Here is a 239,998-nt window from a genome sequence, read left to right on the forward strand (position 1 = left end):
TTTGGAGGATAGACATTAATTAGGCCTGCAACAACTATTCAAAGTTTAACATTGACATTCCTTGGGCTGTTCTTTATTTATGATTTAAATGCAAGGCAATGAATCAACCTTAATGGAAGGTAGAGGTAATGGGAATATGTGGAATCTTAACATCTATAATGGCTTCACAGCTCCAGGGATGGGTTTCAGAAATGGCACTGTGCCTGTGGCATTATGATATTATCTCAATGTCCACGGTGGTGGTCTCCCTTCATATCTCAAACATAGACCTTTTAATTTAAGTGGTGTAACTAATTTCTCATGGAATTAGCTTGCCCGGTGCCCTAAAACAGCTTAGCTTCCCACCCAGGGCTGCTGTGTCCCTTTGTAGCTGGGCTAGAATTGCATTGCCAATAAATAACTGCACAAAGAGTCATTTTGTCACATGTACAAGAGTACAGTGAAATTGCTACTTGCTTGTGTTAATCATCAAGAATAGTGATAACAAATAGTAAACAATAGCATTTTGATTTTTGTTTTACCTTGACACTTTGGTCTTATCTGTCTCAGATATATCATTCCCTTATGCTTTTATGAGAAAAATGAAAGCAATGCTTTTTTTAAGGCTGCAGCTGATAACCAGTTTTGAGAGTGGTATTTATACATAGCAACTTCTTGACTATCACTTCATACGCTAAAATCTGATATGTAACTATTTAGATGCAACAATATTCACCCATTCATCTTTGTAATACACCTTCTTCCATTATTGAGTCACAGAAAATTCTGAAAACTAAAGGTGCCAAAGTGGTTTTTCAGGGCAAAGGAATAGGGGAACCATCCATACAAAGATTCTAGAAAGAACCTTTATTAATTTAGATCCCTAACTGGTTTCAAAAATAACCATAAATAGATTCTAAAATATCATCCCATCATATTACACTACTTTCCTATTGAAGGTCGTTGTGGTAGCAGGCCAAGCAGGTCAGCCCAGACTTCCCTGTCTCTAGCCATAGCTTTTGGTTCTTCCTGGTGGAATTCCCAGGCTTTCCCAAACTATCCAGTACATCCACAGATGATAATAAATTTGTACAACACCAATTAGCTCACAGTTTAAAAGGACTCTTGCTTCATATAATAACACAAACTAAGTTTGGTTTTCTTGATTTATTAGTATTCTACTAGGCATTAGAGACTTCTGTTTTGTCCACATATACAGAACCTTTTCAAAACCCAAAGGACCAAACAACCCTCAACAAAATGGAACAAGTCTTTCTCGAGCAGTTGTTCTATGAGAAACTACAAACCCAGTAATACACCTTTAAAGTGTCTTTAAAGAACAATTAAGAATGTAGGATTGAGTGAAAACCAAGATCATTTTGCTGTTGGGTACACTAGCTCACATAGGCTAAGTTGCCATTCAGCCTGGGTATGGCATGGAACTGGACAGCATAACGCACATAAAGAGAACATGCAACTTCTGCATGGGCAGGATTCAAACCCAGGCCACTGAAGTCCAGCGGTAGCCTCACTGACCCCTTTGGCTCCAGAAATGGGACCAGACTACCTTATAAAATGGGTTTGATCACAGTCACATCCATATAAATGCATACCTTGTTTTTCTAAAGCCATTGCATTATGGCACTCACACAGCTGCACTGAAATCCTTTTTTCCTATTGTTATACATGACTATAATTATAGCAACATATCCTCAGTTTAACTGCAGGCTTGGTCATTGCATCTGCAAAAGAACCTATGCATTTTCCTGGCTTATTCTTCCTTTTTCTACTATCCTAAGACATGTACATGGTAAATATAAGTGTGCTGAGCCTGAGCCTGGATCCTGTCCTGATTCAGGTATTACAATGATAGCCTCCAACATATGTATCCTCCTCCATACACTAATTTGTAACATGCTTAAGGCAGTTTAGGATTCCCTAATGCATTGTCTGCAGACTTAAAGTCAGGAGTTGGAGATTATCATGGTGCAAAGCAGGAACACATCCTGGATAGGGTATCAGTCCATAAGGCATACACATGTGCACACCCGCAAAGGATCAGTTTAAGGATGCCTCTCAACATAACCTTGTAATCCGTTTGGGATGGGAAAGTAGAAGCATTATATACTGAAAAAATGCCCTAAACACAGTGTCAGGCTCTAAATTAAAACCAAGTCCTCACAAACTGTGAGGTCCAGACTGAATCATTGACAATAAACCCATTAACCCACTTACCTTTTTCTTAACTAAATATTCATTTGTTTTTGCCGGTTCAGGGTGAGCCATTTCCTATTCTGTTAGACTGGAAAGCATGCAAGCTCATATGGACCATCAGTCAATCACAGGTCAGGCATACATGTGAACATTGACAGTTGACCTAAACTGACCATTTTTTGGGCTATAAGAGGAAAAATGAAGTTTACATTATTCTTGGGTAGCATTATTTTCAATACCCATTTCATTTATATGTTTTGTTTCCACTCTCAATATAAAAAAAACACCATAAAGGTAATAAAAATCAGCATGTTCTCAGTTAGGGGTGGCACAGTGGCGCAGTGGTAGTGCTGCTGCCTTGCAGTTAGGAGAACCGGGTTCGCTTCCCAGGTCCTTCCTGGGTGGAGTTTGCAGGGTCTCTCCATGTCTACATAGGTTTCCTCTGGGTGCTCCGCTTTTCTCCCGCAGTTAGGTGCATTGGCGATCCTAAAATTGTGCTTGGTGTGTGGGCGATTGTGTGTGTGCGCCCTGCGGTGGGCTGGCGCCCTGCCTGGGGTTTGTTTCCTGCCTTGCGCCCGGTGTTGGCTAGGATTAGCTCCAGCAGACCCCTGTGACCCTGTAGATAGGATATAATTCGATAGGATATATTTGTGATATGTGGGAGGAAACCGGAGCACCCGGAGGAAACCCACGCAGACATGGGGAGAACATGCAAACACCACGCAGGGAGGACCTGGAAAGCGAACCCGGGTCTCATAACTGTGAAGCAGCAGCGCTACCCACTGTGCCGCCCTGTTCATAACCATTTATCTGAAAATAACTATCAAGCAAAACAATCCTCCTATTTAAATAAAGCAACACAATTAACAGATTAATAAAACAAGAAGCCATATTTGCTGAACATCTGGAACATTTGTGTGTTGCATATAATGAATTGGTACGATATATATGATAATATAATTAGAATAATTTAACATATCATTCTGAACCGCACAGTGGTGTAGTCTGCCATGCAGTAAGCAGACCTAGGCTCACTTCCCTGTGTGGAGATTGCATAGTCTCTGCATGTCTTCCTGGGTTTCCTCCAGCTGCTGAAGTGGTGTTCCAGTTTCCTTCCACTGTCCCAGGATATGCTGATTAGGTGAACTGGCAATGCTAAATTGGTCCTAGTCTGTGTGTGTGTGTGTGTGTGTGTGTGTGTGTGTGTGTGTGTGTGTGTGTGAGTTTGCCCTGCAATGGACTGGTGTCCTGTCCAAGATTTATTCTTGCATTGCACTCAGTGCTGATTATAATAGACTCCAGCCTCGAATCCCCAAGGGAAACCGTGAAAATGACATGAAAATCTGAAACTTGCTTAATATAACTCATGGTCATGGGTGCAAGGCAGGAAGCAGTCGTGGGCAAAATGCAAGTCCCTTGCAGGCTCTCCTTATAGTTTAAAGTCATCAATTACCTTCATGTACTCTATATTGGTATGGGGGAGGAAAATCCACACAGAAACAGAGAGAATAGGCAAAGGATACACAATCAACATGCACTGGATGTTGTGTACATAAATGGAAGTTTAACTAAGTGTAAGTGCATTGTGTTCAAAGGCATATGCAGAAGACACACAAGACACTTAATACTGAAAACAGCCCTGGACAGATAATAACTGATGGGCACACTCATACTGAGACAATATAAATTCTCTTCCATCCTTTGTAGTGCTTTTAATCATTATCTCTAGTGTCTTTCACAGTTTGAACATGTTATATTACACTTTTATAGTGCTTTATTGTGTCTATGACTACTCTTTTAGCTTTGGCCAAGTCAGACGTTTTCGTTTCTTTCCTAGTGAGAAGTCAAGCAAAATGACAACTTTTATTGGCTAACTAAAAAGATTACAATATGCAAGCTTTCGAGGCAACTCAGGCCCCTTCTTCAGGCATGAATAGACGGTAATAGATTTGATTTTCAAAAGGCTATTGCTGCATGCAATAACATAAGGAAGTTTTCTTAATCTGTTGGTGTCCTGCAAGGAAGTCTACCAAAAATGAAAGCTTTTAGTTGTTTTCTACATATTAGGAAGATTTGCAAACCCCATAAACCAACTTCATATGCAAAGTACACTTCTCAGAATGAAACGGTGCTTGGTGAAGCGATATTTCTACACAGAACCACACAACCCAGTATATAACCATAAAGTGCCATTAAAGAACCACTATTTTTAAGAGTGTAGTCATGATATTTGTGAAGTTTGATTTTAAAAATGCTTTTTTTTAACTTTACATGTGCACTTAAAGTTTATAAAAGTATACTTACCTATATCTACTGTTTTCATTACCTTATGTGTATTCAGAACTTAGTTTGAGTTACTGATTTCATTGTTTGCTTTTTTTAAAGCATAATACACAAAAAAGGTTTAGGCATACTTAAATATAAATCATGAGTTGGTATAACTTGAACTTTTTGTCATGATTGAACTAGAATCAAGATTTAAACATTTTTAAAATTTGGCATATACAGCTTGTTGAACCAATTAAAAGTTTTAACTCTGTAAAACAAAATGTTCAGAGATTGTGATAACATGAGTAGTGTGATGAAATCAGTAACTTAATGTTTTTTAAGATGGGCACCCATTTATGCTCCAATTGCAGCAGATCATTAGAAAAATCAATGATTCCTTTCACTTTTATGCTGATGATACATCACTTTATTTGTCTGTGAAATGCTCTTTGAAGACAATTTTTGTCTGCTTAGGGGAGAATAAAGGCTGGCCAGCAAATAATTTCCTCCAACTAAATATAAGTAAATCTGAGGCGATTGTTTGGTCCACCTATTAGTGTTGTGATGTTCTCGGAAAGTCTTAGGCACTTGTCAATGGAAGTCAAATCACAGGTCACAAATCTGGGGGTGATTTTTCATCTGGACCTCAAATTTGACAAGCAAGTCAATTAGGTCATCAATGGTAGCTTTTTCCATCTTAGAGTAACCTCTAAGGTGAAGACTATATAATCTTTAACTGATTTAAAGAAAGTAATCCATGAGTTTTTATCTTAAAAACCATATTATAGTTCTTTGTATATGGGCATCAGTCAATTATGTTTGGTACATCTACAAGTGGTACAGAATGCAGCAGTGCGGTTATAAACTGGCACCAAAGTCATATCACTTTTAGATTCCATTCAGTGCAGTTTAGGATTCATTTTAGAAAGATATATTTTATTTTTGAAGCTTTAAATGGCTTGGCTCCCTTGTTTTGCCTCCACTGTACCACCAGGTTATTAAAATCATTATGTCAGCTATTATTAGATACGTCTCAATTCTGATTACAGCTTAAAGGAGATATAGTGCCTTGTTGAGCTGCACCAAAACAGTGGAACAGCCTGCCCCTTAATGTTAGCACTGCTCCTTCCATTACTGTTTTTAAATATAGATAGGTAGCCTACCTTGAGCATGGGAAAGGCATTAGTCAGTCAGTCATTTTCCAACCCGCTGTATCCTAACATAGGGTCAAGGGGGTCTGCTGGAGCCAATCCCAGCCAGCACATGGTACAAGGCATGGGTGGCACAGTGATAGCGCTGCTGCCTTGCAGTAAGGAGACCTGGGTTATCCCTGCATGGAGTTTGCATGTTCTCCCCATGTCTGTGTGGGTTTCCTCCGGGTGCTCCAGTTTCCTCCCACAGTCCAAGGACATGAAGATTAGGTGTACTGGCTATCCTAAATTGTCCCTAGTGTGTGCTTGGTGTGTGTATCCTGCGGTGGACTGGTACCCTGCCCGGGATTTGTTCCTGCCTTGTGCCCTGTGTTGGCTGGGATTAGTTCCAGCAGACCCCCCATGACCCTGTAGTTAGGATATAGAGGGTTGGATAATGGACGGATAGATGGATGTTATTATTATACAGTAACCAGTTCTGTTTTGTCAACATATTAGGAACCTTTTCAAAGCCCAAAGAACCTTTCCCAGAATGAAATGGTTCTTTGTCAAGCAATGGTTCTATAAGGAACCACACAACAAAGTATTGAAAAATGATTCTTTAGCCCAACAAGCATCACTTATGACAATCAATATCTTTTACTCAATAAAAGAAGCTTTTCACATTTAATTAAGATAGTATATTGAACACATAACATGGATTAACCACTGAACTGAGAGGAATGCCTAAGGTGAAAGAATAATTTAACATCACGTTATTGCTCAGATAACCCAACCCAACTCTGTAAGTTGTGATGTATATGAAATCATGTGACAGAATTTCATCACCCAGGCCCACCAAAGCATTTTCACCCCTTCGGCAAGCAGACATCTTTTTCAGAAATGACTACTTCAGGAATAACACTTTTCACATGCTCTTCAGATTTTAGTTAAACACAAATCTACTTTCTATTGTGGAACCTATTTATTTGTTGTTTTTTCTATATGCCTTGAAAAACTGTCTTGCCACTGGCCCAAAGGTATCAGTGTTTTCTTGAAAATATGAAATTTTTATATGACTTGCATAGCCACACTAACTCAATCAAAAAATGAACTAAGGGGGATGTTTACTGTATATATCTCATTTAAGTAAATGTAACTTTTATAAAGAAGCTTTATGTACATTAATACTAATGATACTAATAATTTTTATTTATGTAGCGCCTTTCCCATGCTTAAGGCGCGTTACTATCCTATATTTGCATAAAGTACCTCCCCTTTTCTTGACCAGCTTGCGGCGTGTTCATAAGGATGCCCACCTTGAACAGTTGGAAAGAAAGTTAAAGGCTATTAGTAAATAGATTTTTTTTTCCAGATGCTGTGGAATTTGTGTGGCTGTGGAAGCTGATAATTTTTTGACAAACCCTACGTCACAAAAGCATCTTTTCGTTTTTTCAATATAACATAGCAATTTAATCCAAGATTATACAAAAATCAACGGAATAAAACGTGTCTCACTCATACAGTAGTGTAGAAATCATTACACATATTTGTAACTAATTTTGCAAACCGTACAGAACACGTGTTAAAAGTACTAAATTTAAAGAAAGTTTTTTTGTGCTCATTACTTTGTAACTCCAATTTGGTATTGCTTATTAAGTATACTGATTCTAATAAACATCATGCATATGTTGAGTGAATTCAACTCGCAATCATTAATTAAGGCTTAGCTTTTGATTTTTAATTGAGGTATTAGGAAACTTATTCGGTTTAACATTTTACTTTACCTTTAGAATGTATGCATTGCAGACATTTTTTTCCAGTGTACATTAAGCAGAAACTCTTTTGTTGAATTTACTTGTAAAGGGACAAGCAAAAAAATGTCTATTTTATGGATATGAACTGATCGAGAAAATATGAACTAACCCTGTGTTACACAAGCAAGAGTCCTTTTTAAACCAGAAACCCACTAGTACTGAACAAATCATTTATTCAATTACGAAACCTGTTACAGAGTTGATTAAATAAAAAAAAATTCTTTCTTAAATCAGGTGGTTTCTGAAGAATCACTTTGGCACCTTTATTTTTTAGAAGTGTGCCGATGTTGTATGTCTTACGTGCTAAGGATTCTATGCTTCGTAACTCTGTTGTCCTTTTTCTCCCCTTTTATCTCGCATGCAACGAACTTTTGTCAACCCAATGTTGCTTTTAAATGTGTTTTATAAATCAAATTGGTTGTGTGTTGCCTAATTAGCATTAATTCCAAAAACTGTTATCTTTTAAACCATAATCCATTTTAAGTTTCATACTTTAAAACTATAACGATGGTATTATCGGCAATTAGTCTTTACATTGCTCTTGTATTCTTTAACTGTGATAGCTAAGTGTCAAAAATAACTGAGAAAAGTCAAATATTGTCTGAAAGTTGGCCCGTGGTGTGCCGTTCAGGGAGTCCCATTCAGTTGTGGCAGAGCCATGGGGACAACACGCCCGTGCGAAACAAGCTGACTGCGCGTTTATAAAAGTGGATGTCATTAAAGAGTGACCTGAAAGAGGTTCTCACACTCCGCACGCTTTCACTGGTCAGTTTTCTCAGGGACCTGTACAAAGGAAGCGTGTCTTTTGTGATGAGATTGGAAAGTCGCCTTTGATAGAGAGGCCGTGCTCAATAGCAGCATCTGTGCCTAGTGCTAAGGGGCGGGCTGAGAGGGAGGGGGGCACTAGCGAGCGCGTCATGCCCTTTCCTGGGGTACTCGGATATTCTCACGCTCGGCGAGCCCACGTGTGTGTTTTATCTGAGACCCCCTGCAGCTCAAGGATCACTCCCAGGTACATTTAGCGCCACATTAATTTCGGCTCATATTTATTGACACCCACCTTATATTTACAGTGCACACAATCCCTAGGCGCTTTCAAGCCCACGAGTTGAACAAATGAAAGTGATGAGAATATAGAGGTACATACCTGCAAACACTGGGTCCACAGTCCAACCTTCACGGCACATTATGCAAGTAAAGTTTATACTCTATGAGAATTATTTATATTTTAGATTATGTGTATCTGTATTCGGGTTATATAAAATAAGAAGAAAAACCAAGGAGACACCCATCACATGCTGGCTCCCTTAAAAAAATAATGTTTCTTAAATGTTCCTTTATTGGGCTGTGTAGTTCCTCGCAGAACCTTTTCTTGACAAAGAACCAACATTTTCTGCTGATGTGCAGGCTTTGAAAAGTGACAAAACCAAAACCTTTAATATACGGTATAGCAGATATGACAGATGGAGTTCTTGATTTGTGTTAGTGTATTGAAAATCGGGAACTCAATCTGCTGTGGAGGATCAATTCAGTAAAGATTCGTTTTGGAAATTTCTTATGGTTGTTCAGGGGACCAAACATATTTCCCCTATAGCATCACTCTGAAAAACCCATTTTGCTTCCAACTTTTGCACCAGACACCTATAGTTTCATATAGGATATATCTTATACTATATGTAGAAAAAGAACATTATCTCGTAACGAATCTGACACTGTGATATTTTAAGATGACACCTTGCAGCACCGTACATATGTACTCAGACCATCTTAATAACGTGTTTATAAGGATGCGACCCCAGCGAATTTGTATTTGAAAATCGCGCTTCAAAAATCAAAGCTACATTAAACGTGGATGCATTTTTTAACGTAAAATCGTTTTCATCCATTTCATAAATTAACTAGGTTTCAGGTTAGGGCTTGAATGTGTGCCATTCGTTAAAATTAATTCGCACTACCCTCCGTTTCCTGGAAGCGCCTCCTCCGTTTACTCCACGGCGGAAAGCTGGAAGACATACCCACCCTGGACTGGAGGCCACAGTTGAGCAAAACGCAAGTGATAATACTAGGAATCAAATCATTTTTTTGTATTAGATCTTACCACGCTTATAAATAAAGTGTGTTTTTTAAACTATCATGGGTTTGGACAATATGTGATTGATTTAATAAGTCAGCATTTAACCTGTTTCACATTTAGGTATTTGATAGGCACTCTTTCAGCATCAATGCACTCGAATTGATTCATTTCGTTTAGTATACAGTCAATTATTCTTTTATATTCTTAGCCATTTTGTACTTTTAAAAGGTTCAAGTTGTCCCGAACGGGAATCATTCTATTAGGTTAATATCGATTCAGATACAAGTATGCGGAATGATTTAAAGCCGCGCTGTTTAATACGATTTCTTTCGGAACGCCCAAATGCTGTCCAAGTCCTGCGAATGTCTTTTCAGATCTTAGCGGGATACTTAGCTGCCACCTGTATACTCCATGAACCTAACTGATCCAAAAAGACAGCCTGCATCCGTGTGTATTTGTTAGGTCAATAAAACACACCTTCTTTTTTTGTTTGCTTTGTTATCGGAAGCTTCCAGGTAACCGTGTCAGATAGTCATTGTCTGTGCTTTTCGTTCTGTAACGACATGGCGCTATATTTAATTTCGCGGCAACAGCAACAGGTGTGGGTTGCGGTGGGAGGAACTTTCCCAGGTTAGCAAAAAACGCGCTGTTGATTGTCTATCTGATAACCCCGGGGGCCTCTTTTTATTGATGGCAGTTAAGCGTGCAGTAATTGATGTTTCTCCTATTGTCTGTCCGACGCCGCTGATTGGCTCCGGAGTGTGGGAACCCTGGCTGAGAGCAGCACTCAGGAATTGTAATGCAAATCAACAGCTACAAATACAGCAGCAGAGCACGCCGAAGAGTCAGACAAGTTTGAGTACCCACGATGGCTCCTTACGCTCTCAGCAACCAACCTTTCTCTTGCCAGCTCACCAGCGCTGACAAAAAAGTAAGTATTGAGTCAGGCACGGTTCAGCACTGTAGATCGCTCTTTACTTGCAAATATAAATAATGGAAGGATGTGCTCTAATTGCCGTTATGTTTTAATTCTTTACAGTTAAGGAAACCTTTGGTAGAGAAACTGCGAAGAGATCGCATCAATAGCAGCATCGAGCAGCTAAAAGCTCTGCTAGAGAAGGAGTTCCAGAAACACGAGCCCAACTCGAAGCTCGAGAAAGCTGATGTTCTGGAGATGACAGTGAATTTCTTAAAGCAGCAGATGAGGCCACAGGTGGACTATGATCGGGGCTACTCCAGATGTCTTCAGGAGACCCTGCAATTCTTGTCCTTATGTTCGCCTCACAAAGATGCACAAGTCCAGTTGATCAGTTACTTCAGTGGAATTCCAAAAGCAGCCGAAGTGCCCTGCTGCCCGACTGCGACATCCTCTCCAAAGCAGGAACGACCTGATGCGCAAGGTGCGCTCTGGAGACCTTGGCAGAGCAGCTAGGAAGGTCACCTCAAACTCGTATATGTACTCCGTCTTTGAGAATCTATAGGTGCCTTCATATTGAAGGGGTGGATTTTGTGCTGTACATGTATGTTACAAGTGAGAAGCCTTCAGGTTTAAAAATTGCTGGCCACGGTATTCCTTCAATGAAGGGAAGTTGCTTATTTTCAAGCACATTTTGAAGATGTGATTTGTTTGCAAATGAACTTTTGTATTTAATATTGCTTGTTATTACTCCATTCTGCTTCATAAAGAAATGAGTAATATATGTTCTAGCATACAACATTTGTATATAAGTGTGTGCATTTGGATGCAGCATTTTGTTTTCCCTTTGGGGTTGGGAAGGGGGTCTGCTTTATAAATACTTTACTACTTTTCTCCTTTCTTGTGTCTTCATATTGAAGATTTCTAGTCTGTATCTACAGTATCTGAAAGATGAGCAAATTAACAATCAAATTGTATATTTTAAATCACATGTACCTGATGAATGTTTAATTGAAATTGCATATGGGGGCAACTGTTGTTTTTGAACAGGTCTCTCAGCATGTGATTACATTGTGAATGGTTTTTGGTGATTTTTTTTTTTTCTTCAAGTGGGAAAAAATAAAACATTGAAATTTTAAATATTTTGATTTTTGTGCATTTTATTGGTACGTTTTCACAACCGTTTTTAATGTTTGCAGAGAAAGTAAGGATAATAAATACATTGAGGTTGCTGTGGGTGAAATTTCTTCAAAGACCATCACATACTGTTTAATGCAAATGATTCAAAAGCTGATGCATGAATTAATTAACAAACGTTTGTAATACACAAGGTGGCAACACTAAATTTGGCCACGCTAAGTAAGTGCTTGACATATGAGCACGTGCAAAGAACTGGTGTCCCTATCTGTTTCCCATACATTGCCCTCCGTGATGCCCGACTCTTGTGACTTTTAAATTGAGTTAGAGTCATAAAATGGGTGGATGGATGAATTTTCATCGATATGGATGGATAAATAATATTGGTATAAAGGCCAAAGAACCTGTGTTTGAATTCTGATCTGGTCATTGATTGGATTTTGCACATTCTCTCTGTGTATCGATTTTCTACAGTGGTTTTGATTTACACCCCGCTGTGCATGTTAGATTGGTATTATGTCCATTTGGAGCCGCCACTGAATAAAATTAACTTATTTGATACTTGGGCGTAAAATCTGAAGAAATCTCCCTTCCGGCAAGGAGAGGACGTGCAAGCTCGACACACAATGACAAGGGTCATATTTTAAACACAGACTGTTGGAGATGTGACGCACTATTTACTTTTACATGTACTTATGCAAACAAAAATTAACGTTCTTTTATTACTGCCAGGCAAACATATGGCAATTAACTTCCTTTAGATTATTAGAAGAACAGCACATTGGTGTTTAAATAAAACGAAAAGTCTAAAGAAATGTTTACTTTTAGAAGTAAGAGTGTAACGTATACAGCATTTAAAATCCATCCAACAGTTTTCAAATAAGAGTGACTGGAGTTTGGAGCACATCCCAGCAGCTCCGGGTTCAAGGCAGGAACAAACCCTGGACAGGGCGCACTCCATCGCATGGCTCAGTAAGACGCAGACCGCACCTTCTCACAGCCTGTCCCATTTGGAGTTTTCAATTGCAGGACATTGCAAAACTCTACACTATGGGAAATGAGCAGTTTCTGAAACTAAAGTGAAAAAGTGTACGAGCTCTGTCCTAAATGTAATATTATATATGTTAATATCCATTTATTTGAAATACATTCAGAGGGTTTAGCTATCTTCCATGAACGTGACGCGATTTTCAGTCGTTACGACAGTGTCGTCATTTCTATTAAAGTTAATTGATCAAAAATACATATTTCACTGAGAGATTCTTTGAATTGATACGTTGTTACAAAATATAGCGCAGTAAATAATACATACGCTATTACAGTATAGTGTATTAAAACAAGTATTTCACTGAGACATTCTTTTAATAAATACGCTATTAAATACAACGCGAACCACTTAACGCTTACACTACAAAGCCTTTGCACCTGTGATATAAAGGAACATGCGCCAGTAATTACTGAACGTCGCTCTACAACCAGTTAAAAGCTTCTAAAAAGTACTAGGAACTCTCACACGCGTGCTGCCAGGCAGGGTCCTGGGAACAAGCCGACACTCCTCCTCTTCTTCGCTGCACCCGCTCTACCTGCTGTTCAGGGCTTGTAAAAGCGGGAGAGCGGCGTGGGAAACCCCGGGGCTTTGATAGCCCCACCCCCTTCAGAGGCGACTGGCGATAAACCTGCCATCCTTCGCCCTGGGGGAATTGCTCCTGTCCAGCGGCTGATGTGAGCGCGCGGAGCTTCTGAACTTTGCATTTCTTGACAAGTTTCAAGTAGCAGTGTTGATATTTATTTATTCATTTGAAACCAAACGAGAATTTGAGTGATACATTTATTTTTTTTATGTTTGAGTCAGTGTTGAATAAGGATTTTAATTAATAGAAGAAACACTACTTTTGATAAAAAAAACTATCCTGATTTCGACACAAGTAGCAATATTACAGTGTTTGGGGCCACGATTTTAGATGATTCGTAAGCTAAACATGAAAGTATTCACGATTATCTCCTTGTAACCATTAGATTCAAATACATATTTAAAAAATATGGGGAAAATTGTGGCGCTCCCAGAATAATAAACATTGATGATTAAAAAAAAAAAGATAAAACATTCTTAAAAGGGGCGCTTGTACTTGTGCACACTTAACGCACAGGAGGACAGTTTACAGTTCCTGGTCGCCCTTTAGGGATTTGGGAAATGTAACATTTTCAATCCTTAATTTGGGGGGTTGGCTATATTGTGCTCTGTGCACAGTTAGATAAATATTTTTTTTCAAATTGTATTCCCACCCATCAAATCCCCTAAGCCTTCCCAACCCACTTTTTTTTCTTTTCTCGCAACGTTCACATTAGCACATAGGGGACAGGCTGGCTCAGACAATTAGTGTGCGTGACTGCGGCGACTGCGCCAGGGGGATCATCTAATGGCAGCAAATCTTCTCTACAATTAAGCTCTTGTGTGCCATTATTACAAAGCACATTGATACGTTAAATTAATTTATATAACCAAAATGCTGCACGACCCTAAATTGGATTAAGCTGGTTTGAGAATGATACACTATACATGTTACTTGTATCATTTTTTACGTCTATGTATTGCACAGGATGCCTTGTAAAATTTGAAAGCGTTAAATAACATTTAAAAAATATGCTTAAATGAAAAAAAGGACTGAAAATATATATTTAAGTCACATGGTCTCACAGAGATGCGTTTATTGAGGTCCTTTCCCAGTCTAAGTGAACAAAGTGTTTGTGTGTGTGCAGCTTTACGATGGACGCCGTCCCGTCCGGAGTCGGTGCTTGTCATTCGTCCAGTATTGTCGGCATGCCCATTCATCATATTGGAATGCATGGGGTCAAAAAACAGGGGAAGCAGTTCTCATAGTGCAGGTGTAAGTTAACATTTAGATCTACATTTTAAATAAGCTTCTGTTATAATATGTGGGCAGCACGGGGCGCCGTGCTTTCTTAAAATTAATGTGTGCGCGCGTTTTTTTTCCCAGAGCGATGCAATGGCAGAAACATTTTGGCTCCCAAAAAGGACTTTCCAATTTATGGTTCCGATAGATTCTTTAATAATGTAGAACCGTGACGTTCGATTAACAAGTATGAATAGTGGATTTGTGAATGGGTTCCCAATTTTAACAGAACTACCATACAACTCTGGTTAAAGTTTTTTCGATCTATTGAGTCCTGCTAGTTTACAATACATTAAAGATTTCTGTTTTGTTCGCATATTATGAACCTTTTTTAAAGCAAAAAGAAACGATTATATGCTAAGAATCTTAATCAGAAATAAATTGTTAACTGTCAAAAAAAATGTTATACGAGGAACCGCACAAGTGCCATTTTAGAACCGTTATTTTAAGAGTGTGGTTAGGAGTGCTGTCTAAAGGATCCAGAAATCCTGAACCTATGTTGTTGATGTTGTGTATCTCGAACTCCAACCCCGAGTCGGTGGCCCAGGCCATCTTGATGACACGTGCATTAGCTTATCAATTTTAAATTTGAAATGGTGGGTAATGCGATACGACTTTTGAAATTACAGCGCATTTGCAAAAGTTCATTTTTAACCCTTAAAAAAGCGAATTATTACAATTTTTTCAAATAGCTTAGTACCCTATGATTCCCATGTCGATTCCTGCTTTTCACCTATAGCTGTCAATATAGACTGCCGCGACTGCGTTAAGCGGGTTTAAAAGTGCATTTTGATAAAGCATTTAGAGTTGGGCTCGATGCGGTTTTCAATTGGAAAATTTCAGTATTGTTGCATTCATGTCATGGGGTTATGTTCACACACGGGGTACCCTTTTTGGCCCACTATAGTTGTGTTCGGGGGTCGCACACTTCCTCGGTAGGAAGCCAATTTGACAGTGTTTGCCCAGTCACTCAGACAGAGTGGGAGGTCAGTATTTGTACATCTGTTTGGAAAATGGATACAGTTTTAATGATTTCCATGTACCTTGTCGCGTGCAATATGTTATTGCCAATGACTGGCTCGGGAATTGAACCCATGGGTCAGAAATCTTTAGGCCGAAGGGTCAAGCACAGAACCACCACACAGAGCGCAACTTTAGGTAAATGAACACCACCCCGTTTCCAATGGCGGCGCGGTAGGAAGTGCAACTAACTCGTGGATCCAACATCCAGGGTTGAAATCCACCATCCTATCATTATTCTTATATGGAATTTGCATTCTCACCCGTGTCTGCTTCGAGTTCCCTTCTACTACTCCAAAGACGTGCCTGTTTGATCAACTGTTGTTTCAAATTTTCCGTGTGAGCTGATAACTCCAATAAACTCGCAAACAGTCAAGACTGATCATGCTTTAAACCCAATGATGCAGGGTTAGACAGGTTTTAACAAAGATGGATTTATTTTGAATGGGTTATATGTAGATACAAATTATTGAATTATTGGAGGCAAACTGTGTATAAATATGTGCATATCTTAACAATTCTGCCAATTCGAAAACTGTCCGGAAATGTCAATTTTTCTCATATTCATTCATTCAACTGCAGATGAAAATAAACATATTGTAAGCAGGAGTTCATATCAGGAAATTTCAATAAAGTTAACTGATAGATTGTTTAAGGGAGGAGAAATTTGGTGGGTGGAGTAGAGAGAGATAAAAATAGAAAAAAAAGAAGTGGTTTTTTTGTAGCTCAGTGCGGTATGTCCACAGTTGTGTTCTTAAAGAAATAAATATAACTGGCAAATAGTCCACAAAACTGGGGTGACCATCTCTTTGTGCCTTTCCACACATCGAAGACTCAGTCGGCTACGCTACCGAGGTCGTCCGCAAGACAAGAAGAACCGACGCCGAATTCTGGTAAGGAGAGTAGCGGATTCTTAACACCCGCTCTTACAATATGATTGCATGCATTATGGGTTCTAATTTAAGAATCAGCTCTTCAGCTTTTTCTCACACTTTACTTTGGAGTGCACCTAAAATCGAGTAAGCGAAGCGTGCCTTGTTAAATGCTAATTTGTATTGACAGCCCACGTGGGACACTAAAGCCTTTGAAGAGTGTGCCTTCGACGGAATCAAGAGGATGTGCGACTCTGAGGCGCTTTCTTTCTTGCTATGTGGTATTAAGCGCGGGCAACGAATAGACGTTTGAATAGCAGGGGTTAAATATTTTTGCTACGTTCCAAGCAGCTGTAGTCAAAGCAGTAGCAATATCCAAACGCTTTTAACGTTTTTTGATTGACATTGTAAAAGAGATGGGCTGAATGTTTAGAATGGTAGTCGCTTATTGGAAAAATATCTTATGTCCAATTAGATGAACCGACGTGATATTTATCATGCAGACTAAAGTGTTTCAGAAGGTAAAATACGTTCAGCAGTCAAACATCCGGGACTCGCGCACCAAAGTGAACGACATCTTTATCTGAGTAGGGGTTAGATGGAGGGAATAAGATGAGCGGTAACAGCACGAATATGCGGATAAGAAATATATGTAATATATCAGAAAGAAAACAATGGAAACGTTTAATAATGTTAGAAGCGATTTACATGTTAGGACTGATAACGATTAGGTTCGGTGTATTAATTGAATAGAAACAACGAGCCTTTCAAATCAACTGTTCATCATAATTATTTCTGAAATGTTAAACGATGTTGCGATATAAAACGAATAAGTGAGTTCAGAATATGGACGAATAATTAATCCTGCCGTATGACTGCACCTTGGTGCTGCGGATGTGCTGTACACTCTCAAAAATGAAGGTGCCAGAGTACAGTAGTTCTTCAGAGCGATGTCATAGGGGAACCATTTTTGTTTCCCAAAAGACCTATCCAAGTTAAGGTTCTAGATCCTTAATGTATTTAGACCCACGGGCTCTACATAGTAAATAACCAAGAGTAGTAAGTAACAGATTTGTGAATATACCAATGGCTCATGGTTTGAAAAACGCTCTTGCTGCACGTGTAAGGCTTAGGTAGGTTTTCTTAATCTGTCAGTGTCCTTTAAGGTAGCTATATACATTAAAAATGTATTTTTTCTACATATTAGGAAGTTTTTGCAACGCATAAAGAATAGGCATCATATGCAAAGAACCCTTTCACCAACTGAAATTGTGGTTTATCAAGCAATAGCTCTACAAGGAACCAGCAGACGACCCAGTAAAGAACCATAAAGTGCCATTAAAGAAACATTATATTTAAGAGCGGACGCTGCTAGCCACTCGATTTCATTTTCCTGCAGTGTTCTTTTTTATTTCCACTGAGGACTCAAGGCTTCGTGCCCCAGCCCAGTTTAAGGGTGTACATGGATGTTGGTCCAATGCAGATATTCGTTTCGATGTCCCGTTGGATCATATTTGTCCTGCCCTCACTGAAATTGGATGGATTCCTGTCATTTTACAATTGATCACAACAATTACAGTTACCTCTAAAAGATTTATGTACAGTACAACAACTCCTATCGTTTAAGAATGATAATTGTATAACTAATATTGCACCTGAACTCACATCTGAGACTATTCAATGGACAGCAAACAAACTCCAGCTGAAGTCCCCAGAGACCTCATCGGGTTTATTGTGAGCATGAAAGGGGTGGGGGTTTCTTTCAGTTCAAGTGTGTGAGGAGCTTTTCCGGAGTTTCTCACACTCTGCTTATTCAGTCGTCTCAACAGGGAGTACAAAGGGAGTGTGTCGTGTTACACATCGTGTTAGTGACGCTGTTTAATCTCCCAGTGTTGGAGAAAGAAGCTTAAATCCTGGGAGACCATCTGGACAAGACCGCGCGTCATACTATTAAAAAAAAAACTACCAGAGGTCTAAACACCTGGCTTTATGACTTGCAAAGTGCAAGCATTTCTTCTTAAGGTGTGCGTGATGTGTGACAATTACCTTCTGCCCTTTGACAGGCGGTTTAATATAACATTATTTAATTACGAAAACATCTATACTTTCTTCTGAAAAATATTAAATTATAGTTTTTAGAACAATATATTAGATGCATTTTCTGTACATAATAATTACTTATGAAAGCTTTGAAATCATTTCAAATTTTCGTCCGGCGCCTTCTGATTCAACATTACAAGAAACACCCACGCATGACCTACAGTTCGAGTCGTCTTGATGTTTAGTTGTGTAAGCTTTTTGGGGCTTCCCCGTATTTATGGCCCTATATATCCAAATAGCTAAAATGTTCCGTCCATTTGTGACCCATGTTTCGTGTAGGAAACACGATAAACAGTAAACCGACCGACGTCTTCAGCAAAAAATGGTTAGAAACTCTTGAGTTGTGTATGCCACATCAGTCGACCCCAGGGGTTCATCAATGGTATACACTGGGTCAAAGTTACTCCTTTTCACAAAACTTTTAAAAATTGGAATCTGTTATACAGTTATGTGCAGTGCCGTTTCATGCCATTTACAGGCATACTATTTTCGTATATCAATAGTAATATTTTTGATATTTGATTCTTTACTGGGGGCGGCACGGTGGCGCAGTGGGTAGCGCCTTGTGTTGGCTGGGATTGGCTCCAGCAGACCCCTGTGACCCTGTAGTTAGGATAGAGCGGGTTGGATAATTGATGGATGGTTGGATTCTTTACTGGTGGCCCTATCCCCATAAGAGCCACTCCCAGAAGGTTAAATGACAAATTTCAATCATAATCGTTTTATACTTCAAGGTCAGTGATTGTGGATGTGATATTGAGTTTTGATCCAGCTCTATGGACCCCTAGAGGGTGAAAAATGACCAATTACTTTATACGATCGAGAATATAGCACACATTTTAATATTTCCGATATTTTACATAATCCATCCATCCATTATCCAACCCGCTATATCCTAACTACAGGGTCACGGGGTCTGCTGGAGCCAATCCCAGCCAACATATAGGGCGCAAGGCAGGAAAGAAACCCCGGGCAGGGCGCCAGCCCACCGCAGATTTGACATAAATATTCTTGTTTATTAAGTATTTAATAATTTTTTGTGAACAACCTACATTTGCGGGGCTTACACTAATTCATATCTTTTGGTCGATTTAATAACTCCTTTCGCAATATCGAAATTAGCGTTAGGAATGATACTGAACCATGGCGCATCTGAAACAAGCGATCTTCCGAATGTCATTTCTAAGCATACATTCTACATTATTCTATTAGGACAGGTCAGTAGTACAAAGAGAAAATGTGAAAACTGAAAATCGAATAGATAAAGAAAGATGGGTGTATAATCTGTGAGCAATAATTTCATCCATCCACTTTCTAACACGCGTATCTTTTCGCAGGGAGCTGATGCCTGTCCTGGCAGCAAAGATCCGTATGGAGGTAACCGATAGACCCGGGACAAGCAACAGTCCATGGAAAGTCACGCACAGCTCACAAATTCTAATACAAACCCAAATTAAGTGAAAAGTAAACTTTAAGACACTTGATTTGTTTGTTAAACAATTTTAAAATCCGGGTTACTGGAAACAGATGGTACACTTGATCAATGTTTTAAAAGCTTTGGAATAAAATATATTGTCAGCTCTGTATCCTGGACTTGGAAAGCCTATTATAAAATGACTAAATGAATTTTGGGGAGGCGCAGTGGATCGTTTTCTAACATCCTGAAATTTGAATGACATATCCGTTTATTAAGTTTATTTTTTCTGCCAATGCGTGCAGAGAACTTTGCGATTGCGATAGACTTTCAAATAAAACTGACCCCTTTAAATAACTATCGCGTGGGTGATTATGAGAGTGGTTTTGACAACGGTCTGGCACCCCTTCCAGGGTGGATCCTGCTTTAATCCCGATGCTACCGAGATGCGCTCCCTCATCCTCGCGACCCTGAATTTAATTAAGCGAGTTTTATTATGTTAAATTAAGACTTACACCTATAAAGATTCAAGTACTGTGGATGAAACATTTCAGAGCTTTCGGCTTCTGCACTAGTGGATGGTCCTTTTTACTGTAACAGAAGATCACAATGAAAACAATAATTCTTTCCTAGTAAAGACATAGCTGAGGCTTGCTCTAACGAAGAAAGGCGACATTTTAGGATCCGCCCACACCAAGTTCATTCTGCATTTAAAAATTATCTTTTGTGACAGCCTTGCGAAACCAACGATTTTCTCAACAATTGAAAGAAGACATTATAGGCCAGAGTCCCTCGATCTCAAAAGCACCCAGCTGCTCAGCCTAACCCAACTGAAAAAAGGCGTAAATCAATATTCTATATATGGGCAGCTCATTCACTTATTTTAGAAAAGTAATTATACGAAAATGACACGGTGATTGGTGCATGCATCTCAGAGGCTGTGTTCAAAACACTCAAAAAATAATGGCTCCTTAATGGCATTTTACTGAGTTGAGTCATAGAACCATTGCTTAACAACCAACCATTTGGATTTAAATAGGGTTAATTGCACTTGAAACTGTATGGCTTTAAAAAGGTTCCTAATATGAAAAAAAAAAACAGAAATATTTAATGTATGTAATAGGCATGCTAAACCACATCTAGAAACCCTGAAATGATCCTGTATGATTTTATGCAGCAACCGTCCTTTTTCACAAATCTGGTAGCATATTCATTATGTCACCTATTGATAAAGGTTCTTTCTGGAACCTTCTTGTTAATTGTTCTTTTGGGAACTGAAAACGGTTCCCCTATTGGTCTAAAATCCACTTTGACACGCTTCTTTTCCAGACTGGAGGCCTAGTTACTTGTCTGTATTTGTGGAGTTTGCATGTTATTCCCAGGTGCATCTGGCTTTTCACCTTCCCACAGAGATTTGTATTAGGTGAGCTGGCGACAGTAAATTGGCCTTGGGTGTGTGTGGGGGTGTGATTTACGATGGACTGGCGCCTCTGTCCTGGTTTCTGTCATGGACCTAATGTGTCAAGCCTGCAAATCCAGTGGGATTAGCCTATAGTTTTAAAATGGATGGGGAAATTCGCATCTGGGATGTTTATACCCAAAACTCAACATTATACCCCTACCTTATCCCAAGGTGTGAAGTATAGCAGCTCCGAAGCAATTCCGACATTGTGAAACGAATCTGTCACGCGTGAGGGCACAAGATGAATGGTTACAAGCGGAATAGCCTGCCGTTGGAATGGCAGGTGCGGCAGACTGTATAGCACTTAAGGACGTGTGGATGGGCGGAGGCGGCGACCTGTGTGAGACCAAACGAGGCCGAAACGATCTGTTAAGTAGACCTGTATCAAAGGCGTGAGCTCCAGAACAGCTAAAGAACACGTGGCGAACAGTGAATACTAGAGAGAACTTTAAATGAGCCTGCCGAAGTAATCGAAACTGCACTGGTCCGCGCTGGCGACACGTGCTGAGGCGGATATGCCAGGTGTCTCGAGAGAGCAGGCAGCGGACTGCTTGCCGGGGTTTAGCCTTGTGGTTAATAGGCTAGCGATTGTGACCTTGTGGAGGCTTTACACACCTGAGTGTTCTATTTCAAGCAAGATAAAATGTAAAAAAAAAAAAAACCTTTATCTTTAACCTCTAAATAGCGATAACGCTGATTATTTCGATTACCAGATCAATAAACCACGCATTTTTTATATGGCATGCAGCATCACTAAGGGCTTCACGAAACAAAGACTCATTTCAAAATAGCGAAAACAAGAGGTTTCACTCATATGTTCCACAGTTAAGGACTACTGTGTACATATAAAAAGCAAAGGCTAACGAAAACCGTTAAGTCGCATCAACAATGTAAGATAAACAATTCAAGCTATAGTGTACTGGTGCGCGTAGTTCTCATTCAATAAGTCCAAGTCACTTTAGTTCAATAAATGGCGCTACTTTTAGGTGTCTCCCAGCTGTGACAGATGTACTGCTCGTTTTATTGACACCAAGGTATGTGAGTAAAGAACTGCTCCATGTTTCCCACAGTAAGTCGGTTTTGTTGCAGAACAAAAGCTCCCAGTCATTCAATTCTGAATTAATGTGTTGTGTTTGTAAAGGGAGGGACGGGTGGTCTTCATGTCTAAACCCAGAGGCCATCTGCGAGAAAGAGGGAGTGTGTGAGAGGGACAACCCTAAGGACCTTATCGCGTAACGCGATCTGTGACTGCCTGGGTCATTGTGTACATATTTATTATCATATAATGAATGAATCCCGCGTTTTCTTGTATGCCATTAAATATCCAATTGCATCTACTCGAATTAATTTGAGTCACTGACCGTATCATAATTATGGTGCTTATGCACATAGATACAGTTGCAGACCTTTTTCCCAATTACCACCCAGCTACATCAGGGCAGCTGCTACCCAGTCGACTTCGCCACCTAGCGTAAAAGCACAAACACGACCGATTCTGCTCCCGTTTCATCCTGGAGAAAATAGAAAGCACAGCATTAAAACAACGACATGGTAAAGTTTTTGAAGTGTAACTTTAGTATTGGTAAAGCTGAAAAGAAAATCGATCTAACCACAAAACACTAATAAAAAATTGGTGAATGCATTGGTTAGCATCACGTAACTATTAGTATTTCAAAATCCAGACATCATTGCAAAAAGTAAAAATGTCAAAGGAAAACATAAAACAGCTGGTTATACACCTTAAGCAAAATCTATTACAAATACATGCATTAATCGTATATTTTTTACACTGCAGTAACAAATTGTAAAGTGTTAAAATAGTAATATTAAAAAGATAGGAGCCCATAATCTCACATTTAAGCAGTTTTTTCCCTGTCAATATCAATTAACTATTTCAATATCCAAAGCTGTTTAATGAGTTTTTGTTGCATTACCGTAAATTCACAATGGTATAGAAAAGTAAATTTGCATTAACTTAGAATATTTGCATAAGGGTATGCCCCTTTTCAGAAAAATGGCACATTTTTCCATATAGCCTCCATATTTTAGTGCTGTGAGAAACAAAAATTTAAAGATCGTCAGCAAAACATTTTTTCAGTGTGTTCTGAATGTTTTTTTGTGGTTATGGAAGGCAAATTACTTGAAATATTGGTGAAACTGTAGCACACCCTATATTAGAAAAGCAACGTTTCCATCTTCAGCGGTCAACATTAATTGCACTCTTTAAATATTGGAATAAAAGCAATACATAGAATAATTTATGTGAAATGGACAGCTGTGCAAAATTGTCGACAGATGAAAGTTTACGTTCTGAAAAGAAAATATGGTAATATGAGTGTTTTTCTGCCAGGATATTTTTGTTATACTGTGTATTGGAACAAGGCATGCTAAAATAGTTATTGATGTGAGATTTTAATAAGAAAAAAGTGTTTTGTTCATTGCATTTTATATTGTGTAAATATAATTTACTTTAAGTAGATTTGTATATACAGTATTTCATTATAGTTAAGTGTTTTTTACTCATTTGTGTAAATGAACTGTTTGTGAGTATTGTATATTGTAAATTAAAAATTACTGAACTACTGTATTTAGCATGATTTATTTTAACTCATCAAAATTTTTAGATGTAATTTAAAAGCAAAGTGAAACAGTTTAGTTTAATATCAATGATGATAAAATTCTAATCGACTTTACTGCAGCAAAGAAATCACTGGTCTGTGCTACTGAAAGTTTTTGACAGTTAAATGGCAGCTCAGCTTCAAGTCACTTAACCATTAAATTGCAACTAAATTTTTTATACTGCGGCTAAAACATAAAAACAGTTGGATGTACATATCAAGAGGTAAATCAATTTAAATTGAGTCATGGTGAGTATTTTGGTAATATCTTTCATAAATATAACATTAGCTTCCACTGTTATGCTGATAACACCCAGCTCTGTCTCACTAGAAAACCTACTGCTTCCTTTCCACCCTCCTCACTTATTGATTGCATAGCAGAAATTAAATCCTGGTTTTCTTCACATTTTCTTAAATTAAATAGTGACAAAACTGAGGTTCTCCTCATTGGTACAAAATCAACATTATCCAAAACTGATCATTTTTCATTTGTTATTGATAATTCCTCTGTCTCCCTTCCTCACAGGTTAAGAGTCTGGGTGTCATCCTTGACAGTACTTTATCCTTTCAGTCCCATGTCAATAACATCTCCCGGTCTTCATATTTCCACTTGCGTAACATTAATCGTATTCACCCCTCCCTCACTCCCCACACCACTGCTATCCTTGTTCATAACCTTGTCACTTCTTGTCTGGATTATTGCAATTCCCTTTTCTTTGGTCTTTCTCGTAAATCTCTTTATAAGCTTCAACTGGTCCAGAATTCAGCTGCCCGTATCATTACTAGAATCCCCTCTATTCACCATATCACTCCCGTTTTGTAGCAGCTTCATTGGCTTCCAGTTCAGTTCCAAATTCAATTCAAATTCTCCTACTAACTTTTAAGGCTCTCCGCGACCTTACCCCTCCATATCTGTCTGATCTCCTCCATGTTGCCATTCCCTCCCGTACCTTTAGATCGCCTTCCACCATCCACTTGATTGTCCCCTTCGTCCGTCTTAGCAATATGGGGAGCAGAGCATTCAGTTGGAATTCAGTCTGGAACTCACTACCATCTGAGCTTAGAAATATTGAATTGTTTTCACTTTTCAAATCTAAACTTAAAACTCATTTGTTTAAGACCACTGTTTCTCTTTCATTACAATTGCTCTGTCTGATTGTAATTTTGTATTTTACTTTTGTTTATAATCTGTGTTTTATCTATTGTTCGGTGTCCTTGAGTGTTTAGAAAGGTACCTACAAATAAATAAAATGTATCATTATTATTATTATTATTATTATTATTATTAATGGAACTGTGGGGGGCTTGCAATGGAATTGTGTCCAGACCTGGTTCTTGGCTCACACTTAATGCTGCAGGGGTAGTTTCAAGTGCTCAGTGACTAATAAACGCTAGGATATAGAGAAAGAATTAAGTTAATGACTGAATTATTTTTGCCACACAGCAAAATCACAAGGGTTTAGTGAACTCTTCTAATGTTAAGCTAGTCATTTAAAGTGGACACTGAGAGAAAGAGTGTTTCTGTATGCACACTTCAAGTGCTCATTTAATACTGACAAGTTTGCTGGGTACATACACATCTGGTAGCCCTTCCTGTACTCACAATGGCTTGTTATCCTTGCATCCTCAATGGCATTATAGGATAAGGACTGAAAAGGGAGAAAATCCCTAAGGACACTTGAAAAATGTGCCAGCTCTAAACACAGGTTCCTGGAGCTATGAGCTGGGGTGCTAAACACTAAACCATTGTGACATACATGCTAAACCATTCATTACCAGAAACCCCCTCAACCAACCTATGCATCTTTAAAATGGGGTTGAAAACTGGAAGACCAACAAGAATAAATGTACGAGCAGTAATTACAAACATGACATCACATTCTTAAACCTGGGCCTGAGCCTAGCCTGGCAGCATTAAACCCTGGACTAGACTTCAATCCATTGTAGGTCCCACTCACTCACAAAACAACACTGGGATGATTTACAGTCACTAATATGGCATGTCTGGGATACTGTAAAAAGAGAAATGCAGTTCATGATACAAAAGCTATGCAGATACTTGGACAGGCACAATCCCAGAGAAACAACCATCCTATGTCACTGTGCAAGCCATTATGAAATTTGAGAATGTAAAATTCTGTAATAGCACAGCATTCAATTATTTTTTTTCAAATATGTTTTTTCTTTTGTAAGTAGCAAACATTGTTTCTGTATACCTCTAAACTTGCACTCCCATCTGTCCATGCGCATCTGACATTATTCTGCAGTCTCTTCTATCATATTTAGTGGATAATTCCTGCTTTAATATCCTTGAGCAGACTATAAATTAACTGTATCAGCCTAAATCTCCAGATGCATCAGGTTTTTACTGATGCCATACTTTCTCTTCAATTCAATTGAACTTGTTCTGTATGGAGAAGATTGCATATTGACCTAATCAAGCTGTTCAAAATTCCCAGAGGCATCAATAAAGTTGATCCAGCAGAATTCATGAACTCTAGGACACCAGTGTATTTAAGTGTGAAGCCAGAAAGTTTTTCTTAAGACAAACAATCATGGGAATCAGAAACAACCTACATATCGTTTAACTGAAGCAAAACCTAGACAACCCTTAAAAAGTGTCTGCATGAGATAGTAGGATAACTTTGCTATAGTTATTCAAATGAGCCGGTAGATTGAATGGTCTCCTGTTGTTTATCGGACTTTTTATGCTGTCTCATTCTTACAAACTGAAGGCATAATTAGGCCTTCTTCACAAGATAGGTGTTATGGACTCCTAAGAACTTATATCAAGTTGACTGTTTCCTGAATAGTCCCATTAATGCTAATGGGTGTATATGTACTCCATGTCTTTAGAATTCAACAGTCAGCTCTTGAATTCATTAAGACTTTGAACCATTCAATGAACAGTTTATATGTCTATGCACTATAGGCAGTCTTGTCATTGTTGGAAAGCTAGTGATGGTACCTGTTCATTGCTTGGTGACAAGAGAACAGCAATGAGGCATTACATTTACATTTATTTTCTTAGCAGATGCACTTATCCAAAATGACTTACAATTAAGGACAACATAATCGAGTAAACATCAGTCTGGCACACTGATCATGGACAAGTGCTATAGGTCAAGGTTACAGAAATTGATTGTCACATGTGAAGAGCTATAAGACAAATAGAATGCAAAACTAGGGAACATTTCCTTAGTTACATGAACCGATCAATGCTATTATCAATTAGACAGATATACCCGGAACAAAAGAGTCTTCTAATACTTCTAAAACACATTGAGGGAGTTTGAATTGAGATGGATAGCTCATTCTGGATTGAGATTTGATGCTAAACAGAGGTGGAATCACCAGGCATCATTCACTTGCAGACCTGAGGACTTCACAAGTGTCTCCATATACATAGATGATGACCCACTAAACACTCTGTAGTTGAGCATCAAGGATTGACTGTAATGTGTGCTGCAATAGGGAGCCAGTGTAGCGACCTGAAATTGGGATTGACATGTACCTATCTCAAATGGTTGAACACAATACATGCCATTGCATTTTGATTCAACTACAGCAGCTTGGTAGCACATACACATTCTCCTGCCTTTAGAGAGTTACAGTAGTACAGACATGATAAGTCTGGGCATTTTGCTGTATATACTCTTAGATACAGTCTAATTTTACAGATGTAATACAGAATAAATCTGAAAGAATGAGAGACAATTGCAACATGGTCAGTGAAGGATAGCCAGTCACTGATCATCACCCAAGATTGCATACTTATTTAGAGGATGTTAGCAATACTGAACAAAGATTGGGCATTAAGTAAATGGCCTGGCTGGGATAACAAAGAGGTCCATCTTTGTCTGGATGAGTTGGAGATTTTGCTTCTTCATCCAGATTGAGACATCAGTGACCCATGCAGAGATTCTAGCTGTTACTGTGTGTTCTACTGGAGGAAACGACAGGTCCAGCTGGAAATCATCTGCAAATCACTGATATGAAACACCATGGGACTGGATGATAGGACTGAATGAGGTGGTGTACAGAAAGAAAAAGAGAGGAAGAAGTACCAATCCTTAGGACACCCTGTCTTTGTATGGTGCACTTTTGAATTCTCTCATAACTAGGAGAAGCAGGAAAAGAGGTAGTCGAATGAGAATACTTGTATTAATCAATAAAGGGCATCAAGGGAAGGCCGAAAATTTCCATTAAAAAGGTTCTGTTAATCAGAGAATGTCCCTATCTTTAATTAAACTATGGTTCTGCAAATGATGAGGATTTGGCTTTAGAGTATAATGAGATATATCATAGCAGGTATAGCCAGTGCCGGTGCTAGGTTATTTTGCTCCCTTGGCCAATCTTAGTAGTGTACCAACTAACTATTCAGTAGATAACTTATGCGGCTGGGTTTTCTCCCCAATTATGATCTATGCCCTAAGTCAGTTTTTCCCAAACTCAGTCCGTGGGACCCCCTATGACTGCAGGTTTTTGTTCCTATCACATTACTAATCTGTAACAACACCTGATAGCACTGATCTCATTTAATTAGCTGTTTTTTCTTTTATTCTACATTCAGAAAAGCACAACAGCATGATTTTTATATTTATAAGACATTTAGAAATATTTCAGCTTTTGCTATAGATTTATGCTTAACTCTCTTTTGTTGATTTCATTATACTTTGCCCTTTCTCTGTGCAGTTTTTCCCCTTCGTTGTATCTTAATAATGACAATTTAAAACGAGCAGATCACACACCCAGGCAAACAACACTGAATAATCAAAGGCTGCAACTACTTTAGAGTCAGACCCACTAATTAGTAAATAATGGATTAATTAAACAATTAGAACAGCTAGAAAAGCAGAATGAAAATCAAGATGAAAATACTATTAAAAAGAAAAAAAAATATTCCTATATAACTGCTTGGTACATTTTAATATATTTTTCAGCAAACTTAGTTCTAATTTCTATATTGTTCCCTAAACACAGAACTTAGGAAATATCAGTTCACTTAATTAGCCCAGGAGTAAAAACAGAAGCTGGTTGGAACAAAAACCTGCAGCCACAGGGGGTCCCCAGGACTGAGTTTAGGAAACACTTCCCTAAGTGGATGACTAATTTGCCTTAATGGTGGCTCCTGCCCTGGGTAATAGCTAAAGAAACTTTTTTCAGCCTAACAGAATCATATCCATTCCTGTTCATCTGGTCTGGTCCAAAACAGCAGAAATGTCACATTTTGGACTGTATTCCTAGGAAAATCATTTCTCACATTTACTTATGAGTGAATTTTTCCTGCCATTTTATTACCTGCTCAATGTAATAAAGAGTCACAGGGAGGGTGCCAAGACCCTATCCCAGCAGCATGGGATGCCACGCAATCTCAAAACACACACCTGAATACACAAACTGGGCCATGTTTTACAGACTCTGATCAACCTAACCTCTACAACTGTGGAACTTGGACAAAAAACAAAACTGAAGTGTTCAAGGAAAATCTACATGAACACAAAGAAAACATGCAAACTCTACACAGTGAGTGGTGAATCTGACATTCAAACCCATTTAGCGTTGCTAAACATTAGGCCACCATGAGGCAAAGCATTCTTGAATATATTTGTGTGAAAAATACTCTTATGCATAATGTTCAGTATTCTTCTCTTTTATCAGATCTCCTTTAGATAAGACTCTGGCTCATCCCATCATTGTTTCTCCCTCTTACCATTCAATCTTGGAGTAAACCTGGTGGTTTATCTAACAAATTCTAATGTGAGGTTCTCTGTGTATGTATTGTGGTCTGGAGTATAGCTACCACAACTGTAAATGAGCAAGAGCAGACAGCTAACCCAATTAGGTTAGGAGCACACACTGATACAGTGCATTGCTGCACCCACTACACGACAAACCACCTCAGGATCCAGATTAGGACCCAAGTGCAGCCATGCAACGGGTGATACTTCAGCACCACACTAGTTCAGATGGAGTGGAACAGTGTGAGGTTTTTTATGGTGGCTAGAGTGCCAATTCTGCCAGCAACCCCCAAGTCTTTCCCTGCAGGTGGGAGGGCCTACATGCAGGGATGGATGCAGATTAACTTCATACCCAGGATGGAGCAATTGCAGGTGAAGGGCCTTCCTCAAGGGCCCAACAGAGAAGACCCTTTTGGCATTTTATGGGATTCGAACTGGCAACCTTCCGATTGCAGTGCAGATCCCTAGCCTCAGAGCCACCACTCTGCCCACAACCCAATTAGGATCACATTTATTGAAGATTCACACTGAAAAAGATCTGTAAATAGGCAAGAGGTTGCCACAAGTGGACAATAGTCAATTTATTTCCATCAGAAAACATTATATGAAGAAACTAGCAAAGGTAAAGTGAGCATGTGCTCTGGCAGGAAGCAAAATGCAATCTTTCATCCCTGTGACAGTTATCCTTCCTGTATGCAAAACTTTAGTTTTCTTTACACTACAGTTAATTTGCTTGATGTAATAATTTTGTATCCTCTGTAGACACAGCTACATCTGCATTTTTTTTTATCTGACCCAGTGTATACTAAGTAGAAATTCACATTGTTTGTTTGATTTATAAATCCCTTTTGCTAACTAAATCAAGAAGAGAAGTGACCTAGGACTGCTATGTGGCGCCTCATGTCTCAAAACTCAGAAAGGAGTTTTTCAGTCTTGTGTGCCAATGATTTCTACTACTGACACTGTAACTTTAGTTGTTCTAATACTGCCTCTCCAAGAGCTTTTAAAAGATGAATCGTTTATAAGTAAATATTTTAGGTGATCCATGTTTTTGAATATTACAATTAGCATTGTCAAGTTACATCAGTTCCATACAAATGACCAATTAGTTTTCTAGTGACTGATTTGATTCTCTTAAGATTTCAGGGCATTAGGGCAGAAGATGCTGTCCTGTTGTTTTATTGTGAAATAAGTGGGACTTACCAGGTATATTATGGACTGGCATCCTCTCACAAACCTTAGGTTTTTACACATGCACACGTCTAAACACATTATCCACTTAAGCACTGATTATGAGTGATGTCTGCGCAGCCTTTCACTCCTCGGTACTCCAAATAGGACTCTCTAGCTTTGGCGTGAGCAGACTAGATATTATGAAATTATTTGTTACTAACATCTTGTAAGGTTTTATGTTACATTTTTGTTCCTATACGGGGTATACAAATATAAGGCCTGAGATTATCTTTCTGAGTTTGTGGCTATCACAACCATTTTGATAATAAAATTCATGTTAAAAGTCAATTTAGTAATAATAATAATAATAATATATGTAATAATAATAATACATTTATGTTTAATTTATGTAAAACCTTCTCCTACACAAAGCGCTTAACAAATTCAGAAAGGACAACACAGTGTATGCAACACTTAATACAAATAATCTGCTATATAATAAAACAATAAAGTTTGTGTACCCAGTCTCTATGGTCAATCAATTTGGTTAATTTACATTTGGTGTGATTAGCCAAAATGGATTAGGTGACAAAATGAAAGCGTAAGTAAAAGTGTACAACACACAAGGAGGAGAAACATCATGGGAGGCAGGTGAGAGTCACCTACAAAGATGGAAAGTACAAAAGCAGACAGGATGAGAGAAAGCTCCCTTGAAAATAATGACAGAGTCTGAGAAGCAGGCTTTACATGAATGTGTTCAAGAGAGGGAGAGCCAGCAAAGAATGCAAATACTAAGGAAATTAGCTGAAAGTGCAGGTAGGGTAAGAGATAGCAAATATTTTTTAATTATTCTATTACCTTCCATCAACAGTTATCATGGCTAGTATCTGCATAAAATGCTATATAATGATAAATACAGGATGTAAAAAGCATTAAAATAGAATAAGAGACAATAAACCAGAATGAAATAAAAAATATAAAGACTACAAGAAAACTCAAAATGGATAACATAAAATCAGGACACAGGGAGTCAAATTTTAAGTTGTTTTTCTGAATAAATGAATTGAGTCCACTGTCTACTTAATGTAGTGAGGTCATTCCAAACTCTGGGCACTGTGGAGTTTAAGGCTCGGTCACATATGGAACGCAGATTATATATGGGGCACAATGAGATTGCCAGAATCAGTGGACCTTAGAGGATGGACAGGTAATGTAGGAGGTTACTGATATAGTCTGGTGCAAAGTCATTTAAAGCTTTAAAGGTTAGTAATTGAATATTATATTCAACTCTATAAGACACAGGGAGCCAGTGAAGGTGCAGCAGGATGGGTGTTATGTGCTGGCTGTTGCAGGAGTCTGTGTAATGGCTCTAGCAGCAGAGTTTTGAACCAACTGGGGCTGTGATAACAGATCAGAAGGGGCACCTGCCAGTGGGAAGTTTCAGTAGTCAATGTGGAGGTAATAAAAGCATGGACAAATTTCTCAGCATTGGAAACATACAGGAATGAGAAAACTAAGAAACTTTCTTAAATGTTGTGGAATAAGAAAGGGAGGAATCAAAAATGACACCAAGAAGACAATGATCTGGTGACATCATCACCAACAACAGAAAGTGCTCATGTTCATAAACTGAGTTTTACTGCCAATTAGCATGATGTTGGCTTTGTTACAGTCGGATTTTAAAGGGTTATATTCCATCCAGGTTTTAATTTCACTATGGCAATTTGTGAGCCGAAAAAGCTCTGAAGAACCTTTACTTTTAACATTGAAATAAAAATGATAACCCAGTCCAAAACTATGAATAATATGGCCAAGGGGAAGCATCAATATACAGAAGAGGACTGAGAACAGAGCCTTGAGGAACTCCTTGTGTGACTGGTGCTAAGCTGGATCTACAGTTGGTAAGATTTATATACTCTTGCCTATCAGTCAGATATAACTTAAACCACTAGAGGGCAGTGCCAGAGATATCCAGAGTGTTCCCCATTCTGGACAGCAGATTATCATGTTTGACAGTAAGGTCTAATCAATTGTCCGGGTCTGCTGCCATAATTCAGGTTATTCAAAGCAGAGCAGCTTCACAGCTGTGCAGTGCTCTGAAACCAGGCTGAAAAGGTTCAAACAGCTTATTACAACTTGAGTAACGGGTGAGTTGAGAGGCCACAACACACTCAAGGACTTTAGACAGAAAAGATAAGTCAGCATCAAGACCAACATTTAAATGCTGGGGTTAGAGAAGAGATTTTCAAACTAGCTGGCACAGAGCCGTGTCAAGAGACATATTTATTTTTGTTGTAACAGTCGAAATTACAGCAAGAAGGCAGGATCTGAGGTGTGTGGTGGGGAAGGGCTCCAGGACACAAGTGGCAGACCTCATCTTACAGACTAGGTTTATAATAAATGTAGATGACACTGCTGAAAATTTGGAAGAGGAGTTGGATGGAGAGGCGAGACATCTTTTTTGCTCTATTATTCTGACAACAATTCTCCTTTTATTGCTTAAGCTTTGACAAAAGTATAAATATTTTTTTCATTTTTGAACCTAGCTTATTATAATGTCCTTACTTCTGGTCCTTCTCCTCCAAAAGTTGATAGCCATCCATCTCTAACACAACACCAGGCTGATGTCCCCTAGACACTAGGGGCTGATATACCTTCAATATAGTCATTTACCAGGAACGTTTCTCCTTCCTGTGATGCTTACTACTGAATGGTGTCCCATCTCACCCTCTGGGAAAGAAGTAGTAATCTACCTACAATAGATGCCTTGTATTTAATTTATTACTGCAAGATGTGTAGACAAACTATAGTATTCTTAAAGTAAACCACAATTATGATATATACTGTGAAAAATGAAAATAAATTAATAATCTAGAAATGTAAATGCATGATAGTAAAGAAATAGCAAAATCTGGATATAAAGCCCCTATGAATATTCAAAGGCTTTACACAAGGCAAATAAAATGGAAGAGGTTTTCAATAAGGATATGAAAGCCCAAGTACTGCACCAATAATAATACCACTGCTGTGATATTCTTGAAATCAAGCTGAGGTATGGAAGGTGTCTCTTATGCCCAGTTAGACAGAGTCTGTTTGCTGGAATGGAGTCTCTCTTGCACACCCTCCCCTTCTGTGATGTTTTTCACTGACAATTAGCTAATCTTTCTAATGATTGATAGTCTTGCTAAAGAAAACTTTACTTAGCATTATGTGTCTAATAACAAAATCTGTTGATGTCCTACTAGTTTCCTTGAGGCATAGGTGCATGATTATAGACAAGACTGGTCACTGACACAGAATTCTTAAGACACAATACTTCCACAAACCTAGAAACACATTGACATTTGTTGAAATCAAGATGAGGCATGGATGGTGTTTCTTATGTCTAGTTAGACAGAGTCTCTCTGCTGGAATGGAGATACCATATGGGATGACCGAGAGTGAAGAAGTTTCCTTGCCTGGACAGGAAGCCCCAGTTATACCTATGGTACCTTTCCTGGCTGGGATAGAAGGGAAGGACAGGAAATAACTGTCTCTGGGGAGTGTTTCATCCACCAGAATGCTAGATGGCAGCAGTCCTGGATATCACTACCCATTGAGACACCAGCAGGGAATACCGATAATTGAAGTCTAGGTGAGCCCTGGTTACTCCCTGGTCCTCAATAAAAGGGACTGTGCTGTGTTGTCCAGGTGAGTCAGACCTGGGAGGAAGGAGGAAAACACCCGACTGGAGGAGAGCAGTGTGGTGGTGTTAGAGAAAGGAGAGGAGTAGAAAGAAAGAAGAAACTTGTATTTTTGCTTGTGTTTACAACATATTTGTAATAAACAACCCTTTTATTTGAACCCAGGACTGTCTTGTGTGTTTGTGTTTAGGGTTTGGAGATCTCTGGTGCCCCCTAGCCATCACAAATTTTAATGAGTAACAAATTTTGTGAATGTTAATAGAAAAGTAAAAGTTCAGGTTCTAATAAAGTTTCCTGCAGCATGTCTAAATATTCTGTAGATGAAGCAGCTTCCTTTAAAATATAGCACTTACAGCCCCATAATGATGGTTGTACACTGCATATCACCAGTCTTAGCATACATTTACTTTATCATATCATTACTGGATAAAAATAAATCTGACTTGCACATCAATGTAATTTTGGATGTTGGGTGAACATGCAAACTGTACACAAAGTGACTGAACTAGGAAACTTTGTCAAGTTTTATACAAATATACTCAGCAAAAAAAGAAACGCCCCTTTTTCAGGATTGTGTATTTCAACAATAATGTTTTAAAAATCCAAATAACTTTACAGATCTTCATTGTAAAGGGTTTAAACAATGTTTTCCATGCATGTTCAATTAACCATAATCAATTAATTAACATGCACCTGTGGAATGGTCGTTAAGACCTTAACAGCTTACAGAAAGTAGGCATTTAAGGTCACAGTTCTAAAAACGCAGGACACTAAAGAGACTTGTCTACCGACTGTGAAAAACACCCAAAGAAAGATGCCCAGGGTCCCTGCTCATCTGCGTGAACGTGCATTAGGCATGCTGCAGGGAGGCATGAGGACTGCTGATGTGGCATGGGCAATAAATTGCCATGTCTGCACTGTGAGACGCCTAAGACAGCGCTACAGGGAAACAGGAAGGACAGCTGATCATCTTTGCAGTGGAAAAGCCCGGATCTCAATCCCATTGAGCACGTCTGGGACCTGTTGGATCGCAGGGTGAGGGCTAGGGCCATTCCCCCCAGAAATGTCCAGGAACTTGCAGGTGCCTTGGTGGAAGAGTGGGGTAACATCTCACAGCAAGAACTGACAAATCTGGTCCAGTCCATGAGGAGGAGGTGCACTGCAGTACTTCAAGCAGCTGGTGGCCACACCAGATACTGACTGGTACTTTTGATTTTGAGCCTCCCTTCATTCAGGGACACATTGTGAAACATTTTTAGTTTGTCTTATGGTGTTGACTCTTATAGTGTTCATACAAATATTTACACATTAAGTTTACTGAAAGTAAAAACAGTTGAAAGTCAGAGGATGTTTCTTTTTTTGCTGAGTATATGTACATTATCTAGCAGGCAGCTTGGTGATACTGAGATCACCACTTCTGCCTGACAGCTTCAGAAGACCTGGTTTAAAATCCAGCCTGCTCACTTTTTCTGTAGACCTTGCATTTATGATTCTGATTTATTGATTACTCTAAATTGATCCCATCTGAACAAATACAGTATATGTGCCTGTTTGCCTTGCAATTAACTGGCACCCTATCCCACCTAGCAACCAGTTTTATCAAGATAGTTGCCAGCTCACCCCAAACCTGGATATGGACATTAGAAAATGATTGGATGGAAGTGGTGATTTAAAGGAATCTCTGCCATTCATGTCATGTCATGTAGTAAGATAAACATCAAACAGGATCCTCCTGGATTACCAGATTGGCCCTGCCACTCTGATCTGTGAATACATGCTGGAATCCACACTTTGTTTAGAATGATGACCACTGTAGCATTTGATTCCTGTAAAATAGCCTGCTCCTTTGTTTTCATAGAATGGTAGAGCTTAAGAAGTACTTTGCAGAGATTCTCTGTGTTAACATACAGGCAGGGCCAATGCTTTAAATATTGCCACCTGTGGCAAGAAACATTTGTGAACTAAATACTCCCCCATCCCCCGCTAGGCATTAAAAGATACATTTAATCTGCATACTATATATATATATATATACATATATATATATATATTGATGATGGCCCCACAATACAATTAACAAATATGGTTTAAAAGGTCCCAGTGTGCTTATTTCAGAAATGCAGTAATGAATTCTTATGAATTATTGATCTTTCCATTGAGTTATGAGAGGTGGGTAAGGGACTTGGTCCTTTATAGGAGAGCAGAGGTCCCAGTACTTCGTTTTATTCCTGGATTTTTAATAACTTTCCTGTTTTGCCATTTATTTTTAGTTTAGTTTACTAATCCAGTCATGTCATTTTCTAACCATCTTAATTCAGACTATGATCGTGGTGGTTTGTGTTTCAGAGCCCATCTCAGCCAGCATAAGGCGTAAAGCAGGAGCAAACCCTGGACAGGGCACCAGTCCATTGCAGGACAAACACACACCCACAGACCAAACACACATGTTGCCAATTGACATAATCTGCTTCTAACCAGGAGGAAACCTATGCAGACACAGGGAGAACATGCAAACTCCACACAGGTAGGACATGAGATGTGAACCCTGCAGTCTCCTTACTGCAAGGCAACAGTGCTATCACTGCACCACCGTGCCACATTACTTATTTTTATTTACTTTGAATTAGAGTACTCCTAGTTTACAGTAAAATCTTTGGGAGCATTAAGATGCAGATAAACTGCCATATTTTAATACAATTAAGTCTTCCCACACACACATATTATACATGTGCACAATGTATAATATCTGTACTTATGATTGTATACTTTTTTGTGCATCCTACATTTTAAATTGAATATATTTACAAATGGGTAAAGTGCTTGGAGCCTGTTAAATGAAGTGTGAAAGATAAATAAAAATTGAAGCTGAAAACTGAATTTAGTAGATTAAACCTTAAGGATAGTAAATATCTGGAATGTTTTAAAAGTCATGGATCAGTTCTGTCTGCAGCAGTTGCAGGTTATCAAAGCCATTTATTATGCTATTAATTCAAATTAATATAAATAAACTCCTGGTATCATAACAGATGTTTCTGCTTGCACACCAGGGCATTTCATACTGAAGCTTTATATATCCCAGACTGTCATCACTTTGTTTAGTTTGAGGATTACTCCTCCGAAATTAAAAAAAAAAAAAAAATCTGGTGTTTCTTTATATCACAATTATGAGTTAACTTAAGAAAATAAAGAACCAACCTTAAATGTAAGAAAGTTTGTGATTAATTCAACATGAATCAGGGCATTTCTATCAGAGAAGAACAGTAACTATTCATTACAGACTTGAGTTAGTAGTGAGACGTCAAGTAAAATGACACCTTTTATTGGCTAACTAAAAAAAGATTACAGTATGGCAGCTTTCGAGGCAACTCAGGCAAGATGTAAACTTGTAGACATGCAAAGATGTAGACTTGAGTTAGATACACATTGACACGTAAGTGACAAACAAAAAACCTTTGCTCAGGGTCTTAATTTTAGTTCCTGGAGGGCAACCATGACTTTTTTTTTTTAATAGAAGCCAATAATGATGTATGTTGCTGTAATTATAACTCTCTTATGTATTACTTTTTCCTGAGAACATTGAGTATTGGAGAGACTGAGAAACTCAGCAGCAGCTGAAAAAAAACCTGAAATATATAACAGCCGAACTAAATAAAATCAATGCAATGTAATGATCCATTAGCTGTGCAATTTATTTAAAACGACTTGACTGGACGCCTGCAGCCAGGTAGGAAAGGAGTTTGAGACCCCGCTTTAGCTTTTTATGTTGCTTTTGCACCATTTTTGAAATAAGGCATGAAACAATAAGATTAAGACTTTCAATTTTATTACTTTTCTGGCATAACTTCAGAAAACATACTGAATGATACATTCTTAAATCAGTCGTACAGTGTGATACACACTACAATTAACAGTGTTATAAAGGAGTATCAATAACTCCAAATTAGAAACCTTTCTTAAAACAAGAATTTAATAATAAATTCGTAAAATTTGCTCGTAATGAGCTACTGGGAGGCGCGTCTCTTCTAAGAGTCACATATTCACCTATAGAGGTTAATGAACATTTCTTAAAATAAAATAATACATATTTGGAACTGCAGTCTTCTACTAACAGCTTGTTGCAGTTTTATTATATTCAGAACTTTTCTTTAGAAAAAAGTAATCAATATTTGCAATAGCGTCCACCTCTTGCAGTTACACTCTTTCTTCACAGAAGATTCAACATTTAAACATATGACCAACACACCTACGTGTGTACTAAAAAAAGTATACTTTCATTGAAGTAACAGAAATGCTCTGATGGCAAAGCAAAGTCCACGGAACTTAAAAGAGAAATGTCCTCTACTGTGGAACAGTCTTTCTGCTCATTTCCACCTCTTTGCTCTACCAAGGTCTCCAGAGGTGTATGTTACTTTGCGCCACTCTCTCTTTCTCCGGGATCTCCTCTTCTGGCAGGTTTTTCTGCGAAGTCTCGGGATACCGCCGGGTATTTTCAAAATGATCCAGCAGTTTTCTGTGCGATTCGGTAGTCACTTCGTCTCTACAAAGGAATCGCACGATCTCTCGGGCACACTGTACGTAGCCTTCTTCTTCCATTCTTCGCCGGGAAGCAAGGATGGTGCGAGATTCGTTTAGGTAGCTCACGGCCAATTCTAGGATGTCCGCCTTCTCCATCCTCGAGTCGGACTTCTGTATCTGACCCTCACTCGTCAGGAGCCTGCCCAGCTGCTCGATGCTTTTGTTCATGCGATCTCTGCGCATTTTCTCCACCAATGGTTTTCTCAACTGCAAAAATAAAAAAAGCAGTGGACATTAAAAGACTGTAACACGAACAAGATTCACAACTATCTCCTTAATATGTACCCCAAAATACAATAAATTCACAGAAAGATACTCACTTTGGAACATATATTTTTGTCTTCCAGTGGTGCCCTCAGCGATGTGATTGCAGGTGCCATTCTTGCTTAAGTGCAAGGAGCGAATACTGACTTTCTCTCCGAAACTCTCCGCTATTTATACCCATCTGCTCCTTTGGAGTGGCGTGGGGCTGCAGCACCGCCGAGGTTCTCACACTCTGCCTCCAATCGGGTGAGGGCAGGAGGACAATGCTAGCGGTCAGGGGTCGCATTTAAGAGTCCCTAGGGGACAGGTGGAGGAACTCATTGCAGTTGCTAATGACTGGGAAAGCGGTGGCCTCTGAAATCATAAACGACCGATTGCCTACAGGTGACGATTAATTTCCTTTCAAGATTAAAGGGATTACCGCGGGCCTGCCGCCCGCACACCCCTTCACACCACGCACGCCACACAATGTCCTCGGAACTTGGTGAAGCGTCTGTGTTAAAAAGACTCGGATGTGAGCTCCTGTGTCGCCAAAGTTTGGAATTACAGCGAACCTTCTATGCAAACACACATTTGTGATAGTCAATGTCTTTTAAGAGATGTTTCAATTTCTCCAAAGCTCTCATAGAAGAAAACAATGCATATCTCAATGATGAACATTCATGAACATTACTCTGGCCGTGTAAAGCTTTATGTTAAAAATAAATTAGAAATAGAGAAATGCTAATTGTTTACAGTTTTCCGTCTAAACCGCTTAATTCAGTCTAGGGTTTCGTGGGGCCCGATACCGTTATAGGCACAAGACAGGAATTTGTTCATGTTTTATATATAATGTATTCATATATTTCATTACTAAAACTAATTATGAGCGGAGTCACCAGTTTAACTGACAGTTCTTTATTTTAAGATACAGTGCCTGACTGGAAAAAATTATCTTAATAAAATATGTCTTCAGGAATTAGTTTTGACTCATTTCTAAACAATGTGCAGTGTTATATGAACCCCATTAAATATGGGGATCCTGCTTAAGCCATTATTTTTATGTAGTTTTAATGCTTTCCCTTTCTCTGTGCTCCACTGGGTTTTCTCCAGGAATGTCAGTGTAATCAATTGTCATCTCTAACTGGTTGCTGTATAAGAGAGTGTATGTGTCTGTGTGTTCATAATCCAGTGTTGCCTTCACTGTAAAATTCTCTGGAATAGGATGTGATCCTACTCACCCCTTCAATGAAAAAAACGAATTTCAAAATGGCTGGCAAAATGTGTTCTTATAGCTATAAGACTGGCAAGTGACCAGATCTTGGGGGTGGATTTTTACTTTTAACTTAAGAACTGTAAGCCTGCTTCTAATGGAGACTAAGTAGAGTTTATTAAAGTCCATTCATAAATTTTAACCTTATTGGTGGATACATGAAAGAGAAATGACATAAAGAGACAGACTGCTTTATGAGAAAGCTGCATCTGTCCTAACCATTACCTCTAACAGGACCTTTATAACTTTAGCTGCCAAGTTGCAAAGTCCAGGTCAACATGTTAAATGTATAAATGTAATGTACATTATATACAGTATGTTCACTTATTGAATATATTTAGACAAAATTCAGCACACATCTGCAATGAACAATTCAAGAGATGCAATGATTTTACAAAGAATTAGAAATTCACTCCTGCTGTTGAACCTTTTTCATGCCTAATGAAGATTAAGAAGAAGGTTGTAGTGTTGCTTTCTTAACTTCCTGTTATTCAGCAAGGAGGTAACTTGAACATATTTTTTCCCTTGTACAGTAAGTATTTTAGTTAATTTAGTGACACTGTTAATGTTGTTCTTATACATCCTGACACCTGCCTCTGTGTTTTCCCATCATTTCCAAGTAACTATATTGAAATTCTCATTTTTCCCAGAGAGCGGTGTTGGATTCCAGCCCCTGGTATTCTGCAAGCTCTTGCAGGTTAGCAGATGTTTTCTGGTTATGTTAACTTCAGGCCACAGTTGTGGTCATGGGATGGGACCGTGGCCATCATTTCCACAACTCTTTCCCATGTCGGAACACCTCCTACTACTAATCACAGGCTGACAGGGCAGATCCCTCCATCTGTCCTCTTAGGGCTGGCCATTATCCCTCCTCTACAAGAGGTTAATTTAGCATGTGGTAATCCAAGCGTGTGCTGAGAGACGGCAGAGGGGCCCAACTGGTTTGAGAGTGTGAGAAACTCCAACTAGAGGGAGACCCACAGATTCATATGCAAATCAGGCAGTATAAATAGAGACTGTGCCGGCAGATAAGACTCCACCGAACGACTGAATTTGCTCAAAGACTGTTCAGCAATGACTACTAAAGCAAGTGGACTCTCTACTTACCATATCATGGGAAATGAAGAGAAAACGATCAAAGTAAGTAGGACATATCAACCTCCTATCCCAGAGTTTTGAAAAACATTTCAGTATGTGATATTTGTCTTTGTATGTTTTTTGGTTTATTAAAAAAATATTTATTTCTTTTTACAGCTAAGGAAAGCCATGGTGGAAAAGTTCCTCAGAAATCGTCTTAACAACAGCCTGGAGCAGATGAGAACATTCTTGGGAAAGTACCTGAGGGATGATGAGTCAGAGCTCATTCTGCCTAAAGATATCCTGCTATCAGAGACGGGCGAGATTCTTGAAGACCACATGGCACAGAGAGAGGGGCTTCAGGATGTCTTCAGGAGGCACGTGGAGTCTTTCCGTCTGCCAAGCACCAGATTCATTTGAAACTGAGGCTGAATTTATGTGTTTTATATGGACAAAGCACAAGCCCCAAGCCTGGCCTGTGAAGACTTCCGCCTCATCGAACTGAGGTCAGAGATGTGCCTGGTCAACGTGATTCAGACTGTAACCTCATAGGACTCATTTCAGAGCTGTTTCATCTGGCCTACATGAGGAGTTTGCCCAGTTTTGTTTTTTAAAGCCCAGACTTTACCAGCTTTGGTGTGAACTGATCACGAAAGATCAGACAGCATCTCACATGTCTGGAAATCCAGACTGATGGGGGAAAAATATCAAAATCATATTGATTTGTCTAGAAAGCTGATAGTGGGGGACACTTCTGCCTGTGTGTGGAGGGCAGCTTTCTAAGCATTTGTAATTGCAAATGCAATAATGTACATTACATTTTGTGAAAAGTATGGCTTCTTCCATTTTTAATAAAATTCCAAAAAGTATCTTGCAATTAAAATCGTTCTCTGTTTATTTCTTGTGCATGTTATTATATTAGTTCTGAGAACATGTACTTCTAATGATCAGCTGCACTTATAGAATTGTTCTCATTTTGCATTTTAGTGTTTTGTTTCTGCATTTGTCCATGTGTGGAGGTGTACTTGTGCAATTTATTGTTTAAGATTAAAATGAAACAGGTTTCTTAGATTCGTACAAAATGCAAGTGAAAGCTACTTGAGTTAAAACATGAATGACACTTTCAAGTGTGGGTTCCTTGCTGAATTGTTTTACTGCTCTTTGAATAAGCACCAAGATAACTCAACACATTGTTTAACTGAGTTCAGGCCATTTCACATAAAATAACAAAGGGCATAAAACTAAGCAATATGTCAGTTTTAGTGATAATAATTTGGGTTCCGTTTTTGTCTAAAATGCATTTGATTATAGCAACTGTTAATCTTCAACTTGCAAGTGGGGTGACTAGGTGGAGTTTTCTGTTCTCTTTGTGCTCAAGACTCTCCCCACATGAAAAAGCCATACATGTAGATTAACCGCTAATGCCTGAATGGACTTGATGCACATGTGTCCCTTCTAGTGTTGTCTCCTGTATTGCTCTGTGTGAATATGTATTGAATATAACATTTTTACGATATACACGGATGGCTAGATTTGGTTTATAAATCATTCTTTGAAATGATTATCTGATGTTATATACCTCCAAAGGACTTGAACCACCCAATTTCTGTTAGCAGCTTTTAGAACTAAATAGCGTTAATTTAAATTACACCTGGCAACAGTGATTTTCATTTTTGACAACCACCTTGTAAGTATGAAACATTAATTATGTCTTTCTTCCGGTCTGATTTGTAGTCATTGAACATTTTTTAAAATATACACTGAAAACAAAAAGGTAGAAGAAAATTAAATGCAAAGACTCAATGGCCTTTTTCACTCCAAAGCCACAGCAAGCTATCTTGTTGTTATTTAAAAATAATACTAAAGCACTTATCCAACCATATTTTAGGATGTTTAGTCCAATACAGGTTATAGGAAAGAGGGGACACACATCACACACTCACCCATTTGGGGCATATTCAGAGTCAAATATGAACCTTACACTAATGTCTCTGGGCTGTGTGTGGAAAACCAAAATAATCAGAGAAAAAACACATATAGGTGCACAGGGTTTGAACCCAGGCCACCAAGGCTAATTAGTGTACCCCTTGTTGCCCTATAGTCATAATGTATATTATTTTAAGGCATGGCATTTAGAATTCTGTATGTTTGTACTATACTATACTATTATTGTTCCACAAACATCATTGTTAGTCCTTTATGTCTATTTGGTTTCATTCATTCAAAAATAAGTACATTTTTTTATGAAAAAGTGCCCTAGACATCATATTTCATTTCAAACATGAAAACAGAATGAAGCACTGAGATTCATAAACAAGCATCAGAGTACAGTGCAGTAGCGGAGGAAGTGGCCCAGTCATTTCTGTTCACCTTGAATCTTGTAAATGAAAAAAAAACACCTTTGAAAATAAATTTAGAGATGCAAACCGCTGGGTGCTTTTAAACCGGTCTGACAGTATGACACAAGAAGTTAAGAAGTATTTCAAAATACAAATGCAGATTAAAATAAAGTGCAGTCTTTCACCATGACTGAAGTTCAGCTGTGTAATGCTTTCTTACCAAAGTAATGTAAACACATAATTTATGAAAACTAGTAACTACAAATCTGCAGCATCCAAGGCAGAAATTATTCCAACTACAATAACTGAAACAAAGTCACAGACAAATCTGTTGTATAGTTATTCCTTAGATTTAAAAACGGTAAGACCACTAGATTGTTTTTTCAGGAGTTCTTATAAAAAAGGATTACCTCAGACTGATAAGACTTCATTTTATTAAAATATCCATCTACATATCAAATATACCATCAAGGTTTATGTGTGAAAATACACAAAATATCATTTCATGAAACTAAGAACTGAAGTCGCTATCCATCAATTATCAAACCCACTTAATGAAGTTTAAGCTTATGGGAGGCTGAAGCCTAGCCTGGCAGTAGCAGGTACAAGATGGAACCAAAGCCTGGCCAGAGCACCAGGTGTAGAGCAGAACTGGGACGATGCAGGGTTACTAGCTGGCACACATGAGACTTCTTTATACCATCTGAGCGTCATTTTGAATAGCTCAGTCTACCTAAGCATTATCACTGACCATATGCATCTGTTTATGGCCACTGTATGCCCTTTTTCAAAAGTACTTCAACCAGAGTAAAAGGCCATGACATAAAGTACCAAACATGTTAAGCTTCTTCTGAAAACATGGCAGTGACTTTGGTATCCTTTAGCAATCTGCATCATCCCCAGATCTCAATTCAATAGGGCAGATTTGGGATGAGGTTAAATGGGAGGTGTGCATCAGAAATATGTGAACAAAATATATACAAGAACTATGTGATGCTATTGAGTTACCACTGTCTAAATTGTTACATAGTTACTTAAATATTATATATTATCAGTATTATTAGTTAAATGCCCACATTTGTTTTGTATATTGTGAAAATAAACAAAATAATGTTATCCATTTAATTCATCTCTTATGTGTCTTCACCACATATGAATTAATGAAGAAATAATGCTATTGTCAGCGAGTGTATTCAAATGTCCAGAAAATTAATTCATTGTGAAATATATTTCAGCTTTGAAGATCAAGTGATTCATATCCAGCTAACACTTTTGAGGTAGCTTAAGAAGGCATGGATGGGACATGATAAAAATATGTTCGCAAGATGAATAGTTTCATCATTGGGTTCTAATGCCATGAAACATGAACACTTTTTTTCATATCTATACTGTGTATCCACTTCTGGGTTCTGATGGTGTTAGTCTGGTCTAACTCTTTTTACAATCAGCTGTTTGTTCTACAATTAGCTAATGGACAGATATTGATGTTTTCCATTTTTGTTAAATAGTTTTGACTTTGGTTTATATGTATTTGAACAAATCTGTATCCTTATATGTGATAGTTTTGTATTGATTGAGTGGTGTAATCTATTCTTGTATTTTGCCTTGAGAGTTGTAGTGGCACTCGTACCTGTACTTGGTGAGGAAAGCTGTGAAAGAACACAGTTTCTGCTATTGTACTGTTTTTCTGAGGAGGCAGTGATAAATTGGTCATCTAGATATGAAGATTACTTGTGTTCTTTTTTGTGTGCTGCATTTAATCCCTTTTCCTGACACCTATTGCACACCCAATCTACCTGGAAGGGCAGTCGCTCTATGAATTGGCTTTCCTGAGATTTCTTTTATTTTTTTCCTTATCTTATTAGGGAATCAAAAAGTGGGCCTGTTAAAATCCATGGAGGCATTCCTTGCGTGACTTTGAGCTATACAATAAATAAAGTGTTGCTGTTGTTGATGATGGGGCCAGAGCCCATGGCAACAGCATTGGGACCAACTAATACCATGGTGCCAGTCGAACCACAGGGCCCACTCACCTAACAGCCTATTAGATACCACACAGACAATGATTCTGCACTCTTTTCAAACACATACTATGCCAGTGGGTTTCTAATTGGCAACTCAAACTTGTGTATATGGAAAAATCACCAAACGTTTCATTGATATACTCACACGATTTTCTTGGAGACATTTAGAAATAAAGCAGGAATTAACAATGCCAGCCACAGGTAAAAATGTAACAGTATGTGTTAAAGATCTATGTCATTTCAGAAGTACAATGCAGAAAGAAAGAAACAGGGAACACATGGAGGGAATCAGCCTGGAACAAGCGACATTGTTTCAAATAAAGGGTGTCTGTTATTTAGATGTTTAATATAGGTACTGCGATTAAACTTTATAGGATTGTGCTAAGTCGACTTAGTTATTCCAGGTTGTGCTTGATAATAAGGATAGGAACACTTGTATGAGCTACCTGTATGCTGATCTAAGAGCTCAATGAATTAACCTGTTATTGTGTCCATGGGTAGAACAGTAGGTGACATTGTGGTTAGCGCTGCTGTATACCATATTTTGAGATCTGTCTTTGAGCTTGGGTCTGTTCATTCTCCATCAGCATCAGGGACAGATCTACTAAGTTTCAGGGCTCTATTGACTTTAATCCACATTGCTTAAAAAGGTTTGGGTGTCCGCTCTATGGGAAGCAGTTTTTAAAACCCTTACATGTAGTGGTGAAATAATTAAACAAAACTGTGGTAACCTGCTGTGGAACAACCCAATTGAAGAAAAAACAAGTGTTTACCCACACCTCATTGCTGGTTGCAAAGGGGCCCACATAACAGTTCAAGCTTCAAGGCCTCAATAAGTCTGCCACTGTTTGCCATGTATGTCTGTCTGTGACATGTTAAATTTTCAATGGGTCTACTAACTGTAACCAGATTTTACATACATTTGGCTCAGCTGAAAAAAAATATATATATATATATATATATATATATATATATAAAATGGGCGACACAATGGCGCAGTGGTAGCGCTGCTGCCTCGCAGTTAGGAGACCTGGCTTCGCTCCCTATGTCTGCGTGGGTTTCCTCCGGGTGCTCCGGTTTCCTCCCACAGTCCAAAGACATGCAGGTTAGGTGGATTGGCGATTCTAAATTGGCCCTAGTGTGTGCTTGGTGTGTGGGTGTGTTTGTGTGTGTCCTGCAGTGGGTTGGCACCCTGCCCGGGATTGGTTCCTGCCTTGTGCCCTGTGCTGGCTGGGATTGGCTCCAGCAGACCCCTGTGACCCTGTGTTCGGATTCAGCGGGTTGGATAATGGATGGATGGATGATACATATATAATTTTTTTTTGGCCTAATACCACTTTTTGAATTAAAGTCATAAAGAATAAATAAAATACCACAAATTTCATTGAAAGTATTTGTTCTTAAATAGTGGAAATACCACCTGACAAATCCCACATAGCAAAAACAATATACATTAAGTTGACTGATTTCACTTTATCGTAATAAAAAGCAATTTAATTTTTTTCTTAACGCTTTGAACACCCATTAGTCTCCTCAAAGGGGCACGTGTTCCTTTTTCTTTATTGTTAGTGTTTGTCACCTGAAACCTAAAATGCTTCTTTCGAGTGCCCAGTTGTTCTCGCTAATTTTCCACTTCTGTCCCTTTTTTCTTGTCCGAGTAGAGCCCCCGCTGAGTGGGCACACCCCGCACGTTGGGATCTCGGCGTTCGCGCACTTCCCACGCTTGGTCCTTTCAGAGAGATTAGTGCCGAACAATGGAAGTGTGCCTTACTAAATGCTAATTTATACGGCGGGTTAGGGTCAGTTGGTGCTCTCAATGTTCTTTACAATTCAGTAGCATTCAAGGAAGCGTGTCGTCAGAATGAATGTCCATTTAATGTATTTGATGGGATAAAGCTGGGTATTGCAGGACCGGCCGCCCACCATTACCCTTGTTTATCATAATATTCACCTTTGCTGAGAACAGACGATCCTGTCCAACAAGCTCATCAATTTTTATCCTAGTAGAGTGTCCAAAATAATGTTATTTATACTTTGAACGGTTGCCTCTTTGTTTATCTCTGAACATAAAGCGTTCCTTGTATTTTTGGTCAGATTTGCTGTAATAATAAACGAGCGTCATGTACATTTATTTATAATTTACATTTACACATTTAGTAGTACTGTTCTCCAAGTAAAATCCAATAGATGCTTCCTATAGACGGGTTGCAGTTTCAAAATTAAAAGCTCACACCATTGATTGCATCATTTAAATACGCTACAAAATCTACGTGATTAAAAATAAATGTGCCACAGTGGTTCTTAAGTGTGAGGCCATAGTGGAAACATTTTTGCTTCTCTAAAGGACCATCCACATCAGGGTTCCAAAAAAAATCTTTATTTATTTAAATCCATAACAGGTTCCAAAATTAGCCACGAGTAGATGAATAAAGGATTTGTAAAACATCAAAGGGTTCCTGATTTTAAAAATACTTTTGCTAACTTCAGATTTTCTTGATCTACCCTGCTAAATAGCTTACTATACACTCCTAAAAATAATGTTTCTGTAGGGGTACTTTATGGTTATTTACTGGATAGTGTGGTTCCTCATAGAACTATTGTTTGACGAAGCATCATTTAATTCTGGGAAGCGTTCTTTGTGTATGAAGTTGATTCTTTGCGTTTTGAAAAACTTCCTCAATATGTAGAAGAATTCTAGGCTAACTAGCAGGACACTAACAGGTTAAGAAATCCTGAACTTAGCCTGTTGTGTTTATGCAGCGAGAGTCCTTTAAAAATCCTGACCCACTGGTATTTTGCAAATCTGTTACCATCTATTTATTATTAATTACTGTATGGAGTCTGTTAGAGATCTAAATAAATAAACATTCTTTCTGGAACCTTTATGTGGATGGGGCTTTCAGGAAACTCAAAATGGTATCCCTATGGCAGCGTTTCTCAGCCTTTAAGTATTTGCGCCCCCCCTAACTTTTTTTGAAAGGAGCCCACTAATACCAATTTGTTCTTTTTAAATTAATGATATATCATAGATGCATATTTTATTATACCTACTTAATTTTTATCAACATTTATCTAACTCTATATTTATTTTTCTAGTATCAGAATGTAGTTTAAGTTAATTTGTTTTGGTTTCAATAGATGTATTTTTCATATTTTTGATTCTTGTTTTCTTTTTTTCACATCTTCGTGCCCCCCTAGGCGGGCCCGCCCCACAGTTTGAGAACTACTGCCCTATGTCATTGCCTGAAGAACCACTCTGATACCTTAACTTTTAAGAGTATACATTCGATATTTCTGTTTTTGTCCATTAGTATATAGCAGGTTGGATAATGGATAGATGGATTATGAACCTTTTTCAAAGCCTAAAGAACCAATTTCACATGCAAGGAACCCTTTAAAGAATGAAATGGTGCTCTGTCAAGCAATGGTTCCAAAGGAACCACACAATCCAGTAAAGTGCCATTTTCCATTATCTTTAAGTGAAGGAGCAAGTTTTCAGTACAATTCAGTTTGGCTTTATAAATCTTTAGAAAAACATCTGTTGTTTTAATGAAAAAATGCTAGAACTACAGATTATCTCTCCATCCAGCCTTCCCCAACAGTACTGGATGCAAAGGATGCCAGTCATGTTCAGGTGCGCACAGACACACACACACACACATTGCCTCATAAAGGGCAGGTTCAGATATGCCCATTGACCCACCTTACACCAATAGGGGTTAAACAAATGGTCCACAGAAACCCACCCACGTCACGACACCTTGTTTTGGAATTGGCCTGTCCTTTAACTATGCACATGTCTAACTTTGGTTTTGCACAATAATCAATGCACTATTGTACCTTAACACTTAATTCTACTTTATTTCACTTAATTTTACTTATTTATTTATAAGTTCTATTATATTGTTTTCTTTCAATCTATGATTTTTTGTTAATCTAACTGGATATTCTTCTAACTTTGCACAGTTTTTGATAAGTGGATCAGGATGCATTTCACTGTGTGTTGTCCTGTATAACTATGCATGTGACGAATAAAGAATCTTGAATCTTGACACATATTAGTAAACTCTATGTAGACAGTCAAAGCTGGCGCCAGGGGAGAAATCTCTCTCTTGTGGTGTCAGGGTCTCAAATTCTGAGGGATACAGAGATATCAGTGTACCAAATATTTCGGTTTAGTTTAATTACCAATCCGAAGAAACAATCAATCAATCAACATTTATTTATATAGCACATATTCATACAAAAAAATGTAGCTCAAAGTGCTTTACAAAATGAATAGAGAAATAGAAGACACAATAAAAGATAAACATAAGTCAACATTAATTAACATAGAATAAGAGTAAGGTCCGATGGCCAGGGTGGACAGAAAAAACAAAAAAAAACTCCAAAGGCTGGAGAAAAAAATAAAATCTGTAGGGGTTCCAGACCAAGAGACCGCCCAGTCCCCTCTGGGCATTCTACCTAACATAAATCAAACAGTCCTCTTTGTATTTAGCGTTTTCATGGAAGGACCTGATGATGATGGTCACGTAGACTTCTGGCTTTCAGTCCATCAATGTTGGTGCATCATGATGCTTTGAGTAGGTGGTGGTGGCGCAGGCCGCCACCACAAGTTAACCGGAAAAAGAAACAGAAGAGAGAGTAGGGATCAGTACGGATTTTAGAGCCACCATGAATAGTTATTATGAAGAATTGAACATACAGAGTATCAGTATTAAGTTAAAGTGAAGTTATAAAAGGCCATGTTAAAGTAATGTGTTTTCAGCAGTGTTTTAAAGTGCTCTACTGTATTTGCCTGGCGAATTCCTATTGGCAGGCTATTCCAGATTTTGGGTGCATAGCAGCAGAAGGCCGCCTCACCACTTCTTTTAAGTTTAGCTTTTGGAATTATAAGGAGACACTCATTTGAAGATCTAAGGTTACGATTTGGAATATAACGTGTCAGGCATTCCGATATATAAGATGGAGCGAGATTATTTAAGGCTTTATAAACCATAAGCAGTATTTTAAAGTCAATCCTGAATGACACAAGCAACCAGTGTAGTGACATCAAAACTGGAGAAATGTGTTCGGATTTTCTTTTCCCAGTTAGGATTCTAGCAGCTGCATTCTGCACTCGTTGCAAATGATTTATGTCTTTTTTGGGTAGTCCTGAGAGGAGTGCGTTACAGTAATCTAGTCTACTGAAAACAAAAGCGTGAATTAATTTCTCAGCATCTTTCAATGATATAAGAGGTCTAACTTTAGCTATGTTTCTTAAATGAAAAAATGCTGTCCTAGTGGTCTGATGAATATGCGATTTAAAATTCAGATTACAGTCAACGGTTACCCCTAAATTTTTTACTTCCGTCTTAACTTTTAATCCTAGTGCATTAAGTTTATTTCTGATAACCTCGCTGAATCCATTATTGCCAATTACCAAAATTTCAGTTTTCTCTTTATTTAGTTTGAAACAAAGATACAGTACTAACATCTGGTATGTAATATTATTACTTGACTGTTACCTTTACCCATAAGGTGACTTACAATATTTAAGATCCCATTGGTTACATTTCTTTTCCTTTTTCAGTTGAAGCACAGGAAGATGAAGTGACTTGCTCATGGTCACACCACGTCAGTAGCAGGACTTGAACCTGCAATCTAAGGGCTTGGAGTCCTAGGCCCAAAGCCTTAACCTCTACATCATGAATAGTATTTGACAAGTTTTATTTAGTTAAGTGATACTTCATTATATCAGTTACCTCTGCTCAAGCCAACCATATGTGTTTTATCTTTGACTTTCTTCAACATTCCCCAAAATATCAAAAATGTACAAGGTGACATATTTCTAAACGTTAATGCGAGATAAACGTGATATACAGTACATGGTTTAACCATGTCAATTCTATTTAGACATTTCGATTCACTTAGAAAGCAAGCCACACAGGCTCAAAACGAAAATAAAATCACATCAGTAATACACCTTACTCTGTTATCTGATACGCGAACATAGAGAAACAACAGTAAAAGATTGTTCAAAAGTAACTGTGTTGATTCCTTCTTGTCACATTCAAACATGGAGCGGAGTTGTGAATCAGATGGATGAGTGTTCAAGGGCTGACTGGTTGATTTTGGTTTGAATTAGGAGTTAGTGGTTAGTGTGGTTATCTGATCACTGACAAAAAGCAGGTTATATAAGAGAATGTGTTCAAAAGGCATTTTTTCCAAAATGGAGGAGAGCGAGATATGTTGAGGGGGCAATGCTTTCCTCAGTGAGGATAGGTAAGATTTAAATTCAGGTATCAAAACTGTGAAGAAGCACACTTTTAAAAATTAAGACACCAGAATGTTTCTTCAGAGCGATGCCATAAAGGGATCTATTTTTGTTTCCCAAAAGAATCATCCACAGGAATGTTCAGAAAAGAATCTTTATTTATTTAGATGTGTAAGTGGCTGCTTAAATAGAAGTGAAGATGATAAAAAGGTAAAATGGTATTTCCATATTGAAAAGAGTGAAAGTTAAAGGCATAACACTTTGATTGTATAGCTTTCATTATGTAATTTTGTCTCTTTAACCTTCTTTCCTTTGCAGCGTCGAATTAACCTTTTCCTCTTTCCCCTTTGCAGATACACGCTGATGTGGCCATACACTGACTCCAGTGAGTAAATAACAGATCGGTGAAATACCAATAGCTTTCAGATTTTAAAAGGACTCTTGCTGCATACAGTAATACAGGCTAAGTTCAGGTTTTCCTGATCTGTACGAATCCTGCTAGGTCCACTACTATATACGTTTATGGTTTTTTAAAGGCACTTTGTGGTTCTTCACTGCCTGAGTTGTGTGCTTCCTCATAGAGCCATTGCTTGATGAAGCACCATTTCATTTGAAAAACTTTTTAATATGTAAAAAAAAAATGAAATCCTTAACTTATGGTAGGTTACCTACCAGAACACTAACAGATTAAGAAAAACTAGACTAAGCCTGTGTTATTGTATTCAGCAAGAATTCCTATAAAATTAGAAACCCACTGGTATTTCACAAATCTGTTTCCATCAATCCATAGTTATTTACCATATGGAGCCTCTTTTGGATCTAAATACTGTAAATAGAAATTCTTTTTGGAACCTTCATGTGGATGAGTGGAATGGGAACCAAAAATGGTTCCCTTATGGCATTGCTCTAAAGATGTAGAAATCCATTCATTGATCCTTTTTTTTTTCTAAATCAGGGTATTGGGTTCTGGAGAGTTGAGGCCAAATTTCCCATGTTTGCAGAAGATGGAAATGAACTCAGGACCATCACAATCTGTAGTCATGCCACATGAATTCACCTGTTAACATAAAATACTGTCTTTAGGACATGGAAGAAAAACTGCATGGTAAAAGACATTAAAGAGAAATTGTATAATAAAGTATTTGACCTGCATTTGAATAGTAATTTTTATGCTTTAAAGTCAGTCAGTCATTTTTTGAAGCATTTTGTCCTAAACAGGGTCATGGGGGTGCTGGAGCCTATCCCAGCTATCACAGGGCACAAGGCAGGATCAAACCTTGCACAGGGTGCCAGTCCATTGCATGGGGAACACACACACACACACACAAATACCAGGGCCAATTTAGTATCACTAATCCACCTAACTTGCAGGTCTTTGGACTGGGAGGAAACCCACACAGACACAGGGAGAAAATTCAAGCTCCACATGGAGAGGTCCCAGGACATGAATCCTGCTCTCATAACTGCAAGGCAGCAATGCTACCACTGCACCACCGTGCCACCTATGCTTAAAGTCATTAGTCAGATTATGATCTATACAGTAGGGGTGTTAGTAACCATGAAAGGAACAAGGTTGAAACTTTATATATTATATATATATATATATATATATATATATATATATATATATATATATATATATATATATTGTGATGGATGGCCGGCCATTTATCCCGGCCAATACCCCAAGCTGCCAGGTGGAGCCCTCCTTGCAGCGTGGAGGTCCCCAGAAGAGCAGCAGGGCATCATGGACATTGGGCCACAGGAGGGAGCTGCAGGGAGGACCGAGGGCTTCTTCGTGCCCTGTGACCCGGAGGTTCGTCACAGGAAGAGCGACGGACTTCCGGGTTGAAGAAAAGAGCTTTTACCTGACCCGGAAGTGATTGAGGATCACATGGACTGGGGATTGAGAACACTTCCGGGTCAGGGATTATAAAAGGACTATGGGAACTTCCAGACAACGAGCTGAGCTGGGTGGAAGGGTGGCAACGCGTCTGGGAGCTGGAGGATTGGTTTATTTGAGAATTGTTGTTATTGTTATTGGATTATTTGGGAGTGGAGGGTGCTTTGTGCACATTATTGATATAATAAATATCATTATTGGACTTTTACCTAGTGTCTGAGGGTGCAAGGGTGCGAGCAAGCATCTTAATCTATTACAATTGGCGTAGTCGGCAGGATTCTCTGGCCGTCAGTTTGGCGGAGGACCTGAATTTAAAAATTTTATTGTGGGCAGAATACCCCAAGAAGACAGCGTCAAGACACGCAGAAACCTCACCTTTATCAAGTCCGTCATGGGGAAGAAGAAGAGGTCTAGCGCTCGACACTGCCTGCGCTCAAGACGAGCCATGGAGCAGCTACGAGTTTCGGAAGAGATTTCCGGAGGAAGACGTCTCCGACGAGGTATGTGCTGGGAATGTACTTTACAATCTTTTTAATTTAAAACATGATGTCCCATGTACATACCTCCCAGATGTCCATCCAAAGGCTCTGCGGGAGGCAGAAGACAAACCCGAAGGCGATGGCGCGCTCTCGTTCAGGCAAACGAGCAACCCAAAGGACTTCCGCATTACGGGTTCCGACGAGGGACGAAGGATTCCAGAAAGGTGACGTTCCGTGTCCAGCTGTTTGTGGCTTCGCCCAAGAAAAGACGGACTTAATTTTTCCGAAGGGGAAAGGGGAGGCGAGCGGAGCACCGCTCACAAATCAAAAAGGTAAGGAGGGTCGGGAAATGGCTGTTCGGGATGTCGTAAAAGTAATTAAGACAGACCTCAGTCCGCTGAAAGAAGCGACCCGATACTCGACCGCTGCCTTAGAGAACTCCAAATCCCAGAAGCCTCCGCGAGACCCGTCAGAGCACGTGCCTGAAGCGGGCGTGCTCATTGGCTCCCGGCCGGCAGAGAAGACAGACAAGGAAGTAAGTCTTATGCCGGTCGAAATAAATAATATTGACTTGCAGGAACTCGAGCACTTGATCGAGCCCGTAAAGTTGTTTACAGGTCCTGACGACCATTGAGAAGATCGTCGGGGAATTGGGAGCGGTAGCCAAAGCGCCGTTGGAGAAGTTGAGGGACTACGTGCGGCGATTTGGTGGGGAGCCTCCCGTATTTCATAATGTGGCGGTACAGGTATGTGAAACCCGTACCGTATATAAAACAAGAAGGACGCAGTGTAATCCGGACCCGCTTTTAATAAATAGTGGGTGCCAGTACACAACGTTCCCTACAAGAGAGGCCGGTACGTTAACCGAGTGGTCGGCGGAGGGGCTAATCGATCCGGGGCAGCTAGACAGTGCTGAATCCCGGAGCGAGGCAGCCCTAAAGACGCCGCCACCGGTAATTTATAAAGTAAAAGGGGTGCAGACAGTAAAGGGTCTCTCTTCGTCTAGTAGAGAGACTCAGACTGTGGACAAGCCCCAGATCAAGCAGCAGATCCCGAATATAAAACAGGGGTCTCCTGACAAGAAAGAGAGAGTGAAAGCACCGTTAGAGGCAGCAGGGGTTTCTCTCCCAGCAAAAGGGGCGGACCTAACATTTCCTTATTGTTTTCAGTCCCGTATGGGAAGAATACCAGGAGGACAGAGGCAGTGTTACGGGTGCCGAAGGTTGGGCCATATTTGGCGGAACTGTCCTTGGAGAGAGGGGGACAAGATGTCAATTTGGAATAATATTCCCCCTAGGTTCTCCAGGGACCAAGATGTTCGTTTTAATCAAGGCTCAACCAGAACGTCCTCTTGGAGGAAGACTTCCCTCTCGGGGCAGGCCGCTCCGAATAATAATTCGTCGCTGGGGGAATACTGTGATGGATGGCCGGCCATTTATCCCGGCCAATACCCCAAGCCGCCAGGTGGAGCCCTCCTTGTAGCATGGAGGTCCCCAGAAGACCAGCAGGGCATCATGGACATTGGAGTTTTTATGCAAAGCCCTGCTGGATGCCGTGGGGGCCACAGGAGGGAGCTGCAGGGAGGACCGAGGGTTTCTTCGTGCCCTGTGACCCGGAGGTTTGTCACAGGAAGAGCGACGGACTTCCGGGTTGAAGAAAAGAGCTTTTACCTGACCCGGAAGTGATTGAGGATCACATGGACTGGGAATTGAGAACACTTCCGGGTCAGGGGTTATAAAAGGACTATGGGAACTCCCAGACAACGAGCTGAGCTGGGTGGAAGGGTGGCAACGCGTCTGGGAGCTGGAGGATTGGTTTATTTGAGAATTGTTGTTATTGTTATTGGAGTATTTGGGAGTGGAGGGTGCTTTGTGCACATTATTGATATAATAAATATCATTATTGGACTTTTACCTAGTGTCTGACGTGGTGTCTGAGGGTGCAAGGGTGCGAGCAAGCATCTTAATCTATTACAAAATATATATATATATATATATATATATATATATATACACACACATATATATATATATATATACTGCTCAAAAGAATTAAAGGAACACTTTTTAATCAGAGTATAGCATAAAGTCAATGAAACTTATGGGATATTAATCTGGTCAGTTAAGTAGCAGAGGGGGTTGTTAATCAGTTTCAGCTGCTGTGGTGTTAATGAAATTAGCAACAGATGCACTAGAGGGGCAACAATGAGATGACCCCCAAAACAGGAATGGTTTAACAGGTGGAGGCCACTGACTTTTCCCTCCTCATCTTTTCTGACTGTTTCTTCACTAGTTTTGCATTTGACTACAGTCAGTGTCACTACTGGTAGCATGAGGCGATACCTGGACCCTACAGAGGTTGCACAGGTAGTCCAACTTCTCCAGGATGGCACATCAATACGTGTCATTGCCAGAAGGTTTGCTGTGTCTCCCTGCACAGTCTCAAGGGCATGGAGGAGATTCTAGGAGACAAGCAGTTACTCTAGGAGAGCTGGAGAGGGCCATAGAAGGTCCATAACCCATCAGCAGGACCAGTATCTGCTCCTTTGGGCAAGGAGGAACAGGATGAGCACTGCCAGAGCCCTACAAAATGACCTCCAGCAGACAACTGGTGTGAATGTCTCTGACCAAACAACTAGAAAGACTTCATGAGGGTGACCCAAGGGCCCCATGCCTCTAATGGGCCCTGAGCTCACTGCCCAGCAGCATGCAGCTCGATTGGCATTCGCCATAGAATACCAGAATTGGCAGATGCACCACTGGTGCCCTGTGCTTTTACAGATGAGAGCAGGTTCACCCTGAGCACGTGACAGAAGTGAAAGGGTCTGGAGAAGCCATGGAGAACATTATGCTGCCTGTAACATCATTCAGCATGAGCAGTTTGGTGGTGGGTTAATGATTGTCTGGGGAGGCATATCCATGGAGGGTCACACAGACCTCTACAGGCTTGACAAAGGCACCTTGGCTGCCATTAGGTAGGAGGATGAAATCCTTGGACCCATTGTCAGACCCTATGCTGGTACAGTGGCTCCTGGTGCACGACAATTCCTGGCCTCATGTGGTGAGAGTATGCAGGCAGTTCCTGGAGGATGAAGGAATTGATACCATTGACTGGCCACCACACTTTCCTGACCTAAATCCAATAGAACACCTCTGGGACATTATGTTTTGGTCCATCCAATGCCACCAGGTTGCACCTCAGACTGTCCAGGAGCTCAGTGATGCCCTGGTCCAGATCTGGGAGGAGATCCCCCACAACACCATCTGTCATCTCATTAGAAGCATGCACCAATGTTGTCAGGCATGTATACTAAACACAGGGGCCATACAAAGTGCTGCGTACAATTTTGAGTTGCTGCAATTAAATTTTAGCAAAATTGACTAGCCTGCCACATAATTTTTTCACTCTGATTTTTGGGGCGTCTTTGAATTCAGGGCTCTGTAGGTTGATCATTTTCATTTCCATCAAATGATGTGGCATCCTTTCGTTCCTAACACATTACCCAGTCTATATCAGTATAAATATCCAGGAGGATTTCTTTTTCCCATTGAGATCTGATGTGTTTTCAAAGTGTTCCTTTAATTTTTTTGAGCAGTTTATTTATATATATATATATATATAAATAAACTGCTCAAAAAAATTAAAGGAACACTTTGAATATATATACACACACACAGTAAATCACAGGAATATATGCTTTGATACAAAGTACTGTGTCTTCAGACTCAATGAGAACATGAACTAATGAAAAGAATAATCCAAAATGTCAACATGGACACAAAGCAAATATATTTGATGCTTAATACTGTATATTTGTTACCACATGTACAGTATTACCAACCTACAGATCATAGGTGCACAGTACATGTGTTAAATGTTTCTACAACAGGAGCACAAGTTAAGTGACTCATTTGGGTTCTGAAAGTTACTCATTGGTGGAGACTGTTGTAGTGCCAACACCTTGGCCATTTAGTTATACTGCATACAGCTAAAAAATTACCTCTGTGTCTATGGTCCATGTCAGTACATTTACCATTCATTTCTTAAACCACTCATGCAGTTCAGGGTCACTGGTATCCGATGGCACCATCCCATGAAGCATTTAGCACAAGCTGAGAACCAACTCTGGAGGGTTATAATTTCATTGGCAGCTATACATACTGATATTTATTCACCACCAATTATTCACCAGGGTTAATTTAGATTTGCCAATGAGCCAAACATGCACATCTTTGAGGTGCAGGAGGAAAACCAACGTTCCTAGAAAAAAAAATAACACAGACATGGATGGAATGTGTAAAATGATGACTGTGCCATCTTGCCACTTCTCATTTTTTTTCCTGGAGACTCTGTGTTGAGATGGCATGTTCTTCTCACGTCTGTGTTTGTTTTTTCTCTGGTTACTGTATTCTTATTTTGTTCCCACATTTCAATAAACCATGTATTTAATTAACAGGTAGCCCTAAAATAGTCCTGTGACTTTCTGTGAACTGTAGTGGACTGGTGCTCCATCCAGAATGGGTTCCTGCGTTGTGCTCAATGCTGTTGGAATAGGTGCAGTCTCCCTGTGACAATAAATATCATAAATGGAGTAGAAAATTGGTGGAAAGATGATATCCCTCTATTTTCTAAAAAACAAGGAGACTGAATTAGCCCCTTGCTTTCTTTTTTATATATTCATTAAGACTTCATGATGAAAGCCCGCAATAAACAGTATTCTTCCATGTCTGTATTGGTTGGTGAAACATCTTTTGATGGTGTGGATTGTCGTAAATAATATATAAAATTGAGATCAATGGAATGAGTTTCTAAAATGTAAAGAAAAGAAAAACACGTGAGGTAAGCTCCAGCTTCATGCTATGCCAAAGGTGGGACTAGAAAATGTAGAGATGGAAAAACTTCAAATGATATGTCTGTATCATAACATTGCAAAATAGTCCATTAACACTATGTGAGGTACTGTTCTTGTTGAATGGATCCACACATTTTCTGAAATAATGTTTTCTTTTGATTGAAAAAAATGCATTCTTCTATTACTGTAGGCAGCAATAAAAATAGTTTATCGTGGGAATCATGTATGGTCAGTAAAATAATGTTTAAATATACTGTACATTGTTGTGTATGGCAAGAAAGAGAGTGTGAGAAAATGCATATCTACTTATTACTTATCTGTTATAGAGCCTGTATGTCTATCTCTCTAAATGATTAAAACAACAGTTTAAATAATTAAAAAAATAATGAAAACAAGTCTTGTTTATTTATTGACTTTGTATGGTTTATAGTGTATTACTAACAATCAAATAAAACATGAAAGTCGATAATTGGCCATATTTCCTCGTAAAGCAAAATACTGAGTAAAGGAATTTTTCCATCTACCTTCCTGTTTACATAACAAAAATGATGATAGGCAGCTTTACACTTTTACAGACTCGCCAGGCATGGACAGACCCGTTCCACATTTGACTATATTGTTAGCATAAGCAGGTAAAATAATCATACGGGAATATTGTTTTCAATTCACATTGTGTTAGAGTTAGTCTCACTTTGTATGATTGTAAGTCACTTAAGTCTGCTCAACATTCAATTGTAAAAACTACAGACGTTCTTTTTTTGTGTAAATGCAAAGTATTTCTGCATTTTATGTACTACTAGCAAAATACCCGCGCTTCACAGCGGCGAAGTACTGACTTAAAATTTTTATTAAGAAGAAAATTAAACCTTTTTAAACTGAGGGAAAATATACCAATAATTATTTGTTAAGGATCTCTTTGTATACCACATTTTGAGTTCGGCCCTCCGGTTGTAATATGACCAAACTGTGCGCTGAGCTTACTCTTGAGCATGCAACGTATAGTTGGCCATGTGAACAGTAATCTTGTTTCAAATCTCACAGCTTGGATTGCTGCTGTCATGATCAGTTTGAGTTTCATGGTTTGTTTCAATGACGACAGTATTTGCAGGACTTGTGTTGAAGTGACATTCGGCATCTGTCAAGCGTTGTAAGTATACAACCAGTTTCATCGATAACTTCACATCCAGCTTTTGAGAGTTTAAACATTCATAAACATCAAAGTGTCCACTACTGAAATTGTCACCTGTGAGTCTAAGATGTTTAAGAGGCACTGGCATTTGTCGAAAGGTGTAAAATATTTGGCCATTTCGGTACACTTGAAAGCAACAACCGAACAATTCAGCGGCAGCCATCAACTCGCATGCAGAACCATAGGTGAAGGGCTTAAGCATTTCACTCTTCTAGTGCTCCTGTGTAATATAATTATCTCCTGTACCATCATCAGTCCACACCTTGAACCTGTCCCAGTCATTCAATACATAAGACACAATGTTCCTCCGGATATCAAGAGTGAGCCTGATATGGCCGTGCAATATGTAACACAGAGAATGGAAAAGGTAGGTGCCATCTCTGGGCATGGAAACCACTCGGTAAGTGACAGTTCTTTGATCGATGGTGATCACCTTGATAGACAAGTTAATGCGGGTTACGGTTGGAATGATAAAGGAAATGGGTACCTGAACAATGTAAAGTAAGTCTAAAATACCTAAACAATAACTATAATCGTAATAAACGAACAAACAGCAGAGAAGCCGTGGATTAAATAAAAAGGCTGTAGTTATCAGCAGGGAGACATGAATCCCGTGGCGAAGCAAGGAAGGGAATGTAGAGACTGGAGCGACGGACGGTCTTATATAGGCAGGCAGCCAACAACGTGGGAGGCGTTGGGATGGGGGACCCAATGCCGCCTCACACATTGACCGAGCTGCAGGCTATGGACGTATATATGTACGTAAGTAGGATTCAGTTAGCATTGGGAACCCGCGTACCAAATTTCTTGAAGATGGGCCCGTAAGTAACAAAGACCGTAGAAAAGTTCAATATGGCAGGCTGACAGTGGCATCATACCACCGAAATAAGTACGTACATTGGTTTCGGTTAGCACAGGGAAGATGGGGCCATAAATAAGAAAGTTCAACATGGCGGACGTTGTCGACTGTTACGTGTAGAATTTCGAAATGAAACCTGCTTAACTTTTGTAAGTACGCTGTAAGAAATGAGCATGCCAAATTTCAGCCTTCTACCTACACGGGAAGTTGGAGAATTAGTGATGAGTGAGTGAGTCAGTGAGGGCTTTGCCTTTTATTAGCATAGATATATAGAAAGGCTTTGTATGAAATAAAGATTGGTTGTTCATCTATATTATTCTTTTATTCATATTTCCATTGAAACAAATGGAAAACACATTTTATAAATTCTCCTGGTACCTCCCTCTTTTTTATTATTTATCTGGGAAAATAACATTTACTTCCAAGGTAAGAGGTTAAAAAAAAAATAGGAATATGGCCCTTGTCTGTGAAATTTAAGTACAGCGTGCACATTTTCTTCCTATATTTTACTAGACATTCTACCTTTGCTATAAAATCCTATTCTGATACCTGAATATCTGCAGATTGTCCTTCCTCATTTCTTTCTTTTGTGTATTCCACTCTCATCTTATGCCTTAAATGCAATACATTAGCTATTGTACTGGAGGAAAAACAGATTTGTTTGCCTGACTTTTTTTCCTTCTGTTCAAAACGTCATCAAGAAAACTAAAAGAGCTCCATGATCAAGCAGATAAGAGGCTGTTAAATGGCATTTAGTCACTTGTGTATATTAGATGTTAATGCTGTCCTCCAGATGGTCTTATGGGAGTAAAGTTTCTTGTAAGAAACAGCATCCCTAACATGATGTGTAACAAGACACACTCCTTTTGTCCTCTTAATGAAAACACTGAATGAAATGAAGAGTGTGGGAAACTCTGGAATAACCTGTCACACACTTAAGCTGCCATTCCTGCCCCCAACCCCTATCCCACAGGCACGCAATGAACCGTATGCAAAGGGCAGGCAGGACTGCACTGTGTGCCTGGGCGTGTGTGTGTGTGCGCCAAGGGCCGGGAGCGATTGTGTACCAGGATTATGAATGTGATTTTCTTTCACAATGACTCACCTGGCTAACAGATAATCATTTCTGCTCCATAACAGATTTTTCAACTAGACTGACATTGTCTGAGAAGTGTGGGCACTACACTTTGGACTACTGTGATTTAGATTTAATGTTCTACTTTAATATACAGTGACCATTCTTGTTTGGTTAAACTCTTTCAAGAGATCACTGCACATATGAAAGTGTGCATATTACAGCTACAATCTGTTTTGTCATTCAAAAAACATTGCTGGTTTATTACACAATGGTCTTTGTAAAAACAGTTGAAACTGGTGTATGACACATTTTTTGAAATGTAACCATAACATGCTTTTTTCATTTTCAAAGGTATGCTCTAATGTTTACAGATTTAAATAACTTCTAAACTCGTGTATGCTCTTATTTGAACTCTTTTATTTACTACCATTTTGCTTGCATTTAATGTACTTATTTTCTTGTATATCTTTACATTATTGAGTAGACTTTTCAGTCTGAAATAACTATCGAATGTATCAAAGCAAGGCCAGTTTGAGGTTGCCTCACTGTTAAGGCATATCAAGTGTATATAGGTAGGCTATTTATATAAATCGGTGCAAAATAATGCATTAACATCTTGTGTCATGATTCTCAGTGTTAATATTTGTCACATTATACTTTTGAATATAGAGAAAAAATATGAAATTGATGTTAGGCAGCTTAAGTCAAATGCCTTTTGACTACAGTTCAGATTCTCATTTCTTGATCAAGATAAGGATAGGGTCCTGGGGACAAATCATTAATGTCCATTTCCACACAGAAATAAAAAATTAGGAATTGACAACAAGTGTATATTACACTTCTGACCATACATTGTATCAGGCTGTACATTTCTGTCACAAATCTTGCTATAGCCCCCTTGGCATGGCCAGAAGATGCTATAATAAGGTTTAAAAATGAAATTAAATAAGAATTAAATTAAATAAAGCATAAAATAGCCAAAAATGGAGAAATGCTGCCCTTTAGCATTAAGGTATGAAGACGCTAATTTTAGAGCACTGAATCTCTTCACTGTGTACTTTTGCCCCGATATTGATATTAATTTACAATGTATAGGTTATGTAGTGGTGGCATGCTGGCATGATGGCTCAGTGGGTAGGAGTTCGCAGTTAGGGGACCCAGGTTCGCTTCCCGGGTCCTCCCTGAGTGGAGTTTGTATGTTCTCCCCGTGTCTGCGTGGATTTCCTCCGGGTACTCCAGTTTCCTCCCACAGTCCAAGGGCATGCAGGTTAGGTGCATTGCCGATCCTAAATTGTCCCTAGTGTGTGCTTGGTGTGTGTGTGTGTGTGTGTGTGTGTGTGTGTGTTTGTGTGCGCCCTGCGGTGGGCTGGCACCCTGCCCGGGGTCTATTTCCTGTGTTGGTTGGGATTGGCTCCAGCGGACCCCCGTGACCCTGTAGTTAGGATATAGCGGGTTGGGTAATGGATGGATGGATGTTATGTAGTAACATGCGCCTCAAGCAGAGTTGGTTACAGCTGTCTTCACAGATCCTTTGCAGGCTTCAGACTATCAAAAAACTGGTGGATGGATGCACAGAGAGCCAACACTGTTAAAAAATGTTTTTTTGAAAATGGCACTTTACTGGGTTATGTATAGTTCCTCATAGAACCTTTACTTGACAAAGAACCATTAGATTCTGTGAAAGGTTTTTCAGAAATTATTTTTTTTGGGGGATATTTGAAATTATGCCTAATATTTGCAAAAATCAGATATCTTTAATGTACAGTAGGCTATCTAGCAGGATACAACAGATCAAGAAAACTTGAATTAAGAATGTGTTATTGTAGCAAGAGTCCTATTAAAGTTATAACTGAAAATAATATTTTACAAATATACATGGTTACTTATGGAAACAGTTATGGATCTAAATAAATAAAGGTTATTTCTTGAGCCTTTATGTGGATGGTTCATTTGGAAACCAATACTAGTTCCCTCATGGCCTCACTTTTATTTTTAAGGATTTCATTTAATCTTCATAACTCTGTCAAGATTCCAGTCTCAATAATGTTTTCCTAGTTTAATAGGAAGTTTACAGAGCTTAACAGTTAATACAAGTCAAGGAATATCATTTATGATTGTGTATTAAGTATTGTCATGTATACAACATTCAATGCATTCTGTAAACATGACACTGTTTATATGTAAAGACTATAGATATTTATAAACAAACATAATTCCACATATTGATTATATATGAGAGACAATGGCATGTTGCAGAATTCACAACTATAGTTCACTTCAAAAATTGATTGAAAGTGTTTGTATGACCTCTAATGGAACTGAAAACTCCTTCACTCCAGAGAACAAAAGATATACTGTCATATTGAACAAGGTACTAAAGTTTGATTGTTTTAATTAGTGTGACTCTACTTTTTTTAAACATAAAAAATAATCATGTGAACAGATATACTGTCATTGATAAGATATTAATGACAGATCGCCTTTACTCCCAGATGGCTAGCTAAGTGTCTTTCTTGTTATTGCTAAAAGGGACAATTAAGTAACATGACATACAGCACGGCTTTTGTCCCGAAGAAATAGGACCCAAGCGTGGGAAACCATAAGCAGCTTGAGACTCACAGCTTCTTCCAGTGCGAGTCACACATCCCTGACATCTGGACGGGCTACTGCCCGAGAAATCGGCACACAATGAAAGGACCCAGGGCACCTTGAAAGCCGTCCATTGAGAGATTGGGAGTGAATACCGTAGCTAAGATCTCAAAATCAATGCGAAAGCACACTTCTAAAGATAAGAAGATATATATATCTTCTTATCTTTATATATAAATAAATATTAACCTGAATGTATCTGGAGATGTTTTTGAATCATCAGGTGCAAGTATGCTAATGTGTGAATTTCGTATGTCACGCATAACCTTTTTTTAGCCCAATAATTTAGCCCAATTATTCGTGTTGCTCTGGGGGTCAATCCTACAAGCACCAAAGACAATACGAGTATGTTGCATGGGAAATGGCGTCCCGGCCGGGGTTGCGTTGCACCTAACGTTATTGGGACAGGCTGCAGACAATAGAATAAGCAGAACTGACTTATACAATATTGCAGTGAAACTTGGCTAGACAGGAATTAAATAATTAAGCGGTCGGGAAACGAATGGATGTTATCTCCCGTCCATATCTCTATGAAAAAAAACTATAGGGAAGAGTGTTGGTTTTGCATAAAACAACACACTTATTTAATTTTATATTCGCATTAAGCTTCACAGCACATCTCGCACCCTAAATAAATTCAAAATGTCGAGTGAACGTCAAAAAAATGTGTCTAGCTATCCATTTATCTATATATACTGTATATATATGTATATGTATGTTTATGTCTGCATGAACACATCTGTTCCAAACTCTGACAGGACTACGGACCCCATTCTTCATTAGTATGATGGCTTCCCTGTGTCAGCGTCACACCCCCACACCCCCAACATCTTACAGATCTCAACACCTGCCCGTCAGGACAGTGTTCAGTGCGTATGATTGGCTAGGTCTATCATGAAGCCACGCCTTGAAGTGGAGTTGAGTTCAGAGGGAACCGTTTAAATAAGACTTGACTCTAAGAAGAGCTCTGGGGTATTCGAAATTGGAAAGCTTTACTACGATGGAATTCCCAGACAAGCAGGAGCCATCCTCTAAAGTAAGTATTGCAATCTCTATAGTCAGGGCCGTATGTCCATGATTTATGTGTGAGAGTTATTAAACAGACTTTTATGCTAATGTCTCTCTTTGTCTCTCTCTCTTTTTCAAAACAGTCAGAGTTGATGAAGAATATGTACCAACGTCGGAGGCATCAAAAGGGACGAACTGCAGGGTGAATGAAGGTGATGTTCCGCTTGAGGCTACAGGTTCTACGAGAGTGACCCTGACAAAAAACGTTGCTTCAGCCGAATGGAGTTGTGCTCCAGGTCAAGGGGAGCGATGATATTTCTAAACCCCCAGATGTCCAAGCAATACGGCTTGCAGAAACCCGACTGGCTTCAAGCTCCATCCATATCTCCCCAAGTAACAACATAACGGATTGGACGAAAAACTTTTATTCTGTCTTGCAAGCATCGTCAAGATGAGGAAGCCATTTAGTGGTCAGAGAAATCGGGAAAAGTTTGGATATTGAACTTGTATTACCAAAATACGTGCCATAATCGTGTAGATTTACTTCTTGTTATGCAAGATCAATATTTGAATATATTTGTATAAATATTAAATAGAAGTAGTTTCAATTTTCGAAACATTTTAGTCATTCTGTTCAAAGAACCCCTCTGTATATCTACTTTGTTAAAGGCACTGCTAAGAAAGACTAAGTTTTATGACATTGAATGTTCATTCCACTTTTTCTGACTGAGGGAGAGTTTCTTTTTATTCTAAATAAGACGTGCTCTTAATACTTAATAGTTCTGGAGTGGAATTAACACAACAGAGACATATCTCACCCTTGCTAGGGTATTTTTTGTAGGAAGAATATTTCGTATTGTTCTTTATAAGAATTATTTCGGATTTTTTTTTTAAAAAATTGGTTAATGAAGTGGTATTGTTCTTCATGCTTTTCAAAAAAGCAACAGATATTCTAAATGTACTCAATAATGAGACATGTAACATAGAAATGCATTATTTGACTTAACGTTTATGAAAATGTTTTAAAATTAATATGAAAATAAGAAAAAAAATTGTCATTTGATGTTGAAATAGATTAATAAGACATTTAGTTCAATAAAAGCGCTGAAAAAGATTACATCCTGCTTTGATTGATCAATTTTTTAAATGTATTGCACACTACACTTTTAATTGCAACAAATCTTATAATCAGTGGCACTTTAGCTTAGCTTTATGTCATTTTCTGGTATAGCCCAAAGCTTAGCTTTAGCTTTGACCATTATTATCAAGATTTCTTCCAATTGTCTTCTAGGCACTTTTCATCAGAAGGGTGGGCCACTCATGTAAAATGCTAAAATGTGGAGGGAACCCCTTTATGAATCTATGTCTGCTCATAGGAGTTATATCCTGATTTAATGAAAACTGTCAGCACAGGAGACACCACAGTGACTGCTTCACAGTTTTACAGTCTGTAAATGGCACTGTCCTCGGTTGTGTGGCCCCTTGGTTCCAAATAGAACTATTTCTTGATAAAAAACCATCTCATTCTAAAAAGGGTTCTTTGCAAATTAGTTCTTTGTGGTCTGAAAAATGTTGGTAGTGTATGGACAGAAAAGAAATCATTAATGTAGGCAACCTAGAAGAATGAAAATAGATAAAGAAAATGTTAATTTAGCCTGTATTATTGTATACAGCAATTATAAAATCAGGATCACGCTGCTTTTTCACAAATCTGTTATCATCTATTCATAATCATTTATGGAACCTGATATGGATCTAAATAAAAAGTTCAATCTGTAACTTTCGTGTGGGTAGTTCTAATGGGAACCAAAAATGATGCATCTATGGCATTGCTCTGAAGAACCAACCTGGTGCCTTTATTTTTAAGAGGTCTCAAATACAGGCTCCATGTTGGTTGCCTTGTGAGTGTAGTTTCTCTTCCATAGTTAACAGTTCCTCCACCCGTGTCTATCCCTTCTCCTGCACCTCTCATACACACTTGCACATCTAGATGGGTGTTATGTTAACTGACATTACATTTTCCCAGTATGAATGAGTGTGACCAGCTGTGGACTGGTGCATGACTGGGGTTATGCAGAACATCTAGAACAGGTTTCATCCCTCTTAACCCTGAGCTGGATTAAGCCATAATGGACATATCGAAGTAGAAACCTCAACAGTTATCTGAAAAAGGCAAAACAGATTTGTAGAAATGTATTTTCAGTTAGACATAAGGAGTCAAACAGAAGAAAGAACTCTGACAAAAGTGAGGTGACAATGAATATCAGATGTTACAGCTCTGCTAGAATCATGCAGTGCCCCTGAAATAGTATTGGTATTGGGAACCTTGGACTAATTGTCTGAAATCTCAACTTATTTGACCATAAAAACAAAAAAAAAAAAAAAACAGTATATGGCTTTTACTGAGCATGTCATGGTGCAACTGTCATATACTTTTACTTTTCAACATAAGTAGCAAGGACATGTTTATGCAAGGAGCTTAGTTCTGCACCTGCTTAGTTAAGATTTTTTTCTGTTTTTAGTCTTACTTTTAACATTGCTTTCTTTACCTTGACCACCATATGCAACCAGCAAAGTGTTTAATATGGATCAACTGTCTAATAACATTTAAATCAACGTATCAAGAAAAATGAATAATATTACTTAAACTCAGATGAAAGCTAAGTTAGGGAATTTTGTTCAAGCAACTCCATGACTAGACTGGGAACATAAATTACAGTTCTTATTATCAGGACAAAAGCCAAAGAGACCTGGGTTCAAGTCTTGGGCCTGGATCCCTGTTTTTGTGGAATGTACATATTGTCACTTTTTCAATGTGGGGTTGTCCTCAGACACTTTGGTTTTCCTTCCACATTACTTATAGGTCAACTGGTGACTTGAAATCGGCCTGCATGAGTGAGTGTGGGTATGTGCCTGAATATGTGTTGCGACGGACTGGGGTTGATCACTTTCCTCTGCATTAGCAGTGGCTTTCTGCAATCACAGACTAGATTAGGGGTCAGAAAATAAAAGGCTGGCTTAAATCAGGAATTTTAGTAAAGTGGGAAATATAGCATGTTGTGACCACCAAGGGCATATGGCTCCCCAAACATCTGAACATACCAGCCACAGGCACCAAACAAGACTTTTATTTCTGTCCTTTCTAGGGCCATATTTCCAAATAAATGTTCCCCAAAGTGCCAAGCACAGTCCCAAGCACAATACAGCACACAACACTCTTGTGTTTCACTTCTCTCTTGTCCTTCCACCTCCACTGGCAAGCATCGTCCCTCTTCCTCCCAACTCTGGCTCCCCATGTAGTAGCAGTTGGCTCCTTTTAAAGGGCACCTGGAAGTGCTCTGGGTGTCTGGTGATCTTCTTCGGCAGCATTTCCAAGTGTGGCGGAAGTGCTGCACCAAAGGGCTCACCTATTCCCATATTGTCTCTTGGTGGTGCCCACGGAACCCAATAGGGCTGTGCCAAAGGAATCCAAGGCAGCGCTACAACCAAGGGGGGCTGCCTTCTAGTATTCTTGGGGAGGCATTGTGCTAAAAAGCTGCCTTTCCCCATCCTTCCATTCTTTGGGCGCCCCGGCTTAATAATGCTAGCAAACTGCCAGGAGCAAAACTTAATGCTAGTGTTGGGGATCCTCTTGTCTTAAATGTTATACAGACAAAAATGTCAGTCTTAAAGCATTTTGGACTGCCACATTTGGAAAAACAAATGAAATCTGTGAGAAAAGGCAGGGAAAGTGGTAATTTGATGTACTATAATGACTGGGGTGTTTTGATAGTGGTCTACATGTGGCTGATTGTATGTAACAACATTTCTGTATTACAGATTTCTGAGTAGGTAAAGACATGCCTTATAACAATACAGATGTGATTCTGATTAAACTAAGAAGCTCAAGGCAGGTAGGCCTGGAAATGAAAAAGTTAACTAAAGTATTCACCGTAGAAGTCTTGTATCTTAACAAAAATGGGGATGAACAGCTCACAGCAAGTATCTTCAATTTATTAATTCAAGTCTTATTAGACTGTTCTGGTAGTAGCGCTTTCTATCTAAGGCACATGAATCAAAACCTCATTGATCATTTTAGTGATTCTATGTCCATATGTGAAGAGCAAGGAGACAGGGGTATTGGTGTCATCAGATAATCTGTTCATTCTTTACTAAGAAATCATTAGGAGAGCCAGTGCAGAATTAATATTATTATTGATGATGAAAAGATGTTCATTATTGAAACAGCTACTTGTTTAATAAAAAAGTGACATAAGTAGTAAAAAAGTTGATAGTAAGTATTTTATCCTTCATCTCAAGATATAAGGATAAAATAAATCTCAGAATCTTCCACTTTAAAGTATTTTAAAACTACTTTGTTCATAATTAGCTGGAAGAGGAAATGATGCCAACATAAAAATTGCAAGCTGTGTTTAATGCATGCTGGCCAGCTTGGATTTCTAACCCTACTGAGGTTTGGTCAAAACCCCAATGATATGTTGTTAATAACAAAGTAAAATAATTTTTACAGTCATTTTTAGGTTTATTAACTTATATTATACTTATATTAACTTAAATTCTAAATAATTTATCATTTAAAAATCATGAAAATAGACCCCACAAAACAGCAGAAGATTCATCAGCTTAATAAAATATGCGTCACATTTAACACTTCCACACAATGTGTTATTGCTTAAAATGACCTTTTTTGGTGGAAATCTTAAAAATATCAGTTTTTGTCATAATTTCCCCATGGACAAATTTTGACAGATTTGTAAATGTGCATAAAACATATTTATAAGAGTCAGTGTTAGGATTTGCTTTTACTACAAATTTTAACCAACTATTTTTAAAATTCCTTTCTGATTATGTAGTTCATAAGAGCTGGCAAGAGCAAATAGCTCTTCAGTTTCTCTGTTGTTCAAGATAGTTTCCAGATTTTAGTGAATGCAAAAAATTTTCATGCTGTTAATTTATTTAAGGGTGAAAAATTATAATGTAATCATTGCATTAACTTTTAAAAATTTCAAATTCTACATGGAATTTTTTAAGTGCTAAATGTGAAAGGCACTACTGTATATTCAATAAACTGAGATCAAAGTGTTCTAATGTCATTATTTTATTTAAATGAAAATATAATTATTCTTGAAAGAAAATCATATTTTAAATATACAGGTACATTATGTAGACAGGAGACTTGGGAAGCACATTTTAAAAGTTCTGCTTCTAGAAAAAGCCAAATGAAACAATATGCGTTATATTAAGAGACATTTGTCCTCTGGTTTGACCTTCTTACGGAGAACATAAAAGCCTCTTGTTTACATCCTTTGAGACCATCTGCAATGTGCATACCAGAGGGTGGCAATTCGTAATGAAAACGCCATTCTTAGGTTCCACAGATTGCTAAGAAAAAGAAATCCAATAAAAGCATTGGGGCAATTCTATACCATTATTATAGGCTTCTAATGAGAGACAAGCCAAGGTCAGAAGTACAAGGGAAATAAGGAACAGAATTATACCAATTCAGAAAAGTTTCCTTTAGTATTTTAGGAGCATATAATTTGGAGTGCACTCTAAAACTATGAGGTATTAGTTTGCATTTTATGGGGATTCTCTTCCATTACATATAAACATTTTTGTTTTTGGCTGAAGGTAAAGGACGGTACATAATGGCACATCAGCAAAACGTTCACTTTAGCAAATACATTTTTAATCACATTCACCGTTTCTTTATTGATGTGCTGATAATTTGGTAGAAATGAAACATGAACAAATTCAGCAGGCCACATTGATTTTTTTCTGACAACAGACGAGATTATCTTAATACTTTCGTATGCTGTACTTAAGTGCTCTGCTTAACCTTTGCCATGCAACACCTTCAATATCTTATTGAGAAATAACCCATCCATGTCCATATCCATACATTTTCTAAGCAACTTTTTCTGCTTCTGAGTCATATGGATCAAAATCTATATTGGCAGCAGTGGGCTCAAAGCAGGAGCCAACACTTGACAGGGTGTCACTTCATCTCAGATGAGGCTAATTTAGAGTCACATGGAATATTTTAATTAAAATAAAAACCTGATGAGATTTTGGATCATAAGGCAATGTCTTCAAGATGTCACTTAATGGTGCCCAGTTGTGCCAGTCAGCTCTGAACTGGTCAAACAGGTTAGAGAATGCAGATCAGTAAAATATTATACATAGAGAAATATGTAAATTGCACAAAATAGAGCAGATGTTTGCTAATACCATCAATATTACATGTAGTGTACATTAATATTAGAAGAAACAAAGCTCAAAGCAAAGCAATAAATAAAAAAAACCTATCAAGAAAAAAACATGTAATAAATATAATCCCACCTGGCCTATTGTGCATCATGAAATAAACACTTAAGCCTTGAACTGTCTTGCCAAATGTCTAATTTTGTTTTATGGTCATGGCAAGGGGCACAGAACTTGCACTAAACACAGAGCAAGAATCAGACTTGGACCCTAAGCAGGTATCTAAAACTGCATATAAATAATGTAGTACTAGTAGTAACGATGGGAAAACTAGTATTAAAAGTAGTAGTAAAGCTAGTAAATGTATTATTGCATGTATTATTAAATGCCAATGCCATCATCTGGTACCATAACCAAGAATGCGTTAAAATACATAATTTCAATCAGTCATTGTCCAACCTGCTATATCGTAACACAGGGTCATGGGGGTCTGCTGGAGCCAATCCCAGCCAGCACAGGGCACAAGGCAGGAACAAATCCCGGGCAGGGCGCCAGCCCACAGCAGGGCACACACACACACACACACACCAAGCACACACTAGGGACAATTTAGGATCTCCAATGCACCTAACCTGCATGTCTTTGGACTGTGGGAGGAAACTGGAGTACCCGGAAGAAACCCACGCAGACACGGGGAGAACATGCAAACTCCACGCAGGGAGGACCTGGGAAGTGAACCCAGGTCTCCTTACTGCGAGGCAGCAGCGCTACCACTGCACCACCATGCCACACATAATTTCAGTTTAAGTAATAAAATACAGAAATCAGCATACTCAATATACCCCTCACTCCAGTTTCTATGTTGTCTAATAAACACTCCTTCCTGAGGAAATAAGGCAGTTCCTGTTACAGCAGGGCTAGCATTAGTGTTGCTATCTCAAGTACAATGGAGTGTCAAGTTTCTAATTAGAAAAAAAAAACAAGATGAATATCAAGTAATGCTCACTATTATAAATGATCTATTTAGATCTACTGTATATGCAGTATTATTTTACAAATGACTTAATGAATTAGTTAAAAAGAATACTTCATCTTATTCTTTGTATCCCCAATCTCCATTACTTTGGATACCCCATGTTCTAATGTATTTCTTTTTAATGTTTTTAATTGATATGTGAAAAGGTACCTGAAACTGTTCAAAGTGGTATTGGAGTTGGGTTAAATGAGGATAATTTTAAAAATATAGGGCTTAATTAAATTGCATAGCTGTTTACATCTTTTTATTCTTACATTTTTTTAATTATATACATTGTTAATTTATTGACTGTTAAGCTAGTCATACCATATATACATATACACACACACACACACACACACATACATACAATATCAAAATACATCACAGTATAAAAAAGACATTCTGTAACTAACTTAATAATATTTGCACGCAAACTAAAGGTCAGAATGTAAAGGTCACACAATGTAATAATTTAAAGAGAAGGTAACAGAATTAGACAAGTATATAAACTTAACACAAATGTAGTACTCTAATCTTTGTACGAAAAATGTAGAAATTTCTTTGATTTGTATGATTCTTATTTCAGGCTTCCACAATGCTGCCTCACAAGTTTCAGGGACTAGGGTTCAAACTTGGCCCATGGTCTGCTTGTAGTGCACATGTTATACCCATAAATTTGTGAATTTTCTTCAAGAACTAAATTTTCCTCCCACAACCTAATGGGGGAATCTAATTTTTACTGGTGAGAGTATGCCCACCAGTGCTCTGACTATCTAGGACTGGTTCTAGCCTTGCAACAGATGCTGGTGGAATAAGCTGTGGTCATCTTCAACCCTATATAAAATAAGAACTGCTGCTCCATGCTCCTGAGTCCTAGGGTTGAATCTTGAGCATCTTGCTGTCTATGTAGATTTTACATATTCTCTCTATGTGGTGATTTTTCCACCCATATACTTAGGGTTTCCTCCAACATTTTTACAAAATGTGTGTGTTAAGTTGATTACATCATGTAAGTGAACAAACCTTGTCATGATGTGGCATTCCAACTAAGAACAGACCCATAAATGGATTATGTGTGTTAAAACAATGAGTGGCTAGATAATAAATTTCAAATTTCTGTTATTATCCTGTGACTCTGGTATGATATGTTACGGTATAATATTTCTGTCATTAGTCTAGTAGAATATGAAGTCACCTTATTGTGAGACACATATAAATGTGGTAACATAATGAACAAACGTTCAGAACAGATAATTTGCATATAGTATCTTACTAATTACTTTGTTCTCATTTGAAAGATGTGTGTCAGTTATTTTTTTTTAATAGTCGATATAGGCAAAATGATTATGTACTCTCTCTCTCTCTCTCTCTCTCTCTCAAATATATACATATATTTATACTGTATATATAATTGTGTTTTATTTTTTGCAAAATGGTGATAGCTCTTTCATCTTTTAAGTGCCAGACTGATTTACATAGCCATTATGTACTGATTTCAATTATATTCTTTGCTTAATAGTGACACTTTTCCATTTTTGATGTACCAGACTGACATATTACAGTGGCCGAGAAGGGCAAAGCAAATTTACATTTCACAACAAAATTAAAAAAAAACAAAACAAAAAAAAAAAACAATTTTTGACTCACTTTCCAGCTGTTTGTATGGGAGCAACTAGAATGAAGTAGCTAGAACTGCTTAGAATCTAATGAGCTCAGTACATTAGCATAAGAAACAGATTTGAGATAGATTTTGTCCTATGAACTTGATTTGAAAAATACAGAAACTCCTAATTTAATTAAAATTGGTGTGACTTTCATTATACCAAACATGTTTGCAAAAATGATCAATGTATGGATTGATGCTGGGTATGGAGAAAGACCTGTGACATTTATACTGTTATTATACTAAATGCTCCGCCTGACAGTCGCCAAAGTGACCATCCAGCCCATCCAGTGCTATTAAACACACTGCTGCCTCAGTAGCTATTTGCAACCCAATCTGTGAGTACAGCCTTTTCCTGACGTTCCCACACTTCCTCTATTCAGTGCATTGAGGCAGGCTTACAAAAGAAGTGTGCCGGAGCACAGAGGGAATTAGACACACTGTTTGAATTGCCATTGTTATTCCTGGAAATCCCATCCGTGTGGTCAGCCATATGGACAGCAGCTCCTATACAAAATGTGTTGGCTATGAGCACTGGAGGAAGATGGACTAGGACCACCAAGACATGATTAAAAGCTACAGTAAAACTAGAAAGGGGTTCAAAAAGTTCTGTACTGTAGTGGTAATGCCATAAAATGTACAGAACTCATAAAAACCCATTTGTGTTTTTTAAAAATTATCTCAAAAGCATTAGGCTTTTAAAAAGTGTTGCATATGCTGTATGTAGAACTTGCATTAGTTAGTATGCATATGCAAATACTTAAATATGACAAAAGTAAACTTTTTTCTGTTGCGTTAGAAAGCATTTCAATAAATTAAGAGTGAGATTAAAGTAAGGAGAGTTTAAAGAAAGATATGCAATTAATATGCATCCTTTTGCACATTCAAGATACAAAATGTTTTTAATATATGGTGAAAGCTCAGCCCTGGAACACAGACAGAGACACACCGATGGTTCCTAAAAGCACACATTTATTTACAATTTGTCCACACAACACATGGTGTCCCTGCACCAAACACCCTCTTCACGGGCCCTCCAATGGTCCTGCACCGCCTCCACTCCTCTCCACCGAGCTCTGTCCTCTTCCTCCTGACTCCAGCTGTCGACTAGAGGGAGGCGGCCCCTTTTAATTCTCACCCGGACGTGCTACAGGTGCTCTCTGATTGACTTCCTGCAGCACTTTCGGGTGTCCCCGGTATTCCTTCCGCAAGCACCTCCGAGTGTGATAGAAGTGCTGACGTCCAAGGCAGCACAATCGTCCAGGCACCCCCTGGCGGTGGTCACGGGCCCTTATAGGGTTGAGCTTCTATGCCTGAACCCCATGGCCCCCATACCAGGCAGGGTGGCTGCCCTCTCATGGTCCTGGGAAGGCACAGTCCCTCTCCTGGTCCATCCTGGCATTGCAACTGGGCATAACTGCCAGCTGAAGACCACAAGAAGATATTTTGAAATAACTGACACATTGGTTCAGTGGTTAGCACAGCAATTTACAGCTCCACAGGCCGGTATTTAAGCATGTGAAAGATTTGTATGTTCTTCACATATCTGTGTGCTTTTCACCAGCTACTCAGTTTTCCTCTACTATCACAGAATTGGAGACTTTAAACTCCTCCTCATCTGATTCAGTCCTATGATGGCCTAGCACACTGTTCATAATGCTGTTGAGATAGGCTATGTTTGCCTCTGACCCTGAACTGTCTGAAAGGAGTTTGCTAGTGAATAATGCAAAGCATTACCCAAGTACATATCATTAGTGTATATAGTAGATATATTTGGTTTTACATTTAGAGCACAGTCAGCTTGAATGATTGACTACAATCACATAGTCATCTTGCAAGGTCAATTGAACCGACAATCTTGTGGTAAACAGTCCAAAACTTTAACCACTAGGCCACATTACCCTGCAGCCTAAGACAGACATTTACCCCAGACTGAATGCTACAGCTCACTGACTATTGTCAACCAGCTTGGGAACATTTCAACAATTGCTTGGGAGACATTTCTTACAGTCATTTTATATTATTTAGTTTTTGTATGGTACTGTCTGTCTATCTGAAATATGAGTATATCCTTGTATGAAAGCAATTAGAATTCAAACTGTGGAAACTTTGCGATGGAATAGCATTCTTTCATGGCATTCTAATTAAATTATACCACCAGCATTCGTTATTGTAGTGTCCTCACACTACTCTACTCTTCAGGAGTTTTCCATTAACAAGCAAAATCAGGTTATTTGGGTGAGGGGGCAGTACACTCCAGGCCAACCACCAGAGGGCAGCATATGGTCACTTAAGTGAAATTTGGTCTACTGCTATGAGATGTTTATAAAAAAATGAATGACACACTTGAACTCAACAGCATGGCGGTGCAGTGGTAGTGCTGCTGCCTAACAGTAAGGATGCTAGGATTCACATCCCTGGTCTTCCCTGTGTGGAGTTTGCATGTTCTCCCCGTGTCAGTGTGGGTTTCCTCCCTAAAACATGCAGGTTAGTTGGATTGGCAGTACTAAATCGGCTATATTATATGGATGGGTGGTGGGATTGTGGGATTGGGTGATTGGGGGTTGGGGCGAGGGGGGTTGTGGCGGTTGTTGGTGTTTATCCTGTGATGGATTGTGGTTTGGGTTTGTTCCTGCCTTGTGCTAGGTGGAATAGGCTCCAGTACCCTATTCAGGACTAAGCGGGTTAGAAAATGACTGACTGACTCTTGAAGTCTGTTCTCCATTAGATGATTTACACATTTTTATTACATTGATTTGTGTTTTAGGTTAGGCTTTATTATATTTTTGCATTTGATTTTCTTTTCTCAAAACAGTTAAATACACTTTTTCATTTTTATAAACCTATTAATAAATAACATACTAACAGTAAAATTTTATCTATATAACACATTTTCGTTGCTCAGAGTACATTCTCATGGCAGAAAACAATCCTATAGGTGAAGCCAGTCCAACACACATATGCTTAAATATACAATGGGTGACAAAAACCTTTGGGCATGTGCCTGTAAGGTGCATTCTATGGTGCCGATTTTGTAAATGGGCAAACAACATCTTCTGTGTACTCAGTATATGTGAATTACAGCTTTCTAGCATTTATTGCTTATAATAAATATTTCAGTACCAAGTCAAAAATGGACACCAAAAATGTAAAGAAGCATTGTATTATCACAGGATTTCTAAAGTCATAGAACAACATGATTTAGGAAATTCATTTTTTTCACCACCATAACACAATTCATGTTGGCCGCATAAGGGAGAATGTGAGAACCAATCCTGTGCAGGGTACCAGTCCTTCATTGGGAACAATCAAGCACACAACCAAACTCAGTCTTCGGACCAGTTCAGAGATACCATTTAACATTCATAATTTTGTGATGTGGAAAGAAAACTAGATAAAACCTATATGCATGAAGAATGGGCAAACTGAACACAGACATCACATTTCCAGCTTTACTGCAAACACAACATCTCATTCTTAAACCCGGTATATCTAGTTCAGGGATGCAGGGGCAAAACGCTATCCCAGCAGCACTGTCACAAGGCAGAAAACTGCCCTGGACAAAGTGCCAATTCATCATGGGACCCACACATCCTCAAACACACACACAGTGCCAATTTGAATTTACACGTCAACCTTACCAACATGTCTTGGGGACGTGTGGGAAAAAAAAAAAAAAAAACTAGAGAAGAAGGCACAAGCTGAAAGAATGTGATACTCTGTATGAGTAATATCTGGTCACAGGAGTCAAAGTTAATTTCACCTAACTATCTATTCTCCTGACAACCAGGACCTCACTGTGGAGCTGAAATCCATGCCCAAAACACCAGGCAAAAACTAAATCTGACTGAAGAGTCATAAATCACTTCTTTTAGAATATTTTTAGGCAGACAGACTGGTATAGTAGTTAAGGAATTGGTATACAAAGTGCAACTCAAAACATGGTATCATTTAACATGTTTGTTTCCCTTTCATGCACTTGTGCACAAAAGGTTAACACAGCACATAACAAAAGAAGGCTTGTTTGAAAAATAAAATGTTGACAATCATACCTTACGTATGAATAAGCACCACCATGATCAGTATCTATTGCAATTATGAAATACAAAGAGAATATGAGTTTTGTTTAAATTGGTCATTAAAGTACTTGACAGTTAAGCTTGCAATCAATCATTTCTAATGTCAGAAGGCATATGGCTGTTCTTTCAGAATCCCATTTTACCCAGTTGTATGCTATAGACAATGTTTAAAGAAACACAGTGAAAATGTCACCATCTAGAAGTTGTGATTGCAAGTTAAAAATCGCTGAAAGACTGAATCAGTATATTGTGTAAAAGAGTAGATGTGGGTAAGGTAAAGATTTGGAGCACTTTATAGCAAATCTCATTTTATGGAAGAGGAGAAAAAGAAAACAACAGAAAAAATTAAATCAAAATAAGAAAGTACTTCTGTAATATTATATGACCAAACCAGGTTAATTAAAGACAGACACTTTTGGCTTCTAATCTTCGATGTTTAATGTAATATACTCACTCATAAAATCGAAAACATCTTTGGAACAAGGAAAAGCATTTTACATGTTTGAATGAAACTACCTAATTACCTACATTGCACACATTTGGGTTTGGCCCAAATATATGTGTATGGATAAAACTATTTTCTACTATTCTGGGATTAAAATACTTGGAGAATTGTACATAGGTAATTGTTCATAAGATGCAAAGTCATTATGTTTTAAATTTAAACTTCCCATCAACAGAATATTCCCACTACTTTCAAATAAGAAACTGTGATGAAAAGAACCTACCCAATTATCCACAATTTCAACCCATTTCCATTCCAAGACAAATACTGATCAGTCTTGAAGACTCAGACAGCATCTTAATAATATACTGTATAAAAACATATCAATGTCACTTCCTTTCAAAAAGATCATGGGGTACAGTGGGGAAAGGATCTTTCACTTAATATCTCAGAAAAGGAGTGGAAAGCAGCCATATATAGAATACACTCAGGCTCAACCATTCAACTTGAAATCTTTTAATCAATCACATTTGTCTTGTCTAAAATTGTTCAAATATATCCAGGCCAAGATTCAACCTGCAAGCTTTGCAATCGAGCTCTAGCCTCACTGGGCCACGTTTCGGAAGTGCACCAAATTAACATTTTTTGGACAAAAATCTTTGAATGCCTATCAGACAGCCTCGGTGTCACAGTTACTTCTAAACCATTTACAGCTGTGTTCGGTGTACACCCAGGTGAGCTTAAAGTAGAGAAGGACAAATTTATTGCAACTGCTTATACCATGCTACTAGCACATAGACTTATCTTGCTTAAATGGAAGAATCCCAGCCCACCTGTTATAAGTCAGTGGATAACTGATGTTCTACACTATCTGAGATTGGAAAAAAAATAAAAATCTCAAATTTGAGGATCTGTTTGAAACTTTTTGAAAATACGGCAAGATCTACATAACATTTTAGAATAAGCATTTATATCAGGGAAAAGTACATTCTCCCTTTGAGGTTTTTAAAGATTTGCTCTTGCGGTTGGCTCTACTCTCTCTCTTCATTGGGTATTGAATTCTGTTTTGCTTTGTTCAACTTGATTGTATGTAATGCTATCTTCTTCGTTGTAGAAGTTAGACTTGAAAAAGAAACATTCCATACGATCAAGTAATATGAAAAAAAAAAGTAAAATCAAAACAACTTGTTGAAGTTTAAAGCTTCTGTAGACAGGCTCCACTGTTCACAGATGCAGGTCAAATACTAAATGCTCACATACTTGTATATCATTCATGGCAGATCAGGCAAGATTTCTGGAACAGAGGCAGAAGTGATGTGAATCATCTTCCTGACCATCCTTATTTCTATGGGCAGAAGAGGAGACATTATCATCAACAGTGCCACCTCACATACTGGAGTTGTATTGCATACCTACATTAGAGCCCAAAAGCACACCACCCCCTTTACACATACAGTATGTGACTGAAAGAAGAAATGGCTACACTGAAATTACACAGACCAATGTGCATGTTAAATGTGTGACAATGAATTTTATACAACACCTATACACACATTTTTAGAAAGAAATGAATGAAAGCTAGATTTACTAACAGGATTAAAAAGAAACAATTGTTCTTTATCAAGAGTGCTTTGAATGTAATAATAGTAATGTAAAGAGTACAGTGAAATTCTGACTTGGTCTATCCTACACACATTACCACTCTCTGGAGCCATAAAAAAACATGAATTTATTACAACAGTTATTTAAATTTTATTTAATATGAAGTAGAAATCATCTTACCTGATATACCTGGTCTCAACTCCTAGTTCCTGAAATCTCATGGAGAAACCCTTAAAAAAAATCCATAATCAAAAGAGAAGTCTGAGGTCAGATTTTATTTTAAATGGTAATTTCACAGAAAAGGAGAAAATAAAATTAAAAGTGAATTCAAAACATATGCAGTGTCAAACTTATTCTCAGCCCTTGCAACACTTCACATTGAATTGGATTTGACAGTGAAGCTTGTACCAGGGGATATCATTAAAGTGAATGTAAACAGAAGAGATGTCTAGTTGTGCATTGAAAAAGGTAAGCAGAGTTTGTTCGATAGATAGATACTTTATTAATCCCCAAGGGGAAATTCACATGCCCCAGCAGCAGCATAATGATAAAAACAATATTAAAGAGTGCTAAAAATGCAGTGCAAGTTAAAAAAATGCAAGGTGGAGAGTGTGAGGCAGGTGTAACAGTCTATAATCTTGTATAATGTTAATGTTTACCCCAGGTGGAATTGAAGAGTCACATAGTGTGGGGGAGGAACAATCTCCTCAGTCTGTCAGTGGAGCAGGACAGTGACAGCAGTCTTTGCCTGAAGCTGCTCCTCTGTCTGGAGAAGATACTGTTCAGTGGATGCAGTGGATTCTCCATGATTGACAGGAGCCTGCTCAGCGCCTGTCGCTCCGCCACAGATGTCAAACTGTCCAGCTCCGTGCCTACAATAGAGCCTGCCTTCCTCACCAGCTTGTCCAGGTGTGAGGTGTCCCTCTTCTTTATGCTGCCTCCCCAGCACACCACTGCATAGAAGAGGGCACTCGCCACAACCGTCTGATAGAACATCAACAGCATCTTATTGCAGATGTTGAAAGATGCCAGCTTTCTAAGGAAGTATAGTTGGCTCTGTCCTCTCTTGCACAGAGCATCAGTATTGGCTATCCAGTCCAATCTATCATCCAGCTGCACTCCCAGGTATGTATAGGTCTGTACCCTCTGCACACAATCACCTCCGATAATCACAGGGTCCGGGAGGGGCCTGGGCCTTAAAATCCACCACCAGCTCCTTGGTTTTGCTGGTGTTAAGGTGTAGGTGGTTTGAGTCGCACTATTTTACAAAGTCCTTGATTAGGTTCCTATACTCCTCCTCCTGCCCACTCCTGATGCAGCCCATGATAGCAGTGTTGTCAGCGAACTTTTGCACGTGGCAGGACTCTGAGTTGTATTGGAAGTCTGGTGTATATAGGCTGAACAGGGCCGGAGAAAGCACAGTCCCCTGCGGCGCTCCTGTGCTGCTGACCACAATGTCAGACCTGCAGTTCCCGAGACGCACATACCGAGGTCAGTTTATAAGATAGTCCACAATCCATGCCACCAGGTATGAATCTACTCCCATCTCCGTCAGCTTGTCCCTAAGGAGCAGAGGTTGGATGGTGTTGAAGGCGCTAGAGAAGTTAATACTGTACTGTAAACAGTTATTAGGCTATATACTGATAATACTGACAATATTAAAACCACTTGTGCAATGGCACCTGACAGGGGGTAAAATATATTAGGCAGTAAGTGAACAGTCCTTTCATGAAGATGGTATGTTGGAAAAATGAAAAATGGGCATGTTTAAGGATCCGAGTGACTTTGACAAGGGCCAAATTGTGACTGTGTCAGAGCATCTCCAAAACAGCAGATTGTATGGAACATTCTGGGTATACAGTTGTTAGTATTGACCAATAGTGGTCCAAGGAAGGACAACCGGTGAACCAGAGACAGGGTACAGTATTAGGTGCCCAAAGCTATTTGATGTACATGGGGAGGGAAGGCTAGTTGGTCTGATCCGACAGAAGCACAACTGTAGCACAAGCTGCCAAGACACATAATGCTGGCCATGAGAGAAAAGTGTCCGAACACGCAATGCATCGCCACCAGCTGCATGTGAGGCTACGTAGGCCCAAGAGAATGCCCATGCTGACCCATGTCTACCTCTGAAAGTACCTGCAATGGGCATGTTATCATCAGTACTGGTCCATGACACAATGGAAGAAGGTGGCTTGGTCGGATGAATCATATTTTCTATTATATCATGGGGGATGTGCATCATTTACCTGGGGAAGAGATGATAGCAGGAAGAACTATAGGAAGAAAGCAAGCTGCTGGAGGCAGTGTTAACCTCTGAGCAATGTTCTGCTGAGAAACCTTGGTCTTGGCTTTAAGATGGGTATTACTTTGACTTTAAACTACCTACCTAAAGATGGTTTCATGACAGCTGTGTTCCCTGAATGCAGTGGTTTCATTCAGCAGGATAATGGACCCTGTCACACTGCAAAAAAATTGTTCAGGAATGGTTTGAAGAACAGGACTATGACGGTGGGGTCCTGCATCCCGCTCCCTCTTCCAGGTTTGGGAGCCCTCGCACCCAACACGGTCGGTAATGGAACCGGATAAGCAGGTCTGATGAAGGGACTAATCAAACGGAGCAAGGGGGTGGTGCAAAAAAATGGCAAGTGCTTTTATTACAAAAATAGTGCAGTTTTAAAAGTGTTCTAATTAATAATCCATAAAAAGGTAAAAATTCCAAACAATTAAAACAAGGCTAAAAACGCGAGAGTAAATACCTGCAGCAGTCATTGGGGCCACATCAGCCAAAAACACCTTCTTCCCAGTCTCTCCAGCTCACCCAAGACTTGCTCAGCTGAAGAGACTCCAGCTGACGTGGTCCTCACACTACCGACCCGAGTCTTGGCTGCCTCCGCCAGCATTTGCCACACCGCTCGGGGTCGGTTGTTCTCCAGTCTTCCTTCTCACACATGCAGTCATCCTTCGGATCCCTAGGGCGGGCTCCTCCTCGATCGAACCCACTCTTCCACATTGTCAGTGAGCGCGATCTGTCGCTCCACACGGGACCCCTGACTGTGCTGACTTCTCTCTTTAAGCTGGCTCGTCTACTCTCTTTCACCCCGACGATACTCTAACTCTCAAAGCTTCTTTCATTTCTTCTTTTCCTTTTTTTCCTCCCGATCTCCTGTGCAGGCCAGGTTCAGTGGGCGCAGCACCTCAATCACGCACTGCAAGAAGCCGATTAAGCAATTAAGAACGTTTGCACCCTCACGTACAGGTGTGACTCGCCCCAATAACCCTATAAACTTTCCGCGACAGCACAATCGCGCCCACGGAGACTGACACGGCCAAATGGATTATTTAAAAACTAGCCTCTCGTTCAGAGCCGCGGACCTGCTACATTACAATGACAAAGAGTTCAAGGAGTTGATTTGGCCTCCAAATTCACCAGATCTCAGCCCAATCGAGCATCTGTGGCATGTGCTGGAAAAACAGACCTATCCATGGTGGTTCCACCTCTTAACTTACAGGACTTAAAGGATTTGTTGAGAACATCTTGGTGCCAGATTCAATGGGACACCTTCAATTGGTCAGAGCTATTTTAGCAACAGGAGTGGGACCTGCACAATTTTAGCGCAGGTGGTTTTAATGTTTTCGCTGAATGGTTTATGTGCTCTAAACTTGTTAACGGAGTTCTAGAAAATAGGCGGTTGGTTGCAGTCAGCTCAGTTTGCTTTAGAAAATAGGCGGTTGGTTGCAGTCAGCTCAGTTTGCTTGGATGCACCTGATGGCTCAAGAGATTTCATATTGATTTAATAATTTCCTTCTTTTTTTCATGTGGGCCGCCCCAAATTTTGATGCCTCGCTACGCATATGTCCATCTGCTTCTGTTAATTTCTTAAACAATAGAGACTGATTATAATGAACTCATTGTTAGCAGCTTGGGTAATATTCAAAGTGAATCGATTCTTCGTTCACATTTTCACTGAAAGATGCTATGGCACTCCGAAACTCTACAAAAAGCATACACATAAAATTGGTAAAGGCTCCCGAGATACTGGTGAGAAGTCGTCAGAGAACTAACATCATGTTTTAGTTGGATTTTCATGACCCCTAGTGGTTTACACTCAACACAAAAGGAAGTGCTCTATGAGTCACAGATCCTTGAGTTATGTAAATATGTTGTAACGCTGATATATTACTATTTATTAATATGTAATATGCAGTAAATGCTGATTTAAAAAAAAAAAGATGTATTATATACAGTTGCTTTGTATATTTATATGGTCTGAATATTGCTCTAAAGTAAATAATGTTCTTCCAGAAGCAAGTTAAATGATTTCTTTTTGCTCATAGTTTATTTTCTTATTCTGTGTTATTTTATGAATGGGCTCCACAATAACCCAACATCCCATCCTGGGTTGGTTCTTGCCTTGTGTACTAGAATACGGGAATTACATTAAACAACTTTGCAAACAGAATTAAGCATGGAAGATAGGAAGAAGATTTCTGGGCATTTTTTAATCATGTTAATAAAATGCAAGCATTATAAGTATAAATGGACACTATGAACAAAGTAATATGCAATATTGTAATAATAAGAAATGTAAACTTTTAAAATTACCATTTAAGATTATATGTGGGTGGTGCAGTGGTAGCACAGCTGTCTGACAGTAAGGAGACTGACATCCATGTCTTGGGTGCTCATTGCATGGAGTTTGCAAGTTCTTCCTGTTTACTCCCCCTGTCCAAAGACATCCAGGTTAGGCCAATACAGCAAAGTCAATTCACCTATGTGTGTTTACCCTAATGTGGTCCTGTCACCCTGTCCAGGTGTTATTCCTGCCTTTTTCTGATGACTACTGGGATCTGCCCAGATTAAGCGAGTTAGGAAAATGGACAGATAGTTGATTAAATGTCAGTGATTGTGTATTTTCCTTTTTAGTTTGATGTATTTCTTCTTTTTGTGTGTGTGTGTTCACATGAATTATTTATGGATGCTTTTAAATATCTTCAGTATGAGAAAACCTCCATATATGATACACTGTTTGATTCATTTTGAAGTCTAGCTAGGGTAGTCTAGTTATGTAAGACCTCAAGCTTTTGGTGGCTTCCCCTGCTAAACCTAAAACAAATCCTTATTTGCAGACCATTTGTGGACAATATTTTGAGCAGAAAATTACACCCTTATGATAAAGAATAAACCAATAGTTATCTTTACCAGAAATGATGAGAAAGACTTTGTGCATGCTACATCAGCTGACCCAGGGGTTCACCCCTAATGGGATGCAAGGGGTTAAAGTTGCTTTTAACAAGACTTTAAAAAGGGTATCTATAATATTAGCACGTGGAGTGCCATTGTATGCAATTTCAAAGTTGATGATCACGAATATGATCTTAGTTTTGATATCTGATTCTTTCCTGGAGGTCCTAGCCCTCTAAAAGTCACTCCCAGAAGGTTAAACATGACAGATTTCAAACATAAGTATGTGTTGTGTCGTTTTAGACTATTTAGAGGTCATTTATTACAAATATGATGTTATTTTTATTTATGATCCACCAGAGGGTGGAAAACAACAAATGTATATTACAATCGAGAATACTTAAACTTTAAACATTTAAATTGAAGCACACACTTAATTATTTCAAATTTTAATGCAGCTATTTTTGTTTATAATGTACTTCTACCTTGTGAAATAAATCATTACATTTGTTGTGATCACCCCAAATTAGGGCGTCTTACACTAACCATATTTGCTGTATCTGATTCTCAAAAAACAGTGAAAAAATCTAAATAAATAAATGTTGCATTACCATTATTATTTTTTCCCTAAAACCGTCTAAAAACAACAATATATAAAGAACATAGATCACGGACATAATTTAGACAGCAATTTCCTCTTTTGTGATGTAAACACTTCCCTGACTTCAGGAATCCAAGTGGTTTTTCCACTCCTTTTCCTTCGTGACGTCACTGAAGCTCGCTCTACGACACACACAAACACACACTTGACGCACACGAGGCAAATGGCGGCGTCTGGTCAGATGAAGAGGAGCAGTCACAGTATGGATAAAAGCATAATTCTGCCTCCGGATGAAATTTTTCGAAATCTTGAGAATGCCAAGAGGTTCGCTATAGACATAGGTATATATGAGCAAAATATATGGAAATGCAAATATTTACTTCTTATGTATTAGTTTTGTTTTAAATGTGTGTAACACGTCAAGGATAAAAGTTATTGCAATGGGCCATTGTGGGAGTTAAGGAGCGGAATGGGTGGAACGGAAACTGTAGTCATTTGTAGACTTGCGGTGTGAGTAAACAAATGCAGACTGTGTGACTGTTACAATACATAGCCCAGAGTTCTGTTGTCTTGTAGTGTACAGCGCGAATTTGTGGACTTTGTAGTCTGCAGCTGTGCCGGGGTTGCCTTAATGCTGGTTATTGTTGTTTCCCGCAGACTACATCTCCCAGAGAGCCCCTGAGAAACCGCACCGTGTCTGGATTTGAAAATAACATTGAAGTAACTAGACCCAATGCCTGACTTCAAGTGTGTCTTTATTAAGTACATATAATACGGAATATCCATATGTGTTGCATTTCTTTGTTAAAATGTGAAAAACGGTTATCCGTTAACCTAGCCGCACGTTCGCAGTGAAAAGCTTATGTTATGTGCCTGTTTCACGGAATGAGCAAACGTAAATGTAAAGGCCAATGTGACAATCACGCTTTTAGTTAATTTAACCTGTCTTGCCAAATAATGAAGGTTTACAACCTTTTATGAAGTGTACATTTAAATGTTATCGTTGTGTGCTGCTCAACGTGCTGATACGGAATTTCATAATGGAAGAAGGGAAGGTAGTCAGTCACACGCAATACAGTTTTCGTGTATCGCTGCGTACAACGTGGATCAATAACAAGTTCGGTAGAATGCATGCTGATTAGGCTAATTTAAACTGCTTAAAATATAGAAATACAAATTGGAACAAGAAGGGTTGCTTGTAAATTACAATGAAAACAATGTGTTCCTGTAGGCTATATCGAAATGAATGTTTAGATATTAATTTAAACTAACCAGACGATATCTGACTATAGCTGTATTTGAACTGTATAAAATACGCCACATGTGTAATTGGATTTAGCTTTGGTATACCATGCTGGTTTCCTCTGATCTGCAAATTCTTGACTGCTATGCTACTGTTATCCTTCTGTAAGGGAGGGGCGTCTTAATTCTAATCAGTTTCTTAGCATGAAGTCAGTCAACACATGATAACTGAGCTTCACATTAGTTAGGTGATTTAGATCAGCGTACTGTCAGCAGGAATTGCTAATTGTGTAAATTTTGATCTTCAATAAAATTAAAAATGATCATTGTTTTTTTTACAGCTGATCAGCTCTTTACGTTCCTTTTTATTTTTTCTTTCATTCATTTTATTTGTCATAATCCATCATTATTTTGTTAAAGAGTTGCTGTTTTCCAGTAAGTACACATTCAGAATCAGTCGATGATTAATCAGAAAAGTCTCAAGTCCTTAAAAATTGTATCAAAATACATAGAAACAAAGGAAAATTTTTCTTTTTTTTTTTTTGTTGAGTTGCAAACCAGTGCTTTTCAAAAAATATGTTGTTACTCTAGGGAAAAGAATACTTTCAATTCAGCAAAATGAAAAGAGGAAAACTGGTTTTAAGAAAGTGGTTGGCATTAAATCCTGTTGTAAATTGCCAAAGTCTCTGTTAACCTGTAACACTATTGCAAGTAAACATTAAAAGATGTGACATATAAAAGCTGTGATGTCCATTTAGATTGGCGGGTATGTTATAAAGTACACAATTTATATAGCTAGGTGTATTTATCTAAAGAGATTTACTAATTCCAGTAGTGCAGCTGGTGATATACTGTATTTTTTACAATTATAGCTCTGGTAGAGTACTTGATTTGCTCAGGATCATGGTAAGGAGAGGGAAGGAACTGAAGTAGCCAAACCACTGGGATAAAGTTCATTGTCTTATCCTTCAGGCCACACTGTCTACAGTGTTATGAATTCTTCAAAAGAATGTTTAAACACACTTGCTAGGTATTTATGATCTCATGGTTTTAAAAAGCAACACATATAAACCTTAGCTTTACTCCATGCTGGTGTACCTTCTCTGTTGGGTGTTCATATTTTTTTGTCTCCCTTGTGTGTGTGTGTTTTTTTTTTAACCTTCCAGCAGTATATAGAGCTTCGCTCAGATTTATTAATGACTGTATAGGCTCACAGTAAAACCAGATCTGTTTCCATGTCCTCCAATGCTTCCCTATAAAAAGCAGGTTTAAAAAATGTTATGTGGTGTTTTAATATTATGAATACAATTTTTAGTTATATTTTATTACTTTTTATTAGTTTTATGTTTGCTTTTTCCCAAATATTTACAGTTTTTTTTTTTTTTAATTCAAAACTGTTAGCAATATATTTTGGGTATCTATGTGAGAAATCATTCCAGGTGCCATTAGTGTAAGAAAATGTGCAATAACAACACAATTCTGGGTTTCAGTGTCATAGGAACATGCGTATGTAGATCGCTAGTGGAATCTGGAGTCTTACAGAGCCTTTTTCAACATCACCAATCTGCTCTACTTTAATTTCTGTTGGTTTTTTTCCTATCCTCAAGAAAATGTTGCATATTAAATTTTCCTTGTACTACGATTCATTTTCAGCTTTTTTTTGCTATAGGAAGTATTTTTTTTTTAGTTAGTAATCTTTACAGCTGTTTCCATTCTAGCACCTCATTGGTTTTGTTTTTACATTAATTTAACTGTTTCTGTTTGCAGATTTTTAAAAATATCATTGATAATGATAAAACATCATTAATGTTATCCAAATTTGAAAGGGTTGTATTTTATTGCTTTTATTTAATTTACCACTGGTCCCTCTTCTTAATTAAAATTTTCCCTAAAGATACCTGAAAAAATATTTATGTATTAAGTTGGGTGTCGTAATAATTAGTGTCATTATCAAAGTCAACATTCTTTTCTTTTTCCTCATTCACTGCAGGAGGCTCTTTGACAAAACTTGCATATTATTCTACAGTTCAACACAAAGTAGCCAAAGTACGGTCCTTTGACCACACTGGAAAGGTAAGATCACCCTGTTGATAATCAAATACACTGTCTAAATAAATAGGTCTTCAAAGTTTACTATTGACAAAGACTTTGATCTTTCTTGTACACCAACATCTACTGTATGTTAAAGACACAGAAATGGTCTGTGTTAACTAAGATGACTGGAATGCACTTCTGCTGTGAATGTTTAACCGACTTGGTCCATTTCAAGGTCATGGAGATCAGTGTGTGTCCTGGCAGTTTCAGGAAGAAGACAGAAAACAAGCACTGATGGGACATCATTTTCTAGTCAAATTCATTCACAACCAGACTTGTTTCTACTGGAACATTGTAGAGTCTACAGTTAACCTGTCTTGTGTTTGGCATATGACAGGAAAAAAAAGTAGCACTTGGGGAGAATATACTGACTCCATTCAGGCCTAAGACGATAATTATTTTTTAATATATAACAAAAGGGAACATATCAATAGATATTATCTGAAAGGGTGAATTGACATCCAGATTGTGTTAATTTGCTAAAAGCAATAAAATTGGATCAGATTTGTTTTGTTTGCACATCTGTTATGGTCATAATACACAAATTACCATGTGTTCTGCATTATTTTTGGTATTCTTACACTCCACACACATTTTACTGTTTTTTTTTTTTATCCACTAATTTGTTTTTAGGGTATTGAGAATTAGAGCAAACTGTTTCAGTGTATTGTAGATAAATGCAAAGTAACATTCTTTTCAAACATGTGAATAAAGAACATAAATCACTATCGAGGATTATGAATTTTGTACTTTCCATTAGATAAAATGAAAATGCACTGCACATTATCCAGAGACTGTATAATACACTAGTGACACTGCCTCTGGAGTACTATGTACAGTTCTGAGGCACCATGTAACAAAAAGGAAATAGCATCACTAGAAGTTGTGCAGAAGAGAACAACCAAGTACATCCTGGGACTAAAGGACATATCCTTTTTTGATGGGCTATGGGATTTAAACGTGTTTAGTGTTAATAAGTGGGGGTTGTTTGCAGACCTAGTCCTTAAAAGGGCATCAATAAAGTTACTCCTGAAAAATTATTCTTTTGATTAAATTGCAAGTCATGTACTTAAAGTCATCATTAGAAATGAAAGAGAAGTGCTTTTAAGGCTCAAGCCAGGAAGTACTTTTTAACACAATGAGTTATTGAAATCTGGAACTGACTACTAACACATGTAGTTGAAACTGAAACCTTCTCAGCTTTTTAAAAACTATTTGGATTAGGTTTTATGACAGCTTAGCCAAACTAAATTGATTAGCTGAATGTTTTCCTCTTGTTTGTTAAATCTTCGGTTCCTGCAACGCCAAAGTTTGTGTTAGCAAACAACAAGCAACCAGATTTTTATACATTTTTGTTCCCTGTTTGATTTCCAAGAATCGCTTGAAAGAATGGTTATGGTTCTAGAGAATCCAAATAGGCAATTCACATCAAAGTAATTCTGGTTATTCATCTTTTTTGGCTTGCTCTAAAATGGCCGGATAAATAAAATCTCATTGGTTTCACAAAATACATTCTAAATACATCCAGCTTCCACTAGTCATTGTGAACAGAGGCAAAACAAGTATTCTTTCTGCAGAAACTATTGTGCTGTATCACTGTTTGTATTAATTATTTAATCTCAATTTTGTTCTAATGAAAATATACCTGAAACATTGAAGAAGTGTTTTGTGAAACTGAGAATTTATCTGCTCATAAATGTATATGGCAGAATAGTGAGGGTTATGTTTTTTTATTTCTCCAGTGCTTTTAATGCTGTTTAGCCATCCCTGTTAAGGGGTAAGCCCAGGGATATTCAGGTGGATGAGCCTATAGTGTCCTGGATAAAGCACTATCTGTCCAGCAGACAGCAGTTTCTGAGCCTCAAGGACGGTGACTCTGATATGAATGTGAGCAGCAATGAGAGACCACAAGGAAAAAGTCCTGTCTCTTTTTCTGTTTATTCTGTACATTTCACACTGTACATATATCACCTGGTCATATGACTTCTAGAAATTCTCAGATGGTTCTTCTCTTATTGGAATTCTCAATAAGGGTGATGAAACAGAGCATAGGTGTCAGGTGGAGAACTTTGCTTTTTGGTGCAGAAGGAATAGTCTTCAGCTTAACATCAGCAACCCAAAGAACTGTTTTTTGACATTTGCCAAAGAGGCTTTACATCCAGTCATGTTAATGACAGGTTAGAATGGTTTTAGAACACAGAGGAACTACTATAGGGTGGTCGAGATCTAATTATGCAATTTTCATTACGTTATAATTTATTAAGTTAATTACATAGAAAATCATCCGAAAAATCCCGGAGCATCGAGAAGTGTGCGAACTGATGAAATGAATAATCGTCTTCGCACTGGACTGGAATTGTCCCTGCATAAATCAAAGTCATGCAGACGATCTGGAGTTGCATAATTAGATCTGGACCACCCTGTATATGTGTGTATATATATATATATATATATATATATATATATATATATATATATATATATATATATGTAAGTAATGAAAAGGCTCTTTTTAGGTACCTGGGTTCTTTTAATGTAGGTAATTACATCCTTCACATCTTCTACAACTCTGTAATAGGCAATGTGTTTTTTTTTTTATTTGATATGCTGTGCTTTGCTGGTCCAGGAACATCAATTCAGTAGAGGCACATTGAATCACCATGCTAATTAAAAGAGCAGATTCAGTTATGGGATGCACTCTGGACATGAAGGAGAAGCAAAACTGAATGCCATTATCAACAAGGCTACACATCCTGTCCTTGACTCACTGAATACTTTCATCCAACAAATTGTACAGCAGAAGTCTGTCAATAAATACTGCTGGGGCTCCTTTACACCAATGGCAATATGCCTACATAATATGACTGTGACTATTAAGTCAAAAATTTTTCTTTCTTTTTTAATTTTCTTTCTGTTTTGTCATTCTGCTGTGTATTCAGAACATAGTGTGTATGCACAACTATGGATGGAGATATTGTACGTGTGGCTGTATGTTCACGTTTACACTGTCAAAGCCAACCCTCAACCCCCACACACAACCACTGACTGAATAAAATCTTGTGGTTAATCCAACTATGCATTCGTTTATACCATCCAAGGTTTAAGACTTATCAAATGTATTATGGAAGAAGAAAGCTTCACTGTCTCCTTAGAATTTAAATTTAAAATGAATTGTATTGATACTAGAGGACATAGAAAGAATAGTCTTTCATCCCATCAGTAGAATAAGTATTACATTAGGTGTTTCTAAGTAATAGCTAAGGAACATGCTTTCTAGTGACATAACTACGACTTCTTGCATATTGCAACAATATACTACATATCATTAAAACATAGCCTTTGTCCCAGTTGCATAATTACTTAAACAGTCTAAACAAGACACATTATAGAAACTTTGTAAAAGTTTAGTTTACCAAGATATTTCTTGCAGACAGAACTATAACTATAATGCAAAACCATTGCTGCTATTTCTATAATCCCTTAAAATTATTTTCTGTATAATTTGACTTGGAATGTAAACAATAAATTTAGACTTTCTTTGTATAAATTAGGACTGGGTAAGGTATACATTTTCTGTTTTATTTGATATGTTATATAAATCAAAATGCAAGAGCCATTATTGCCATGTTCAGTACTTTTATTTAATTCTCCACAATTTCTTCAAAACATTAAATAAAATGCACAAAATCTCCAGCGCTCTTTATAAGGGTTGGTTTATACTTATTGCTCAAAACACTCGTGTGCATTTATCAGGGCTGCCACACGTTCCCAGTGTTCTTTTGACATGTCATCTGAGCATGTTGTGAAAAGTTAACATGACACATGAGTGTGTTGCAGTACAAGAAGCAATGTGGTTCGTGTCTGTGTTTAGGTTTTGGTACTTAACAACAGCATCTTTGTTTACTGTCAACGTGTTACGGCAGGCTTGCAGCTCTAACAGATCAATCTGCTTCAATGTTTGAATGGTTTGATGCTGTGAAGCAAATCATGAAACTTGAATGCTAACATGCATATGTCTTCATGTTGCTTTTCTTCATCCATTTCTCATGTGTGGAATGCAAGTGTCACATATTCCTCCATCGTAATGAAGAGATACATTTAAAGGTCCTATATACCATCTTCTGTGTTGCTGTTTTTTTTTCCTCCCCCTCAACTCACAACACAGCAAAAAAAAGAGAGTTTTCTCTCTGTGATGATTTCTTGCACTGCCACCTGGTGGAATCCTTCAGATTTACTTCAAATATGGGCAATACACAGCTTGCACAGCAGCAGCGTCCTCAAGCTCATGTGTCACAGGGTTAAGTATATCCCTGGCCTAAGTGTGTCAGCTTTGACTCTGCCCATGTAGGCAGAGGTTGTTGCACTTGAGGCTGAGTTTAGAACAGGTAGGCTTAGTGCTGCTGTGGATGGTAGTTCAAGCAGTACAGCATTTACAGATGAAACATGTTACTGTTGTTTTGTTCATACCATAGGAGCGGACAAGCAGTAGGGGTGTGGGTGTAAGAGCTGTAATGACTATGGTATTAAAATGTGCATCAGTGATCAAATAACTACACTAGCCAGTAACTCAAAAACCACCAGAAGCGTGACTTTAACACAGCATAAGTCCTCATCTATTCATTCCACGTGCTCTCCACTTCTTAAATGTTACGAGTAGAAATAAAAACAGCATCCCATGTAGTGGCTTTTTTTTTCCTCCTTCAATGTTTGTGTATCAGTTATGTGGTATACTGCATTACTGGCCATTTTATTCTCATATTGAGTTTGTATTTTTATTTAGTAGGCAAATTGAGCTTCCTAAAGACTATCATAAAACTCGGTTCTGAGTGAATAAGTTACAGTGTTGTTATCTCATCCCATTTAGTGTTCAGTTTTCTGTTTGTTTACTTAATATAATTTGTGCCTTGCCACTTTAAGAAACTGCAACTTGCAGTTTTTTAACTGGTAACTCTTCACAAGCTGTGTGTGTTAATGATCAAATATAAGTGTATAGGGAAAATTAAAAAAGTTCATAAAGATTTGCCAGTTTACATAATGTTTATCTTTAGTTATGTAATTTCTAGCAAATCTTTCAGAACTTTAAGCATGGTATGTATTAGTGTTTTGGATACAGCATTTCTTTGTAGATAAATGCAAATTATTTTACTAATAGTTCAGGTTCTGTTAATTGTTGGATTTGTTTTATAATTTTTTTTCAAGAACTGCTTGATGACTTTTTCAAAACTGTTTTAACTTGAGCTGTCAAAAGCACTGTAAAACATTGTGTAGCTTTTCTGTTTCATTTTTTAATTTTGACCAACCATACCAAAAAATGTTACCAGACTCAAGTACTGAATTTCTTCATCCATCCATCCTCTTCCGCTTATCCGAGGTTGGGTCGCAGGGGTAGCAGATTGAGCAGAGATGCCCAGACTTCCCTCTCCCCGGCCACTTCTTCTATCTCTTCCTGGGGAATCCCAAGGTGTTTCCACGCCAGCCGGGAGACGTAGTCCCTCCAGCGTGTCCTGGGTCTTACTCGGGGCCTCCTCCTGGTTGGACATGCCCGGAACACCTCGCCAGGGAGGCATCCAGGAGGCATCCTGATCAGATGCCCGAGCCACCTCATCTGACTCCTCTAGATGCGGAGGAGCAGCGACTGTACTCTGAGCCCCTCCTGGATGACTGAGTTTCTCACCCAATCTTTAAGGGAAAACCCAGACACCCTGCGGAGGAAACTCGTTTCAACCGCTTGTATTCGTGATCTCATTCTTTCAGTCACTACCCATAGCTCATGACCATAGGTGAGAGCAGGAACGTAGATCGACTGGTAAATTGAGAGCTTTTCCTTATGGCTTAGCTACTTTTTCACCACGACAGATTGATGCAGAGCCCGCATCACTGCGGACGCCGCACCAATCCGCCTGTCGATCTCGCGCTCCATTCTTCCCTCACTCGTGAAGACCCCGAGATACTTGAAGTCCTCCACTTGGGGCAGGATCTCGCTCCCAATCCTGAGAGGGCACTCCACCCTTTTCCAGCTGAGGACCATGGTCTCAGATTTGGAAGTGCTGATTCCCATCCCAGCCGCTTCACACTCAGCTGCGAACCGATTCAGAGAGAGCTGAAGATCACAGCCTGATGAAGCAAACAGGACAACATCATCTGCAAAAAGCAGTGACCTAATCCTGAGTCCACCAAACCGGACCCCCTCAATACCCTGGCTGTGCCTAGAAATTCTGTCCATAAAAGTTATGAACAGAATTGGTGACAAAGGGTAGCCCTGGCGGAGTCCAACTCTTACTGGAAACGGGTTCGGCTTACTGCCGGCAATGCGGACCAAGCTCTGACACCGGTTGTACAGGGACCGAACAGCCCTTATCAAGGGGTCCAGTACCCCATACTCCCGGAGCACCCTCCACAGGATTCCCTGAGGGACACGGTCAAATGCCTTTTCCAAGTCCACAAAACACATGTAGACTGGGCAAACTTCCATGCACCCTCCAGGACCCTCCTAAGGGTGTAGAGCTGGTCCACTGTTCCGCAACCAGGACGAAAACCACACTGTTCCTCCTGAATCCAAGGTTCGACTATCGGACCCTCCTCTCCAGAACCCCCGAATAGACTTTTCCAGAGAGATAGAGGAGTGTGATCCCTCTGTAGTTGGAACACACCCTCCGGTCCCCTTTCTTAGAGGGAGCCCACCACCCCGGTCTGCCAATCCAGAGGCACTATCCCCGATGTCCATGCAATGTTGCAGAGACGTGTCAACCAGGACAGTCCTACAACATCCAGAGGCTTGAGGAACTCCAGGCGTATCTCATCCACCCCCGGGGCCCTGCCACCGAGCAGTTTTTTTTTTTAAACCACCTTGATGACCTCAGTCCCAGAGATGGGGGAGCCCATCTCCAAGTCCACAGGCTCTGCTTCCTCATTGGAAGGCATGTTAGTGGGATTGAGGAGGTCTTTGAAGTACTCCCCCCACCGACCCACAACATTCTGAGTCGAGGTCAGCAGCGCACCATCCCCACCATATACAGTGTTGACACTGCACTGCTTCCCCCTCCCGAGACGCCGGACGGTGGACCAGAATCTCCTCGAAGCCATCCGAAAGTCGTTCTCCATGGCCTCTCCAAACTCCTCCCACGCCCAAGATTTTGCATCAGCAACCACCGAAGGCGCATTCCACTTGGCCTGCCGGTACCCATCAGCTGCCTCCAGAGTCCCACAGGACAAAAGGGTCCGGTAGGACTCCTTCAGCTTGACGGCATCCCTCACCACCAGTGTCCACCAATGGGTTTGGGGATTACCGCCACGACAGGCACCGACCACCTTATGGCCACAGCTCCAGTCAGCTTTTTATTTTTATTTATTATAATGGGCAATAAAAGGATTAACTATACTGTTTTCCTCTGTGTTCTATTCTGTGATGGTCTGACAAAAGTAAGAAAAGTAATGTACATATGCAAATTCATAATTTGGAACCATTCCAAATAATGTAAATCATGGGGGGGGGTGGGGGGAATTGGCTTGAGGTGGACGGTATACCAGTGTGACGTTGTACTATAGGCGCTTTTCCACTGCATAGTACGGCACAGCACGGTTCAGTACAGCTCACCGTGGTTCGGCTCAGTTCGGCTCGGTTTGCGTTTCGACTGCAGTTTAGTACCGCTTTAGAGTGGGCGGATTATTCACGTGTCGTTAGAGTTGCGCCTCTACTGCCGTGACACCGTGGAACTTTTACAACAACACGCAGACAACGACAACACTTTAGCTCGACGACGCGCAAGGGTAAGCATCTAAAAAAAGCACATCACTAGCTAACTTTTATCACTGTTGCAAAGCATAAAATGAACTTAACTGCCAGTGTAACATTAAAATGCTGAATCTGTATATTACAGATCTTCCACATTTTGCAAAAAAGTCGCCGCAACAGACCATCTGTTTGGACATTTAACCGTGCTTCAGAGTGGTGGGATGTGATTGTTTCCGGTTTTACAAACACTCAGTGGCTGGAGAACTTTCAAATGTCTGAAGAAACATTCATCCACTTATGCAACAAACTGCGTCCAGCGATGGAGAGACGGGACACAAACTTCCGCGTGTGTGTACCTTTAAAGAAAAGAATAGCCAGTGACGCAGTAATGACGATTTTCTCCGGCCAATCAGTGACCAGCAGTTTACACGTCACGTTTTGGTAACGGTTCGGCGAGCTTGGAACCTCGGCTGAGGTGGTACTAAAAAAAGGACCAGGTACCAGGTACTGTTCCCAGTGGAAAACCCCCCAAAAGTGAGCTGAACTGAACCGTGTCGTGCCGTACTATGCAGTGGAAAAGCGCCATTTGATCTGAATTTTGCAGTGATGTTAGTACCGGGATAAGTCTGGAAATGGTGAACCACTAATAGTTTTTTCAAGACCATCGAAAGTTGAACTTCCAGAAATCCTCGAAATGCAATGGAGGATAAAAAATATATATCACACATGACATTTGCAACATTCTTGATTTCCGATGCTCCACTTTTGCACAACCCTACATAAACAGAAATCCACCATGAATGGAAATCACATACTCCAAGACTGCAGAGTAAAATTATATTGACAGATGATGAATATAAGCAAAACACAAATCATTTTACAAACTTCTATCTCGCATTGGCCCTACGTCCCAAATCCAAACAAACAAATTTCAAAGAGGTAATTGCAAATATATAATGTCATCAGAAATAGACATTATATATTTGTAAAAAGAACTCCAGTTAATTTCATATTGATGGAATATATGAATAATGGAAGGCACCAGCAACAATAGGAAATGCAATCATTGCAGTAAACAACCATGTCCATGTCTTCATTTAATTGTTATGCTTCCACGAGAATTTACAGTAGCTCGTTCCATGTTCTTCGTTCATGCACAACCCTGAACCAGAATCTTCCAGCCATTGCTATTCTGCTTATGAATCTGGATGGATGCCTCTCTTGATCATCACTTTTTTTACTGCCTCCAGTTAATGCTGTTTCATATCCTGTTCCCCATTTTCAATTTAACACCTCACCCCTCCCTCTCTTTTACTATTGTACTTCACCTTAGAATAAGACTTAAAATATTATAAAAATATATCTTCACTAAAGTCAGTTATGCATGTTTGAATTGGTGGAATTGTGCAAGGTTTGCAAATTTCATTACAAATTGTATTACCAAAAATAGAATTATTATAAAGTTGACTGATTCACATGCTTGTGCATCTGCATTAAGTCAATTTGGTGTGCATGCTGTTTTTTTCTTTCTTTTCTGACCTTCTGATAGGGCACTTCAGCACTAGGAGGAATGTAGTCATATGCTACAGGGTAGCACTAAACCCAGAAACTGTTAAAAGGATGGTGTTTTTTCAGCAAAGAACTTGTGAAGAACATACTGATGAATTTTAAATGACAAAAAAACTATGAAAAGTTTTGGTTCTAGAACACAAAGTGAGAATTAAGTTTTGCATTTGGTATAATTACTGCAGTGGGATGGCGCCCTGCCCAGGGTTTGTTTCCTGCCTTGCTCCCTGTGTTGGCTGGGATTGGCTCTGACAGACCCCCGTGACCCTGTGGTTGGGATATAGCGTGTTGGTTAATGGATGGGTGGATTTGTTTTAATTAGCAACACTTTTTAAAAAAGAATCATTGGCACTTTTTGTTATCAATAAAAAAAGGGTAGCTGTAATTACTTAGGTTTTTATAACATCCTAAGGACTTGTATTTTAATTTTTTTGTTTTCAAATTTGGTTAATTTCTGATTCACGTTTATACTGTTCCACCTCCGTTTTTTTACATAAACATTTAATGCAATTAAGAAAATATTTTTGGTTGCAAATAGTGCCTCATTTCTGTTTAGTAATTTTTTTAAACTGTTTATTGATATTGAGCTACAGTATCTATTGTCAAGATTATGGAAAATATTGTGATCTTAGTTTGATGTCATATCATCCACCCCAGTATATCCACACAATATGGACATGTTTGTGTATTTTAATCTGTGATTTGTGAAGTAATGAATTAAGAGCTTTGTCTTTTCTTATATAAAGTTAAACAGAGGGAGATATAGCAATGTTTACTGACTGACAAGGCAGGCGTGGTTTTAAACGCAGTGCATACAGTGGAAATTCAAAAATAACTAGAGAATTAGAAATGGTTGGAAAGTACATGCTATTTTGACATGTTTTTGTGGCATGGCTGTTAATGAAATTGTTACATTTGTTTCCTTTGTTAATGTGTAAGAAAATATACCAGGTTTATGGTATAATGTGGCATGCAAAGGTTTGGGCACCCTTGCTTTAAATATCTGGTTACTGTGAATAGTTAAGTGAGCAGAATATGAACTGATTGATAAAAGGCATAAAGTTAAAAATGACACATTTCTTTAATATTTTATCCAGTACTACATATTTATTTCCATGATTCTTATATACAAAATGCCAAAAAATGAAAAGGCCTGAAGCAAAAATTTGGGCACCCATCATGATCAATATATAGTAAAATCCCTTTTTGGTAAATATCATAGCTTGTAGACGCTTTTTGTAGCCAGCCAAGAGTCTTACAGTTCTTTCTTGGGGTATTTTGCCCATTCGTCCTTGCAGAAGGCTTCTGATTCTTCAGATTCTTGGACCATTTTGCATGCAGTGCTCTTCTGAGAACTATCCACAGATTTTCAATGATCTCTACATCGGGGACTATGAGGTTCATGGTAAAACCGTCGGCTTGCACCTCTAGATATTCCATTTTAGATTCTGAGGTGTTATCTTGTTATAGGAACCATCCTCATTTTAATTTCAACTTTTTTACAGATGGTGTGATGTTTGGTATGATATATTTATTTATTTGAATCAATTCTTCTATTTACCAGTGACATCTTCACTGTGCCACTGACTGCAACACAAGCACAAAGCATAATCAATCCACCCCCATGTTTAATACTTGGAGAGGTGTTCTTTTCCTGGAATTCTGCACTCTGCTTTCTTCAAACATACCTTTCCTACTGTGGCCTAAATGACTTTTGCTGCACAGTAGAACAGTGTACCACCACTCCAGAGTCTGCTAAATCTTCCTGAAGGTCTTTTGCAGTCAAGTGGGACTTTTTTTATTTGAATTTCCAGCAATCTAATAAGCAGTTCTTTCATAAACTTTTCCTGGTCTTCCAGGCCTCAACTTGACCTCCACTGTTTCCGATAACATAATTTCTTAATGACATTACAAACTGAAGAAACAGCTACATGAAAGTGTTTTGCTGTCTTCTTGTAGCCTCCTCCTGCTTTGTGAACATAATTATTTTAGTGAACATAATTATTTTTATTTCTCAGAATGCTGGGCAGCTGCTTAGAGGAGCCCCTGGCTGGTGATTGTTCGGACAAGGTTTGAGGAGTCAGAGGATTTATATAGGTCTGCAATTTGCATCACCTGGGGTTTCCTAACGATGACTGTGATGAAGCCATAAAGCTAACAAGCTAATTAGGGTCTGAGACCTCCAATGTCTTTGGGGGTGCCCAAACCTTTGCATCATGCTCCTTTTCTTTTTCCATTGTAGAATTGTGCAAAAGAAAAACAATACACTAATCATGCATAAAATGCTGAAAAGAAATGTCATCTTTTAATTTTATGCCTTTTGGTAATCAGTTCATGTTCTGCTCACTCAACTAATCAGAGTAACAGACATTTTAAACAAGGGTGTACAAAGTTTTACATGCCATTGTATATAGTGCTGATCTTAAATCTTTTAAGGTGTAGCACATATCAATATATATTGAATTTTTCATTTTTGTTCAAACTAATTGCAATTCAGTTTAAGTCTATATCATCCAGACCTACTATAAATATGTAGAAAAAATTAAAAACCGGCAACCTCACTAAAAGTTGCCATTCTTTAAATCACAATATCTACAGATCACAACATATTATCAATGTGATTTTTACTACAAAAGAATTAGAAGCAATTGCATAACAAAGCATTGCCAGTTTCAGGAGTTAATGTTCACCACAATATTTATTGACGATTTTAAAATATTTAAGCATGTTGCAAAAAAGACTTCAATGTTTGCCACTCAATAGCTTAGAGGGAGAGGGCAGACACTCCATGGGGTTCTGCTAGGAGCACTGATCAGGGAGTAGGACATGTGTATCCCTTGACCCTTGTTTGCCTCTCAGCGATCAAGTTTGGTGCATTCTGCATGCTCTATATAACTTATTATTACTACTGACCTATTCAGATAATTGGTATTACTATTCTACAATTTATTTTTTACTGCAGGCTTACTGTAACACTTAATTTCACGATTACATTTTGCAAGGTCTTAATAAGCTCGGAATCACTAAATGCTAAATAATTTTAAAAAATACAAGTCTTTCTGTTGTAATGATCAGATCTGCCTTTTATTTTACGTAATATATTACTTTTCTGGACAAAGCTGGGTACATCAGGTTGTTAGTGTGTGTGTGTGTGTATATATGTATATATCTCTATCTATTATAAAAGAGTTTTTCCAAGAGATTTTTTCAAGTCTCATAAGATGAGACTTTTGTCAAGAGATTTTGTCAAGTCCCGCCCTCCTGTCAACCATTTACAACCACGCCCACGATCCATTCGCCGCTCATTCATGTGAATGCTTTTGTCAGACACAGTTCCTGCGCTCTCAGCTCTTATACATTTTTATGTTTTCCTCACCGTAAGTTTCCCAAAAAAAAAAGACTTATGTCCAAGTCTTATTGATGAATTTCATCCCGAAGGGTTATCAACAGAAGAAATGAGTACATGGGTAATCCTAACACCAAGAAACAATGAAGTCAAACAAATTAACGTGAAAATTGTTAATCGGTTACACAGCAATGACCTGTAAAATTTTAACAGGTGACAAGAAAGGTAATGTAGTACATCTTCCGCGGATAACATTAGACACCAAAGGAGATCGATATGTCATTCGTATTAAAATGTTTACAGTTTCCCGTTACAATAGCTTTTGCTATCACAATTAACAAATCAAAGGGACAAACATTCACTCATGGGCAGTTAGTTATACGTAGCGTTGTCACGATGTAAATCCAAACACGGAATCAAAATTCAATGCAATATTGACAAAGTTAATTCAGAAAATAGTTTTTACTGAAGTTTTACAGTAAAAGTGTAAGTTTAAAAAGTATTTGCATATTAATTTCAAAGCCAAAAAGAATGAAAACATATAATGCAATGAATACCTCTAACGCAACATGAAACATAATTTTCTTTCAATTTATTACATTTTACTATTTTTTTTACTGTGGTTAATTACTCACTGTAATGTAAAATGGTTAGTTCTATTATGCATATGTAACAATTCCCATGAAGATAACAATCTCTTTAAATTGTACATCCACTTCCCCATAAACAAGCGGCAGATCTGTGAAGTGGCTAGTTAATAGTGCTCGCCCGGGTGTTGGTGGGCGAAGTGAACACTGAGAAGCGAACACGCAGAGCCACCTAGTATGTATGTGTAGATATATAATAATACACTAGCCATCCCCTGTGGCTTGCCTTTGTAGAAGTGAAACAGGACAACGAGGAGGGACCTGCCTGACCCCCTACTCCTGACGTCGGCAATGAAGAGCGATGCTGTATAAAGTGGTCTGATTGGGAGTTCACGGGGATCCCCTTACCTCATTGCTTTGAAGCGGTGTATAGCATTATGTACCAATGAGTCAGGAACACTTTTCCCATGATTCTCTCACCTTATTGCTTTGATGGGGCTCACCATGGAGGCAGCTATGAAGACTGATGTGATGCAAAATGTAGCACTCCATTTTCACTGACAACTCTCCAAAGTAGAGACTACTAAAATATATGTAAGATGGAGATAGTACAACCCCAAATCAGAAAAAGTTGGGACAGTGTGGAAAATGTGAATAAAAAATGAAAAAAGCAAGTTATAAATTCTCCTCAAATTTTATTTCATTGCAGACAGTATGAACACAAAATAATTCATTTTTTGTCAACATCATTTGATTTGTAAATAAATATGCATTCTTGCTATTCAGGCTTGCAACACATTTCAAAAAAAGTTGGGACAGTACAGCATTTACCACTTTGTACAGTTCCCCTGTCTTTTAACAACACTTAAAAGACGTTTAGGCATTGAAGAAATCAAGTTAATAAGTGTTGCAGGTGTTAGTTTGTCCCATTCTTCCTGCAAACAACGTTTTAGGTGCGCAACAGTACGGGGTCTTCGTTGACGCATTTTTCGTTTCAAAATGCACCAAACATTCTCTATAGGAGACAAGTCAGGGCTGCAGGCAGGCCAGTCAAGCATCCGCATCCTCCTCTTACGCAGCCATGCCTTTGTTATGCGCACAGTATGTGGTTTGGCATTGCTGAAATAAGCATGGGCGTCCTTGGAAAAGACATCGTCTTGAAGGCAGCATTTGTTCCTCCAAAACTGAGAGATACTTCTCAGCATTGATGGTGCCATCACAGAAGTGCAGGTTACCTTTGCCGGAGGCACTGACACAACCCCATACCATGACAGACCCTGGCTTTTGGACTTGTATCTGGTAACAGTCTGGTTGGTCCTTTTCCTCTTTGGTCCGCAGCTCACGGCATCCATTTCTTCCAAAAAAGATATGAAAAACCGATTCGTCTGTCCACAATACATGTTTCCACTGCACAATGGACCATCCCAGATGCCCCCGAGCCCAGAGAAGTCAACGGTGCTTCTGGACACTATTTATGTAGGGCTTCCTTTTGGCACAGTACAGTTTTAGCTGGCATTTCCTAATGTAACTACGTACTGTAGTGCTTGAGAGAGACTTCCTGAAGTAGTCCTGAGACAACGCAGTTATATCATTTATTGATGAATGACGATTTTTAATGCAGTGCCGTCTGAGGGCTCGGAGATCACAGCCATTCAGTTTAGGCTTGCGCCCTTGGCCTTTGCGCACGGTAATTTCTCCAGATTCCCTGATCCTTTTCACTATGTTATGTACTGTAGAGAGAGAAATGCCCAAATCTCTTCCTATCTGTCTTTGAGAAATGTTTTTCTTCATCATTTCAAAGATTTTTGCCCGCACTTGGTGGTAAAATGGTGATCCTCTGCCCATCTTTGCTCCTAAAGGAGTAGGCCTTTCCTCAATGCTGCTTTTGTACTGAATCATGATTGCAATCACTTGTTAACATCACCAGTTTCAAATCACATCCTTATTTAGTTATTATACCTCATTACTACCCCTGAATTGCCCTCATCCCAACTTTTTTTGGAATGTGTTGCAAGCCTGAATGGCAAGAATGGATGTTTATTTACAAATCAAATGATGTTGACCAAAAAAAACATGAATTATCTTGTGTTCATACTGTCTGCAATGAAATAAAAGTTAAGGGAAATTTGTAAATTACTGCTTTATTTTTTTATTCACATTTTCCACACTGTCCCAACTTTTTCTGATTTGGGGTTGTACTTGTAGTCAATCAGTCAGCACAATTCACCACCTGAGCCCAACCCACGATAGTTCCTGGTTAAACGAAAAGTTCATAACCTGGAGTAGGAGAAAGAGAGAACTGGGAACAACCTACCAGGAACTACAAATTACCTGAGTTCCTGTGATGGGAATACTACAAAAGTTTCAGTTTTTTCTTAAAACAAAATCCCTGGTTCCTGTGAAATTTTCCAGTGGTGGTGCTTATTATAAAACAAAACAAATTAAATTTAAGAAGGGTTGGGTTAAAAGATGGGGAAAGTCTCGTTCATTCGAGGTGTTAAAATGTGAACATATTAGCACAATGCTGGCAGTGCCATTTGCGAGGTGAAAAACAGTAGGCAGTGTTTCCATTCAGTCAGAATTAAAATGGTTTTTGTTTTGTAGCTAGAACCAGGATCAGTGGACTTTTTTTGGTTTAACTACTTCCAGATTATAATGGGTAAAAACTAATGTACAGTTTGATCATTTCCAAATCACAAACAAACAGTGTCTCCCTTAAATTTGCTCTTAGAAGCTCAGTCACATAAGCATATTGTTTACAGCATCCTGATAAACTTGCATATACACCTTTAGTGCATTCACAGCTGAGAAGGGCTAGCTCTCTACAGGGTTTCAGGGCACTACAGTTCAGTAGCTGTGGCACATTTCCCATTTATCCCATTGTTCAGCCCTACTTTAAAGTACTGTGTTGCTGTGTTTATTCTTAATCTCTTTAATGTGTTATCAAAAAGCGCCATTTCTCCAGGAACAGTTGGTGGCTGAGACTTCTTAATATTATTTCATAAACGTATTGATGATATGGTCATTTGATAATTTATACTTTTACAATCTTTTTTTTCTTTTTTCTTTTTTAAATATCCTGTCCAGGAAGCTGTCGATGAGCCTCTATATGAAATTTCAGTCCAAGAAGAAGTAACAGCCCGTTTACATTTTATTAAATTTGAGAATGCCTATATTGAAACCTGTTTGGATTTCATTAAAGACCATCTTGTCAATACGGAGACGAAGGTCATCAAGGCTACTGGGGGCGGGGCATATAAATTCAAAGATCTTATTGAAAAGAAGCTTCAGCTGAAGTAAGTAGTCACTTCTGAAACACCAACTAGACAAGTTTCTGTGATCTGTAACTTAATACAGTCATGCATTAAGTTTTAACTTAAGCATAGTCTTCATTTAAGCTAACATTAGTAAAACTGGTAGATATTTGGACCAATGTAACTTAAACTTTTGAAGCAGGGCATTGTATTCAAGTTAATTTTGACTGTAGTTCAACATGAAAAAACTGTTTGCTGCACTTATTAGAGTTTAGAAAATAATTAATGCGTGGAGTAGATTTAACTCGCATATGAAGACATGGAAAGTAAAATTCATTGTATAGGCTTTCAGTAAACTTTTTTTATTTGAAACAGCATGCATGACTTATTCTGGTTATATCAGCCTGTTGATAATGCCAGTGTATGATAATGTTTGCTATCATTCTTGACCCTTCTTCTGTCATGCAGAGTTGACAAAGAGGATGAAATGTCCTGTCTCATCAAAGGCTGCAACTTTGTTTTAAAGAATATACCCCATGAGGCCTTTGTATATGTGAAGCATGCAGATCCTGAATTTCGTTTTCAAACTACACAACCAGACATTTTTCCTTATCTTCTTGTTAATATTGGTTCTGGAGTGTCCATTGTAAAGGTAGGTGTTAATGAGAAAATTTGCAGGTAGGTTTAGCTTCAGCTTAGAGAAATATGCATATTCCCTGGTAGTTAGTATTTATGTGCTGCGTAAGAATTATCATTGAAGTGTGCATCATAGAGCTTATTGTCAGTTGTCAAAACTGACTTAATCTGGGCCTTGAGAAAATCTATTAGTGTCTTGGTCATAGAATTATATTGATGGAACAAATATAGCACTTATTATGCCAAAGCTTCAATCTTCACTACAGAAAAAACAATAAACAAAAGAGAATTATAAGAAAAAATGGGCTGTAAGAAGGGGTAACGGGTGTAGTGAGTACAGCTGCCTTATCTGTCCTTTTTTTCCATTTTGTTGTGGCACATAAAAGACGAGATGATCGGCCAGATGTCTTCTGATTTTGTGTTCCAAGACAGTAGCATTCCTTATTGCTTTCAACTGCATTATACAGTATGCACTGTAGATCTGGATGAGCATTCGTTGGTTGCACGTGCACAAGTCTGTCCCTATAACTAAAGACTAAATATTTTTGTGTTTGTTGGGGCAAGCTGCAGACTAGGTGGAGTGAGTTGCTGTCTGCCTCTTGACTCGATAAGATTATGTAAATGAAGCATACAAATGAAAATTCATTTTCATTTCATGTTTATTTATAAAGTACTTTGAAACAATATGAGTTGAACCAAAAGTGCCATACAAGCCATATACCAGGTGACACAATAAAGTTAAAATTGAAATAACAATCTGCTGAAAATTGCTTGAGGTGTCATCTGATATGATATGATTACCTCAGAAAATGTCAGATTTCTTCCTGCCAAGATGGATAGGGGTGTGTGTTTGACCTATGCTACCAGGTGCTTCCAGGGAGCCTCTTGAAACAGGTACTGCCGATAACGTACCCAAGGGATGCACCAGCAGATGAGGAAACTCGCACAGAAAACAAGGGGTAGGTGCATAAAGGTGCCAAGTGCTTTTATTAGTACCTTCAAAAATCAAAACGGGTCAAAAATACAGTGCTAAAATGTTCTATTTTAAATAATCCCATCAAATAAAGTGCTGGTAGAGGTTAAAACAATCGAATAAATAATCCTTTATAAAGAGGTTAAAAAGTGGCAGGAAAACTGTTTATAAAAACATGAGTCCTTGTGCACTCCTTTAAAAATGGACATTTCCTTGGTGCTTGGTGTAACCCTAACATGGGCTCTTGCAGTCAAGGATGTGCCTAACCGGCAGTTAAGCCCCCCTTCAGCACTACTCCTAGACTTGGGTCTGTGTAGCTGTCTCTGGCTTCTGAAAGGGCACCATCCCCTAACCTCTGACTCTCACTGACAGGCTCACGTCCCTGCGGTCCATGGCTCCCCTGCAGGACGCCTCACTGAGCCTCCAAATTCCCCTGCAGCCGTGCTGCCTCTTACCACGAGTCACTCCAATTGAGCAGCCCACGTTAGTCACTCAAGCTTCCAGGTCACTCAGCTGGAGTGGCCAACAGCCCCTGAGCGTTAGCCGCATGCTCCCTCCAGGGACTTCCTTCCAGCTACTTTTCTTTGCTCACTTGCACCGGCTCTCTCCACATCCTGCATTCTCTCCCATCTGTTAACTTCCTTCTCTGATCGTGTATTGTTCATTTGTTTTCTTTCTGATCCTCCCTATTCTATTCTCTGATTTTCCCCTTTTCTCGTGCCAGCTCTTTCTTATATTGCTCCGAGGGTACAGCGTCTAAATCGCAGGAAGCCGATGAAGCAATTGAGACAGACCACACCCTCATGTACAGGTGCGTCTCGCCCCAATTACTCCACCAATCCCCCGTAGCTGTGTGAGCACGCACACCCATGGAGAGTGAGCCAGACAATTATTTTTTTTATTAAAACTGTCACCTTTTCCTAAGCCATGGACCCACTGTACCACAGTGGTCAGGTTTGAATTAAATTGAATAAAGCATTGTACGTCTAATTTATTGCATATTTATTGTATTTTGATTTATCAAGTCAATGCAAAATTTTCAATAACAATCATTGTACTGAACACATAAAGCAAAAAAGATTATCTTAAACTTCCTTTGAACCTGTGATTGATAACACAATTTGTGAAAGGGTTAATAGAATGCTTTTGAAGACTAATGAAGTATATCTGTGATTTTAATTCTGCAGGTTGAATCGGAAGACAAATTTGAACGAATTGGAGGAAGCTCAATTGGGGGAGGCACTTTTTGGGGACTTGGAGCTTTACTCACAAATACCAAGGTAAAGCATCTTCTCCGGAGGGCTTGCTTAGTATGCCAGCATGTTTTTGTGGTGTATTTTTCAAATTTTCTTTGTGTTGGCAGAGATTTGATGAGCTTCTACAGCTAGCTTCCCGGGGGCAGCATGCCAGTGTTGATATGCTGGTGAAAGACATCTATGGTGGTGGATATAGCTGTCTTGGCTTAACAGGTGACCTCATTGCTAGCAGTTTTGGCAAGTCAGCCACAGAAGACAGAGGTAGGGAAATAATTTAAAAAAGCATTTTTTTCTCCTTAAAACAAATCTTAATCTAAGTTGAAAGTGCTTACAATAAAGATACTGTAGAAGCAGAAATCTGTTTAAATTGTCTCATAAAAAAGTTCTAGTAGTGATATTGATCATTCATTTTTGTCTTTTGTCCCCCCCCGCGAAATGCTTTAAGGTTTGCTGAAACTGAAATATTAAAAGAACTGAGAGCAAAGAAAAACTATTTTGCACTAACACAACCCCCTGCTTTTTTATTAGAATTCTCCAAGGCAGACATGGCCAAGAGTCTGCTGCATATGATCAGTAATGACATCGGCCAGCTTGCTTGCCTGTATGCCAAGCTACACAACCTGAACAGAGTATATTTTGGGGGCTTCTTCATCCGGGGACACCCAGTGACCATGCACACCATCACGTACAGCATAAATTTTTTCACTAAGGTAAAACATTGTCATTTGATATCTAATATTTGGTACTTTTGGGGGGGGGAACGAAGAGAAAGTATTAATGAAATTCTCTCACCTGCAATGATTTTTGAGTCTATTAAACATTTTTAATAAGTGAGTTGATTTCTAACACATTTAAAATGGATTGATTAATGCATTGTAAAGTAAATTTTATTATGAGAATTTTTAATTTGCCAAACCTAATGCCAAGTATGGTGAAGTTTTAGTAGATGTCCTTGTTTCAGTAATGCATTCAGTGTTAAATTTTGACCTCTAGATGTCAGAAGCGTTTCGTAATAGTGGAATTCGTCTATTGTAATATAGTATTGAAAAATCATAGACACAGGCAAGTTGATTGACATAAGTAGGAGTTGCACCAGCACATATTTATTTAGCTCCTTCAACTAAAGATTAATCAGTTACTCTGTGTGTGTGTGTGTGTGTGTGTGTGCCTAAATAATTCCATACAAAATTTCATATAACATGGTTCACAACGATACGCTGCATGTCAGTACGTAGCACTGCACTTAATTTTCTTGATTTATACATATTGGCATAGGTGCAGGGGAGTTGAAGAAAAGGAGTTGGAGAGTGGGGGTTTATGGCAGTCCTGGTACAATGCTAGAGAAAAGTTGCAAAGGTAAAAATTACACACACAACAATTTCTTGTTTCTGTAAGAAGATTGAATCAATGTCACATCACATAACTGCTAAATAAGTTATCTTTGAGTGGCACTAAAACCAAAATAAATCTCTAGTATCTCTATATTTAACTCTCCAGTCTGCCAGGTAACTTAAGGTGCTGACTGACTATGACTAATATAATGATAAAATTCTACGTAATAGAAATGTAATGATTATCAATGCCTGTTATTCTAGTTTGCAGTATTTTTGCTGACGCTTTTTCTATGGTGGCACTCTTTTTGTAACCCAAAAATTTCCAAAGCACACCACAATTCTACCACTCAAAAAAGCATTAAATCTCTTACAACAAGCTAAACTCTCCAAAGTGGTGGGATGTGGGTTTGCGGCAAAAAATGCAGCTTTTACATTGCCATTTGCTCAATGAAAGTTGCTGGTGAACACACAACCAGGCAGATGGATCCCTAACACACCTCCAGGCTGTCAAATTGCTCTAAGTGATGTATCTGCAAAATAGTGATCATGTAGCTGTTTTTGTGTCGGCTTCTCGAGCTAGTCCCATCCTTTTTGACAGGTCTCGACCACCAGGTCTAGACTCAGGGCACTACACTGTTACTCCAATGGCGCACCAGTTGAGAAACACTTGTGTAGACTATAATTAATGAAGTTCTTGATGGTGATGAACGATTGAGGATAGTATTTGTGGAGTTTTAGCACAAGTTTTAATGTATGCCTGCTTAAGAGATGTGTGTTCTTTCGATTAAATCAGTCTTTAGTAGTGCATTCAAATTCAACAGTCGGTCATTTTTTAATTTAACATATCTTTGTCTCATATACTATGCCAATTTGAGAATTAATACATTGGCCTTGTTTCCTTATTGCTTTCATTTTAGGAAGGCATTCAAATTCTGGTTGTACTTGCTCCAGTAGTATCTCTCTATTATAAAAAAAATCCTGGGAGGAAAAGATTAGGGGGAGACGAGACGTAATCTTCATGTGAAGTTCACAAAAGACACTTAAAAGACCCACGAGACGTAAGGGATTGGCCATGGAGCGTCTTGCGGAGACCTTAAACATGAGATTCTTGCAAGATACACCCTACTTAGAACCAATCTATACTAATAAACGGCAAAGCCCTCACTGACTGACTCACTCACTGACTGACTCACTGACTCATCACTAATTCTCCAACTTCCCATGTAGGTAGAAGGCTGAAATTTGGCAGGCTCATTCCTTACAGGTTACTTACAAAAGTTAGGCAGGTTTCATTTCGAAATTCTGCGCGTAATGGTCATAACTGGAACCTATTTTTTCGTCCATATACTATAATACACTTCTGCTCAATGCCCGTGCCTCCCACGTAATTTAGTGCCTGCCCATATAAGGCCGTCCGTCAGCGGCAATCCAATAGAAACACTGCCAAAAAGCAACAGTTCCAAAGAGTGCTGAACAAAAACCGAATTACACAATTGAGAAGGCAGCAAAAAATATGAAGCGTCTGATACATACAAGCATATTCATAAGTGCAGCTACTGCAGAAACAAAGCACACGGTGGAAAAAGTCAATGTCCCGCTAAAGGAAGACAATGTAAAAAAAAACCCATGCATGCAGTATGTCACGTCTCAGATAAAGAGGAAGACGAGCTGTTTATTGATGCAGTAAGAAACGAATTGATGAATAAAACCTGTTATCTTTACAAAGATTGACAAACACGGAATGTAACTTGAACACAACACATCCTACAAATACGAACCTGATTGAAAGAAATAATGATAATCAAATCCTTGATGACAGCAACACTCGTAACACTCACAAAACAATTACTGTATATTGACAATCATGTTACGTTATTTTTAAAATGTTCCCTTTTCTTTTTCATAACTTCTTTAACACACTACTTCTCCGCTGCGAAACACGGATCTATACTAATAAAAGGCAAAGCCCTCACTCACTCACTCATCACTAATTCTCCAACTTCCCATGTAGGTAGAAGGCTGAAATTTGGCAGGTTTATTCCTTATAGCTTACTTACAAAAGTTAACCAGGTTTCATTTCGAAATTCTAAATGTAACGGCCATAACGGTCGGCAACGTCCGCCATGTTGAACTTTCTTATTTATGGCCCCATCTTCACGAAATTTGGTAGGCGGCTTCTCTGCGCTAACCAAAACCGATGTACGTACTTATTTCGGTGGTATGATGCCACTGTCAGCCGCCATATTGAACTTTCCAACGTCAGAAATTCTCCAACTTCCCGTGTAGGTAGAAGGCTGAAATTTGGCAGGCTCATTCCTTATAGCTTACTTACAAAAGTTAAGCAGGTTTCATTTTGAAATTCTACGCATAACGGTCAACGACGTCCGCCAAGTTGAACTTTCTTATTTATGGCCCCATCTTCATGAAATTTGGTAGGTGGCTTCTCTGCGCTAACCAAAACCATGTGCTACTTATTTCAATGGTATGATGCCGCTGTCGGCCGCCATATTGAAGTTTCCAATGTCACTAATTCTCCGTGTAGGTAGAAGGCTGAAATTTGGCAGGCTCATTCCTTACAGCTTACTTACAAAGGTTAAGCAGGTTTCATTTCGAAATTCTACGCATTACGGTCATAACGGTCGACAACGTATGCCATGTTGAACTTTCCTATTTATGGTCCCATCTTCACGAAATTTGGTGGGCAGCTTCCCTGCGCTAACCGAAACCAATGTACGTACTTATTTCGGTGGTATGATGCCACTGTCGGCCGCCATATTGAACTTTTCAATGGTCTTTGTTACTTATGGGCCCATCTTCAAGAAATTTGGTACACGGGTTCCCAACGCTAACTGAATCCTACTTACGTACATATATACGTCCATAGCCTGCAGCTCGGTCACTGCGTGAGGCGGCGTTGGGTCCCCCATCCCAACGCCTCCCACGTTGTTGGCTGCCTGCCTATATAAAGTCGTCTGTCGCTCCAGTCTCTACATTCCCTTCCTTACTTTGCCACGGAACTCACGTCTCCTTGCTGATAACTACAGCCTTTTTATTTAATCCACGGCTTCTCCACTGTTTTATTGTTCATTTATTGCGATTATAGTTATTGTGTAGGTATTTTAGACTTACTTTAATTTGTTCAGGTACCCATTTCCTTTATCATTCCAACCGTACCCTCATTAACATGTCTATTGAGGTGATCACCATCGATCAAAGAACTGTCACTTACCGAGTGGTTTCCATGCCCGGAGATGGCACCTACCTTTTCCATTCTCTTTGTTACATATTGCATGGTCATATCAGGCTCACTCTTGATATCCGGGGGAACATTGTGTCTTATGTACTGAATGACTGGGACAGGTTCAAGGTGTGGACTGATGACGGTACAGGAGATAATTATACTACACAGGAGCACTAAAAGAGTGAAATGCTTAAGCCCTTCACCTATGGTTCTGCATGTGAGCTGATGGCTGCTGCTGAGTTGTTCGGTTGTCGCTTTCAAGTGTACCGAAATGGCCAAATATTTTACACCTTTCGACAACCGCCAATGCCTCTTAAACATCTTAGATTCACAGGTGACGATTTCAGCAGTGGACACTTTGAAGTTTATGAATGTTTAAACTCTCAAAAGCTGCATGTGAAGTTATTGATGAAACCGGTTGTATACTTACAACGCTTGACAGATGCCGAATGTCTCTTCAACACAAGTCCTACAAATACTGTCGTAATTGAAACAAACCATGCAACTCAAACTGATTATGACACCAGCAATCCAAGCTGTGAGATCTGAAACAAGATTACTGTTCACATGGCCAACTGTACGTTGCATGCTCAAGAGTAAGCTCAGCGCACAGCTTGGTCATATTACAACCGGAGGGCCGAACTCACAATGTGGTATACAAAGAGATCTTTAACAAATAATTATTGGTATATTTTCCCTCAGTTTAAAAAAAATTTAATTTTCTTCTTAATAAAAATTTTAAGGCAGTACTTCGCCGCTGGGAAACGCAGGTATTTTGCTAGTATATATATATATATATATATACACTAGCAGAATACCCGCGCTTCGCAGCGGAGAAGTAGTGTGTTAAAGAAGGTACGAAAAAGAAAAGGAAAAATTTTAAAAATAACGTAACATGATTGTTAATGTAATTGTTTTGTCATTGATATGAGTGTTGTTCTCATATCTATCTATCTATCTATCTATCTATATTATATATATATATATATATATATATATATATATATATATATATATATATATATATATATATATATATTATACTAATAAAAGGCAAAGCCCTCACTCACTCACTCACTTACTGACTCATCACTAATTCTCCAACTTCCCGTGTGGGTGGAAGGCTGAAATTTGGCAGGTTCATTCCTTACAGCTTCCTTACAAAAGTTGGGCAGGTTTTATTCGAAATTCTACGCGTAATGGTCATAACTGGAAGCTGTTTTTCCCATTTACTGTAATGGAGATGAGCTTGAACGCGTGGGGCGGAGTTTCGTGTGACATCATCACGCCTTCCACGTAATCACGCAGTACATAGAAAACCAGGAAGACCTCCAAAAAGCGCTGAAGAAAACATGCATTATATAATTGAGAAGGCAGCTAAACAATAAGAAGCGAGCAAGTGACATATACAACCATATTCATGAGTTCTGCTACTTGAAACAAAGCACGATGTAAACCTACACTTTAAATTAAGTTCATAGACAGGCTGCCGCTGGCGTTTGTAATTTAGTGCCTGCCCATATAAGGCCGTCCGTCAGCGGCAATCCAATAGCAAACTCCCACTAAATATTCACGGGTTAAGGACTGTGCTTATGCAGAGGAAGATGAGATGGTCAGGGTGGTGTTTGTACAAACTCAGCTTAAACTGCGAGAAAGTTTTAAGTGCCAGGACTAAGGTAACATTAAATACAGCCATGGACATAGCACAAGATGGCACCAGCACAGCTGGGAAACTTCGATGCATGTACACCGAGCGCTCACGGAACTGACGCAGTGCACAGATAAAAGCAACAGTTCCAAAGAGCGCTGAACAAAACCGAATTACACAATTGAAAAGGCAGCAAAAATATGAAGCGCCTGATACATACAAGCATATTCATAAATCCAGCTACTGCGAAACAAAGCACACGGTGGAAAAGTCAATGTCCCGCTAAAGGAAGACAGTGTAAAAAAACCCGTGCATGCAGTGTGTCAGGTCTCAGATAAAGAAGAAGACGAGCTGTTTATTGATGCAGTAAGAAATGAATCGATGAATGAAACCTGTCATCTTTACAACGATTGACAAACACGGAATGTAACTTGAACACAACACATCCTACAAATACGAACCTGATTGAAAGAAATAATGATAATCAAATCCTTGATGACAGCAACACTCAGTAACACTCACAAAACAAATACTGTATATTGACAGTCATGTTACGTTATTTTTAAAATGTTCCCTTTTCTTTTCTAGCTTTTTAACACACTACTCTCATGATACGCGGGTATATATATATGTATATATATATCCCGATCTACATACTCGAATAATGGATACTTTATTCGCCATCAATGATTGTTTTGGTAAAGCCATACTCAGTGTATTCATTAGATGAACGGTAAAAAAGTAAGAGCGAGGGAGGATGACTTATTGAGGCATGCAGGCTGTGTCTTGCGTCAACTCTATCTGAATTGCGCGATCACATTTAAAAAATATATCTTTTCAAGTTCTATTTAGTCCATATGTGTCAAACTCAAGGGCCGGGCCACATCCGCCCGCGTGTAATTATATCCGCCCGCGAGATCATTTTATATACTGTATTATTGTTATTAATGGCCCGGTATATGAAGCGCTGGTAACACAATAAACTACAGATCCCATAATGCAGCGCTTCAGCTGCCTTGCCGAACACTTACCGCGTTAATCAAGTCTAGCTTATGATGCTGCAAGTTATTGCGAATCTAGCTCACACGATGCTGAAGAGAAAAGTTGATTCTGAAAATAGAGCCTTTAAAAACCGATGGGAGGCTGAGTATTTGTTTACTGAACCCGTGTGTCTCATTTGTGGAGCTAATGTGGCTGTAATTACAGAATTTAATCTAAGACGGCACTATGAGACAAAACATCAGGGTAACCTGAATGCAATGCAGAAGATACAGAAAGCAGAAGAATTAAATAAGAATCTGACACTTCAGCGGACGCTTTACCGCACAATCACAAAGTGATTTCAAGTGAAGCTGCTTTTATGGGAGACACAAATGCACCAGTGCAATTTGCCCCACTTTCCCTGTTGCCAAGTAATGTTAAACCAAGTCGTCACTACGGTGTTTGCATATATATATATATATATATGACAGCAACACTCATCACTCACAACAGTGACAAAACAATTACATTGACAATCATGTTACGTTATTTTCAAAATGTTTCCTTTTCTTTCTATTTCCTTCTTTAACACACTACTTCTCCGCTGCCAAGCGCGGGTATTTTGCTATATATATATATATATATATATACCTGTGCTTCGCAGCGGAGAAGTAGTGTGTTAAAGAAGGAAATAGAAAGAAAAGGAAACATTTTGAAAATAACGTAACATGATTGTCAATGTAATTGTTTTGTCACTGTTATGAGTGTCGCTGTGAGATATATATATATCTATATCTATATATATATATATATATATATATATATATATATATATATATATATATATATATAATATACAGTAGAGTCCCGCTAATCCGAACCCCGCTAATCCGAAAATCCGCCTAATCCGAACAGGACTAGGGGAAAAATACAGTAATTTTTATAAAATTTCTGAACTGGGAAAAGTAAAGAAAACAAGTTTTTCAAGTTATGTCGTGCGCTTAATGTACATTTAAGAAACTTGTAATTTTTCAATTTCGCTGTCTAACTAAAAATCCAAAATACAGCCTTACTTCAAATTGAAACAAGTTAGAATTTACTCACATATGTAGAATCCATGTTCTGTACAGCATTTACACAAAACGTAAAAAGCAAACCATTATCTAAGAGGTAAAGTCAGTGATCTTCTTCTGACGCAACAAACTAAAACGGCTTGAAGAAGCAATGTTTCGCCAACGCCGCATAAACATAACATCTGTTGGGGTTGCATCGGCGTGTTGCTTAACGTAGCGCAAAGCGAGATCAAGGGCACTGGCTGCGGCAGTGTGTGGAACAACATCAGTCGGCGCGTCCCCTTCCTCCTCACTGTCGTCTGCATCGAGATCAGCTGACGTTCCCTGCACAGCTGCCACAATGTCATCATCTGTGTATTCTTCATGGCCACAGTCGTCAACGGCCCCACTCTTCCACGCACTCTTCTTCTGCATTTTCACAACCTGGTATTCTTTTCACCAATTGAAGAAGTTCGCAATTTTCTTTTGTCGGGAAAACTGTTTGGACAAACTCTAGCTCAGGCCAGAGATTTTTCCAAGACTTCTGTAAGGATTCCTTGCGTGTGTTTTCCCAAGCTTCAGCAACCCAGTAAATAACATCTTTGATGTTCATTTTCTTGAGTTTATCCAAAATTGTTAGCTCTTCATTATCTTCAAGTAGGCTACTAAGAAGCATTTTTCTATAATTCTGTTTCAAAGCCTGCAAAACCCCTTGGTCCATTGGCTGCAAAATCGATGTGACATTTGGTGGGAGAAAAATAGCCTTGATATCATCGCAAACAACTTGCATTTCTTCTGGATGTGACGGAGCATTGTCTATAAGTAACAAAGCACGAGGAGGCAATCCATTTTCTTTGTTAAACGCCTTTACTTTTGGCACAAATTGCTTGTCAAACCATTCTTGGAACAAGGCACGATCCATCCAAGCTTTCTTTTGATTTCTGTAAAAAACAGGGAGAGAGTTCATGTTCATGTTCTTAAAACAGCGTGGTTTTGCCGATTTGCCAATAACCATTAGTGGAAGCTTATTTGTGGCAGAAGCATTGCTGCAGGCCAACACAGTTAGGCTGTTTATCCATTTTAAACCCTGGTGCAGATCGTTCCTCTTGTGATGCAAGACTTTTGGTAGGCAATGCTTTAAAGTTAAGTCCTGTCTCATCTGCGTTGTAAACTTGCTGGGCGAGTAGGAAGAAATGATGCATTTGAACTCCTCAAGGTATTCAACAGCTGCTTTGTTGTCCGCTGACAATTTCTCCCCAGTTATTGTAAGCTGCCTGATTCCGTGTCTTTTCTTCCATCGGTCTAAGAAACCACAACTAGCCGTAAATGATACGTCACCGTCCATGAGCTTGTTCAATTGAAGCGCCTTTTCTTGAATTAGAGGGCCAGTGATAGGGATTCCTTTCTGTCTTTCTTGTGTAAACCATAAGAAAAGTGCTTTGTCCAATTTTTAGTAAGACGACACTGTCGCCTTGCTACGTTTTCAATCGTTTTTCACTTGTGGTAGCGCAAAACTGCTCAATTTTACCTCTGTTCTTTTTCCAATCGGAAATTGTTGCTTTCCCGACACCAAATTCCTTCTGAGTGGCACTTTCACCTTTGTCAAGTCTTTTCAACACTTCCAGTTTTTCTTTTAATGTACACGAGTTATGTTTACGTTTGCTTGCCATGATGATTAACAGCAGGGACAAGCACAGAATGTAAAGAAACCACACTACACACCACTCACAAGGACTCACAAAACACAGGGCAAGTGCGCGCACGCGAACAATAACATTGCACAAAACACATCACTCGGCAGTAGCAGGTGGCACACTGACTCAGTCACTCATAGTTTGGGAACGGAAATCAAGAGGAATCGTAGGTCTAGGTCACTGCCCTTCCGCTACTACTCACGCATCACCGTCATATCGATTTTACCTCCGATCACAGTCACACTACAGTGCAGTTTAAATAGCAGTGTACTAGAATACGTAATTTCTTACCTTTAATTCTTGACACATCAGACGCTTAATACGCCTCATAAAGTCAATATATGGCATTATATGACAAAACTCCGCTAATCCGAATTTTCGCTAATCCGAACAGGGTTCGGTCCCAATTAGTTCGGATTAGCGGGACTCTACTTATAGCAAAATACTATATATAATACTATATATCGCTTCGCAGCGATGTCATGTGTTAAAGAAGTTATGAAAAAGAAAAGGAAACATTTTAAAAATAATGTAACATGATTGTCAAAGTTTTGTGTATTTGGCAGCGCCACAAAGTTGTTTTCGTAGTTGCATCAGAAAATGTACCACGACGTCTGACACGCCTCCTTTTTACTGTTTTGTCACAGCTTGGATTGCTGCTGTCATATATACACACACACACACATACATACATACATACATACATACATACAGATATATATATATACACAGATATATATATATACACATATATATATATATATATATATATATATATATATATATATATATATATATATATATGTATATATATATATATATACACACATATATATATGTGTGTATGTTTGTATGTGTCTATATGTGTGTGTATAGCTTTGGTCACTGAGTGCAAGGGAAAAATAATAAAATATAGTCTATAAGTTATTAAACAGTAAAACATTAACGTTTTAAGAAGTACAGGTACATTGAGCACTACTGGAGTGGTTGCGGTAAACTACATTTTAAAGACTGTGTAACACAACAGGTAAGTAACTAACAGCAGCTAAAATGTATATGGATCATCTCTCGGTAGTAGATCCCTTTTGAAAGGCGCTACACGACGGCTGTGGTATAGAAATTACATTTTCTATGTGAACGCTCAAATTTGTGCCTCTGGTAATGTGCCTTACCGCATTTAAAGAAAATTAGTTTTGTGTCCTCTGCAGTGTTAAGAGAGATAGGCTTTGGTTTGGGATAAAAGGAAAAAGGTGTAAAGAAAGGAAAGTTGCCTTTTTCTTTTATATAGTATAGAGAGATGTGTTCGCTGACGTTATGATCGCCTTTTGGGACAGTCGCGTGGGTCTTGTGTAGACTGGTGAGACGCCCCGCCATTAATCGGCTGTGATGGCACTGTCAGTCCTCCACTCCTGTGCGTGTCTTCATAATCCGAGCTGAGGACCCATAATCGATACGTGCAAAAGAAAGTGTGAATCGCCTTAATATTATTTTGCCGTGGTGTAGAAAAGGGGTCCCGTGTTTGCACTTGTCTGGGCTATAGCTCAGGGGAGGATGAAAAAATTAAAAGTGCTCACTTTGACTTAAGGCAGAAGCGCAGTCAGCGCCTCAAAGGCCGGCACAGCTATGCATGCGCTGGCTGCTCGACTTTTGCTGGGCAGGAGACCCCAGTTTTGCAGACACGCTCATGATATCAAAAGTCTCAGCTCTTTTGAGTTTATTCATATATATGTATATATATATATATAATATATCAAAATACCCGCTCCTCGCAGCGGAGAAGTAGTGTGTTAAAGAAGTAATGAAAAGAAAAGGAAACATTTTAATAATAACGTAACATGATTGACATTGTCATATATATGTCTGCCTAAATAAGTCACCCTCGCTTTGCTCTTACTTTTTTACCGTTCATTTAATCATGGCTAGTGGCGGAAAAATTATAAAATGGAAGGAGGATGGCTTTACCAAAACAATTATTGATGGCTTAATCGATTATTCATAAAGCTTGAATTGGTGATCTGTTTTTCTGTGTTAACCTCATATTTTTTCATACTTCTTCTCAAACTAAGGTGGTGCGAGGGTAAAATGAATCGGGATGCGCTGATCAATGTAATTGGTTTACCAGGAAATCATGCATTGACAAAAGCTCCCCTTTGCTTGTAATGCAAAGTGTGATTAAATGCATTATTTTTTAACGCGTTATGGAGCACATGCATCGAAGCTTCTCAGCTGTGCTTGTGCTAAGAAAAGGAAAGATTTTAAAAATAGCGTAACACGCTTGTCAATGTGACCTTTTGTAAGTAGTGCCTGGAGGATTCAGTGTGTTGAAACTCTAGAGACAGCGTGTGTATTAACTTGAGGTAAATGGGAGGGAGATGATGACGTGACTCCCCACCCCTTAACTGTCAATCCCCACAAACACAGTCTCGGAATTTGCATAAGCACACCCCTTCACCTACAATTTTAACTTAGTTACAAAGTGATCAAAACTCTCGCTTATATCCCGCGCCCTCTCATTAAACTTGTATCCCGCATTCCCTGTGGGCATGTGAAACGCAAGCGGTAGCCTGTCTATGAACTTAATTTAAAGTTTAGGTTTACACCTTGCTTTCTTTCCGAGGTAGCAGCACTCATGAATATGGTAGTATATGCCACTCGCCGCTTCTTATTGTTTCGCTGCCTTCTCAATTATATAATGCATGTTTTCTTAAGCGCTTTTGTAGGTCTTCCTGGTTTTCTACGCACTGCGTTGACAGTCAGTTCACGTGATTACGAGGGCGTGATGATGTCACACTAAACTCCCCCCTACGCCTTTGCAGCTCTACTCCATTACAGTTAATGGAGAAAATACCTTCCAGTTATGACCATTAGGCGTAGAATTTTGAAATGAAACCTGTCCAACTTTTGTAAGTAAGCTGTAAGGAATGAGCCTGCCAAATTTCAGCCTTCTACCTACACGGGAAGTTGGAGAATTAGTGATGAGTGAGTGAGTGAGGGCTTTGCCTTTTATTAGTATAGAGATATATATATATATATATATATATATATATATATGTGTGTTATGTGTATGTGTGTGTGTGTGTGTGTGTGTGTGTGTGTGTATGTATATATGTAGATATGTATGCATGTATATATATATGTTTATATATATATATATATATGTGTGTGTGTATATATATATATATATATATATATGTATGTATGTATGTATGTATGTATGTATATATGTATATATATATTTGTATGTATATATGTATGTGTGTGTGTGTGTATGTATATATATATATATATATATATATATATATATATATATATATATATGACAAAACAATTACATTGACAATCATGTTACGTTATTTTCAAAATGTTTCCTTTTCTTTTTCATTACTTCTTTAACACACTACTTCTCCGCTGCGAAGCGCGGGTATTTTGCTAGTATCAAATAAGACCACGGGCAGCAAAACACTTAGTCAAATAAAGGCTTTGAGCACACACAGATCCAGGGCTCTCAGCGCATATAAAGCGTATAAGGACAATACATTATAGATGAAACATCGATGACTAAGTGAAGATAGGAAAGAGCAGCGCGGAGAAAAGAGACCCAAAAGCGTTGGAAAGAAAAAAATGCAAAAAAGAAAGAATAATCTAGGTACACATTCAGAAAATAAGGAAAGTAATAATCAGCCCGGAACAAGTGGAATTGGAAAAAAAAGCACTTCCAATCGGGCTCAGAATTAAAAGACAAAGAATAAGACAAAGTAGAACTTAATAAAGACATTCAAAAATGTTGGCGCCATACACATGCAGAGCAGGTTAGAGATTATGAAAGCAGTGGAATTCGGAAGGCTCCAGAAAATGTTAGCGCGATGCAAATGTCTAACTTGCTCCCAGCTCTTAAAACAATGACAAGTGACAAGCAAAACATGCAGCTCACCAGCAGCAGAAACCCAGTGGATGATCTGTCTGCTTCTCTTTGCGTGTTTTCAGTCACCCTAACCCCCACTTCACAACCTGAGCGGCTGAGAAGCAAAGTGGCAAAAGGACAGCTGCTGTAGAGGCTTTTAAATAATCGACGGGCAGCGCAACAGCAGCAGAAAGACAGCAGATGATCCAACGGCTTCTCCTTAGCATGCATTCAGCCGCACACCCCCCCATGACAACACGAGTAGCGTCATACATTCTGCGTGAAAGAGATTTAACCACGCCCCGGACCGGAAATAAAGGACAAGTGTTGTGAGACATAATTTAAAACAAGTCCACGGACATCTAACCTAGCAGCTGTTGGATTCTGGTTGGCAGACACGCTTCATGTGCTCCCAGCTCAAACAACAGCAAGCAAAATACGCAGCTCACCAGCAGCAGAAAGCCGGCAGATGATCCGACTGCTTCTCCTTAGCATGCGTTCAGCAGCACCCCCTTCACAACGCAAATAGCGTTATATGTCCTGCGAGAAAGAGATGTAACCACGCCCGGGACGAGAAATTAAGTACAAGTATTGTTTTTACAAAAGTTTTAAAGTAAAAGTGAAAAATAATGCATATGTAACAATTCCCATGAAACTAACAATCTCTTTAAATTGTATCTGGTAAACAAAACCCGGGGATGGGCGAGCGAAGTGAGCAGGGGCAGAGCCCCGTAGTTTTGTTAACAGTTCGGGCTTAAGGTCATTGTTTAAACTAAGCTACTCATTTTTTTTAAATTTTCTTTGTATTGATTCATTCATTGTGTATTTACTTTATAATGTATATATTAATTTTATAATTACATGTTTTAATGTTAGATGCGATTAATTGCAATTAATTACATACATTTATGAAATTATTTTTTAATAGATTCACAGCCCTAAAGTATTAGATTTGATTACTTGACATTGACAGCTAAACCCTGCTTGAGTGAAAATATGTCTTTTTTCCAGTATACTGTACCACTTAGACATTCCTAATTCTTGACGTGTAATTATAAATATGGATTAATATTTTAATTATGCAGTACTTGTTTCTTACCAAAACCTATACTCTAAGATACACTCAAACAAATAATAAACACAGTACAAAACTTTTAAAAAAAGCCACAAATCTATCAAATGTTCATAAGATGTTTATCAAGAATATACAAAGCTAACATGCTTAACAAGTTTAAGTAAAATAGACAAATTTTGCTGTTACGCTAACAAGCCTATTGTTTACTAAGCAGCAACTTCAGATTCTTCTTTATCTCTTCTTCTTGTAATTGAAAATGTGAGCCGCTGTACATAACACAAGCTTGTTCACCATCCAAACTCAGACAAGCAGTACCTGATTTAATATTCTCTCTTTTGTAATTCTGCCTTACTGCTGTCTGTTTACTGGTAGTTCCCAGCAAAATAATGACATGCACTAGCTCAACTACTGTAATTCCACGTGTAAAGGAGTACTACAACCAAATTACCATAAACTTTTGAAAAAGCAAATGCTGAGAAAATTGTTTAGTGATTTGCCAAATTACTTTGTATTTTTGACCATTTGCTCCTCTGCTTCTTTATACTTTCTAACTTTATCATCTTAGAGTGATTTTGTTCATTTTGGATGTGTCTATTTTTGTCTGGTTCTCATTACCACTGTTAAAACCTGTACTTTTAATTCTGTTTCCAGCCACCTTTATTCCTTACTCATTAGTTTTTCCATGGCCTCTACTTAGGAGGACTGCTAATGGGGAGTGAACCATGTATGTCAAAAACTGAGTAAAAATCTAACGTTAGCTGCTTTGATTATACTTTGACTTTATGTTTTGATTGTTCAGGGCTGTTTCCCGGCTTGTGCCTACAGCCCCAGGGTAGACCTTGCTCAGCCTCTTGCTGTGACCCTGAATTGGATTAAGAAAATTTCCAAATGATACAATTAGGTGTGTGCAATTTGAAAATATTAGATTGTGATTGATCGTAAAGACATCCACAATTTAATTTTCAAGTAACTTGTACAGATCATGATCTTTTATATTCTTCTAATACTCAATACTGATGGATCTGTGTCAAGTCCACAAACCAACCGAATGATTTCTCGTTGTGATTGGCCAAATTATATCACTTGTCCCCACCATCGATTTCTTGTGTGAAGAAGTTGAAAACAGTTCGTAGTGTGCAAGCAACATGGCAGATGAAAAGCGCATGCTATAGAAGGACTCAGTCATTAGTATGGTAGTGGTTCAGCTGTGCAGTCGGATACTGCACAAAGCAATGTTGTATGTAAAAATTGTCCTACAATGGTCAGCACTTTGGAAAGCAATATGACAAATCTATTTAATCATCTTAAACAGAGACACCCGAAGAAACATTCCAAGACTGTTTGTTTGCCTGGTCAGTATAACACCACTCATCTGTATCTCGCATGATCGCGAAGTATAAACAGTTGTCATTGACCGACGCATTAGGGCAGTCGAAAAAAATATGATAAAAACAGCAAACGATGGAAAGAGGTGACTGATGCTGTCAAATTGTACCTAACTAAGGATATGGTACCTTTCAAAGCTGTAGACAACGTGGGTTTTAAGAAACTGATGTACGATATGAACTTTCGAGTCGCAAATATTTTTTTGATGTGGCCATTACGCATATGTATAGTCATTGCCAACAAAAGGTTGCCAAGCGATTAAAGAACTGAATTTTTGCAACGACGAGTGACTTATGGTCCAGACGTACATGAGTCTGGTTGCCTGGCAAAAAAGTATCTTTGTATCCCAGCAACCAGTGCACCATCAGAAAGAGTGTTTAGCACATTTGGCAATATTGTCACCAAGTCAAAGAGCTGCGCTTAAACCCTACAAAGTGGATCAATTTATTTTCCTTGCCAAAAACCTGTGATTGTGTAAGCAGAAAATCATTACATTTAATGTAAACAGAATATCAGTTTAATCTTTCATGTTTAAAATATGTAACTAAAGTGCCTGGAGTTTAATTAGCTAGTTTAATAGCATAGTGAAGTTTTTTGTACCTGTACTTAAAAGTGGAAGGTACTGGACATTTGATTCTTCACCTGTTTCTATTTCATCATCTACCTTTCTACCTGTAATTTTAGCTGTTTTTTTACTCTGTTTTTGTTTATTATGTTAATTGTATTACCTAGAATGATTGTGAAACAGTTATGTTTACATTTAAAAAAAAATCTGTTTTATGGTTATGCGGCTGTTGATCCCAACTTGAAACTGAAATTATAAAACATTTTTTAATGTGTGAAACTGCCAGAATTTTAAAAGTGCACTTGTTTATATTGGTTATATTTATGTTATCTGTTAGATGCTGATTACATTTTTTTTAGAGAATGTTCATGTTTGAAAGTGTCTGAATTTGAAAATTGCCCTTGTTTACATTTTATTGTTTCTATAATTATTTTGGTATGTTGAAGCTTCAACTCCCACCTTCGGCAGAACTTCGACCACGTCCCAAGGGAGGTGGGGGACATTGAGTCCGAATGGGCCATGTTCCGTGCCTCTATTGTTGAGGCGGCTGACCGGAGCTGTGGCCCTAAGGTGGTCGGTGCCTGTCGTGGCGGCAATCCCCGAACCCGTTGGTGGACACCGGCGGTGAGGGATGCCGCTGCTGAAGGAGTCGTCCTATAGGACCTTTTGTCCTGTGGGTCTCTGGAGGCAGCTGACAGGTACCGGCAGGCCAAGCGGAAATATGGCTTTGGTGGTTGCTGAGGCAAAAACTCGGGCATGGGAGGAGTTTGGAGAGGCCATGGAGAACGACTTTCGGACGGCTTCGAGGAGATTCTGGTCCACCATCCGGCGTCTCAGGAGGGGGAAGCAGTGCAGTGTCAACACTGTATATGGTGGGGATGGTGCGCTGCTGACCTCGACTCAGAATGTTGTGGGTCGGTGGGGGGAGTACTTCGAAGACCTCCTCAATCCCACTAACATGCCTTCCACGAGGAAGCAGAGCCTGGGGACTCTGAGGTGGGCTCTCCCATCTCTGGGACTGAAGTCACCGAGGTGGTCAAAAACTCCTTGGTGGCAGGGCCCCAGGGTGGATGAGATACGCCGAGTTCCTCAAGGCTCTGGATGTTGTAGGACTGTCTTGGTTGACACGCCTCTGCAACATCGCATGGACATCGGGACAGTGCCTCTGGATTGGCAGACTGGGGTGGTGGTCCCCCTCTTTAAAAAGGGGGATCGGGGTGTTCCAAGTACAGAGGAATCACACTCCTCAGCCTCCCTGGAAAGGTCTATTTGGGGGTTCTGGAGAGGAGGGTCCGTCGGATAGTCGGATACCTCGGATTCAGGAGGAACAGTGTGGTTTTCGTCCTGGTCGCGGAACAGTGGACCAGCTCTACACCCTTAGCAGAATCCTGGAGGGTGCATGGGAGTTTGCCAAACCAGTCTACATGTGTTTTGTGGACTTGGAAAAGGCGTCGACCGTGTCCTTCGGGGAATCCTGTGGGGGGTGCTCGGGAGTATGGGGTACTGGACCCCCTAATCAGAGCTGTTTGGTCCCTGTACAACCGGTGTCAGAGCTTGGTCCACATTGCCGGCAGTAAGTCGAGCCCGCTTCCAGTGAGAGTTGGACTCCGCCAGGGCTGCCTTTGTCGCCGATTCTGTTCATAACTTTTATGGACAGAATTTCTAGGCGCAGCCAGGGTGTTGAAGGGGTCCGGTTTGGTGGACTCAGGATTGGGTCACTGCTTTTTGCAGATGATGTTGTCCTGTTTGTTTCCTCAGGCCGTGATCTTCAGCTCTCTGGATCGGTTCGCAGCTGAGTGTGAAGCGGCTGGGATGAGAATCCGCACCTCCAAATCCGAGACCATGGTCCTCAGCCGGAAAAGGGTGGAGTGCCCTCTCAGGGTTGGAGGAGAGATCCTGCCCCAAGTGGAGGAGTTCAAGTATCTCGGGGTCTTGTTGACGAGTGAGGGAAGAATGGACCGTGAGATCGACAGGTGTATCGGTGCAGCATGCGCAGTGATGCGGGCTCTGCATCGGTCTGTTGTGGTGAAAAAAGCTGAGCCGTAAGGCAAAGCTCTCAGTTTACCAGTCGATCTACATTCCTACCCTCACCTATGGTCATGAGCTATGGGTAGTGACCGAAAGAACGAGATCGCAAATACAAGTGGCTGAAATGAGTTTCCTCCGCAGGGTGTCTGGGCTTTCCCTTAAAGATAGGGTGAGAAGCTCAGTCATCCAGTAGGGGCTCAGAGTAGAGCCGCTACTCCTCCGCATTGAGAGGAGTCAGATGAGGTGGCTCGGGCATCTGATCAGGATGCCTCCTGGACGGCTCCCTGGTGAGGCGGCCCTGGGGAAGACCCAGGAGACGCTGGAGGAACTATGTCTCCCGGCTGGCCTGGGAACGCCTTGGGATTCTCCTGGAAGAGCTGGAAGAAGTGGCCGGGAGAGGGAAGTCTGGGCCTCTCTGCTTAAGCTGCTGCCCCCGCGACCCGACCCCGGATAAGAGGAAGAGGATGGATGGATGGATAGATGGATTTTCGTATGTAATCTATTGACAATTGAATTCAACTTTGATTGATATTTAAAATAAAGTGTAACTTAGGTCTTAATGAGTTTGAGTCCAGATATTCTGTTAAGTTTATGCACATTGAAAAGAGAGATCGCAATTAAGATCGTGGATCATGATTTTGTGTTAAAAGGATTGTGATGTGATTTTTTTTGGAAAGATCACCGACCCCTAGATACAATATCATAAAATTAAATGAGGAAAGTTGTCACTATATGACTGAGGAGAGTAATTCACCCTTACAAAATAAAATTTAAACCACTTGTGTTTTGAATAAAATTAATGCAGAATATAAGACTAAAATGACTGAATCTAATATAAAAATGGTAAAAACATTACCTTTTAGCATTACAGTAATCCCTCCTCGATCGCGGGTTGCGTTCCAGAACCCCCCGCGATAGACGAAAATCCGCAAAGTAGAAACCATATGTTTGTGTAGTTATTTTTATATATTTTAAGCCCTTATAAACTCTCCCACACTGTTAACATTATTAGAGCCCTCTAGACATGAAATAACACATTTTAGTCAAAAGTTTAAACTGTCCTCCATGACAAGACAGAGATGACAGTTCTTCCTCACAATTAAAAGAATGCAAATAGATCTTCTCTTCAGGAGCAGAGAATTTCAGAGGGAGAGAGATAGAGAGAGCGCTCGCAAAGAAAAGCAAACAATCAAAAAATCAATATGTGTGCTTTTAAATTTGCCGGCATTTTTTAGAGGAGCGTCAGTATCTTCTAAGCAAACAGCCTCTGTGCAAACAGCCCCTCTCCTCACATCTCCTCCGTCAGGCAGAGAACGTCAGAGAGAGAGAGCGAGATTAAAGCAACAATCAAAAAATCAATACGTGTGCTTTTGTGCTTTTAAATATGCCGAGCACCGCAATAAAGCTGTATTTTTTTAGAGGAGCGTCAGTATCTTTTAAGCAAACAGCCCCTCCGTCAGGCGCAGAGAATGTCAGAGAGGGTGAGAGAGAGGCAGAGACAAGCAAACAATCAAGCTCCGCGCGGGATGCATATCTTACAGCATTGAGGAGTTTTAGTTAATATGTAATACATGCTCTGATTGGGTAGCTTCTAAGCCATCCGCCAATAGCGTCCCTTGTATGAAATCAACAGGGCAAACAAACTGAGGAAGCGTGTAGCATAAATTAAAAGACCCACTGTCTGCAGAAATCCATGAACCAGCTTAAAAATCTGTGATATATATTTAGATGTGCTTACATTTAAAATCATGATAGAGTGAAACCGCGAAAGTCGAAGCGCGATATAGCGAGGGATTACTGTATTTCCTCAAAAATTAGATTCCATTGCTGTGTCTTCCTTTGTACACAATTTTTCTAGATCCATTTAGCCAGTTTTAGTATTGAGCAGTGGAAACATGGTAGTTTTCCTTGCATATTACCTTTATTTTGAAAAAGACTAAATTACTTATGTTTTCAGACGACTTTGAAATTCATTGCTCACAGAACCACAACTGTACACAGCTTCTTTCTCAAGTTTATCAATAAATGAACGTGTCCAAGACCCACTCCATGCATTTTGGTCTGTAGTAGAATTGCAGATTGTTAACACAATTGGTTTCTCATTTTTTCAAAGTCACATTGCATTAACTTCTAATTTATGGCAGACTTCATTAAGCAAACTTCTAACATTCCTAAATTAGTGATTATCAAAATATTATTAAATTACAGAAAGAAAACAAAGATTATGTTGAAGTCAAATCTAATTTACAATTGCATTGTGTGTTCATCTTTGTTTAATTACTTCAAAATGTCCAAAAGAGGGTTTCTGTCTGAAATCTGTAAAGAATAGGAAATGTTTGAAAGATAGATCAAGGTATTTGATTAATTGATGTTAAACAGTCAAATTATCATTGTTTTCTTTTGGCAATGCAGTTTAGTTAAGTTGACAATTTAGGAAGATTTCCACTTTATTCCCAGACTTAATAATCGTAACTGATACGCACTTATATATTAAAGAAACAGGTTAATTCAATTTGTTTATACACACAAGGATTTTAGAAGTAGGACAACTGCTTACATAGTGACATAAAAGCTGGGATGCAAGACAGACAAGACAGACAAATATTAATTGCAGAAAGTAGCTGGCTATTCTTTGTTCATTTATAGGTTTCCTGGATTTTCATGATTTTACCAGCTTTTTTGTTTACTGTTTCACTTTTGGAACAATTGCTGCCATTTTAGGCTTTAAGTTTCCAAATTAGTTAAACACTTGTAAAAGCCAGAAGTTTACCTGGCACAGTTAGTTAATTATAAAATAGTAAAAATTTCAACATGAGAAAGCAAGGTACTTGACACAGATAAACAGCTTTACAATACCCTGCCTTTGTAGGGAAAGACATGACGACTCTTAATAGAAGTGAAATTCACTTTGTGAGGTATGGCTTCTTCTCCCAAATTGTACTTAGTCATTTGTACAGTTCTTCAGCTTGGAGGACTGGATCTTAGTACTAGTTTACGACTTCAAGGCTCAAGGAAGTTTTTCCTTACTCACCAGAGAGTGGTCTGCTTCCTGCCCAAAAGAAAATGGGACTGCTTCCTGCCTGTTGTTGCAGTCCACACCCTAGGCAAATAACAAATTTAAGCAAATGTCAAATGCTGGCAGAGTTTAATGCAAAGAGAGTATTGTACTAGTACTGACACTGGGCTATAAATGAAAGAGTGAATATTTTGCTATTGGTTTCTTGGTTATACAGTTGAATAATATTTTGGTTGATAATTTGTACCGAGGTTTGTCCATTAAGGCTGGCAAAGTTGAGTTACAGACAATGGTCTTTTTGTCTAAGGTGTTTTTTTTGTCTCTCTTAGTAATAATGCAAATTATACATTTTTGTGAGAAGTGCATTCTAATTAAAAATTATTTATTGAGTAAATTTTAACTTCAGTTTGAGTTTTGAAATACTTTGAGTTGTGATGAAGTTATATCTTCACCTTGTGCTTTTATTAGAGGACACGTTTTTAATCTGGTGTTATTAGCCTTTAAGGGTATATAGGTGGATGTCTGATTCATAAAATTCATATCATTTTCATTGTAGTAGGTAGTTTGTTTTTGCTGCAGTTCGTCTTCAGTGTTTTGTGGTATGTGGGTCATACAACACACTGTTAGCATTTTGTCTATTTATTTCTTTCCCTTAGAAGTTTGAATAGTTGACTTTTGGACACTATATAAGTCTTGATAGATTTCCATGTTTTAGAACCATAGCGGGGAAGCCTTTACAACTGCAAGTGAAATGGAGACTATAACAAAAGGACAAATCCTGTTTACCCACAACTACATGTCTGTCTCTTCTGTCTTGCAGGGTGAGGTGCAGGCACTATTTCTGAGACATGAAGGTTATTTGGGAGCAATAGGGGCATTCTTAAAAGGAGCAGAGGAGGACAGTAAGTTAGAGGTTCATGCTTTGCCACTTAATTTCTGCATCCTTCTATTCAAAAAGCACCTTTTTGTTATGGTTTTTGGCTGTATTTCAGAAACAGCAGTAATGCTTGGTTTAGAAGTTTAATTACACTGAAAATGACATTGCATTTGAGAAGTTCCATTCTGAATTCGTCCTGAATCTATAGTGGTTGGTGAATCTAGCTGTACTGATAAAAACTACATTATTATATTACATAGTCAATTTGGAGTCGAATAACACCTGTTTTTGACATTTCAATTTTTCTTCACTTAGCAGATCCTAACCAGTATAGCTGGGGAGAAAATTATGCTGGCAGCTCCGGGTTGATGAGTGTTTCTCCTGAACTATACCCCATGCAGCGAACCCGTAGTGGAACGGTAAGAATGCTATGTCTGCTTGTTGGCAACAATAAAACAGCTGCCACTCACAACATCTGTTTCTTTCTTCTAAACTGTGTTGAACGTTATAGCAGTATCCTTTACCTTATGACTGTGTTGCCTTTTTTCACTCCTCAAGTTATACCATTCAAACTTGTCAGTTGTGTAATATAGTGGAGCTGTCAGGAACCCTACAATACAATATTATTCTGATACTTGAGTAAAAAGTAAAAATAAAAACAAACCATAAAATGTTTTAGTACACTTAGTATCAATACAATCAAATTTAGATTTGATTCTGTGATGTGTGTGTGTGTGTATATATATATATATATATATATATATATATATATATATATATATATATATATATATATATATATATACTAATACTAATAAAAGGCAAAGCCCTCACTCACTGACTCACTCACTGACTGACTCACTCATCACTAATTCTCCAACTTCCCATGTAGGTAGAAGGCTGAAATTTGGCAGGCTCATTCCTTACAGCTTACTTACAAAAGTTGGGCAGGTTTCATTTTGAAATTCTATGCATAATGGTCATAACTGGAACCTATTTTTCTCCATATACTGTAATGGACATTAGCTCGATGGCCGTGGGGGGCGGAGCTGCGTGTGACATCATCACGCCTCCCACGTAATCACGTGAACTGACTGAGACTGCAGTATGTAGAAAAGAAGGAAGAGCTCCCAAACAGCGCTGAAGAAAAACGCTGAATACTTTATTCACGAGATACAAGTTTAATTAGAAGACACGAGGTATAAATGAGACTTTGGATCACTTTGTAACGGAGTTAAAATTGCTGTAGTGAGAAACTTTTAAATGCTGGGTCTTAGCTAACATTAAATAAAGCCATGGACTTCACGAGATCGCACGAGATAGCACAGGCACAGCTCAGAAGCTTCTATGCATGTACTCCGAGCGGCTCACGTGAACTGACTATGAACGCAGTACGCAGAGAGAAAGCAAGACCTCTAAAGAGCGCAGAGACTTTTGATCACATGAATGTGTCTGCAAAGAGTGGTGTTTCCTGCACTTCAAAAATACTACAAAAGTCGGGCAGCCAGCGCACGTGCGTAGCTGTGCCGCCCTTTGAGACGCTGACTGCGCTTCTGCCTTAAGTGAAAGTAAACACTTTTAATTTTTTTCCTCCTTCCCATGAGCTATAGCCCAGACAACTGTAAACACAGGATCCCATTTCTAGACCGCGGCAAACTAATATTAAGGCGCTTCGCACTTTCTTTTACACATATACGATTATGAGATCGTCAGGTCGGATTATGAAGACACGCACAGGAGTGGAGGACCGACAGTGCCATCCCGGCCAGTTAATGGCAGGGCCGTCTCTCCAGTCTACACGAGACCCACCGCGACGCTCATATCGTCAGCGAAGACCTCTCTCTACACTATATAAAAGAAAAAGGCAAGTTTCCTTTCTTTACACCTTTTTTCCTTTTATCCCAAACCAAAGCCTTTCTCTCTTAACACTGCAGAGGACACAAAAAATATTTTATTTTAATTGCTGGTAATGACGGTAAGGCATATAAGGCAGAAATTTGGATGTTCACATAGAAAATGTAATTTCTATACCACAGCCGTCATGTAGCGCCTTTCAAAAGGGATGAACTACCAAGAGATGATCCATATACATTTTAGCTGCTGTTAGTACTACTTACCTGTTATGTTATACCGGCTTTAAAATGTAGCTTATCCGAAACCACTCAAGTGGTGCTCAGTGTATCTTTACTTCTTAAAACGTTAATGTTTTACTGTTTATTAACTTACAGACTACATTTTATTTTTTTCCCTTGCACTCTGTGAGCGAGGCCAGTGGGTGATCAGTTATATATATATTTATATATATATATATATATAGTGGTGTGAAAAACTATTTGCCCCCTTCCTGATTTCTTATTCTTTTGCATGTTTGTCACACAAAATGTTTCTGATCATCAAACACATTTAACCATTAGTCAAATATAACACAAGTAAACACAAAATGTAGTTTTTAAATGATGGTTTTTATTATTTAGGGAGAAAAACATCCAAACCTACATGGCCCTGTGTGAAAAAGTAATTGCCCCCTTGTTAAAAATAACCTAACTGTGGTGTATCACACCTGAGTTCAATTTCCGTAGCCACCCCCAGGCCTGATTACTGCCACACCTGTTTCAATCAAGAAATCACTTAAATAGGAGCTGCCTGACACAGATAAGTAGACCAAAAGCACCTCAAAAGCTAGACATCATGCCAAGATCCAAAGAAATTCAGGAACAAATGAGAACAGAAGTAATTGAGATCTATCAGTCTGGTAAAGGTTATAAAGCCATTTCTAAAGCTTTGGGACTCCAGTGAACCACAGTGAGAGCCATTATCCACAAATGGCAAAAACATGGAACAGTGGTGAACCTTCCCAGGAGTGGCTGGCCGACCAAAATTACCCCAAGAGCACAGAGACGACTCATCCGAGAGGTCAAAAAAGACCACAGGACAACGTCTAAAGAACTGCAGGCCTCACTTGCCTCAATTAAGGTCAGTGTTCACGACTCCACCATAAGAAAGAGACTGGGCAAAAACGGCCTGCATGGCAGATTTCCAAAACGCAAACCACTGTTAAGCAAAAGAACATTAGGGCTCGTCTCAGTTTTGCTAAGAAACATCTCAATGATTGCCAAGACTTTTGGGAAAATACCTTGTGGACTGATGAGACAAAAGTTGAACTTTTTGGAAGGCAAATGTCCTGTTACATCTGGCGTAAAAGAAACACAGCATTTCAGAAAAAGAACATCATACCAACAGTAAAATAAGGTGGTGGTAGTGTGATGGTCTGGGGTTGTTTTGCTGCTTCAGGACCTGGAAGGCTTGCTGTGATAGATGGAACCATGAATTCTACTGTCTACCAAAAAATCCTGAAGGAGAATGTCCGGCCATCTGTTCGTCAACTCAAGCTGAAGCGATCTTAGGTGCTGCAACAGGACAATGACCCAAAACACACCAGCAAATCCACCTCTGAATGGCTGAAGAAAAACAAAATGAAGACTTTGGAGTGACCTAGTCAAAGTCCTGACCTGAATCCAATTGAGATGCTATGGCATGACCTTAAAAAGGCGGTTCATGCTAGAAAACCCTCAAATAAAGCTGAATTACAACAATTCTGCAAAGATGAGTGGGCCAAAATTCCTCCAGAGCGCTGTAAAAGACTCATCGCAAATTATCGCAAACGCTTGATTGCAGTTATTGCTGCTAAGGGTAGGCCAACCAGTTATTAGGTTCAGGGGGCAATTACTTTTTCACACAGGGCCATGTAGGTTTGGATTTTTTTTTCTCCCTAAATAATAAAAACCATCATTTAAAAACTGCATTTTGTGTTTACTTGTGTTATATTTGACTAATGGTTAAATGTGTTTGATGATCAGAAACATTTTGTGTGACAAACATGAAAAAGAATAAGAAATCGGGAAGGGGCAAATAGTTTTTCACACCACTGTATATATAATATGAATGACCTCCAAAGAGCGCGGAGACTTTTGATCACGTGAACGTGTCTGCAAAAAGTGTCGTCTCCTGCCCTTAAAAGTCGAGCAACCAGCGCAGCGCGCACGCACATATCTGTGCTGGCCTTTGAGACGCTGACTGCGCTTCTGCCTTAAGTCAAAGTTTTTCCTCCTTCCCCTGAGCTATAGCCCAGACAACTGCAAACATGGGATCCCTTTTCTAGACCATGGCAAACTAATATTAAGGCGCTTCGCACTTTCTTTTGCACATATACTATTATGAGGTCGCGGACACGAACTTGAGTGGAGAACCGACAGTGCCATCCCAGCCGGTTAATGGCAGGGACGTCTCACCATTCTACACAAGACCCACCGTGACAGTCCCCAAAAGGCTCTCATATCGTCAGCGAAGACATCTCTCTACACTATATAAAAGGAAAAGGCAAGTTTCCTTTCTTTACACATTTTTTCCTTTTATCCCAAACCAAAACCTTTCTCTCTTAACACTGCAGAGGACACAAAACTAATTTTCTTTAATTGCTGGTAATGCCGGTAAGGCACATTACCAGAGGCAGAAATTTGGACGTTCACACAGAAAATGTAATTTCTATACCACAGCTGTCGTGTAGCGCCTTTCAAAAGGGATCTACTACCGAGAGATGATCCATATACATTTTAGCTGCTGTTTACCTGTTGTGTTACACAGTCTTTAAAATGTAGTTTACCCAAAACCACTCCAGTAGTGCTCAATGTAGCTTTACTTCTTAAAATGTTAATGTTTTACTGTTTAATAACATAGACTACATTTTATTTTTTTCCCTTGCACTCCGTGACCAAAGCTATACACACACATATAGACACATACATATATATACACATATATATATATATATATATATATATATATATACCTGTGTGTGTATGTATGTACATATATATATATAGTCCATTTTGCCAAAATTAAATTGCAGCAACTCAAAATTGTACGCAGCACTTTGTATGGCCCCTGTGTTCTTGTATACATGCCTGACAACATCGGTGCATGCTTCTAATGAGATGACAGATGGTGTTGTGGGGGATCTCCTCCCAGATCTGGACCAGGGCATCACTGAGCTCCTGGACAGTCTGAGGTGCAACCTGGTGGCATTGGATGGACCAAAACATAATGTCCCAGAGGTGTTCTATTGGATTTAGGTCAGGAAAACGTGGTGGCCAGTCAATGGTATCAATTCCTTCATCCTCCAGGAACTGCCTGCATACTCTCACCACATGAGGCCAGGAATTGTCGTGCACCAGGAGCCACTGTACCAGCATAGGGTCTGACAATGGGTCCAAGGATTTCATCCTGATACCTAATGGCAGCCAAGGTGCCTTTGTCAAGCCTGTAGCGGTCTGTGTGTCCCTCCATGGATATGCCTCCTCAGACCATCATTAACCCACCACCAAACTGCTCATGCTGAATGATGTTACAGGCAGCATAATGTTCTCCATGGCTTCTCCAGACCCTTTCACTTCTGTCACGTGCTCAGGGTGAACCTGCTCTCATCTGTAAAAAGCACAGGGCACCAGTGGTGCATCTGCCAATTCTGGTATTCTATGGCGAATGCCAATCGAGCTGCATGCTGCTGGGCAGTGAGCTCAGGGCCCATTAGAGGACATGGGGATTTTGGGTCACCCTCATGATGTCTTTCTGGTTGTTTGGTCAGAGACATTCACACCAGTGGCCTGCTGGAGGTCATTTTGTAGGGCTCTGGCAGTGCTCATCCTGTTCCTCCTTGCCCAAAGGAGCAGATACTGGTCCTGCTGATGGGTTATGGACCTTCTATGGCCTTCTGCAGCTCTCCTAGAGTAACTGCTTGTCTCCTAGAATCTCCTCCATGCCCTTGAGACTGTGCAGGGAGACACAGCAAACCTTCTGGCAATGACACGTATTGATGTGCCATCCTGGAGAAGTTGGAATCCCTGTGCAACCTCTGTAGGGTCCAGGTATCGCCTCATGCTACCAGTAGTGACACTGACTGTAGCCAAATGCAAAACTAGTGAAGAAACAGTCAGAAAAGATGAGGAGGGAAAAATGTCAGTGGCCTCCACCTGTTAAACCATTCCTGTTTTGGGGGTCATCTCATTGTTGCCCTTCTAGTGCATCTGTTGTTAATTTCATTAACACCACAGCAGCTGAAACTGATTAACAACCCCCTCTGCTACTTAACTGATCAGATTAGTATCCCATAAATTTCATTGACTTTATGCTATACTCTGATTAAAAAGTGTTTCTTTAATTCTTTTGAGCAGTATATATATATATATATGTGTGTGTGTATATATATATATATATATATATATATATATATATATATACACACACACACACACACACACACACACACACCTATCTACATTATATATATATATATACACACACACACACACACCTATCTACATTATATATATATATACACACACACACACACACACACACACACACCTATCTACATTATATATATATATACACACACACACACACACACACCTATCTACATTATATATATATACACACACACACAGATATATATATATATTGTGAGACTTGCCCGGACACCACCAGTCGGAAACCACATCTTTGTTAAAACCACACGTTTATTCACCCACAAATAAACACAGGAATAAAGTCCCGAACAACACACGATGCACACAGAAATCAATCACCACAATAATCCTTCTTTTCTTACTCTGTCCTTGGCCGCCAATGTCCCCCTGGGAGCTTCGTCCTGCTCCCTCTCCCAAGTAAATCGATTGAAGAAAAAGAAAATGAGCGTCAGAAAAAACGCTAAAAGAGAAAGACTCAGAAGAGCAAACCTTAGAAAAAGTTGGCATTTACTTGCCAGAACCAGTATTCAGCCACGGTCAGTTATATGTGGCATTATCAAGAGTTAAAAGTTTTCCAGATGTTGTTGTCAAGGTTGTAGATGGTCCTGAACAAGGCAAAATGTTGCCAAACTCAGACAGAATATTTAAAAGAAATGTTGTCTATAATGAAATTTTATAGAAACATTTCACGAGGTAAAAAAATAGAAAATTTCTTCTAAATATCTTCTTCAGATATTGTGTATTACAGATTGTTACAAAGTTTTACACTAAGGCAAAATTAATTATACTTACAGTATTGTCATATACGTTTCTATTTTATTTTTATTATTAGTTTACTTTAGGCTTCTTGCAAAAATATTTTTGACAAAAATAAATTAAGACAACAAACAGAATGAGGTCAAGGTCCCATGCCATTTAATATAGACTGTTCATACTAATCTTTATGCACTACTGTTCTAGCGCCCGTTATTGTAACTGGCTTAATGTCTAGTTCAGTTTATAAACTCTGTGCTACCAAATATGAGTATGACATTACAGACTTAATGTTGTCCACCCCTAAGTTTCACCACTTTTAAATGGGCAGCATGTTCAAGAAAAGCAAGTTTTATTTTTTTGATTCTGGCTTATGCAGTCTTTGTTCCCTTTTTATTTGCCTCTGAGAGGACGGGGCTGAAAATTACTTGCGATGTTAGTACATTTTTTGTAGGCATGTAAAGGGACCAAGTTGCAAGACCTCTGCACTTTTGTTTTATACCTGTATTATTATATGCTTTTGTAAAGTGTGTATAATAATAGTCTGTGAAAATGCTGTGTAATATAAAGGTTTGTTGATTTTTATAGTAGAAGGTTGTTCAATATGAAACCTGTTTCAGTATACTGACTATAGGATGTTTTGGAATGCTGTTCAATTTAACAGGCTAAGGGTACTGTGGTGGATGAGCCTTATTTATATACTTGTTTATTATTTATTTTGTGTGTGGGGGTGGTTGTAGAGAGTCATGTGTATAAAATACACTTCTTTCTCCGGGATTCAGTGACTTTCCCTACAGGTAGTAATAAAATGACCTAAATATTGTTTGCACAAAGTCTTCCTTTGGTGCTTTGATGCTTATGTTGTGATGACGGTAACAGTACTCTCTTTTGAAACTATCTATTGCCTTTGAGCAGTAATGCTTTATTTGCAACACAAATATATAAATTAATCTTTTCACAACACTAAATAAAGCGTATTGTAGGTGTGATCATAAACTCGTGGGTAAAGTTCATGATGTGATTATGACTAATGGACTTTCCACAGACGTATAGGGGTGGATATTTTTTTTGATTAAATCATTTCATTTGGATTAATGTTTTAAAGTGATAAGCAAATGTCCTAGTTTAATCAGCGTGAAAACATATTGATTCAAATAATGTGATAAGCTGCGCCTTTCAATAGAATTACTTTTTTTCCCAAATAAAGGCTGTAACGTCAAATTAGTTGCTGGTTTGGATATGAGTGATCAGATGTTGAACAAACTAACATAAAAAGCAAAGTTTTTGAATGGACGATAGCTCTTAAAAGTATCAGCACATCCAGTTTTATTTTAGCATGGAAACATCTGGCAGAATGAAAAAGCAGGGGAAGAAGGTAAAGGCCCTGCTTCAGCATGCATCACACAAGGCATGAGCCCTACTATATATGTAGTTATTCAGTGTGATTTCATTAGAAAGACCAGATGGCTTGCCTGGGCCTTGGGGAAGACTACGTTAGAGATGTCCATTGCGCCTTCCTGCACTGCAATGATGGGTAGGCTACAGTAGGAGAGAAAAACAAGCTGGCTGCCTAAAATGAGCAGTCAGATGGCTATCAGAGTGCTCACAGAGGAGATGACTCCTCTGCGGCAGTGTTTCCGAAGCACTGGTCTGTAGAAAATGTTTCCGATCTGCAATGCTTGGGCAAGGCTTGTATTTTAGCACAGTCATTCCCAACTGCCAGTCTGTGAAAAGCAGGCAAGGCATAATGGCAATCCTTGGCATTCTCCACTATTAATACATCCAGAAACTTAAAACCCCACGATGTTTGATCAGTTTAAAGTTAGTAAATGTAGACTCTCGAAACTCTTTGGGGAACCCAAAGAAATAGATCAATCTATTTTTAGTTAATGTAGATGCATGCAATTCCAACCCCCAACCCTGCTCTTTAATCTAATGTTTGCAATTGAATCTGCTTAAAAATGGTAAAGGTCCAGTAGGAATCTGTCAAACTAAAAATGCTGCTTAAGTCAAAAATCACTGCTGTACAGGGGAGTCAGTCCAAAGAGCTGCTGTTGTAGCCTAGGGAAGAAGTTGACTGGTGTGCTCTGCAAACTAAATCATTTGTTGGGATAAAAGAAAACTGATCTGTTGTAGTAGCAAAGGGCGTGCTTAAGCTATAAGGAAGAGAGAGCATAAAGCAGGAAATGTAAGGAAAACCAAAAATTTCCGTTGCCTGTAAATGATGTGAAAGGAACATGGAGGCTGCAGAGATGAAAAAGAGGGCCTTTCCGTTGCCTGTAAATGATGCGAAAGGAACATGGAGGCTGCAGAGACGAAAAAGAGGGCCTGCAAACATAAAAACATATTGCAAAAAAAATAAGCAAGACCAGTGTGCACTAAAAGAGGTTTTATTATTTTGCACTTTTCCTCATTTAATCAATAAATTTTATTTGCATATTTACATGTAATATATAAGGTTTTTGTGTAGGTATAGTTTTATTTTAAGTTTTCAAATTGTGGACAACTGTCTTGTTTTGTTTTGTCTCCCCCACCTCCCACCCTCAGGAGTTGTTGAAAATCATTTCTGTGTTGAAATATTGAAAGACATTGTAAATCATGCATGCATTTTTAAAATCTGGGTTTTATTTTTTTGCCATATTGTCCAGCCTACAGTCACAGTCCTGGCCACCTACTACCCCCAGTGCTGGGTCATCTAATATAATGACGGAATCTTTACATCATTTGATTCCTTGGTTCCCAATATTGCAGATGTCTTTATGAACAGGAAAAGAGAATGGAAGTAGAGCAATCGCACAAGTGCCACAACAGGACAACAAGAAGTGAAACAGAATAGAAGAGGGTTAATAATAGTTCATAATTAATGTCTTAGAATGCAAAAGTAAATGAGTTATGCACAGCTAATCAGCAGCTCTAATCAGGGTACACTAGACTAAGGTTATGAGTTAGCAGCATAGATTTAAAAGCTGAGGCCAAAGGGGTATCTCTTTCATAAGCATTCTAATCAGTCCACAGTGTGGGTGTCTGTAGCTAAAAGCCCGACCTCCTGCTGTTATTTTATTAATCCTTGGAGTCTTTAGAAGACTAGCTTATTGAGATGTTAATGCTCGCTGTGGTTTGTAAATAATGATACGTTCAAATAAGTAAGCAGGGCTTTTGCCATTTAATGCTTTATATTGAAGGAGGATGATTTTGAAACCAGCGTTAAGCATAAGTGGAAGCCGGCATAAAGATTTAAACATAGGATCTATGTGGCTATACTTTCTAGTTCTTGTAATGGGTTGTGCAGCAATAGTTTGAATTAGCTGAAAATTGCATATAGAAAGGTTTTAACACTAGAATTACCAAAGCCTACAAAAAATGTCGTAATTCTGGCCCACCTTAAATCCCTTCACACCTCTCTGTCAGTGTCTTTTGTCTTGTAAATGTGTTGATCAAGACAAGCAACAAGCAGCCTGCTATACCATCTCCCCCACCACCGCACAAAGGGTAAGAAGTTCTCCCAGCTCAAGCCTTGATTATCTTGGAGTGAGCTATAGTGCCCTCCACAATTATTGACACCCCTGGTTAAGATGTGTTCTTAGGTTTCTTATACATTCTTTTTTTTCCCAAAAAATAAAGGCTCACAACACAAAAAAGAGAAAAATCCAACCTTTAATTGAAATACATTTATTAATTGTGAAAACAATTCCACATTAAGAAATACATTTTTTACATGAAATCATGTGTGCCACAATTATTGGCACCCCTACTCTTAATATTTCGTACAACCCCTTTTGCCAACAAGACGGCACTTAATCTTCTCCTATAACATTTCACAAGGTTGGAGAATACAGAGACAGGGATTTTTGACCATTCCTCTTTGCACAATCTTTCTAGATCGTCCAGAGTCCTCTCTTCTGCGCTCTCCTCTTCAGCTCACCGCACAGGTTTTCAATGGGGTTGAGGTCTGGGGACTGAGATGGCCATGGAAGGAGCTTGACTTTGTGTTTTCTGAGCTACTTTTGTGTAGATTTTGCCATATGTTTAGGGTCATCTTCAGCTTTCTGGAAGAGGACACCAGATTTTGATTTAAAATGTCCTGGTATTTCAAGGAGTTCATGATGCCATGCACCCTAACAAGGTTCCCAGGTCCTTTGGAAGAGAAACAGCCCCACAAAATCATAGATCTTCCACCATACTTTACAGTGGGCATAAGGTGCTTTTCCGCATACTCATTCTTAGATTCACACCAGACCCACTTAGAATGTTTGTTGCCAAAAAGCTTGATTTTAGTCTCATCTGACCAAAGCACACAGCCCCAGTTGAAGCCCCAGTACCGCTTAGCAAACTCCAGACTTTTACGTTTGTGATTGTAGGTGAGAAAAGATTTTTTCCTTGCATGTCTCCCATACAGCTTGTTGGCATGGAGATAGCATCTTATGGTTGTCAAGGAGACTTTGTGACCCCAGGATGCCACTCTTTGGTGCAGTTCTCTAACACTGAGCTTTGGAGATTTTTTTTTACTTCTCTTACCATCTTCCTCACAGTGGGTGGTGGCAAGATAAACTTGGGTCCACGTCCAGCCTTGTTTGTCACTGTTCCCGTCGTTTTACTCTTCTTTATTATTCCTCTGACTGTAGATACAGGCAGGTTTAGGCGAGTAGCTATTTTCTTGTAGTCACTACCTGCCTTACTTGAACAGCATGTGCTCTTATCTTTCTCATGTTGAAGAGTGGCTAAGAGCAATAGGACTCTGTGTCATGTCATATTTATACCCCAGGGACGCAAGGAGTCATTGATTAATTACTAATTAAAAGTTCCAATTTACTCTGATCAACTTTAAAAACTAAACTAGAAATTACAAAAATGCTTTAATTACTTTTATTTTATAGGAATTGTTAGGGTGCCAATAATTGTGGCACACATGATTTCATGTAAAAAAGGTAGTTCTTAATGTGGGTTTTTTTCCCAAATGAATAAATGCTCTTCAATTAAAGGTTGGAGTATTTTTTTTTTATTTTTTTTTTTGTGAGCCTATTTTTTTGGTAAAATAAAATAATGTATTAGAAGCTTAAGAACACATCTTAACCAGGGGTGCCAATAATTGTGGAGGGCACTGTACCTAGAGTTGTATAGAGTAAATAATTTCATGTGTGTTCCGTGCTACAACAATCTATGTAAATACATTGTTAAAACAGAAATGTTTTTCATGTTTTAGTAAGAAATGACAAAATGTAGACATGAACTGTATAATGTGTGAAGGCTGAAGTCCAAATATCAAATAAACACTTTCAGAAAAGGTACAAGGATAATACGACGGTTTCCGTGGTGCAGCAGTAAGAACTGCTGACTTGTAATGCAGAAGTCTTGAGTTCGAAGCCAGCTCCCTCTCAAATTTACCGTTTTGAGTAGTGATCTGCTGTTATTGTTAATATTATACAACACATACATTTGACTTGTGTCTGTAACAGCCAGTGTAAATTTATAGTACTTGTAAAAGTTAGCGTTTTTTTTACTTTTGTTCTCTCAGTCACAATCACGATACAACACCCCGACCAAAATCTGAAATTGGGAATAACTGTAGATGTGAATGGTATTTAGAGACAGTGGAACTGGTAATTCTCTTATCTGGAGGGATTAAAGCTGACACACACGCTGGTGAATGCTTTCTTGGTATCTCAATGTCACTTGATTTTTTTTATTCAGTTTTATTGAGTGTTCCTGCTCACGCTGAATTAGTATGCCTCTTATGGTCCATGATGTCAAAGCTGCACTGACAAAAAACAGAGACATGGGTATATGTGATATTTAGAATAATTCATTTTATGACCTGTATTGTACATTTCGTAAAACATTGTGGCACTGATGCAACATTATTCATATTCATTTGCATGTCGTCTTGCAGTTGTAATCAGTGACTGGGTTTTTTTTCCTGATCTTGCCCAGTCTCCACATTTTTGTGTAATGTTGGTGTTTCTTTTGTACTTCAGGACAGAAGCTTGTCGATGTTGCATCCTCTTTTTCTTTTTCCATCACCTTTTCTTGTTAGAAGCTATGACGAAGTTCCTCTGCAAGGTGAACAAAGAACACTTTTTTCAGTGGAACCATGTATGCCTTGTACAGTACATGTGCATTGATTGTTGCCAGGTCAAGCATGCCAGCTGCGTGTTCCTGTTCACACTGAATAAGCTCATGCCTTCTGGTCCATGATGTCAACGCAGCACCAGGAGAAAAAAAAGAAAGAGACAAATATGTATGAAATTTTGAAGAAATCATTTTATGACCTGAATAGTACCAATCAGAAAACATCATTGCACTAATGCAATATAATTTGAAAACGAGCAGCGTTAGATAATCAGTTTTTTTTTATACAAAACAACTTACAAAGTGGATGAATGGTGTTATTCCATAATACTGACATTAGATGCAGAGGCAGAAGATCATCTCTTGACTGTAGGAGCTTACTACAGACATGGAGGAAAGTAAGCTTCCTAACCTCTGGCTAAATTAGAATTTAAGTAGATCAGAGGTTCTCAACCTTTGTTTCTACAAGGTACCCGAGTGTACAACAAGAAAATGTCAATATCCCTCTACAAATGCCATACTATTTACCTTTTGCTTTTTTTGAGGTCTTACTTTTTTTTTTGAACTTCTATTTATTGATAAAAGCATATTTGCAGCTTGTACTATTACCCTGCCTGTTTTTTTTAAAAACATAACACAATTAATAGGCCATTTCAAAAACAGCCTGTTTAGTTTTATTCAATAAAATTATTCGTACAAGTGCCTAAATTCCTAATCATAACATACAACAAGGATACAGGATTTGTCACTGCAGCTATTTTGATAATCATAAAAGTAGCTTACTACTCACTTGGCTCAAGTATTACTTTTTAAATTAAGCATAAAATTATTTAAGTAATTCTGATAATAAAATCAGAAGTAATTTTTTAAATTTAGAGAGTAAAATGTATAGAGGGTTGAACATAAAGTGGTTGAAGTGATAAGGACATGTGATGAATATGAGGCAAGACAATGAATATGTGGGCAAGAGAGTGATGAAAACGGAATTACAGGGGAAGAGAAGTTGAGGGAGGCCAAAGTGGATGTGAACAGAAAAAGTAAAAGCTTTACTGGGGAGGAGGTGCAGGACTGAGCTGTTTGGAGAAGGTTGATCAAACACATTGACCCAACATAGAAGAGGGGTAAAAATAAAGAGAAGAATTAGAATTTTTTTAAATGCAGAATTAGTTACTGCAGGCATTTTTTCATAATGTAATTACATTAGCTAAGTTATCTTCTATATTCAATACTGGAGCATTTCCATCAGCACTAGCCACATTTAATATGAGTGGAAATGCAAATGTATTTTCTCCCCACACACAACAATCAAGCCATCAGAAAAGTCAAAAGAATTTTGCAGGGTAGTGGCCACAGTCAGGTTAAGTCCTTGTCACATTATGCAACTTTTCCAGTGAATTTCAGTCTTTGCCTTCATTTACATCATTTTAGTAAGGAGGAGGCAGTTGTTGGTGAGCTCCCATTAAGCTGGTTGCCTAATGTAAAATGCTAAGTGACTCACTACCTCTAGTCTGCGATTCACTCCAATTATTGGGTTTGATTTTGTCTTTATTCATAGGGATAAACTCTGTTTGCTTGAGAACAGACAAGCACTGGATGCTCATCCACAAGTACAATTCATAGAATGCAGGGATGAGGAATAAGGAACACGTGTTTTGAACCTTGCAAATATAAAAAATGCAATTTTTTTCTGTTGTATTTTATGTACATGAACAGAATGAAAAAAGGACCTAGACTGCAGCTGAACTCGCCATATCTGTTAACCCTTCATACAGCACCCACTCTGTCAGGCAGCATGCTATTGGCTGTCACGAAAGCAGTGAGCACAACTATGCTGGGAGGCCGGGACTCAGTCGGCAAATGTCTCATGAACAGTGATTTTCAGTTGCGTAAATTGACATGATCTGTCAATGTGATCAGTGAATGCAGTCAGCAAATTTAACATACTGCATTACTCGAAGTTGAGTACTGTCACATAGACTGTAGCTGCAAAAGGCTGGCCAGCCCTGGTGCTTGTGCAGGTTTAAAAAAAATCTGTGCAGTGGTTTGTGAAGTTGAGTTACTATCTATTTCATGAGACTGCCTCATCTTTTCTATCATACTTGAAAACTGAAATTCTTTGTCACTTTCTTTTAACTTTTTCTTGTAGGGTCATTACAAGCAGCCTATTTCCTTTCAAACTACAGGTCAGTAGCTGTGGTGCGCTGTGTTGCGCTGATAAAAGTAAGCGACTACTACATCCCATATCTATGTACACATATGGGGAGTCCATCAAATCTCCACTGGCCACATCACGTCCAGAGATGTATTTTAATGCCAGATGTAAATGTGATCCAGCTAAACTACTGTATATACAAATGTAATTTGTATATGAAATGGACTTCAAAGGTTTGTCTTTAAGAAAACTAACAGTCATTGTGGGCCAAATGTAACATGTTTTGAATATTGATGAAGCAGGCATTTTTAAAGATATCCAGTAAGTTCTAAGTTTGTCAGTTGTGCTGTTGCTTGATTTTTAGTGCTATAATTAATTTTCAACTGTTTAATAATTTCAGTTATCTTGCCACTTATGTGGAAGTTTTCTGTGTCAACAGGTTGATTCTAATTATTCAGTAAACATGATATGTTGTCACAATAGATTTGCGTAAGGTGCTCAGTTGGCGGCCAAAGTGTGTCGTTAACTTTATTATCCCAAACTTTGAAATCTTATGACCTCTCCTTTCATAATTAATTTGTGTTCTTATACTGCTTTGCCCTTAGTCATAATTGCTTGCAAATTTTAAATTATGTATTGTACTTTTGTGTGTCTGCAATTTTTATTAATATAAAATGTCAAAATATATTTCTCCCAGTCTGCATATTAATGCATATTTGTGGATTTGAGCAGAGCTTTCTAGTGTGTAGAGGAGAGTCAGAGAGAAAAGATGTTACTAAAGTTTCTAGATCATTTTATTTGCTTGCTTTGCATTGAGCAACTGAGCATTTCACTACGTATTGTACTTTATGTACAGTACATTTTGTATGCGACAAGATTTGATTTGAAAGGTAGTTAAACACCCAGCCTTCATGTGGAAAAAAGAAATCCCTAAGTGACTGCTTAAGGGTTAACTAAGGTAAAGCCACACCTAATAAGAGTGAATTTGTCACCACATTGGTTCTAGAGCACATCATACCATGATCAGAATAAGTAATTGTGAAACTGTGGAAAAGAAGTTAATGTTGGTTAGTCTTGAAAGGAAAGATATGTAGAAACGACAGAAACGAGATATATTGTTGAAAGGGAGAAAGTCTGGGACAGCAATCTGTCTTCCTAATAGTCTGGGCCCAGTTTTGCCTGCAGAAAAGGTTCTTCTACATTTTATAGTAATAATAAAACATTATTTTAATTAGGGTCATGGTATGGGGAACACTTAGTTGCATAAATGCCATTGAGGAACTGTGAATGTCATGCCATGCCATCTCCTTGCGAGTTGAAGGTGAAATGTCTCTGGATCATACAACACATCAACTATTCTAAACTCACAAGTTTAGATCAGAGTTATGGAAAAAAAAATACATTTTAGAATGGGTTGGTAAAAGTCAGGTTCAGGTTTTTTCATGTCTACATAGTGTATATAGTACAATGAAATTTTTTACTTGCATTTCTCACCAGAACAGTTGACAGTAATGCAGTACAAACAAAAGACACTCGTACACAAATAAAGCATGCATAACATACAGTATATGCAATGTATATTTGTGAAACTTTTTTTTTTTATATAAAAATGCTCCCTTTTATTTTGTATGTTTTGGTTAAAAATCTACTAGATTCAAATGTCAAGGATATTCAGTAAATTTGGAAAGTCATATAGGAGAAGTATTTTTTTGCAGCGATGTGTCTAGTGTTAAGCTTGTAGGCATATGATTAAATAATGACTCATTAGACGGAAAAAATCATATCTTGCAACATGCTTGACTAAAAATTGTTTCATGGTTATAGCATTAGCTTTTTTCCTGTTGCACACTTTGTATTGATCTGCTCCTTAGATTTCATGGTTTTATTTTTTTTTCTCAATGGGATATCTGTATGATTAATGTTTATCAAGTGTCATTCTCCTTATAATATTAAACATGAGTATTATATTTTTTTTTAAACCATTCACTATTCTTGAATTGTATCTCTTATTTGAATGTTACTCCAGTGTGTTTTTTTCTAATGGTTTTCTGAAATAGATTTAAATGCTGTATTGCTTTTTTTTATTGTGTTGCATTTTGGCTGGTTTAGAAATCATATAATTATGAGATTACTTTTCTAAAGTTGCATCTGCATGGTGTTCTGAGCTACCACAGCCCCAGTTCTTCTGTTTGTGATTGTATAGTCCAGCGTTTGTGTTCTCGATGTCAGGTATCCCATATTTGTCCTGTAGTGTTTTTTTTTAAACATTTTTCAAACTCTAATCCTCTAAAGATATTCAACCACATGTGATTCACCATTATTCACTAGATGATGAAGTATTGTGAGGGTCATCCAGATGTATGCTGTCCTCATGGCCATTCATGCTCACCTGTGATTTCTTTCTGTGCCTTTTCAGCATTTAGTTTTTTTTTCTGCAAGTTGTTTTTCAATTTTGCCTAAATTTTACCTCTTTTTTTTCCTCCTTCTTCATCTCTACGCCTTATATGCCCCTCAAGTTTCCTGTGAGTAAAACCATTGTGTTGTATTTAGTTTTGTATGTTTAAGCCATTTTTGAGTCTTGTCTTTTATGTGAGCTGTTCCTAATTGTTTCCATTTGTTTGTAAATAGTCCATTGCATCTTTTGGTCTGAAATTCTGACTAAGATGTCTGTGCAAATAGTATGTGCCCTATAGCAATTAATAAGTTAGTTAAAAGAATTTTATTATATCAGGAAGAAATGGTGAAATTGATATTAGCAAAGTAACTTACATGGTATACCCACAATGTAACTGAGCTCTCAGTGTTCCAATCCAGAATTCCTTAATTCTCAAAACCCTCATGATAAATTCCATTTACTGTTCCAGATTCCTAGCTGATTTACAAAACATTGGAAGAGGCTTTTGGGAATCTTTTTCAGAAGTTTATTTCAGTTCACGTATATTATGGATGGATGCATGGTGATTTTGATCATTTATAAATTTGCAAATGATTTTTAAATGTTTATATGTTGTTGAGACATTCATCCTATTTATCTTGTTCATCAAAAATACAATTGTACAGTATTTTATTTTCAACATTACAGTATCCATGTTTGTAACTCTGCTTATGTCAATGTGTAAATGAGCTTTTCATTAAAACTCTGAAAGCTGTTTTTTAATGCTAGTTCATAGGGTATGTTCACACAGCAGTTAAAGTCTGATTTTTTTTTTACTTATGTAATGGATCTCTTCTTTTTTGAAAAGTGTGAACACAAAATAACAAAAACACATAGAATCAGAACTTTTCAGATCAGTTTTTGGCCATGGTTTCATATATTTGGTACAAAATCCAAAGCCTGCAATTTGAATGTGACCTGCGTTTAAACAAGTTAAACTAATCATTTTCTTAAAATATACACTGCTTATCTAATTTTACGTAAATATTTATGAGACCTTTATTATATCTGCTGTATTCTTTGAAAATCAAGATGGAATACAATACTGACTCAGGGTGCCTATGGAAAGAAAGCAAGGATGTGGAATTAATAAAAATTTGAAGTTTTATGTCACCAGCAAATACTGCCCAATAGCTACTAGTTTTCTGATGGAAATTAAACACTTCCAAAGAGTATTTTTCTGAGAGACTTGAATACAGACAATGACATAAGTAAGTAAACATCACTGTCAACATTCTGAAATGGTTAAACCACCATTTTGCTGACAAAGTTGTGGGCTTCTGTACTGAAAACAATATTAAGAAGTGCAGCAGCCAGCATGCTGTTGGTATTCATAATATTTTAAGTTCACATTTGTCTGATTTTTTTTTTTTTTTTAAGCCATGCAAGTAGTGCACATTTGAGATAGATACTGTATATGTAAACATTCTTATCAGATTGAATTGCATGTAAACTGGATTGTAACATTCAAAGAAAAAAAATTTGCAAAAAATCTGAATTTTAGCTGCATTGTGAACATAATCTTGTATTCTTTCCTTCTGTATTAAGTATTGTGTAATCAAAACATATACAAGCTGGCCAGTGTTGTTGCTATTATGAAATAATAATGAACAGAAAGGTTCTTAATAATCAGTAGTATGATTTGACTAAGACTTTGAAGTTATTGCATTTTTGAGACAACTTTGTGCACATTCATGTAACTGTTCCCAGCTTTGTAGATGCAAATTAAGTACTGAGCATTTCAAACTCTTTATAACCTAATTTGAGCAATATTGGACCTTTCTATGTAATACAGTGTTGTTTTTTGTTTGACTGTACTGAGACCTTCCCAGTAAAATTCATTAAATTTAGCTCTTTTTAATATCTTTGTGAGAAAGTAATTTATAGTGAAATTATTGCAGTGCATGATTAGAGTGACCAAAAAAGAAGGGTCTTTAAGTTATATCTAGTCATAAGTAGTGCTCATTTTCTAGTTCGAGTTAAGAAAACGTCAGGGGATTTAGCCTTTCATTACTGGTTGTAGCACAGAGGACTGATTTAGATTGCCAAACTAACATGCCATGCATGTTTATGAGCCTGGAAGAAAGGAAGAGGAAATCAAATATGGGACACCAGTACAGTTTACAGGTTGCTTTATATTTAGTTAAGATTTTATTGTAACTTAGAAAAGTATGTTCATTTCTTGCAAACTTTGCAACAGAATTGAGTTGTGTCATCAAATGAAAACAGGAGTTTAAGTCACAGGTGTCGAACTCCAGGCCTGGAGGGCCGCGGTGGCTGCAGGTTTTCTTTCTAACCATCTTCTTAATTAGTAACCAGTTTTTATGCTAATTAACTTCTTTAGCCTTGGTTTTAATTAGCTTGACTCAGCCCCCTTAGTTGTTTTTTCCCCTTAATTAGCAGCCAGACAGTAGTGAGACACAAAACAAGCCTCCACATGACCAGCTCACCTGTACCCATCAAACAAAATGTGAAAACAAAGAAAGGTGAAGGTCTCAGTAAGGCTGATCTCTCAGGTCATCAAGAAAATAATAGAATATAAATAGTTTTGGAAATGTCTGCTATGAGAGCAGCAACAAGCCATGGAATTGAATAATGGGTTTAATTAACAGCAACAACTCGCTTCTCCTTAAGGAACTAGTTGGAGTGAAATTAGTTGGACTTTGAAGCCCCAGTTTAGCTGGTCATTTGTTGGCTTGTTTTACATCTCATTTCTGTTTGGCTGTCACTTAATGAAGAAAAGAATCAATTCAGAAGACTTAATCATTAAAAACAGGGCTATTAAAATAGAGGGAAAAGAAGTTAATTAGCAGTGAAAACTGGACACTGATTAGGAAAAGGGTTAGAAAGAAAACCTGCAGCCATTGCGGCCCTCCAGGCCTGGAGTTCGACACCCGTGCCTTAAGTGACCACTTTAAATTGGCAGAATATGAGTGATAGTGGATATGTGTAAATGTGTCCCCTCTCATATGCTGAATTCTCATCCAAGCTTTGGTCATACCCTCTACTCAGTGCACAACATAGGTTGTTGGCTTCTGTTCCTCTGCATTAGAAAAAGCTAGCTGAAGATGGCAATTATTTTGTTGATTTTGAGTAAAACTGTAGAATGCGCCTACAGCAGTGATCCTTCGTTTACATGCTGGGGTAGGCATATTGCTGTAGGTTTGTATCCAATCCAGTTCTGTAACTCAATGAGTTACTATTCCAATTGAAGTAATTTTTCAATGTGCATTTTTCCTTCTCTTATTTTGCATTCAGAAAAGTGTATTAGTATGATATTTAAACTTAGAAGAAATTCATAAATTTGTATTTTTGCCATAGCTTTAACTTTCTTTTACCATTTTCTTTGTAATTCACCACTTTCTGTGGATTTTTCTCTGTTAATTGTATACAGATACTGACATACAGGTAAAATTCTGTTACAACGAATATCTTTGCAACGAAATTTTCATGACAACGAAGTATTTTTATGGTCCGACAGTTTCCTCATATGACGCGAGTCTATAGAAATCTCGTTATTACGAAGTACATTCAGCAGATACTTTCCATACAACGTAGTGCCCAAAAGATCTTGAAATGCCTGAATGAATCATCCGCAGAGCAGTTAGTTCTGTGGCTGCAGCTCAGTTGTGCACAACGATTTCCCCAAACAGAAACATTGTCTTTTTTTTTTTTCTTTCTTTAAACTTTCCTCGTACTATTTTTTTTTTTTTCTGTGTTTTTTTTCGGTGGTTTTAAGTGATACATTTTGCTTATTGCGCGTCAACATTTGAAAAGCATCCAAACTCTCAAAAGAGTTCAAAAACCTCACAATATGAAAAAGAAAATGATGATTCGGCTCCTGATTGATAACTGTTTTGCTTACAACATGCTTCTACATTTACATAATATTCATGTTGAATTTCTCTCACCCAATTGCACAGCAGTGCTTCAGCCATTGGATTTGGGCATCATTCACACCCTGAAAGTGTATTATCACAAAGAAATGCTGAGAAAAAGTCTCGTCAGCATAACTTGTAGGTAAGGAGGAGATTAAAATTAATGAGAAAGAAGCTATTGAAATGATTGCAAACGTCTGGGCGCAAGTTAAAGAAAGCACTATAGTGACCAATACAGAATCTCATTACAATTAAATTTTCATTACAACAAAATATTTTTTAGGTCCCTGGTAGTTCGTTGTAACGGAATTTTACCTGTATTCACTTAATGTGTTATTGAGTAAGATGAGGCTTAAATCTCAAATTTAGTTATATGGACCACCATGGCAGCAGCTGTTCATTCCTACTTATGTCTGCTTTTAATAGGAGTCTTGCTTTCATTAAACAACTGTTGTGTCGCCACTTTTATTTTTGTGTCATACCAAAAAGTACAAACTAATTTTTTAACATTTTTATTAGAATGTAACAATGATTTATGTTTGTTACAGTGGTGTGAGTTTTCTTTTTTCTTACATTTTAATATTTTGCTGTTTTTAAATGAATAATTAAACAAATCGGGTAAATTAGAAGTTAGAGAAACTCATTGATTTGTGAAACTAGTTGGAATAAAAATCTGCATCTATATGGGTGCTCTAGGAATAAACCTAAGAGCCACTGGGATACAAAAAGATTTAAACAGTGACTAATCTGTCTTGGAATCTCAGTAGAAAATGTAACATGTTGCTTCTTTTTGATATCAGAAATCAGTTTCTTTGGTTGGATTGCATTTAGAAGTAACACCAGTGATACTTTTTGTTTCACTCTTATGAAATGTCTACAGGAGACAAATGAAAAAATGTTGCATATTGATCACAGATCATTTAAAATACAGTATTACAAACAAGAAAGACTCAAGTTACACCTTTTCAGATTATACTTTAGAAGTTAAAATATTTTATCTTTTTCCTGCTTTTTTCATTCCCTCAAGATTTGGCTTAGTAGGCCGTATTGCGGCTTTGTTAGGCTTTTTAAGATGCTACACCTTTTTAAGATGCATTACATGTTCTTTTCATAGTAGTCTCTTTTTTGAAATGCTCAGTTTATACAAGTACATGGATGCTAACCTTGTCTATTGCACAGTTACAAGGCAATTATAAATAAATAAAGTTAGCTCTGTTACTTTATGTAAGCCATTCTGTTCCCAGAAAATGAAAAGGGAAGAAAAAAATCATTATGGGCTCAGACAAGCAACATAAAACATTTGTTGTGAGGACCAGTGTGCAAAGAGGAAACGACATACAGAAAATTGTCATTTTTCCATTGACCAAAGACATTTTGTTCAATGGTAATGTGATGTGTATTTGTCTCCGGTATTGAGAAAACTTACAGGTATTGTTTAATAAAATTTTCTTTTTGTTCTGCAGTTTGACATGTTAGAAATGGATAGGCTTGACCGTCAACTGGTTAACCTTCCACTGTTGCTTGACCCTTCTTCATATATTCCTGATACGGTGGACCTAACTGAAGATGCTATGGCCCGTGAATACTGGCTCTCTTGTTTCGAGGAAGCACTGGATGGGGTAAATATATCTCTATTCTTACAGTTTTATATTTTTTGAGTTATCTTGCAAAGTAATATTTTAAATGTGTGGACAAATGTGTGCCATAATAGGAAAAAAAATATTACTAGGTTTGTTCTTGTGCTTGAGACAAGTTCAGATAACATGCATTCTCTAATGCTCGTAAAATACAGTTAGGTTCATAAGTATTTGGACAGTGACAACAATTTTTTCATAATTTTGGCTCTATACGCCTCCACAATTGGTTTGAAATATAGTAATCATTATGTGATTAAAGTGTAGACTTACAGCTTTAAATTATGGGTTTAACAAAAATACTGTATAAACTGTTTGGGAACAACAGACATTTTTATACATTGTTCACCATTTTCAGGGGCACAAAAGCATTTTCACATTTAACTGACAAGCTGTATCAGCCAGGTGGGAGCAGTTTCCTCATTATTTTATTAACTATTAAGCAGGTAATAGTCTGGAATTGACTCCCAAGTGTGGAATTTTCATTTGGAAGCTGTCACTGTGAACTCTCAATATGAAGTCCAAAGAGCTGTCCGTACAAGTAAAAACAGTCCATTAGGCTGAGAAAACAAAACAAACCCTTTAGAGAGAGAGCAGAAACATGAGGAGTGTTCAAAACATACATTTGGTACATTCTTATAAAGAAGGAACACACTGGTGAACTCCACAACACCAGAAGGTTTGAAAAACCACAGATGACAACTGTGCTGGATGATTGCAGAATTCTGTCCTTGGTGAAGAGCAACACCTTCACAACATTTAGCCAAAACAACAATACTCTCTGAGAGAGAGACATATCATTGCCAAACTGTACAATTAAGAGAAGGCCTCATGAAGGTAAAGACAAAGGGATTACCACAAGGTGCAAACCATTGGTAAACCAAGCGTAGGAAGGACAGATTAGACCTTGTCAGAAAACATTTTTTTAAAAGCCTGTCTAGTTCTGGAACAATTTTCTTTGGACAAAAGAAACTAAGATCAGTATATACCAGAATGTTTGAAAGTGAAGATATGGCTAATGATCTGATGAATACCACATCATGTGTGAAACATAGTGGAGGTTGTTTTATAGCATGATCATGCATGGCTGCTGATGGAAGTAGCAAGATGATTTCATTTTTTTTGGAAATGTTATTACCGTAGATACTCATGTATAAGTTGAAAAATGTATGCCTTAAAATTCATTCAAAAACACAAAGTCGACTTATCCATGGGGCAACACTAATTTCATTAAATAATTCTTTAAACTGTGAAATACCGCACTTGAATTTGAGCATTAGCTTTTGCAGGTTTTGGATAACAAACATACCATTAGCTGCCAGTAGATGGCGGTAACCAGAAACATACAGTATTTCGGACCATAAGGTTCACCGGATTTTAAAGCGCAATATCAATAAATGGGTCTACTTTCATACATAAGGCGCATCAGATTATAAAGCGCATTCAGCGAAACAAAACCGATAAGTCAAACTTTATTCAACTCATTCACAATAACTCTCAACATTGCTCAGTTGTAACATACTGTAAAATACAAAACAATACACTCACTTTTTAAGTTCAATCCTCTTCCACAAATCTATCAAATTCTTCATCCTCAGTGTCTGAGGTAAACAGTTGGGCGATTTCAGCATCAAGCATGCCCGGATCTCTCTCGTCATTATCCGAGTCAGTCTCATTGCTGTTACTTAGCTGTTTAGTGATGAAAGCTCAAAGATACTTGAGACTGATACCTTAGCCCAGGCATCCACGATCCATTGGCAGATAGTGGCATAACTCGCCTGGCGTTGCCTTCCTGTCTTGGTGAATGTGTGCTCACCTTCCATCATCCAATGCTCCCACGCATCTCGCAATTTAACTTTGAACGACCTGTTGACACCGATATCTAACAGTTGGAGTTCTTTGGTTAATCCACCCGGAATGATGGCAAGCTCCGAATTAGTTTGCTTCACTTGGATTTTGACAGTATCGGTGAGATGGGCGCGCATGGAGTCGCAGATCAATAGAGACAGAGATTTGTGGAAAAAGCCATCCGGTCTCCTGATGTAAACTTCCTGACTACGGTAGCTGTAATGCTCCAACAATCCATCAAGCGGTGCAGCTTCGTAGCTTACCAAAGTCATTCTAAAACATTTTGACAGATTTTTGAGCACCGTGTACCACATAAAATTGGTTCGAGGTCAGTAAGCACAACCAGAATTAATACATAAGGCTCACCGGATTACAAGGCGAACTGTCAATTTTTGATAAAATTAAAGGATTTTAAGTGCGCCTTATTGTCCGAAAAATAATCAACAACATCCTCCCACAGTCCAAAAACATGCAGGTTAGGTGGATTGGCGATTCTAAATTGGCCCTAGTGTGTGCTTGGTGTGTGGATGTGTTTGTGTGTGTCCTGCGGTGGATTGGCAACCTGCCCGGGATTGGTTCCTGCTGTGCCCTGTGTTGGCTGGGATTGGCTCCAGCAAACCCCCGTGACCCTGTGTTTGGATTCAGTGGGTTGGAATATGGATGGATGGATTTAATACAATCTACTCAACATTCATTTGGTGCAACGTTTTGCAGCTGTTTATTAAATTTGCATTGAATTGTTTCTGGAGAAGCTTGATGACCCCACATGCTCTGCATTATTAGCCTACGTATATTTAATTGCAGTTTATTAGTAAAATAGATCAATATATTAAGTTAAACTTCTTACCGGTACGATCATGAATTCTGAAAAGAAGACAAGAGCATCGTATCCCGCATCGTTCAAACTGAAAGTTATTCAGCGTGCTGAGGAAACCAATAATTTTGTGGCTGGTAGAGAGTTTTGCTTTAGCGAAAAACTTGTAAGAGATTGGAGAAAAAATAAGTCTTCTCTACAAGCAATGCCAAAGTCTAGGAAAGCATTGCGTTTTAGACTTTCGCCTTTCAGTGGACTGGAAAAGGACTTGAATGACTGGATTGTGGAATGCAGGCAAAATTAATACGTTGTGACTCGTTCGAGCATTCGGTTACGGGCACTTCAATTGGCAAAAGAAGGAAAGTATTTAATGATCGATGGTAAGCCTTTGTTGAAATTTCAAGCATCGGCTGGCTATTGTACGCGGTTTATGAACAGATATGGGCTGTGCCTTCGTCAGCGAACAAAAATCGCGCAGAAGCTGCCAATAGATCTGGAAGAAAAGGTCAGTTCCTTTCATAAATTTATTATCAAGCAAAGAAAAAGGCATGACTTTGAACTCCGTAACATTGGTAACATGGATGAAACGCCAATGACATTTGATATGCCGGGGAATCGAACTGTAGCAGGTATTGGTGAGAAGACCATACTTATTAAGTCAACGGGCCATGAAAAAACCCATTTCACCGTTGTCCTCTCTTGCTTGGCAGATGGTACAAAGCTATGCCCAACGATAATATTCAAGAGGAAGTCATTCCCAAAGAACGTAAAATTTCCTGCAGGCATTATTGTTCGTGTACACCCCAAAGGCTGGATGGATGAGGCTGGAACGAAAATGTGGCTTCAAGATGTGTGGGCTAGGCGATCAGGAGCAGGGCAAAGTAAACGGCCGTCACTTTTGCTGTGGGACATGTTCCGCGCTCATACATCAGAGGATGTGAAGGATGAAGCCAGGAAAATGGCTACTACGTTAGCTGTTATTCCCGGCGGATTGACATCGATGCTCCAGCCATTACATGTTTGTTTGAACAAGCCATTCAAGGACAGAGTACGCAGCATGTGGCAGCAGTGGATGTGTTCTGGAGAAGTAAAATTAACAAAAGGAGGGAATTTGAAGAAACCAGACATTGATTTAGTAACTAAATGGGTAAAGGAAGCTTGGGACTCAATTCCACCAGAAATGATCAAAAAGTCGTTCTTGAAATGTGGCATCAGTAATGCTATGGATGGATCAGAAGATGATGCCATCTATGAAGACAAAGAATCAGCAGCAGATGATTCAACAATCGGCGACAGCGAAGAGGATGATGTTTATGCTGACGACGTCACGGAAGAAAACTTTCACGTTTTATTCGGACATTCTGATGACGAAGAGTCAGACTTTGAAGAATTTGAAGAAGACACTTAGGGCCACTTTATTATATGCGAGGGATTTGAATACAAATTTAATTGAAATATTCTAACTGTAAGTAAATGAATAAAAATGTTTTTGGAGTTTTAATTTTGGCTTAATAAAATTCTTCCAAGAAAAAAATGTTGAAAGTCTGGGCCCAGGTACGTTGGGTATAATTATGAAATTCAAAGAATTTGATAGGCTGTCAAGCTTTACCCTCGACTTATACGCAGGTCATAACAAATTTCATAATTTTCGGCGTAAACAATACACTCGACTTATCTGTGAGGTCAACTAATAGGCGAGTATCTACGGTAATTTAATTGCAATCATTCCATACAAATCAATCAGTTTTTACAAATTGTAGGATTGAGAACAAGTCGACCCCCACCACTGAGAGAGAGAGCATGGCCAACGGAGTAAAACTTAAGACTTGTAAACATACCTAAATTGATGAGTTTGATAAGCCAATATAGATGAATGGAGAAGAAAAAGAAATACAGAAATAATTGCTTCCTCTGTGCTTTAAGAACTTATTCTAAAATATTACTGATTAGATCCTGCCATGTTTTGAAAAAAATCTGTACAGATCCTCTGAGTATTTGATTTTTTCCAATTTCAAATAGTATAAAACATCGGTTTCCCACAGACTTAAGAGGAGAGTTAGGAGTCTTCCAGTTTAGCAAAATAAGTCTGCTTGCCAAAAGTGTAGTGAATGCAATCACAGTTTGTCCTTCTCCACTTTAAACTCATCTGGAAGAACCCCAAACACAGCTGTTAATGGGTTAGGAGGGATTGTCACACCAAGGCTGTCTGAATGGTAATTAAAAATTTTGGTCCAGAATGATGTTAATTTGGTGCAGGCCCAAAACATGTGACCCAATGAGGCTGGGACTTGATTGTGGCGTTCACAGGTTGGATCTTGCCCTGGGAAGATTTTGGAGAGTTTTAGGTGAGACAGATGTGCTCGATATATAATTTTGAGTTGAATAATTGTATGCTTTGCGCATATGAAGCTCGAGTGAATTCTCTGCATTGCTATTTTCCACTCCTTTTCTGATATATTATTATTGATATATTAATATTATATTAATATTAATTTTTCCCAGTGTCCTCTTGGATCTTTGTAAAATAATGTTATATATTGCAGAGATGGTGTCTGAGTCCTTGAAATTGAGCAATATTTTTCCAGCATGGATGAGGGTGCAAGATGAGGAAATTTGGGAAGGTTCTGTTTAACAAAGTTCCTAATTTGAAGATAGTGAAAGAAATGTGTAGCTGGAATGTTAAATTTGGAATGTAATTGCTCATAGGATGCAAAGACGTTGTCTATATAAAGATCTCTAAGCAAGTTAATCCCAAATTTTTTCCAGATATTAAAAACTGCATATGTTTGCGAAGGTTGAAACAGGTGGTTCTCTTGCAGAGGTACCACAGATAAAAGCTTCTCCATCTTAAAATGCTTTCTACATTGGTTCCATATTCTAAGTAAGTGAAGCACAATTGGGATATTAGTATATTGCCGATAACTTGCATTTATTGGGGCACAGAGCAGGGAATATAAAGAAGTACTGCAGGATTTTACTTATATTGCGGACCAAGCCTGTGTATGTTCATCTATTTGTGTCCAGGTTTTTATAGCTTGTATGTTTGCTGCCTAATAATAAAACTGGAAGTCGTGCTTCGACTTTTGCGGCTTCACTCCATCGCAGATTTTAAATGTAAGCATATCTAAATATATATCATGGATTTTTTGTTGGTTCGTGGTTTTCTGCGGACAATGGGTCTTTTAATTTCCTGTACATGCTTCCTCAGTTGGTTTGCCCAGTTGATTTCATACAAGGGACGCTATTGGCGGATGGCAGAGAAGCTACCCAATCAGAGCACACATTATGTACAAACCGGATTCCAAAAAAGTTGGAACACTAAACAAATTGTGAATAAAAAATGAATGCAATGATGTGGAGATGGCAAATGTCAATATTTTATTTGTAATAGAATGTAGATGACAGATCAAACGTTTAATCCGAGTAAATAGATAGATAGATAGATAGATAGATACTTTATTAATCCCAAGGGGAAATTCACATGTATCATTTTAAAGGAAAAATATGTTGATTCAAAATTTCACGGTGTCAACAAATCCCAAAAAAGTTGGGACAAGTAGCAATAAGAGGCTGGAAAAAGTAAATTTGAGCATAACGAAGAGCTGGAAGACCAATAAACACTAATTGGGTCAATTGGCAACATGATTGGGTATAAAAAGAGCTTCTCAGAGTGGCAGTGTATCTCAGAAGCCAAGATGGGTAGAGGATCATCAATTCCCACAATGTTGCGCAGAAAGATAGTGGAGCAATATCAGAAAGGTGTTACCCAGCGAAAAATTGCAAAGACTTTGCATCTATCATCATCAACTGTGCATAACATCATCCGAAGATTCAGAGAATCTGGAACAATCTCTGTGCGTAAGGGTCAAGGCCGTAAAACCATACTGGATGCCCGTGATCTCCGGGCCCTTAAACGACACTGCACCACAAACAGGAATGCTACTGTAAAGGAAATCACAGAATGGGCTAAGGAATACTTCCAGAAACCATTGTCAGTGAACACAATCCACTGTGCCATCCGCCGTTGCCAGCTGAAACTCTGCAGTGCAAAGAAGAAGCCATTTCTAAGCAAGATCCACAAGCTCAGGCATTGTCACTGGGCCAGGGATCATTTAAAATGGAGTGTGGCAAAATGGAAGACTGTTCTGTGGTCAGACGAGTCACGATTCAAAGTTCTTTTTGGAAATCTGGGACGCCATGTCATCTGGACCAAAGAGGACAAGGACAACCCAAGTTGTTATCAACGCTCGGTTCAGAAGCCTGCATCCCTGATGGTATGGGGTTGCATGAGTGCGTGTGGCATGGGCAGCTTGCATGTCTGGAAAGGCACCTTCAATGCAGAAAAATATATTCAGGTTCTAGAACAACATATGCTCCCATCCAGACGTCATCTCTTTCAGGGAAGACCCTGCATTTTTCAACAAGATAATGCCACACCACATTCTGCATCAATCACAACATCATGACTGCGTAGGAGAAGGATCTGGGTACTGAAATGGCCAGTCTGCAGTCCAGATCTTTCACCTATAGAGGACATTTGGCGCATCATAAAGAGGAAGGTGCGACAAAGAAGGCCCAAGACGATTGAACAGTTAGAGGCCTGTATTAGACAAGAATGGGAGAGCATTCCTATTTCTAAACTTGAGAAACTGGTCTCCTCGGTCCCCAGACGTCTGTTGAGTGTTGTAAGAAGAAGGGGAGATGCCACACAGTGGTGAAAATGGCCTTGTCTCAACTTTTTTGGGATTTGTTGACACCATGAAATTCTGAATCAACATATTTTTCCCTTAAAATGATACATTTTCTCAGTTTAAACTTTTGTTCCGTGATTTATGTTCTATTCTGAATAAAATATTAGAAGTTGGCACCTCCACATCATTGCATTTAGTTTTTATTCACGATTTGTATAGTGTCCCAACTTTTTTGGAATCCGGTTTGTATTAAATAAAACTCCACAATGATATGCTATATGCTTCTCGCGCGGTGCAGGTGCTTCACATACTTAAAAGCTCTATCAGCACCTATTGATTTTTGATTGTTTGCTTTTCTGTCTCTCCGACATTCTCTGCTCCTGACGTGCACTCCTTTTGAAGAGTAAGATATGTTTGCATTCTTTTAATTGTGAGAAAGAACTGTCATCCCTGTCTTGTCATGGAGCACAGTTTAAACTTTTGACTAAAGGGTGTTATTTCATGTCTAGAGGGCTCTAATAATGTTTTAAAAATGTATTTAGAAGGTTGTAAACAGGTTTTCTATGCTCTAACTGGGAAAATATTAGATTTATAAATAAGAATCCTACTTCACATAAATTCATTTATCGCGGTAGAGTCTGGAATGGATTAACCGCGATAAACGAGGGTTTACTGTATTACCGAAGGGAGCACTTTCTCCATCCTTCTAGCTATTATTTTTGAGAGTATTTTAACGTCATTATTCAAAAGTGAAATTGGTCTGTATGATGCACATTGTAATAAGTCCTTATTTTGTATAGTAAAAACGGTGATTAATGCTTGGCGAAGAGTTTGATTGTCTCTGGCTTCTGTAAATGTTGCTAATAGGAGGGGAGCTAGCTGAGCGGAGAATTTATTATAAAATTCTGCAGGGTAGCCATCAGGTCCTGCTGCTTTCCCACCTTGTAGTGACTTTATAGCACCTAGTAATTTCTGATAACGCCAGAGGTTTATCGAGTTCCTCCACACTAAGTGTCTATTTGTGGTATTTGTAATGTATCCAGAAATGCATTAGATTGTGTATTGTCTTCTTTAAACTCAGTAGAATATAAGGATTTATAGTAGTCTCTAAATGTGTGCATTATATTTTTGTGGTTGATGATTTTATATCCATTCGTGTTGGTGATTACTGGGATTGCGTTGCTGACTACTTGCTTGTGAATTTGTTGAGCTAAAAACTTATTAGCTTTCTCTCCGTGTTCATAGTAATGATGTCTGGATTTGTAAATTAGTTGTTCAATTTCTTTAGTTGTCAAGAGGTTTAGTTCTGAATGCAGAGCCTGCCTTTTCCTATGTAGAGCCTTGCTTGGAAGCCTTGAATGTTCTTCATCTATTCTAGTAATTTTGCTTTTTAGCTCTGCTACTTTCTTGGTTTCTAATTTATTTCTGTGGGAAAGATATGAGATAATCTGTTCTCTTAAGAAGGCCTTAAGAGTTTCCCAGAGTATTCCTGCAGAAATCTCTGAGGATGTATTTGTCTCTAGAAAGAAACTAAATTTGTTTGATATAAATTCTGTACAATTCTCGTCTGAATGATTTCTGAAGTACACAGGGCTATACTATCTGCTCAGATTCAGCCAATTGCAGCAAAATTGATAGGAAGATGCTGAGTAAGCAAACCAAATACTTTCCAAGGTAAAGTACTGGAATATTTTTCAATATTCGCGTCAATCAACTGACATCGACCCAGTTGGACATGCATTTAACTTGCTGAAAACAAAACTGATGGCGTAAAGTTCAATGAACAAGCAGTAACTGAAGACCACTGCAGTTAAGGGACTGGCAAATTATCACTAGAGTGCAAACCCAGTATTTGGAGATGGCCATGGGTCCTTTTGCAATAAATTTGAAGAGGAATATGCTTAGTATCTGGGAGATCATTCAGTAATTTAAAATTTCTTAGAAATGAAATATCCAAAATACGATGTGATGCGTCCTCTTGTGATCTTATTAATGATCATTTCTGTGAACAGAGTATCACAGTTGCACAAAGAATCTTTGTCAAGTCTAGGTATTTTATTACCTCTACTATTATCTAATTTTGTTTAGAATGTTTAACTTTGAATTACATCCTTCAAACAATTGTAATGTCATTTATTGGAACATTTTTACCTCCCTGCTGTGAGGGTTTAAAGCAGTTCTCTTAATCTTAAACTAATTTTGGTTAACACTAGAATTACCAGAGCCTACGAAAAAACTCGTAATTCCGTCCCACCTTAAACTGCTTCTTAAATCCCTTCACACCTCTCCGCCACCGTCCTTTGTCTTCTAAATGTGCTGATAAAGAGAAGCTTAGAGCAGCCGGCTATTCCATCCCCCCACCAATTTAGAACGTGCACGAACTTCAGCTTGATTGAGTATCTGGGAGTGAAGTGGAGTTTTAGAGTGGAAATAATAGATCGTTATTTGGAACACACGCATTTCATGTCTGTTCAGTTTCTACAGTAATCTGTGTCAACACATTGTTAAAACAGAAACGTTTTTATATTCTAGTAGTAGATGACGAAAATGTAGGCATAAACTATATAATGTATGAAGCCTGAAGTCCAAATAGCAAAGAAACATTTTCACAAGAATAACACAATTGCACTTTTATTCAAAATATAACTGCAGAAACAAAAGCCGCCTTAACATGCGACATTGACACATTTTTTGTAACTGCCTCTGTGGTTCAATAGACTTAGCCCCCGCTTGGGAATCAAGGAGTCACGAGTTCGATCCTGCCCCCCTCCATTTTGAGAAGTAAACTGCTCTTATTCTTACTGTTTTAGAATAAAAGCATACATTTGATTTCAGTCTGTAACAGCCGGTGCAATTTATGATCCTTGTAAAGGTTAGATTTTTTTTTATTCACTTTTCATTCTCTCAGTCGCGTTCAGAATCAATCCATACAACCCCATCTGACACGGCTGTTTTCACTAAAGACGCGCTATAGCTCTGCAGTGTACCACGATGCATACTAACGCCAAACACCCACCGCCCCCCAACCACGGGTTCTGACACACAAACGCTGGCGAAGCTGCCTTCTTCGTATCTCACCGTCACTTGCTTTTCTTTTTATTCAGTTTTATTGAGTGTTCCTGCCAGTCCCCGCATGTTGCTGTATGCTGTTTCTTTTGTACTCCAGGACATGCAGAGGAAAGAATGGTAAAGACCAGTAACTTCGGCGCTATATGCAATCATCAGACACTCCCCATCTGCCCGTGTCGTTCAAACACAGGAACATATATTGGTGTAAAAGTATAATAAAAGTGCACTTTTTCCATCGCCTTTTCCTGTAAGAAGCAGTGTACACACTTCTCTCTATGCTGTGGTTTCTATTACACACCTGAAAAAAAGAGACAATACATGTGAACATATCCAGCATACAGCAACATGCGGGGACTGGCAGGAACACTCAATAAAACTGAATAAAAAGAAAATCAAGTGACGGTGAGATACTGAAGAAGGCAGCTTCGCCAGCGCCTGTGTCAGAACCGGTGGGGGCTTAGTATGCATCGTGGTACAACGCAGAGCTATAGCGCCTGTATTCTGTTTCTTTTGTACCCAGGGCACGCAGAGGAGAGAATAGTAAAGAGCAGTAAGTTCGGCGCTATATGCAATCATCAGACACTCCCCATCTGCCCGTTGTTTTGTTATACTTTTCAATACTTTTTATACTGCTCAAACGGGCATGCTCAAAAATACACGTAATGCCACGAAAAGTGCACGCAGACACTTCATTTCGCAAACAAAACAAGTGCACTTTTATTCAAAACTACCTGTATAACCAAGAAAAAGAAAGCAAGTTACAGTAGGCGATTGATAGACAGCTTGCATGGTGCAATGCTAAGAAGTGCAGATTTTCATTCCGTGCTATATAAAATCATCACATTCAAATATTAACAGTTCCCACACACCCAAGGACCGTCCTTCCTACATTTACGACACGTGTACTTGTTGCCGTGTACACACCTCTCTGTGCTATGGTTTCTATTACACTGAATGAGCACCTGACACTGTACTTTCTTCCCTGGGGGAAGGTCCCGCATCAGAGAATTTCCAGTTCCTGCATAAATTCACACCGATCTGACGCTGTTCGTTTTCAAATAATATTGCATTAGTGCGATTATATTTTCACATATATTGTCTCTTTCTTTCAGGTGTGTAATAGAAACCACAGCATAGAGAGAAGTGTGTACATTGCTTCTTACAGGAAAAGGCGATGGAAAAAGTGCACTTGAATAAAAGTGCACTTTTGTTATACTTTTACACCAATATATGTTCCTGTGTTTGAACGACACGGCAGATGGGGAGTGTCTGATGATTGCATATAGCGCCGAAGTTACTGGTCTTTACCATTCTTTCCTCTGCATGTCCTGGAGTACAAAAGAAACAGCATACAGCAACATGCGGGACTGGCAGGAACACTCAATAAAACTGAATAAAAGAAAAGCAAGTGACGGTGAGATACGAAGAAGGCAGCTTCGCCAGCGTTTGTGTGTCAGAACCGGGGGGGCTGGGGTTTGGCGTTAGTATGCATCGTGGTACACTGCAGAGCTATAGCGCGTCTTTAGTGAAAACAGCCGTGTCAGATGGGGTTGTATGGATTGATTCTGAACGCGACTGAGAAAATGAAAAGTGAATAAAAAAAAAAAAAAAAAGCTAACCTTTACAAGGATCATAAATTGCACTGGCTGTTACAGACTGAAATCAAATGTATGCTTTTATTCTAAAACAGTAAGACTAAGAGCAGTTTACTTCTCAAAACGGAGGGGCGCAGGATCGAACTCGTGACCTCTTGATTCCCAAGCGGGGGCTGAGTCTATTGAACCACGGAGCAGTTACAATAAACTGCTGTCAATGTCGCATGTTAAGGCGGCTTTTGTTTCTGCAGTTATATTTTTGAATAAAAGTGCAATTGTGTTATTCTTGTGAAAATGTCTCTTTGCTATTAGGACTTCAGGCTTCATACATTATATAGTTTATGCCTACATTTTGTCATCTACTACTAGAATATAAAAAACGTTTCTGTTTTAACAATGTGTTGACACAGATTACTGTAGAAACGGAACAGACATGAAATGCGTGTGTTCCAAACAACAATCTATTATTTCCACTCTAAAACTCCACTTCACTCCCAGATACTCAATCAAGGCATGAGCTGAGAGAAGTTCGTGCACGTTCTAAATTGGTGGGGGGATGGAATAGCCGGCTGCTCCTAGCTTCTCCTTATCAGCACATTTAGAAGACAAAGAGCGCTGGCGGAGAGGTGTGAAGAGATTTAAGAAGCAGTTTAAGGTGGGACGGAATTACAAGTTTTTTCGTAGGCTCTGGTAATTCTAGTGTTAATTCCTTGAGTGCTTTTCTAAACATATTCTTAAGTCTCTTTTTATGTTTGTTTTCCTATGTGAAAGAACTTTTGGTTTGTTTTAAAAGCAGTGTAACCACTAAGTGTTGAAAACTACATTTAAAAAAGATAATATGAATTCATTTAGGCCCAATAAACATTAGTAGCCTATAAGGCTTTCTTAAAATTTCTCAGATCTCTTGTAAACACTTTTTTTTAAATAGAACAGTAGAACGAACAGGCCATCTAACCCAACAAAGCTTGCCAGTCCTATCTAATTCTTCTAAAAAAACGTTGTCTAGTTTTGAAAGTCCCTAAAGTCCTACTGTCTATCACACTACTTGAAGCTTATTCCAAGGGTTTATGGTTCTCTATGTGAAGAAAAACTCCTTAATGTTTGTGCAAAATTTACCCTTAAGAAGTTTCCAACTGTGTCCTTGTGTTCTTGATGATCCACTGTACTAATTCCCTTCATAATTTTAAACACTTCAATTATACAGTATCTCCTCTTAATTTTCTTTTGTGGAAACTGAAAAGGCTCAGCTCTGTAAATCTTTCTTCATATCTCATCCGATACAGCCATAGGATCAGCCTAGTAGCTATTGTCTAACTTTTTCTAGTGCTGCTATGTCTTTTTTGTAGCCTAGGGACCAAAACTGTACACGATACTCCAGATGAGACCTCATCGGTGCATTATAAAGCTTGAGCATAATGTCCTTGGACTTGTACTATACGCATTGTGCAATATAACCTGGCATTCCTTTAGCCTTTGTGAAGGCCAGCAAGGGTCCCATGCCCGGCAGGGGCGCCCCTGCTGCTTATGTTCTGGGGGAGCCGCCATGGACAGTCCAGTACCTCCCCCGGGACACTTGGTGGCAGCCTCCCTGGCCGACGGTGTTTTCCCATCCACCGGCAGGGCTCCATGGGAGATGGAGTCCTCCACAGCTTGGTTGGGGCCCGGCGTAACTGCTAGGGGGAGCTGCCTGCTTCCCACAGCCCGGCTGGACGAGCCTGCAGCCCCACCCAGAAGTGCAATTAGGACCAGGTGGTTAATCACCTAGAACGCTTCCGGATGGGCTATAAAAGGGCCCAGCCACCACCACTCGGTGAGCCAAAGTTGGGAGGAAGGAGACGAAGCTTGTCTGGGAGGAGTGGTGGAGCGAGGTGGAGAATTGTGGTTTGTTTTGTGCTTTGTTTTGTGCTTTGGGACTGTGTTTGGGCTGTGTGGCACGGGGAAGACGTGTCACACAGCTGAAGAAAAAATAAAACCTGTGTGTTTTTGTACACGTGCCTCTGCGTGGTCTGTGCTGGGTCGGTCGCTATATAGCGCCTTTTACACCTTCTAAGTGGCTTCTGAACACTGTCTGGAAGTTGATATTGTAGAGTCCACTGTGACTCCTAAATCCTTCTCATAAAGTATGTGATTCTATGTGAAATACTTTACATTTACTGACATTAAATTTCATTTGTCACAAATCTGCCCAAGCCTGTGTACTGCCCAAGTCCCTCTCTAATGATTTAGTGGAATCCAGATTATCTGTCAATCCACCTATGTTGGCATCATCTGCAGCTTGTTATTTATATTCCTTTCCAAATCATTTATATACAGCATATTAAAAATAGGAGCACTGACTCCTGTGGGACACCACTCTTAACATCAGACAATTCTGATAGGGTTCCTTGCACCATAACCCTCTGCTTCCCTTGTCTAAGCCAAGTTTGCACCCATCTACAAAGAGCACTCTGAACTTCCTCTTCTTTTAGCTGGATGCCCAACCTCCCATGTGGTGCCTCATGAAATGGTTTTTGAAAGACAAAATAAATAAAGGCTCCGCTTTAATCATAACTTTTTGTTGCTTCCTCATAGAATTCCAGCATGTTGGTTAAACATGACCTCCCTCTATGCTAGATAGTAAAACTCCTGTTCTTGCCATGTGTTGCTCAATCTTATCCTTAATAATTTATTCCATTAATTTTCCTGTGATACAGATTATGCCTACTGGCATATAATGGCATGGATCTGTCTAATCACTCTTTTTATATAACAGAATTATAATTGCAATTTTCTAGTGTTTTGGAATTTCCCCAGTGGGCAATGACTTCTTACAAATATGCATCAAGGGATTATATATGTGCTCGCTAACCTCCTTAGGAACTCATGAGTAAATATTATCTGTTCCTTGTGAGTTGTTTGATTTCAGCCTATTTAATCTGGGCAGTACTTCTCCCTGTACGATTTCTAAATCACTCTGTACCTCCTTAGTAGTCCATTTTACCGCTGGGAGGTTATCTACTTCCTCACATGTGAAGGATCTCTTTGGGTCATCTTTTGTCTTATCTGCTATATTCCCCCCTCCTTGTCTTTTAGCCTCCCTAATATCCTTCTTAATAATAGAATTACCAGAGCCTATAAAAAAAACTTGTAGATCCGGCCCACTTTAAATCTGTTCGCACCTCTCCGCCAGCGTCTTTTATCCTCTAAATGTGCCGATAAAGACAAGCTGCAAGCATCCAGCTATTCCATCCCCCCACCAACTTAGAACGTGCATGAACTTCTCCCAGCTCATGCCTTGATTGATTATCTGGGAGTGAAGTGGAGTTTTAGAGTGGAAATAATAGATCGTTATTTAGAACACATGCATTTCATGTGTGTTCCGTTTCTACAGTAATCTGTGGAAACACATTTTTAAAACAGAATCGTTTTTCATATTTTAGTAGTAAATGACAAAATGTAGGCATAAACTATATAATGTATGAAGCCTGAAGTCCAAAGATCAAATAAACACTTTCACAAAAAGTTTGAGGAAAAGAAAACAGCTTCCGTGGCGTAGAGGTATGAAAAAAAGCTGTATTAGCATGCGACACTGACACGCATTTACTATGCCTCCGTGGTGCAACGGTATCAGCTGCTGACTGGGAATCAAAAGGTCACGAGTTCGATCCCACACGACTCCGTTTTGAGAAGTGAACTATTTTAGAATAAAAAAATACATTTGATTCCAGTCTGTAACAGCCGGTGTAATTTATGATGCATGTAAAGGTTAGCTGCTTTTTTTTTTTTTTTCTCTCAGCTGCGCTCACGATCCCAACTCCCTAAATCCCCAACCCCATTTGACACTGCTGTTTTCACATAGACGCGCTATAACAGAGGTAAACTTAAATCATGACGACGATTCTACATCGGATCAAGAATGCACTTTTGCCATCGCTGTACTTTGTATATGTACATGGGAAGCTCTGCACTCGTGACTTTACTCTGTAGGAAGTAAGTAAATAACAAAGGACGGTGCATGTGTCGAAAACATTAACATTTATATGTTACTTACATAAAAGCTAGATCTAATGTTATTTACTGACACAGGCATGCTCAAAAAATACATGTGTAATGCCACGAAAAGTGCACGCAGACACTTCAGTTCGCAAGCATGGGTACAAGAATGCAGTCACAAGTAGACAGCAGAGTTATAGCGCGTCTTTATGTGAAAACAGCAGAGAATTGTGACTGCATTCTCGTACCAATGCTTGCAAACTGAAGTGTCTATGTGGGAGGGGGGTTTTGGGGTATTGGGATCGTGAACGCAGCTGAGAGAATTGAAAAAAAAAAAAAGCAGCTAACCTTTACAAGTATCATAAATTACACCGGCTGTTACAGACTGGAGTCAAATGTATGTTTTTATTCTAAAATAGTAAGAATAAGAGCAGTTCACTTCTGAAAACGGAGTCGTGCGGGATCGAACTCGTGACCTTTTGATTCCCAGTCAGCAGCTGATACCATTGCACCACGGAGGCAGTTGTAGTAAATGTGTGTCAATGTCGCACGCTAACGCGGCTTTTTTTCTGCAGTTATATTTTTGAATAAAAGCACACTTGTTCTGTTATATTTGCACCTTTTGTGAAAGTGTTTCTTTGATATTTGGACTTCAGGCTTCACACATTATACACTTCATGTCTGCATTTTGTCAATTATTACTAAAATATGAAAAACGTATCTGTTTTAATGATGTGTTTACTGTGCATAGATCGTTGTAGACACAGAGCACACATGAAATGCAAGTGTTCCAAATAACGATATAGTATTTATAAAAAGTGTCATTTTGCTTGACTTCTCACTCTATACAACTCAAAGCAACTGACATGCAGGTAAACAGACTTGAGCTGAGAAAACTGTGCGGGGTGGGGGAATGTGATAGAAGGCTGCTTGCTGTTTGGTACTTATCTACGCATTTACAGGACAAAGGACACTGACGGAGAGGTGAGAAGCGATTTAAGGTGGGACAGATTTTTGAGTTTTTTCGTAGGCTCTGGCAATTCTAGTGTTAATGGTTGCCCTCATGTTTTCATATGCCCCACAATTCACGTTGGAGTTATTAGTCTTATATGCTTATACAGCTGTTTTTTCATTTGCAACTTTACTTTTAACTCCGCTGTTAATTTTTTTACACTGTGGGTTTTTTTTTTTTAAAGTTTCCTACTAATTCCAAATTTAGGTGTGTGCATGTCTTGCATTATATGTAAAATGTTTTCAAACCTTTTCCACTGTACCTTTACTGTCCCCACATTTAAAAATTTCCCAGTTTATCCTCCTTAGATTTTTACCTCATCTGCTCAAAATGTACCCTTCCAAAGTTAAACTTAACAGATTTAGTCTTTGTATCCACGTTCTTCCAAAACATTAAGAACTGTATTATATTATGGTCACCTGACCCTAGTGGTTGTATGAGGTCTACACCCTCAATTCTACATTGATTATTATAAGATACTAGATCTAGACAGGCTTCCCCTTGAAGAGGTGCTTTAACATACTGTGTTTGTGGTTTTTTTTTTTGTTTTTTTTTTTAAAGTCACTGATTACGTCTTTAAAAATTCCTGCTCTTGTGCTTTGCTATTTGCAAGATTATCCCAGTTAATATTTGGGTAGTTAAAGTCCTCCATAACTATAATATCCCCCTGTAAACTTACCTTTTTAACATTACTAAAAGATGTGCATTGAAATTACTGTCTGCATTGGGCGGTCTGTAACTCACTCCTAAAATAAGGACTCATTAAGATGGGGCTCATCGAATAGGACTTGAGTTTAAATTTGTTTGACATACAATAAACAGCAACCCCACTTCCTTTTCAGTTTTGTCTATCCTTTCTAAAAAGTGTGTATGTCTCTGTTACACTCAACCCCCAGGTTTCTGTTATTGCTTTAATATCATAATTGTTCTCTGCTACATACAACTCTAGCTCACTTGTTTTATTCTAGCAATAAGAGTAAGCTATTTTTAATTTGTTACTCAGTTTGCATTTAAATGTTGTGTTAGAATTTACATTACTATGCATTCATATTTTCAAATTGTTTGTTCCTTCATGTACAGTTCTAAACCTGTCCTGTCCTAAATTACCTGCCCCCCCATCCTAATTTAACACTAGAATTACCAGAGCCTACGAAAAAACTCGTAAATCCCGTCCCACCTTAAATCGCTTCTTAAAACCGTTGTCAGCTCTCCGCCAGCATCTTTTGTTAATCTAAATGTGCTGATAAAAGAAAAGCTGCAAGTAGCCAGCTATTCCATCCCCTCACCGACTTAGAACGTGCACAAACTTCTCCCAGCTCATGCCTTGATTGATTTTCTGGGAGTGAAGTGGAGTTTTAGAGTGGAAATAACAGATTGTTGTTTGGAACACACGCATTTCATGTCTGTTCCGTTTCTACAGTAGTCTGTGTTAACACATTGTTAAAACAGAAACGTTTTTTTATATTCTACTAGTAGATGACAAAATGTAGCCATAAACTATATAATGTGTGAAGCCTGAAGTCCAAATATCAAAAAAAATATTTTCACAGGAGGTACAAATCAACACAACAATCGCGCTTTTATTCAAAAATATAACTGCAGAAACAAAAAGCCGCCTTAACATGCGACATTGACACCTGTTTATTATGACTGCCTCCGTAGCGCAATAGAATCAGCTGCCGACTGGGAATCAAAAGGTCGCGAGTTCGATCCTGCAACACTCCGTTTTGAGAAGTAAACTGCTGTTAGTCTTACTATTTTAGAATAAAAACATACATTTGATTTCAGTCTGTAACAGCCGGTGTAATTTATGATACTTGTAAAGGTTAGCTATGTTTTTTTTTAGTCAGTTTTATTATCTCAGCCGCGTTCATGAGCCCAAACACACCCCACCCCCGCATCTGATACTGCTGTTTTCACATAGACGCGCTGTAACAGAGGTAAACTCTGCTCCCTTCTACAAGAATACACATACCATTGCTTGCATACTGAAGTATCAGCAGGCACTTTTCGTGGCATTACACACAGTTTTGAGCCTGCCCTCTGCATACTACTTGTGACTTTAGGCTTTAGGAAGTAAGTAAATAAATAAAGGTAAATCGTGTCATAAAATGATTTCTTCAAAACGTCGAATGTTATTTATTTGGCACGGACATGTCTGCATGCACTTTTTGTGGTATTACACATGTATTTTTTGAGCATGTCCGTGCCAAATAAATAACACTGTTCGTTTTCAAATAATATTGCATTTCTCTCTATGCTGTGGTTTCTATTACACACCTGAAAGAAAGAGACAATATATGTGAAAACATCATCACACAAATGCAATATTATTTGAAAACAAACAGCGCCCGATCAGCTGTAAAAGTATGGCATTTCTAAATGTTTGCTTTTTTTCAGTCTGATTCTCTCAGTCAGACTGTATATTTGTCTCTTATTCAGTGCACGCAAGAACATGCAGGTAGCCAGATGCTATATGCTACAACATGTTGCCGGTGATGAACGCACATTTTAAAAAAAGAGACAAATATATGTGACGTTTTGACACCTTCTGACCTCTTAAGCTCCTGTAATATTCTCCCCGAACTGCCTACTGTTTGTCCTTCTATTAGGTTAACATTTCTTTGTCTGCTCTCTTAACTCATGTCTTTGTTTTATTCTTTATATGAAAGCTCTTCACTTGCACCATTTATATTTCTTCTTAATAATGAACCCTTATGCTGTTACCCTCATAAATGCTCTGCTTTCCTGATCGCTAAGAACTATTCAATCTAGAAACACTTGCTTACTGAATATCCACTGCTAGCTAATTTCTTATTGTCTTGTCTGCTCTTCCAGTCACTTGTGCCTAATCAGTATCTTAACACTATCCACCTGCCTACATGTTGCTGAGCGCTTTGTAGTCAGCAACTGCCAACCCACTAAGGAATCATCCATCTCTCACTACATTCTTTCTTCTTTGATCTCACAGAGGTATGGTGGCGTAGTAGTTGGTTCTATGAAGAGCACATGGTTGTGCTCACAGTTAGTATCGGTAGTCTACTGACTGACACACTGTAGATTTGAACACTGGGAGAAACTCAGGGTTAGCAGAGAGAACTCATGCAATATACGCAGAACATGCAAACGGCAGCTGGTGAACTACTGTCACATCAGTAGGGCCCACGATTTACCGTGGCCCGTGGAATTTAGGGTTTTGCAGCGGTAAAATGCCACACCGCGGAATTAACCTAACTGCCGCGGAAAATACCGAGTCTGAATAAAATCTCACTATTTGTGGCATATTGATAAGATGCAAAGCACAATGCTGATGCTAAACTTGAAGAATATTTGTAGGAACCAAACAGCCAGCAATAGACCTATTCAGATCTGTAAGAAAATTTGATCCGCGACAGCTACCACTCTTATCGATGAATTTTGCTGATCATGCACAATCAGTGCCAACAATGATGGCTGCAGCAGATAAATGGCAAGCTAATCTGGACATAGCATCTTGTGAAGTAATTCCAGCTGATATCACTGCTCTTTGGCGTGCCTTAGAGGACAGACTGCCTCGCTTAGCAGCTCTTGCTAAAATTTACATTGCGTTGCCGATCTCTTCTGTTGATTTGGAACGTTCGTTCTCAAAGTATGGATCGGTGTTGTCACCACTGCGATTTTCTCTGTCACAAGAAAACCTACGAGCTTACAGTGCCATTTTCTTCAACAATAAATAAACAATAACTTTAGAAACATTATTCGATAGTTTGTTGAGAATACATATGTTTCAGCATCGTTTGCCTAAAGCAAATCTGTGGATTAAAATGTGCGGATGTGAATGATTTGATATACTTATTTGATTAGTACTACGAATTATGATTGATTATTAAGGATTAAGAATAAGAAAAATTGCATTTATTTTGCTTGGGTTACGAATTAGTCTTATGGAGTTCTGGTCCTGCATTTTCCGAGACTTGGTAAACCGCGGAATTTAAAAAAACATGCCGCGGATTATATGATTTCTTGCCGTGGTAAATCGTGGGCCCTAAACATCAGTATTCATACCAGTTTTTTTTTGTTTTTTTATATTTTCCATAAAAATGCTATAAAATGTAAAGCCATAAAGGAATATTAATATTGTGTATAGTAGGTGAATTAAATTTAAAGTGCTTAACAGATAAGTAGATAATGCACATTCTCAAATTTTATCTTTTATGAAACATATACAGCATAAATAACAAGTTATCTCTGCTTGTCACCAAACGTGCAAGTCGATCTTTGATTTCCAGGATAGTATAAGAGAAGGAAGTGCGTACTCTATGCCTGCATAATTCGCCATGTGGAGAGTGAAAGCAAACCTTGAAAGTGTCCCCCCAAACACAGGAGACTCTATGAAATGATAATAATGAAAGATTTATTATTATTTACAAAATATTTAATCTTTTTGATAGAAGAAAAAGTGCAAAGTATAAGCACAGACAGCTTGGAGAGCCTTCAGTGCAACTTCAAAAATTAGAATAAGCCAGCGGCTTCAATGATGACATGCCACTTTGAATTTTCTGCTTCTCTTTTGGAGCTGTTTTTTTTTTTGTTTTCGTTTCTTCCAGGGCTGAATATTTTTATAGAAAGCTGTTTTCTGAAAAGCTCACAAAGCAATAGTTTCCCACGGGTTTTACTTCCTACGGTTGTAATGTCTAGTCTTGCATGTCGTCAAAAGTGTCTCTCCGAGATGATCTGATCTCGATCGCTTCACTCAAACACCCCGGGTGCGCACTACGCTCCTGCCACTTCGCATCTTTCCTGCTCGCGTTGTAAAGGGGGGGAGCTGAACACACGCTAAGCAGAAGTGGACGGATCAGCCACTGGCTTTGTGCTGCTTCTTCCAAGATGCCTGTTCTGCTTGTCCCTCTGCACATCGATCATTTAAAAGCCTGTACAGCAGCTATCCTTCTGTCTCACTGCCTTGTCTTGCGTGATGTTAAAACGTCTCTCTCGGAATGTCAAATTGTCTTCTGAGAAGATGAAGCCTCATCTCCCTGGTTTCCCTGCCAAAATTTTTTTTTTTTTTTTTTTTTTAATAATAGAGAGATGTTACTCATATCCTTAGCCCGACATCCACATATCATTTATGTTTGCAAAGTATGTTTTAATAAGTTTACATGTTTAAGCCTTAAAATATCCCTCCTACATGCTTTAAACTATGAAAAAACGTTCATTTATATTGTCTTTCTATATCGTAGGTTTTCACCTATCGCTGATGGGTCTGGAATGTAACTTTAGTGATAGGTGAGGGATAACTGTATATACACACAGTAGAGGTATTACTCTCAAAATGAAAACATATTTAAAAAGTATTGTTTATTTAAATTGGCCATATTATTGTATGATTCAAAATAACTTCATTGTTTAATTTGCCTAACTATATTTCATTCGTTTTTACTCTTTTTCTGTACTGCAGATAGGCTCTGTGCATCGCTGTCTAATATGAATAGTGAAACTATGTTAATTTAAAGTGATGATCATTGGTCTCTGCAGAAAATATATCCATTGATATATTAAGCACATCTTGGTCAGAATTGTGAGGAGCGAAAGCTGCAAGGCAGTAAGTTAGTCTTTAAAATTCTGATCTGTGTTTAATGGTCTAGGTTTATTTAATTCAGATTTTGGAGAAAATAAATAGCTGCATTTTATTCTGTAAAAGACAAGTAAGAAGTGAGATTGACAATTTATTTTTGATCATAAACAAAATGATATTTGGAATATTCATCTTGTCAGCTTTCTTCTTGTCTGTTTATAGTGATCTATACAAGTAACTAAATGGCAATGTTTAGGATAAACTCCGCACATGAAATAAATAAGGCTGGTGGTAAGGCTGTCCTCCTGGCATTGCAAGCAATCTTTGCTTCCATTTGGGAGACTGGCATTATCCCAAATGACTGGAAAACAGGACTTGTCGTCCCTATCTGGAAAGGGAAGGGTGATTGCCTGGATTGCAGCAACTACAGGAGGATAACACTGCTCTCGGTGCAGGGAAAGGTTCCTTGCTAGGGTCGTTCTCAATAGGATCCGTGATCACTTGCTCACCTACCAGCGACCAGAACAGTCTTGTTTTACGCCTAAGAAGTCTACCATCGACCACATCCTGGCACTGAGGGTTCTCAAGGAGCACAAACGCGAATATCAACAGAGTTTCTTTGCAGCCTTTGTCGATTTTCGTAAAGCATTTCACTCAATTGATTGTGCTGCCCTGTGGTACACCCTGAGGGTTCACGGGATCCCCTCGAGGTTGCTGGATATCATGGCTGGCCTGTATACTGGTACTGTGAGTGCTGTGCAGGTGGAGGCAGGACCTCTAAGTTTTTCCCAGTTGATTCTTGGGTTTGTCAGGGATTGTGTTCTTGCTCCTACTCTGTTCAATGCTTGTATGGTCTTGGGCAAGTCCAGTGGCTGTGGGGCATCTGTTGGTGAAGAAAGATTCACGGATCTTGACTTTGCTAATGATGCTGTGATCTTTGCAGAGTCAATGGAGGTTCTGATCGGGGCGCTCGAGAGACTGACTGAGGCGTCTGAGTGTCTGTGCTTGCAAGTGTCCTGGATAAAAACCAAGATCCAGGACTTTAATGACCTGTTGGGCACAGCCATCAGCATTGTGTCAGTTTGCGGAGAGAGTGTTGACCTTGTTGAGAGGTTTACTAACCTTGGCAATGACATTCACTCTTACTATGAAGTCAGTAGACAGATTGGGAGAGCATGGGGGGTCATGAGGTCGCTAGGAAAGGGGTGTGTGGGGCTCCCGATATCTATGCAAAAGGACGAAGGTCCAAGTCTTTATAGAGTCCTGGTGCTTCCTGTCTTGCTATATGATTGCGAGACATGGACGCTATCTAGTGACCTGAGACGTAGACTGGACTTCTTTGGTACTGTGTCTCTCCAGAAAATCATTAGATACCATTGGTTTGACTTTGTGTCAAATGAGCAGTTGCTCATGGAGTCCTGAATGAGGCACATTACCTGCATTGTGAGGGAGTGTCAGTTATGGCACTACAGCCATATGGCGCATTTTCCTGAGGGTAATCCGGCTGCTAAGATCCTCATTGTTGGGGACCTGAGTATCTGGACCAGGCCAAGGGGTCGCCCACGTAACACCTGGCTGCCGCAGATAGAGGGTCATTTCCAGAGGGTGGGACTGGACCGCGTAGGTTGCAAACCGGGATCCTGAGTTGTATCACCGTGTAGTGGATGCGGCATCGCACTGTACCAGTGCATGGTCCCCAACTTGACTTGATGAAATAGATTAATTTGTGTTTTATGTACCTTTCTTTCATTCATGCATACTGTGTTCCCTCCATAATTATTGTCACCACTAGTAAAGATTAGTAAAAAAACATACAGTAAATATGAAAAAAATTACCTTTGGGTGAATTATGTTAATCTTACACTGAACAAAAAGAGAGAGATCCAACCTTTAATTGAAGTAAATGTATCCTGAAAAGAAAATAATAATGGCACGGGTGATTTTATTAACTTGTAACTTCTTAATGAGCGACTAATTGTACCCCCTAGAATTGCAACTGAAGCATTTTACCATCTATATATAAAGTTGATCAGTGTGTTTGTGTTGCAGTTTTCAAGCAATAATTCATGACTTCCTTTCACTTTGGGTATAAATAAGAGCTGGCACAGATGCCTTATTCTTTTATTCATTAATGAACATGGGAAAGATAAGAGAATGCAGAATTCAAATGAGAGAAAAGGGTGTTATCCTTTGTAAGTCAGGAAATGGCTATAAAAAAAATTATCACTCTCCTGAAAATGCCCATATCATCAGTTAGGTCAATAATTAAAAAGTTCAAATCTGTTACCAGCTTGCCTGAAAGAGGACCAATTGTATATTATCCCTATACCAAGTGAGCAGAAAACAATCCCAACGAATCACTGTGGGAGAAATATGTTAAAAAGTACAATCTTGAGGTTACCAAGTCTCCAGACTGCTATCAGGCACCACCTCCATGCCAGCAGATTATTTGGAAGGGATGCCAAAAAAAGTCTTTCCTGTCATTTAACCACGAAAGTATGCACCTGCTATTTGCTAAACATTACTAGAACTTTGATTGGAATTGTGTTCTGTGGTCAGATGAAATGAAAATTGAAAGTTTTTGCGAAGAAAAAAGGTGGGTTTGCCTTAAAAGGAAGGATGACTATATGAAAACAACCAGATTCCCACTGTCAGGTATGGTGGAAATTCTGTGATAATGTTGAGCTGATTTTGCTCCAGTGGTCCTGGGAACCTGGTTAGGGTACATGGTATCATTGATTCCATGAAATACCAAGAGATTTTAAATTTAAATCTAGATGCCTCTTCTAAGAAACTACAAAGGAGAATCAAAAACTAAAGGTAACTTACCCTTTAATATTGGTAACTATGATCTAATGAATGTAACATTTATATAATTTCTCCACATAATCTCCCTTCAGGTCAAAACAGCTCTTTTTCAACTTCTCCCATAGCCATGTCTGCACAGTTTTCTTAACCTCATAATCAGAGGTAAACCAGTGACCTCATTGAGCCTCTGATTACACCTATAATGTGATTGTAGATAATAAACTACTCCAACCCGCATCTGGCCCAACTACCTTGTAACAATTCGTCCCGCGCAGTAACACGAGCCGATTGCTACCGTTAATCTGTCCTAGGTAACGGCAGATGATAAAAGGCTAGGCCAATATCACACCCCAAACAATTTCCTGTACAACCTTTATTCTACTCGGTTCAGTCCCTTAATGCCAATACTTTATAGCCCCCAAAAAAAACAAATAGTCAAGATCTATCATCCGATAACAAGTATATTATATACAATGAACAAAAGAATACAATCCCTTATACATGCACCACCCCCCCACGGCCACCATAAATAACCCTTATTCTGTAGCGCCACAAATATATACATATATTTACACTATAACAATATTAATTCCCCCAGTTCCCCTTCAAAAGATGATAAATAGATCCACAAATGTCCAATGTTCTGTCCTGCAACTGCCGGCAGGCCAAACGAGGTGTCCTGAAAATTGCGGACTACTATCACAATCACCTCTTCGTCATAAAAGACATACAGTCAGTCCTACGCCATGATACATTATAAGTCCTTTGAAATAGCTCACCCGAGCCCGAAGGAATTAGCAGAACGTTTGATTCCCCAATCAAAAGAATACCTTCCACCTTCTGCCAGGACTGTAGGAGCTCCTAGACTTCTTGTATGGCCAGTGCAGTAACTGGCGTGCTTTTTTTTTCTCTCCGATTCTCTTTTTCCTTTTCTCCTCTTCTCTCTTCTCTCTTAAAAACGGCGCGCTTTATGGAAATGACTCCCGAAAGAAAACAGTAAAACTGTAAGTTCCACCTCTGGGGCACCGCTGTCAATCTCCGGATGTAAGCATATTCCCTACAACACCCGATCGACAGCAGAAAACATATTACATTTATGTGGCAGCGCTACAACCTTTTCTACTGAAATCTGTGAGAAATTCCTCCACTTTTTCCGTAACAAAATTAAAGATCTAAATAATTAAACTAACATAAATACATCATCTGTTTATATCTTTACCTGTTTTCCCACTCCATCCAGCTCCTTCTCTAAGTTCTCACCAGTCACATCTGCTTTTGTTAATGACCTGCTTTGTAAGATGAGGCCGACTACTTGTGTACTGGACCCCATCCCCAGCACACTACTTAAATTCTGCCTTCATGCCATACTCCGGACTATTACAACAACAATAAACTCATCCCTTGACACTGGCTTTGAGCCGCTCACTTTTAAAACCGCTTCTGTAACCCCAATGTTAAAAAAGTCTGGTCTTGATGCTGATAATCTTAACAATTTTTGGCCTATTTCCCACTTACCTTTTCTGTCAAAAGTTCTTGAGCATGTTGTAGCTTCTTAACTAACCAACTACTTAACTTCTAATAATTTGATGGAACCCTTTCAGTTTGGTTTCAGAGCACAGCACAGCTGTGAAACTGCTCTGCTACTGTTAACCAATGATTTGCTTATCGTAGCAGACTCTGGACAAACCAGCATATTAATTCTGTTAGACCTCAGTGCAGCATTTGACACTGTCAGACATGACATTCTACTGTCCAGAATGGAGAACATGTCGGGTATTTCTGGCACTGCCCTCCAATGGTTCAAGTCCTATCTGACTGATAGGCAAGAGTTTGTTGTCTGTTAGGATTTTTTTTCTCTGAATTAACTATCTTACTCTTCTTTATTCATCTGGTTTAGTACAATGCTATATACTGTATACCCTGCCGTTTTTTCTTAAACTCTGTGAAGTGCCTTGAGCATGGGAAAGGTGCTATATAAATAAAATGTATTATTTATACTAATAAAAGGCAAAGCCCTCACTGACTCACTCGTCACTAATTCACCAACTTCCCGTGTAGGTAGAAGGCTGAAATTTGGCAGGCTTATTCCTTACTGCTTACTTACAAAAGTTAGGCAGGTTTCATTTCGAAATTCTACACGTAATGGTCATAACTGGAACCTATTTTTTCGTCCATATACTATAATAGACGTCTGCTCGATGGCCGTCCATGTAATTTAGTGCCTGCCCATATAAGGCCGTCCGTCAGCGGCAGTCCAATAGAAACACTGCCGCTAAATATTCACGGGTGAAGGACTGTGCTTATGCAGACAAAGATGAGATGGTCAGGGTGGTGTTTGGCACAAACTCAGCGAAACTGCGAGAGAAACTTTTAAGTGCCGAGTTTTAACTAACATTAAATACAGCTGTGGACATTGTACGAGGTGGCACCAGCACAGCTGGGAACCTTCGATGCATGTACACCGAGCGGCTCACGTGAACTGACGCAGTACACAGACAAAAAGCAACAGTTCCAAAGAGTGCTGAACAAAAACAGAATTACACAACTGCAGAAACAAAGTACGGTGTGAACCGTAAGTTTAAATTAAGTTTATAGGCACACTTCCGCTGCCGCTTGTCAAGCCTACGACGAGTATGGTATTTGCGAGATACAAGTTTAATGAGAAGACACAAGGTATAAACGAGACTTTGGATCACTTTGTTGTGGAGTTAAAATTGCTGTAGCAAGAAATGTTGAAGTGCCGGGTCTTAGCTAACATTAAATAAAGTGGTGGACATCGTGAGATCGCACAAGCACAGCTCAGAAGCTTCGATGCATGTACTCCGAGCGGCTCGTTCAAACTGACTTTGCAGGACTGGAAAAGATTAAATTAAGTTCATACACACGCTACCGCTAGATATTCACAGGCAATTTCCACAACTTACTACCGGGAATGCCTGTTGAACATTTTACATTCACGAGTTCCGATTTGGGTGGTGAACACTTCAATGAATGAAACCTGTTATCTTTACAATGGTTGACAAACACGGAATAAACTTGAACACAACACGTCCTCCAAATACGAACCTGATTGAAAGAAATAATGCTAATCAAATCCTTGATGACAGCAACACTCATAACAGTCACAAGACTATTACATTGACAATCATGTTACGTTATTTTTAAAATGTTTCCTTTTCTTAGCACAAGCATGGCTGAGATGCTTTGATGCATGTACTCCATAACGCGTTAAAAAAATAACGCATTTAATCACACTTTGCATTCCAAGCAAAGGGTAACTTTTGTCAATGCATGATTTCCTGGTACATCGATTACATTGATGCACACATCAGAGCTACAACAGTGTAAGAGTCGGAAGAAAGCGCGTTGCCAGCGCTGATCGGAGGCAAATTTCATTTCAAAAGACTACCCGACGAAAGCCATGATAAAAGCGTGGTTTGGTGCAAACTGTGCAAAAATGAGTTTGCGTACCACTGGGGCACTTCAACCTTACGGTTCCATCTAAATGCAAAACATGTTACAGCGAGCACAGAAACTGTGTATGCTGTTAGCACTAGCAGTACGGGTTCGAGTACTAACAAAAGGTGTCAGCAGCCCAAGCCTCATGAAATGACTGGCTTCAGGACCAAAATTAGTAAGTCAACATAGGTCAAACTTACAAATTCTCTCGCAAAATACATTACTTTGGACTGTAGACCACTAACAGTGGTGGAAGATAGGGGGTTAGAAAATGTGCTACAGTTAGCGTATTTCAAGTAAAATTCAACAGCTTTATGACATTAAAAAGCAAGCAAAATTAGATGTATTACAGAAAGCGTACTTCGTGGCTCTTACTGGGGATTATTGGACTTCCGTGACTGTTAGTAATTCTAATTACAGTACATCTAATTACAAAATGTTCAATGATCACACTGTTTTAGCCTAATGTACAAAATAATTTTGGCTAAGGTTACTCACAGTTTAAAGGTGAGGCTGGTCAAATTACCTTTTATGTTTCTGCCTTTTTTTTTTAAGAAGAAAAACTGCACTTTAATGTTGACATTTTTGTTATTATTATTTAAAGACAATACCATTCTGAAAATGTACTTAAAATACCACTTTTTTTTTTTTTTTTTTTGAAGTCTGCCCAGTTTTAGCCAGGGATCATATTTTTGTTTCTGTTCTGAAATACAGTTTAAATGCATTTTTCTTTTCAGAAATTAAAACAGCTTGAGTTTACAATATTCCTGTCCATGTCTATTATTTGATTCTGTCGCCCACTAAAACCCTTTTAAATTAAAAAACAACATTTGCGATTTGGGGCAAATTTTCATGTGTGCTTACATTTGATTAATGAAGATTAATTAATTACACAGCCTCTAATTAATTATATTCATTTTTTTAATCGAGTCACACCCCTAATATATATCTACATACATACATACATACATACATATACAGTATATATATATAATGTACAAACCGGATTCCAAAAAAGCTGGGACACTATACAAATCATGAATAAAAACTGAATTCAATGATGTGGAGGTGCCAACTTCTAGTATTTTATTCAAAATAAAACATAAATCACGGAACAAAAGTTTAAACTGAGAAAATGTATCATTTTAAGGGAAAAATATGTTGATTCAGAATTTCATGGTGTCAACAAATCCCAAAAAAGTTGGGACAAGGCCATTTTCGCCACTGTGTGGCATCTCCCCTTCTTCTTACAACACTCAACAGACGTCTGGGGACCGAGGAGACCAGTTTCTCAAGTTTAGAAATAGGAATGCTCTCCCATTCTTGTCTAATACAGGCCTCTAACTGTTCAATCGTCTTGGGCCTTCTTTGTCGCACCTTCCTCTTTATGATGCTCCAAATGTTCTCTATAGGTGAAAGATCTGGACTGCAGACTGGCCATTTCAGTACCCAGATCCTTCTCCTACGCAGCCATGATGTTGTGATTGATGCAGAATGTAGTCTGGCTTTATCTTGTTGAAAAATGCTGGGTCTTCCCTGAGAGAGATGATGTCTGGATGGGAGCATATGTTGTTCTAGAACCTGAATATGTTTTTCTGCATTGAAGGTGCCTTTCCAGACATGCAAGCTGCCCATGCCACACGCACTCATGCAACCCCATACCATCAGGGATGCAGGCTTCTGAACTGAGCGTTGATAACAACTTGGGTTGTCCTTGTCCTCTTTGGTCCGGATGACATGGCGTCCCAGATTTCCAAAAAGAACTTCGAATCGTGACTCGTCTGACCACAGAACAGTCTTCCATTTTGCCACACACCATTTTAAATAATCCCTGGCCCAGTGACAATGCCTGAGCTTGTGGATCTTGCTTAGAAATGGCTTCTTCTTTGCACTGCAGAGTTTCAGCTGGCAACGGCGGATGGCACAGTGGATTGTGTTCACTGACAATGGTTTCTGGAAGTATTCCTGAGCCCATTCTGTGATTTCCTTTACAGTAGCATTCCTGTTTGTGGTGCTGTGTCGTTTAAGGGCCCGGAGATCACGGGCATCCAGTATGGTTTTACGGCCTTGACCCTTACGCACAGAGATTGTTCCAGATTCTCTGAATCTTCGGATGATGTTATGCACAGTTGATGATGATAGATGCAAAGTCTTTGCAATTTTTGCTGGGTAACACCTTTCTGATATTGCTCCACTATCTTTCTGCGCAACATTGTGGGAATTGGTGATCCTCTACCCATCTTGGCTTCTGAGAGACACTGCCACTCTGAGAAGCTCTTTTTATACCCAATCATGTTGCCAATTGACCTAATTAGTGTTTATTGGTCTTCCAGCTCTTCGTTATGCTCAAATTTACTTTTTCCAGCCTCTTATTGCTACTTGTCCCAACTTTTTGGGATTTGTTGACACCGTGAAATTTTGAATCAACATATTTTTCCTTTAAAATGATACATTTACTCGGATTAAACGTTTGATCTGTCATCTACGTTCTATTACAAATAAAATATTGACATTTGCCATCTCCACATCATTGCATTCAGTTTTTATTCACAATTTGTTTAGTGTCCCAACTTTTTTGGAATCCGGTTTGTATGTAGATATATATATATATGTATGTATGTATGTAGAGATATATATATATGTATGTATCCATCCATCCATCCATCCTCTTCCGCTTATCCGAGGTCGGGTCGCGGGGGCAGCAGCAAGCAGAGAGGCCCAGACTTCCCTCTCCCGCCACTTCTTCCAGCTCTTCCGGAGAATCCCAAAGGCGTTCCCAGGCCAGCCGGGAGACATAGTCCCTCCAGCGTGTCCTGGGTCTTCCCCGGGGCCTCCTCCCGGTTGGACGTGCCGGAACACCTCACCAGGGAGGCGTCCAGGAGGCATCCTGATCAGATGCCCGAGCCACCTCATCTGACTCCTCTCGATGCGGAGGAGCAGCGGCTCTACTCTGAGCCCCTCCCGGATGACTGAGCTTCTCACCCTATCTTTAAGGGAAAGCCCAGACACCCTGCGGAGGAAACTCATTTCAGCCGCTTGTATTCGCGATCTCGTTCTTTCGGTCACTACCCATAGCTCATGACCATAGGTGAGGGTAGGAGCGTAGATCGACTGGTAAATTGAGAGCTTTGCCTTACGGCTCAGCTCCTTTTCACCACGACAGACCGATGCAGAGCCGCATCACTGCGGATGCCGCACCGATCCGCCTGTCGATCTCACGCTCCATTCTTCCCTCACTCGTGAACAAGACCCCAAGATACTTGAACTCCTCCACTTGGGGCAGGATCTCTCCCCAACCCTGAGAGGGCACTCCACCCTTTTCGGCTGAGGACCATGCTCGGATTTGGAGGTGCTGATTCTCATCCCAGCCGCTTCACACTCAGCTGCGAACCGATCCAGAGAGCTGAAGATCACGGCCTGATGAAGCAAACAGGACAACATCATCTGCAAAAGCAGTGACCCAATCCTGAGTCCACCAAACCGGACCCCTTCAACACCCTGGCTGCGCCTAGAAATTCTGTCCATAAAAGTTATGAACAGAATCGGTGACAAAGGGCAGCCCTGGCGGAGTCCAACTCTCACTGGAAGCGGGCTGACTTACTGCGGCAATGCGGACCAAGCTCTGACACGGTTGTACAGAGACCGAACAGCTCTTATCAGGGGTCCGTACCCCATACTCCCGAGCACCCCCACAGGATTCCCGAGGGACACGGTGAATGCCTTTTCCAAGTCCACAAAACACATGTAGACCGGTCGGGCAAACTCCCATGCACCCTCCAGGACTCTGCTAAGGGTGAAGAGCTGGTCCACTGTTCGCGACCAGGGCGAAAACCACACTGTTCCTCCTGAATCCGAGGTTGACTATCCAGCGGACCCTCCTCTCCAGAACCCCGAATAGACTTTTCCAGGGAGGCTGAGGAGTGTGATCCCTCTATAGTTGGAACACACCCTCCGGTCCCCTTTTAAAGAGGGGACCACCACCCCGTCTGCCAATCCAGAGGCACTGTCCCGATGTCCATGCGATGTTGCAGAGGCGTGTCAACCAAGACAGTCCTACAACATCCAGAGCCTTAAGGAACTCCGGTATCTCATCCTCCCCGGGGCCCTGCCACCAAGGAGTTTTTTGACCACCTCGGTGACTTCAGTCCCAGAGATGGGAGAGCCCACCTCAGAGTCCCCAGGCTCTGCTTCCTCGTGGAAGGCATGTTAGTGGGATTGAGGAGGTCTTGAAGTACTCCTCCCACCGACCCTAGCGTCCGAGTGAGGTCAGCAGCGCACCATCCCCACTATATACGGTGTTGACACTGCACTGCTTCCCCTCCTGAGACGCGGACGGTGGACCAGAATCTCCTGAAGCCGTCCAAAGTCGTTCTCCATGGCCTCTCAAACTCCTCCCATGCCCGAAGTTTTGCCTCAGCAACAACCGAAGCAGCGTTCGCTTGGCCTGCGGTACCTATCAGCTGCCTCCAGAGACCCACAGGACAAAAAGTCCTATAGGACTCCTTCTTCAGCTTGACGGCATCCCTCACGCGGTGTCCACCAACGGGTTGGGGATTGCCGCCACACAGGCACCGACCACCTTGCGGCCACAGCTCCGTCAGCCGCCTCAACAATAGAGGCACGGAACATGGCCCATTCGGACTCAATGTCCCCCACCTCCCTCGGGACGTGGTTGAAGTTCTGCCGGAGGTGGGAGTTGAAGCTACTTCTGACAGGGGACTCTGCCAGCCGCTCCCAGCAGACCCTCACAACACGCTTGGGCCTACCAGGTCTGACCGCATCTTCCCCACCATCGGCCAACTCACCACCAGGTGGTGATCAGTTGACAGCTCCGCCCCTCTCTTCACCCGAGTGTCCAAGACATATGGCGCAAGTCCGGCGACACGACCACAAAGTCGATCATCGACCTGAGGCCTAGGGTGTCCTGGTGCCAAGTGCACATATGAACACCCTTATGCTTGAACATGGTGTTCGTTATGGACAATCCATGACGAGCACAGAAGTCCAATAACAAAACACCACTCGGGTTCAGATCGGGGGGGCCATTCCTCCCAATCACGCCCTTCCAGGTCTCACTGTCATTGCCCACGTGAGCATTGAAGTCTCCCAGCAAAACGAGGGAATCCCAGAAGGTATGCCCTCTAGCAACCCTCCAGAGACTCCAAAAGGGTGGATACTCCAAACTGCTGTTCGGCATACGCACAAACAACAGTCAGGACCCTTCCCCACCGAGTATATATATATATATATATATATGTATATATGTATGTATGTATGTATATATGTATGTATATATGTATGTATATATATATATGTATATATGTATGTATATATATATATGTATATATGTATGTATATATATATATATGTATATATGTATGTATATATATATATATGTATATATGTATGTATATATATATATGTATATATGTATGTATATATATATATGTATATATGTATGTATATATATATATGTATATATGTATGTATATATATATATGTATATATGTATGTATATATGTATATATGTGTATATGTATGTATATATGTATGTATATATGTGTATATATATATATATATATATATATATATATATATATATATATATATATATATATATATGTATATATATATATATATATGTATGTGTATATATATATATGTATGTATGTACAGTAGATATATATACTCAGCAAAAAAAGAAACGTCCCTTTTTCAGGACTGTGTATTTCAACAATAATGTTTTAAAAATCCAAATAACTTTACAGATCTTCATTGTAAAGAGTTTAAACAATGTTTTCCATGCATGTTCAATTAACCATAATCAATTAATTAACATGCACCTGTGGAATGGTCGTTAAGACCTTAACAGCTTACAGAAAGTAGGCATTTAAGGTCACAGTTCTAAAAATGCAGGGCACTAAAGAGACTTGTCTACCGACTGTGAAAAACACCCAAAGAAAGATACCCAGGGTCCCTGCTCATCTGCGTGAACGTGCATTAGGCATGCTGCAGGGAGGCATGAGGACTGCTGATGTGGCTAGGGCAATAAATTGCCATGTCCGCACTGTGAGACGCCTAAGACAGCGTTACAGGGAGACAGGAAGGACAGCTGATCATCCTCGCGGTGGAAGACCACGTGTAACAACACCTGCACAGGATCGGTACATCCGAATATCACACCTGCGTGACAGGTACAGGATGGCCACAACAACTGCCCGAGTCACACCAGGAACACACAATCCCTCCATCAGTGCTCAGACTGTCCGCAATAGGCTGAGAGAGGCTGGACTGAGGGCTTGTAGGCCTGTTGTAAGGCAGGTCCTTACCAGACATCACCAGCAACAACGCCGCCTATGGGCACAAACCCACCTTCGCTGGACCAGACAGGAGTGGCAAAAGGTGCTCTTCACTGATGAGTCACGGTTTTGTGTCACCAGGGGTGATGGACGGATTTGTGTTTATCGTCTAAGGAATGAGCATTACACCGAGGCCTGTACCCTGGAGCGGGATCGATTTGGATCGATGGCTAGGGCCATTACCCCCAGAAATGTCCAGAAACGTGCAGGTGCCTTGGTGGAAGAGTGGGGTAACATCTCACAGCAAGAACTGACAAATCTGGTCCAGTCCATGAGGAGGAGATGCACTGCAGTACTTCAAGCAGCTGGTGACCACACCAGATATTGACTGGTACTGTTGATTTTGAGCCTCCCTTCATTCAGGGACACATTGTGAAGCATTTTTAGTTTGTCTTATGGTGTTGACTCTTTTAGTGTTCATACAAATATTTACACATTAAGTTTACTGAAAGTAAAACAGTTGAAAGTCAGAGGACTTCTTTTTTTGCTGAGTATATATATATATATATATATATATATATGTATGTATGTATGTATGTATGTATGTATGTATGTAGATATGCTAGCAACACTCATGACAACACAATTACATTGACAATCATGTTACGTTATTTTCAAAATGTTTCCTTTTCTTTTTCATTACTTCTTTAACACACTATTACTCCGATGCGAAACGTGGGTATTTTGCTAGTTATTATTATAGTTACATGGTGCTAGATCGGGGCTGTAAGGGTGAATGTGGAAAACGTTCAAACTGCAGCTGTTGCATTGACCTCACCATTATGGCCGCTGCGTGGGAACGTGTTGTCATGGAGCAGCAAGACTGTTTTTGGCAGCATTCCTCTTCTTTTGCTGTGAATTGCAGGTTTCGTCTTTTCTCTAAGCATAGCACAGTATGTTGCACTGGTCATTGATTGCCTGCGTCTCTGAAAAGGTGCCAAAGTAGGACCCTTTATATCTCTAAAGGAGGTTATCATGATTTTCTTGGCAGAGGGCCATTGTTTGAATTTTGTCTTTACTGGAGAAGACTGATGTTTCCCCAGTTTGCTTTGTCTCTTGCTTTCCGGCTCATAGTGATGGACCTATGTCTCTTCTCTGGCGACAGTTCACTCCATAGCACTCAGATATTCCTCATGACATTTCAAGAATTGTGTCACAATCTTGACATGCTGTTGCTTGTGCAGATCAGTAAGTTGTTTGGGCACCTATCTTGCATAATCTTTATGGTACCCCAAGTCGTCATACACTTTGGCATGTGCAGGTAATAGCTGATATCCAAATGTGCAGCATTAGAGGACAACGTAATCCATCAGTCCTCTGCGATGAAGGTATTCACCATGTCGATGTGACCTTGGGTGCGCATCTGATGTTGATGGCTGACCAGCTCGAGTTTATACTTGTTCTTCCCTCTCTACACCTTTTTATCCATTCATAAGCTTTTTGCTGAGTCATTCTATTTTAACGTACATACTGAGCCAACATCATTTCCGTGAATTTCAGCAGGTTTCACTCCCTCTGTTTAAAAAAAATATCACTATGGTGCTTCATTCAACAATAGTGCAGTCCTGTAGCAGAATGTTTTATGTTTATTTGACCTTGGCTTCAACCTGACTAACCTCAGAGTGCCACTCTGTGTGCATTTGAACTATAAGCCATCACAAACGTGTTGTATCACGTCAGCTTCTATCCATTGTGTTTGCTGTGTAACTATTACTTTGCCTTAAGTTTTTAATTTATCATCATAACACTGGGCTGTTGTTTGGAACATTGCCCTGCTAGAAGATCAAAACATATGACCAAGTCAATGTAAAATGTTTAAAGGAACAAAAAATCAAGCTTCTGCCATGGCCGTCTCAGTCTCCAGACCTAAACCCCATTGGAAACTTGTGGGGTGAACTGAAGAGGAGAGTGCATGAGAGAGGACCTAGGACCCTGGATGACTTGGAGAAATTTTATAAAAATGAATGGTCTCAGATACCTGCTCTCTGTATTCTCCAACCTTGCAAAATGTTATAGTAGAAAACTTGATGATATTTTACTGGAAGTGGAAGGTTGTAGAAAGTACCAATGCTGGGGTGCCGATTATTAGTTGCACATGTGGTTTTGTTAAAAAATATTTTTCTTGATAAGATTTTTTTCAGTGATATCAGGGTAATTCACTGTGTATCTGAGTTGCAGTTCCTGGCTGTTTTTTTTTTTTAAATTCAGTCTGAATTTTTTATTTGTAAGGTGGTGAGCCGTGCAGTTGCCAGCCAGCCAGACCTTACAGATGCTAAGGAAAGAGCTGAGAAATTCAGCCAGAAATATCAACACAAATTGAAGACACTGCGGCAACAGCCCTTGTAAGTGTTTTAAGGTTTTGAAGAATATAAACTTGATTGCTAGATGTTCAACTAGTGGCTGTGTAGTTCAATTAAACATTAATTTTAATAAATTAATTAATTTTATAAATGTTTCCTGTTAAGCCATAGTTAAAATGATTCTTGTAATATAACAGCATGGTTGAGAAAATTATATTATTTGCAGTGGTATGCTTTACTATACTTATCAGTATCAAAGAGAACCAATTAACTGAGTTTTAACTATTGACAAACTTTAATTCTTGCAGTTAAGAGTGGGCATGTCCAAGACAATTAAACTGACTGGAGATAGGACTAAATTGATACAGTTTACTTCAAAAAGGTTATTTTGAACCAAGATACGATATTCGATATTTCTCTATGTGTCCTCAAATCACCTTAAACATTGAGAATCAGCACCACATACACATATATATGTTTATATGTATTTAGTATTACATACGGTGCATCTGGAAAGTATTCATAGCAGATCACTTTTTCTACATTTTGTTATGTTACAGCCTCATTCCAAAATTGATTAAATTAATTTTTTTCCTCAGAATTCTACACACAATACCCCATAATGACAACGTGAAAAAAGTTTACATCAGATTTTTGCAAATTTATTAAAAATAAAAAAACTGAGAAAGCACATGTACATAAGTATTGACAGACTTTGCTATGAAGCTCAAAATTGAGCTCAAGTGCATCCTGTTTCCCCTGATCATCCTTGAGATGTTTCTGTAGCTTAATTGGAGTCCACCTGTGGTAAATTCAGTTGATTGGACATGATTTGGAAAGGCACACACCTGTCTATATAAGGTCCCACAGTTGACAGTTCATGTCAGAGCACAAACCAAGCATGAAGTCATAGGAATTGCCTGTAGACCTCCGAGATAGGATTGTCTCGAGGCACAAATCTGGGGAAGGTTACAGCAAATTTCTGCTGCTTTGAAGGTCCCAATGAGCACAGTGGCCTCCATCATCCGTAAGTGGAAGAAGTTCGAAACCACCAGGACTCTCCCTAGAGCTGGTCCGCCATCTAAACTGAGCGATCAGGGGAGAAGGGCCTACGTCAGGGAGGTGACCAAGAACCAGATGGTCACTCTGTCCGAGCTCCAGAGGTCCTCTGCGGAGAGAGGAGAACCTTCCAGAAGGACAACCATCTCTGCAGCAATCCACCCATCAGGCCTGTATGGTAGTACTTAGTAGTCCTTAGTAAAAGGCACATGGCAGCCCACCAGGAGTTTGCCAAAAGGCACCTGAAGGACTCTTAAGACCATGAGAAACAAAATTCTCTGGTCTGATGAGACAAAGATTGAACTCTTTGGTGTGAATGCTAGGCGTCACGTTTGGAGGAAACCAGGCACCGTTCATCACCAGGCCAATACCATCCCTACAGTGAAGCATGGTGGTGGCTGCGTCATGCTGTGGGGATGTTTTTCAGCAGCAGGACCTGGGAGACTACTCAGGTGTGGTGTTATGGGTCTACAGCTCATTGAGCAAAGGCCATTCATTTTAAATAATCACCGCACCCGAGGCGGCTTCGTGAGGGGGGCGTTGTTGTAGCGAGCAGCGGGCAGTCGTCGATGTGGCGTTTCTCACCGTGTGCACAGGTGAGGAACTGCCCACATTCGTGATTGCTCCGTGGCTAATGCTACACTGTGATGGCCCCTCACGTTTTAAAAAGAAGCGAGTCGGTTGTGGAGAGGTGTAAAAAAATGGAGAGAGGAGAAAGGAGATGAGGAAAGAGGACGGAGGTTACAGGGAGCGAGGAAGCAGGCGTGAGTGTGGTGTGGTGGCGCTGCGATCGGCCGAGGGCAGCTGTAAGGAAGCTGGGTGTTAGGCCAACACCCAGACGTTTGAGTTGATGTTGCTCCCGCTGAGTGACCAGGTAGCGGGAGTGCCTAGAGGAAAGTGACGGGCCGCAGAGAAGCCGCGGAAAGGCAGCGGAAGTCGGGAGGCTTGGTGGTGGAGTCCCGAATGTGTGCGTCCTGGTCATTGGTGGACATCAAGTCTCGGGAATTGGGATGAGTGCCATACGGAGCCAGGGATCGGAGGTCTCCAGTCTCGCGAAAGTGTAGAGGAGGGCAGCTGCAGAGAGCGTCTTGCCTGCTGCTTGGCCCAAATGGGATAAGCAGGTGAGACGCTAATAAACGATGCACCGGATTTGTTGTTGTTTTTAAGACTGCTTCCATGAGAAGATTTTAACCTCTGGTTTTAAAGGATTGTTTTTTCTTATTATTGTTTTAACCTCCATGTTTTTCATTTTATGGATTATTTATTTAATGAAGAACTTTGAAGAACTGCACTATTTATGGAGCACTATTCTGTTTTTGTTGACTGTTTTTAATAAAAGCACTATTGCACTTTTTGCACCACCCCTTGCTCAATTGTTTATTTGCCTCCACTGACTAGCTCACTCGGCAACATTATCGACGGTGTTGGGTTCAAGGGTTCCCAAACATCAAAGGGAGCGTGGAGCCAGAACCCATATCGTCACATCAGGACAAAGGGAAAGATGACTGCAGCAATGTACAGAGACATCCTGGATGAAAACCTGCTCCAGAGCGCTCTTGACCTCAGACGGGGGCGATGGTTCTTCTTTCAGCAGGACAACGACCCTAAGCACACAGCCAAAATATCAAAGGAGTGGCTTCAGGACAACTCTGAATGTTCTTGAGTGGTCCAGCCAGAGCCCAGACTTGAATCTGATTGAACATCTCTGGAGAGATCTTAAAATGGCTGTGCACCAACGCTTCCCACCCAACCTGATGGAGCTTGAGAGGTGCTGCAAAGAGGAATGGGTGAAAATGGCCAAGGATAGGTGTGCCAAGCTTGTGGCATCATATTCAAAAAGACTTGAGGCTGTAATTGCTGCCAAAGGTGCATCGACAAAGTATTGAGCAAAGGCTGTGAATACTTATGTACGTGTGATTTCTGAGTTTTTTATTTTAATAAATTTGCAAAACCTCAAGTAAACTTTTTTCACGTTGTCATTATGGGGTGTTGTGTGTAGAATTCTGAGGAAAAAAATGAATTTAATCCATTTTGGAATAAGGCAGCTGTAACATAACAAAATGTAGATAAAGTGATGCACTGTGAATACTTTCCGGATATACTGTATATTATATGGTTTATACAGAGTCCAAAACATTGGTATATTCTGTCATAATAATAAGAAATATTAGCAAAGGAAACATTTTTTCTTTCCAAAATGTTATAGTTTCATGAATAAATGTGACAAAAAGAAACTAGTTTTTTTAACCATTTACCTATTACTTTCTTTTAAAAATTTGGTATTATAAAATCACAGATTTTTATTTCATTGACATTTTTATTATCCTATTACTAACATATGTGTACAAAGTAATCATCTATACATATAAAAGGCAAAACCCTCACTGACTTATCACTAATTCTCCCACCTTCCTTATAGATGGGAAGCTGAAATTTTGTGTGCTTGTTCCTCCGAGTGTACTTACAAAAGTTAGGTATGTTTCATTTATCTATTGCAACACCAAAGTGGGGGAAATGGGTGTACCCCTTAAACTGTATACAGTGGGATGCAAAAGTTTGGGCAACCTTGTTAATAGTCATTATTTTCCTGTATAAATCGTTGGTTGTTATGATAAAAAATGTCAGTTAAATATATCATATAGGAGACAAACACAGTGATATTTGAGAAGTGAAATGAAGTTTATTGGATTTACATAAAGTGTGCAATAATTGTTCAAACAAAATCAGGCAGGTGCATAAATTTGGGCACCGTTGTCATTTTATTGATTCCAAAACTTTTAGAACTAATTATTGGAACTCAAGTTGGCTTGGTAAGCTCAGTGACCCCTGACCTACATACACAGGTGAATCCTATAATGAGAAAGAGTATTTAAGGGGGTCAATTGTAAGTTTCCCCCCTCCTTTAATTTTCTCTGAAGAGTAGCAACATGGGGGTCACAAAACAACTCTCAAATGACCTGAAGACAAAGATTGTTCACCATCATGGTTTAGGGGAAGGATACAGAAAGCTGTCCCAGAGATTTAAGCTGTCTGTTTCCACAGTTAGGAACATATTGAGGAAATGGAAGACCACAGGCTCAGTTCAAGTTAAGGCTCGAAGTGGCAGACCAAGAAAGATTTTGGATAGACAGAAGCGACGAATGGTGAGAACAGTCAGAGTCAACCCACAGACCAGCACCAAAGACCTACAACATCATCTTGCAGCAGATGGAGTCACTGTGCATCGTTCAACCATTCGGCGCACTTTACACAAGGAGATGCTGTATGCGAGAGTGATGCAGAGGAAGCCTTTTCTCCGCCCACAGCACAAACAGCCGCTTGAGGTATGCTCAAGCACATTTGGACAAGCCATCTTCATTTTGGAATAAGGTGCTGTGGACTGATGAAACTAAAATTGAGTTATTTGGGCATAACAAGGGGCGTTATACATGGAGGAAAGAACACAGCATTCCAAGAAAAACACCTGCTACCTACAGTAAAATATGGTGGTGGTTCCATCATGCTGTGGGGCTATGTGGCCAGTGCAGGGACTTGGGAATCTTGTCAAAGTTGAGGGACGCATGGATTCCACTCAGTATCAGCAGATTCTGGAGACCAATGTCCAGGAATCAGTGACAAAGCTGAAGCCGCGCCGGGGCTGGATCTTTAAACAAGACAACGACTGAAACACTGCTCAAAATCCACTATGGCATTCATGCAGAGGAACAAGTACAACGTTCTGGAATGGCCATCTCAGTCCCCAGACCTGAATATAATTGAAAATCTGTGGTGTGAGTTAAAGAGAGCTGTCCATGCTAGGAAGCCATCAAACCTGAATGAACTAGAGATGTTTTGTAAAGAGGAATGGTCCAAAATACCTTCAACCACAATCCAGATTCTCATTAGAACCTACAGGAAGCGTTTAGAGACTGTAATTTCTGCAAAAGGCGGATCTACTAAATATTGATTTCATTTCTTTTTTGTGGTGCCCAAATTTATGCACCTGCCTGATTTTGTTTGAACAATTATTGCACACTTTCTGTAAATCCAAAAAACTTCATTTCACTTCTCAAATATCACTGTGTGTGTCTCCCATATGATATATTTAACTGACATTTTTTGTCGTATCAACCAACGATTTATACAGGAAAACAATGACAATTAACAAGGTTGCCCAAACTTTTGCATCCCACTGTATATAGATAGGGGAAACCCCTCATCACTATTTCAGCGACTTCATATATACATAGGAATCCCACTGTAATTACAAATGTATGTTTCATTTCGCGCCATAACCCGTAACGAACTTTCGAAAAGAAGTGTTCTTTTTGGCAGTTCTCACCATTAAGCTGTAAGAAACTTTCAGAACTGACCTTTCCTTTTGTCGGTTTCATTCTGTATTTCTGTTAACAGAGGATTTATTTCACAGCAGAGACACATAAGGGTCGGCCCCCCTTCCTGTCCATGCGCCTACCTCGTGGTTGGCTCCCTGCGTATACACATTAACGACATCCCGTGCTCATGTGCCTCTTCACTCGCTTCCTTACTTTCCTTGTCTGGTCTTTGTGCTCATTGCTCCCTTCTTCTTTAGTCCATTGCTTCAAGCCTGTTATTGTTCAACTTCCTTCACGTCTTTCTGCTGGTCACTTCTGCCTTTTTATTTACTCCAACACTTGAAGCCTGCTATTGTTGGCCTTGCTTCACGTCTTCTTGCTGGTGACTCCTGCCTTTTCGTTTACTCCACCACTTTAAGGCTGACATTGTTGGGTTTCCTTACTTCCTCACGTCTCCCTCCTCGTGACTGTTGCCTTTTCTTTTACTCCACCACTTCAAGGCTGTCATTGTTGGGCTTTCTTACTTGCTCACATACGTCTTCCTGGTGCTGACTTCTGCTTTTCATTCCCTGCTCCACCGCTTCTCACCTTCCTTCGTACTTTCTTTCTTAACGGGTGCAAGTTTACCCCGAATAACGTCTTATTCCGGTGATCACTGTCGATCACAATTTCACTGACCCATACCAAGAGGTTTCCATGCCCCGAGATTGTGCCTGCCTCTTCCATTCTCTCGCTTACTTATTGCATGGCCATATCAGTCTCAGCCTTGATATCTGCAGAGACATTGTGTCTTATGTAGTGAATGACTGGGACAGGTTCAAGGTGTGGACCGATGATGGTACAGGAGACATACTACACAGGACCACTATAGCAGTGAAATGCTTAAGCTCTCAACCTATGGTTCTGCATGTGAACTGATAGCTGCCGTGGAATTGTTTCATTGTCGCTTTCAAGTGTATAGAAAAGGGGAAAGATTCTACACCTTTGAACAATCGGGAGTGCCTGTTAAACATCTTAGATTCATGGGTAGCGATTTGGGTAGTGAACACTTTGATGTTTATGAATGTTTCAACTCTGACAACGTGGATACAAAGTTATCAATGAAACCTGTTGTATCTTTACAATGGTTGACAAACGCGGAATGTAACTTGAACACAACACGTCCTCCAAATACGAACCTGATTGAAGGAAATAATGATAATCAAATCCTTGATGACAGCAACACTCATAACCGTGACAAAACAATTACATTGACAATCCTGTTAATGTTACTTTAAAAATGTTTCCTTTTCTTTTTCATAATTTCTTTAACACATTACTCCGCTGCGAAGTGTGGGTATTTTGCTAGTTTGGCTATATATGACATCCAGAAAGACAGCCATGATAATATATTACCAATTTTATCTTAAACAGAATGGGCCATGTTTTTCAATACTTACAATTGGTTTTAGGATGCTCAGTTCACAAAAATATAAACTCAAAATGAAAATAAATTGGTTGTTATGCAGTTTACCCCATAATTAATTCACAAACACTGAAAAAATGAACGCAAAATTAAACTAGAAAGGCTTCTGTTTTTACTCCTGGGTGTAATGTTTCAGTACAAAGTAGAGACAGTGTGAAAGGGACAGATGAGGGCTTCTTCTAAATGGATGTCTCACTTCTGGCAGAAAGTCATCGTAGCTGTTGTCTCCTTCCACCTGCTACTTGTACACTAATACAGCATGCAACAAAACAGTGAACATTGTATAAAATTTGTTTAGCAGAGACCCGTTTTGCCAAGGAGGTGGGAGGATACATTGCAGGTGCCACACATGCCTGTATAGCTACTTTTAACTGTTTTTTAATGACTCAGCATTTGTTGATCTTATTTGGATTAAAATGGATCACTAATGTATTTTATCATTTATGTCTAAATTGATATATTACTAGTAAGGGATACATTCTTTTTCACATTTAGCTTTGCATTTTAGTTTGCATATTTTTGAATAAAAAAATGACAATGCTTGATAAAATGGGCTCTAATTTAATATTAGTACAGGAAAGATAGGCTTATACACCAAGGTTTTTTTTTCTCCCAAGTATGCAGTGTATGGGCTTGGGACATCAAGGTGTCTGTGTTTTGAACTTCTTCTTTTTTCTTTCTCTCAGTGCTTATGGGTCTTTAACGGTGCGGAGCCTTCTAGACACAAGGGAGCATTGCCTCAATGAGTTCAACTTTCCTGACCCCTATTCAAAGGTGATAAATGCTTGGATATATTTTTCTGTGGTTTCTTTAAATGCATATGATGATAATATGCACACAAGAAATTACATTTTTTCCTCTATTTCTCAATGTTGTGTGCACATTTATATTTATCAAGAAATGAAAGAAGTTAGTCTCTGTGGATTAGTTCATAAAAATGGAGTGGTCAGAATGTACAATTGTGGTAAGAGAAGTGTACGGAAAGAGAAAATGCATCTAAAGAGGCAACGGAATGAAACCCTGATCGAATAAGTGAGTGAGCTAGTGGTTTGAACAAATGTGCTTGTCTGTTTATTATAAGGATCATGACTGTTTCAGGAATTAAGCAGAATAAACACCTGTGTGCATAAAGTCTTAAAAACACAAACAAAAAAATCATGGCCAGCCATGTACAGTAAACATTTTCATAAATGAGACAACAAACAGAATATTTAAGACGAGTAATACACCATTATATTAAAAGCTTTAAATTAGAGTCAGATATATTGTAGAAATAGAGAACTAATCTTGAAGTTGTATCAAAATTGAACAGCAGACTTATTAATAACTGTGGAATATGGTGGTGCAGTTGTTAGCACTGCTGACTCATAGTTCAGTGAGACTGTGCTAAATTAGTGGCCCAGTCATTGTCTGTGTACAGTTTTCACTTTCTCATTGAGTCCAAGTGGGTTTTCCTCTTAAAGATGCGGCCTACAGGATGGCGGTGAACAGTCTGGCGTTATGGTGTGAGGACAACAACCTCACCCTCATCGCATACAAGACGAAGGAGATGATAATGGACACGAAGAAGGAGAGGATACCTCGCCGGCCACTGTTCATCCGAGGGCTTGAAGTGGAAAGGGTGAGCTGTATGAAATATCTGGGCATCTACATCAGTGAGGACCTCACTTGGACTCTTAACACCACACATCTGGTCAAGAGGGCTCAACAGCAGCTGTACTTTCTGAGGAGGCTGAGGAAGTTTGGTATGTCGACCAGGATCCTCGGCAACTTTTACAGCTGCATTGTAGAGAGCATCTTGACCAGCTGCATCACCATGTGGTATGGCAACACTACTGCTATGGACTGCAAACGCCTGCAGAGAGTGGTAAAGACTTCTGAGAAGATCACCAGGACCCCACTGCCCTTTCTGCAGAACATCTACAACTGCAGAGTCCGCAGGCGAACTGCCTCGATCCTCAGGGACCCCACCCACCCCCAACACGAACTGTTCACACTTCTACCCTCCGGCAGGAGGTATAGAAGTATGAAATGCAGGACTTCCAGGCTAAAGAACTCTTTCTTTCCCAAGGACATTAGACTCCTAAATAAGTGACTGGAGTTTATAACCATTGGTCACCTCATTTTATCTACCTCACACAACTGTATTTGACTTGTCCATCATACACCTACCTGCACAATTACACTATATACTTCTATTCTGTTTTTATACTTTATGCTGCCTCTGTTCCTTATCTATCTGCTACTTATTATTTATGTTTATCTTTATACATTGGTTTTGTCATTTTGTGTGGACAGCAAAGAAAGAATTTCATTGTACAGGGAAACGTGCTTCCTTACTGTGCACATGACAATAAACTTGAACTTGTTAAGTTATTGGAGACTCTAAACTGACCCAGTGTGAATGTGTGTATGAGTATAAATTGTAATGGTCTGCCACTCCATCTTGGATTTGTACTTGCACTGTAGCAGATGCTAAAGCAAATTTGAAAGTGGATAGCTGAAGCTTGTTAATAAGCAGGACTGAGAATGCACTAATCTCACAAGTTTTTTTCTACCTGCTGTATAATTGTATTTTGGGATTTTAGGTCTGTTAATTTTTATAATCTTTATTAACAAGGTAAATTCAAGTATAGTATGTAAATGCATGTTTAGTTTTTGGTTTTGGTTTATGTACATAAAATCTAATTAGGATTATAACAAAAACATGTATACCCATTCGTGTCCTTAAAGCATAAAACATATCAAAATGTAAGATGGTTACCAGGAAGGGGGAAAAAGCGTTAAGAGTTAGAGAATTCTGTTTAGATAACATTATCTCCTAAACAACTTGATGAAGCAGTCATGTAACCAGTTCATTCTGAAATTATCTAAAATTCACAAGACTTTGTGACCAAACTCAATATTGCAGCCAACCACTTTCATTCCAGCTATGAGTATGTAGGAATTGTAAAGTCAAGATGGTCTAATCCACAGATACCAAATGCCAGCATATTCATATAAGTATTCATTATTTATTCATTGCTTTTTAATTCATTAATTATTCCTAGGGAAACATGTACATTACAAGAAAACACAGACAAATATAAATGTTTAAAAATGGTATGAATTACCATGCTGTGTAAAGCACTTGCACCCATGAAAAAAAGTACCACATCAGGTTCTTCATGAATTGCTACCTCTATTCTGGCAAGAGCTTATTGAACTATTTCTATTCTGCTGTTACCTATAAGTACCACATTTATTACCTTACTGCTGAGACAAAATCACATAGTGCCACAATTGAACACATCACTTGTTAATTAAGATATTAACTGGCTGGATAAAGTTATTTTGTAGCCAGAACCACTCTCATCAGATTCCTTCCTTTACTTGCATATGGCCTTATTTAATCATCACGGATAAGCTTTTGAACCATCTGATCAGATTTAGAATCGTTTTATAACATATGGACTTCAACAGCAGCTCAATGTATATGTTTAGAACAATTCTAAATTGTAAGATGTGGTGTGTAATGCTACCTTTTCTGTAAAATTATACATATTTCCTCTGGCTTTGTCATTGGACTACCTATGAGTTTCTGGTTTGCTTAGTTTCTCCAATATTTGTGGACCTGTGTGGACGAGAAGGCTGTGGTGAAGTTGTGATTATCAACTGAGTTTAGCTTGTGCTATCATGCATGGTATTTGAAGCATTGTTACACTGAGAAATCTTTATTTTTTTTAAGGATTCCTTTTTTGTTTTAATTGGTTATGTTTTGTGGTAAACTTGTTTTCTTATGCAGAACGAACTTTTAGATGCAGTAGACCATAGACTAAGGACTTGATAGATTTTGAGTCAATTACAGTACTCAGCAGGACTTAGACGTTTTGATTGATAGATATATAGTATCTCTATCCATCTGTCTATCCACCCATAGTATATATGTCACTATATAGTATATGGATATCCGATGTATACATGGTTATTAGTCAAATTATAGTTTTTGTTAAACCCAAAAGACAAATCCGGTCAGGTTTTTTTTTTTGGTTGTATTTAGATCTTGTAACCAACAATATTTAAGTGAAAAACAAATACAGTTGAAGTCAGAAGTTTACATAAACTTAGGGTGAATTCCTTAATACTCTTAACTTTATAAACCCTCTGTAGATTTTAACAAACTATAAATTTGCCATATTGTTTAAGACATCTGCTTTGTGCAGGGCAAAAGTATTTTTTTCCAACAGTGTTCACAGGTAGGTTTTGGGTAGCCTTCCACAAGCTTCTTACAATACGTTGCTAGAATTTAGGCCCATTCCTCCAGACAAAACTGGTGTAACTGGGACAGGTTTGTAGGCCTCCTTGCTCGCACATGCTTTTTCAGGTCTGCCCACAGATTTTCAAACGGATTGAGGTCAGGGCTTAATGGTGGCTGTTCCAATACCTTGACTTTGTTGTCCTCTGTCATTTTGCCACAACTTTGGAGGTGTACTTGGGGTCATTGTCCATTTTGAAAACCCATTTGTGACTGAGCTTCAACTTCTTTCCTGAGTTTTTGAGATATTGCTTCAGTATATCTACATAAATTTTCCTTCCTCATGATGCCACCTATTTCAGAAAATGCACCAGTCCCTCCTATAGCAAAGCACCCCTACAATATGATGCCCCCACCCCTATACTTGACATTTGGGATGGCGTCCTTTGGCTTGCAAGCCTCACCCTTTTTCCTACAAACATAATGCTGGTCATTGTTGCCAAACAGTTCAATCTTGGATTCATCAGACCAGAGGAGATTTCTCAAGAAAGTAAGGTCTATGACCACTTGTGCCATTGCAAATTGTAGTCTGGCTTTTTTACGCCAGCTTTGGAGCAGTGGCTTGTGCCTTGCTGAGCAGCCGTTCAGATTATGTCAATATAGGGCTGTTTTCACTGTGGATATACAATGGGTATGGAAGTATTCAGACCCCCGTCAATTTTTCACTCTTTGTTATATTGCAGCCATTTGCTAAAATCATTTAAATTAATTTTTTCCCTCATTAATGTACACAGAGCACCCCATGTTGACAGACAAAAAAAAGAATTTTTGAAATTGTTGCAGATTTATTAAAAAAGAAAAACTGAAATATCACATGGTCCTAAGTATTCAGACCCTTTGCTCAGTATTTAGTAGAAGCACCCTTTTGAGCTAATACAGCCATGAGTCTTCTTGGGAAAGATGCAACAAGTTTTTCACACCTGGATTTGGGGATCCTCTGCCATTCCTCCTTGCAGATCCTCTCCAGTTCTGTCAGGTTGGATAGTAAACGTTGATGGACAGCCATTTTTAGGTCTCTCCAGAGATGCTCAATTGGGTTTAAGGTGGACAGCCATTTTTAAGTCTCTCCAGAGATGCTCAGTTGGGTTTAAGTCAGGGCTGTGGCGGGGCCATTCAAGAACAGTCACAGAGTTGTTGTGAAGCCACTCCTTCGTTATTTTAACTGTGTGCTTAGGGTCATTGTCTTGTTGGAAGGTAAACCTTCGGCCCAGTCTGAGGTCCTTAGCACGCTGGAGAAGGTTTTGTCCAGGATATTCCTGTACTTGGCCGCATTCATCTTTCCCTCAATTGCAACCAGTCGTCCTGTCCCTGCAGCTGAAAAACACCCCCACAGCATGATGCTGCCACCGCCATGCTTCACTGTGGGGACTGTATTCGACAAGTGATGAGCAGTGCCTGGTTGTCTCCACACATACCGCTTAGAATTAAGGCCAAAAAGTTCTATCTTGGTCTCATCAGACCAGAGAATCTTATTTCTCACCATCTCAGAGTCCTGCAGGTGTCTTTTAGCAAACTCCATGTGGGCTGTCATGTGTCTTGCACTGAGGAGAGGCTTCTGACAGACCACTCTGCCATAAAGCCCTGACTGGTGGAGGGCTGCAGTGATGGTTGACTTTCTACAACTTTCTCCCATCTCCTGACTGCATCTCTGGAGCTCAGCCAAAGTGGTCTTTGGGTTCTTCTTTACCTCTCTCACCAAGGCTCTTCTCCCCCGGTAGCTCAGCTAGGAAGGGTTCTGGTCGTCCCTAACGTCTTCCATTTAAGGATTATGGAGGCCACTGTGCTCTTGGAAACCTTAAGTGCAGCAGAAATTTTTTTGTAACCTTGGCCAGATCTGTGCCTTGCCACAATTCTGTCTCTGAGCTCTTCAGGCAGTTCCTTTGACCTCATGATTCTCATTTGCTCTGACATGAATTGTGAGCTGTAAGGTCTTATATAGACAGGTGTGTGGCTTTCCTAATCAAGTCCAATCAGTATAATCAAACACAGCTGGACTCAAATGAAGGTGATCTCAAGGATGATCAGAAGAAATGGAAAAAACCTGAGTTAAATATATGACTGTCACAGCAAAGGGTCGGATATTTCAGAATTTCTTTTTTAATAAATCTGCAACAATTTCAAAAATTCTTTTTTTTGTCTGTCAATATGGGGTGCTGTGTGTACATTAATGAGGAAAAAAATTAATTTAAATGATTTTAGCAAATGGCTGCAATATAACAAAGAGTGAAAATTTAAAGGGGTCTGAATACTTTCCGTACCCACTGTAGATACTTGTCTACCTGTTTTCTCCAGCATCTTCACAGAATCCTTTGTTGTTGTTTTGTGATTGAATTGCACTTTTCATGCCAGACTACATTCTTCTCTATGACACAGAATGTGTCTCCTTCCTGAGCGGTATGACAGCAGTGTGGTCCCATGGTATTTATGCTTGTGTAGTACTGTTTGTACAAATGAAAGTGGAACCTTAAGGCGTTTGGAAATTGTTCCCAAGGATGTACCAGATTTGTGGTTGTCCACAATTTTTTTTTTTTTCTGAGGACTTGACATAATGGGAAAATCAAAATAAATTAGCCAAGTAAAGAGGCAGTGAGTTTGATGGTAGGCCTTAACATAAATCCACATTTTGACTCAAGTTAGGCTAATTGGCTATCAGAAGCTAATTGTCTAATTGGTTAAAGGCTTGGCATTATTTTCTGGAATTTTTGAAGCTGTTTAAAGACACAGTTAACAAAATATATGTAAACTTGTGACCCACTAGAATTGTCAAATAATCTGTGAACATTGTTACAAAAAAATGACTTTTGCCCTGCACAAAGCAGATATCTTAAATAAAATCATGTACATTTCTGACTTCAACTATGGATCTTTTTTTAGAGAAAAAAAAATGAAATCAGAAAACTTTCAATGCCATTTTTCCATAAGGCATGCTTATTGTGTAACTAATACTTTATGGAAAAATCTTTTTTTATGAGTACAGAAGGTAGATTCTTTGCATAAGTCTCTATCATGTTAGCACACCTAGATTTTGTAATTTTATCCCACTCTTCTTTCCAGAAGAGTTCAAGGTCAGTCAAATTGCAAGGGGATCTCCTGTGAACAGTCCTCTTGAGGTGAGTGGACTCATATTTTTTTATAGGATTAAGCATCCACGTATCGACTGGGCCATTGCAGGACGTTGATTTTCCATTTTTGTTGATTTAGTTATGTACTGTGGAATTTTTTAAGTGATGAAATGGAAAAATCTGCTTTAAAATTAGACATATGGCAAAGGATTGCAGGTTTAATGCCAAAATATGTGGTGTTAATTGTTGTGCCATTTTGGCCACCTTTACATTATCAGGTCTTTGTTAGCAAATTGGAATTTTTGAAGTAATCCAACCTAGTGTCTGTGGTGTTTCTATTACACAATCTAATGTGGCCTCACTGGTCATATTTTATGACTTAAAATGCAGGGAAACCTTTCATGGATCCCCATATGTTTTTTCAGGTCACATTAGAGTGGTAGTGTAAATTCAGCCGAATTCTTCTCTTTGTCCTAACTGAAGACCTTGTTCCCTCTGAAGAGAAGCAGCCTCGTAGCATAAAGCTGCCATCACCTGGCTTGAACTAGAAGTTCTGTGTTCTTTGGGTGATGAGCTGTGCCAGCTATACACCAAACATAGAATTAATTAATTTTATTTAATATGCAGGCAATGGTCAGATATGTTTCTGAAGCTGTTTTAAGGTCAGCATTGGCTTTTTGGTAGCATTGGTGATAAACATCCTACTTGCCTGGTCATCTGTTTTGGAGGGACGTTATAATCTGTCCATTGTCCTAGTTGTACCATTTTCTAATTCTTAGTAACTGTCCTTACTGTGTTTGATATGTGACGAGCTATGTTACTTGGCTTCACTACTGGACCTCCATCATATAACGTCATTGGTTAATCGGTTGTATCAGAATTACTGTGTAACAGACTACTTTTCTGTATACAATAGTTGTATTTATTTATTTATTTTGCCTGGGGCTAATATTGTTAGTTTACTTGAGCTGCTTACAGTTGCATAAGCTAAATAAAGTCCAGGTAGTGTTGGTGTGAAAGAGATTGCAGCAGAACTCTGTATTGAAGTATTATTCAGTAATGTTACAAAACAGATTTAAAGTTTATTAATTCAAAGCTAAAAACTGGTAAAAATCTCGACTCTACATTGTCATCAAATTCTGAAATTAGTCCTGCCTTATTATACAATGGGTTTGAATAAATGTCCAACAAAAAAAAAGGTAGTAATTACTTTTACTCACTCCAAAGCACCAACCTGTTCTCTTATCACATTCTGAAAAACAGCATCTCCATTAGCTATAGAAAAAGACTTCCTTCACTCTGTTTAATCATAGCTTGGCTCTTATCGGTTAATTTGTTTTTTTTCCCTCTTTGTTTAACTTGCAAAAAGTGCTTAATGCTGATCGTTGATTGGTATTTCAAACTTGATGATGGAAATGCAAGTGGATAACAGTGTTGGGTTTTTTAAAAACACAAGGCTATGCACTGATTAAAAATCTCTTTTATCAATTTATTTCTCAGCATTCTCTCTTGGAGTCTCAGTGCATCAGTTTGTATCTTTTTTTTTTTTTTTCCTCTTCCCCTGTTGCTCACCCATCAGATCTCTGCAGCAGGGTGGAGATGTTAGCAAGTATGGTCCTCCTTTTCTTCGCAGCTGGGACACCCAAAGCCCTTGCGTTTTGTGGGTACAAGTGTTTTTACTAACAGCCCAAGGAGAATCAATGGGGAATGTCTGAGCTGATCACATTTGTATTTGAGCAAGCAATTGGCTAATTTACCCATTCCACAACCTGTGGCCTCACAGCTTTCCAGCAGCACACACCAACCAAGTCTGCGCCACACTCTTTATTAAAAATCCTTTAAATCCACAGACCCCTATGTAGTCTCTCTTTCCTTCTCTATTTTTTGTTAATTGAGATAGTGTTAGTTTTTACATGTTTTACAAGTGAAGCAATGGATTTAGAGCTTATATTATTGTGGAAAATACTATTCTTTTCATACTGACCATATTCTTTGTTATTGGTTATGTGGGAGCATATACTCCATAAGAAGCATAGGCAGAAGTACTACATAAGTATTCAACCTGGACTCTTGTAGCTGCAGTAGTTTTAAGATACTCTTTCACCCCTGTTGGCTCAATTCTTTTTCGTTGCAGAGCTTTTCTAGAGCTGCATAAGTAGCTTGTGTCATTCTCAAATGAAAAAAAAACTTTACAAGTTATTTGTCTAATTTGATATCTTTTATATATTATTATACCCGTTGTATTAATACTGCGCTATGTCTCATTGTTATCCTTTAAAAGCACTCGGTGAATAATTTTGCAAATTCAAAAAATGCTCTGTTTGAATGGATTTCTTATCAAGCAAGCAGTACTTTAACCAGATCAAATAAGAGTGTTGAAACAAAGGCAAACTGTTAAACCTTAGCCAATCAGGCATTTCATGTAATGTCAGTTCAGTGTTTCAGTCTCTTAATTCAGTATTTTTGTTCCAAAGTCCATGTAATGTCTCCTGTGGGTACACTTCCATCATCAAAATGGCACAGAAGAAATTTAAACCTAATTCAATTTCAAATCAAAATTTTCATCCAGTTATCAGGACTATAACAATTAATCAATCTTGTTGTTGTTAATTGCAAAAGAAAATAGCTGCCAATGCATTTTGTAATCTATTACATTTTGTACATAATCTATTATTTGTCGTGTTAGGCACATTCTAATAAAATTAAGCACCTATTGCAAGAAAGATTGCATGAAAGAATTTGGGTGGCCCCCCAGAGGCCAGTTTTATTGAGATGTGGCATGTTTCTTTGTCAAATTTGTCAAAACATTTCAATTTTCATTCAAATATCTTGAATAGGTTGTGCTATATGAAGTTTTAAAATTTTAGAATTTCCCATTGAAAAGCATTGGTGAATTTGCAAATGTATCCATCTTGAAATGTAGAAACATCAAGTAGGAACTAGTTTGTTTCAATTTCACCTTGACAGCAGTTGCTTGATCTCATATTTTGTATATTTTTCCCTTTTACTCATCTGACAGCTGTCCAGTGCAAGCAAGTTAGACGCCGGGTAGAGCACGTGTGTAAACAGTTCACACAGCAGCACACTTTTCCTGACCCTTTAGGTTAGCTAATTAATAGTTCACAAAAAAAGTCACTTCTCTGGAAATAAATGGAAGGGGAAAGCAATTATGTAAGCATACATATTCCTTGATTTTTACTTTTGTCATCCACATCCGTCAATTGTTTTAAGCTAGATCTTTCACTGTAGCAACAAGCCTTTTTTCTATGCACTTCTTTGTCAACTAACATTTTTGGGCATACTTTTGTTATGAAGGAGAGCATTGTGCAAGGAACATTTAGTCTTTTATTTTTGTATAAAATACTTGCATGTTTGCACAAGCATTACATTTTTTTTAATCCCCGGATTAATAGAAACTGTAATCAACCAACTAATCAATTAAAAATGTGGTTGTTAGTTGCAGCCCTAAACTGAAGGCACTAAATGTTGTGTTGTATTGTATTGTAATGATCACTGTGAATTTCCGTTTTATTACATTTGTTAATTTAGTTGATGCTTAAATTCAACGCAACTTAAAAAATCTGAATTTTTTTAATAAAAACATAAGAAGGCATATACTATAGCAAGTTTCAAGTCTAAATGAAGCTTGCAGGCTTCATATAAAAAGAAAGAAGAAAATGCCTAGCAGATCATGGATAGTGTGTGCAGGACCTGAGTTGATACTAGGAAATAACATAAGTTATGAGGTATGGGTGGGAGCAGGTAGTCAAGAAATAACAGAAGTTAACTAAAGTGGGTCTCAATTTTCCCTTTACAGTTGCAGCAGAAGTATAGCACAAATGACCCAAATAATTACTTTAATTTTGCCTCCTCCTCTTTTTAGATATTGCATGTCAAAGCAGCAACCAACTAAGAAGCAAACTGTATTTAAAATTAAATGTTAAATGATTTAACTAAAAGTAATATAATAAAGTCATTATAATATGATAAAAGGAAAATATGAAATTGTTTCATAGTATAAAAGAAGATCCCTGGGCAGAACTACGCTCATGAAATTGATGTGTAAATGCATATCTGTAAAATGCCTCAAATTACATAGCGTCTCTGGAGTAAACCAAGACCCATACTAGGTAGAGGTAAAACAAATAACCATCCTTTACTTTCAAATGTCAGATTTGTTTTTTTTATTTTTTTTTTATATACAATTGAATTCTATTCAAATAGTAACATTTGATCAGCACATCCTAATGTCCAAATAAGCCTTGTTTTAATATTATGCTTCCTGTCATTACATACATAAATTTAAAAATATGTTTAATCTCATTTAGGGTTACAGGAGTCCAAAGTCTACCTCACTAGCATCTGGTGCAATGCAGGAACCAACCCTGGAGAAAGCACATATCTTTCACATTCCCACACTAACACACATTCCCAGCCAATTAAGGTTTGATGTTGAAGTGAAACGTATTATACAGGTAGTCGTTGACTTATGATTATGTTCAGTTCTGATGGACCAGTTGTAAATCCATCTAGACATAAGACAGATTGGTATATGTATTTAAACCTGACTGTATGTATAGTAATGAATTAAAAGTCCCTTAAGTCATATTGTCTGTTTTATATCCATTTTATCACTATTATTAGAACATTGTATTGATTTTCAATTATTTTTATTTTATTTTGTTTTGTTGTTACTGTTGCTCGCAAGGGTGCCAAACCTTTAACAGCTTCACAAGTCCTTTCTTTGTCTGTGTTATATTATGTTCTCAGTGTGAGCCTTTTCCAGTGTTCATTGTAGAAACTGTGAGAGGAGCAGTTGTACTGGCAGAGTTTGAGCACTCATATGTTTTCTGTTTTAACATTTCGGCCTGTTAATAAAAATAACATATAAAGGATTTCAGTGTGGTTTCATTACATCTTTGTGGTGGTTTGCAAGAAGCAGCGCATCGCAAGTCACAACGCAGAAGCTTTGGAGGTTACCCAGATTCAAAGCCATAGCACAGCAGTACATGGGATAACTTAGAGTCACATGTGATCGCATTCGCTTTCTTTCCTCCCTCACAACTGCTCGAACACCTTTGTTTTTGTGTTGAGATCAATTGCCTTTTTTCCTGTAAGTGTAACACAGATGTAACTGAATGTAGTCAAAACCACCACAGATGATAAACTGAGGTGAAGATGAATGAGTCGCAGCATATAGAGCTGGTGTTGTGAAAACTGTTACTTGCCTGTGAGACGCAATAACAATCATAAATCAAATGGTCAAAAGACGCATAGGTTGTAAGACGATGATTACCTGTAGTGTGATTCACGGGTTCTGATAATAATGTGATTAACATGCTTTCTTCTCAACCAAGAAATGTTGTCTTGATTCCCCCCTTTTATATAACTTTTTCTTCATCCCAAGTTATATTTACTTTTATTTATTTGCCCAATGCCTTTATTCAAAGAGACTTACAACATTTGAGATACAAAAGGTTACATTTTTTTTTTCTTCTTTTTTTTCCTTTTTTCCAATTAGGGCACAGGTGGGTGAAGTGATTTCCTCAGGGTCACACAGTGTCAGTGGCGAGATTTAAAGTCCAAAGCTTTGACCACAGTGCCACACTGGCTACCAATTTCCCTTACCATTTTTTGTAATGACCCCAAGCTATGCTGTGCATATTGTCTCCATAATTAGTTTTAGCAATTTGTAGTAGCAAACATACTCTCTAACCTTTACAACACTATCGCAATCTGTCTTAAATTGCTTTTCTGTCGCTTTTGAAACCGTCTTACAAAATCTGAAGATCAAACATAATTGTAGTTCTTAACTAATTAATGTGCTATGTAATTACAATATTTAACATGACAGAAATTAGCCTTTATTACATCATACTTTACATTTATTTACACTGAAGTGAAAATGGGAGGTTTTGTATTTTTGTAGTATTATATTGTAGTGTCAGAATCATAATTTTTATTTATTTCCTTTTTTGCAGAAAATATCTCCCATAGTTTTGGGCATCTCAAATGGTTTTGAATTTCAGTACTTTCCTTAGTATTGCATAAAAGTTTAAAATTTTGTTATCTTGAAAACCCTACCTGTGTGTCTGTATCTATCTTTGTTTTTTATGCTTCTGTTATATGCATCTAAATTTCCCCTTCAAATTAATAAAGCTTAATCTAACATGTTTTTTCTGCTAATTACTATTCTCAATGGAGCAACGGTCAGTATTCATTTCAGGAAAAATATGAAAGAGGTAGCCTACAATAATACAAGAGGAGCATCATTTGTGTAGATCAGGCACAGACATTTACTTCCTCATGCTCAAGCATTAGAAAAAAATATAAGAATATTGTGCAAAGAAATATGCCTCTGCTGTCCTGTTTGCAACATTGATTTGTGCGTTGGTGGCTGTTTCAACACATCACGAGAAGGACATGTACTAAATTTGGATCAATTCAGCATTAGACCCTGGAAATACAATTCCTGCTGCTTTTATGTTTACATTTTGGTAATTACATGTTTCTATTACATATAATTTTTATTTGGGGGTTGGGGGCTGTTTTGGCTTATTTTTCTGGGAATAAACAACACTAAGGAGGCAACATCAGGTTTTTAACATAAAACCTTTAGAATGTGAATAGATGAGATACACAAATGTGTAGAACCATGTTATATTGTATAAAGGCTTGCAATTTAGCAGTTCACCAGCAAATGTTGACTACACCGGGAACCAAGTCATTTGTCTGAGTAATGGTTTTATTTTCCAGTAGAGGGCACTAAGTGTCCATAAGATGTATATAAGGTGTTTCTAAGTACAGTGCAGTATATGGAAAGTTATGGTGGCCTTTTAGAGTGGGGGTACTCGGATTAAGTCCTGGAGGTCCACAGTCAGTGCAGATTTTAATTTATCCAGTTTCTTAATTAGAACCATTTTATCAACTAATAAAGCAATATTTCTTTAGGGTTAGTTTTAGTTAACTTGCCTATTATAATTCAGGACCCTTAATTGCCTATTGCATTTGTAAACCGCTGCATTTAGGTATTTAATTTTTGCCCATTTTCTATAATGGCCATCAGTTAATAATGAGGTGCACATGGCAAAGGAAGCACCAGCTTATCAGCTAACATTCAAACCTGTGTGCATGCATCATGTGTGTTAATACAATGTTTTGAAATAAATGACAGAAAAGGGAAGGACCACAAAAAAAACTATAGATAAAGTTCTCAGAAAACACAAAATATACATTTTTCTTCTTGGAAGAATGAAAACACTAATATGCCATATAATTAAATTCCAAGTTTCAATATTGTTATGCCTGTCTTACTGCAAAACTGGTTGAAACAAAAACCTGCAGCCACTATGGATCTCTGATTTATCCCTGTTTTAGAGCCTTAGCTTTGAGGACAAATAAGTTAGTTCAATTGTTCTCCTGGAAATACATATTGGTTAAAGGTGTCTGTTAGTAGACACCTTTAGTAGAGTGCGTTACTTACTACTTAGTTGTATTTTTTTCCTCTTTTCTTCTCTAGATAAAGCAGCGGGAGAATGACTGGGCATTGAAGTTCTTTCATAAAGTGGTAAAATCCCTTGAGAGTCTAAACTGGGAAGAAAGGCAGTTCTCACTAGTCAAGGGGTTGCTGGCTGGTAATGTGTTCGATTGGGGTGCCAAGGCAGTGTCAGAGTAAGTTTGTGTTTAGTCTGTGCTTACACACCTTTCTGTTAAATTTTTGTGCTATTGATATCAGTTGGCCTGTTTTATCATTTAATAGTTGCTGAGTGATTGCTAGGCTGCTTTGATTGAATTTGTCTCAAAGGTAATATTGTTCTGTTTATTTACAGCATTCTGGTGACAGATCCAGATTTTGGATTTGAGGAGGCAAAGCAGCAGCTTCAAGGTAAGGAAAGGTAGTTTCCATATGGTGAATATCTAAAAAGTAAACTAATTCATCGTTGCATAATGATATGAACTGTCTTGCCCTCGTTTCTCAGAGCGTCCATGGCTGATTGACACATATAACAAATGGATTGAGAGATTAAAGGTAATATACCTATTTTCCTTTTCCTTTAAGATTAGTGAATCAACAGCAAATGTTGACTAGTGTTATCATATCTGTGTAATAGATGAATTAGCTTATTATACGGTGAAATTTTCTTGCATTTGGTTAAGAAAAACAGTGGCACACTACAGTGTTAAACAGTTTGCGTTAATTGAACTCATTAACTAAAGGCAGGATTCTGGTAATTGGTAGTTAGGGTTTACAATAGAATGTGGATTCATTCAAAATAATTTGTTCTTCCTTATGTTTATTAAATCACAAGTCTGTTTGTAATGCCCTCAGTGTCTCTGTTTTTAACCATGTGGATTTATTGGGCACTAGCAGAATACCCGTGCTTCGCAGCGGAGAAGTAGTGTCTTAAAGAAGTTATATATATAATATATAATATATATATAATAATAATGTAACATGATTGACAATGTAATTGTTTTGTCATTGTCATGAGTGTTGCTGGCATATATATATACGTGTACATATATACACACACACACATATACTATGGGGTGCCAAACAGGCAAATACATTGATTTTGTGAATATATAAAGTTGGCGTCAGAATATATATAGTCAAAACTTGAATATATAAAGTCATTCCCGAATATATAAAGTCAAAACTTGAATATATAAAGTCAGCGTCGGTATATATAAAGTCAAAACCTGAATATATAAAGTCAGCGTCGGAATTTATAAAGTCATTCCTGATTATATAAAGTCAGCATCGGAGTATATAAACTCACTCCTGAATATATAAAGTGAAAGTCAAAATCTATTGATTGAAACGACTCTGAACTGAACTAAATTAACAAAAACGTATTCAGAAAAATAAATTAAAAAAACACTGTTCGGTTAATGTTTTGAAAATGACGCATGTGCCCTGCCCAGGATTGGTTCCTGCCTTGCGCCCAGTGTTGGCTGGGATTGGCTCCAGCAAAACCCCCGTGACCCTGTGGTCGGATTCAACGGGTTGGGAAATGGATGGATATTCCGACGCTGACTTTATATATTGAAGTTTGACTTTATATATTCCAGAGCATACTTTATATATTCTGAAATATTCCAAGCGCCGTCTTTATATACTCAGGTTTTGACTTTATATATTCAAGTTTTGACTTTATATATTCCAGCACTGACTTTATATATTCAAGTTTTGACTTTATTTATTCCGACAGTGACTTTATATAATCAAGTTTTGATTTTATATATTCGGGAATGACTTTATATATACAAGTTTTGACTTTATATAGTTAAATTTAGTCATCATTGCATAACTTTTCTTTAGCATAGAAATTTAAAGACTAAATTCAACTTCCATTCCTAACAAAGATATTTCTGGCGACTAAATAGAACCTACTTATATCCAAATTCGAGCTATTGAGCTGTCGCCTGCCTGCCTGAATAAGTCACCCTCGCTTCGCTCTTACTTTTTTACCGTTCATTTAATCATGGCTAGTGGCGGAAAAATTATAAAATGGAAGGAGGATTACACTGAGTATGGCTTTACCAAAACAATTATTGATGGCGAATCGATTATTCATAAAGCTTCAACTGGTGATCTGTTTTTCTGTGTTAACCTCATATTTTTCATACTTCTTCTCAAACCAAGGGGGTGCGAGGGTAAAATGAATCGGGAAGCGCTGATCAATGTAATCGGTGTACCAGGAAATCATGCATTGACAGAAGTTCCCCTTTGCTTGTAATGCAAAGTGTGATTAAATGCGTGATTTTTTAACGCGTTATGGAGCACATGCATCAAAGCTTCTCAGCTGTGCTTGTGCTAAGAAAAGGAAACATTTTAAAAATAACGTAACACGATTGTCAATGTAACCTTTAGTAAGTAGTGCCTGGAGGATTCTGTAGAGACAGCGTGTGTATTAACTTGTGGATTTTTCTGTGAGTATTTGGTGGCAGCGTCACAAAGTCGCTTCCATAACACTACGTTAGCTGCGGAGCTCAGCTCAGAGCGAAATGAGGTAAATGGGAGGGGAGATGATGACATGAGTCCCCCACCCACCTTAACTGTCAATCCCCCACAAACACAGTCTCTCGGAATTTGCATAAGCATAGCCCTTCACCTGCAATTTTAACTTAGTTACAAAGTGATCAAAACTCTCGTTTATATCCTGCGTCCTCTCATTAAGCTTGTATCCCGCATTACCCGTGGGCATGACAGCCTGCAGCCTGTCTATGAACTTAATTTAAACTTTAGGTTTACACCGTGCTTTGTTTCCGAAGTAGCAGCACTCATGAATATGGTTGTATATGTCACAAACCCATCTGGGTTGTTTCCATTTCTCAGTGCTAAAGTACATTAAATTATTTCTACTTATTTAGTAGCAAGTGATAGCACTCTCATTTCACAGAATATCTAAACAGGGCTGCACAATGGGAGAGTGAAAATGTTCACTTGCAAAATTAACCCTGTAGAACCAGCTCATCCTGGCAACAGCAACAGTAACCTCAACTTTGTCAAGTCTGGGCACACATCTCAAATTAAAGTGAAAGAACTGAAAGACCATTACATATTATATAGTTTAATGAGATGATGTATAGAAAAGTGCACAAGATCTTTAGAGTAAGGAATAAACAAGGAAGGCACAATAGTCCAGAAAAAATGGCAAAATGAAGTGTTAACTAGGTAACATCCCTAACAAATATTCCGCACTGCAAATAACTTTAGAGCAGATTTACTCCTGGGCTGATTCTACAGCATAAAGCTTCAGCGTTTACTTATAGTACTTCCTGCTGCTTCAAATTTTATCCAGAAAAGGTCTGAACAATTGTAGTTATGGGTTGAACCTATGGGACTCTAGCTGTTATGGCTATGAAGATGTCCACAGCTCCATGGGTACAGTTAAGCAGATGTCCAAATTATGAATTAGTTGTCAAGTCTGGAAACAATAACTGCGGGAGACCTACTTGCATTGTCAGTGTGTCATTTGTCATGCAGGAATGGAAAGTGTACACGTTAGGAATGGGAATTTAGAAAAACATGGTATAAAAATATCCTAACTTGATAGACAAAGGATATTCAAATACTCCATGTCGGAAAATCAAATCTTTTTGTGGGTTATATAATTATGAAAAGGTGAAGGGAGGCTTCCTCAGTTGAAGATGAATATAGTAGCTGCTGTAGATGTACCGTCAGGGGGCTGGGAGTATTATTCCTTTTCCAAGGGAAGTATTAAAGTACATGCATGGAGTCAATTGTACATTTGATCCGTTGTACGGTGTACAGTGCACTTATCACCTTATCACCGATGTACCATAAGGCTGTGTGCAGAGTCCCCTTCTATATACCCTGTATGTATACAACTGTGTCTCCATACATTCTACAAATACAGTCATCAGATATACAACAGTGTTTGGGCTGATGTCAGGCAGGAATGAGATGGCATACAGACATGAATTTGCTAAACTGGTAGACTGGTCTTAACTAAATAACTTGTCACTGAACACCAAAAAAAATGAAGAAATCTTTCTGGATTTTTGGAGACAACATGAGGATCACTCTCCTTTTAAACATCTTAGGAGAAGAAGAAGAGAGAGTTTGAAATTTCTGGGAACCCATATCAGTGATGACCTCACATGCACAATCAACTCCACGGTCCTAGTTAAAAAGGCTCAGCAGCGGCTCTGTTATTTAAAGACACTTAAGAAAACCAACTTGGCTCTGGAGCTGCTTATGTCCTTTTATCACTGTCCTGTTGAGTGTTTCATTATACTGTATTATAGCGTGGTATGCCAACTGCTCAGCAGCAGACAGAAGGCCATTACAGAGGGCTGAAAAGATTATTGAACTTCCTCTGCCCTCACTGGGGAATATCATCCTCGCAGAGCTAGCTACATCTGGAGGGATACAACTCACCACTGCCATCACTTGTTTTCCTTGCTGCCATCAGGTAGGCACTATAGGACCCTAAAGACTCACACTAAAAGACCCATCACTGAACTGGACTCCAGCTCAGAACTGTATGTCTTAGTATAAATGTTTTACTTACATCTTGTGTAAATTAATTCTGGTGTAAACTGTGATGACTTTTTGGGGTGACTAGATAATATACACATCCTAGGGACGGCACTGCATATTTCGTTGTCCAAGAAATGGCAGTAAATGTATTGATTCATTCATTCATATATAGAAACATCTTCTCATGTTCCAGTAAATGCCTCCCAACTCCTTGGACAGTGTTTAATTCTGCAGCAAGATAATGACCCTAAACTGCTGAGGCAATGCAAGTGTTTTTCAAAGCTAAAAAATGGAAAGTTCTTCAATGACCAAGCCAGTCACCCAATTTAAATCCAATTGAGAATGCCTTTAATACTCTGAAGAGAAAACATTAGAGGACAAGCCCCCATAACAAACAGGGGCTGAAGATGGCTGAATCAGAGGGTTGTCAGAATATCGCCAGAGACCATACTCAGCACCTGGTGATGCTCATGAATCACACAATTCAAACAGTCATTGCATGCAAGGGATATGCAGCAAAGTACAGTGGGACCTCAGTTTGTGAGCATAATTCTTTCCGGAAACGTGCTTGTAATCCAAAGTACTTGTATATCAAAGGGAATTTCCCCATAAGAAATAATGGAAACTCAGATAATCCGTTTCACAACCCACAAATATTTATATAAAAATGATTAATACAAAATCTTCATTCTAACTAATGGAATCACTGCTACCTGTCTGCTCACTGGAATTTTTTTCTTTTTTTGCGACTTTAACAAGGAAACCTATCCAACTACAGTTGCTTTTGCCTGAAGAGTCACTACACTTGGACACAAAATTAAAAAATGCTTTCCCCACTGTAAGGTTTCTAAACTCACTTGGGTTTCTCCCCTAATGGAACAACACACGGGCATCTCAAAGCAAGCAACCGGAAGGCTCCCAGCGCAGTTTGCCATAAAAGACAATCAGAAAAGATTGTGGTCAAGCTATACACACCTGCAGTTGATGGGTGATGCAAGGAACATTATAAATGCAAGAGCACAGTATTACTTTGCCACTAACCTGGTCACAACCCTGCCTGATTGCTGTGTGTCTGTATAGGAGAGTGGTAGATCCCACTACAATAAATAACTGTGCTGTAATATACGCTCATATGGATGTTAACTATATGAGTGAGGCACGCCGACTGAGAACGAGCATGGGAGATGATTACCCACAATCCCCACGTGATGCTTGGCGGACAAAGCGTACATGTACTACTCGTATTGCAAGACCTCATTCATTTATCAAGTTAAAATTTATTAAATATTTTGTCTGGTTTTGCAAAACACTCGCAAATCAAGGTTTCACTGCACTAAATGTCTGCTTTAGTATACTGATTGTTGCTATGTCTCAAACATTATGGTGCCCTGAAATGAGGGACCATGTAGAAAAGTGTTGTCATTTCTACACGATGTGACTGCAATGTATGCAAATACGCTTAAATAAAAGTCTGCAATATAAACTTTAATCATGTTTAAATTGTTTGATTTGTAATTTTAAACTGTGGAGCAGAGGGGTAAATTAAAGAAAAATGTGTCTTTGTCCCAACCATTATGAAAGGCATTGTGTGTGTGGGTGTGTGTGTGTGTGTGTGTGTGTGTGAGAGAGGGAGAGAGAGAGAGAAGAGTGTACAGTATGTATGTAATGATTAGAACATCATTAACGGGGACCTTGATGGAATGTATCTTATTTATATTAATTTGGTTTGCTCTTTGGTGTTGAAATGTGTTTTAACACCATGCATAGATTGAAAGAGTTCTCTTTGGCCTTCAGAAATAGAAAGGATGTTTTAGATGCCTTTGAGTCTGGGAAGAGCTTTAAAAAGATCTTCCTAACAGTGGAATGGTTCATTTTCAATTGCTTGGTGATAATTTACATGTTGAGAAGATTTCAAACAACTGACACATTTTCCAGACTAGGCCACCTCAGAAATTAAAGCCCGCCAGCAGAAGACAAAATGTTGAAAGAAGTCATCAAGAACCCCCAAATTTTATTACAGGATCTTCAAACAGTTTCAAGTAGTTGCCACTTTTGATGTCAAAATGTATGAGTCTGCCATTGGAAAGAGGCTGGGCATCTACATGGGAAGTGTATCAGTCAGTGCTTCAAGAACCACCACACACAGACGTATGCAAGACATGGGTTTCAGCTGTCGCATTCCTTATGTCAAGCCAATCTTGAACAAGAGACAGCGTCAGAAGCGTCTCACCTGGGCTAAAGATTAAAAGGACTGGACTGCTGCTGAGTTATGTTCTCTGATGAAAGTAAATTTTGCATTTCCTTTGGAAATCAAGGTACCAGAGTCTGGAGGAAGAGAGGAGAGGCACAGAATCCACGTTGCTTGAGGTCCAGTGTAAAGTTTCCACAATCAGTGATGATTTAGGGTGTCATGTCATCTTCTGGTGTTCGTCCATTGTGTTTTCTGAGGTCCAAGGTCAACGCAGCCGTCTACCAGGAAGTTTTAGAGCACTTCATGCTTCCTGCTGCTGATGAACTTTATGGAGATGCACCAATTGCTTGGTGATAATTTACATGTTGAGAAGATTTCAAACAACTGCCACATTTTCCAGACTTAGGCCACCTCAGAAATTAAAGCCCGCCAGCAGAAGACAAAATGTTGAAAGAAGTCATCAAGAACCCCCAAATTTTATTACAGGATCTTCAAGCAGTTTCAAGTAGTTGCCACTTTTGATGTTGATGTCAAAATGTATGAGTCTGCCATTGGGAAAGAGGCTGTACAAAGTATATCTACATGGGAAGTGTATCAGGAGGAAACTTTTGCCTTCCAGAAAGGACATTGTGGCAAAACTAAAGTTTGCCCATGAACACCTAATTAAAGACTAGGACTTCTGGAACAATGTGCTCTGGACAGACTAGATAACAATAGTTATTTGACTATTCATAAGACATGTTTGGAGACATACCATCTGTAAAGCATGGTGGTGGAAATGTTAACTGTATGATGCTGCTTTGCTACATCAGGACCTGGACAGTTCACCATCGCAGAATATGCTGTCAGTTCTCCATTGTACCAGAGGGTTTTGGAGGATAATGTGAGACCATCTGTCAAAAGATTGAAACTCAACCGAAAGTGGACTTTGGAGCCTGGTGGGGACCCTAAACATAACAATAAATCCACCAAGGAATGGGTGTAAAGGCAGAAATGGATGTTTTTGAAATGGCCAAGTCAAAGCTTAGATCTGAATGCTGTTTAGGAGGGTTTGAAACTGGTTGTGCATACAAGATATCCCTCAAACATCACAGAGCTTCACCATGAAGGAACAGAGCTTTTTCATGAAGGAATGGGAAATCCTTTCTCCCAGTTGGTGTCAGAGACAGGTGGACAGTTATAGAAAATGCCTGGCTGAGGATGTTCCTGTCAAAGACGGCAATGCCACCTGCTTAGAGCAAGGGATACACTTACTTTTTCCATAGTTGAAGATGGAATATGTGTTAATTTTTTCATTGAATAAATTACTAAAAAGTCAATTTTTCATTTTGTTTTCCCCAATAACATTGCTTTTATCTAAAATAAATTAACTCTTGAGTTAAAAAAGAAAATATATTTCATAGGGTTGTACTTTTTCACATGACTGTGTGTATTTAAACATTGTACACACACACACACATACAAAACTGTCCTTCCCTAGCAAATATGCATTTTTAGGTAATTACACATGTTTGTGATAAATTTTATAACACTATTAGAATCGCATACATTCAGTAATGGAAGAAATTTGCTCATATACAGGTGCTGGTCATAAAATTAGAATATCATGACAAAGTTGATTTATTTCAGTAATTCCATTCAAAAAGTGAAACTTGTATATTAGATTCATTCATTACAAATAGACTGATGTATTTCAAATGTTTATTTCTTTTAATTTTGATGATTATAACTGACAACCAATGAAAGTCCCAAATTCAGTATCTTGGAAAATTACAATATTGTGAAAATGTTCAATATTGAGGACACCTGGTGCCACACTCTAATCAGCTAATTAACTCAAAACACCTGCAAAAGCCTTTAAATGGTCTCTCAGTCTAGTTCTGTAGGCTACACAATCATTGGGAAGACTGCTGACTTGACAGTTGTCCAAAAGACGACCATTGACACCATGCACAAGGAGGGCAAGACACAAAAGGTCATTGCTAAAGAGGCTGGCTGTTCACAGAGCTCTGTGTCCAAGCACATTAATAGAGAGGCGAAGGGAAGGACAAGATATGGTAGAAAAAACTGTACAAGCAATAGGGATAATCGCATCCTGGAGAGGATTGTGAAACAAAATCCATTCAAAACGGTAGGGAGATTCACAAAGAGTGGACTGCAGATGGAGTCAGTGCTTCAAGAACCAGCACGCACAGACGTATGCAAGACATGGGTTTCAGCTGTCACATTCCTTGTGTCAAGCCGATCTTGAACAAGAGACAGCGTCAGAAGCGTCTCACCTGGGCTAAAGATTAAAAGGACTGGACTGCTGCTGAGTTATGTTCTCTGATGAAAGTAAATTTTGCATTTCCTTTGGAAATCAAGGTCCCAGAGTCTGGAGGAAGAGAGGAGAGGCACAGAATCCACGTTGCTTGAGGTCCAGTGTAAAGTTTCCACAATCAGTGATGGTTTAGGGTGCCATGTCATCTTCTGGTGTTGGTCCATTGTGTTTTCTGAGGTCCAAGGTCAACGCAGCCGTCTACCAGGAAGTTTTAGAGCACTTCATGCTTCCTGCTGCTGATGAACTTTATGGAGATGCAGATTTTATTTTCCAACATGACCTGGCACCTGCACACAGTGCCAAAGCTACCAGTACCTGGTTTAAGGACCATGGTATCCCTGTTCTTGATTGGCCAGCAAACTCGCCTGACCTTAACAATACACCAGACCCAACAATTCAGAAGAGCTGAAGGCCACTATCAGAGCAGCATGGGCTCTCATAACACCTGAGCAGTGCCACAGACTGATTGACTCCATGCCACACCGCATTGCTGCAGTAATCCAGGCCAAAGGAGCCCCAACTAAATATTGAGTGCTGTACATGCTCATACTTTTCATGTTCATACCTTTCAGTTGGCCAACATTTTTAAAAATCCTTTTTTTTTTGCATTGGTCTTAATTGATATTCTAATTTTCCGAGATACTGAATTTGGGACTTTCATTAGTTGTCAGTTATAATCATCAAAATTAAAAGGAATAAACACTTGAAATACATCAGTCTGTGTGTACTGAATGGATCTCATATACAAGTTTCACTTTTTGAATGGAATTACTAAAATAAATCAACTTTGTCACAATATTCTAATTTTATGACCAGCAGCTGTATTTAAAACATAAACATATAAAGTAGAGTTTGGAAAAATGTTCTTACAAAATATAATAGTTTTTAAATGAAAATTGCAAGACACAGTACAAATGGCTCAAAGATTTCAGTTTGTGAATGGTCTGAAATTAGCCAAATGCAAATTATAATAGCTAAGGGCTTTTGGCAAGGGTTTCCTTGTCAGACATTACAAAGCCAGTGTTCTTTCATCTGTAAAATGTGGTAGACTTGGCTCTGAAGTGGTCTCAGATGAATGCAAGTTTACTGCTTAATCTGTTCAAATATTTTAAGATAGTTGTCTCATTTGAATGAAAAGATATTGTACAGTAATCTGCCACTCGACTTTTAATTTTCAATCAATGACAGAGTTGTTGGTCGCTTTCTTGCAGCTTGATAGTTAAAAGGTTCTGACAGAATTACTGTTAACTATACAGTATTATCGAGTGGTACAAGGACACCAAAGGTAGCACTGTTTTCTCACAACTCCAGTGAATGGAGTTCAAATGGCTATGTGACTATTGTCTGTGGAGTGTTGGTGTGTTGTCGCTTTACTAACTTAATGTAGTTGGCTTCCTTAAACATTCCAGGTGAATGCATTAGGATAAGTAGCAGCTCCAGTTTGCCACTATGGTATCATGTATGTGAGTGTTTTCTGCAGTGAAGTGGTGTCCAATCCATAGTAGATTCCTACCTGTGTGCTAAATGGTAATGGTATAGACAGTGACTCCTTGGAACTAGAACAAACTGTTTCAGAAAAAGGGTGGTAGATGGTCAGTATTAATTGAGAAGATAAAGGAGCATGGTTACACAGTGGTTAACACTGCTGCTTTTTGTAGCTGCAGAGAACTTGAACATTCATTCTCAGGCATTCTCTTCGTGAAATTTGCACATTCTTTGTCATGTTTCCCTGAATGTTGCCTGGTTGCTTCAGTTTTTCCTCAACGTTCAAAAGACTGGTGACTCTAAATTGACCCCCTTGGTTGTGTGCATGACTGTGCCCTTTGATGAAATGGAACATCTGCCCAGGGTTGGCTCCACGGTGCTGTAAAGATGGGTTACGAAACCCTTTGACGTGAGTTTGGATTTAGCAGGTAAAAGATAAATAAAATGAAGGAATTAAACAAAATCAAAAATATATAGTGCCATTATTTATTTTAAAAAGTTATGATGCAGTGAGTAGGTTAATAAGAATGGTATGCTATGAAAATAGTGTGTAGGCTTATAATGAGACTTAGTATAGCAACACATCTGTTTATTAAAATAGGCACAAGGGTAAAACAGTCTGTTTTGATCATGTTGTGTATTTAGGAACCTCTTTCATTGTGCTTCTTGTTGTTTTTGTTCATCAGCAACTTCAGCCTATATGCATAGATGGTTAAGACATTTAGGGTCTATTAGCAGGCTTGTAATTGACTTTTTCATTTCTGTGCAAAATTACTAAAATAAAGTATAATTAGGTGTTTTTTGCATATAAACATGTTGAAAAGTAGTATACTGAAATGTTTACAAAGGATAATTAGATAATCCAGTATTCTATTCATTCAGAGCTTATTCTGGGAGAATCTGATGCATGTTGAATGAAGTGTTAACACTTGGTGCTTTCTGTAATAGCACAGAAAACAAAGGCTTTATTTTCAGAGTAGCCCCTGGGGTCAACACCAACTTTACAGGTTTTATAGTTCACTATCTTGAAAGGTATTGCTTCACTAAGAAATGGCTGATTAATGAATACTTGTCTAGTTAAGAAATAGTGGGTCCTATTTTTTGGGAATTTCAGCATTATTTGTTAAACATCTACAATTGTGTAATTTCAATATGGTATCAAATTTGAATACCTATATTTAAATAGCCAGTTTTGTTTAGAAATGCATGTTCAATCCTGGGTACAAATCAAGCAAATTCCAATTAAGGTTCCATTTATGTACTTTGGTATATCTAGCATTTATAGTGGACTGTCACCCATAGTGCAGGTGCATAATACAGCATTCTTAACTGAGAGTCTGGTTCCAAACATGTGAAGCTGCAGTAGCTGTTCTGTTAATTTGTCTTTATGTGACAGTTTCTTTGAACAGGAGACTGAATATTTTATATACTGGCTTTGTCTTACAGGGTCCACCTCACAAATGTGCCTTATTTTTTGTTGATAATAGTGGCATAGACATAATTCTTGGAGTGTTTCCCCTTGTCAGGGAGCTTCTCTGCAGGGGCACAGAGGTAAGAATTTATATGTATTTATTGGCGGGATTTGTGTGATGCATCTGTGATGCTTTGCATTATTGTAGTAGTTGTAATCAAACATATTAACTGATGTTGGCACTCTTGAAATTCATGTGCTATATTGTCTGTAGGTCTAATGCTGTATATAGGAACTGTACATTTCTCATGCAGTGACCTATATTAAACAAGCTTCTGGATAGCAGTGTCTCTTTATCTTTTTGGGGTTTAGGTTATATTGGCTAGTAATTCTGGACCAGCTCTGAATGATGTTACTTACAGTGAACTGCAGATACTAACAGAAAGGATAGCGGCAATGGATTCTGTGATTCAGTAAGTAGTTTCATTTCACTTAGTATTAATTATTTTCATCTGTTAGTACAAACCTCTCTCCCTCTATTTTATTCAGTTATGATTGAAATTGAAGGATTGATCCATGTTTAAATACAGATGACTGTACTGAGTAACGTCTGACTATCATCAGTAATGTGATGCATTGACATTAGAAGAAATCCTGGCATCAAATACCAAATCTTGGCCCCTGCTGGGAATCAAGATGCATATAGTGTGGGCACAATGCCTTGAAGCAGCTGCCAAGGCTGCCTGCATCTCCATAGGCCATATGGCATGCTAATTGCACACGGATGGCAGTTTCACACTATGAAAACCATTGAGGAATATTGCTATAGGCCAGTATTCTGTTAACATTGTATCTTATTTCTGTTGCCCTTCTCTTTTAAACAAAGAGAGCATCCTGTGCCTCTCGCTGCTTTGGAAGGAAAGAGGATAAAGAGCCTCCTTGCTTATGAAGCCAGTTTTAAAGCTTAAGATTTGTTTTTGACTTGTTTTGAGCAATGTAAAAAAGTGCATTTTCTATAGATAGACTTGTGTGGTATTTGTGTTACAAATTAGAATTAGGATGAAACTCTGTGTTATTTTAGCATGGAATCCTATTTAAAAAAAGACTGGCTCATCCTGTCCACACTATTATACATCTTTATGTGAATCTGATAGTCGCTCTTAAGAAGGCACATTTACAATAGAAAATGGGCTTGACATTAGTATTATTTTGAGTAATCATTGCCTCATTGTACTGTCTCATTCTCACGTCCACCATCTCTTATATAGGGTGGGCCATTCAAACGTTTATTCTACAAAAGCGCTGCAAGATAAAATAAATTTCATTACAACACAAGAAATGGTATACAAAATAGATTTTTTTTTCATTGTTTATTAAAAATGATGTCTTCAAGGTGGTGGCTATCATTAGCAATACACTTTTTAAATCGATTTCTGAACGCTTGCATGACTCGTTCATCGATTTCAAGGCGAATAGCATCCTTATGGGCTTCAAGGTTTCGAGGTCGGTGTGTGTATACGTTCAACTTGAGATAGCCCCACAAGAAGAAATTACACGGAGCAAGATCAGGCAAATGTGAAGGCCACCTGACATTACCGCACAGGGAGATCAGCTTCCCTGGAAACATCACCCACAAAATTTGCATGCATCTCTGTGCCGTATGAGCTGTTGCACCATCCTGTTGGAACCAGACATCAATTTCTTCCATTTGGGGCCGCAAAAAGTTCTCTAGCATTTCAGTGTAACATTTTGAAGTAACTGTGACCCCTCCTTAAAAAAGTAAGGGACTATGATGCCAAATTCTGCAACGGGCAACAAACTATAGAACGCTAACTGAGCAGGGGGCTTTGATGAAGTTCATGAGGGTTGGTTTCAGCCCAATAGCAAAAGTTTAGCTTATTTACGCAACCATTCAAATGGAAATGTGCCTCATTGAAAGGTTTCAGAATGTTTGGGCGCAACTCTATATGGCTCTTTTATTGTCTTTCAGCGAGTTCCTGCACTACTATAATTTTGTGTGGATGGAAATTAAGGTACTCATGGAAAATCTTACTCAAAGACATGTTTGGAAATGCCTAAGGCATTGAACTTATAGGAAATTGCAAAATTGATGCCCTTACAGCTTGGGTGTTTTTAGGTGTTTGTACAGCATGAGTACGGCCTAGAGATTTTCTGTTGAATGTTGTAAACCTCTGTCTAAATTTAGCCATCCACTGAAGAATTGTTTTCCGATTTGGGACATCGGCGTTTGGAGGAATGCTGAAGTGTGTTCAAAAGGTGCGTTGCATTGTGATGATGGATTTGTTGTTTTTGAAGAACACTTTTACACGAAATCAGGATGTGTACTGGACCAAGGCATGTTGCCGACTGAAAACTACAAGGGGATTGCCTATCAAAGGACTCCCGCCACAACCCACTCGGCTGCCTCTACCTCTCGCAATGACCTTGAGAAATGTAGTACTTCATTTTGGCTGTTTGCCAAAAAAGTAAAGGTTCCTTTTGAATTATATAAAATGGGCAGGCAAGTGTCTGCATAAATATCATCCATTTTTTTAAAGCATTTTGGGATGAAGAGAGATACCATAAAATCTGCTCTCCAAAAATCACATTTAAACCAACCTTCCTTTGTTGCTGTATATTGCTTGGTCCTAGTGTGTAAATGTGCTCGCATGAGAGAATTACAAGCCAAACTACAAGACCGACATTAATATTGGTTCAAAGTTGAATGTATATGTTGCTCTAAGTGACAAAATAAAATTTCTCATATTATGTAATTGTAATACAGAGGGCTTATCACCTTATTAATACAGAAATTTAGCTAATGTTGGCGACCTTAATTTAATTCACTGCACAGGCTTATGCAATACCTTGGATTAGTATCTATTATTTATTGAAGCATCTTATAAAGCACTAAGCAGATAACTTAAGAAGACTGCGAAGCAGCCAAAAATTTTGAGTTAAAGAAGCTTCCTTTCAATACCCATTGTTTAACCATTTGTTATGTAATATAAATACTGTGTATCTGACATTATTAGTCCATTCCTCTTCTTGTACAGCATGTAAATTATTCTTACTTACGCAGATTTCCAGAGTTCAAATGAAATCACTTTAAAAATTGGGTATTGGGTACAGCCCGCTGTTAAAATTTGTGTAAATACATGGAAGTCATAACCAGTTTCAACACTAAGATGCTAAGCCATGTTTTCCCTCTAATGTAAAAAGTGTATTAAAAAGCAAACCAATAAAGATAACCAGACACTCTGGGCTCAGCACAAAAATTAGACCTTTAACCTGTGATCAGATTAAAGGAAAATCAACATCAAGTCTTGGGTTCTGTTATCTGTTCAGGGATCTCAACTGAACGAACACATTGCAATATACAGTACCCTTAGTCTTTATACATCTATATTAATTCCAAGAGAACTTTATGTTAATCTATGTATTTTGTTATCCAAACAATTTACTGTGAGCATATAACCAGTTTTCCAATTAGTACCTGAAATTTGTAGTCAAAGTTACAAGAGCAGCTGCAGAACTCAGGGTGGTAAGGGTTATTGGCAGAGCTGGGGTTATGTAGCCACTAGACCACAGATTCTGATCTAAAGAACAGAGTAGGCAGAAACATATGGAGGTCATTCCAAATTCTGTTTTATTTGCAGATCTGGGGTCCAGAAGGAGCAGTTAATCTTGGTTCAAAGTGGATCAAGTTCCCCCTGCTTAGACTTGAGGTATGTGCCAGAACAAAATATGCAGATAAGTAATCTGTCAGGTCATGTCTGTTATGTCCTATTATGTTGTTTTATTACATTTTGTCTTATAAGATTTATATATTCAGCCAGTCACTGTGAATATAGTAGTCTTGTTCTGCAGAACTCAAATAGGAAAAATATAACTGGACGTTACATTTTTTTCAAAAGTTTTGCTTCCTGTAAAAACTTTTGTTGATTATGATAGAAAGTTTTGAACTGAACACAAATACAATTTCAGCCTCACTGTTATCACACAGGAATATGGAGAAATAGTAAAATAAAATTTATTAAATATAGCCTTTTTAATCACTTATATTGCTGACACATTGCATTAGTGCAGTTGAGCTGAAAATGTTTTACTGATGATTTTTTGCTGGTATCTGATGGTTCCCATTTCAGTGTCTCTAACAACAGTCGGCCAACACTGATAGATTCCATTGTCCTGATACCGCTGTCCTGGTGAAACCCGACTGTACTAAGTTTAGCGGGGAAAAAGTCCAAGTGTAAATGCAGAAAGTGAGTCTTCAGCGACGTGTTGCACTTTGTGGTTTTATTAGCTTGAAGCATGTTGTCAACAAGATAAGACACAGTTTGTTGTAGTGGCCAAGAAAATTCTCAACAATATCCTTGAATGTCTTCCATGCAATTTCCCAATTTGTAGACCAACAAAAATGGCTTCCTTAATCGTGGCATCAGTTATTTGTGGAAACAGATGTCAAATGTCAAAATCTTTTACCTTCTTTGTATGTGGCTTTCACAAAATGTTCCATCTGTCAAAGTTTAATATGAAGAGGAGGCAAAACTAGCTTTGTTTGTTAGACAAGTGGCTTATGTCGCACACTCTTCTGCCCTGGAACCAAACACTTACAGAGCAGCTAGTTCTTTTTAAATTAATGAGTCTTTAGCACAACTGTCCCATTTGAAGCAGCAGTAGGTGGTATATCAGCTGCATTCCTAATATCAGTGCCACCACTTTTTGGTCACCATTGATTGTTTCAGTTGAAGTTGTTGTACTGTATAGCTGTACTTATGAAATGATAGTAAATCACAAAAATATACAATTAGAATAAAACATTATGTGACAGAAAAATTTCAAGAAAAGCCTGTGGCACATCTGAGGTGTTATGGAAGACCAGGATGCTTTGATAGCAGCCTTCAGCTTGTCTGCATTGTTGGGTCTGGTGTCTCTCATCTTCCTCTTGACAAATACACCATAGATCCTGTGTGGGGTTTAGATCAGGTGAGTTTGCTGGCCAATCAATCACAGTGATACCATGGTAATTAAAGCAGGTACTGGTACTTTTGGCATTGTGAGCAGGTGCGAAGTCCTACTGGAAAATGAAATCAGCATCTCCATAATGCTTGTCAGCAGAGGGAAGCATGAAGTGCTCTAAAATGTCCTAGTAGACAGCTGCACTGACTTTAAACTTGATTAAACACAATGGACCAGCACCAGCAGATGACTTTGCTCCCCAGATCATCACTGACTGTGGAAACTGCACACTGGACCTCAAGCAACTTGGATTCTTTGCCTCACCTATCTTCCTCCAGACTCTGGGACCTTGATTTCCAAATGAAATGCAAAATTTATTTTCATCTGGAAAGAAGTCTTTGGACCACTGAGCAACAGTCCAGTCCGTTTTCTCCTTAGACGAGATAAGACGCCTCTGACGTTGTCTCTGGTTCAGGAGTGGCCTGACACAAAGAATGTGACAGTTGTTGCCCATGCCCCAGATACTTTTGCTTCACATCGCTTCACAATCCTCTCAAGGCTGCAGTTATCCTTGTTGTTTGTGCACTTTTTCTGGCACATTTATTCCTTCCACTCAACTTTCCATTAATATGCTTGGATATAGCACTCTGTAGACAGCCAGCTTCTTTAGCAATAACCTTTTGTGGCTTACCCTCCTTGTGGAGGGTGTCAGTGACTGTCTTCTGGACAACTGTCAAGTCAGCAGTCTTCCCCATGATTGTGTGGCCTACTGAACCAGACTGAGAGACCATTTAAAAGCTCAGGACACCTTTGCAGGTGTTTTGGGTCAATTAGCTGAGTGGAGTGTGACACCAGGAGTCTACAATTGAATATTGAACTTTTTCACAATATTCTAATTTTCTAAGATACTGAATTTTAGGGTTTCTTTAGCTATAAGCCATAATCGGCAAAATGAAAATAAATAAACGCTTGAAATACTCACTCTGTGTGTAATGAATCTATTTAATATACAAGTTTCACTTTTTGAATTGAATTACAGAAATAAATTAACTTTTCAATGATATTCTAATTTATTGAGATGTACCTGTAGTTGACACACATTTGGTATTTTATTCAGTCATTAAATCCGTGCCAGCTTAGACCTGTCTGCAGGACACAAAAATAAAAATGTATTTTTCATTAAAATGTAAGTATTAGAGCAATGTTGATGTTATGAAGTGATTGTAATTTTTTACATTGCTGTTTCTCTCCTCTAGCCGGCTGGACAAAGGCTTAGCCACTGTTGTGCGTGAAAGACACACTGACCTGGTCATCATTGAAGGCATGGGCCGTGCTATTCATACAAATTTCTATGCTGCTCTGTGCTGTGAAAGCCTTAAACTGGCCGTCATCAAGAACTCCTGGCTAGCTGACCGTTTTGGAGGCAAGATCTTCAGTGTAGTATTCAAATATGAGCAACCATGTAAATGAGATCATCTATATTTCACCACATAGGCTTTTTTTTGTTTGTTTTTGGAGCTTAGGGTGGCCTTATGGTCATGCTCAATATGTGATTTCACTCTAGATGGTACAGCACTCTGCCAGAAAGTAGGGATCATTACATTTGAACATATGGCCATGCAGGAATGGTTTAGGCCAAGTGGGTTGAGAATTGTGCATGATCTGTTAAACACCAAAAATCATTGCTTACCTCTATATGCTGAGATCATTTAATTGTAATTCTGTTGTCTTAAACTCCGCCCAGAAGCATTTGCTGCCAGTTTTGTTTTTTATTTATGCATAATGATTTGCTGAATGCCATCATTGCAGAGCAGTGATGAAGCGTTGGCATTTAAATTGGATATACTTTTTTTTTTTTTTAAAAGCAATATTTTTAACTGGGGTGCTGCCAAAGTGTGCAAAATGGCCATTAATGATTGCTGGAGTAACTATAATAGTCCAGAGCAGTCGAGTCATATGAACATAGTTGTCAGGTTTTCCAGCTGATGTGCTACTACAATCATCTGGACTGGCCACTCAAGCTTAAGTTGCAGTTTGAAAGCATGACAGGGACAAGACAACCTTTCCAGAATGAAGTCCATTAACCCAAACCAAGCCCATCTGTTTCATTTTTACTTTAAACACATTTATTTTAGGAATTTGGCATTTAGTTCAGTCAGTGATCTCCGTCTGCAGTCCTTGTGGATTGTGAAGCTATCTGAGTCGGTTTTCCTGAACTCTTATTGTCTGTGACTTTGTCAGTGAATTTGAAGTGCAGCTGAGCTGAGTGGTCTGTTTTTGTACTCAGGGCTATGGATCTCTCCAGCACTAGGTGTTGATTTTATTTCCGTCACTCAGGGTCCAGTCATAGAATATTATGGCTTGTTTCTTCTTCTAACTTAAGTTTTCTGAAACATCATGATTCATTTCATGAGTGAACATATTTGATGTGCTAGTATTCTTTTACTTATTTAAAATGAAATGGTTTTGATGGAGGGCACCCTCCCAAATAAATATATTGCGACCTTTATGATTGTTAAAATTTTTTTGATAAAAAAAATGATTTATATCAGTAAATGAGTGCTCAGCAGACTGTTGACCCACTTTGCACTTGGTTCAGACCCTTGCATAGAATAATAAATGAAGTATGAATCACACGCTGATTTTCATCCTGGACAATTTAAACTTGTTGGTCTGAGGAATGCAGCAAGGGTGGCATAATCTCCGTGAGGGTGTGCACATTAGGCACCAGTCAGACATTTGACATTCGAGCAAACAAGAAAGTCAGTCCTGGGGTTGAATGACAACACTTTCTGGAACCAACTGGCAGCAATAGCTTAAAATGTTAAACAATCACAGCCTATCTTTTTGCTTTTGCTGACAGAAAGGATCATATATAATTATGTATTTTTATAATAAAAAATAAGCACTTTATCTTGAGCTAAATTCACTACTCGGTGTCACATCCAGTAGCCATACAGGAGCTGTGTGTTTTTTTTTTTTCTTTGTCTGATGTGTTAATGACACTTGGAAAATGTTTTTGAAATGATTATTTTATTACAAGCTTGAATATAAGGAATAATGAGGGCTTACTTTTGGTTTTGCTTTACTGAGTGTGATTTGGCTCAAAAAATTATGTACATTTGCTTTCTTTGTGAGCAAAGCAATAACATTTTTATTTGGTGTTGAAAATAAGATGCATGTGTCCATGTCTTGAATGTGAACACATGTTTACTTTGTGCACATTGTGTGTGTGTGTGTGTGTGTGTGTGTGTGTGTGTATATATATATATATGTGTGTGTGTGTGTGTATACACATACACACTTGTATATGATGTACATTAATAGTTTTCATTTATTTTGAGATGTTTCTCTTAAAGTTTATCTCATGGTGTCTAAAATAAACAAGTGAATTTTTAACATGTATTAAATGTTAAATATACTGTATTTTTAAATGTGATAACTGTGTACTGACTTATGTTTGATATATTTTTTTTAGCATCATGCTGTTCTAACAATCTGGTTTTTCGATGAACCAACTTTTACATCTATGTATCTTGGGCAGGGTGTGTTTTTACAAAGCACAAGCATATCTGTGCTGGCTGTGTCAGCTCTGATGCATACACATGCTGTACTTCCACCCTGTTCACCCTCGTGCATTGACCTGACCAAGTAACTTCTTGAGGTATATTTGCACATTCCCTTTATTTTGGATCAGAATTTGAAGTATTACTCTGAGGGAAGGACATTGGCCATATATGATTATAATGAGAGTTTTTGTTTTGTCACCTGCAGGCCTGTAAATCCTCCTCAGCAGATTAAAAGGCAGTGAGTTAACTTTAAGATGTTCAAAAATCTGAAAACCCCCATTTTGAGCTCTGCTGCATTAGCCATTGTTTTTTTAAAAAAAAAAAAAATCTTTCCTTTGATTCAGTTCTTTGGGATTTTCTGTGATGGAAAAAATGTGCTCTTAGCAGTTCATGTTTATTCTCTGTGCTGTGCTTTCCTCGCTCAGCAGGAGATGTATATATTCAGTCCTCTGTTCCACTTGCATCTAGTAGGATATGCTTGGCACAGCCCCTCCGGGTAACACGCTATTGCCCCTCCTGGGCTAAACCTCTGCAGATGAGTTGTGACAATTTCTAGGCACCACACTAAGCTGCCATCAAAGCATGTAGATGGCCTAGGGGGTAGAGGGATATTCTAATCCGAGCAGTATGGTGCCTTGCTCACTTACCTTCACCACAAAGAATACGCCTGCTGGTGAACATGTATGGGGCATTCCGGAGTGTTCCCATAAGAACTCGGAAACAAAAGTCAGCAAACACATTTTTAGATGAAAGAGTTGATTTGGTGTAAATTTTTACTTGGTTTGGTGTTTTTGTATGTTTATTTTCAAAAGAGTTGACTGACCTTATTTTTCCATTTTATTGTTGTTCTACTTAATACATCTAGCAGCAATATGCAAACAGATCTTAAGACATTAAGAGAAAATCAAAATGCATTAATAATGAGCTTAGTTGCATTATAAGGATCACAATTACTGAAAAAATACAAACTTGGCTTATGCAATATGTTGATCCAGGGATCTTGGTTTCATTCCCAGCCAAATCGTTGTGTGGGAGTTTATACGTTCTCCTTATGTTTATGTGGATTATTCCCCCAGATGCTCTGTTTGCCTACTAATTCCAAATGATGTGTTTGTACATTAGGCATTCATTGGACACGAGAGATAGGCAGGCCATGAGACACTGCACTGGATTTAAGCACACACAGAAAATGAATCGATCATAAACCTGTTCAAATTTGGTCCGTATACTTTTTAATGTTTGAAATTTCGTTTCATAAAATATACTGTAATTTAAAAAAGAAAAAGAGACACTTTAATTTACAACTTAAAAGGAAAAAATGAAAAAACACAAAACAATTACTTTTGTTCTTTCGCACATCAGAAAAGAAAATTCAAGAAACGAGAAAACACTCTTTATTTATTTTGTTTGAACCGGACGTTTTTGTAGGTCAACAACGTTTTCTGCGAGAAATGTTAGAAAGTTTTGTGCTGAGCAAATCTTGGGCTGTCGACTCTCTGACACACATTTGGAGATGGAGGTGACAAAAGCTATAAATACATCTTTTTTGTTGTTTTTGAGCTATTACACTTCATTATTTGAATCACAAATAAATCCAAAAAAGTATGTGTAATTTTAAGTTTGTGACTGCTATTTGTTACCATAAAAATACCTTATTTCCCTCATTTCATTCTTTAATCAAAAATCAAAATCTGAAAATTCCTTTCATTTTTGTTTTTTCATTTTTGCTTCTAAAATGAAATTTCAAATACCAAAAAGTACACAGACCAAATTTTCTCAACTTTTAAAAAAGTGGTTTATGTATGTAAACAGTTGTGACCAAAATAATGCATGTTTTAAGCTGCAAGATGCAAAGTAAAACTACAGGATGAAAATTTATGGAAAGTCAAATCGTCCACATGCAATATGGTTTAGTTGACGTAGAAACCACCCCACTGGGTTACTAGTACATAATACCAATGCCTGACTGTGTTGTGTTTCTGCCTGGCTGCACACAAGTCGTGCCCACCTACAGTATAAAGCAGGAAAGTGAATAAACATCTTTAGACAGAGCTGTCCATTTAAATGTTCATGTTAGCTGGCAGTTGTCTTCATGGTCACATTTGCTCTAAGGTTTCTGTCCATCTGACTACTTTATAGTAACTTCAAAGTCCATAAATTTGCAGAAGCTGGGAACAGCTTCTTATAGGTCAGTTTTTTCAAAGTTATGAATAAGATGTCCTTACAAAGTACTTCTGCTAATTGGCCATGTAACCCGTTCTCCATCTGTGCGTGATGGTCAGTGGCCAGCTGCTGTACACTTCACAGACTGTGAGCTGTAGGAGAGCAGCGAGAATGGTCAGCACAACTATCTTATTAATGATGATTTATTTGTGGTCCATTAGCATTTTTATGCGTCTGACCTGAGGCAGAATCGGGAGTTCAGGAAAGGCTCACTCACCAATGCTTGTTCATCCTGGCATGTGAAGCACACGATTATTAAAAATATATTTATATCCCCCTATGCACTCAGCTTTTGGTATGTAGCATTTTAATTTGTGAGTGAAGTTCAGAGTCATCTTGTGGGCTCAACACTTGTAAGGCAAAGGGTGAAGGTCACTTGTGATTCCAGTTTAATGGCAGGAATAGGAGAAAAGGCCAGAGGTGGACTGGACCATGGAAATAGAGACTGGCTTTGGGAACTTGGAACATAACCTCTAAGACGAGGAAGGAGCCTGAGCTGGGGGGATGTGGAAAAGTATTTGTCCTCTCCCAATTTCCTCTATTTTTGCTTGTTAATAACACCTAATTGTTTCTGAACTCCAAATAAATGAAATCCAGTAGTCCTACTGTATCCACAGGGGATATGCTCCATAACCCCCACCTCTCTATATATACAGTCAATCCACAGGGGTTACATTCCTGAAAAATAACACAGATAAGGAAGCCATGCAAAGATACTAAAAAACTGTTGATTCTACAAGAAAAGTGGGGTTAGGTTCCAGCAGGGGGAGATGGGGTGTATCAGAATATTCAGTCTTCTTAGAAAAGGTCAGTGAATTGCTTGGAAGGGTGCCATCCCTGACTCCATAGTCTTACTTGGTGTCTTCATTGCTCAAGTTGGGAATGATGGTGATATCTGGAAGGGTGCAATTGGTAGGAATGGTCTGCCAGATCTGAGCCAGAATGATGATTTGTTACCAGATTTTTGTGCTGATCATGAATTGTCCATAAACACCGTGTTCGAACACAAGGAGGCTCCTAAGTGTACCTGGTATCAGAGTCTCTTGTGCCAAAGGAGGATGATTAACTTTGTGGTTGTGTCGTCTGTGGCCATATTTTTTGGATACTTCAGTGGCGAGAGGGGCAGAGCTCTCTATTGAACAGCACTTGGTAGTGATTGGAATTCAAATCAAGGGATGTGGGCCAGAAAAACTGTGGAAGCCCAGATGAGCAGTTGGTGTCCTGGAGGCATCCTGGCTGAAGTTTCTGTTAATGAGGAGTTCATCTCCTACCTCTGGGAAAACTCCCATGTGCAGAGCAAAGCTGGTAATATTGTGTACAAATGGACCATGTTGAAGACCTCAGTTGTGGAGGAGGCTGTTAAAAACTTTTGGGGGGGGTCTCGTAGTGGCAGTTGTAGGCCCTGATAGTGACTCCAGAGGTGTGAGGTAAGCTGTCAAACAGAAGAAGTTGGCCTTCAGGTAAAGGTTCTTTGTGGAATCTCCTGGCTCGGCTGAGAGGTGTACTGACCGGTTAAAAGGACTGCTGCAAAACTGATGCAGAAGCAGAATCTCGACCATGGGAGGAGTCTGTAGGAAGACAGAGATGCCCTTGAGTCTCTTCTGGGAAACCAGAACTGTGTTAAGCAGGAATGGGGAGATGCTGTCCTGGGGAGGTTGTTGAGGGGTAGAAGGAACACTTTTAGGAACTCCTCAACTTGTTGAACAAGCCCTCCTATCAGGAGGCAGTGTTGGACATGTGTGGTGAGTGATCAAACTCAAGGTCAGTCAGTCATTATCAATCCCGCTATATCCTAACTACAGGGCCACGGGGGTCTGCTGGAGCCAATCCCAGCCAACACAGGGCGCAAGGAAGGAAACAAACCCCTGGCAGGGCACCAGCCCACTGCAGGACACACACTCATTAAGGACAGTTTAGGATCGCCAATGCACCTAACCTGCATGTCTTTGGACTGTGGGTGGAAACCAACGCAGACATTGGGGAGAACATGCAGACTACACACAGGGAGGACTAGGGACGTGAACCCAGGTATCCTTACTGCAAGGCAGCAACGCTACCACAGCGCCACCGTGCCTCCCTCAGACTCAAGGTCTACATGTTCATTAACAGTGGACTTTTACACATTTCCATGTCAGTGAAGGTTTTCCCCACTCACAACATCCTCATACAGACGTGTGTTCGGTTAACTAGGGACTCTAAATTGGCCTAGCAAGTGTGTGTGGATGATTCTGGACTGGCATTCTGTTGTGCCCCCATTATCTGCAGTCCCCAAGGCCCTCAATCAGGTTATGTAGGATTGAGAATATAATGTTATGA

General features: G+C 38.8%; 3 protein-coding genes across 7 annotated transcripts; 2 read left to right on the forward strand and 1 right to left on the reverse strand.

The window, feature by feature from the left end:
* The first annotated feature begins 10,316 nt into the window (after positions 1-10,316).
* LOC120530535 (transcription factor HES-5-like) lies at positions 10,317-11,538 on the forward strand. Its single transcript, XM_039754962.1, has 2 exons — positions 10,317-10,413; positions 10,522-11,538. The coding sequence occupies exons 1-2, from the start codon at positions 10,351-10,353 to the stop codon at positions 10,912-10,914; spliced, it is 456 nt and encodes a 151-aa protein (XP_039610896.1). The 5' UTR covers positions 10,317-10,350; the 3' UTR covers positions 10,915-11,538.
* Positions 11,539-38,412: 26,874 nt separating this feature from the next.
* Positions 38,413-39,504, reverse strand: LOC120530536 (transcription factor HES-5-like). Its single transcript, XM_039754963.1, has 2 exons — positions 39,426-39,504; positions 38,413-39,312 (listed from the first exon to the last, which is right to left on the reverse strand). The coding sequence occupies exons 1-2, from the start codon at positions 39,483-39,485 to the stop codon at positions 38,911-38,913; spliced, it is 462 nt and encodes a 153-aa protein (XP_039610897.1). The 5' UTR covers positions 39,486-39,504; the 3' UTR covers positions 38,413-38,910.
* A 47,833-nt stretch (positions 39,505-87,337) lies between these two features.
* pank4 (pantothenate kinase 4 (inactive)) lies at positions 87,338-233,726 on the forward strand. Of its 5 annotated transcripts, none has more exons than XM_039756151.1 (20): positions 87,338-87,472; positions 90,364-90,446; positions 106,786-106,994; positions 107,421-107,604; positions 109,749-109,841; positions 109,925-110,078; positions 110,346-110,527; positions 132,559-132,640; positions 132,931-133,034; positions 150,405-150,410; positions 155,664-155,819; positions 193,245-193,357; positions 200,839-200,926; positions 215,028-215,179; positions 215,338-215,393; positions 215,488-215,537; positions 226,964-227,068; positions 227,301-227,401; positions 230,588-230,656; positions 233,147-233,726. In XM_039756151.1, the coding sequence occupies exons 1-20, from the start codon at positions 87,355-87,357 to the stop codon at positions 233,358-233,360; spliced, it is 2,319 nt and encodes a 772-aa protein (XP_039612085.1). In that variant the 5' UTR covers positions 87,338-87,354; the 3' UTR covers positions 233,361-233,726. The 5 variants fall into 5 exon arrangements, with proteins under 5 accessions (XP_039612085.1, XP_039612086.1, XP_039612087.1 ...); XM_039756152.1 differs by having other exon boundaries at positions 132,934-133,034; XM_039756153.1 differs by lacking the exon at positions 150,405-150,410.
* The last annotated feature ends 6,272 nt before the right edge of the window (positions 233,727-239,998 follow it).

Source organism: Polypterus senegalus, chromosome 6 (genome assembly GCF_016835505.1).
Source record: "Polypterus senegalus isolate Bchr_013 chromosome 6, ASM1683550v1, whole genome shotgun sequence".
NCBI lineage: Eukaryota > Metazoa > Chordata > Cladistia > Polypteriformes > Polypteridae > Polypterus > Polypterus senegalus.

What these genes read in the sequence shown, in the direction of transcription:
- LOC120530535 (XM_039754962.1), top strand. Translation starts at nt 10,351, where the DNA reads ATGGCTCCTTACGCTCTCAGCAACCAACCTTTCTCTTGCCAGCTCACC. An exon ending in TCACCAGCGCTGACAAAAAA is followed by an intron (nt 10,414 to 10,521) that starts GTAAGTATTGAG and finishes AATTCTTTACAG; the next exon opens with TTAAGGAAACCTTTGGTAGA.
- LOC120530536 (XM_039754963.1), bottom strand. Translation starts at nt 39,485, where the DNA reads ATGGCACCTGCAATCACATCGCTGAGGGCACCACTGGAAGACAAAAAT. An exon ending in ACAAAAATATATGTTCCAAA is followed by an intron (nt 39,313 to 39,425) that starts GTGAGTATCTTT and finishes TTATTTTTGCAG; the next exon opens with TTGAGAAAACCATTGGTGGA.
- pank4 (XM_039756151.1), top strand. Translation starts at nt 87,355, where the DNA reads ATGGCGGCGTCTGGTCAGATGAAGAGGAGCAGTCACAGTATGGATAAA. An exon ending in TCGAGGAAGCACTGGATGGG is followed by an intron (nt 155,820 to 193,244) that starts GTAAATATATCT and finishes TTTATTTGTAAG; the next exon opens with GTGGTGAGCCGTGCAGTTGC. An exon ending in GGTGCCAAGGCAGTGTCAGA is followed by an intron (nt 215,180 to 215,337) that starts GTAAGTTTGTGT and finishes GTTTATTTACAG; the next exon opens with CATTCTGGTGACAGATCCAG.